This window comes from Bubalus bubalis, chromosome 5 (assembly GCF_019923935.1).
Source record: "Bubalus bubalis isolate 160015118507 breed Murrah chromosome 5, NDDB_SH_1, whole genome shotgun sequence".
Taxonomy (NCBI): Eukaryota; Metazoa; Chordata; class Mammalia; order Artiodactyla; family Bovidae; genus Bubalus; species Bubalus bubalis.
Genome location: NC_059161.1, coordinates 125,334,162 through 125,597,671, shown reverse-complemented (window position 1 = coordinate 125,597,671; position 263,510 = coordinate 125,334,162). Strand labels below are relative to the sequence as shown.

At 51.9% G+C, this 263,510-nt stretch overlaps 20 protein-coding genes and 3 long non-coding RNA genes across 40 annotated transcripts; 11 read left to right on the top strand and 12 right to left on the bottom strand.

Moving 5' to 3' along the window:
• Nucleotides 1-1,403: 1,403 nt before the first annotated feature.
• CATSPER1 (cation channel sperm associated 1) lies at nt 1,404-9,849 on the top strand. The gene is made up of 12 exons (XM_025286693.3): nt 1,404-2,501; nt 3,376-3,588; nt 4,341-4,454; nt 4,612-4,768; nt 5,019-5,110; nt 5,254-5,397; nt 5,567-5,630; nt 5,784-5,856; nt 5,992-6,052; nt 7,726-7,801; nt 9,410-9,524; nt 9,683-9,849. Exons 1-12 carry the CDS (start codon nt 1,463-1,465, stop codon nt 9,707-9,709), a joined length of 2,175 nt encoding a protein of 724 aa, XP_025142478.3. The 5' UTR covers nt 1,404-1,462; the 3' UTR covers nt 9,710-9,849.
• A 2,341-nt stretch (nt 9,850-12,190) lies between these two features.
• CST6 (cystatin E/M) lies at nt 12,191-13,680 on the bottom strand. The gene is made up of 3 exons (XM_006056430.4): nt 13,400-13,680; nt 12,729-12,854; nt 12,191-12,401 (listed from the first exon to the last, which is right to left on the bottom strand). Exons 1-3 carry the CDS (start codon nt 13,637-13,639, stop codon nt 12,318-12,320), a joined length of 450 nt encoding a protein of 149 aa, XP_006056492.2. The 5' UTR covers nt 13,640-13,680; the 3' UTR covers nt 12,191-12,317.
• Nucleotides 13,681-19,270: 5,590 nt separating this feature from the next.
• BANF1 (BAF nuclear assembly factor 1) lies at nt 19,271-20,263 on the bottom strand. Its single transcript, XM_006056432.4, has 2 exons — nt 20,125-20,263; nt 19,271-19,673 (listed from the first exon to the last, which is right to left on the bottom strand). The coding sequence occupies exons 1-2, from the start codon at nt 20,245-20,247 to the stop codon at nt 19,527-19,529; spliced, it is 270 nt and encodes an 89-aa protein (XP_006056494.1). The 5' UTR covers nt 20,248-20,263; the 3' UTR covers nt 19,271-19,526.
• A 742-nt stretch (nt 20,264-21,005) lies between these two features.
• Nucleotides 21,006-21,414, bottom strand: LOC123465819. The gene is made up of 2 exons (XR_006641131.1): nt 21,176-21,414; nt 21,006-21,086 (listed from the first exon to the last, which is right to left on the bottom strand). It is a non-coding gene; the product is annotated as an uncharacterized LOC123465819 (long non-coding RNA).
• EIF1AD (eukaryotic translation initiation factor 1A domain containing) lies at nt 21,408-24,508 on the top strand. The gene is made up of 6 exons (XM_006056431.4): nt 21,408-21,675; nt 22,750-22,973; nt 23,121-23,229; nt 23,331-23,439; nt 23,602-23,652; nt 24,191-24,508. Exons 2-6 carry the CDS (start codon nt 22,887-22,889, stop codon nt 24,333-24,335), a joined length of 501 nt encoding a protein of 166 aa, XP_006056493.1. The 5' UTR covers nt 21,408-21,675; nt 22,750-22,886; the 3' UTR covers nt 24,336-24,508.
• A 15,391-nt stretch (nt 24,509-39,899) lies between these two features.
• Nucleotides 39,900-53,804, bottom strand: SART1 (spliceosome associated factor 1, recruiter of U4/U6.U5 tri-snRNP). Its single transcript, XM_006056433.4, has 20 exons — nt 53,365-53,804; nt 51,278-51,335; nt 50,843-50,898; nt 50,166-50,292; nt 49,942-50,047; nt 49,615-49,692; nt 49,409-49,508; nt 49,175-49,317; nt 48,842-49,048; nt 48,046-48,170; nt 47,836-47,969; nt 47,612-47,745; nt 42,176-42,346; nt 41,906-42,016; nt 41,513-41,600; nt 40,973-41,063; nt 40,753-40,888; nt 40,292-40,381; nt 40,067-40,188; nt 39,900-39,982 (listed from the first exon to the last, which is right to left on the bottom strand). The coding sequence occupies exons 1-20, from the start codon at nt 53,678-53,680 to the stop codon at nt 39,964-39,966; spliced, it is 2,412 nt and encodes an 803-aa protein (XP_006056495.3). The 5' UTR covers nt 53,681-53,804; the 3' UTR covers nt 39,900-39,963.
• A 262-nt stretch (nt 53,805-54,066) lies between these two features.
• Nucleotides 54,067-64,271, bottom strand: LOC102390641 (testis specific 10 interacting protein). 3 transcript variants are annotated; one of them, XM_006056434.4, is made up of 8 exons: nt 63,545-64,271; nt 62,092-62,225; nt 61,269-61,990; nt 60,943-61,090; nt 58,787-58,957; nt 55,750-55,849; nt 55,425-55,549; nt 54,067-54,972 (listed from the first exon to the last, which is right to left on the bottom strand). In XM_006056434.4, exons 1-8 carry the CDS (start codon nt 63,689-63,691, stop codon nt 54,849-54,851), a joined length of 1,671 nt encoding a protein of 556 aa, XP_006056496.2. In that variant the 5' UTR covers nt 63,692-64,271; the 3' UTR covers nt 54,067-54,848. The 3 variants fall into 3 exon arrangements, with proteins under 3 accessions (XP_006056496.2, XP_025142474.1, XP_044799645.1); XM_025286689.3 differs by lacking the exon at nt 58,787-58,957; XM_044943710.2 differs by lacking the exons at nt 61,269-61,990; nt 63,545-64,271 and having other exon boundaries at nt 62,092-62,855.
• An 11,599-nt stretch (nt 64,272-75,870) lies between these two features.
• Nucleotides 75,871-86,591, bottom strand: DRAP1 (DR1 associated protein 1). Of its 3 annotated transcripts, none has more exons than XM_045165850.1 (8): nt 86,317-86,591; nt 86,001-86,073; nt 85,799-85,892; nt 85,405-85,524; nt 85,191-85,284; nt 84,894-84,982; nt 82,844-82,945; nt 75,871-76,024 (listed from the first exon to the last, which is right to left on the bottom strand). In XM_045165850.1, exons 1-8 carry the CDS (start codon nt 86,356-86,358, stop codon nt 75,886-75,888), a joined length of 753 nt encoding a protein of 250 aa, XP_045021785.1. In that variant the 5' UTR covers nt 86,359-86,591; the 3' UTR covers nt 75,871-75,885. The 3 variants fall into 3 exon arrangements, with proteins under 3 accessions (XP_045021785.1, XP_045021786.1, XP_006056499.1); XM_045165851.1 differs by lacking the exon at nt 75,871-76,024 and adding an exon at nt 81,920-81,962 and having other exon boundaries at nt 86,317-86,586; XM_006056437.3 differs by lacking the exons at nt 75,871-76,024; nt 82,844-82,945 and adding an exon at nt 84,337-84,554 and having other exon boundaries at nt 86,317-86,581.
• A 136-nt stretch (nt 86,592-86,727) lies between these two features.
• C5H11orf68 (chromosome 5 C11orf68 homolog) lies at nt 86,728-88,928 on the top strand. 2 transcript variants are annotated; one of them, XM_006056438.4, is made up of 2 exons: nt 86,728-86,887; nt 87,539-88,928. In XM_006056438.4, the coding sequence occupies exons 1-2, from the start codon at nt 86,763-86,765 to the stop codon at nt 88,293-88,295; spliced, it is 882 nt and encodes a 293-aa protein (XP_006056500.1). In that variant the 5' UTR covers nt 86,728-86,762; the 3' UTR covers nt 88,296-88,928. The 2 variants fall into 2 exon arrangements, with proteins under 2 accessions (XP_006056500.1, XP_025142475.1); XM_025286690.3 differs by lacking the exon at nt 86,728-86,887 and adding an exon at nt 87,252-87,276.
• A 12,249-nt stretch (nt 88,929-101,177) lies between these two features.
• On the top strand, nt 101,178-109,567 carry FOSL1 (FOS like 1, AP-1 transcription factor subunit). Its single transcript, XM_006056439.4, has 4 exons — nt 101,178-101,390; nt 103,623-103,820; nt 105,837-105,944; nt 106,364-109,567. The coding sequence occupies exons 1-4, from the start codon at nt 101,301-101,303 to the stop codon at nt 106,781-106,783; spliced, it is 816 nt and encodes a 271-aa protein (XP_006056501.1). The 5' UTR covers nt 101,178-101,300; the 3' UTR covers nt 106,784-109,567.
• On the bottom strand, nt 108,009-108,855 carry CCDC85B (coiled-coil domain containing 85B). Its single transcript, XM_006056440.4, has one exon. It carries the CDS (start codon nt 108,853-108,855, stop codon nt 108,247-108,249), a length of 609 nt encoding a protein of 202 aa, XP_006056502.1. The 3' UTR covers nt 108,009-108,246.
• A 1,745-nt stretch (nt 109,568-111,312) lies between the features above and the next one.
• LOC102392729 (FGF1 intracellular binding protein) lies at nt 111,313-115,394 on the top strand. The gene is made up of 10 exons (XM_006056442.3): nt 111,313-111,507; nt 111,709-111,907; nt 112,111-112,237; nt 113,158-113,258; nt 113,770-113,903; nt 114,189-114,297; nt 114,374-114,437; nt 114,675-114,761; nt 114,848-114,945; nt 115,275-115,394. The coding sequence occupies exons 1-10, from the start codon at nt 111,423-111,425 to the stop codon at nt 115,342-115,344; spliced, it is 1,074 nt and encodes a 357-aa protein (XP_006056504.1). The 5' UTR covers nt 111,313-111,422; the 3' UTR covers nt 115,345-115,394.
• Nucleotides 115,395-115,590: 196 nt separating this feature from the next.
• CTSW (cathepsin W) lies at nt 115,591-119,052 on the bottom strand. 2 transcript variants are annotated; one of them, XM_025286683.3, is made up of 10 exons: nt 118,926-119,052; nt 118,569-118,653; nt 117,663-117,797; nt 117,152-117,300; nt 116,904-117,000; nt 116,734-116,814; nt 116,506-116,631; nt 116,231-116,295; nt 115,939-116,148; nt 115,591-115,857 (listed from the first exon to the last, which is right to left on the bottom strand). In XM_025286683.3, the coding sequence occupies exons 1-10, from the start codon at nt 119,010-119,012 to the stop codon at nt 115,747-115,749; spliced, it is 1,146 nt and encodes a 381-aa protein (XP_025142468.2). In that variant the 5' UTR covers nt 119,013-119,052; the 3' UTR covers nt 115,591-115,746. The 2 variants fall into 2 exon arrangements, with proteins under 2 accessions (XP_025142468.2, XP_025142469.2); XM_025286684.3 differs by having other exon boundaries at nt 117,663-117,776.
• A 3,743-nt stretch (nt 119,053-122,795) lies between these two features.
• Nucleotides 122,796-130,091, top strand: EFEMP2 (EGF containing fibulin extracellular matrix protein 2). 2 transcript variants are annotated; one of them, XM_025286681.2, is made up of 12 exons: nt 122,796-122,955; nt 123,245-123,362; nt 123,592-123,640; nt 124,283-124,489; nt 125,069-125,191; nt 125,460-125,576; nt 125,721-125,840; nt 127,711-127,830; nt 127,918-128,044; nt 128,280-128,475; nt 129,336-129,500; nt 129,778-130,091. In XM_025286681.2, exons 2-11 carry the CDS (start codon nt 123,252-123,254, stop codon nt 129,495-129,497), a joined length of 1,332 nt encoding a protein of 443 aa, XP_025142466.1. In that variant the 5' UTR covers nt 122,796-122,955; nt 123,245-123,251; the 3' UTR covers nt 129,498-129,500; nt 129,778-130,091. The 2 variants fall into 2 exon arrangements, with proteins under 2 accessions (XP_025142466.1, XP_025142465.1); XM_025286680.2 differs by having other exon boundaries at nt 129,757-130,091.
• A 1-nt stretch (nt 130,092) lies between these two features.
• Nucleotides 130,093-135,858, bottom strand: MUS81 (MUS81 structure-specific endonuclease subunit). Of its 2 annotated transcripts, none has more exons than XM_006056443.3 (16): nt 135,418-135,856; nt 135,193-135,322; nt 134,882-134,967; nt 134,020-134,118; nt 133,860-133,928; nt 133,620-133,705; nt 133,184-133,324; nt 132,909-133,004; nt 132,706-132,827; nt 132,515-132,612; nt 131,843-131,959; nt 131,656-131,751; nt 131,337-131,465; nt 131,154-131,257; nt 130,570-130,653; nt 130,093-130,477 (listed from the first exon to the last, which is right to left on the bottom strand). In XM_006056443.3, exons 1-16 carry the CDS (start codon nt 135,550-135,552, stop codon nt 130,411-130,413), a joined length of 1,659 nt encoding a protein of 552 aa, XP_006056505.2. In that variant the 5' UTR covers nt 135,553-135,856; the 3' UTR covers nt 130,093-130,410. The 2 variants fall into 2 exon arrangements, 1 of the variants encoding a protein (XP_006056505.2); XR_003109670.2 differs by having other exon boundaries at nt 131,337-131,367; nt 135,418-135,858.
• A 2,487-nt stretch (nt 135,859-138,345) lies between these two features.
• On the top strand, nt 138,346-141,855 carry CFL1 (cofilin 1). The gene is made up of 4 exons (XM_006056452.3): nt 138,346-138,503; nt 140,346-140,653; nt 140,916-140,992; nt 141,195-141,855. The coding sequence occupies exons 1-4, from the start codon at nt 138,501-138,503 to the stop codon at nt 141,305-141,307; spliced, it is 501 nt and encodes a 166-aa protein (XP_006056514.1). The 5' UTR covers nt 138,346-138,500; the 3' UTR covers nt 141,308-141,855.
• A 903-nt stretch (nt 141,856-142,758) lies between these two features.
• On the bottom strand, nt 142,759-148,054 carry SNX32 (sorting nexin 32). The gene is given in 10 exon segments (XM_044943978.1): nt 142,759-143,323; nt 143,611-143,850; nt 143,852-143,908; nt 144,034-144,126; nt 144,895-144,934; nt 145,143-145,233; nt 145,397-145,496; nt 145,824-145,953; nt 146,325-146,368; nt 146,371-148,054. Coding segments are annotated over 10 exon segments (1,071 nt in total). The 5' UTR covers nt 146,431-148,054; the 3' UTR covers nt 142,759-143,107.
• Nucleotides 148,055-155,895: 7,841 nt separating this feature from the next.
• LOC102395836 lies at nt 155,896-198,062 on the top strand. Of its 3 annotated transcripts, none has more exons than XR_006551416.2 (8): nt 155,896-157,929; nt 164,715-164,999; nt 186,603-186,730; nt 187,457-187,540; nt 188,268-188,416; nt 189,613-189,773; nt 194,866-194,952; nt 197,724-198,062. It is a non-coding gene; the product is annotated as an uncharacterized LOC102395836 (long non-coding RNA). The 3 variants fall into 2 exon arrangements; XR_006551418.2 differs by lacking the exons at nt 155,896-157,929; nt 164,715-164,999 and adding an exon at nt 185,251-185,742.
• OVOL1 (ovo like transcriptional repressor 1) lies at nt 188,920-200,338 on the bottom strand. The gene is made up of 5 exons (XM_025286678.3): nt 200,214-200,338; nt 199,647-200,121; nt 193,037-193,254; nt 191,187-191,376; nt 188,920-191,030 (listed from the first exon to the last, which is right to left on the bottom strand). Exons 2-5 carry the CDS (start codon nt 199,744-199,746, stop codon nt 190,735-190,737), a joined length of 804 nt encoding a protein of 267 aa, XP_025142463.1. The 5' UTR covers nt 199,747-200,121; nt 200,214-200,338; the 3' UTR covers nt 188,920-190,734.
• Nucleotides 200,339-208,076: 7,738 nt separating this feature from the next.
• AP5B1 (adaptor related protein complex 5 subunit beta 1) lies at nt 208,077-211,343 on the top strand. Its single transcript, XM_006056454.4, has 2 exons — nt 208,077-208,616; nt 208,721-211,343. Exons 1-2 carry the CDS (start codon nt 208,467-208,469, stop codon nt 211,202-211,204), a joined length of 2,634 nt encoding a protein of 877 aa, XP_006056516.3. The 5' UTR covers nt 208,077-208,466; the 3' UTR covers nt 211,205-211,343.
• Nucleotides 211,344-220,759: 9,416 nt separating this feature from the next.
• Nucleotides 220,760-226,997, top strand: RNASEH2C (ribonuclease H2 subunit C). Of its 5 annotated transcripts, XM_045165848.1 has the most exons (5): nt 220,767-221,044; nt 221,238-221,413; nt 221,499-221,618; nt 226,405-226,501; nt 226,733-226,997. In XM_045165848.1, the coding sequence occupies exons 1-5, from the start codon at nt 220,873-220,875 to the stop codon at nt 226,771-226,773; spliced, it is 606 nt and encodes a 201-aa protein (XP_045021783.1). In that variant the 5' UTR covers nt 220,767-220,872; the 3' UTR covers nt 226,774-226,997. The 5 variants fall into 5 exon arrangements, with proteins under 5 accessions (XP_044799643.2, XP_044799642.1, XP_045021783.1 ...); XM_044943708.2 differs by lacking the exon at nt 226,733-226,997 and having other exon boundaries at nt 220,760-221,044; nt 226,405-226,671; XM_044943707.2 differs by lacking the exons at nt 226,405-226,501; nt 226,733-226,997 and adding an exon at nt 221,801-222,012 and having other exon boundaries at nt 220,763-221,044.
• KAT5 (lysine acetyltransferase 5) lies at nt 222,065-229,957 on the bottom strand. 4 transcript variants are annotated; one of them, XM_006056457.4, is made up of 14 exons: nt 229,808-229,957; nt 229,642-229,708; nt 229,246-229,314; nt 229,023-229,159; nt 228,581-228,736; nt 228,417-228,491; nt 228,241-228,315; nt 227,648-227,896; nt 227,474-227,563; nt 225,117-225,257; nt 224,940-225,033; nt 222,912-223,071; nt 222,706-222,787; nt 222,065-222,613 (listed from the first exon to the last, which is right to left on the bottom strand). In XM_006056457.4, exons 1-14 carry the CDS (start codon nt 229,817-229,819, stop codon nt 222,479-222,481), a joined length of 1,542 nt encoding a protein of 513 aa, XP_006056519.1. In that variant the 5' UTR covers nt 229,820-229,957; the 3' UTR covers nt 222,065-222,478. The 4 variants fall into 4 exon arrangements, with proteins under 4 accessions (XP_006056519.1, XP_006056521.1, XP_006056518.1 ...); XM_006056459.4 differs by lacking the exon at nt 228,581-228,736 and having other exon boundaries at nt 229,808-229,955; XM_006056456.4 differs by having other exon boundaries at nt 229,642-229,834.
• A 39-nt stretch (nt 229,958-229,996) lies between these two features.
• On the top strand, nt 229,997-236,678 carry LOC112585219. The gene is made up of 4 exons (XR_006551415.2): nt 229,997-230,288; nt 232,524-232,606; nt 232,966-233,300; nt 236,103-236,678. It is a non-coding gene; the product is annotated as an uncharacterized LOC112585219 (long non-coding RNA).
• Nucleotides 236,679-263,510: the final 26,832 nt, after the last annotated feature.

Here is a 263,510-nt window from a genome sequence, read left to right as displayed (position 1 = left end):
AAATTGAAGACCCGGAAGTTGTTGCACTGCTTCCGCTCTCACTCCTTGGCCATGCCTGGATGCAAGGCACACCGGGAAATGGCGTGTCTATTTGGGAGAACGTACCGGGAGGAAGAGGAGAACGGAACTGTGAAATAACTGTCCTATTAAACACTCTTTCCTTGTGTGCTGCTGGCAGCACACTGAGCCCCGTGAGGGCCATAATCTCATCACTGGGCACCTGGTACCCAATGGCAATATGAACTTAGCTATGACCAAGCACTGAGGAAACAGCTATAGTCAAAGTGGGAACCTGAAAGTTCCAGGAGAGCTGCGCTGGTCATGAATGAATTCTGGTGGATTTCAGTAGGAAGACAGGACAGCATGGTGTAAAGTTTGAAATGAGTGCTGACTTTATAAGTTCTTATTTATTGAGCAGTTTGTTTATACTCTTTGAGCCGCATTTCCAAATTGGGATAAAACAAAATGGGCATAATATTATCCATCCTGTGGAGTTACTGTGAGGATTATATTTAAAGTGCATAAAGCTGGCCTTCAATAAATATTGGCTGTTAGTTTAATTTTAGTAATAACCCAAGAGGGAGGCTTCCATTACTGTCAACATTTGAGACAAGGATGACGGTGCTAATTACCATTCATTGTGCTATTAGTCTAAGCTTTACATATCTTAACTTTTTTGACCCTATGCTGCTACTGCTGCTAAGTCGCTTCAGTCATGTCCGACTCTGTGTGACCCCACAGACGGCAACCCACCAGGCTCCCCTGTCCCTGGGATTCTCCAGGCAAGAATACTGGAGTGGGTTGCCATTTCTTTCTCCAATGCAGGAATGTGAAAAGTGAAAGTGAAGTCGCTCAGTCGTGTCCAACTCTTAGGGACCCCATGGACTGCAGCCTACCAGGCTCCTCCGTCCATGGGATTTTCCAGGCAAGAGTGCTGGAGTGGGTAGGTGTTATTATCCCCATTTTATAGAAGAACAAACTGAGGAAGAACAAAGGAAGATTAAGCAACTAGACCAAGGTCACATACCTGTTTACAGTGGAAGTGGGCAGTTTGAACCTCAGAGCCAGTGGGTATCTAGGTACAACTGGGAACTGGACCATCTGGTTTTTTTAAGATTTTTTTTTCCAGTAACAGATTTAAAGCAACTGCTGGGCCTCTGATGTCACCCTGAAATTCTTTGTCCAGCTTTGCCATTGACCTACTGGGTCACTTTGGGCCAGTCCCTTCCCCTTATTGACCTCAGTTTCCTCCTTTTACAGTGAAGAGTTGGACACAATGATCTTTGATCCTGAACTGTAGCTCAGGAGGAGGCATTTGGGAATTAGGCCTGAGTAGAGGTCTGCCTGTGACATCATAGAGGGGAGAATTCCATAAGAAGTCAGGCTTTCCTAGAAGCCCCGTGTTGACAGCTTAGGTGATTAGACGAAACAGGTTATCCAGGAAGGGCTCTTTTGGGCCCACATGTTAAGCTTTCCTCATTCCAGGGTTCCCAGCATAGTCTCAGATCAATCTTCCATGTCTGCAAAGGCTCAAAATGAAGCAGACACTGATGAGTCAGATGTGTTGTCTCACCCTAGCTCATCAACCCCATACCATAGGCCGAGCCACGGTGGAGTTCACCACCATCACCAAGGTGCATCCCGTCACCATGGTGAGTCCCACCATCATGGCTTATCCCATCATCGTGGTGGACCTCACCACCCTGATGAATTCCAAGACTTCCATGGCAATGTCTTCTCCCGCCATGCCCACCGCTCCTATCACTCCCCCAATCATGGTGAGTCCCACCATCATGGTGTAGACCACGGCTCCACATCCCTTTCCCAGGATCCTTCCCGTGACACTCTCATCTCCCACCAATCCTATGGTGAGGACCACTTTGACAATGAGCATCACCATGGTAGCAGGAAACACCATGGGAGGTCCCGCCAACACAGGGAGCCCAGCCACCATGGTGGGTTTCATCACCACGCTGAGGTTCCCGACTATAATGGGCTCCATCGCCAAAGTGAGGCTTACCACCATAAGGACTCCACCCAATCTAGTAGCCGCTCCCACCTCAGTGAGGCCTATCATCATGGTGGGCACCACCACAGAAGGCCTACCTCCATGATGTCCTACCACCATGGCCCACCTCACCACGGTGAACACCACCACAGGGAGCACCAGCTCAGGGAGCACCAGCACGGTGCACATCCTCATGATTACCCCCACCGAGATCAGCACCATGGGGAGTACCGTCATGGAAGCTCCCAACTCTTTGGCTCATACACACCCCACACCGTGACCTTAGGCTCCCTCAGCTCTGCCTATTCTCGTCCAGCGGTCTTCCAGCCCAGCAAGCCAGACCGAAAGAGCTCAGCCTTCAGCTTGGCTCGTTCCCTTAGTACAGTGAACTCACACCCCTCCGAGACCTCCAACAAAGTCTATCCTCAGGACTCCTCCTCCAAAACCTCGGAAAGCTGCCCTGAAGAAGACGAGCACGTTCAGAAGCGCAAAGGTGCATCTTGAGCTCACCCCTCACCCCCAACTCCAGCTGCCTGGCCCAGGTTCCAGACCCGAGTCAGGCCTGGCATGTCTTTCACAAGGCTCGTCTGCCCTGCAGGTGTAGTCCACTGGCTCTTCACGCGCCTGACCGTTCATCCTCCGATTTTTTATTCCCGGAATTAGGCACCTCTTCAGACATCAGTTGTTGGTTCATTCAGTCACTGTCTTCTTCATTCTCCTGTTCACTTCTCAAATGTCTCCTATTATTGAATGTGAAAGCTGGTGTAGGTCACTTATACAACCAAACCCAGACTGCCCAGTGAAGGGGTCCATCATCTGTATCAGAACAGCATTCTGGATGCTGTTTGTCCACATTTTCCCCACTAAACTGTGACCTTCTTGAAGACAGAGGGAAGAACCAGTGCCTGAACGAGGGCCTGGTTGGAGGGCAGGGAGAACCTTGCCTGTTAATATATAATCCTCCCCAAATTGTTCCCTAGTAGACATGGCATTAGCTTCTTGAACAAGAAGCAAGGGATTTGTGTCTGTGGAAGAGAAGGCAGTTAAGAGGGGGAAGATATGTCAGAAGCATCTTGTAGAGAGAGGCCGAGGTTACCAAGAGGATGGGGTGGCGAGGAAGACTGGGTCTTCCATGTGTAAGCTGCCATGTGAGTAAAAAGCATGAAGTGTAAGAGCCTTAGCCCCTGAAATATGCTCAAATCCCAAGCAGACTGGCACCTTCAAGGCAGGGTCAAGCCTTGGCTTCTATACCAGTGCAGGACAAGCATGCCCGCCCCTGAGTGAGCTGACAGCAGGCAGGCCTGGGAGGGTGCCCAGATCCCTGGGTCCCTTGCCCCCAAGAACTTGCCTTTCTGGCCCCCTTACAGTTGGCCGAGCCCCACGGACCCACAAGAAGGTGCACTCTTCGGACTTCTTGTATTGGTTGTGGGAAAAATTAAGCCAGCTCATTTGGGGTCTTCGGAGAATGCTCAGGAAACTGGTTGACTCCCTGGCCTTTGAAACCTTCATCATCTTCATCGTCTGCCTCAACACCATCTTGCTTGTGGCTCAGACCTTCGCTGAAGTCGAGGTCCGGGGCGGTAAGAGCCAGGGAGCCCTGTTCACGTACAGAAGGCCGTTGATGTTGGTCTGGGCCTCCTGTGAGCCTGACCAAGTTCCGGGTGATTTAAACAACTTAGCCCATTTGATCCTCACCCTGGGAGGTGGGCGACATTGTGCAGCAGTTAGAGTGAGGCTCAGAGAGTTTTGCTGAAGTCAACCAGACCACTAGAGACAGGAGGGTCTTCTAAGCTTGAGTGTGTGCTGTTTGTGACTACAGCCACCAGGTGGCGCATCAGCTCTAAGTACGTTGATTTGCGCAGGAAGGATGCCCAGAACCCATGTCCACTGGACGGGTCAGGAGGCCCTGGAGGCCCGAGACCCTGGAGGGAGGAGGCTGGGAAAGCTGGGAAGACCGTCCTTAAAACTCCAGGGAGCAGAGTGAAGGAGAGGACCTGCCACAGGACCCATAAACTAAGGAGAGAAGAAGAGTGGGCTGATGTTTCTTGCAAGCAGTTTAGGGCTCCCTTGGAAGCCCTTTACTATGTGAAATGCATTTAATTCTCATGAAAATTCTATCAGGCAGACTGTTGTTATCACCATTTCATAGATGAGGAAAGTGAGGCACAGAGCAGTTGAGACACACAGCCATTGGACAGAGCCAGCTTCTCCCTAAATGGCTGCTTGCAAGTGAGGTTCCAGCAAGGAGGAGGAGGCAAGGGCTGGGCTGCTGGGGGCAGGGGTGGGCCTAAGCCAGGGCTCCCTCCTTCCTCCCCACCCCATGTCGTCACAGAGTGGTACTTCACGGCCTTGGACTACATCTTCCTCTCCATCTACATGGTGGAAGCTGTGCTCAAAATCATTGCTCTGGGCCTCGCGTATTTTTTGGACCCCTGGAACAACCTGGGTGGGTAGAGATGGGGCCTGGATGTGTGTGTGTAGCGGGAGCCCCTGAACTGCCCAGAGGTGACAAAAGCAGGGGGTGTTGGTGCTGGAAGGGTTGTGGGCCTGGGCACGGGGCCTGGGCAGCAGTCTGTGACACCCAGGCACCCCTGTGTCTGCAGATTTCTTAATCATGGTCATGGGTATGCTGGACTTCGTGCTCATACAGGTCAACTCGTCCTCCACACGCGCAATCCACAACCAAAGCGTCTTCCGCATCTTCAGGGTCTTTAAGACCCTGCGAGCCTTGCGGGCGATCCGAGTCCTTCGGAGGCTCAGGTTAGCAGGACCACAGCTGCCCGTGACAAGGCTGTAGATTCCCAGAATGCTTTTCTGATGAGTCTCCTGCCTTTCACGAGACTCAATCTCTTATTTTCCAGAGAGGGGCTGGGACCCTCTGCAAAGTAACTAGCAAACCAGGGACCTACCGCCTCAGTCATCAGCAGTCTGAAATCTGTCGTCACCATCGGTTTCTGGGCACAGACCCCCACCCCACTGACACAGCCTCTGTCTCTAACTCTGCCCACAGATTCCTGACCAACCTCCAGGAAGTGACCGGGACCCTGGCCCGGTCCTTGCCGTCCATCACCGCCATCCTCATCCTCATGTTTACCTGCCTCTGTATCCATGTCGCGGGGCTGGGTGGGAGCGTGAGGCACTGTCATGGACAGAGTGGTGAGGCAGAATCAGAAGTTGGGGATGGTGAAGGGAGAGGAAGAGTGGGGAGAGGACCCCGTGAGCCAGGTTTGGTCCTCAACAGCCAGTCCTGTTCTCTGTGGTGCTCCGGGCACTGTTCCGCTACTCTGACCCCAAACGCTTCCAGAACATCTTCACCACCATCTTCACGCTCTTCACCATGCTCACCCTGGACGACTGGTCCCTCATCTACCTGGACAGCCGGGCCCAGGGTAGGGCAGGCCTCAGGCTGGGTGGAGGGCAGGGGCTGTCTGGATAGGCAGACCCTGAGAGTTCAGTTATCCCATCTGCCGAGTGGGGCTTGTGAGCTGTGCTGACTGGGGTGTGGTGAGGATCGGCAAGGGACTCAAAGCTCAAAGGAGCCCACCCCGTCTCTTCCAGGCGCCTGGTACATCATCCCCATTCTCATGATCTATATCATCATCCAGTACTTCATCTTCCTCAAGTGAGGACCCGCCCTCCTGCATGCCCCAGCTTTACTCCCCCCAACCTCACCCCAGGGGCACCCCCTCTGCTCCCCTTTCACTATGGTTTTGCCACCATGAACCCAGAGGAGGGTGCAGTCTCCCCTCCAGCCCCCTCCTGTCTCTTGCCCCAGCCTGGTGATTGCTGTCCTGGTGGATAACTTCCAGATGGCACTGCTCAAAGGCCTGGAGAAAGAGAAGCAGGAGGTAGTGAGGGGATGGAGCAGGTGGACCCATTGGGAAGACACGGGGAGGGGGCACAGAAGCCACAGGGAAGGGTGGAGAGTGCTCTGGGACAGGCAGACATGGGGCTCTGGCAGAATGGAAGCCTCTTCTTTGCAGAAGGCAGCTGAGCTCCATGAAAAGCTGCTGGATGACTCAGTGACGAAGCTCATGGAAGCAGGTACCAGCACCCCACTTCTTCCCTGACAGACAGAGAGTGTCAGGACCAACTTTACTTATTTATTTATTTTTAGCCACACTGGGTGGTTTGCAAGATCTCAGTTTCCTGACCAGGTATCAAACCCAGGTCCCAGGAGTGAAAGCGCCAAGTCCTATCCAATCAGGAGAATTTTCAGAGCTTAGAACTTTGGTCCAAAGAACTCCATGACTATCCGCCACACTGATAGTCAATTCTTGAAAGACCCATTTGCAAAACAACTAACTAGCCACATTCAGTTCGGTTCAGTTGCTTAGTCGTGTTCAACTCCTTGCAGCCCCACGGACTGCAGAATGCCAGGCCTCCCTGTCCATCACCAACTCCCAGAGTTTACTCAAACTCATGTCCATCGAGTCAGTGATGCCATCAGACCATCTCATCCATCCTCTGTCGTCCCCTTCTCCTCCTGCCCTCAATCTTCCCCAGCTTCAGGGTCTTTTCCAAAGAGTCAGTTTTTCGCATCAGGTGGCCAAAGTATTGGAGTTTCAGCTTCAGCATCAGTCTTTCCAGTGAATATTCAGGACTGATTTCCTTTAGGATGGACTGGTGGGATCTCCTTGCAGTTCAAGGAACTCTCCAGAGTCTTCTCCAACACCACAGTTCAAAAGCATCAATTCTTCAGGGCTAGGCTTTCTTTACAGTCCAGCTCTTACATCCATACATGATTACTGGAAAAACCGTAGCTTTGACTAGACGGACTTTTGTTGGCAAAGTAATGTCTCTGCTTTTTAATATGCTGTCTAGGTTGGTCATAACTTTTCTTACAAGGAGTAAGCGTCTTTTAATTTCATGGCTGTGGTCACCACCTGCAGTGATTTTGGAGCCCCCCCAAATAAAGACTGTCACTGCTTCCATTGTTTCCCCATCTATTTGCCATGAGGTGATAGGTCCAGATGCCATGACCTTAGTTTTTTGAATGTTGAGTTTTAAGCCAACTTTTCCACTCTCCTCTTTCACTTTCATCAAGAGGCTCTTTAGTTCTTTGCTTTCTGCCATAAGGGTGGTGTTATCTGCATATCTGAGGTTATTGATATTTCTCCTGGAAATCTCTGAGATCTAGCCACATTACAATTCACCGAACATTCCTTTCTGTTAATAATGTACAAAGTTTATAGCAGTTGGTCTTATATGAGATTATTTCAACTGTCCTTGAGGCTTTTGTCCAGGTGTTATATACGCTTGTCCAGAGTCACTCAAAGTGGATTGAGAGTCTATAAAAATGAAGTTTCCTGTACGTGTTCATTTTTACACATCTGACTTTCTGGGTGAACAGATTTTGAGCCAATGGCTTTGCCTCCTGCTGAAAGATGTTCAGAACTTTAGAATCTGAACTCCGGAATCCCACTCTTAGGATCAACACCAAAGGATTAAAGGCCCTCAAGTGTCACCTGGCCCCTCACCTGCCCTCTCCATCTTGGGCACTCAATGCAAAAAAAGCTTAAAACAAAAAGAGGAATTAATTGTCTTAGATTACTTATCAACTTGTCTTCAGCTGAAGGCAGGAGGAGAAGGGGACAATTCCCCGACCAGGGATCAAACCCGTGTCCCCTGCTTTGGAAGGTGGATTCTTAACTGCTGGACCACCAGGGAAGTCGCCAGGCAGCAGCTTGACATTCCCCTTCTTTCTCTACATCCAGAGCCTAAAGAGGTGCTAAGTGAACACACTATACAGAAGCAGCTCATTGAGAAAAAGTTTGGAGCCATGACTGAGAAGTAAGGAGATGCAAAGGGAGGGCAGGTGTTGGGTCTGAGGGGAGAGGCCTGGGGGCCGACTGGGCCCAGACAGCCGGGGACTCGTGGCTATGCTCAGGGCGGGGGTCCTTGGCACAGACTCCTGGCTCTCAGGCCTGGCTCTCAGGAGAGCCTTCTCCCGGAAAGCCAGGCCTGCCCCACCTCATCCAGACTGGCTCTGAACCAGCCTTCCAGGCTCTTCTCTGCTGTCGGCAGAGCTCGAGCCCCAAGCTCTCTGTGATCACAGCACCCCCTCATCGCCCTGGCCCATCCTGGCTTTATGCACAGCACAGCACACATGTGTCCACCTTCAGGCCTTTGCCCGCCCTGTTCTCTCTGCTGGGTTGTTCTCTGGCTGCCGACAGCAGGCATGGGTGATCAAGAGCTGGAAGAACTGAGATCCAGTCCTGCTCATTTCACCTCCTGGCTGCTCTCCCAGCTGCCCTCCGCCCTCCACATCCCAGCTCCTCAGCCCCTAGTGTGGGCTGGGACTTGATTGCTCTGTGATATTTTCTTTGGGGGTTTCTCAGCCTCCAAACTCTTCCCCACTGGCCCACCTTCACCTCCACTGAGAGTGGTCTTTGTTTTTGTTGCTGTTTTGCCTGTTGGTTTTAATCTTTCTTCCTTCTACATTTTATTTACTTAGCGATCTTTGTTTAAAAAAAAAAAAAAAGAGTTTTGGCTTTTCCTGCCTTCTCTGAGTTTGCAGCCTTATAAGGGCTCCTGCCTCCCTTTGCTTAAGGTCGGGGCACCTCACTTTGACCTTCCCTGAGTGTCTTCATCTTGAATTCATCCATCCTCTAAAAACTTCCTTGAAGCCCGCCTGGTCCTCAGGACACTCCCCACTGTTCACAGATCTGGGCGCGCTGGGAACCCTGTCTATGCTTAGCAAACCCTCAAAGTGTCTTTCAAGCTCAGCCCAGTGATGCTTCCTCCAGAAATCTTTCCTGATACCCTAGTACCGGATCAGGTTTTCCTCCTCTGGGTCCCTCAGTGCCCTGTGTTTACACTTGTCACCAGTGTAAACACCCTTGGTTTGCCTTCTTGACTCTGTCACAGACTGAGCTGCTTGTGGCAGGAGCTGTTTCTTTTTTGTTTCTGTGTCCTCCAAGCACCACTCGATGTTCAACGATTTCAGTGTTGTTTGATGGCTGGATTGATAAGGCAGGCTGGCAGTGAAGGAGTTAATGAATGGGTAGTGGGTGGGGGTGGGGCCAGGGAAGAGCAGGTGGATGGAGAGATAGATGAGAGAGGGAAAGGGTGGGATTGTCCCATGGGTGAGTCAATGGATAGATAGCCCGGCGAGTGTACCAGTAGGTGGCTGAGTGGGTGCATGAGTCAGGGTGGGGTAGGTTGGACAGATGCAGGGGCAGGTGGTTGGGAGGTAAACAATCCTCAGAACTCTCCATGGCCCAGGCAGATGGTGGAGCTGCAGGGTATATGTGGAAAAGGAGATACACCATGGAGGGCCCACACAGAAAAGGGCTGGCCGTGGCTGAAAATGGAGGCATAGGGTGCTGTGAGTGCGGGGGTTGAGGGGTGCGGAGGCGCTCTGGGGGCTGAGATGGCCCAGCTTTGCCCCCTCTCCAGGCAGCTGGAGACCCTGTTCCACTTCCTGCAGCTGGTGGCTGGCGTGGAGCATTACCAGCTGAAGTTCCGCTCCCAGGCTGCTGTCATCGATGAGATTGTGGACACCACATTCGAGGTGAACCAGGCAGGACCTGGGAGGAGCCAGGTGGAGAGGGCGGGGCACTGGAAGGCTAGGCTTCGGGTGCTTGTGCCTGGAAGTGGCCCGAGTGAGAGCAGTGTGGGCCTCCCGGAAGCAGAGGCCAGCGCCATCACTTCCCACCCCCTCCCCTGCAGGCTGGAGAAGAGGACTTCAGGAAGTGACCCCCGGAGAGGCAGCCTGGGTCCAGACTTCAGCCTCTGGCTGGCTGTCCACCAATTCCAGCCAAGTCCCCATATCCGCTGGAAAGATCACTGGGCCTGCGGGGGTGGGGGGAGGTGGCCAACAGAGTTTTAAAACCCCAGGTGGCTCTGTGTCCTCACTGGCCCGACCAAAGCACAAGGGAACCTGTGAGCACGCACGCACGTGCAGCCTGGAGCATGTATACACGGGAGTGTTCTGGGTGACAGGCTTGTCCTTGGATCCCTTCCTGCCCCACTGGGGCCTGGCATCCTGGCTGGGCCTGGAAGGGCTTTAACAGCAGCCGGGGGCGGGTCGAGGGGGTGATGTGAAAAGTGGACCAGGCTCAGTGATGGACGGAGAGTGGGCAGTCACCCTGCTTCGGGGAGGGAGGCTGGTCAGGCCCAGGAGACGGGAGAACAGGTTAAAACAGCGCATGGCTGTCAAGAGCCCAAGGGACCAGGAGGCTCTGGGAATGAAGGCTCAGAGCCCAGGAACTTGGGCCTACCAGCACCCTCAGCATCCAGTATCGGGGTGCCAACTCACTGGGGACAGCCTGAGCCCAGAAGGCAGAGGTCATCACCATAACCTGCCCTGCCTGGGATGAGGCTAAAGAGCCTCGGGGAGGGGAGAGGAGGGAGGCTGTTCAAGTCCTCCCGGCCTTGGGTTGGGGATGGGGAGGGGTGTGTGTGGCGGGGACAAGCCTCTGGTAGAGGAAAGCGAGGGATGAGCACCCCTGTAGGATGCCCAGGATGGCAGTGGGCACCGAGCGCTAAGTCCCACTCACATCCAGCCAGAGGGAGGTCTCCCACCACCCACAGCACCCACCTTACCTCTAGCAGAGTGAAGCTGGAGGGAATTGGGGATAGAAGTCCAGAGCAGGGGCTGAGGGGTGGCCATTTCACTCGCCACCCCGTCTACATCCAGTCTGGACCAGACAGTGGCCACGTCTCCGGGCCCCAGAGAGAAGCAGCGCGTCTCGTTCCAGGTCCAGGCCCAGCCGAGAGAACGGACAGACTGTGGAGGAAATGCCCACCGGGGACTTGGGCAGTTTCCACAGGTGGAGAGACCACTGGCCTCACCTCACCACACGACCTCACACATTCATGCAGCATTTCCTGCCCCTGAGCCCATGCCAGCCACGCAGGAGGCTCCTGCTTGCTGGCACCTGGGAGCCAGCCAGCAGCAGACCGACCGCAGCTGCCGTATCTGACAGGCTTGAGTTTCCCCTACAACCCTCGGTCCTCCGACTCAGCTCATCAGGCCCACCGCCACCCCATACGGCCTCCGAGGGCTCTAGAGGAGCAGGACCCGGGAGCTGGGGCTGTTCCGTGTTAAGTCCCAGCATCGGGCAGGAAGCCGGCCGGGCAGGAGCAGGTGTGAGGCCTGGCCTGGCAGGGCCGCAGGCAGGGGCCACCAGGTGCTCCCCACACCCACCCCAGCCGCCCGCCTGGGGCCTGGTGGGGCCCACCCTCTGAGCTCCCGCAGGATCCGGTTCCCACCCATCCTGTCCCAGACACGCACGGGTGTGCCTCGGACATCTGAGAGCCAGCTCCAGCCGGGGCCTGTGGGTCTGTGTTTGGGGGGCTGTGTATACGTCTCCAGGTTGTCCTCAGTGTGGGGCTGTTGTTCCCGTGTGTTTGTGTCTGTGCTTCTGGGTTGCTAGGTCTTATGCGTGTGTGTGTGTGTCTGGATGTGTGTGTGGTGTCTGGGAGCAATCTGAGGCTTCATGGTGGGTGTGTGTGTGTGTGTGTCTGGAGTCTTGAGAAGTTCTGGATGCGTGTGTGCATCTTGTGTAGTGAGTGTTAATTCCAGCCACAGATTCAGGTGTGCAAAACCTGTTCCAACTCTATTTCTTTAAAGGACATTAAACTGCATCTGTCTCCTCACCCCTTCTATGGACAGCGGATTTGACCTCGCTCCCCTGGGCGCTCCCTGCCAGCCCCTTCCAGGGGTCTTGCTCAGGACAGAGGGTGGGGGAGTCCTCCTGGCATGGGGCCCACAGTGTGTGTGTCTTGGCCGGCAGGGGCTCTGCCATCTCTGGGCCACATGCTGGTCTAAGAATCTCACGGGATGAGGGCTCAGTGTTCTGGGGCGGGGCGGGCTAAACCCCCCACATGCCACTCTAAGCCATCCTGGCAGCTGAGAGGGAACAGGGCTCAGGAACCCCTCAGTCTCCCCTGGCTGCTATGTCCTTCTAGTCCTGGGGCATCATCTCTCTCCTGTGACTTTGTCTCCCCACCCATAACTTGGCAAACTCTGGGAGTCTCTGCAGGATCGTTCCTCTGTCTATGGTGCTGGGATATTTGGAGGACTCCAAATTTGGGAGCTGAACTTTGCACCCTTAGCATCTTCTCGGCTGAGATGGCAGAGGCCAAGCATGGGGTGGCGTGGGCACCCTGTTGGCTGGAGCGGGGTTGCTGGGAGTGAGAGTGAGGATAAGAGAGGGACTCAGAAGAGACCAATGCCAGAAGCAGTGCTAGCGATTTATTGCCGTAGATATGGTCCAAGGAACTGACATCCCCTCCACCCATGCGCCCAGTCCTGCCCAGCCTCATTGGCTCCCTCTCTCCCCCAAGCCCACAGGAGTCTCTAAAGGGACACACAGTCGTGCTTTAGAAGCTGGGAGGAGTTCTTCCAGGGAACCACAAGGATCTCAAAGTCACAGCGCAGCTTCTGCAGAGAGGATGAAAAAGGTGGGGTGAGCCCAGGCCCCACCCAGGCCACCGCCTCCCAACAGCCCTGTGCCTGTGGCACCCTGGGATGCAAGAAGGAACAGCGAATTAGATGGTCAGGACCACCAGACCCAGATCTTTCCAGGCAACCCCGGCCCCCCACCCTGCCAAGTCCAGGGGAAGCCCCAGTCTGCTCCTCTCTGCACCCTCACCCTAGTCTCGGGGCTGAGTCAGCCAGACATCAGCCCAGCCAGCCAGACCAGTCCAGGCTGGGCAACCTGAGGGCCCGGCTGCTGGGCTGATGCCTAACTGGGGACACAGCTGTTACCTCCTGCTGTGCTTCTGCGGCCAGGGGGCAGGTGGTGAGGTCTACGTGGTCTCCAGCCACGGCAGTCTTCCGGCAGGCCGTGCTCCCCATGTCCACGGTCAGGTAGTACTTGATGCCCGCCACCAGCTGGGGCAGAGGTGGGCACAGGTCAGAGGTGCCTGGAGACAACCCTTGACCTGGACCTCTCACCTCCCTCCGTGTCCTCCCATCACCCATCACCTTCCCCTGGGCATAGCCAGCACACCGCCTTTGGATTTAGACCTGAGATGGGGGGGACTGGAAAGGCGGGAAGAGCGCAGCAGGGAGTTCTGGTGGGGGTCCGTGGTGAGGCCGGCAGAGCCTGGGCCAGGCAGGAGCCTGAGACTCAAGTCCACACCGCTGCCCCTTCTCCCTCACCCCATCGCACCCCAATCCGCCTTTCAGGACAAGGCCGATTCAGGGTTGAACCTTATTTGAAATTCTGAGATTCTGCTCCGCATGGACTTTTGACATTAATTGGATTTTGAAAACTGTTGTATTAAGATGCCGCCCTGATTACTTTTAGTCGCCCCCTCCATCTGGGGCCCGGCTGGGGCCGCGCTCGCCTCCCCGCCCCATCTCCCCCGTCGGCTCCGCCCCCTCTCCCCCCGTCGGCACCGCCCCTTCCCCGGCCCCGCCCGCCCGCCCCGCACCTGGCTGTGCGCCCGGAGGATGGTGATGTCTCGGTAGTAGTAGTCGCTGTTGCTGCCCATGTTGTAGTTGGCCACGGCCACCTGCGCCGCCTTCTGCACCTGCGGGTCGTTGGGCGACAGTTCCTGCAGTTCTCCGACCTTGCGGTCCCCCGGCCGGGCCCGGGCATCGCGGGGCAGCGCCAGGAGGCAGAGTGCGAGCAAGGCCAGGGCCATCGGCAGCAGGAGGCTCGGACGCGCCATGGTCGTCGGTGTCGGTGTCGGTGTCGGTGTCCGACCGCGGCAGGCGCCGCTTTTATGGGCTCCGCGGCCCCGCCTGGCCCCGCCCGCCGCTCGCCGCGCCCCCGCAGGCGGGGAGGGATCTACCCAGCCTGGGCGGTCCACCCGCGAGGCCGCCTTCGGGGTGCGGAGGAGGACAGCGGACAGGCCCAAGCACACCTGGGCATCACCCCCACGCTGCTTGCCCTCCAGGCACACGTGGTTGGGGAGGGCAAGGGCTGCGACAGCTCCCAGCCGCAAGTGCCACCACAGGGACAGTTCACGGAGACCCAGCCCATATGAGAAACCCACAACAGCTACCAGCAAGCTCTTAACCATCTCCAATGCGTAGTCTTGGAGAAGTTACTTAACCCTCACTGCCTCAGTTTCCTCCTCTGTGAAATGGGTTGCTTCGAGGCTTCAATAAGTGCTTAGGGGAGGCCAGGTGCTATATAAACAGCAGGTAAGCAGGAGTCCCTACTGCACTGAGCCGGGCACTGTTTAACCCTCGTGACCAGCATGATGTAGGGATCAGTGAGCAAGGGTTCCATTTTACAGAGGAGTAAACAGGACCCAGAGTAAACAATTGATTTTGCCCAAGAACACAGGCTGGTAAATAGTAAATGGTGACACTGGATTTTGAGCCCAGGCAGGAGCTAGTGGTATAGGATCCGCCTGCCAATGCAGGAGACGTAAGAGATGAAAGTTCGATCCCTGGGTCGGGAAGATCCCCTGGAATATGAAATGGCAACCCACTCCAGTGTTCTTGCCAGGAAAATCCCATGGACAGAGGAGGCTAGCGGGCTACAGTCCGTGGGGTCACATAGAGTTGGACATGACTGAGCGCACCCCCACACAGGAGACACAGTCTAATTCAAATCTGTGTTCTCAGTCCAGAGGGAGCCCAAAGGACAAGAACTGGCCAGGAGTGTGGGTGGTCCCAGCTCTGCCATTTACTGCCTGGGGGACTTCCAGCAAGCCCCTTGACCTCTGGGAGCCTCAGTCCTCACCTGAAGAAAGGTGAAAAGTCTAGTCTTCTAAGGTCTCGCTGATTATAATGGCCTGAAGCTGGGTCACCCATAGGTAAACTGGGCATATGTTGGAGGTACCAGCAAAACAGGGCTATGATTTTTAACTTTTTGGCCACACTCTGCATGTGGGATCTTATTTCCCAGGCCAGGGATAGAATGCACTTCCCTTTTGTAAGGGCGTCTTAACCACTGGACCGAGATGGCGGAGGAATAGGACAGGGAGACCACTTTCTCCCCACAAATTCATTGAAAGAACATTTGAGCATCGAGCAAATTCCACAGAACAACTTCTGAATGCTGGCAGAGGACATTAGGCACCCAGAAAAACCACAGGACCAGTGGACAAGTCCCAGGGCTATGATTTCTGGGCGGAATAATCTGACACAATATAAAAAGCAGCACTGAAGTAGTCAACACAGGAAGTTTGACCTTTTTTAGAATTTTCTACAATTAATATTTTAAGAATTCAGGGTGTGTGCTTAGTGGCTTCAGACTTTTTTGAGATCCTATGGACTGTAGCCCGCCAGGCTCCTCTGTCCATGGGATTCTCCAGGCAAGAATCCTGGAATGGGTTGCTATGCCCCTCTCCAGAGGAGCTTTCCAAGCCAGGGATCAAACCAGCAGCTCCTCCGTCTCCTTTATTGCAGGCAGATTCTTTACCGCTGAGCTACCGGGGAAGCCAAGTGCAGGGCAGTTTGTACTTTTAATCACTTGTTGGGGGGTGGGGGGGGAGGTGGGTGTTTTTTGCTCTGGGGACACTAATCTTTAGTGTTTCAGGGCCTCTGAGGATCTTACCTGGGGCTTGGGAGAGGTTGTGGTTTTCAGTAAGCAACAAAGTGTTGGGGCTTAATAAGCGGTAGCTATTATTGTGATGAATATGAGTAAGCATGCAAGATTCCCTGACCCCAACCCCAATTCTCAGACCCTCAGAATCCCGCGGTCAGGAAAGGCAGGGATTTCTCCCAGGGAGACCAGGACCAGCATGTAGTCACTGCCCAGTCCAGATGCTGCCCCACCCCTCAGCACAGCTGTGAAAAACAATCTTGGGATGCCAAGGAATAGTCACAAGTTTGTTGTGGGCTCAGGTGTCTGCCTTAAAGGGACAGACCAGTTATGGAGCCCAAGCTCCCTCTGCTTGCCATATGACAGGCCAGTGAATCCCAGAGACAAGGTGCTGAGGCAAGGAATACAACTATATTTGGAAAGCTGGCTGACTGAGATGGCAGACTAATGTCTCAAAATGACCATGCTGTTGGGGTCTGGATGCCAGGCTCGTTTACAGAACCTGAGAGAGAAGCAATGAGGAACTGAGGTCAAAAGGCCCAGCAGAGAGAAGAGGCAGTGAGGAGGTAAAGTAAAAAGCGCCTTCAGTCTTGCAAAACATCTCCAGGAGGGCCAGCATTTGGAAGAAGCGTGTTAATCCCCTTTTTGTAGTCATTCACAGGGGGACAGAGTCGGATTCTCTATGAGCTGAACAAACGCACTTTAGTTTCACAGTCAGGCAGAGGGCCAGGGTCCTCTGAGACAGGCCATTATGTCCTGGCTTCCCAGGTGGCTCTGACAGCAAAGAATTCACCTACGATGCAGAAGACTGGGGTTCAATTCCTGGATCAGGAAGAGCCCCCGGAGAAGGGAATGGCTATCCACTCCAGTATTCTTGCCTGGAGAATTCCATGGGCAGAGGAGCCTGGTGGGCTAAAGTTCAGGGGGTCGCAAAGAGCCAGACATGACTCAGTGACTAACACAACACATAAAAACAGCAGGAAGAGAGTCAAAAAAACAGTTCCAATGTAGAGTGAGAACTGGTTCTTCTCTGCAACAGACCCATTTGTGCAAGAGCTGGGGAGAGCTTGGCTTGATGAGGAGGCCAAGGCCAGGCTGGAGCCCGACCAAGAGAGCCTGGCAGTGGCGGAGTAAGAGGCCCAGGCTGCAGCACATGCTGGGAGAGGTGGAGAGGCAGCCCCAGGCGGCCAGGAACCTCCTCAAGTTCTTCTAGGTCTGCTCTTCTGTCACTTGGAACTCAGCTGCAGCTGCACTTAATCTGCACCAGCTCCCTGGGAAACTAGCCAAGGGCCAGTGTCCCCAGCTCACTTGCCCCTACCCTGTCATTCCTTTGTGATGACACCAACAAATCTTTTGCACACCAACCTAACAATTTCCAAAGACTTTTCACCCACTGGTCTATTCTCAACAAACACCTGGAGTTAGTAAGCACCATCATTTTGCAGGTGAAGAAAGTTATTCAGAGGTCAGGACAGCTGGAAAACCCTGGACCCAACCAGAGTAACATTAGAAACATAGTATGGCCTGAAACTCCAGGGACAGTCCCCATGACTACCTTTCTGGGCTTCAGACTGGCACCCTCCAAGGAAGCAGCCTGTAACACGAGCTGGGCCCAGCTCTGGCCACCTGGTGACCTTCCAGGGGGCAACTCACACTTCCAAGACCCAGGCTTACACTGAACCTTCATCCCTAATAACCAGCATAATTTCTAATTACCTAATTGCTCTATCCTTGGGTCTTTATTTTTGTTCTCCCTTTTATCTTCTACTGTTCTGAGATGTAGCTAACATACAGAAAAGTACACAGAGTGTCTTGGATCACCACCATACAGGTCAAGAAGTGGAAACTGCTACTCTCACACCCCTATGCTCCCATGCATCACACCTGTCTCCTTCCCCCAAAGGCAATCACTCCCCACTTCTCTTTCTTTACCAATGACTTTTGCAATAAGCTTCCCTAGTGGCTCAGACAGTAAAGAGTCTGCCTGCAGTGCAGGAGCCAGGTTCGATCCCTGGGTCAGGAAGATCCCCTGGAAAATGAAATGGCAACCCACTCCAGTATCCTTGCCTGTAAAGTCCCATGGACGGAGCAGTCTGGCAGGCTGCAGTCCATTGGGGTCATAAAGAATCGGACACAACTCAGTGATTTCATTTTCTTTTGCAATAAGCAATTTTCCCCCTTCTAGTTCTACTGTCTCTGCAAAGATCCCCACACATGGATCCAGCTGGGAGCCCTTGTGAATGAACAAGGCTGCTGTGAACATCTGCTCAGGTGTGACGCAGGTGTGCCTTGCATCCTGTCCCATCCCTGGAGAGGAACTGCTGGCTCACAGGGTGGGTCTTCAGTTTTACTGGCAAACACCCAACTGTTTTTCCCAATTGTTCACACCAATTTACACTCCCACTAGTTGGATATCTGTTCCTGTTGCTCCATTTCCTCATCAGAACCTGGTATTGTCTGACTTAAAATTTTTTTCCAATCCTGTGAGTGTACAATGGCATCTTATTTGCGTTTCTGACAACTTAATGTGACCACACACCTTGTGACATGCTTATTCACCATTCAGGTATTCCTCTGTGGCTGCCCTCCAGGTCTTTCACCCACTTTTCTATTGTACTGTCTGCTTTCTCTTGACTGCAGCTCTGGAGTCCTGTGTCATCTACGTGGGTCGCAAATATCCTTTCTCACCCTGGATTAGGCTCCTCACTCACTCTGATTATCTTGAACAAAATTTCTATGATGGAGTTGAATTAATCAGCTTTTTAATCTTTCCCTATTCTGAAATCATGAAAATCTCCTCATGCTATCCCAGTGTTTCTATTTATTATGTCATTTTTCCCCTCACCAGACTTTAAGCCCCGAGGATGAGGAAAATTCTATAAACAAGTAGCTCCTGAACAACAGCAGGACTGCATCTGATCCTTACAACAATTTCATTTTCCAGGTGAGGAAACTGAGTCTCAGAGAGACCAAGTGCCATGAGCAAAGAACACCCATGGCTCTCAGGTCCATGGGTTTCCATGTGATGTTTTGAGGACCAGTCTCGCTACTTCCCAGTAGTAAGTCCATGGACATGTTAGTCAGCCTGAGCCTCTAGTTTCATCTGTGGAAAAGAAAACCACTACTTATTATGAAAGAAAAAAAAATGTTTGCACAGACCTTAGCTCTGAACCTGGTTCATATAGTAAGTCCAATAAACAGAAGATGAAAATTTACCAAATACAAGTGTAACTCACTCAAGCCTGCCCACCCAATTGCGTTGCCCACACACTTTCTGCCTCCCTGAGAGAACAGGGCGGACTGCATGAGCCCCACCCACTCATCCCAGAGGCCAGGAGAGCACATGACCAATGGCAGGTAGACCTCAGCCCACATCCCATCCACCCTTTTCCTGCTCTGACTCCCTCGGACTTTCCACCAGATGCTGACTAACCCAGCTGTTGACCACACGGACATCTGGATCCCAGGAAGGAACCAACCCACTCTCTCCCCCACGTTAGTGGGGGATTGAGACACTCCGAGGCACCCGCCCAAGGCCCGTATCGCCAGTATGGCCGCCCTCGGGAGTGTGAGAGAAGCTGCTAGTTTCGATTTGCACTGATAAGCAGTGTGGCAAACCTGGTCAGTCCCTGGGGAACAGGCAACTCCCAGCCCGCCTGCTTCCCACATACAAAGCCCAGTCATGAAGGCCACTGGCTTTATTGATTTAAAAAACTTTACAAGGACAGTGACTGTTCTGCCAAAAAGACTGCCAAATGGCATAAAAGAGACCACGGGTGGGGGTGAGGGACAGGGCCAGGAATCCACTCAGAAAAGCTGGTAATTATTGTCATGAAACTGGTAGGGAAAGGAGAAGGAAGATGCATGCAAGGGTGAGAATTCCAAAAAAGTTGAAATGGTGAGGGGAGAGAACTCCCCAAAGGCCCTGGAGTACATGGGAGGTGTGCACGACAACAGCAATCTCTTCCTTTGTAGAGGACGGAGAAGGAGTCCTCACTAGGCTGCAAACTCTGGAGACTCAATGCTAGGGCTTGGGATCGGGGGCTCCCCAGAGAGCATCACAAGAAGGCGTCACACCACTCTCGCAGGCAGCCAAAGCAGTCCCGGGACTGCTTGGCGTTGGCGCCACACGTGTCCTTCAGCCATTCCCGGAAGAGGTCTTCATCTTTCTTTAGGACCAGAAACTGGCCGAGGACCACATAGGCCTGCAAAACGGGCAAAGCAAAAGATGGGCTGCTGAGTGCTCTGTAGGATTAGGAACAAGACGACCACTTCCTGGGACTTCCCTGCTGGCCGAGTGGTGAAGAATCTGCCTTGCAATTCAGGGGACATGGGTTCAATCCCTGGCCTGGAATCTAACATCCTACTTGCTGTGGGGCAATTAATCCCGTGGGTTCTGGAGTCTGTGAGTCCCAGTGAAAGATCCTGAAAGCTGCAACTAAGACCCCATATCACGGGGTGGGGGTGGGGGGGCTTTCCTGTGGCTCCCCACACAGGAGCCCAAGAGGCAGGGTGGGTTCTGCCCGGCTGACTCTGCAGATCACACACGAGCGTCCACCCCCCAACAGATATACACACCCTCCTCACTCCCCAGCTGCCGGGAAATATTGTAGTCGCGCCCCGCCCCCCGCCCAACTACAGGTAGCCACTCCACACCTTATCAAAGCCCCTTTCCTCCAGTTTCTTGCCCAGGACTTCGCCAATCCCGGCCAGGCTTCCCACTGGCTTCTCCCCCATGGGCTCTGCCACGAAGTCTCGGTGCTTTTGGGAGGTTGTCATCTCGATCAAGCTTAATCTGGGAATCCCAAGAAGAAGGAAATTAGGGCTGAAAACCCGGGAACGCCCGAAAAATCACTGGCAATCTCACAGGAAGAAAATGCCAGAGCAGCTCTTATGGGGACTTTTTCGATTCCCCCCACTTCACAGATGAGAAAACTGAGGTCCAAACAGAGTCTTTTCCTCACTGTTTAAGAGCGAAGTCTCTCCCAGTCCCTGCGAGAGCTGGGTTTTGGTACCGCCCCGAGGAGAAATTATCTTGCCCTAACAGGCGGCGCATGCAGGACAAAGGTAAGATTTCCACAGTACCCAGGGCCCGCCCTCAAGCTGTCACTCCCTGTGACCTTGATTGGGCAGAAGCAGCACTGACTCGGGTCTGGAATGGCCACTTGGCCCGAAAAGCAAATGAAAGGTTTTCTGACCCGGCAGCCGCACAGGCTGCTCACAGAGCGGAGGCGCAGCCCGAGCGCGGACCCCGGCTCAGCCAGCCGCGTCAGCGCCACACCTGGACTCCCGCCGCGCCCTACGCCGTGGACCCCGCCCCCAACACGCCCCGCCCCGCCCCCCCCCACTCCCCACCCCCCCACCCCGCGAGCCTGGCCGAGCCCTCTCTGAGAGTGCATCGTCTGGCCCGTCTCAGCGCTCGCGGCCCCTCTCCTCCCTGCCTCCCCCTCCTCCCCGCGCCCGTTCTGGCCTCCACCCCGAGCCCTGTTCCGCGGCTCGCGCTCACCCACAGCTCCCGTTCCTGTAACGGCTTCTCCCGCCACCCGGCTGCTCCCGCGGCTACCTCAGCCCACTAGAACTTTCTTCCACTTCCGCTTCCGGGTCGCCTCAAGGGCCGCCTTTAAAAAAAAAAAAAAAAAACCAACAAAAAACCTATATTGGGCACTTCTAGCCGCTTAGAGTCATAGAGTTGCGACACCACCCAGACCTCGGGAGCACCCTTAGTAGGTGTTCATTTCCAGTTGCTTCGCAGGAAGCCGGAGTGCCTTTTGTAGTCTTGCTTCTTGGGAAGCATTTCCGGCCTCGGGGAACAGAAACCTGTGAGAAGAAAACTTTATTTAATCTGCTGCACGGCATGCGGAACTTAACCACTTAACCTTGGCCGACCCGGTGTTGGGAAGAATTAGAGAGACGGACAAGGAGAGAGGCGTGACCAGGAGACTTCCGGGAGAGCGCCGGAAGTACGGCGTCCGACTCAGGCCGTTACGCGTTGTCCTCCTCGCTGTCGGATTTGTTAGAGTCGGACGGGAACCGGATGCGCCCGAGGCCTGAGTCCAAGCCGACTCCACCGTCGTGACCACTGGCGAGTCCTTTTTCTCTGCTTTCATTGCCTCAGCTCTGAAGTGAGTCGTGGACGAGCCGATCTCGGCGTCCTGCTTGGAGAACCGGGTCGTTCTGGCAGCTTTCGTGGGATCCGAGGGCCAGAGAGTAAGTTTGGATCTTTCCCTCTGAGCATCTTTACATCGGGATAGGGAAGGAGGAGGGCAGGGGACGGCAACTAGAGATGACACTTCGGAGTTTCCTTTGGAAACCATCATGACTTTGAGCAAACTCGGGGAGATAGTTAAGGACAGGGAAGCCTGGCGTGCTGCAGTCCATGGGGTCGCAAGAGTTGGACACGACTTAGCGACTGAACATCTGTCTTCTGAGTACGCTTCAGTCGTTGTCTTGCAGTACCAGGGTCAGAAACAGCAGATGCCAAAGATCAAATCGGTCTCAATTAAGTTCAGTCGTTCAGTCATCTCTGACTCTTTGTGACCCCATGGACTGCAGAGCGCCAGGCTTCCCTGTCCATCGCCAACTTCCGGAGCTTGCTCAAACTCATGTCCATTGAGTCGGTGATGCCGTCCAACCATCTCATCCTCTGTCGTCCCCTTCTCCTGACTTCGGTCTTTCCTAGCATCAGGGTCTTGGAAAGTGAGTCATTTCTTCGCATCAGGGGCCCAAAGTATTGGAGTTTCAGCTTCAGCATCAGTCCTTCCAATGAATATTCAGAACTGATTTCCTTTAGGATGGACTGGTTGGATCTCCTTGCTGTCAAAGGACTCTCAAGAGTCTTCTCCAACACCACAGTTCAAAAGCATCAGTTTAGTCTACCTTGCCCTTAAATTAGCTCATTCCTGACCTGGCTTGCCGTAGCTGGTCTATGTCTGTAGGGCATTGAGAGATTGAACATCTGTGTGGTTGTGTCACACCTGAGATGTACAGATATGTTAAGGAAGAAGTAACTTACCTTGCTTCTTCCCCAAGTGGTTTCCAGAATGGCTTATTTTTCTAAAACATATATTTAGTTTTTATGGTTATGCCAGTACTTAAGGGATAAACACAAGTTACTTTTATGTGTCTTATGCTGTGTTTCCTGCTTTGCTTATGATTATTTTGTTCTACTGCTAATGCTCTGGGTTAGTTCTCTGAAGTCTAGAGAAATTGAACAGCCAGGAAATAACCAAGGTAGGATTTGAGTCCAGTCAATTGGATTTCAGAGCCCATATTCTTCACCAGGACATTGTATCACTCCTCAGTAAAAGGCCCGTCCTCATCTTCAAAAGAGTCCTGGGTTCTCAGCCTACCATCTAAAAAACTCAGGAGGAAGAGTTGAGAGTCTCCGCATCCCTCACCCCCCTGGGACAGGACCCACCATGTCTCAGGCCACCAAGAGGAAACATGTGGTGAAGGAGGTGCTGGGGGAGCACATGGTGCCCTCTGACCAGCAGCAGATCGTGAGGGTGAGTGGCATCAGGGACCAGTTGCTCTGCTTCCCCCGACTCCTCCATCCTCTTAGGCCCCTGGGGTTGGGGCAGGGTGCTGTACAGCTCGGCAGGTGTTGGAACTGGCTGATGAAGCTGATTGGTTCTTGGTCTCCCCTGGACCAGGTCCTCAGGACCCCAGGGAACAACCTACATGAGGTGGAGACAGCCCAGGGGCAGCGCTTCCTGGTGAGCATGCCCTCCAAGTACCGCAAGAACATCTGGATCAAGAGAGGTGAGAGAGGCAGCCTTTTGGGAGACCGAAGCGTTTCCTGTGGCCTCGGCTTCCCCCACTACAAGCAGGACCGACTGTGCTTTTCTCTCCTCCCCCTGCAGGGGACTTTCTCATCGTTGACCCTATTGAAGAAGGAGAGAAGGTGAAGGCTGAGATCTCCTTTGTGCTCTGCAAAGACCACGTGCGCTCTCTGCAGAAGGATGGGCACTGGTAGGGTGGTCTTCTTGGTCACTGGCTGCCTCACTTCCTTGGGGGTTTCGTTCGTACCTGTGGGCTTAGGGGAGGGAAGGTCAGGCATTTCAGGCAGGAACATCTGGCAGCAGCTGAGGGGTTTCTCTGTCCTTTCTGACCTTGGCTCTTCTCTTGGCGTAGGCCCGAGGCCTTCTCCCAAGTGGCTGAGAAAGACAACAACAATAGGAACAGGTGAGACGCAAGTCTTGGGATTGGGGAGACAGAAAATGGGGGTTCAGGCCTTGGCACCTTGAGGGAAAATATAGCTTTCCTTTCTTTGTATATCAGGTCCCTGGTGAGAGTGCCTGAATAAGTGGTGATGAGTATAGCTTGATGGTCAGATCTCCTGGGTTAAAGTCTGGGCTTTGCAAGTTACAACCAGGTGACTTTAAGCAGGTTAAGCTCTTAGACTCAGATTTCATCACCTATAAAATGGGAGCTCTGTAGGGATTAAAGAGACTGATGCTTGTAAAGTTGCTTAGTACCTGGTAAGCAGTGTGAGTTCATTGAGTGTTTGTTGGTCATAGTAGAATCCTATTAAAATCAGCAGTTCTAATGAATTTCTGAGATGGGTATAGGGAGGTAGTGTTTGGCCAGTTTTCCTGCAGTTCTCTCCTGTCTGGCTCACTGAGCCCTGACCATTTGGCCATATGGTCCTCTTTATGGGGCTCCTTGTTTGCAGGTCTTCTCAGAAGGCACTGGGCTAACTCTCTGCTTTTCCCCCATGCAGACAGACTCAGCCAGAACTCCCAGCTGAGCCACAGTCATCAGGAGAAGAGTCCAGCTCTGAAGACGATTCTGACCTTTTTGTTAACACCAACCGCAGACAGTATCATGAGAGCGAGGAGGAGAGTGAAGAGGAAGAGGCGGCCTGAGACCGTGGGACCCACTTCTCCTCTTGCTCAGAGACTGGTCCTGGCCTCCTTTGAGTGTGGACATTCCCAGGGGGCTCTGCGGATCTTTCCCCCTGGATGGGGACAAGGCAGGGCCCCTCTCTGAACTGACCTTCTGACATGGGAGAATTAAACCCCTGGTGGGTGCTGACTCATGCTGGTGTCGGAGTGGCTCTTTGGAGGAAGGAGGGGCGTGCGGATGACATGACACACGGCTCCTTGGCGGTGGCCTCATGGGCAGGTGGGCTGAATGGGCAGGAAGTGGGGAATGGCTGGACTCTTTCCTAGTTCCTCCCTCTCTCGTCCGGCACTTAAGTCAGTGCCAGGCTCTGTGTGCCTCCTTGCATGTAGGTAATACATGGGGGCATGCCCACTTCATTGCCTGCCTGCAGTTAATGCTCATTCAGGCGTTGAGGATCACAGTGGGACTTGGTCCCCACCAGCCTCTATGAGACACTCGGTGAACCTCACGGGGCTTCATGAGCCACTGGCCCTGTGTCTTGCATCTGTGGCCACAGGAGTACCCGCCGCGACGCTGCATGTGCGCCCCCAATTGATGTCCTCCTTGAGGACATCACTCAGACCGTCACTCCTCAGCCTTCGGCCACCCACACCATTTCACTTCTTTGAAGCTTTTCACCTCTGACTACATTCTCCCTCTTCGTTGCTGGCATTGACCTTGTAGTCAGGGCCCAGATGTGAAGCTGACCTCCTGGCTCGCATCTTCCTCCCCTGCTTCTGTCATTGTGCTCTGCATCTGTCATTGTCTGCATCCATGGATGGGTCCGTTCAATGCTGTGGCCCCTTCAGTCTTGCCCCCATCACTGAGGCCCTTGTCTTCTGTTCCAGGCCTGTTGCCTGTATGCCTAGTCACTCTCTGCACCTAACATCACTAGAAATTGCAGCACCATTTGAATTCAGATACCTGTACAATGACCACATCCAGGTTTATTCACTCAACTACCCCACTCCTCCCACAGAGATGCTTTTTTTTCCCCCCCCAGAGGAAATTCTTTATCTTCATCCTCCAGCCATGCCACGTTCTGACCATGATGCTCCGATCTTCATTTCCCTCTTCACGCAGCATCAGTTCCACAGTCTACACCCTGTCCTTCCTTTCTGCCTCCATCGTGTTCATCTAGTAAAATCTGACCATGGTCAACCCAGTCATGCACCTCTGTGCCTGTGCACAAGTAACTATTAGGGAAAACAGCCAACCTGGCTCACTAGTTTTACCTGAAATTTATAATTACAAACCTCAGATGGCCACTCAGCCCCACCTAGCAGATCTACCCTAGGATGCTGTATTTGAAAACTTTTTAACCAACTCCCCTTCTGCTAGTTACACACAGCAGCTCATTATTCGTAAAGAAATAGTAGCCATTGGAGGGAACTCTCACCTTTCTGTTACCTGCCCTGCACGGTGCTCACTGATACTCCTGTCGTCTTACTGCCCGTTAACCCAGTGGGATGTAAGCCTTTCCTCTTGCTCTTCGGAGCCTGTCTCTGCTTCAGGACTTTGTGTGAGTTTTGGTTTTATCATCCTCTTTACCAGATGTGTTAGCATCAAAAGCATGATAGACTCTCCCATCTGAAAAACAACCAGGAAAACCTGTCCGTGATCCCACAGCCTCTTCAGCTACCGTTTCATTTACTTGCTCCTCGTTCACTCTCTTGTATTTGCTTAGTATAGTCTTACATGTGTACACATACCTGTATGTATGTTTATGTGTATATACACATGTATAGAAATGTATGTACGTTTATATGCAAAAATTTGCCAGGTGAGTTAAAGATGTATATGTGTGGGTCTATTTTTAACTCGTCTGAAGTTTATTTTTTATGGGAGATGGCTAATTTTTATTCCCCAAAGGGATAGCCACTTGTCCCTGTACCATTGATCTAGTGGCTCATTCTTTCCTCGCTGGTTTAAAGTACCTTTTTAAAATAAATGAACTTTCCACGTTTTTATGAATCTCTCTGAAATCTGGCCTGTTGATCTTTGTGCACATGCCATATGTTATGGCATGGTTGTTATTTCATTCTTCTTCACTGTTGCCCCACTGTTGCTTGAAATTTTCATATTTTATTCTATGTAAGAATTTTAGAAGGAACTTGGTGATTTTCATTTCAAAGTTCTGTTAAGATTTCCATTGGCATGGGTTTTGTTTTTCTTGAAGTATAATTGATTTACAGTGTTGAGCCAATCTCTGCTGAACAGAGACTGTGAAGTGTAAAGTCACTGTAAAGTGACTCAGCTTTACATATATGTTCATTCTTTTAAAATATTCTTTTCCATTATGGTTTATCCCAGAATATCGGATATAGTTCCCTGGCTACCATTGGCATGGTTTTAAATCTCATAGTTTGATTTGGAGAGGAGTCATACTCCCCAGTTTTTGATCTTCCTATCCAGAAATGAATTATGTGTACTATTTTCTACGATGTAGTGCTCATGTGGGTCTTTGATGTTTCTAGTTCAATGTAGCCTTAAGAATTCTAATTTAGCTATTTGTTGTTATGAATGGGCTCTTTTGAAATTATATTTCTGACCATCAGTGGCATGTCGGAACGCTGTCCATTTCTGTGTGCCCGCCTATTTGATCTAATTGAATTCTCATTACTTCTAATAGTTCTTCTGTTGATTCTGTTGGCTTTGTGGGTAGAATGTCAAATCATATCCTTCTAGAGTCAGTTTTACCCTGTTCTTTACACTCATTTCTTTTCTTTATGAATTACAAAGGGCAGGACCTCCAGTATGTCAAATGACACCTTGTTCCTCTTAGTGAGACTGGTTCTCAGGTTTCACCATGAAATATGCTTGCTTTAGGGTTCTGGTAGGTAAACTTCATTAGGCTGAAAAGGATTCCTTCTGTACCCAACATAATGTTTTCTCCCTTTATTCCACATTGACAAATTTTTGGTATCCATTGAAATAGTCAAAAGACTTTGTTTTTAATGATTGCACTGACTTACACTGGTGTTGAACCAACCTTGAATCCTGATGTAACTCTGCTTAATTTGTGTTGGGTTTTGTTTGGCCCGTGCCTTACGGCTTGCGGGATCTTAATTCCTTAACCAGGAATCGAACTTGAGCCCTTGGCAGAAAAAGCACAGAGTCGTAACGGCTGAATCACCGGGAATTCCCTGCTTAGTGGTTTTTTTTTTTTTAATAGTCTTTATTGAATCTATTACAGCATTGTTTCGTTTTATGCTTTGGTGTTTGGGCCATGAGGCATGTGGAATCTTACCTCCCCAATCAGGGCTTGGTCCCACACACCCTGCATTGGAAGGCGAAGTCTTAACCGATGGACTTCCAGGGAAGTCTCCTGTGGAACTCAAGTATTCTATCCTTGAGACAACTTTGGTAATTTATGTATGTTTAGAATCATGTATTTTATGTATATTTCAGTTTTGGGGGGTCAAAAGGCCATACATGGTATTTGTATCATTTGGGACTATCTTACTTAAAAGTGACAAAGGCTAATTCAAACCAGAAGAAACAAACAAGAGCCCATTGATCTGTGGTCTCCAGAGCAGAGCTGACCTCGGCCAGCATGGTTTTGTCAGGGTTCTCATTCGTCTTCTGGGATTGTCTCTGCTTCTCTTGATTGCCGAACTCCTCTCTCTCTACAGGTGTATTTTTCACGAAGCTCCAGTTTGCGCTCAGTCCTGACAAAGCATTACTTCTTCAGGCTCCATGAATTTCAGGGAAGACTAACTGGCTTTCCTCAGGTCACTTACCTCTCTTGAGCAACCACTGTGGCCAAGGCTGAGCAAGGGGAATAAGAGGAGGCAAGATGAGCCACCCTGATCCATATAACGTGTCTCCCAGAGAGCAGAGAGGTTCTTTTACCCAGAAGGGGCTAGGGGTGAGAGCAGATAAAACAGCAAACGTTTGTTTTTTGTTTTGAGTTTTTGTTTTCTTTTTTTTTTTTTTTTTTGAGTTTTTGTTTTCTGCCACACCATGCAGCTTGTGTGACCTTACAGTTCCTAACCAGGAATTGTACGTGGGGGCTTGACAGAGCCCAGAGTCCTAACCAGTGAACCACCAGGGGATTCCCAGTTTCCCACTTTAACCAGTGTATTTGTGTGATTGAGGGAAGGAAGTGTTGTAACTATAATCTTGGCCTTGTATTCTTCTCCATCCCTCAGTGATTCTTTGACCTACTTCATAACCTCATTTTTTTCTTCCTGAAACCTTTTAACCTCCACTGCTTCCTCCCTTATTAGCCATTTAGCTCCTGTGGGTCATAGCTAGGAATTGTGATAGAGGCAGAGTCTGCATGCCATTCCCCTTTGTCATTCTCCACAGCTGAGTTCCACCTCTATTCTTTAGCTTTCTTGTGGAGTCCAACCACATAGGAATAGAGCTCCCAGAGTCAGCTGAGTGTTCCAGAGCCCTTCTTCCCCAGTGCCATGGCCAGTCCAAGTGATTGACTGCCAAACAGTCCTGACCCTGCTGCAGTTAGGTTTGAGACGTGGGGCCCGTCAGACTCCACATGTCATCACTTCAGGACCGACTGTTACAGCCAGGTCATTCCCACCGGAGCCTCCCCATGCAGCCCAGCTCACTTTCCTCCCTTGTCATCCAGCCACCAGTATATACGTGCTAAGGAGCACCCTTGGCACTCTGAACTGGCCACCTAGCTTTTCTCCTTTCATCTGTAAACATGAAATACTTTGATAGTTTCTCACATTAAGACATCCTTGCATTCCTAGAGTAAAATAGCCAGGATGCATTTTTCAGAATATTGCTGGATCTTGTCTTCTGATGTTTGGGAGGATTTTGGCATCCAGGTTCATAAGTGAGATGGTTTAAGCTTGGCCTTTCCTGTATCGCCCTTGTCTGGGTGGTTTTGTTTTTTTAAGGTTATGCCAACCTCATAAAATGAATTGGAGAATGTTCTCTATATATGTGTTCTCTCTCATTATATAAGTGTTTGTGTAAGGTTGGGATTTTACACTTGTAAAATTTTTGGTAAAACTTAACTCTAAAGCCAACTGTGGCTGGCATTTTTGCAGTGGGTAGATTTTTAACTTTAGATTTTTATTGAGAATAGGATTGGTCAGGTTTCTGTTCTTGAGTCGGTGATATTTATTTCTTATTTCATCTGTGGCACAAAGTTTAATTGACTTTTAGGCTTGTAATCTTAACTGTATCCAAAGTTGTATCCCCCTTTTTTATATCTAGTAGTATTTGTTTGTGCTTTTTTCTTTTTCAGTCTTGTCCATCTTAGCAGAAGTTCATTACTCTGCTGAGCACTGGCTTTTTGTTGTCACTTGTTGTTCTTAGTTTCTTTTCTATTTCATTAACTTCTGCTTTTATTGTATTTCTCCTTATACTGCCTTTGAGTTTATTCTGTGGTTCTTTTTTCTAACCCATTTGGTTTTGTCCTTGACGCATTAATTTTCAGCTTTACCTCCTCCCTTCCCGTAGACTAGTTAGGGAATTTTCACACCTGAAGAAAAAGTGAAAGGATTATGAAGTGGGTACCTTCAACAGGACCACTAGTCTACTGCCCCAGTCCACTCTGTACATAAAAAAAATAGGTTTTCATTTAGTTATTGTATCTCTTTAGCCTCTAATTTAGAATAGACTTCTTAACCACTTTTTGGTCTGTTTTTCATAAAATGGATGTTTTAACAGTCTGAGCCAGTTTTCTTATAAAAGTATCGTGGGCTTGGATTTGTGTGATTGTTTTTGTATGCTTAGATTTGGGTTAAACAGTTTTAGCAAAAATGACCTAGAGCTGACGTGCTCTGACCAGGTGCATCACCAGGTGCAGAACTAATGTTCATGCATCACAGATCACAGGGCAGGTGATACAGGATGCCCAACTGTTGGTGACGCTCATCTTGATCACCTGGTTAAAGGGATGGCTTCTAGGTCATTTCCCTATAAAGATTCTGTTTTCCTTTTGTAATTAGGTGATATGTGAAACAGTCTTACATTTTAGGGCTAAAGTTTCCCTTAATGCAGCTCTCTATTTGTATCTAGGTGTGTTTGAGTTGAATTCTTGAATTGAGATACACATAAAATTTACCATCTCAACCATTTTTAAGTGTGCGGTTCGGTAGTAAGTACAGTGACATTGTTGTGCAGCCAACTTCCAGAGTGTTTTCATGCCCATTATCAACTCCCCATTTGCCCTTCCTCCAGTCCCTGACAACTCCCCATTCTACTTTCTTTCTTTTTGAGGTAAGAGGCATCCACCACGCTTCATGGCTTGCACATCTTAGTTCCCTGAACATGGATTGTACCTGAGTCCTCGGCAGTGAGAGCACGGAGTCCTCACCACTGAACAGCCAGGGAATTCCCTACTTCCTGTTTTGATGAGTTTGACTAGCTATCTCAGACAAGTGGGCTCATACTATAGTTGTCTTTTTTGTAACGGATTATTTTTCTTACTTTGTATAACGTTCTCAAGGTTTATCCATGAGAAATTAGGGCATATGCCATAATTTCCTTCCTCTTTAGGAATGACTACTATTCCATTTTTGTTCCGCGTCACGTTTTTTTATATAAATTGATGAACTCTTGGGTTCTTTCCACCTTCTACTGGTTGTGACTAATGCTCCTGTGAATATGGGTGTACAGAGACCTCTGAAACCTTGCGTTCTTTTGAATATATATGGAGAAGTGGAATTGCTGGATCACATGGCTGTTTGTAAATTTTTAAAGAACCACCACTATACTTGTTTCTGTGGTGGCTGTACCAGCTTTCATTCCCCACCATCTGTGCACAGAGCATTCAAGTTTCACTTCCTTGTCAACACATTATTTTTCTTTGTTTTTTTGATAGTAGCCATCCTGATAGGTGTGAGGTATTCAGTGTTCAGTGTTCTTTGCTTTCCATCACGATACCTCTTTTTTGTCAGCTGTGCTGGCTCCTCATTGCAGCAGGAGGGCTTCTCCTGTTGCGGCTTGTGGGCTCCCAAGCACACGGGCTCTGTAGTTGTGATTCTCAGGCTTAGTTGCCCTGTGGCACGTGGGATCATCTTAGTTCCCTGACCAGGGATTGAACCCACGTCCCTTGCAGTGATTGGAAGGCGGATTCTTAACCCCTGGACCACCAGGAAAGTCCCATCATTGGTAATTTTTAACGACAGCACCTTCCAACTCACCACCACAAAACAAAAGCCAGGACTTGACAATAACCCAGTCTTCTTGCGTGGAGAATCCCAGGGACGGGGGAGCCTGGTGGGCTGCCGTCTATGGGGTCGCACAGAGTCGGACCGACTGAAGTGACTTAGCATAGACAATAACCCAAGCTACCATATGCCTCCACTCTCCCTTCCTACTCCCCACCCTCCCGTTTTCTGTTCTCCCCCGCCAGGTAACTGTCTTCTTGAGTTACCTGTGCTCTTGTTTTCCTTCTGTGTGATTTTCTTGTAAAGCTATTTTTAACTTTAAGAGAAGGATAATGCACTGAATATTATATTTTGGGGCTCTTTCATTTACCATTACATTACTTTGTTTCTCCTTATTGCTATATAATGCTGTAGTTCATTTGTTTTGACTGCTTATACTGTTTCCTGTGGGACTGTATCAAAGGTATCCATTCACTTTTTCTGATGGCTTTTGGGTTTTTTCCACATTTTCGCTGTTGTCAACATTCTTGTGCCTCTGTCTTTGTGCTTTGTGTATGTTTCTCCTGAGACAGTTTCCTGACCGTGAAATTTCTGTGTCCCAACTCTAGTCAGTGCCTCCAAATGCTTCCCAAAGTGCTCGCACCATTTGACATTCACCAACTGTGGATCCTTAAGGTGGATGTAATGGCCTCTTCCTATAGTCATCGGTTTTTCATAAGCTGTTTTTTAAGTTTACATTAAGTGCAACATGTTTAAAATTGCTATGTCTATGAACAGGACCCTTTTTTATGGAGTGACTCTTTCCATTCCTACAGTTCCCTTTTATCTTAGTTTATTTCATCTCATGTTAGTATAGTTATCTGAGATTTCTTCTGGTTAGTATTTTTGCCTGGTGAGTTGTCTTCCTTTTTTTTTTTTTTCCAGTTTTATTGAGAAATAATTGACATACATCACTCGGTTTAAGACATGCACCACAGTGGTTTGATTTACATATATTATGAAATGATTACCACAATGGGTTCTGCTAACATCTGTATTCCTATATAGATATGACAAAAAAAAGAAGGAAAAAACTTTCCTTCCTAGTGATGAGAACTCTCAGGATTTCCTCTGCCAACAGTTTTCCTGTGTGCCTGTCCCACAGCTGTTAACTCTAACTCGAAGTCTGTGCCTTTCCACTTTCTCCAGTTCCCCCTCTTCTCACCCTCTATCTTAATTCTTTTACTATTTTAAAATATGTATTTATTTACTGGGCTGCACTGGGTATTAGTTGCCGCATGTGGGATCTAGTCTTCTGACCAGGGACTGAACCTGGGCCTCTGGCATTGGGAGTACAGCATCTTAGCCACTGGACCGCCAGGGAGGTCCCCGACTTCCACTCTTTGCACGTCCTCATGTTTTAGATATCTCTAAGTGCATCTGGATTATTTTCTTGTTTCTTTTTTTTTTTCTCTTTTCTTTATTTTTGCTTTAAAAATTTTATTTAGTTTGTTTGCATCTGGGTTCTTAAAAATAGAGTCACTATTTTTCTTTTAACTGATAATGTTTATTAACTCTGACTTCCCTCGTGGCTCAGACAGTAAAGCGTCTGTCTACAACGTGGGAGACCGGGTTCAATCCCTGGGTTGGGAAGATCCCCTGGAGAAGGAAATGGCAATCCACTCCAGTACTATTGCCTGGAAAATCCCATGGACAGAGGAGCCTGGTAGGTTACAGTCCATGGGGTTGCAAAGAGTCGGACATGACTCTGTAATAATTGGTATATAGGGACCCATCTGTCTAATTTGAATGACAGTTTGTGTGGATATAAAATTCTAAATCCTTTTTCTTACACTTAAAAAACACTACTTCATTGTCTTTTGGCATCCAGTGTTGCTGTTGAAAAGACTGATGTCAGTCTGACTCTCGCCTTTGCATGTGATACACTGGCGCTCTCTGTAAGCTTTATTATCTCTGATGTTTGTAAAGTCCTATGTGACATATATGTGATATACATATATACAGGTGTGCGTTGCCTTTTTTCTCTTTCTGGCACTCAGCTCTTCTGGTCCAGTGTGCTTCATGTTTGTATTATTCCAGGAAATTTGTGTCCATTATTTCTTCAAATATTTCCTCCTGCCACGTTTATGTGTCTCTCTAGAATTGCTCTTATTCGGATGTTAGTCCCTTTACTGTCTCCCATTCTCTTAGGTTTTCTTTTACATTTTTTCAGTCTTTCTTCTTTGACGATTTTCTTAGTCTGGTCTTATAATTGACTGATTCCTAAGCTGTATCCCTTCCGTTGCGTATTCTGTCTGTTGTGTTCTTTATTTCAGCTCAGGTTGAGTTCTCTAGCAGGTTAAACCACAGTGGACGGTGCTGGAACTTTCCTTTATAGAGAACTCTGGATCCAGTGTCTAAGGCGCTTGAGCAATAGCTGCCTGGGAGCAAGGCAGCCTTTCCCACCAACCCCCGGGCTCTTGGCGCAGTGCTGCTCCTGGAGTGTTAGCTTCTGACCTACCCATGTGAGCAGACTGGGCTTCATGGCCACTGAGCTCTGGCCAGCACGCAGAGTCCTGTTCTGTGCTGAGGGGATATGTGTGGGATTTTACAGTGTGCTGAGCAGCAGGAGGAAATCTGTGAATGCAAAAGCCTGGGGCCACTGAGTGCTGGAGGAATCCAGTTTCCAAGGCTGAGACAATTCCTTGGGGTCTGAGGGAGATGGGATGAGTGTTAGGGCGCCCCCGCCCCCGCCCCACCCGGCACACTGGTCTCTTGTCCAATAACCCAGTACAAAGGCTCTCAACGTGGGAGAGCCTTCAGTGTGCAAAGAAGCCACATTGGTATAGGGCCTCTTTGTAGTTGGAAGAAAAGGCCAGCAATTTGTCCTTAGTAATTGCCCACATCTCCCCCTAGGAAATTCCTGGGGTTGAGGGACCCTGGATTTGGTCTTTAATCAAGGCCCAACCGTCTCTGCTTCCCGCGTCTGAGGAGCACGTGAGGCAGCTTCTCAGCAGGAACCACTAAGAGCGTCGACACGAGGGAGGGCGGGACGCCAGCAGTGGTTCGTGCTCACAGTGATTCATGGATGACGTACTCGGGGCTCCAGAATCCTTGTGCAATGTGTCAAGGCACACGGCGTACCTCGCCTGGTGACACAGGAGTAAACCGTTAGCAATGATCAAGGCTGTCTCCTGAGTGGTGGCAATTTCTTTAGTTATTGTTAGGACAGCATCTGATGATGCTAAAATATCCACTTCATTATGTAACCTTTGCTCGTTCACAGCGACGAGCACCAGAAACCCTCGTTACTAGCCAGTCCAGGTGGTTCAGCATGGAGAGAGTGCTACCACACCATTTTCATTAACTGTTGTAGGAGAAGAGTACTTTTCTTTTCCTTGGGATTCAAACTGCATGAGCTGGGCCACAGTGAGAGGTGTCATCAGCTCCTGGCCCCATATTCAGTCAACGTTCATGGAAGCTGCCAAAAAGGGGCACGATAAGCATGTCCAGCCAGCAGGTCAGCCCTGGTCCTGGGTGCAGCAGCCCGAAGGGTCACTCGGATGATGCGATCCAGTGACAGGAGCGTGGCCAACAGGGTGCAAAGGGTCCGAGAGCGGCTGTGACTGGCCGGCCGCTGGTAAGCTCCACCACCCAGAGGGGACTTCGCTTACAAGGCATTAGTCCATCAACCCTCCAGCACGCAGACTGGAGTGTATGCTCGAGAGCACTTGGAGAGTAGGGGGTGATCTGTCTGACCAGGCTGTTTACCGTCCATGGCCACAGAGCTTTGGGGAGGGGGCCTCTGTGGGGAGGCCCTCCCCTCCTTTGGTTTTCCTTTCTGTCCAAGCCTGACAGGTCAGACATGTTCTGTCTCCTCTTGTCTCCTCCCCCTCCTGGGGAGCACATAATGACACAGCAAGTTTGCTTCGCTTAGTGTCTCCCAAGCAGGTGTAGATGAGGGAAGGGGCGCGGGTCTGCAGAAAGGCAGGTATCATGTTGTGTCTGCACTAGACCGGATCGTGTTAGGTGTGGCAGGTACGGGGCCTGGAGCACCAGGCTAGGGGGCTTTGATGAGTCGCCTGAGTTGACAGGATCTGGTGGTCAGACAGGGGAAAACAGGTATTGAGGGAAACACTGGGATCATAGGAGTGGAAACCCCCAATGGAGCTGACTCCGACTCCGGAAATGGCCCTGGGGGAGCGACTTGGACTCTCACCACAGCCCTATGAGCGAGCACAGCCGTCTCCAGCCCATACCAAGATGAAGACATTCGGACCAGCAGAATATGGGAGCTCATCTAGACAGAACTTCTAGAAGATGAACTTCAGAAACAATGAAAATGACTCCAGAGGAGAGATCTGAGAGGCAAGAAGGAACAGAGAAGTTCATTCTTGACGAAGATGTCTGATTAGGGGGTGGTTCTTAAAAAAGTCAAGATAATGTCCTGGAGAATAAAAAACATATATGACCAGTGACTTCCCTGGCAGTCTAGTGGCTATGACTCCACACTTCCAATGCAGGGGACTCTGGTTCGATGGATCCCTGGTCAGGGGACTGAGATCCCACGTGCCACAGGGCACCTAAGTCTGCATGCCACAAGGACTCCCAAGGGCAGCCACAAAGACCCAGCGCTGCCAAAAATAAATTAAAAATTTAAAAAGGAAGTGTTACTTGTATAGAAGGGGAACTACACTGTTTAAGCTGAAGAGGAATTTTCTAGACCAATTTAGGTAATTCACTGTGATGGTTAATCTTGTGTGTCAACTGGGCTCAGGGGTTGCCAGATAGGTGGTAAAACGTTATTTCTGGTGTGTCTGGGAGGGTGTTTTTGAAAGTCAGCATTTGGAGCAGCAGATTGAATACAGAAGGTCCCCCTCACCAGTACAGGTGGGCTCACCCACTCCACCAAGAGCCCCAAGAGGAGAGAGGTGGGGGAGGGCAGGCTCCCTCAGCCTCAGATGGGACGCCCGCTGGGCCGTCAGGTGTCCACACTCCTCAGGCCTTCAAACTCAAACTGAACTCAAAGCCTTCCTGGGTGTCCAGCTCGCAGACGGCAAATATAGGAACATCTCATGGTCACGGGCGGAGAAGGCGATGGCACCCCACTCCAGTACTCTTGCCTGGAAAACCCCATGGATGGAGGAGCCTGGTAGGCTACAGTCCATGGGGTTGTGAAGAGTCTGACACGACTGAGCGACTTCACTTTCACTTTTCACTTTCATGCATTGGAGAAGGAAATGGCAACCCACTCCAGTGTTCTTGCCTGGAGAATCCCAGGGACGGGGGAGCCTGGTGGGCTGCCATCTATCGGGTCGCACAGAGTTGGACACGACTGAAGCGACTCAGCAGCATGGTCACAGGAGCCAATTCCTGCAATAAACCTCCTGATATATGTGTACACCCTGAAGGTTATTTCTCTTCAGGAACTCTGACAGACTGACTCTCAGAGGTCAAGGACACATTTCAGGAGGGGGCCTGGCCTGGGCCCCAGGATATGAGCTGGGGCAGCTTCTTCACCAGGCAGCCGGCGGTGGGCGGTGGGGGGAAGGCAGGGACCCTGAGGGGAGTGGGGGACAGCTTCCCCGTCCTGTGGGGAAACAGAACTGGATGAGCTGGCAGGAGCCACAGGGCAGGACGGGCCACCGCAGCTCAACGGGCTTCACTGGACCTGGGCGAGGGGTGGGCACAGCCCAGAGGGAGAAGGACACCTTGGGGTGGAGGGGCCGTCCTGCCCTGGCTTCACCTACAGGCCACAGCCGACCCTGGCTCTTGGGCTGAGGTTCCCATCACCAGGCCTAGAAGGGCGGGCTTCCTTGGGGGCTGCGAGGGAATGAAGCTGCAGCAAGTGAAAGGGTCCTGGGCAGGCCTTGGTGCCTTAGCAAGGATGGCACATGTGCTGGGGGTGGAGAGGCGGCAGTCCAGGCCTCTGGAAATTAAAGCTGGGCTCCCCAAGCCCTTTTGAAGGCACGTGTCACATTGAGAGTGTGGACTCCCTCCCGTCCCCTTCTCGCCCGCCAGTGTCCTTGCTCCATGGCTGCTCACCCATCAGACCCTCAGGGCCCAAGCAGCCGGTCTGGCCCTGCTCCTCCTCAGCCCCAGCACCTCTGACGCTCAGTAAATATTTGCTGGAGTAATGAGAGGGTGAACATTTTCAACTCTACACCAGCCCTGGAAGTCTGATATAAAACGCAGTGGTAATTTGCCAGAGGACAGACAGTGGCCCAGCTGGCTCTCCCCAGGCCTTGGCTAAGACCACACTGACCCCCACATCAACCTGAGTGGAGGCATCACTGCCCCCAATTCCCAAGGGGCTTAGTAGTACTGGTGGGTCCTGGCAACTTACGTAATAGTCACAATCTAAAAATTGAGGTGTTTTATTAAGTGAGAATTTTTAGGACTTCAAGCCTGGGAGACAGCATCTCAAGTAACCCTGAGAATTGCTCCAAGGAAGTGGGGTGGAGGAGTCAGGTTTTATAGAAGTTTGCAACAAGGGGCAGGCAGTCTGAACATCAAAAGAATTTTTGTGAATTAAAACTGTGTATCTCAAGGAATTTAGTGCTTTCTCTGTATGCATGAGAAGATGCAAGAGTCTGGGCTCACTGAAATCATTCCTTTTGTATGCACCTCAGCTCTCTGGGGCCAGCATCCTGCAGCTTTTCACATCCTGAGCGCTCCCGTGCTCACTGGAGGGAGCAGCTGCAGTCTGATGGTTGTTTGAGGGCATTTGTCAGTATCCTTCCTGGGTGCCCTGGAGGGCTGGGCTCACGCATGGCTGACATCACTTCTCAGTCCCCACCTTCTCCCCGGGCTCTGCCTGCCCTGGGAGCTCAGGCCTCACAAGATTCCGTGCTGCCCCCTCCAGCCCTGGAGTTAAACTGACTCCCTGCTGCCTCCCCGCCCCCATCAGGTTGGCAAGCACAGCCTAGGTAGGGGTAGCATGACTCAGGGCACAGAAGAGCGAGCACAGGGTGGACAGAGGCCTCAGGAGGGGAGACACAACAGAATGCTAGCCAGGCAGGTTTCCTGGAGGTGGCCCCTCGGAGCCCCTCCTAGGCCCTGGCTCGCCATTTACTGTCCCCTCAGTCACAGGTCAGAGTCAGGAGACACCCTGGGACACGGCTGGTCAGTTCGACCCGGGTCCACCACTGCTCTAGACACAACCTTGGATGTTTTTGGCTCTGATGATGGCAACAGTTTCCTAACAGGCTGCAGTGGGTGAGGTGTGAGCTTCGACAAAAGCTCAGCCAGAGCTGGTGCTCGGCCACCAGGGACAATGGACCATCGTCCGCAACACCAGACACGCTGCATAGGCTTCTGGGAGAAAAAGAAGATCCCCCAGATCCTAGACCCAGCCTAGGCATCCCACAGGGACCCTCCCTGAGGAACCTGAGGAAGAAGCCCAAGCGAAAACTGAATCAGAATCAGACCCCAAAATAAGGAGACAAGCTAAAGCAGGACACGACAGTGCTGGGCGGGGCTGCCACGAAGTAACTGTCATCAAAAGCAATGCGTTAAGGCAACTGTATTTCGTCCCTTGTTTACATTTTTCTGTTCTTTTCTTACATTTTCTAAGGTTATTTTAATCCACTTTTTCATTTAAAAAAAAAAAAAAAAAACCTGTGAACCATCTGCCACGCACGCGGGTGGAGGTGGGGGCAATGGGATGCTGGTTTTGTCTGACTCCCACCGGAGCCAGTCGTCACCTTTCCCTCAGTTCAGGCTCTTACTGTCCCTCACGGAGTTCACATCGAGGAACCTCACCTGCCCTGCTAAGGGGACAAGGCTCCCAGGAGGCGGGTGCTCTGAGAAACCGGGCCTCTCTCTCTCCACGTAGACAACAGGAGCCTGCGATGCCCCCAGACCCTGCCGTGCCCGTCCTGGCTGTGAGCAGAGCGATTCTTGTAGCACTGGGATTGGGAGAGGCCACGGTGACTGAGCCTCTAAAACACCTCCCAACTCTTACCCAGAAGCCAGCCTTGCAGAGGATAAGGTGTGACATTTAACAGCCACAGCCAGGACTGGTACGACCACGCCAGGAGCGGCTGGGGGAGGCGCGGGTGAGAAGGCGCAGCAGCCGGCCTCTCTGGCTGGCTGGGGCCCGGCGTGGGCGGGAGGTCTGCCTTAGAGGAGCCGCGCCAGCTCCCGCCTGCGTCTCTGTCACTTGTGTCACCTACGACCAGGTCTCACCCGGCAGAAGCCAGACCCCAGGCCACCTCTGAGGGGCCCTGCTCACCTCCACGTTCCAGGTGAGTGAATGAAATGAGTTCACTTAATCATCGCAAGACATCCTATGAAGCAAAGGTGTTTTGGTCAAACAAATGGCAGAACTAAAGCCCAGAGAGGTTCAGTGCCTGCCTGAGGTCACACAGATGACGACGGAGCCACAGGGCAGTGTCGCCAATGCTCCGTCTGGCACCACCTGTCCTCTTCCCAGGTCTGACCCTGGAACCTGCACCAGGACCAGGGGGAAAAAATAAGGAGGGAGCTTTATTTAATATTAAAGTCGGGGGAGGGATCAGAAGGGAGGCCGGCTTCACTTGGTGATGGTGTTCCTGCAGAGAGAAGAGGAGTGTGAGGCTGCAGAGCAGCTGTGACCCGCCCCCCACCGCACGCGGGCACCACGCCGCCCCACTCACGCGTTCATGCTCTTGCCGCTGCCGCTGAGCACGATGTACGGGGTCTTCTGGGCCTTCTGCTTCTCCTGGAGCAGAGCCACGGTGCCCAGGGGCGTGTCGCTAGAGCTCATCTTCTTCAGGAGCTGTGGGTCAGGGCCAGTCAGCACGGCAGGAACACCCCAGTGCCTCAGTACCCCCCAACCCCACACCCCCAGAGGCCACTGCCACCTCCCCGTGGGCACCCACCGCCTCCTCGTCCAGCTTCTTCATCCGCCGCTCTGTCTTCATTTTGCCAGAGCCCTTCCCATGGAAGCGGTGGGACAGCTGCCGGAAAGCCTGCGACCCGGGCAAAACACCGTTAGAGCCACCGGAGCCCTCGGGGCAGGGAAGGGCGGTGGCTCCCCTGTCCCGGCTGAGCCAAGGTAGGGGCAGTGCGGCTGGGAAGGGGCTGGGAGATGGCCCCGGGCCTGGCACCCTCTGGGCGTCCCCGAAGAGAGGGAAGGATGTGCAAGGGGGCAGCAAATCCCAAGAATGTGGGGAGAGAAAGGCAAACAGCTGCCCCCAGCTGAGAGCTCGGGGGGCTGCTGGGGAGGGGGCAGGCAAGCAAAGACGCCCTCCTGCCAGGCCTGCAAGGGGGGACCGCTGTGCCCTCAAGCAATGGACACCACAGTCCCCTGGCCCAGACTCCAGGGCGCGGCCCCACTCACCTCCTTGGGTGTGAGCTTCCGGCCCGTCTCGTCCACGTACTCGATCTTCACGTCGGGTTTGTAGCCGTCCTTCTCCTTGAAGTCCTGGGTGAAGCCGCGGTACTCCTCCCGCCGGCTGTACTTGTCATCGATGGCCCTGTGGGAAACACACGGGGCCTCAGCGCTGCCCCCTCCCCCGCCCAGGCTCCCGGCAGCGTGGCCCCGGTGGGCCCGCACTCACATCTTGTCCTCGATGCAGTACACAGCCGACGGCAGGGACTTGTTGGGCGCCTTCACCCGGGCCACCTTCTGCACCGTTGTCTCCAGCAGCCCTGGGGGGGTAGAATCTGTGAGAGCCCAGGCTGCCCAGCGCCCCTCCAAGCTGTGCTATGGGAAGGGAGAGACATCAGTCCCCTCGTGCAGACAAAGGAAACGGAGACCCAAGAGAAGTCAGGCGCCTGTCCAGGGCCACTGGCTCAGTACACAGCAGGGCTGCGATCCTAACGTCAAGGTCTCTGTGCCACCACCTGGACTACGGCCACTCCGCCCGCTCCCCGCAGAGGAGAGGCTGAGCCTCCGGGGCAGTGGTGCCTGGTGGGGCACATATGGGCGCAGGCACTAAGGATGGCGGAGGCGGCAAAGGCCAGCAGCCACCGCAACTGCTGGGCCCGGGGCCGGGGGGGGGGGGGGTGCAGGGGGCAGGGGGCCGGAGGGCGGCAGCTGCCCGGCCCGCCTTCCGCCACGGCTCCCAGGCCACTGCGGGGCAGCCCGAGCCCCTTACCTTTGTTCTGACACAGGAGCAGGGCGGCCGCCAGCCCTCTATTCACGATGGGCTCCTCGTCCAGGATGGTGGTGGAGGAGGCAGAGAACTGGGGGGCGGAGCACACAATGATGGGGGTGCTAAGTGGGTTACCCTCCTGCCCGACAGTCACCCCTCCCAGGACCGTGGTCCTTGCTGTGTACCAGGCCCTGCGCGACGAGACGCCTCATTTAATCCACAACATTCCGTGAGGTCCGTACACCCCATTTACACAGGAGGAGCCCAGGGCTCTGAGACTCGGCAGCCCCATGGCGGGGAGGGCAGAGCTGAGCCCCCAGCCCAGCGCCCACCCCTCAAGGCCCCTGCACCTGGCAGCGCCCCCCGGCCCCCACTCCGGCTCCTCGCCCTCCTCACGTCTTGCTGCTGCTTCTCCTCGTCCAGGTTGACGGTGCTCCAGCCCATGTTCTCCTCCCCGTCAGACTCGGAGCCGCCGTTGGCTGAGCGCTCCTCATCCCGTTCAAAGTCCTGAAGGAGGAATGACCAGGCTCAGTCCGGGCCCTGGCGAGCCTGTCCCCCTTGAGCACTGAGGCTTGTCCCTGAGGACTGGCAGGGCCGCCACGCCCGGTGCCCAAGAGCAGAGCAGGCCCAGGGAGTGTGTGGGGGGTGGGCTGCCCAAGGACCCACCATGAGCTCTTCCTGGTCCTCCCGGTTGCCGGCCAGCCCGTAGGTGGGGATCTCCCCCAGAGTGCGGCAGAACTCAGACGTGGCGTTGAACACGATGGCCCCCTTCCGCTCTGGGTCCTCCTCCTCCCAGCCCCGCTGCCGAGACTCCAGCCTCTTGACGATCTCCACCACCTGGGGGAGGGAGCAGCTGTGGGCAAACCCAGAAGTTTCTAGGGGGTTGCCATGGAGACCCAGGAACCACCCCCCTCCACCCTCCCTGGTGGCAGAACAGCATGCCATTCCCACTGCCCACAGCGGACCAGACTGCGCTTTCCTCTTCCCTGACCCCTGGTCTGCTCTGCAATGATCTCGCTCCATTGCTCCGAAGTCGGCAATGGCTCCCCACTGCCCTCTGAATTAATATCCAGAATCTGGCACGGCCCCTTGTGACCAAGCCTCTGTCGCTCCTCCTCGTCCACTCACTCTCGCACCCCGCGCCTTCCTTCTCCCACCCCTCCTCCACCCACTCCTCACCGAACAGACTTGGCTCAGGACTCAAGTAAACATCCCTCCCCCTGGAACCCCGGCCCTGCACAGGCTGGATGCTCCATGGATCTGCCCCCTGCTTCCAGAGCTGAACCCCAGCCACCCACCCTGCCGCCCCACTCCTCACGGCCGACGCCTGACCTTGCGCCCACCACAGGCCACCCCACCTGGCAGGGCTCCGAGGGCTGCCAGAACTCTGCTCCCGACAGCATGCCCGTCCTGTGTCACTCCCATCAGCACACAGGGACTGTCTAGGATCTTCCCCCCTTTTCCCTCTTTTATTTTTGGCTGCTGGGCATATGGGATCTTAGTTCTCAGACCAGGGATCGAACCAGCACCCCCTGAGGGAAAGCATGGAGTGTTAGCCACTGGACCATCAGGGAAGACCCTCTCTGCTCTTCGAAGAATCCTCTTTCAACACCACAGCCTTCCTGCTCTGCCCCTGACAGCAAACTCATCAGAGAAGTTTCCAGTCTCCGTGTCCACCTCTGCACTCCTTTCCTTACATGACATCACATTTTTAAATAAATGTCATCCTACACATAAAAAGGTTACTTGTAACACACGCATATGCCTTTAAAAATCACCACCACCAAACAAACAGCATGTCCCCATGACCTGGCTGAACAGCATCATGAACACCCTTTCAGGCCCCAAAGGCCTCCTCCCCACATAGCTGCGGTCACGATTCACGGCCTTTCCTTCACAGTTTAGCACGTGAAGACTCACCCATGAACACTCTGTTGTTCTGTTATGTGATTTTCAAACATTACGTAATCTGAAGCACACTGTCTAATCCTATGTTTTCAAGTATACGCATTTGTTTTAAGGTCAGTCTTGACGTAAGCGGCTCCAGTTGAACAGCTCTTCCCTACGGAATCCCGTCCCGTGCTGTGACCGTACCGCGGCGGCGTTCTCCAGTGCACCAAAGGCAGCCGCTCCCCGGACCAAGAACCCGACATGAGCATTTACACGGGGTGTGGTCCGCTGAGACACGCGACTTCACTCTGCAAGGCTCATTAGTGTCTCCCCACTGATGAGACTCCTTCACATGCCCCTGCCAAGTGTGGACAAGAACTCTGGCTGCCCCACGTCCTCATGGACACCTGACATTATCAAGCCTGACACTTTTGCCAAGCGAGGCAGGCGGGACCTGATCTATCATGTCAGCTCGCCCTTCCTCCACTCCTACCCAGGCTGGGCCTTGCCTTGTGGTTCAGGGGTCATGCACCCTTGCACCTCTGTGAACTGCCCTTCTGCACATGGACAAGTATCTTCTCCATTTGGCCTATCTTTTTACATTCTTCACGACATATTTTTCTTTTTTTTTGCTGTGCCACAAGGCAGGTGGGATCTTAGTTCCCTGGCCAGGGATCAAACCAGCACCCTGTGCAATGAAAGTGGGGTGTCCTAACCACTGGACCACCAGGAAAGTTCCCTTCATGGCGTCTTTAAAATAAAACTAACTTTTTAAATGAAAATCAAGTTTTTAATTTCTAAGTAGTTAAATGCTGCACACAAAGTGAATGTATCTGACACCACAGAACCATATACCTAAAAACGGCTAAGATGATAAATCCTATGGGTATTTTAACACAATTAAAAAGAACCTCTACCATAGTCATAAACAAAATTCTTCACGCTTTTCTCAAATATTAAGTTTTTAAGTTCTTAACCTTTTAAGTGAATTTCTGCACAAGGTGTGAGGTGCAAACCGCATTTCACATTTTTCCAAATAGATAACTGATTGTCCTGACACCGCTTATCGAGCTGAGCTCCTTTCACAGTGGGCCACGTCGTGTCTTATGGCAGGAGTCTGTTTCTGGGGTGTGGGGGCCACATTTAATGCCCCCAATATCACAGGGCCTCAATTACAACTGTCTAAAAAGACTTAAAAGTGGCTTCCCAGTGGCTCAGTGGTAAAAAATCTGCCTCTCAAGTAGGAAGTGCGGGTTCGATCTCTAGGTTGGGAAGAACCCCTGGAGAAGGAAATGGCACCCCACTTCCGTATCCTTCCCTGGGAAATTCCATGGGCAGAGGAGCCTGGTGGGCTATGGTCCACATGGTTGCCAAAGAATCGGACTTGACTTAGCGACTGAACAACCAAAAGACTAGGAATCTATTACAGCAAATCCCACCACCTGATTAGTCTGAGGGTCTTGGCTATTTGGGGCCCTTTGATCTTCTGTGTAAATTTTAGAAGCACTTTGCCAGGTTCTACAAAAACCTACTGGGATTTCTACTGGAACTGCGAGGATACAGACATCTTTACATTACTTTTATCCATTAATATGGTTGTTATGGACTGAACTGTGTCCCCCGCAAAACATCTGTACACTGAAGCCCTTGCCTCCAGTGTGGCTGTACCTGGAGACAGGGCCTTTTTTAAAGAGATAATAAAGGTCAAATGAGACCCTAAGAGTAGGCCTGAATCTAATAAGCTGGTGTCCTTGTAAGAAGGACAGACGCACCAGGAAATTACACCCAAGGGCCATGTGAGGACCGTGAAAAGACGGCTGCCTACAGGCCAAGGACAGAGGCCTCAAATGGCAGCAACCTGCCAACACCCTGACCTTGGGCTTGAGGCTTCCAGAAGTGCTGGAATACACTGCTGCTGTTTCAGCCACCCGGTCTGCAGTATTTTGTTATGGCAGCCCTGGGTAACTGAAACAACACGTCCTGTTTAATCCCTTTCAAAAACGGACTACAGTTTTCCTCGTAGAGATCTTGCATGTCTTCATTCCTTTTAACTTTGTTGCTAAGCTCATTATTCATTATCCATAATGCCTTCTATTGTTTATCCGTGTTACTTCATTATCTATACTGCTTTCGTGAATTGTGTCTTTTTAAAATTACATTCTCCATCTCTTGCTGGCGTACAGAACAGAGTCAACTCTCACCTACTAATCTCCTGTCCAGCAACCTTGCTAACACCTGCATGATCTAGCCCCCGTTTCCTACCACCCCACCGAGCCAACCTTGGACAGGAGCATCAGTGACCGTGCTGGCTGACCCCACGGTCAGTTCCCATCCTCCGGATATCAGAACTCTCCCGAGTCTGCGGCACCACTGCTCACACCTTCCCTCCAGACCGGTCTTCACGTGGTTTCCAGGACAGCAGCTCTCCTCTCCGTCCTCGCCTTACCTTCTCTTCCTTATCTACATTCACTCCCGGTGATCCCATCCAGTCCTCTGGTATAAACCCCATCTACACACTGACTTCCATGCTTCCATCTCAATCTCTCCCGAGTATACATATGAAGTTCAAGGTCATACATCCAACTGTCTATTCAATAACAATCACCTCCAATGAGGAGGCATCTCAAACCGAACTCAACCGAAAGCGAACACTCACTTTCTTGCCCACACTCATTCCTACCCTAGTCTACCCCATTTCAGAAAATGGCCCAGCCAGTAGAAAATCCAACCTTGATGAATCCCACTGGGTCACATAACTGGCATGATCCTTTCAGCCATAAACTCTTGACTCTGGAGCATAATTTTTAAATATAAACGCTATACCTCATTAACTACAAAAAAGGAAAAACTTCCCTCACCTCATGCCCTCTTCAGCTACTGACCCATTTCCTCATTCTCTTTAGAGCAGGGGTGGGCAAACTGTATCCCCCCACCCCACCCTTGTACAGCAAGTCGCACTGGCGCTCGGCTCCGCCCCCGGCTACCCCAGCTGGAGGCAGAGCCCTGAGCCTCAGATATTTTCTTCCTGGCCCGTGAACAAAGCGCGCCCACTCCTGGGCTAAGGAATAGTCCCAATGCCCCTCCTCCTCCAGTCCCAGCTCTTCTCAACCCTCTCGAAGCTACTGTCTCCACAGTGGCGTTGTCTCCACCAGGGCCAAATCTGATCTGCCCCTCAATACTGTTTGAAGATGCTCCCTCCCTCTCCTTGAAACCCTTCCCTGGCTTCAGGAAGGCCTCAGTCCGGTGGCTCCCTGCTGCTCGACCCGCACGGTGGGCGCTCTGGGTTTGCTGCTGCAGCCCGTCTCCGGCCTCACAGTCTCTCTTGCTGGGAGGTGCAGGGTTCAAGTGTGGGCTCTGGAGCCAGGCTGTGCTCGGCCACCTCCCCGTCACGTGATCTTAGGCAACCTGCCTACCACCTCTGTACCTCAGTTTTCTCATCTATAAAAAGGAGATAACAGAGCCTTCTTCCTAGTGCTGCTGCGAGGATTAAGTGAATCCACACACAAAGCACTTAAGCGGTGCATGGCACATATCAGTGCTCCGAGAGGGCCAGCAATGACCACGGTCTCAAGGCCCCACTCAACTCTCCACCTCAGCTCACACCATCATTCCCTTCCTCCGCTCCAGCCCACCTGGTCCTCACACATTCCAAGTCATGTCGCCAAAGGACATCTGCTGTCCCCATGGCCTGAGTGCCTGGCACTCTGAGTCTGGGCAAGGCAGACTCCACTATGTCATTTCAGTCTCAGCTCAAAAGGCACCCCCTGAAAGGCCTTCCCGAACACCGAACACCGGACCTAAGAGCCCAACCTCCGGTCGCTCCTGTGTTGTCTGCACAGCCGTCACCAGCAGAGACCACTCAGCTTGCTCGTGTTCACAGGTTCACTGCCACTTCTGCCCCATGAAAATCAGAGGAGCCCTTGGCTGTCCTTTCCCCCAGTGACCTCCCAGCCCTAGGATGACGCCTCACTCTCAGCGAGGCAACAACACACACCCCAGAAGGAAAGAAAATGGAAACAACAAACCGCTAAAGCACCCCATAGTGAAAACATGGCAGAAACCTAGAAACCCACCAGTAACACGACGTGGAACCAGAATACGGGGGCCGCCTATGACGGCGTGGGACTGTGTGCCCCTGAGGACAAGCGACCACAGGCGCACCTGTCACACGGGCCGCAGCGCCGCCCGCGCCCGACCCCCGGAGCCCCTCACCTTCTCGCCGCCGTCCCGGAGCTGCTGCAGCTGCCGAAGGCGGCGCCCCTTCTCCAGCTGCTTCTGCAGCTCCAGCTCCGCCTCGTCCTCCTCCAGCACCTCTGGGGACCCAGACTGCGGCGCAGCACCCTCCTCTGGGGGAGACACAAGAGACGCCCGCTCAGACCACCGCCGGCTCCTGCCTGGGCCCTTCAGGTCCCCCACCCCACAGGCCGGGCCCTTACCATCATCACTGATGTCCATGCTCTCCACACGGGTATCATCTGACGGTGGCGGCTGAGCCACGGGCTCCTTCTCCCCCTCCTCCTGGGGCTCCTCGTCCGCCTCAGGCACCCGGCGCCGCCCCCGGCCCCGCAGTCTGTGGGCAGAGGCTTCTCTGTGATGCTGGCCCCAGGGCCGGCCCAGCCCCCACACCCAGCCGTCTCCCAGCCCACCTGGAACCGAAGTCCCCATCCTGAGTCTGGTCCCCAAGTGGCAGCAGGTCATCGGCCCGCATGATCACCTCCTTCTCCTTCTTGCGGATCTTCTTCACTCTCCGCTTGGTCTTTTTAAAGGTCACCTGAAAGGAGAAGAAGATGGGAGAGACATGAGGGCGAAAGGAGGCAGCAGCACAAGCCCATGGGAGTTCATGCTGCTTGCTGCTACGCAGCAGTTCACACACGTGAGTGAGACGAGAGTAACCATCATCCCATCTGTGAGATGAGGACAGCTAAGGTAGCAAGAGATTAAGTACCTTGTGCAAAGTCACCAGCTCCTAAGCAGGAGAGCCAGGACAGTGAAATTCCGGAGTCTGGTTCCAGAGTCTTGCTCTCAACCACATAGGCAAGCAACCTACTGAGCCTGAGGTCTACCTGCATGTCCACACAGCACCCCAAAGGTGACACCCTACAGAACAACCACTTACCAGACCACCACCAACCCTTGGAACAGTCCCCGTGAGGTGGCTCCTGCCACCCTCATTTCAGAGGAGCCTCAGGCTCACAGCTAAATGACACCCCAGACACAGGCTGGCGATGTGGCAGAACCTGCACACCAGCTCAGGAGCACCTGGCTCACAGTCCTTGTTCTGTCTGCACCGACTGCCTCCCCGCAGCACCCCCACTGCGGTTACTGCTCATCCACAGGGACCACTACCACGCAATTACCCGATCCCCCTTCTAGTGCCTTCTGGCAGCCTGTGGCCCCTGAGGAGAGGGAGGGGCAGGTCTGGGCGGAGACCTCAGGACTCACCATCTCCTCTGGCGTGAGGTACTCAGAGGCAAGTCGTGGTCCGACCGTGCTCAGGGACTGGGCCTGCAGCCGCAGCTTGGCACGGATCTCCTCTAGCTCCCGCTCCCGGAGGCCGTCAGCCACGCCGCCCTGCTCCAGTCGGAAGGACTGCGGCCGCTCGCCTTCGAGTTCCTCGTCGTACTTGGACAGGATAGAGCGAGGTTTGTGCTGCAAGGCAAGAGGGACAGGTTGGAACGCAGTCTGGCTCCTGAAAAGCCACAGAGCCACCATCTCCTCCCAAACCAGCCGCCCGCCGCCAACACCCCCTGCCCAGTGCCCACGCTGCCGGCCTGCCTGGGCCAAGTCGTCCACGCTCTCGTCCTCCACGTACGGCAGGTAGTCGGGCTTCTTCTTGCGCAGCTCCACGTTCTTCTCCGCCCGCTCCTTGTCCAGCAGGTTCACATTCACCAGCACATCCTCCTCCTCCTGCAGCACTCCTGCAGGCAGAGCAGAGAAGGCAGGACCAGTCACGCGCCCTCCACCCGGCAGGGCCTGGGCCCCCAGCCAGAGTGCCCCAGTGCAACCCACCTTTGTCCTTGAGGGTGAGGATCACCGTCTCCCCCTCGCGGAAGGAGTCGATGGCATGCTCCACAGTGAGGCCCTGCAGGTCCCGGGCGCTGTACAGGTCCTAGAGGCGGGGCAGAAAGTGCAGGCCAGTCTGGACCCCGCCCGGGGATCCCAGCACCTGGGACAGCAGCCTCCCCAGCCCCTCCCTGTGGCTACCGCAGCCTCACCTGCCGTCTCTGCTCGAACTCCTCTTCCACCAGGGTGCTGACACCAAACTCCTGGTCCATCTCCTCCAGCAGCTTGGCCTATGGGATAGGGATGGGGCGGTGACCCATGACCTCAGGCTGTTCTGGATCGCCAGAAGACGTGGGGCCTTACTAAGTGGGGATGCAAAAAGCACAGACCTAAACAAGCAAGCCTCTGGGAACCCAATGCAGGCACCACTGAGCACAGGCCTCCCACTGCTCTGAGACCCCCGCCTCACGGCCCCACGGCCCATCTGCGGCCCCCCAGCCATCAGGCCACCAGAGGCAGAATGACCCCCAGCACCTCACCCTCTTCTCTGCCAAGTCCTTCTCCTTTTGAAGCTGCCGGCTCCTCTCGATCCAGGCCGCGGTGTCATCCAGCCAGGGGTCGTCCTCCCCCAGGGTCTTAATCTTCCTGAAGACAGAGAAGAAAGATGCTCTGGGGAACCAGCTCCTGCTCCCCCAACCCCGACTCCAGATCTCCTGGGTGCCTCCTCAGACCCTGCCAGAGCCCACCTGGCGGGGACCCTCACCCCAGTTTTTGGTTCAGGATGCGCTTTTCTTTGGCAGCCGCCAGCTTCTCTCGTAGCTCCTCTCGCTGTCGCAAAGCCATGGGGTTGATGACATCGGCGGTCACGGGCTCCTCCTTGGTGCCCGCCTCTGGAAGGGAGGCCCAGGCGTGAGGCTATGCCTGCCCAAGGCTGGTGGGGAAAGGAGGGAGCCACTCACGCTGCCCCGTCCCGCTCAGGGGGCCAAAGAAGCCAGAAGCAGGGGAAGAAAATCCTCTGCCTCCTAACTCCCAGGCAACCCCACACTCCCACATCACCCCCACAAGAAGATGGGACCCTCCATGCCTTCCAAAGCCCCTCTGGTCATACTTTTAAAAAACCAAACTAAAACAAAAAATAAAACCAACACGTGCACAGCGCAGATGAGTTTGCAGCGCTGTGTGCATCTCTTGGCCCCTTTAACGCTATCTCGCAGCCATACTGAGGCTGCCACGCCGACTGCTCAAGCTTAAAGAAGCAGCTGAGTCCCAGACCCCATCACAGTAGCAAGGAAGCCCCAGGCCCACAGCCAGCACCCATGCGGGACCACTGAGTGGTGCTGACCTGCACTCCAACCCCACTTTCTTCAAAAATCCCTCCAGACAGACTCGCTCCTTGACCCCAAATGCCCTCCCTCCCCCCACCCTCAGCCCCACACTCACCCTTCTTGACGGCATTGACCTCCAAGGGTTTCAGCCCCAACTTTGCCCGGAGTTTACTGAGGACAAGAGATACAAGTGTTATGAGCTGTCCAAGAAATGGGGGCACCAAATGCATTTCTGTACAAAGAGGGGGAGAAAACAGGAGGGGACTGAGTGGTCCGAAGGGTCTCAAACCTATGCCCTGACCCAGCAGTGGGAAGAGCACCGGCCTCCCAATCGGGCGGAAGGCCTGGCCTGCCCCCTAGCCGAGGCAAGGCCAGCCTCTCCTGGGCCTCAGAGTCCACTTCGGGAACTCAGATGGTTGGCTGGGATGATTTACATGACGCTTCCCACTTCAATCAGAACGTGTACTATGCGAAAGCCTCCCCAGACAGCTACCCCAGAAGCTGCTTGTCCCAGAAGAAAACACAGAAACGAAAAGGAGACAGGACTTACTTGGTCTCCTCGATGCTGAGTGACGAGGCATCGCCTGAGCTAGTTTTGGAGCTGGCAGCTGCAACAAGAAGCAGCAAGGCTCAGGAGCGGAGCACTGGGCCCAGGAGCCGCAGCCCTGCTCCAGGTGCAGGGCCAAGACGAGGTCAGCACCTGGGCCTGCTTCCTCCCCGCCAGGAGCTCCTTCCACCCGAGTCCCAGGCTCTGAGAACGCTGCTTCTCCCCACACCTTCCTTTCCTGATCCAAAGGGTCCAGCTTTCTACATCCTTCACTTTGCCACCTCTCCACTTTTGCGTATCCTGTGCTTTCAACCTACACTGCCCTCTCTGGCCTCAGGCTGTTAACAAAATCCTATCAGACCCCACTTCCTCCCTGGAGTCCTGCTCTGTTACTGATCAGCATGAACTGCTCTCCTCTGCACAACACGGCCACAGTCATTTCTGGACCTGCTTCTCCTCACAGGGTAGGGACCGTCTTGGCAGCATAACTACACCCTCTGTGTAATTCATGCAGTGAAGAAATATACTTTATTGGAGCCTCTTCTGCGATGCTGCTGAGATCACTGAGATAAAAGAGCATTTAGGACATCCTCTACTCACCTCACAAAGAGCAAGTGACTTCATTGAACACCACATGCAGAAGTCAGATTCTGACTCAGATGGAGCTGCCCCCACCAGGCGCCACCACAGCTCATCATTCCAGCATGTTCACCTCACAACCTACCTCTGTACCTCTTATCCCACTTGAACTCTGAACCCAAACCACTCCAGGCTCTCTCGAAGATCACCAGCCTCCTTATTTCAAAACCCCAAGGATTCTTTTCAGCTCTGGTTTTCATCTCGTCTCCAGTAGTGTGTGACACAGATGAGCACTCCCACAGATCCCCTGACATGAGATTCTATGGTTTTCCTGCTTTGGGGGATAGCCTACCTCCTTTTTTCGTGGCCTCCTGCTCAGCCTTCTACTAAAACACTGGCATTTATCAGGTTCTGCTACCACCCCTGGCTTCCTACTCCTAGTCTCTCCGTGGACTTCATATGCCACCTAAACACTCATGATTCCCAAACTGCTCTATCCAGCCCAAGCCCTGGGTTTCTCCATGCACATCAAATTCAACACTCTCCAAAACGGAATTCGGTTGTCTCCCTCCAAAAATCTGTTTCTCTTCCAAACTCCTGAAGTTCAGTCGACAGCACTGGGCATGCATGCTTCAGTCAATTCAGTTGTGTCCAAATCTTTGAGACCCTATGGACTGTAGCTCTCTAGGCTCCTCTGTCTATGGGATTCTCCAGGCAAGAATACTGGAGTGGGATGCCATGCCCTCCTCCAGGAGATCTTCCCCACCCAGGGATAGAACCCGTGTCTCTTTTGTCTTCTGCAGAGCAGGCAGATTCTTTACCACTGAACCACCAGGATAACATCAGTAGAGATCACTACCATTCAACTAACTGCTCAAGTCAAAATTCAAGGCGCATCCTCAATTCCTTCTTCTCTTTCCAGCTCTCATCCAAATGCTAAGCTCCATCACTTCCTCCTCCAAAACACCTCTCCAATCTGTCCACGTTTCTCCATCCCATGGCTAATGCCTCGGTGCAGGCCACCATCAGCCTTCACCTCACCTCCAGTCTCTACTGCCCTTCTCCCAGTTCTCAACACAGTGATCTTTGCAAAATATGAATGTGATCAACTCACTCGTCAGTTCAAATTCATGGCTTCGTCTCAAAACAAGAGCCCTTAGTGTTCGGAACCGGCTCTCTCTTACAGACTGCTGTCTCTGCTATGAACTCTACACAACTTTGACAACACGTTTGTTCTTGCCTCTGCCCATGCTGCCATCGCTTCATTCATTCAACACATTCAGGGAGGGCTCGTGATACGCTAATTGAGGAAAACAAAGAAAATCTCTACCCTCAAGACAGTTTAACAGAGAAAGACAACCTTCAGTCCCAAATAGCCACAGAAAGACCCTTTAAAGAGTGCTGACAAAAAAGCCAGGGGATGCCTCGGCCTGATGCGCTCGGCCTCCATACCCAGAGCCCACATACCCGGGGCACCTCCGGTCGCCCCGCCCCCTGCACAGGCCCCTCACCGGCCTCGTAGCCATCATCCCGCTTCTCTCGTTTCACGCGCCGCTCGGAGGGCTCTGTCTGGCTGCGCTCCCGCCCGTGCGTGCTGCTGCGGGCCTCATTTTCGGCCCCGCGCCGCCCGCTCCCGCGCTCGCTCCCCCGCTCTCGGCTTCGCTTCCGTCGTTCGCCGCCGCTGCTGCCGCCGCCGCCGCTGCTCCGATGCTTGTGTTTTTTGTGCTCCCGGTGCCTAGGCGGCTGTTCGGTAGCGCCCCCGGTGCTGGCCGCTGCTGTAGTTCCTGCCGCCTCCTTTTCCCCGCGGTGCTTCTTTGACGACCCCATGGTGATCTGTCCACCCTGAGCCCGGCCGCCGCCGAGCCCCGACGACGCAAAATGGGAACACTTCCGGGTCGCCCGACAGCCGGTGTCCTGTTGCCGGAAACCAAGAGCGGCTGCTTCCGTCGTTTGCCTCGGAGCCCGCGCCAAAGGCTCATGGGAAGGCCGGGATCTGAACCCGACTGCGCAGTCGCAGCCAGCAGAGCCGGGGTAGCGGTCTTTGAGCCTGCGGGTCGACTGCGCGTGCGCGCCTCAAGGTTCGCGATTGGGTCTGGGGAAGACTGTATCCCAGAATGGGACCTAGGGACCATCCAAGCGAGGATCGCCAGAGCTGGAAGCCCCTTCCCGGCTTCCCTCCGCTTTCACACCCTCAATTTCGGATATTCACTGGCTCACGGACTCTCCCTGGGCAGCGCCCACCTCTCCAGTAGGCGTCCTCCTAGTGTACTGCCTGGGGTCGTGGCTCCATCAGGTGTTAAACGACTTAGCATGTTCTCCTCCAGAGACCCCCAGCTCCACAGTCCAGCTTCCTTCCAACCCCTACATCTAGTATTGTCTGCCAACGCTGCCTTGCCACGCTCCTTGGATTGGGTTTTTAAACCTGAGCTCTGTGACTGCCCCGGAGGTCGAGTTGAGCTTCTGTGTATCTGTAAACCCCCTGAAATTGAATGCAAAATTTGGCACATCCGTGTGTGTGTGAGCTTTTCTTTTTCTTTTCCTTTGAGGTGACTGTAACTTGTAGTTACTTAAGTGTAAAAGCTCAGTTCACACAATTCCTCCTGACACCCCCACTTGCCAGTTGCTCGATCTGCCAGCCCATCTGTTTGCGTGTGATTATGCGCCCTCTTAAAGGCCCGCCCCCTCCCCCACAGGACTGGGCGTTCCCAAAGGCGGAAGGCATTCTGTCATGTTCACTCTTGAATTTCCAGGACCCAGCATTGGTAGGCGTTGCAGCTGTTGCTCTTGGGAGATGCCCCACTCACTCCTCTGGGCAGAGATAGAGCCCTTTGTACTGGGCGGGGGCCGTCGGAACAGCCAGAGTTCCTGGGGGATGTGAGCACAAGCCAAGCGTGCTGCATACCCACCTGCCACTGCTTGCTCCCAACCCACAGCCACTTCCCACCACCGCCAGAAATCCCACACTGTATTTTCCACAAAGCATTTAATTTTTCTCTCAGGGACTCAACTCTTGGTCTGGATTTGGGGCGAAGTGCTGGTCAGCCTGGCTGCCAGTGGGTTCCATCTTTGGAGGACTCCGAGAAGAGGGCTCCATTCTCGCCCCCACTGACCTGTGGCTCCTTAAAGATGAAGACACAGATAGAGACCACTGGGCTCTGCAACTCCCCACCCCCATAACCAAGGAGACCAGGCCTTCATCACCAATGTCGGTGGCTTCATATGTGGCTCTTATACTCTGAGACCCTGAGCGGGAGACCACCCCCGCCCCCCAAGCCTGATAACCTCTGCTCTGCACCAAGTTGTTCTGAAGTGTAAACGTTCTGTGGGGAAATAACCTTGGCCCTGCCTTCCTTAGGTGACATTGAGGACAGGGCCCGGGGACAGCCCTGCTGACTGCGAAAGCTAGACTGAGTCCTCCCAGCCAGGGAGTGGACAGGGCAGGACAGAAGTCTAAATTCAGGGTGGACCCATGCGGCTGCGGGGGAGGCCCCTGGGCAGGCGGCAGCTGAGCAAGACCCCATGGGGCAGGGTGCTGGTGGCCATGCCCTATCTCCCCACAGCTGGGCCTCACCTGTGCCTCCTGGGGGCGCCCTCCATGTCCCTCTTGCCCGCCTTGGCCAGCAGCTGCTCCTCATCCAGTCCCAGTGCCGACAGCACCCGGGAGAAGCGCCGGGTCACGTTGAGCCGGGCGTTGGCCTGAGGAGAAAGCAGAGGGGTCCCCTCTCTCACCTGGGCTGCCCTGAGGACACAGTGAGACTCTGATTACTGAGGGGGTCCCAGGGCTTTTCAAGGGTCCAAACTGAGGGGGCCCCTCCCGCCTCATCTCCCTACCCTCTCAGCTGGTGAGAAGCTCTGCTCTCAGGGAGCCCACACGCTTGCCTAGGTGCCAGCCTCACCTGCATGGCCTGCTGGAACAGGTAGGGCCGGGCCTGCACCCGATGCTGGATGCCTTGCAGCTCTGCCTGGTACTCAACAAAGCGCTGTCGCTCCTGGCGCCTGAGGGGAGACGGGCCTCTGGGCAGCTGACCGCGGACTCGCACCATCCCCACTCATGAGCCCTCACTAAGGACTTCCTGTTTGTCCTCCCGCCCTTAGCTTTACAAAGTCATTTCATTTCCATCTTCGGCTGGGATTCCCCCTGACGTGAATGGAGTGAGAATCATCTGCCGCCATTTTGTCCATGACACGCCTGAGGCTCAGGAGGGTCGAGGGACTTGAGGTTGCACGGTTGGGAAGTGAGGGGCTGAGCACGGAGCCTGGGTTGGCAGACCGTGCCAGGCTCGCCCATCCTCCCAGCCATCCCTGAGGAAGAGGGGCCAGCACTGGCTTCTGAGCAGCTGGACGTCTGCGTGCACAGCCCTGCCTTTCCCGCGTCCACCCCTGCACCCTCTCTGCCTTTGAGGAGAAGCTGTGACTGTTGGCTGTGGCTTTGGGCAAGATCACGCTCTGGACCCTGGGTTCAGTACAAGCTTGCCAGAATTCTCTGTGCTTCTTGTAAGCCAATAGTTTAGAAAATGGGACAGTGGAACTAAAGAAATGTATTGCAAATGAAGAATTGATGCTTTTGAACTGTGGTGCTGGGGAAGACTCTTGAGAGTCCCTTGAACAGCAAGGAGATCAAACCAGTCAATCCTAAAGGAAGTCAACCCTGAATATTCACTGGAAGGACTGATGCTGAAGCTGAAGCTCCAATACTTTGGCCACCCGATGTGAAGAGCCACCTCACTGGAAAAGACCCTGATGTTGGGGAAGATTGAGGGCAGAAGGAGGAGGGAACAACAGAGGATGAGATGGTTGGATGGCATCGCCCACCCAATGGATATGAGTTGAGCAGACTCCAGACGATAGTGAAGGACAAAGGAGCCTGGCGTGCTGCATGCAGTCCATGAGGTTGCAAAGAGTTGGACACAACTTAGCGAGTGAAAATCAACAACAAACTGCAAGAGAAAGAACACATCCCAGAAAGATCCAGATTCCACTGGAGAAGCACGATCCCATTTACAAAAATGCACTTGGTGCGCTTGTCAGAAATCTGTCGGCTCTACAAGCTGCGAGTCCTGGCCGTGAGTGAGAAGGCTCCTCTGACCGCGTCACACGTGGGACCAGGCATCCTTCTGCCGAGCACACGAGAGAGGCCGAGGTTTGTGGCAGCAGCACTCAGAGACAGGGCAGGAGGGGAGAGGCACACAAGACAGCCTCTGCTGGGAGCCTCTGGCAAATGTGCGGGGCCCCACGGGAAAGCACACTGGCTTGCTGAGCCAGGACCCTTGGCTGTGCGCCAGGTAAAGAAACTTCCTCCATTCAAGAAAAAGATGGACTTGAAAACCATGACTGGAAACAGAAGTCACTGCGAAGAAGATATTATTCAAGAAGAAAATATTCAAGGGGGGATTTTACAGCAGTTCCAAGGAGCAGGGGTGGGGGAAGCCTGAGCTATATCTCTGTCTTGCCCGTGATGTCGTGTACATTTTTCCTGTGTGGTTCTTGAGGCTATTTCTGTTAGAATTGAAAGGAAACCCATGTCTTGGAGCTCTAAGTGAGAAAGGAAGTCGTGTTAGTGGGCTTTCGCCCTATTATTTCAGAATAAAAGGAAGGTTCGGAGCCTCCCTGCCACAGGGCAATGCCTTTTGTGCCCTCCCTCCTAGGAAGAGCAGAATCTTGCATGCAGCACAGAGCTAAGGTCAAGGGCTGGAAGCACTGAGACACCCTCCATGGGAAATATCTGCTCCCAAGTAGAAAATGAAAGGATTGTGTTTGGAACACTCCCGCTTCCTGCCTTGTGAGAAAAAAAAAGGTGAACTTGAAGTCCAGCAGGGAGAAGGCATCTCCCGGTTCACTGATCAAGGATTCCTCATTGGCAAAGTTGGGGGTGATATGGCTGAGCCTCAAAGAGTAGGTGATCGGAGCCCCACTGGATCCTCAGTGGCCCCATCGCAGGGTAGGAACCCCCTGGTCTCTGAGCAGTACCCCACTCCCCTTGACCTAGTGCTTCTCCCCAGATGGAAGGGCTGCCTTGGTGCCAGCTGCACCCTAGAGGTGCTCAGTGTCAGTGGCATCAGTGATCATATTTCTTTGAGTTATCTGGTTCACCAGCTTGGGCTTTGCGGGGAAGATCCTGGTATACTATATCTGGAGACTGGGCATTTGGGCCCTTCATGGCGGCCAAATGGCTGCCTGGGTTGGAATCCCAGCACTGATGCTCACCTGTGACTTTTGACAAATTATTTAAGCTCTTGGAGCTTCCTTCATCTGTAAAATTATGGGAGTGGTGATAATACCTATTCTTATGAGTCTAAAAAAGATTTGCTTTTAAATCTTAATTTGCTTTTTTATGATCAAAATATAGGAAGAAAATGAAATGGATGACTCTGCCCCTGACCACCAACGACTGTCTCCAGGAATCAGACCATAGGCACTATTCACATTCTTCACCAACTATCTCTGTAATACATGAATTTTTATAGTATGCACACCTGGCATCTGAAAGCAGAAAACAAGATTTGAAAGTGTGATGATGCATGTAGAACAATTCAAACCTGAGCCTTTGACAGCTGTTGGGATGGTTATTATTAGCCAGGTGACCTTGAGAATTCCCTGGCTGTCCAGTTGTTACGCTGTCCAGCTGTCCACACTTCCACTGCAGGGACCTGAGTTCAATCCCTGCCCAGGGAACTAAGATCCCGCATACCACAAGGTGAAGCCAAAAAATAAATAAATAACAGGGTGACCTTGTCCCAGCCCCTTTTCCTCCTGGGCCTCAGTGTCTTCATCTGTAAAGTGGCCCGACCTGCCTACCTGGCAGGGAGGATGGTCCTGGGGGCTCAGCCCCGTGGGTGGGGTGAGGACAGGGTCTCCTTGGTCCTTCTGTCTGACACTTAGCATCACCTCCCTGCACTCTCCCCTCCAGGCCCCCCACAACCCTGGATTTCCTACCTCAGCTCCTCCAGCTTGCGCTGGGCAGCCCCTGGCCCCCGGCTCCCTCTGGGTGCGTAGGCTGCCAGGCAGCGAGCCACCTGATGCTGTACTCGCTGCTCCCGGGCCCGCCGCACCTCGGCCTGCTGCCGCTCCTCCCTCTGCTGCAGCTCCCAGGCCCGCAGCAGGTTTCTTGGGTGAGGGGGAGAGGAAAAGCAGAGGGGTAGGAGAAGTCTGCAGGGAACAGGAGCCTCATGGAGGCCCAGGGGTAGGTAGGGGCCTACGGGGACCTAGAAGGAGAGATTTCCACAGTCCAGAGAGCCAGGGGCCTAGGGAATGGGGTTTGTCATGGAAGTCGAATTGGATGGAGGCTGCCTCTGGGCGCTCAGCCCTCGGGCCCGGCTCAGGCCTTTCTCAGCTCTTCCTGGAAGCCTTCTGCCTATTCCAGCCAGTGGTGTGCCCCAACTCTGACCATCTTCAGCCTTGTGGAGCTTGGCACACACACCCGTGACCTCACCTTCCCCTTGCAAAGCAGCTTTCCTTGACAGAAGGGCCCAGATCTTTCTTTCTCTCACCCCATATCTAGTCGGAGCTAGAGTAACACCTGTTGGTTTGAGGGACAGACAGATGAATGAATGGGAAAGAGAAAGAAACGGTGAGAGGATCCGTATGTGTAATGGATGAATGGTGTGGATGGTTGAATAGACAGAACCTAGTCCACCTGAAACACCCTTCCCCCGGGTCTGATGATCAGTTCCTCTTGCCAATCAGGTCTTTGCTCAAAGGTCAGAGAAAGTGAGACCTTAGCACCCCATCTACCTCCCAGAGATTTTCCATCTCTAGCTCTATGTTTTGTTCATTTCTTTATTGATTATCCTTCTTTCCAAGTAGAATGTAAGCCTCATGAGAGCAGGATTCCTTGTCTGTCCTCTTCACCGCCAGTGTATCCCAAGCACATAGAACAGTGCCTAACATAGACGGAAACTCAATTTGGGTGAGTTCATGCATAATTGTTGTCATTCTCTTCCTGAGTTGTGTCTGACTGTTTGTGACCCCTTGGACTGCAGCACACCAGGCTCTTCTGTCCTTCACTATCTTCGGGTTTTTTGCAAATTCATGTCCATTGAGAAGTGACACCACCATCTAACCATCTCATCTTCTGCTGCCCACTTCTCCTTTTGCCTTCAATCTTTCCTAGCATCAGGGTCTTTTCCAATGAATTGGTTCTTTGCATCAAGTGGCCAGAATATTGGAGTTTCAGATTCAACATCAGTCCTTCCAGTAAAGACCATGAATCATAGTCAGATAGAAAGATGGAGAGGTAGACAAACAGAGGGGTAAATGCAAACATACACTCAGCACAGGTTTATTGAGCACCAACTCTGTGCAGACCCTTTTAGGGCACCAGATGGGGGCTGTTATCAAAAAGATCCGGCAACTTTCCTGGAGGAGCCTTCACATTGTGCAAAGGGATAGACAGATAGCCCAACACCTTCCCAAGGGATCTGGGCTTTGTCCTTGGGGTGCTGGGGAGCATGGGAAGATCTCGAGCAGGGATGACAGGGGGAGACTCATAGGGTGCTATCAGAATGCTGAATGGATCTCACCCCACACTTCTAACTGGTCACCAAGGCCCACTAAGCCAGCCTCCCAATATCCTTTCAGATAAAACATTCTCTCTTCACTCACATGACCACCTGGTTCAAGCCTTTGCCTAGATATTGCCAGCAGCTCTCACCCAATTCTTCCCTCCTGCTCCCACTGTTTTTGTTCAAGCCCCAAGGATAGTAACGATCTAACTCTTCTGCCATTGTCCCTTTTTCCCCCATCTGTCTCCTTTTCCAGCTGACTTGGAGCTTCTTAGGGATGAAACCAAGTCTTTTTACCTTTATATCCTGAGTACCCATGAGCAGATACCCGATGTATGTTGCATTAATCACTTAACTAATAGATTAATGAATGGGTAGAAGTGAGTGAGAAGTGTCTTATGTCAATAAACAGTTGGCCAAGGGGATGGATAGATGGATGGATGGATGGATGACTGGATGATCAGAAGGACTAGTGAATGGATAAATGAAGGGATGAATGAGAGGATGAATGGATGAGTGTCTCTTGGAGAACTAGCTCCTTCTCTAGCCCCTGTGCTTCGCTCCCACCCTCCTTCTTCTCCACCTCACCTGGTGGCCTCCTGTCGTTTGTGGAAGGTGCGGTTAGGGAAGTTTGCAAACAGAAAAGTCTCATCATCTCCCAAGGGGTGGGCCTTCCTGCTCCAGTTGGAGGCCTGAACAGCAGCCCGCAAAGACTTCCAGGGCTGTTTCTCGGGGCCTGTCCACAGAGGGACAAGTCAGGGACTATTGATCCTCCTGTCCCCTTGGGCAATCCCTCCCCGTACCTGAAGCCCAGCCCGGCTGTGTCTGAACACCTGGCCCAGGTCGCTGGCTCCAGCCCCTCTCCATGCTGTGTGACTTTGTGGGGAACCTGGGCTTTGAACCCCAGGACTCACCACAGTCCAACTCCTGCTGCAGCTTCCTCTGCAGCTTCTCCAGGTCCCAAGGCCCCTCCAGCTCCTTGGCCCTTGGCTTCCTCCTCTGTGGTCCTCGGAGGTTGGTGGAGCTGGAAACGCTCTCCAGGAGCCGCACTTCACTCTCCTCCCAGGCCTCTTCACCAGAATTCTGCCCCTTTCTTCGAGAACTGGTCCTCCTTCTCTGGTGGGCCTGGTGTTCCCTGTCCTCGGCCTCCTCTGTGGCCTCTGAAAACTGCTCCTCCTCCAAGATCAACCCCCTCCTGGGGAGCTGGGGCAGTTCCCCTGGAATCAGACCCCTCTCGGCCTCCTCGGCTCCCAGGCCTTCCGGCTCAGACTCCTCGGGCTCCGACCCGGACCCTGAGGACTTCCTGGGTGACTGCAAGCCTCCCTCCCCGGACGGCTCCAGATCCTGGCTCGTCCCCCTGCCCGGAGGGATGGAGGTGCAGCTGCAGGCCCTGAGCTGCTGTCTCCTCTCCAGGTTCGGCCCCTCTGTCTTCCAGCAGAAGCTGTGGGCCTCCAGGAGGGCGGGCGTGGACTTGCGCCGGGACTTGTGGTGATGGACCGCCAGGGGCAGGGGCAGGGCCTGGTGGCCAGGGGCCAAGACAGAGCTCCGCTGATGCAGGGCCCGGCCATCTGTGGTGAAGCTCTCCCAGGCCCACTGGAAGGGGAAGGAGGGTTTCCGAGGAGAAGAGGGGACAAGACTGAGGAGGGAGAGGGCAGGGGACAGGGGTCAGGGCCCGAACTCTGGCCCCTAGCGGGGCCTGGCCCCCTGCATCCCTCCCGGCCCTCCACAGCCACTTACTCCTCAGCTTCCGCAGAGCTTTGCCCTTTTTTGTTCCGGCCTCTGAGCCTCCGGTCCTTCTTTGGTGTCTGCCCCGCACTCCGAGACCTCTGCTTCTGGGCATGGATAACACCATCACAGCTCCCAAGACTCCTCTGGGCGAAGGTAGGAGAGGAGGCCTAGCTCTGAGCCACTCGCCCAGGGAACAGTCCTGTGCACCCCTGCTGGCCCCTCTGGGCCCTTGTTACCCCGGGAACCGACAGATCACGACCTGAATTATTAATATTAAAATAGCAACAGTGGGTTTCCCTGGCAGTCTAGTGGTTAAGAGTCCGCTTGCCAGTGCAGGGAACCCAGGTTTGAGCCCTGATCCAGGAACATCCCACGTGCTGCAGAGCCACTGTACCTGTGGACCACAACTAAGGAGCCTGCGCTCTAGAGCCCATGAACCGCAACTTCTGAGCCCGCACAGCGCAACTACTGGCGCTTGAACACCTGGAGCCTGTGCTGCGCAACCAGAGAAGCCTCTGCGATAAGAAGCCCGAGCTCCACAAGGAAGAGCAGCCCCTGCTCACTGTAACTAGAGAAAGTCCACCTGCAGCAACAAAGACCCAGAGCAGCCAAAAATAAGTAAATAAATCTTAAAAAGCAACAGTGCTATTCACTGAGCACCTGCTGCATGCCCAGGACTTTCTTGCATTAACTCACTTAACCTTCCTTCCCAAGGACCCTATGGGGCTTCCCAGGGGGCTCTAGTCATCAAGAATCTACCTGCCAATGCAGGAAACGCAAGAGGTGTGGGTTTGATCTCTGGGTCGGGAAGATGCCCTGGAGAAGGAAATGGCAACCCGCTGCAGTATGATTGCCTGGAAAATTCCACGGACAGAGGAGCCTGGCAGGCTACGGTCCATGGGGCCTCAGAGGGTCGGACTTGACTGAGCCATTGAAGTCACACGGGCCTGCGCACACACACACACGCACACACACACACAAGGATGCTATGAGGTCCCTGCTCACTCTCACCCACATAATGCAGATGAGAACACTGAGGCTCAGAGAGGTGAAGTCCCTTGACTAAAGTCACACAGCCGGGAAGCAGAGCCAGGAGCTAATGTGTGGACTGTCCTAGAGCCCAGATTTGCCGCCTTTGCCCTGGGCTGCCTCTGGACCCTGGACAGCTCTTCTCAGTGCCCCAGAGGGCTCTGGCCTTGCAAAGCCAAGGAGGGAAAAGCTCATCATTTTTTCTGAAACCCAAATCCTCCCAATTTGCCAAAACTGCCCCATCAGAAGCCTGGGAGTCATAACTGGGCATCATGCTCCCCTTCACCCCACATTCCTGCCTGTCTCAGACCTCCCTGACTCTCTCCTGGGCCTCGGCTCCAATCTTGTGGCCTCCCTCAACCTTGAACTCCCACCCCAGAGAGCCAGCCTGCCTCTGGGCGGTTGGCGGTCCCCCCGCGGGGCCCCCTCTCACCTGCTCAGCATGAGGGGTGCTTGAGAGAAGCTTGAGCAGACCTGTGGCGGTCCCCGGAGCCTGCTGCCGTGTGTCTTGCCCAGGTCTCCCGGAAGAAGTCCTGACCAACTGTTGGTGGGTGTTTAGCATATTGGTTTCTTGCCCCATCCCCCGCCCCCATCTGCCAACCTTGGAACTACCCAGCCCACCATCTCTATGGCAACCAGTCCTCAGCCTGTCTCAAGGGCTCTGGCAAAAGCAGACCAGGAAGGCTCTAGGTAAGGCCAGCTTCCTTCCAAAGGGGAGAGTTCGGCAGGACGCTGAGGAAGAGTCCAGGCCCGGGAGTCCAGAGATCAGGCCAAGTCCTGCCTCTGCAGGGCTCCCTATGGTCTCGGTATAATCCCCCTCCCCTTGCTCAGCCTGTGTTTCTCCATCTCTCAAAGGAATCTCTGGACTATCCATCCCAAAGGGTCTTCACACCCTGTGAAGAAGCAGATAGTACTTGCCGTGTCCCTCTCCCTCTATCTGCCTCCTGGTTTAAAAAAAAAAAAAGGTATCTATCTCATTATAATTAAAAATAAAAAATCTTTTGGCCATGCCACATGTGGGATCATAATTCCTCCACCAAGAATTGACTTCCCTGGTGGCTCAGATGGTAAAGAATCCGCTTGCAATGCAGGAGGCCTGTGTTCAATCCCTGAGTTGGAAAGATCCCCAGGAGAAGGGAATGGCTACTCACTCCAGTATTCTTGCCTGGGAAATCCCATGGACAGAGGAGCCTGGAGGGCTACAGTCCATGGGGCCGCAGAGTCAGACACGACCAAGTGACTAACATGCTCACTTTCTTCAAAGATCGAACCTGTCTGTACCCCCTGCATGGGAGCACAGAGCCTTAACCACTGGGCAGACAGGGAAGTCCCCTCATTGCAATTTTAACTGAGTTGTGCTGATTACTTCTTTGACCCGCTCTTCATTACTTTTTTGCCTCTGGGCTCATCCTGTGAGATGCTTGTTTCTGTTCATGGCCACGTATTATGCTTTTCTTTTTTAACTTGTGCAGGAGCTCTGTATTCACTAGATTGCAACCAGCTGTCTGTCAATATTATCTCTGAGGGCCTTTGTGGAACAGAAATCCTTAATTTTTTTCATTTTTTAAATTGAAAATTCAATTTAAAAGTTACATTGTAATTCAACTTAAATTTTACGTTGAATTACAGTGTGTCAATTACTGCTGTACAGCTAAGTGACTCAGTTATACATGTGTATATCTGTCCTCTTTCGTATTCTTTTCCATTATGGTTTACCCCAGGACATTGAATATAGTTCCCTGTGCTACATAGTAGGAGCTTGTTGTTTATCCATTCTATACATACCAGTTTGCATCCGCTAATCCTAAACTCCCAATCCAACCCTCTCCCACCCTCCTCCCCCTTGGCAACAAGCAGTCTATTCTCTGTGTCCCTGATTCGGAGAAATCCTGAATTTTGATGTAGTCAGATCCATAAAGGTTTTGCATGAGGGTTTGCCTTTTGAATGTCTTAAGTCTTTACCCTACTCCGAGGTGAGGCCTTCTCCTATATTTTATTCTGCTGCTGCTGCTAAGTTGCTTCAGTCGTGTCCGACTCTGTGCGACTCCATAGCCGGCAGCCCACCAGACTTCCCCGCCCCTGGGATTCTCCAGGCAAGAACACTGGAGTGGGTTGCCATTTCCTTCTCCAGTGCATGAAAGTGAAAAGTGAAAGTGAAGTCGTTTAGTCGTACCCAACTCTTAGCGACCCCATGGACTGCAGCCTACCAGGCTCCTCTGTTCATGGATTTTCCAGCCAAGAGTACTGGAGTGGGGTGCCATTGCCTTCTCTGATATTTTATTCTAGTAGATCATAATTTAGCTTCCAGGTTCAGATTGAAATGTTCTACACTTTTCCTTTTCTGATACTGTCCTTATCTGGTTTGGGAGTCATACAAGAAAGTGGGCAGTTTCTCATTCTCTGTTTTCTGGAACAACTAGGATAAGATAAGGACCATCTCTTCCCCTTCCACTGGGACTCTTTTGCACTGGAGTCTTAGATTATAATTTTCTTTACTGGTTACTGATCTATTTTTTCTTAAAAGGCCTTTACATTAAGTTTTAATTTTTACTGACATACAATCATTTGTAATATTCTTTGATATTTTGACATTTTAAATTTCTGTGGGGGCTCAGAGGTCGGATCATGTAGGGCCCAGTGGCTGTGGGAAGGTCTTGGGATTTGCCCTAAACATGATGGAAAGGGTGAAAGGATATTGTTATAGAAGAACCCATTTTGCCAACACAAAACTCCCAGTCTGCTTCAAGATTATTAAGCGTTGGAAGGTGGATTCTAAAAAGGGAATTCTGTGATGAGATTGGGGTTGGTGCTGGCGGCTGCTTTCAAGTCCTAAATCTGGGGAATTTGAGATGGGCTCCCTGAGATCCTGGCAAGCCTGTGGGTCAAGTGTACAGGAGACTTCCAGAAAGACTTCAGAGCCATGGTCAGAATGGCCAGCACTCTGAGGAAACACGGCACAGAAGTCAAGACTTCATCTGGGGGCAGAGACAGGTTTCCTTATGGATTTCACAGGGACATTGGGAGATAAAAATTATCTTTTATTATATCCCATGCATCTCATTTGGTCAGGGAGAAGAGGTGATGGGCTTCTCTGGTACCACTAGTGGTAAAGAATCCACCTCCCAATGCAGGAGATGCAAGAGACACAGGTTCGATCCCTGGGTCAGGAAGACCCCCTGGACTAGAAAAGAAATGGCAACCCTCTCCAGTATTCTTGCCTGGAATATTCCATGGACAGAGGAGCCTGGCGGGCTGCAGTTCATGGGGTCGCCAAGAGTCAGACATAACTGAGCACACAGGTGGCAGAGGAGGTGAGAGGAGCTGACTCAGGGTTTTGTTTTTTTTTAACATTTTTATTTATTTATTGCATTTAATTTATTTGGCTGTCCCAGGTCTTAGTCTCGGTACATGAGATCTTTGGCTTTGGCCGCGGCACGCGGGCTCTTTAGTTGAGGTATACAGACTTTTAGTTGCACGATCTAATTCCCTGGCCAGGGATTGAACCCAGGCCCCCTGTGTTGGACTACCAGGAAAGTCACCCTGATTGGGGTTTTTAAAATCCCCCTTTGGCTGCTGTGTAGAGACTAGCCTAGAGGCCCAGGGTGGAAAGAGGGACTGTTGTCCAGGAGAGGGACAGGAGGACTTGGGCCACAGAGGCAGAGAGAGGAAAGAAGAGGAGAGGTCTGGATATTGAGCCTGGGCCCGCCACCATTCAGAGATTAGGGGAAGACAGAGAAACACAGCCATGGACATTGGACAAGAGAAGCTGGTAGGGAGGAAGTCAGCCCAGAGAGGGAGGGCTCCCAGCCAAGTGAAGTAAGTGTTTCAAAAAGGAGTGGGTGATCAGCTCTGACAAGAGGCACTGAGAGGTCAAGGCAAGGCTGACTGAGTGAACTAAATTTGGCAACTTCACTTGTTCCCTAGGCCCAACTCCAAAAACCAGACATACAAGGTGCATTACAGACATTGGCTATTTAAATGTGGCTGAAATTGGCCTCAGAAAAATATTCTTTCCCCTGAGAAACTTGTACCCTGTGTTATCTCTGGAAGGGGGAAGCTGAGTTATTACATCTCTCTTTTTGCTTTGGCTCCCTGGAAGCTCAAAGCCAAATTTGATCTGCAGATAATAGAATGCTTTATACGTGCATGCTAAGTCACTTCAGTCGAGTCCAGCTCTTTGTGACCCTATGGACTGTAGCCCCCCAGGCTCCTCTGTCCATGGGGATTCTCCGGGCAAGAATTTTGCAGTGGGTGGTGATTCCCTCCTTCAGGGGATCTTCCCGACCCAGGGATCGGATTAGCATCTCTTTCATCTTCTGCACTGGCACGTGAGTTCTTTACCACTAGCACCACCTGGGAAGCCCAAAGTGTCCTATGGGCTTTACTTAATAATAGACCTGCATATTTATATCTTTATGTTCTTGCTCCAGATCTTCACATTTTCTTTTCAACTACCTTCTCACATTCCTGAGTCTCCATTTTTGTTTTGAGAGTTTATCTTCTTTGTTCTTACCAGAAGTTACCTCACTTATATTGGGAATGAGGCAGGTATGCAAATTAATTCTACCATTTAGCAAATATATGGAGATGCCTTATACTATTTAAGTTTTTTGGTTTGCAACTGACAGAGCTAAATTAAGCCAAAAGGATAAAATAAGTAATTGGCTTATTTTACTAATGAATAAAAAGGGCCTGACCTCATTTTTGCCTGGATTGAAAGATTTGAGCCCCTTTGCATGTGTGTGTGCATGCGTCTGTGCGTGCGTGTGTGGTGTGTCTGTGTGTGCGCGCATGCGTGTATGCGTGTGTCTTTCTCTTCCTCATTTCATCGTCATTTCTCTCTCTGTGTTGGCTTCATTTTCTCCAGTGGGAGTGTTGGCTGCAGGCAGCACCAGATTTCTGTCCTCGGCCCTTTGCCACCAGAGTAGCTAGAGGACTCTTCCCAAGTAGGATTCTGACATTTCCTGCCTTGAGTCTCATGGCCACCCCGGGACCAATCACAGGGACCTAGTGGGACAAGGACTGTGACCCGGTGTACTGTGGCACCTTCTGGGTGGAGTGGGAGGAGCAGTGTTCTAAGGATAGAAAACAGTATGGAGTTTCCTCCAAAAAATTAAAAATAGAACTACCATAAAATCCTGCAATTTCACTCTTGGACCAACGAAAACTAAAACACTAATTCTAAAAGATATATGCAGCCCAATGTTCAACACAGCACTATCTATAATTGCCAAGATATGGAAGCAACCTAAGTGCCCATTGATAGATGAATGGATAAAGCAGATGTGATACGTAAATAGATACTGATAGATATTAGAATATTTGCTAAGTCGCTTCAGTTGTGTCCAGCTCTTTGCGACCCTATAGACTGTAGCCCACCAGGCTCCTCTGTCCATGGGATTCTCCAGGCAAGAATACTGGAGTGGGTTGCCATTTCCTTAGCCAGATATTAGAATATTACTCATCCATAAAAAAAGAATGAAACCTTGCCATTTGTGACAAGATGGATGGAACAGAAAGGTATTATGCTAGTGAAATAAGTCAGACAAAGAAAGACAGATACTGTACGTTTTACTTCATGAAATCTACAAAACAAAACTAATACAACAAAACAGAAATAGACTCACAGATAAAGAGAGCAAACTAGTGGTTGCCAGAAGAGAGTGGGGTGCGGGGATAGGCAGATAGAAGGGGATTAAGAAGTGTCAACTGGGCTTCCCAGGCGGCGCAGTGGTAAAGAATCCCCCTGCCAATGCAGGATACTCAAGAGATGCAGGCTCAGTCCCTGGGTCGGGAAGACCCCCTGGAGGAGGGCACAGCAACCCACTCCAGTATTCTTCCTAGAGAATCCCATAGATAGAGGAGCCTGGCAGGCTACAGTCCATAGGGTCACAAAAAGTTGGACACAACTGAAGCGACTGAGCACACATGCTTGCAAGAGGTATAAACAACCAGTTATATATGTATATATATATATATATGTACACACACACACACATATATAAAGTTAATAAAAACCTTGGGACTTCCCTGGCTGTCCAGTGGTTAAGACTCCGCATTTCCAATGCAGGGGGCACAGATTTGATCCCTGGGTGAGGAACTAAGATCCCACATACTGAGGCATGGCCAGTTAAAAAAAAGAAAGAAAGAAAGTCAACAAAATAAATGTCACAAGGATGTAATCTATAGCACAGGAAATACAGTCAACAATATTAAAATAACTTAATATGGTAAGTATCTATAAAAATGCCAAACCACTATGTTGTACACTTGAAACTAGTATAATATTGTAAGTCAACTATACTTCAAATTTTAAAAAGGGAAAATTTTAATTGCATTAATTTTTTAAAGGTTGGGGATGCGATGTGAGGTGACTTGAAGGCAGAGGGTCAGGGCAGACCATAGTACAAAAACGTGCTTATCGTGTCTCTATAACAGACATCCTACAGATGCAGATATGAATAAGATGAGCCTCCCTGCCTTGAGATGGTCACAGAGCAGTGAGGGAGGTAAAACATCACACACAGTTGTAATCCACACCACTGCATGGGCAGAGCTTTGGAAGAGGGATGGGCAAAAGACGTGCAGAGTTCAAAGGAGAGAGGACTTCTGATTCTGGCCACAAACAAGTCAGGTGGATCCTTTGGCTGCAAACAACTAAGAAACTGGATTGTTGTTGTTCAATCGCTCAGTCATGTCCGACTCTTCATGACCCCGTGGACTATAGAATGCCAGGCTTCCCTGTCCTCACCATCTCCCAGAATTTGCTCAAATTCATGTCCATTGAGTCAGTGATACCATCCAACCATCTCATCCTCTGTCGCCCCCCTTCTCCTCTGCCCTCAGTCTTTCTCAGCATCAGGGTCTTTTCCAATGAGTATAAGAAACAACCCTGCTTTCAGATGTTAGAAAACTGGTAGCACAGGACTGTAATCCCTCAGAAAAGGGAATCAGGAATAATTCCCAGAGCTCACACAGGTCTAGAAATATTTATAAGATTCTCTCTAGTTAGAGAGATTTCACTGAATACACAGAAAATTCAGTAGAGAACCCAGAAGAGCCATGTCTTAGAAGTGAGCCTAAATCAGCCCCTAATGAAGGCTACTCACCATTCAGGAGCTTGTAACAAATCTCAAAATGATCAGGCTAACCCAGGAGTAACAACCAAATTGCCAGGAAGAGTCCAACACTCTTTAAAGAAATTCAGTGAACTCCAGATAAATAATGGAAAATTCGCAATACAATGTTTGGCATCCAATAAAAATTTAACAGATATACAAAGAAGAATACTCTGATCAATAACCAGGAGAAAATATCTGTCAATTAAAACAACCCAGAAGATGGCAATATTCTCCACACCAACTTAACTCAATCTCTACTGAAATCTCAGCTGCCTTTTACAGGAACTGACAAGCTGATCCTAAAATTTACATGCAAAGTCAAGGGGCCCAGAATAGCCAAACAATCTCGAAAAAGAACAAAGTTAGAAGACTTACATTTCCTGATTTGAAAACTTGGTGCAGGGACTTCCCTGGTGGTCCAGTGATTAAGATTCCACACTTCCATTTCACTAAGATCCCGCACGCTGCATGGCAAAGCCAAAAAAAAGAGAACTTAGTGCAAACCTATCTATATCCTGGCAATCTTGATTCCAGCTTGTGAGTCATCCAGCCTGACATTTTGCATGATGTACTCTGCATATAAGTTAAATAAACAGGGTGATAATATACAGCCTTAACATACTCTTTTCCCAATTTTGAACCAGTCCATTGTTCTATGTCTGGTTCTAACTGTTGCTTCTTGTCCTGCATACAGGTTTCTCAGGAAACAGGTAAGGTGATCTGGTATTCCCATCTCTTTAAGAATTTTCCACAGTTTGTTGTGATCCACAATGCCAAAGGCTTTAGCATTGTCAATGAAGCAGAAGTAGATGTTTTTAGGGAATTCCCTTGCTTTTTCTAGGATCCAACAGATGTTGGCAATTTGATCTCTGTTCTTTTGCTTTTTCTAAATCTAGCTGTACATCTGGAAGTTCTTGGTTCACATACTGCTGAAGCCTAGCTTGAAGAATTTTGAGCATATGAAATGAGTGCAATTATACAGTAGTTTGAACATTCCTTGGCATTGCCTTTCTTTGGGATTGGAGTGAAATTTAACTTTTTCCAGTCCTGTGGCCACTGCTAAGTTTTCCATATTTGCTGGCATATTGAGTTCAGCACTTTAACAGCATCATCTTTTAGGATTTGAAGTAGCTTACTTGGAATTCCATCACCTCTACTAGCTTTGCTCATAGTAATTATTTCTAAGACCCACTTGACTTCACACTCCAGGATGTCTGGTTCTAGGTGAGTGATCACACCATCGTGGTTACCCAAGCTATTAAGGCCTTTTTTGTACAGTTCTGTGTATCCTTGCCACCTATTCTTAATCTCTTCTGCTTCTGTTATGTCCTTACTATTTCTGTCCTTTATCATGCCCATCCTTCCAAGAAATATTCCCTTGATATTGATAACTGTTTTTTTACAAGATTTCTAGTCTTTCCCATTCTATTGGTTTATACTATAATGGAAAGAATATAAAAAAGAATATCTATCTATCTATATATATATATGCACAACCAAATCATTTTCCTATATAGCAGAAATTAGCACATTGTAAATCAACTATTCTTCAATGAAATAAAATTTTAAATAACTTGTGCTTCAAAGGACACCATCAAAAAAGTGAAAAGATAGTCCACAAAAATGGGAGAAAATATTTACAAATCATATATCTGATAAAAGAGTAGTATCTAACATACAATGGGCTTCCCAGGTGGCTCAGTGGTAGAGAATCTGCCACAGTACAGGAGACACGGGCTCGATCCTTGGGTCAGGAAGAGCCCTGGAAAAGGAAAAGGCAATCCAGGCCAGTATTCTTGCCTGGAAAATCCCATGGACCAAGGAGCCTTGGTGGGTTATAGTTGATGGGGTCGCAAAAGAGTTGGACATGACTGAACGACTAAACAACAACAACATGGGAGTCTTTAAGACATACCAGCCTTGGGCCCTCATCTAGTTAGATCAGAATCTCTGGAGATGGACCCTGGGCACCAGTCACCTTCCAAGATCCCCAGTGATTCCAATATGTGGTCAAAGGTGAGACCCCTGTACACGGGGGCCAGGAGCTGAGTTTGGTCACAGCCTAAGGCCAGAGCCTAGAACAGCCTGGCACAAAGTAGGTGGTTGGCAGATATCTGTAAATATCTCCGTGCATGCGTGTGTGCTCAGTGGCTTCAGTCGTGTCCAACTCTTGGCGACCCTATGGACCGTAGCCCGCCAAGCTCCTTCTTCCATGGGATTCTGGAGTGGGTTGCCTTGCTTTCCTCCCAACTCAGGAATGAAACCTACATTTCCTGCGTCTACTGCATTGCAGGTGGATTCTTTACCACTGAGCCACCGGGGAAGCCCAAATATCTCTGTAAACAACCCTAATACGATGCTCATTTAATAAGGAAACTGAGGCACAGAGAGGCTGGGTTATCCGCTCAAAGCCACAAGGCTGGTAAGCAGTGGTGCTATAACCAAAATATTTAATACATACAAGAGTATCAGCCCAGAGCCAAGACTCTTCCTGGGAGGACTCCAGTCCCTTGAGAATGATGGGTAGGTGGATCCCGAGTGGAGATGGGACGAGGTCAGGAATGAAATGGGGCCTTTAGAGGAGGAATGGAGCCCCCACCCCAAAACCGATCGGCTTCCCTGCTTGACTTCAGCTGTGGCTCCAGACAAAGGTGGTGGGTGGTGGTGGGGAACCCACAGGCAGAAACAAAACTCAGAGAATTTAGGGGAATAGGAAAGTGAAACCAACCCCAGCACAGGGCAGGGGGTGGGAGAGAATTGGTGGCTGGAAACAAGGGCGGCACTCGCCCCTCCCCACCCCCTGCCCCTCACTCAAAGGGTCAGGCTCCCCTCACCGCACCCCTGCTCGAAGCTGCTCCTACACCCCGGCCTCCTCCAAGTTCCCAGAATAGCCAGCACACTGCTGCCCCGTCCCTCTCCCCTCTCCATGCCTGCTTTTCCTTCACAACAAGCCCCACCCCACCCCACCCCATCCCCACCCCCACCCCTTGGGCACTGGTTCTCTGAGCATTTGTTCACCAGAGCAGTTTGTCCTTTTTCTTTTGTGCTCTTGTCCCCAGAGCCCAGAGCAATACCTGGCACAGAGTAGGTGCTCAGGAAATATTTGTTGAGTGAGTGAAGGAAGGAGACACCTATGAGCCCAAGAAAACCACAGGGGCACTGTTTGCCTGCCTTTATAGACACTGTCCAGGAGGATCAATTGCTTTGGCCCTTTCTGAAGATGACAATTGACAATACTTCTTGGTTTTGCTTTCAGCATGGGTTGCATGGACCTAGCAATCTAGCTCCTTGGTTTGGGCATTCCAGGTATCCCCATGGTCCTAAAAAGCCTCCCTTTAAAATGGATCTTTCAGGGGCTTTTCTGGTGGTCCAGTGGTTCAGACTCTGCTCCCAATGCTGAGGGCGCACCTTCGATCCCTGGTTGGGGAACTAAGATCCTGCATGCCACGCAGCATGGCCACAAAATAAATAATAAATAAGTAAAATAAAATAGACTTTCCCTTTCACCCATCCCCAGTCCCATTCCTGCTCCCCACAGCACCACACTCTGGTGTGTCTAGCTCCTGTCCTTCCAATCTGCTTTCCAGGCATTATTTCCATACGTGTCAGTTACAGGCACCATTTATTGAGTGCTTACTATTGAAACCTGAGAAGTGGAGCATTTCCTGCCATATCAATAAACAAGGATGTCACAGTCCTCAGGGATTCCAGCCCTCCAGGGCACTCAGGAAGAAGAACAATACTGGGATCCAGCAGCCACTAGCCGCTCCCTAAGGTGAGCACTGAGGAAAAACACAGGATGGTGGCCCCAGATAGCTGAGATGCGTATGAAAGGAATGCATCTTCCCATACATAGAAAAGCCCTAAATTCCTTAACTTGAGATATCTGGTTTTCTTTAATTCACAAAAATACTTTTGATGTTCAGACTACCTGCCCTTTGTTGGCTGCAAACGTCTATGTAACCTGACCTCACCCCACCCCCACTTCCTCTGAGCAGTTCTCTCGGGTCACTTGAGATGACGTCTACCCAGTTTGAAGTCCTAAAAATTCCCGCCAAGTAAAACATACCTCACAACTTTTAGGTTGTGACTGTTTTTTAAGTTGACAAACAGGTTGCTGTGATTTTAGGGCTCTGAAGAGCTCTGGTACCATAGTCTTCTATGTCTCGGTGCAGAGAAGAATTCGTTGAGAGCAAGTGATAGATAAAAAGTGATTTATTACTATATGTAAAATAGATAGCCAACAGGAATTTGCTGTATGGCTAAGGAAACTCAAATGGGGGCTCTGTATCAACCTAGAAGGGTGGGATGGGGTGGGAGAGGGGAGGGAAGTTCAAAAGAGAGGGGATATATGTATACCTACGGCTGATTCATGTTGAGGTTTGACAGAAAACAACAAAATTCTGTAAAGCAATTATCCTTCAATAAAAAATAAATAAATTTTTAAAAAGTGATTTATTAGAATAGGATGCTTGTGAAGCTTACAAGTGGACAGGCGAGGGGGTATCATGCCCTGAGAACTTACTGGGCTATGGTTTTATAACCAAAGGAAGAGTGGGGAGGAGGAGAAGAATTTCTTTGTCTTTCTTGAGTAGACATCATGCTTCCATTATCATTTCCTCCTCCAGGTTGAGCAGGGACGTTTTCCTGTCCCTACATGGTCAAGCTAAGTCCACAAAATTATTGTTTTTATATGTGCAGAGAGCATGCCCTAGGGATCATTAACTTACTGAGCTCACTGGGCAGGATGTGGGTCTCATGCTACCATTGTTTTATTGTTTGGGGGCACGTCTTGTGCTTCTAAGCCTGCTTGGTTTTGTGGTTAAATAAACCTGCTTTCTTGGGTAATCATTAACTTACAGGGGTCTCCCATAGTTTTTCTACTTACAATACCCTAGTGGGATTAACTATTTAAACACCTACTTTGTCCCTTGACTCTGTCCCTATCACTATGTGTTAGATACTGTGCTAAGCACTCTGTGTGTCATAGGAGGTGCTAGGATTGTCCCCACTTTAGAGATGAGGAAACTGAAGCACAGAGAGCTTAAGTCACTGGCTCAAGGTCACAGAGTAAGTGACAGAAATATATGGCATTGTTGCGCTGTCTGCGTTTTGACTTTCCATAAACACTGCTGTGTTATAGATCTGTTCTGCATTTTCCTGTTTTTCTGATGCAGTGAAGATTTGGTCACACTGCTACCAGCCATTGGAGAAGGCAATGGCACCCCACTCCGGTACTCTTGCCTGGAAAATCCCAGGGACGGAGGAGCCTGGTGGGCTGCCGTCTATGGGGTCGCACAGAGTCGGACACGACTGAAGCGACTTCGCAGCAGCAGCTACCAGCCATGCCGCGCCCCAGTGACAGATAACTTGGAGCCTCCAACTCTTTGCCACCTCTAACCATGCCTATGACATGTCTTTCTTCCTGTGAGAGGTTTTACCCAGAAGTGGAACAGCTGGAGGTCACTTAGCTGCCAAGCTGCCTTTTCAAACATGCCCCTAGTTTACACTCTCACCAGAAGCACCAGACTTCCACGTACCCACCTCCCACCAGCCATCTGTTTTACCTGGCTTGCCTTTTTGGAGGGGGTAGGGCTTGCAGTATCCTCATTCTCCGACCAGGGATTGGCCCCAGCGTTGGGAGTGTGCAGTCCTAACCACTGGACTGCCAGGGAATTTCCTTTTGACTTTCTGTTCTTGCCAATCTGATGGGTCTTGTGTGAGATCTTGTTTTCCCTTGTCGCTTTCCGATTACTGGAGTGGGCGCACAAGTGTTAGCCCTTGTTCCATTTCTAAAAATAGCATTTGAACACACAGGCACACACAAAATAGAAAGGACATGATTTCAGAACAAAGATAGCTCAACTATAATTATGGGAGTTGAGTGTCACCCATGTCCTGCCCCTCTCCCCAGCAACACGGAGCCCCCTGAGAGAGTCCAGAGCCATCTGCCACTCTCACCAAACATTCTGCCCAAGGAGAGGAGGGACCAGGCCCCTGGTGGAGCGCCTGGATCACAGCTGCCATGCCCCCGCCGCAGTGCCCATAGCTCAGAAGAGTGGGAACCTGGTCCCATCCATGTCCTGGAGACAAACTTAACCACACCAGAGAAAGAATCGGGGGGGAACCTCATGAACCCCACCTCCCCACACTCTGGACCCCTGCACAAGCCTGTGTACAATCTCTGTGCCAATGAACAAACTCAGGCCACTCAACTCATTTGCTGAGCCTCAATCTTCTCCTCTGTGAAATGGGTGGTGACGAGGACACCATTCTGAGAGAGTGGACTCAGATAAACAAAAGCAGGATGATGAGCTACTGCCTCGCATTTGGTCTCCTGGCAACCATGAGGGGCGGTATCAATAGCTCTGGGTGGGGACTTCCTGGTGGTCCAGTGGTTAAGAGTCGGCCTGCTGATGCAGGGGACAGGGGTTCAGTCCCTGGTCCAGGAAGATTCCACATGCTACTGGGCAGCGAAGCCCATGTGCCACAACTACTGAGCCTGTACTCTGGAGTCCGTGCTCCAACCAGAGAACCCACCACAAAGAGAAGCCCATACACCACAACTAGAGAGTAGCCCTCACTGCTCCAAGAGAAAGCCCGTGCAGCAACGAAGACCCAGGGCGGCCACGAAGAAAGAAAGCTGCTCAAGAAAGAAAGAGAAAAACGAAGAACTTTAAAAAATCGCCCCATATGATGGATGTGGAAGGCTGGAGAGGTGAAGTGGCAAAGTCACCCATGTCATGCAGCTCGGCAGGTCCTTCCTCCAGGCCGGGGGCAGAAGGTGAGTTCACTCCCACCCCAAATCTCTCCGGCCCCTCCCTTCCTCCTCAGCCCCTGGGCCTGCACGTCTGGAAGCGACCAGGGCAGGTGTCGGGGAGGAGCCCACACCGCTGCCTTCTCTCCCTCCATGAAGCTTCTGGGACTCTGAGGGGCAGCCAGCGCCCAGACACCCCCTCAGCTGAGGTGAGCCGAGTTTGGGGCTGGTGGCTCCTGAATTGGGTCCTTGGGTGGTGGAGGAGGAAATGAGAACCAGCAGTGGGGAGACCACAGGGAACCTGATAGAACCAAGTCTCAGTCCCTGCCTTTGCCCTCACGGTTCCCGCTGCCCTCTCCCCACAGGTAGCTTGTGGCCTGTGCACTCCTCGCTTAGTAGGGTTTTTTACTGAAATCTCACGTTATCAGTCTCCCCTGAGCACTGCATAGAATGACTGGGCCAGCATCCTGCCCGGGACTCCCCACTTCTTTATTACACTTTCCTTTCCCAGCACATGTCTCACCATTTGACATACTGTTTATCTTCTTTATTGTCTGTCTTCTCCCATCAGAAATAAACTCCAGGAAACACTTTGTTCATATAATCACCCCTACCTAGAATAGCAGCTGGCATGCAATATATTCTCGATAGACAGGTGCATGTGTGTTAGCCGCTCAGTCATGTCCGACTCTTTGCGATCCCGTGGACTGTGCCCACCGGGCTCCTCTGTCTGTGGGATTCTCCAGGCAAGAATACTAGAGTGGGTTGCCATTCCCTTCTCCAGGGGATCTTCCTGACCCAGGGATCTAACCCGGATCTCCCACATTGCAGGCAGATTCTTTACTGTCTGAGCCACCAGGGAAACCCCCAATAGATATGTACATAAAGTAAAATTTTTCAGCAGGTATCATAAAGGTGCATGTATTTTAAGTGGGCAGCTTGATCCATTGTTATAAATAACCACCACCAGTTCAAGCCATAGAAAATTTCCAGAAGGTTCCCGTGTGCCCCCCATCAGTCCCCACACCAAGGTACTAATACTGACTTCCATCACCATCAGTTAGTTTCACCTATCCCTGAACTTTATTTAAATGAACTGTTGTAATTTGTTTGTTTTTTGTTGGTTGGTTTCTTTTGCCAACATAACATCTACAAGATTGACTGTGATGTTGTTTGGCACGGTGGTTTGCTCTTTCGTGTTGCTGCTCTGTTATACAATATTCTATCATTTCTTCACTCGTGCTCTTGTTCAAGCTGTTTCCAGCTGGGGATACAGACATTCTTGTATGTGTCTGTTAGTGGACGTGAGCCCAGGGGTAGTGTTGCCGGGTCACGCAGAAGTGCATGTTCACGGACTCCATGAGGATCTGTTTTCTAAGGTGGTTTCACCAAGTGCCTTTCCCCTCTGGTGTCACCACTTCCAACCCTAGCATTGGTGATATCAGACTTTATTTATTTGATAAAGGAGCTATTCATTTACTATTATTATTTTTGGCCACGTGGCACAGCTTGTGGGATCTTAGTTCCTCAACCCAGGATTGAACCCGGGCCCTCAACAGTGAGGAAGCTTTACCAGCTTCCCAGGTAGCTCAATTCAATTCCTGGGTCAGGAAGATTCCCTGGAGAAGGGATTGGCTACCCACTCCCAGTATTCATTGGCTTCCCTGGTGGCTCAGATGGTAAAAGAATCTGCCTGCAAAGCAGGAGACCTGGGTTCAATCCCTGGGTTGGGAGGATCCCCTGGAGAAGGGCATAGCAACCCACTCCAGTATTCTTGCCTGGAGAATCCCCATGGACAGAGGAGCCTGGAGAACTACAGTCCATGGGATTGCAAAGAGTTGGACATGACTGAGCGACTAAGAAGGTGGCTCAGTGGTAAAGAATCCGCCTGCCAATGCAGGAGACATGGGTTTGATCCTTGGTTCAAGAAGATCCCCTGGAGTAGGAAATGGCAACCCAGTCCAGTATTCTTGCCTGGAAAATCCCATGGACAGAGGAGCCTGATGGCCTACAGTTCATGGGGCTGCAAAGAGTCAGACAGGACTGAGCACACACGTGCCTCGGCAGTGACTATGGATCCCTAACCACTGGACCACCAGGGAATTCCTGATATAAGCCTTTTTAATTTCAGGCTTCTGATGGATGACTGTGGAACCTCATTTCCCTGCTGAGTAATGATGCTGGGTGCTCAATAAATGTTTGCTGAATGGATCCCCAAATGGGCTGTGGAGTGGGGGAGTGGCAAGAAGAGGTGGACCCACACTCCTCATCTGAGGATCACAGTCCTGGCTGCCACGCTGGCCCCAGAAGCTGCTCCTCTGTTCACACTCTGGTCATGCTTATACCCGGGGCACAGTCAACACTGGGCTAAGGCATTCAGGCTCAAGGCTCTCCAGTGGATAAAGAATGAAAATCATCTGGATCCCAAAAAGAGTTCCGCAGATGGGGTGCTGACAGGTGCCCTCCCCATGCCCACTGATACACAGAGCAGGACAGAGCCATTTTTCCCCCACTCCCAGGAGATACCTAGAGGCCAGGCCCAGCCAGGAACACTGTCTCCCTGGGCCCCTGCCCTCTGACTGAGAAGGGTGCACTCCTAATACTTGTTGAAACCTGGGTCAGACCCTTTTCAAAGGTGTGTGAGGTCCTGTGGCTGAAACTGGCTCATCACCCAGGTTGGCTCAACCACCTTTCCCAGCATCCCTCGGGTGGGACCCTGTGACAGGTCCAGTGGAGAGACAAACGGAGGCAATGGGGCCACTGCCTGTCCTGGCCAAGGAAGACTTCCCTGGCCTCTGAGATTTCTCCTTCCACAGTGACCTTGTATTTTTGTTTACTTATTTATTCATTTGGTCACGCCATACAACACGCCAGACCTTAGTTCTCTGACCAGCAATCAAACCCACACCCCCTGCGATGGAAGTGCAGAGTCAACCACTGAACAGCTAGGGAAGTCCCTCTACAGTGATTTTGAAAGCCATGAACTGAGGATGGTGGGGCCACAATATGGAAGGAGTTTGAGCCCAGAATCCCCTCTTAAAGAAGCACAGCCCACTCACTGATCAGGTAGATCTCATTATGAACCTTATGTGCACAAGAAATAAACTTCCATTATATTTGAACCTATACATTTTGAGTTTCTTACATTAGTCCTTCACCCTGGGGCTTCCCTTGCAGCTCAATCAGTAAAGAGTCTGCTTGCAATGCAAGAGACTCAGGTTCAGTTCCTGGGTCAGGAAGATCCCCTGGAGAAGGAAATGACAACCTACTCCAGTATTCTTGCCTGGAGAATCCTTCACCCTAATTAACAGGTACAACTAGTACATATTTTTGTTGTTGTTGATTTGCCAAGTCGTGTCCGACTCTTCGTGACCCCGTGGACTGCAGCATGCCAGGCTTCCCTGTCCATCGCCATCTCCTAGAGTTTGCCCAAGTTCACATCCATTGACTCTGTGATGCCAATTCAACTATACCATCCTGTCGACCTCTTCTCCTTCTGCCTTCAATCTTTCCCTGCTTCAGGGTCTTTTCCAATGAGTTGACTTTTCCCATGAGGTGGCCAAAGCATTGGGAGCTTCAGCTTCAGCATCAGTCCTTCCAAAGACTATTCAGGGTTGATTTCCTTTAAGATTGACTGGTTTGATCTCCATGCTTTCCAATGGACTCTCAAAAATCTTCTACAGCACCACAGTTCAAAAGCATCAATTCTTTGGTGCTCTGCCATCTTTATTGTCCAGCTCTCACATTCATACATGACTACTAGAAAGATCATAGCCTTGACTATATGGACCTTTGTCAGTAAAGTGATGTCTCAGCTTTTTAACACATTATCTGGGTTTGTCATAGCTTTCCTGCCAAGAAGCAATCGTGTCCTAATTTCATGGCTACAATCACCATCCGCAGTGATTTTAGAGCCCAAGAAAGTGAAATCTGTCACAGTTTCCACCTTTTCTCCTATTTGCCATTCTTGCCTGGAGAATCCCAGGGATGGGGAAGCCTGGTGGGCTGCCATCTATGGGGTTGCACAGAGTCGGACACAACTGAAGCAACTTAGCAGCAGCAGATGGGACCGGATGCCATGATCTTAGTTTTTTAATGTTGAGTTTTAAGCTGGCTTTTCACTCTCTTCCTTCACCCTCATCAAGAGGCTCTTTAGTTCCTCTTCTAGAATATATAGTTCAGTATATATAACTAACATAGGTAATAACTAGGCCGTTATACAAATGAGAGAACTGAGACAGAGAAGCTGAGAACTTGTTCAAGGTTCATAAGGTAAGAAGCTAGGATCTGAATCTGGGACTTACAGCGTTCTGCCAAGTCTGAGCCTGAAAACATAGAAGCCCAGGTCAGCGGCTCCTGGGGGCCTCATTCCCACCTGCACCCCCCGGGTGAATAGAGGCTGCCTCCTGCACCCTGGCCTCCTTGCCGTCCCCCAGCCATCACCAATCCCCTCGGTACAGAATCTCATCTTGTGAACAGATCCCAGCAACGGGCTTGCAGGGTTTATTCCTCTCCTGCCTCCACTCCTCAAACAGCTTGGCAGGCCTTTCAACTCCATGGATCCCAGCTGCCCACCCTCTCTGGGACTGGGTCCAACCTGCTGCTGGAGAAAACCATTTGCTCCCTCTTTGAGGCTGATGGGAACCACCTCCCATTCAGGGTCCTTGCCAGCCAGAGCTCTCTGAGTTACAAGTGACAGAAACCTAACTGGCTTCAAGGGGGAAAATTATTTTTATTGGCTCACGTGACTAAGAAGTCCAGGGTGTACAGGCGTCAGGGACAAGGTGCTCAGAGGTCGTCTGGAGTCTCTACCTCTGAGCCTCCGGGTGCTGCCATGCTGGCTTTGTGCTCAGTCGGGATCACCCCTTGGTGTGGGAAGTAGCTTCCGGCCGCCACCAGCCTCCATTCCGTCAGCCCTGCTCCCTCAGTGTGGCTACTGCCATCCTCACCTTGACTCCTGAGAGGGCTTCCGGCTGCCACCCCAGCGCCGTGGGGAAGCCAGTGGTCTTTTCAAAACCCTTTCCCATGAGTCCCACCCGAAGTCCCAGGGCTCAGGTGTTTTGCCCACCTGAGTCTCGACCCTGCCTGCGGGCCTGTTTGGTTGACCAGGCTGGCAGTTCCCATGCCTCAATCCCACCCCCCAAAATGAGGTCAGCTGCACACACCACAGGCTGAGTAGAAATGCTTCCCCTAAAGAAAGTTAGAGTTGCTCAGTCGTGTCCAACTCTTTGTGACCCCATAGACTATACAGTTGGAGAAGGCAATGGCACCCCACTCCAGTACTCTTGCCTGGAGAATCCCATGGGCGGAGGAGCCTGGTGGGCTGCAATCTGTGGGGTTGCAAAGAGTCGGACACGACTGAGTGACTTCACTTTCACTTTTCACTTTCATGCATTGGAGAAGAAAATGGCAACCCACTCCAGCGTTCTTGCCTGGAGAATCCCAGGGACAGGGGAGCCTGGTGGGCTGCTGTCTATGGGGTCGCACAGAGTTGGACACAACTGAAGTGACTTAGCAGACTATACAGTCCATGGAATTCTCCAGGCCAGAATACTGGAGTGGATAGCCTTTCCCTTCTCCAGGGGATCTTCCCAACCCAGGGATCAAACCCAGGTCTCTTGCATTGCAGGCAGATTCTTTACCAGCTGAGCCACAAGGGAAGCTCCCCCTAAAGAAATCGGCTTTTTTTTCTTACACCTGGAGCGGGAACAGATGAGCAGCAGACAGGATGTGTCCCCAGGCTCCAGCTGCTCTGGGCCCATCCAAGCTGTCCCCCTGCCTCTGACTTCATAAAGAAGTCACATGCCGCCAGATAAAAATTGAATATCTCAACATCCCACCAAAACCTACTCACCTTTTCCCCTCTTGGACTGGGGCTGGCCTCAGGCAACCCCACCTCACTCCATTAGTTGTCTTCTCCCATCCCTTCAGCCACTTCAGCCTGCACTTCTGCCGTCTTAAAAAACAAAACAAAACAAAACAAAAACCAAGGCTTCCCTGGTGGCTCAGTGGTAAAGAATTCGCCTGCCAATCCAGGAGACATGGGTTCCATCCCTGGTCTGGGAAGATCCCACATGCCATGGCACAGCTAAGCCCACGTGCCACAACTACTGAGCCTGAGCTCGAGAGCCCGGGAGCAACAACTACTGACGCCCGCGTGTCCTAGAGCCCACGATCTGCAGCAATAGAAGTCACCGCAGTGAGAAGCCTGGGCGCTGCAACTAGAGAAAAGCCCAAGCAGCAGTGAAGACCCAACACAGCCCAAAATAAATTAAATTTTAAAAAACAAAACAAAAGCTGTTCCTCTGTCATTCTGAGCCTCTGTCCTCTCCCATCTCCACCACATGGTTCTGAGTGCTGCTTCCATTCACCTGAGTTTCTCACCTCCAGCTCTCCCTGTCTCGTCAACCACCACCAAGGCATTTGACAGCTGACCTCTCCTCCTCCCAGACGCCCCTGGGTGGGCACCACAGAAGCTCCCAGGGGCCCTCGGGCTGGCTGCTCTTCAGTCTCCTTTGGTGGGCCACCCCAGCCCTCCCCTCTCCCTGACTCTCAAGGTTCACACACCTGTCTTTAGCCCACTATGTCCAAGTGCCCACCCCATGCCTCTGCTCAGTGGCCTCACAGGCACCCCAAACTCATCACAGCCAAACTTGAGATCTTACTAAGATCCCTATTAATCGTGAGATCCCTCTTCTATGTCCCCATGTCCCCACCCAAAGAAACCCAAAAGTCCTTGAATATCCCCTCCCTCCTAGTCATCAGCGCTCGAGTCTGCTGCCAACCCAGGCCTCCAGGCTGCCTGCAGCACTCCATGCCTCCTGCCGGCCTCACCAAGCCGCTTCTCCCGGAAGACACGTCTGCTCGTGTGCGTAGCTCCGGGGGCTGCTCAGAGTCACTGCCTGCTCCCCAGCCAGCCTTCATGGCCCCCACCACCCCTCTTCATGTCCTTTAAGGCAAGTGGCCCAAGCTTTAGTTTTCCAGACTCATTTCTGTTACCTGCCCCTTTGTACCAACCCAGAGTGAACAGAATGGTCTACATCAGAGAGCCAAGAAGAAGCCATTCAGAGAAGAGGAACCTACCCAGGGACACAGAGCACCATGAGACAGGTTGTCCCCCAGCATGACCAGCAGCAGCTGGCTCAGACCCTCTGCCACTCTGACCGGCCTTCCTTCCATTGGCACCCCTGGCCCTGCGCTGGCAGAACTGTGGCCTCCAGCCCTCCCTCTTCAGTCAGCTGCTGCCCAGCCCCCCGGGGCTCTGGGTCCCAGCTCAACATCAGGAAGGAGGCAGAAGGAGAGAAGGAGGCCACAAACCCTGGACAAAAACCGGGACAGACGTGAGTGTTCCCTTTTATTATTATTTTATTAATAAATTTAAGAACAGCTCTATGGTCTCTCTTCCCCCCAGAGCAACTAAAACAAACTAAAGGGGGTGTGGCCTGGGGGGCAGAGGGCGCTAGGAGTCATAATCCTCTTCTTCCTCTGCGTCAGGTGCTGAGGGGCCCGGGGGTGCTGGGGGCAGAGGCAGGGTCGAGGTGAAGGGCATGAAGGGTGTCGGGGGGCTGCAGGGGAGAAAGCAGTAAAGAAAGATCAGGCCACTCTCTGATGCCCATCCCCGCCCACTCAACCCCACCTGGGCATCCCCAGAGCCCACTACCCTCTGTACCAACAGGGAGCAAGCCCAGAGAAGGGAAGGACCCAGGGCAGGTCACACAGCCCCACCTAGCAGAAGGGGACCTTCTGAGAGCACAGTCCCTAGCCTTGAAATCCTTCTTAGTTTCTCCTCTTCCATCCCCCAAACGTGCCAAGACCAACAGAGCAAAGTGGCCAGGGAGGCCAGGAGAGAGCCCAGGGTCAGTCTTGGGGTCAGTGGGCCCCCTTGGTGCCACTGAGCTGCTTACCTCTGAAAGTGGGCAGGGGGGTGGCTGGCCTGGGGTGGGACCTGTGGTGTCTCCTCTTCTCCGTCACTGTCTGTATCCTCAGATTCATCCTGAGAACAAGGCAGGAATTAGAGACTAGAAGGGCATGGCTCCATCACTGGAAAGCAGGGACAGGAGGCTGACCTCAGTAACCCCAATTTACAAAGAAACCAATACAAAGGTCACAGGTGAGGGACCAGGCCCCCAGCCAGCTCATCCTGGCCTGGTATAGGGCTGCCCTGTCCACCCTGTGGGGCAGAAGCCTAGGGCCTCACTCACCTCCTGCTCTGAGTCCGTCCCTGACAGCTTCTTGTCCTTGCCTTTGCTTCCCATCCCACCGTTCTTCCGGCCACTGCTGCCAGGCTTCCGGCCCCTTCGGGAAGGTACAGTACATCTGCCCACAGGTCTCCCCACTCCTTCACCACTCCCCAGCCATCCCCAAGCCCAGGGGCCTTGGCCTTCCCCACCTGGACACTGCACCCTGGCTCCCTACCTGCGGGGACCCTTGTCCCCATCCATGTGGTTGTCTTCTCCATCCCCCTGCATGTCAGGCACAGATGCCACCAGGTCCTTCAAGAAGTCAAACTGTTGCTCCAGCTCAATGCACTGCTTCCTGGAAGAAGTGGGAAGGGGATGGCACTCGGATGGGGCCCAGACATCTGGGCCCTCAGCAAGGGACAGTACGGACTCTGTGGATGTCAGGGGAATGGAACCTGGAAAATTTCCACCCCAACCCTCCCCTTGACCAGAACATCCTAACCCTCCTCCTCAAATCCACAGACCTCACAGCAGCCTACCACTTCCTTATCAGGGCACAGCCTCCCCCAGGCGTGTGAACTCCTGGAGGAAGACCCCAAACCGGGCCCTCTAGGATCGGAGCCACTCACAGGTGGGATGTAGTCATGGTCTTGGCGTTTCGGGACTGGGTCACTTGGCAGGCTTTCTTCAACAGTGACTCCAAGAAAAGCTCGAGCGCCCGAGCTGAGGAGGGTCAAGGAGAACGCGGGGTGGTGGCCCAATCCACAAAAAGCGACCCCGGGGCTTCCGGGCTCCCCCACTCCCCCATCCCGCCAGCTCCCGACAGGATACAGATGATGACAGGCACGGCCGCCGCCACCTTCCCAATCTCTTCATCCGTCTGCATGATCTTCTTGATTCGTGCCTGGGGAGGGGACAGACAGCTCGGACCCCTTCGCCTCCGTCCCAGAAAAGGTGCTTAAGCCGGGCAGAGAGAGGGAGCATCCCGAGAGAAAGGGGGCGGGGGGCACCCACGCTGGAAGGGCACGGAAGGGGGCGGGGCGTACGGGCCCCCGAACACGGCGATGCGCCCGCCTCCCTAGCCCGGCCTGGGCCGGAGCCTCCCGAGAGCCCGGCCCGTTCCTCCGGGGCCCGCTCACGTGCTCACCGGCGGGAACCGCGCGTTGTACTTCTTCTTCTTGCTCGGCATCTCGGGGCCTCTCCCGCCGCGCCGGGCCCAGCGCCGCCGCCCGCAGCCCCCCGGCACCCGGGCCTGCTCGTAGCCCGTCCGCCGCGGTTCCCCCGGGTCCTGGTGCCGCCGGCTCCGCCCCCTACGCTCCCTACAGGGTCCTAGCGCCGCCGGACAGGACGCCGCCGGCAGGGCCTGAGTGCCCTCCCACTTAGAGCCTCCCGGGCTTTGCGCGTCCGTCCGGGACGGAACCGCCACTCCCGCCCGCCCCTAAGACCTGAGGAGCGAACGTTAGCTCCGCCCCCCGAAGGCCCGCCCCTCCTCGCCTTCCCCGATGGCCCCGCCCCCGATGGCCCCGCCCCTCCCGGCCCCGCCCTATGCTGCGTTTGTCTATAAAGTTCTTGTTGAGGCGCCGGGGTACTAAGATGGCGGCGGCGGCGGCGGCAGCCGTGGCGGGGGCGGGGCGCGGCGGTGGCGGCGGCGCAGAGCCCCGGCAGGAACGGAGCCGGGCCCGGGGCTGGGCCGGCGCCGAGCGCAGCGAAGGCCGGAGGTGACGCTGGGGTTGGCGGGAGGGGGCAGGGCGGGGGCGCAGCTCGGGCCGTGGGCACTAATGGCGGCGGGCGCGGCGGGGCGGGAGGCAGGCTCTCCTGCAGCCTCTATCCAGCCTGGGTTCGACTCCAGGCACCGCCCCGTTGGTCTCGGATCGGACACTGCCCTTTCTCGCCTCAGTGCCCTTGTCTTTAAGTAGGCTGGATAACGCTCGCCCGGAGGCCTGGCCCCATGGGCCCTGCCTCGGTGCTGCGAGGACGTGTGCTTTGCCTTCCTCCATTAAATCCCAGCGCCCGGGAGAGCGGCCAGGCTCTGGCAGGACCAGGAGGCGTAGCTGGGCCGGCGGTTCCCACATTTGAATTCCCATTTCGGTCCTGTCGCTAACTGAAGGTGTGACCTGCAGTGAGCCCCTTCTCTCTGAGCTTCGGTTTTCTCGTTTGTAGGTCAGGGAGAGCAGTAATAATACTAACTGCATTTATATAGCTTTTGTTCCACCTCAGGCGGTTAATTCTGCACAACTGCTTGCATCTTGGGGATGTGGCAGCCGAGGCCCAGGCCCACACCGTTCAGTTCAGTTCAGTGCCTGGCACCCCCTAGGACTCAGCAAGTTGAGTCTGTCCCGGCCCTGCCCTGATTTGGTTCCCTCCCGCAGGATGGAACCAGGTGAGGAGCTGGAGGAAGAGGACTCTCCCGGTGGTCGTGAAGATGGCTTCACTGCTGAGCACCTGGCTGCAGAGGCCATGGCAGCTGACATGGACCCCTGGCTGGTGTTTGATGCCCGCATGACACCTGCCACAGAGCTGGATGCCTGGTTGGCCAAGTACCCGCCATCCCAAGTTACCCGCTATGGGGACCCTGGCTCGCCCAACTCTGAGCCCGTGGGCTGGATTGCAGCATATGGGCAGGGCTACATCCCCAACTCGGGTGATGTGCAGGGCCTGCAGGCCGCCTGGGAAGCTCTGCAGACCAGCGGGCGGCCCGTAACGCCTGGTACCCTGCGCCAGCTGGCCATCACCCACCAAGTGCTCTCTGGCAAATGGCTGATACACCTGGCACCTGGCTTCAAGCTGGACCATGCCTGGGCTGGCATTGCTCGGGCCGTGGTCGAGGGCCGGCTGCAGGTGGCCAAGGTGAGCCCACGGGCCAAGGAGGGGGGGAGGCAGGTCATCTGCGTTTATACAGACGACTTCACGGACCGCTTGGGTGTTCTGGAGGCAGATGCAGCCATCCGTGCGGCAGGCGTGAAGTGTCTGCTTACCTACAAGCCTGACGTCTACACCTACCTGGGCATCTACCGGGCCAACCGCTGGCACCTCTGCCCCACTCTCTATGAGAGCCGTTTCCAGCTGGGGGGCAGTGCCCGTGGCTCCCGTGTGCTGGACCGTGCCAACAATGTGGAACTGACCTAATAGTGCCACATGAGGCAGATGGCCATTGCCCCCACTGCTGGGGCTGGAGCCTCCGCCTGTCTTCCCCCTCCTTGTCCCATGGAGGCCGAGCCCCTCCAGCTCTGAGGACTGGGTCACTCGGAAACTGCCTGCATCTTCGATCCCTTTGAACTTCTGTCCTGTGTTCGGGCTGACTCCAGTCCCTGCTGGCTGGAGGCAATGGCTCCCTGAGGGCCGGACCCTCAGCCTCTCTTCGCTGCTGCCTCCCCTCGGTCATCCAGAACCACAGGCAGGGTGCAGACGCCAGCAGGAGAACCTTCCTTGGCCACCCTCATCCCTGGCTGCACCTCCCCCTCTTCCTGCATCCTCCTATTCTCTTCCTCTTTCACAAGAGAGAAAACGAGTGCTTCCAGTCCCTCTCCTCGGGGCCTTCACAGTGCAGGGGGCAGAGGTCCTGCAGGCCTGAGCATGCCGTTTTGTTGGGGGAGAGTGGGTGGTTGTTCCCACTCCGCCCCCAGCACAGAGAGGGGATGCCAGGGCCAAGGACATGGGACCTGTCCCTGCCACCTCATAGCCCGCACCACCTTCTTCCTTTCTTTGGCTCCCTTGTCACATGCGTACTCCTGGCATTTCAATAAACCCAGCTTGGGTCTGTGTCTTGAGTGTTTTTTACAATACTATGTTGGTGGTTACCTGCGTTGGTTGGTGGAGAGAGGCAGGGTCAGGAGAGACTGCCCCCCTCTGTCCTGATTGCCCTAGTGGCCAAGCTGGGAATGTCTCTGAGAGCCTCTTCAAAGTCAGTCCTGTCTCACCTCCATCCAAGAATCAGAATCAGTTGTTCAGTGATTTTCTGTAAATTCAAGGACTTGGCCCAGTAAAGTCTGAGGGACTACTGCTAGCCCACAGGGTGTGTTCGTGCCCATAGAGAAGGGTACCTCCTTGGTTCTGCCCTGCTTCTCCACCAGGGCACATGGTCCAGTGAGTAGAGGGTGGGTTGGGTTTCGACCCGCTTGGCTGAAATATCCTTGTGCAGTACTCAGCCTTAAAAAGCCTTCTAAGTCTTCCCATTTATACTCACCTCCTACCACCCAGACCATCAGAGGCCCCCAGTCTGTTTGCAAAGCACTTCCATATGGACTATTTAATTCTCACAACCTATCAGAAGATTTTGGGTCAATTTATGGTCAAGAAAACAGAGACCAAGAGGGGAAGAGAGTTACCTGAGTCATGGGCAGAGAGAGTTAAAAGACTTGTGCCCCAGGAACTTTCCTGGTGGTCCAGTGGTTAAGACTCCACCCTCCAATACAGGGGACATGGGTTCAATCCTTGGTTGGGAAACTTAAGATCCAGTGTGCCATGGTGCACCTCAACTAGAGAACCTGCGTGGCACATCTAAGATCCAGCCAACACAACTAAAAATAAGTAAATATTTTTTAGAAAGTCACCCTAGTCCTCGCCAGGCTGATGGGGGTCTCCAGCCTCACCTACAGTGAGCTCTTTACAATGCAGCTGGCACGTTCACTCACGTTGATCTTCCTGGGCCATGCCCTCTGCTGAGGCTGCAACAGCTTCTGGAAGCTTGGCTCCACACCCCTGGCCACAGCCCTGGCCCTGGCCTTGGCCTTGGTTGGAGGCCAGGGTGTCTGGCAGGGAGCCCCTAGGGATTCGGCTCTCGTGCTGGAACTGACTCAGCCTCCAGCAGCCTCATCGAATTGGAATTTGGAGCAGGGGAGCGGAGATGCCACCAGGCTGACTGAGTGGAAGTAGGTGAGTCATGCTGGCTCGGCCCCCTTTCCAGCTTCCTCCGTCCTGAGCTGAGTCCCCCTCCTGAGCTGAGTCCCCCTCGGCCCAACCCTGGGAAGTCCCCAGCTGAGTGGTCTCCATGTCGGAGCCCTGGGCCCTGCCTCCCTCAGACAATGAGTGTCTTGCACTTGCCCAAACTGAGCCAAGGGTTGGGTGGCTCCTGACCAGGCCTTCGTGGGTCCCACAAAGATGCCCAAGTGCTATCAACACCACCTGGTTCTTCCACAATTAAGTGTTTCACACACTTAGTCCCTTGTGCTCCCTCCTCATGGCCCCACATTAGCCCTTTCTTCACTCTCCCAAACCATTGCCACTTGCCCCATTCTCCCCCTCCGCCCCACTGCCAGCTGTCCTGCAGAGCAGCCTCTGTCCAATGTCTGTCTGCTCCCCAAAGCCTGTCTGTGACCCCCCACAGCCTGTGACTTGAGCCCACTCTTGTGCCCTTATGACCTAGCTGACCACCCCCAGCTTCCCTCAGGCTCCCCTTTCTGCCCATGCTCGCCATGCTGGAGCCAAGTGGCTCTCTCTTCACCCCCTGGCACACAGCGCTGGGCCTCAGGCTCTTCCTTCTGCTTGAACAACCTACTTTGCAGCAAGGATCGAGTGGTTCCTTATGTAATCACTGAATTAATGTCTGTCTCTCGCTAGGCCCCCAGACTCTGTGCTTCGTGAAGGCAGGAACAATGGCTAAATCTGAGCCCTGTCCCCAGAGAGCCTTGCACAGTGTGTGGCCAGAGCAACCTTTTCATACATTATTGAATGAATGAATGACTCAAATCCATCCCCTGCCAGTGCCTCTAGCCTCACCTCCTCCACTCTGTGCTTGACGACTCCTTGTTCCAGAATCGGGAGTTGCCGGCGCCTGTGGTTCTCTTGCTCACACCCTGGCCTTCCCCACTTTGGTGCCCTTTTCTCAGACCGTTGCCTCTGCCTGGTAGGCCTGACCCTCGCCTGCCTCCCTGGCTGACCCCAGATCTCAGGTGTCATCCTCTCAGAGGCTCCCCTCCCTCATCCACCTGCTCCCCAGTTTCCCATAATGCCCACCCACCTGTGGTGCTCGTCTGGGCATCTGAAGCCCCTCAAGGACAGTGGCTGCACTTTATCCCCAGGGTGTCCTCAGCGTAGGACCCAGCCTAGCTAAGTGCCCCAAAAAAACTGAATAAATGAGTGACTGATTGAAAGTCATCCTCTGTGTGTGGGCCTCAGTTTCCTCATTCTGTTCATAACAAGAGCCAGGCACTGTGCTAAGTATGTACCTGTGTTTCTCATCTAAGCCTTGCTCAGCTCTGTAAAACAGGTCCAGAGAGGTTCACTAATTGGTTCAAGGTTACAAAGTTCAGTATGTGAATCCAGGTCATCCAACTCCAGGCTTCCCAGGTGGCGCTAGTGGTAAAGAATCCACCTGCCAATGAAGGAGACCCAAGAGACACAGGTTCGATCCCTGGGTCAGGAAGATCCCCTGGAGTAGGAAATGGCACCCCACTCTATATTCTTGCCTGGGAAATTCCATGGGCAGAGGAGCCTGGTGGGCTACAATCCATGGGGCCACACAGAGTAGGACACGACTGAGCACACATCTAACACCAGAGTGCCCAATGCATTGCTGAGCCCCTACTATATGAAAGTGCTGTTGGGGAGAAGGGACGCGCTGCAAAGATAAACAAGACCCAGCAAGGACTTAGGATCTGATGTATAAAGCACATAGGTTCGGTCCTCTGAACCACCTGAGAGAGGCTGGGCCAAGACTAAGATTCCCATTTTACTGATGGAGAAACTGAGGCCCAGAGAGTATAGTGACCAAACCTACTGAGCAGGAAGGATCTACCTGCCTACAGTGGGGACTGCTCCTCTGCCAGGAGCAGTGGCAGCAGCTCCCCTGAATGGGACCCCCTGCTCAGGCTGGCAGGGGCTTCTGCCCTGTTTGGCCGGCCCCTTCCTGTACAGGACTCAGGAAGCAGCCCAGACCTGGGGCAGGTTAGGCTGGGTAAACTTGGACAGGCCCTGTGCTCTGCTCCCTTTTATGAAACCACAGGACGACTGAGCCAGGAAAAGGATGACATCCCCACTCCACCTACTCCCAGCCCCACCACAGCAAACCCCCAGCCCCTGGAGAGAGGGTTCCAGAGGGACTGGGCTGTGAGTGAGGGGACCCTGCCGACCCCTGATTCCAGCTGGGGCTAGGGGCTGAACCTGGGAGGACAGGAAACAGCTGAGTTGGGAGAAAGCTTCAGCCAGAGCTTTGGCGAGGCTTTGGGGATTTTCCCAGAAGGGCAACTATGCCCCACTCCCGCCCACTGGGAGGGGCCCTGGCAAGGACCCGGCTTGGGTCACACAGCTGATTCATCTGAGGAGGGAAACTCCCCATTTTCTCTGACTCGCCTCCCCCAGATGCTGAGGGGTAACCCAAGGGCACCTAGCCCAGAAACCCACCAAACCCATCTTTCTTTGATTATCGGCTTCCCAGCAGGGCTTGAAAACCACCCAGGGACAGAGTTGGGCAAGGCAGCAGGGCCCTGGGGCAGCTTCCTAGGAAATAATAATGGAGATTGCAACCAAAGCAAAAAGCAGACAAGAGACTCCTCAGGTCCCCCCTCACCCATTTTTCAGATGAGAACACTGAGGCTCCCAGAGCCAGAGCAAACACACACGCAGCTCTGCTCTGCTCTAGGCACTGCTCTAAGCAATGTGTACACATTCACTCGTTTCAGTTCTCACAACCCTCGTTTTCCTGACGCGTAAATTGAGCAGAAAGAGGTTAAGTCACTTGACCACAGTCAAGGCTGGAGACGCTCCGGAGGCTCTCCACAACTCCCAAGAGCCCTGCACACACCCCCACTGAGGCAGGGCGCTCTCCCCTGGTCCCTGAGCAGAGGCCTCCCTGGGGTGAAGTCTGGAGTGATTTCTGAGGACCTTCTACCCTCAGGTCCCAGCTCAGGCCCCTGGAAACCCTTGACGACAGGCAGGTCATGCACAGGGCCCTGGTTCCTCCCAGGCCAAAGGGAGAGAGAGCTGGCTCCTGCAGAGAAAACTCGGAACCCGCAGAGGTCAGGAGAGAGCAGTGAGGCATTCCCGCCAAAATCTGCTTCTGGAGGCTTTGACTCGATTCCAAACCCCAATCCTTTCCTCCGGAGTCAGAGCCTCCTTTCCTGTCTGCCTCCCCCTCCCTGACCCCACACACACACTCATGCACGTACACACAGGCACACTCGTACACACAGGCAGACTCTGTGCGCAGAGAGTCTGGCCTCCAGGCCCTGGTCCCAGTGGGCCCTGCTCCCTCTGCCCTGGGCCAGGGTCCCCCTGGGGGCTGGAGGGGAGCTGAGAACGTGGCTCTGGGAAGCGTGGCCCAGGGAGGGCTCCATGCAGACAGCCTCTGCCTCATCTGGACCCACTCACGGGCCGGATGACTCACCCCCTCGCCCCCCATGACTCAGTTTACACCGGTGCCCTGAGGTCCTCCCAGGGAGGGTTTAGCGTTTACTAGGCCCAGCCCAGGCCTGCCGGCCTTTCATCCCAGGATAAGAGTTTCATCCCTGGGCTGGCCCACAGCCGGTCCTGGCACCCAGAGCCCGGGGGTGGGGGGAAGCCTCAGCCTAGAAGGGTAGGAGAGTCCAGGAACTCCGTGACAGGCCCTAACCGCCCCAGGCCTGGGACTACAGGGGACAGGAGCTACTCTAAGAAACCTAAGGGGCCAAGCTGAGCAGGCAGAGCCTCATGGGCTCCAACAGCAGAGCCCCTGGTGTCCTGCATTCAGAGGAAATGGTCCACATGACACAAAATATAACAGCCAGGGGACTTCCCTGGTGGCCCAGCAGTTAAGGACTCCACGCTTCTGCTGCAGGGGGCTCGGGTTCTATCCCTGGTGGGGGAGCTAAGATCCCACGTTACTTGAGCCAAATAAACAAAACATAAAACAGCAACCAACAGGGTGTAGAGCAGTTTAACTTCTGGGTAAAAAAATACACAAGAGACCGCTTACAACACGGAGGGATGCTTTTCCCTGTAAACACTTGGGTGACTTCTGGATCTTTAAGCGTGTAAATGTATTTCCTAGTTGAAAAACAAACGCGATGAAACTTCAAAAACATAAGACAAAGTAAAAAATAAAAAATCAAGTTTTAAAATATTTTTCTCTTGCATACGCATGTACACACACACACACACACACAGAACAAGAGATAGGGAGACTCCCCCAAACATAAAATTCTTAAAAATTATTCTGAGATTAAAAACACATAATAGCCTGCATTACGGCGGTGGTATGGGAGAAGACTCTTGAGAGTCCCTTGGACAGCAAGGAGATCCAACCAGTCCATCCTAAAGGAAATCAGTCCTGAATATTCATTGGAAGGACTGATGCTGAAGGTGAAACTCCAATACTCTGGCCACCTGATGCAAAGAACTGACTCATTGGAAAAGACTCTGATGCTGGGAAAGATTGAAGGCAGGAGGAGAAGGGGACGACAGAGGGTGAGATGGTTGGATGGCCTCTCTGACTCTACGGACGGACATGAATTTGATTAAGTTCTGGGAGTTGGTGATGGACAGGGAAGCCTGGCGTGCTGCAGTCCATGGGGTCACAAAGAGTCAGACACAACTGAGCAACTGAACTGAACTGAATAGCCTGCATAGTGCTGTGGGGCTCTGTTGCATGAGGGATTAACCTGGGTGAAGGACTCGAGGAAGGCCTCCTGAGGAAGTGGAGGGGAAACTGACACCTGCAGGATGAGAACTGGCCAGGCAAGGAGGTGAGGGCGGGCATCCTGGGCAGAGGGAACAGCCTGGCGCCATGTTCAGGATTCTGGCTGCTTTCAAGGGACAGACTAACAGGGCAGTGAGGAGCTCAGGCTCTGAAGACTGACTGCTTACATTCACAGCCTGGCTCCACCATTTCCTTACTGTGCAGTTTTTAGCAATCTGCTTAATTTCTCTATGCCTCCATTCCCTAATCTATAAAATGAGTGTACATTATTATCTGTCTCTACAGGATGGTTGTGAGCATTAATGAATTACTTTGAATAGTGGCTGGTTCATAAGAGATACTGGGAGAAGTAAATGGCAACCCATTCCAGTGTTCTTGCCTGGAAAATCCCATGGACAGAGGAGCCTGGTGGGCTACAGTCCATGGGGTCGCAAAGAGTCGGATACAACTGACAGACTAAACAACGACAACAACATACATGGGTGTGAGACGCTAGTGTGTGACTCTTTTGACCCTTCTAGTCCCTCAATCAACACACAACCTAAAACAACACAGAATATGTCAAGCATCTGGACCCTACCTCTTTCCAGACCCCAGACCCTCCCAAGAAGCAATTTGAAAGGTTGGGTTGTAAAGGTCCAAGTCTGAGGGCAAAGTGGTCAGAACTATGAAAGATTCTTCTGTGAATATTGTCAGGGTTTTAAAAATTCCTCGGGGGACTTCCTCAGGGTGTTTAGGACTTGCCACTTTCACTGCCAGGGACCCAGGTTCGATCCCTGGTTGGGACACTAAGATCTCACAAGCCAGGAACCCAACAATAAGCAAATAAAAATAAAATAGAAAATCCCTTGGGCTGCTGGGTGTAAAGTGGAGGGATGGGAGCAAGCTGGAGGCTGTGGGTAGTGTCCAGGTTAGACAGGATGGGGCCAGGCCCAAGGGGAAGAAATCTTTGTGGATGTGAACTGAAATGTCACCTCTAGATGTAGGGAGACTGGAACCTATTGCTGGTGGGATGGGAACTGTTGGAGAGAATCAAGGCCAAACTAACGAGTACCCTGTGACCCGCAGTTCCACCCCTGGGCTCACAGCCAAGAGAAGTGAGTGCAATTGGCCATGGAAGGACATATCGAGAATGCACAGACTTCCTGGTGATCCAGTGGTTAGGACTCCACACTACCACTGCAGGGGATGTGGGTTCGATCCCTGATCAGGGAACTAAGATCTCGCATGAGTTTGGGCATGACTTCAAAATAAAAAAGAATGCTCACAGAAGTCTTATTCAAAAGAGCCCAAACTCAGAAAGCCCTCAATATCAGCAGAAGGAGAATGGAGAGAAGGATTATGGGATAGTTATGCAATAGAATACTACACAGTGATGGAAAAGACCAAGCTACTGCTTGACCCAACGATGTAAATGAATCCCTCAGATTCATAGATTAGACACTGGAAGCATGAGCAATGAAAGGAAAAACAGATAAATTGGACTTCAAAACAATTATAAAACCTTTTCTGCATCAAAGTACATCATGAGGAATGTGAAAAGACAACCTACAGAATGGGTGAAAATATTTGCAAATCATGTATCTGATAAGTGTCTGGTAGCCAGAATAAACAAAGGACTCATATAATTCAACAACAAAAAGAAAAAAGGAAATTAAAAATAGCAAAGGATCTAAGTAGACATTTGTCCAAAAAATATATACAAATGGCCAAGAAGCATATGAAAAGATGTTCACTGGTCATTAAGGAACACGAGTGGCTATTAAGGAAATGAAAATCAAGACACGATGAGATACCACCACTTCACACCCTCTAGGATGTATTTTAAATACAGAAAATAATATATTGACAAGAATGTAGAAAAATTAGAACCCTCAGGCACTGCTGGTAAGAATGTAAAACAGTACGAGCACTTTGTAAAACAGTGAGACAGTTCCTCACAAGATTACCCAGAAAATTACCATCATTGTTGTTTAGCTGCTAAGTTGTGTCTGACTCTTTGAAACCCTATGGACTGCAGCATGCCGGGTTTCCCTGTTCTTCACTATCTCCTGGAGTTTGCTCAAATTCATATCCATTGAGTTGGTGATGCTATCTAACCATCTCATCCTCTGTCGTCCCCTTCTCCTGCCTTCAATCTTTCCCAGCATCAGGGTCTTTTCCAATGAGTCAGCTCTTCGCATCAGGTGGCCAAAGTACTGGAGCTTCAGCTTCAGCATCAGTCCTTCCAATGAATATTCAGGGTTGATTTCTTTTAGGATTGACAGTTTTGATCCCCTTGCTTCCCAAGGGACTCTCAAGAGTCTTCTCCAACACCACAATTAGAAAGCACCAGTTCTTCAGTGCTCGGACTTCTTTATGTCCAACTCTCATATCCATAATGACTACTGGAAAAACCATAGCTTTGACCATATGCACCTTTTCAGCAAAGCGATGTCTGCTTTTTAATACATTGTCTAGGTTTGTCATAGCTTTCCTTCCAAGGAGCAAATATCTTTTAATTTCATGGCTATAGTCACCATCTGCAGCGATTTTGGAGCCCAAGAAAATAAAATCTGTCAAGCTTCTACTTTTTCCGCTTCTATTCGCCAGGAAGTAATGGACCCGGATGCCATGGTCTTAGCTTTTTGAATGTTGAGTTTTAAGCCAGCTTTTTCACTCTCCTCTTTCACCCTCATCAAGAGGCTCTTCAATTCCTCTTCACTTTCTGCTGTTAGAGTGGTATCATCTGCATATCTGAGTTTATTGATATTTCTCCTGGCAATCTAGATTCCAGCCTGTGCTTTATCCAGTCCGGCATTTTCCATGATGTATTCTGCATGTAAGTTAAATAAAAGGGTGACAATATGCAGCCTGGTCATACTCCTTTCCCAATTTTGAACCAGTCAGTTGTTCCATGTAAGGTTCTAACTGTAGCTTCTTGACCCACATACAGGTTTCTCAGGAGACAAGTAAGGTGGTCTGGTATTTCCATCCCTTTAAGAATTTTCCACAGTTTGTTGTGATCCATACAGTTACCATGTGACCCAGAAATTCCACTGTTAGGTATATTCCCAAGATAAATGGAAACATATCTCCTCACGAAAGTTTGTGCACAAATGTCCATAGAAGCATTATTCATAATAGCCAGAAAGTAGAAACAACCCAATTCCATCAACTGATGAATAAATAAATGGTGGTATAGCCATGCAATAGACTATTATTCAGCCATAAAAAGGAATGGCTGATATAGCCTATAATATTGACAAGCCTGGAAAACATTATGCTAGGTAAAAGAAACCAGACACAAAAGGTTACAAACTGTATAATTTCATTTATATGAAGTATCCAGATCAGGCAAATCTGTAGCGATAGACAGCAGATTAGTGGTTACCAGGGGATGAGAGCATGGTTACCAGGGAACTGGGAGCCATTACTCAATCAGCTTCCTAGGTGGTTTAGCAGGGAAGAATCCACCTCCCAACACAGGTAGACATGCAGGTAGGCGCAGGAGATGTGGGCTTGATCCCTGGGTCAGGAAGATCCCCTGGAGGAGGAAGTGGCAACCCACTCCAATATTCTTGCCTGGGAAATCCCATGGACAGAGGAGGCTGATGGACTACAGTTCATGGGGTCGCAAAGAGTCAGACACGACTGAGCACTAGCACTTAATGGATGTGGAGTGTTTTAAATCTGGAACGATTTAAAAAGTTTTGAAACTAGAGAGAAGTGGTGGTTGCACAATCTTGTGCAGGCACAAAATCCCACTCAAGTGTATGCTTTAAAATGGATAATTGTATGTTATGTGAATTTCACCTCAATTTAAAAAAGTAAACTTCAATGTAAGAAGTGAATGAAAACTGGAAAACATAAACATCACCTCAGTGCCCTGGAGACACTGACAGAACCTACTGGGTGTGGAACAGCCTCATCCACTACCTCCTTTTGCCTCACTGCAGCCCCAGGAGGTGGGGACTGTCTGGAGCTCAGAGAGGGACATTGATCGAGCCAGGCTCACACAGCTGCCAAAGGACAAGGCTCCGGTCTCTCAGACCTCCCAGCCCCCAGACTCTTGAAACCGCTGTGGCCCCATGGGATTCTCATCAGGCCTCACTGGGTGGGAGCTAGTGAGGTCAAGGGCCAGGAACGTTACTGCAGCCACGAGGCAGGAGTTAGTGACTGAGAAGCTTGGAATGTGCAGCCTCTGAAAAGAGCTCCTTGTGGCTCCACGGACGGTTAGAGCAGGAAGGGACTTTCAAAGCCATGTAATCATACACACACACACACACACACTTGAGACCTGAGCTCCTGCTCAGTTACGGTCCCAGGCTGTGTTTCTGGAGCCGGCAGACAAATGCAGTCAAGGCTGACCTGTGTTAGGCTTCCCATGTGCCACCATCTGTCTGCCTCTGTCACTCTGACCTGTCCTGCTTGGGCTCAGCCAAAGATTTCAGATATCAGTGTGTGTGCGTGCACACAAGTACATTAGCATGTGATCAGAACCCCCAAAGCTTCCACCCATGGGGCTTTTTCTTAACATGCATTTTTTGTTGCTATTTGTCAAATTCTTACTATATGCTGTACTCAGCATGGGACATTATTTGATATCTGTTCTCCAACAACCCTGAGATGTTTATCATTTTGTAATTATCAGATGTCCTCAGTTCACAGATGCTCTGAGAGATTGTGCACCTCACCAGGGTCATACAGCTGGCGAGCAGCCTAAGCAGAATTTGAACTCAGAACCCAGGCGTATGATTCCAGCACGTATGTTCTTTTCCATGAGTCATACTGCCTCTCCTCCTTATGTACACATGCGTGCACATATGCATGCATGCACACTCACACACACATACACATACACACCCATGTATTTCTCATTCTGGTAAACTGCTGGTGGTTTCTTTTTCATTTTAGACAATGAGAAGCACTGAGTAGAATAAGGAAAAGGGAGAGGCAGCAGACTGGTAACCACCTTCTGAGTGCGCCTCACTTTATAGCTTACAAAGCACTTTCACATTTGTGATCTCATTTAATCCCACAGCCACCCCATGAGGTCAGCAGGAGGCTCAATTATTCCCACTGGGAGCGGGACTCAGAAGGAAGGTGACTTGCCCAGGGTAACAGAGACAGAAAATGGTAGCTCTGGGACTGGAAGCCCAGGGCCAAGCTGGCCTCTTGGTTCTAAGTCCTGAATACGTCCACCAACCGCGGCCTCTGTCCCTGAGGAAGGCAGTCCAGGACCCCATCCTCCTGAAATCTCCCTTATGTGAGGACAAAATTGGAGCCAATCAAAAGGAGGTACCAGTGGAAAGCAGGACAGCCCAGCTCTCTCCCTCTCTGTAGTTATGTGACTCCAGCAGCTCCTTACTCTGTTCAGGCCTCAGTTTCCCCATCTGCAAAATGGGGCTGATAAAGGCACCTGCCTCCCAGAGTTGTTGGTTTTCAGTTGTTGACACTTGGTCCTGGCCTCACATTCACACAGACCAAACAAGGCTGATGACAACACAGTCCTGGAAGAGCAGTTACAGTATTTAAGGAAGATAGGGTTTATCAGAACACAGAACTGTATCCAATAGGCTCAGCTGACAGGCTCTCACTACTGGTAGGGGCTCTGAATTAAAACTTGCTACAGCTCCTGAAATTATCCTGCGAGTAAGGCAATTGTATTGCATTGTATTTGTGGGTAGTTCAAACTATTAATATATCCTTGTAATTATTTAAAATACACACCATTTTTGTAACTCTGGTTTGTCATTTGTTCACTTTTTCGTATACCTGAACCTTAAAACAGCGCCAGTGAAGGGGACTCATGTCACGACTTGGATGGCAGTAGCATGGTTCCGGGCATGAATAAGCAGCCAGATGATGATGGTAATACTAGGAACATCAATCACGTTGATAATCCGATGTACAGTTTCCAGACTTCTTTCATATTCTTCATTCTAACTTCCCACGCGTGGCAAGGTCGCTCTGTGAATATTTTGTCCCATTTTACGCATGCAAACACTAGGCTAGACCAAGCAGTGGGGCTGCGGGGGGACCGCGGTGGCGGGGGGGCGAAGGCTAAGTCGGCTCCTTGGGGCTGGGCGGGGCTAGGCGGACGGGGCGGGGCCGGGCGGAGCGGGGCGCCCGGCAGCTCGCAGGTGCGTAGGTCCGCGGGGGAATCCTTCGCTCCACCTGGGCGCGGCGAGGAAATCGCACCATGTTTGGGCAGCTACGTCAGAGGGGGCGGGCCCGCGGCTGTCCCTGGGAGCCGCCAGATCCGCCCCTTTTCCCCACCGAGAGTCAGTCGGCTACTGGACTGTGGGAGGCGACAGAAAAGTTCAGGGCGGATTGATAAAAGGCGGCGCGTCTGGAGAGGTGGAGCCTGGAGGTGACCAGAGCCGCGGAGAAACGCCCGCCCTCCCCCGCCCACCCCCCCAGTAGAAGTGGTTCAGCCCGAGGACTTTTCATTCATAAAAAGAAAAGACTCCGCGAGGAGCGAGTGAGTCAGAACCGAAGCCGCCGACGCGGACCCCACAGAGCCGCCAACCCAGGGCATGTTCCGAGACTACGGGGAACCCGGACCGAGCTCCGGCGCCGGCGGTGCGTACGGCGGCCCGACTCAGCCCCCGGCCACAGGCCAGCAGGTGAGAGGAACCCGACACCTGGAGTCCACAGGTGGACAGCGCCGAGGAGAGCGCGGGCCGCTCCGGCACACTCGGGGACTGGGACCGGGAACCGGGGGAGGGACCAGGTATCGGAGCGGTGGCAGCGGATCCTGCCTACTCTCCGCTGTCCAAAGGCACTTTCTGCCCCACAGCCTAGCAGAGCACGCGCGGCGGGAGGAACACATCTCTGCGAGCATCGGCCCAAGCGCGCGTCCCCCTTCCCCTCTGTCCGTTGTCTCTCTGTCCCTCCGTCTCTGTTACCTCCTCTCCTTCCTCCTGTTCACCGTTAATTTTTTTGTCCCATCTGCTTCGGAAGGGGACCCCCTTGGTCCGGGGTTAGTCCCAGCCCCGACCGGATCAGAGAGGGTCCCGATCCATCTCGGACGACATTTCCGAGGTCCGGAGTCTAAGCCGCGGCCGAGAGGTCCCCACGCACTGGCTCCCCCAGCCGGCTTGCCCGGACAGACTGGGAATCTTGGGCAGTCTGTCTGTGGTCGTCCGTGTGCCTGCCTGTTTGTTTGTCCCTCTCCACCCCATCGCCAAGTCCTCATCCCCGTCCAGCCGCAGTGGAGCTGGTGGGGTCCAGGAGACTGGCTCTTGACCCCTTTACGGGTTGGGGCGCGTGGAGACCGCGAGATGCCAGGACGTGCACGGGGTCTTGCAACCGGCAACTCCCGCGCCCCCGACTCTCGACACCGAACGGCGCCCGCTGCCGGCTGGGGGGACCTGGGAGGCTGCAGGTGCCCATTTCCTGTCGAGGGGCGATGAGCACGTGTCTCTAGGGGAGGGAAGGAGCGGCGTCCGTTCCGCCGAGTCACGGCGGCCGAGTCACGGTGGGTGACTCACCCCGGGCGCCCCTCCCTTCCTGGCCCGGAGCGGCCCGGGCCCTGACAACGTCGGGAGCGGGAGATGCCGCCGGCGGTACGTAGGCTGGGAACTAGGGTCATTGGGCCACTGGGCCCGCAGCGCTGAGCCGGGGACACTGCTGTCTAGACTTGCCTGGGCTTGAGGGAGCTTCCCGGACGGCTGGGGGCCCACACCCAGGGCCCAGCCCCAGGGCTTGAGCTCAGGTCTCCGGAACACTGAGTCCCTATCTCAACCCATTCCTCACATTTCTGGCTGAAAGAATCGAGGCAGCGCATATTGTGCAGTCTTGCATTGTGCTGGGCACTTTCCACCTCATTTTTTACCTTGTCTCACAGAATCTAAGACCCCATGGATTTTAAAACCTGTTATTTTGTGCCACTATTTTTTTTTTTAATTTTTTTTTAATTTGTCAATTAAACTGTGACCTCAGAGCTACTGAAGGGTACTTCTTGGCATCAGGGAAATGATCCTCACCTATGACAATATTAAAAACAAGGAAATTGAGGCATATTGAGGATAAATAATTTACCCTGACAGTCAGTAAATGGCTGAGCTAAGATCAGAACTGGGCTAGCTTGAACCCAGAGCAATGGCTCTTGCCTACCATGGCCCCTGTATGTTGGGTACCTGCCACTTGCCTGGCTCTGTCACACACACACTCTCTTACCTGATTCTCCTAGTCACCCTTGAAGTTGTGCTTAGTCGCTCAGTTGTGTCTGACTTTTTGTGACCCTATGGACTGTAGCCCGCCAGGCTGCTCTGTTCATGGGATTTCCCAGGCAAGAATGCTGGAGCAGGTTGCCATTTCCTTCCCCAGGGAATCTTCCTAGGGCTGTCATTATCTTCTTTGTGCAGATGGGACTCAGGCAGGGTGCAGGAGTTGGTAAGACTCTGATGACCTGGACCCAAACCTCACTTCCCACTTATTGACTGTCTGTCTAAGGACAACTGTTTTCCTGTCTGAAAATGAAGATTTGTTGTTGTTTAGTCACTAAGTCGTGTCCAACTCTTTGCAACCCCATGGACTGCAGCCCACCAGGCTCCCCTGTCCATGGGATTCTCCAGGCAAGAATACTGGAGTGGGTTGCCTTTTTCTCCACCAAGTGATATCTTCCCAACCCAGGGATCAAACCTGCATCTCCTGCATTGGCATCAGAAATGCAGGCAGATTCTTTATCGCTGGGCCACCAGGGAAGCCCTTAAAATGAAGATACTGTTGTGCAAATTATAAGGAATCAGTATTTTTAAAGTGGCTGGGATAGCACCTGGAATTCACACTTTATTACTGGAAGCCCCTCAGTCCACACAGACCTTATCCCTGGCCCTCCATGTCTTATCCCTCAGAAGTTCCACCTCGTGCCAAGCATCAACACTGTGAGTGGCAACCAGGAGCTTCAGTGGATGGTTCAGCCTCACTTCCTGGGACCCAGCAGCTACCCCAGGCCTCTGGCCTATCCCCCATACAGTCCCCCGCAGCCCCGGCCAGGAGTCATACGGGCCCTGGGCCCAACTCCAGGGGTGCGTCGCCGGCCCTGTGAACAGGTAAGAAGCAGAGGAGCTCACAAAGGTTCTTGAGTCCACAGGGGTGCTGAGGTGCAGAAAATAAACTCTTGTCCAGAAGCAGAACACAGGCTGAGAAGGGGCGTGGGGAGAGTAGGTCCACTGATTACTATTGGCCAAAACAGAAAGTGATGAGAGCCCCTGGGGAGACCCAGAGGGCAATGCTGTCACTTCTGGATCAGGGAAGGCTTCTTGGAGGTGGAGGCATATTAGCCTAGAAGGATGGGTAGGATTTGCATAGGGAGAAAGATGATGGAAAGGACATTCCAGGTAGAGGGGATGGCAGGAGCAGGAATGGAGGTAGAGGTGAGAACATGTAAGGTATATATGTGGAAAGCTGTGTGGGCAGGAGAGGGGCTCCACCTGATGACAGGTACGAGAGGGTGGGCTTATGCTGTCTGTGTTGCTGAGAAGAGAACAGAAAGGGTTTCCTTCAGCTACTCTGAGTCTCAATTTCTCTAACTCATTTAATCCTCACAAAAACCCTCTTGGGAATGAACTCTGGGTTTCCCCCATTTTACAGCTAAGGAGATGAAGGCACAGAGAGATAGTCACTTGCCCAAGGTCACACAAGGAGTGAGTAATGAGACAGGACTGTCCAATTCTAAAGTCAGATCATACCCACCAAGCCACAGTGTCTCACCAGGAGGTAAGAGAAGGCTTGACGTTGAAAGAGCTGGAAACATTTGCCTTCCAAACCAGGGTTTTTGGCTGCTCACTGCTAGTAATAAAGGTCTTGCCCAAATAAATGATTAAGAGGGTCTTTAAGGGACTGGTTCCTCTTTCCTCTCCCTGGGGCATTTCAGTATCTGAGACTGTAGTGGGTGAGGGCTGCCCCTTAATGAGTTTGCTCTGACAGCAAGGTAGAGGATGGAAAGGACAGTTAGAATCCTGAGAAAGATGTGCGATTAGTCAGGGCTGGCTTTTGCAGAAAAAGAATGGCTGGCTCTTGTGACCAGATGGAAGGAGACCATGGTGTAAGCCCCAGAGGCAAGCTCCTGGACTTCCTTCAGCCATGTCTCTTTGATCCTGCATACTCCTAGATGGGCTATGAATGGGCTCCTTTTCAGAAGAGGTGGTTTCCATCAGCTGGCCCCTTTCTTAGTGTTAAATAGAGTGCATCGATTCTTTAAAAAATTTATTTATTTTATTTTTTGGCTTTGGTGGGTCTTCGTTGCTGCCAAGCTTTCTCTAGCTGCAGCAAGCAGGGGCCACTCTTCCTTGTGGTGTACAGGTTTCTCATTGTGTTGGCTTCTCTTGTTGCAAAGCACGGGCTCTAGAGCGCTGGCTCAGTAGTTGTGGTACACAGGCTTAGTTGCTCTCCAGCATGTGGGATCTTCCTGGACCAGGGATCAAACCAGTGTCCCTGGCATTGCAAAGCAGATTCTTAACCACTGGACCACCAGGGAAGCCCCAGAGTGCATGGATTTTAATTTCTGCTCTGGAACCACAAACAAGTTATTCATCTTCCCTGGCCTTTGGCTCCTTACAAGAGAAGCTGGGTTAAGGATCCATGTAAAGCACTTAGCTGGCACACAGAGGGTTCCCAATAAATAACTACATAGACACTCTCATTAGCCCCTCTTAGTGCTTAGAGCCTCTGGGGAAGAGGAGGTTTGGTTATCAAGTGACTGAAAAGAATGAGGTTTCTTTGAAAAAGAGTGGCTGCAACGGCCACTTATAGCTGTGGAATGAAAGAAGACTTCCAGGAAGGGTCGTGGTGGCCTGAGGGATCTCAGTTGAGTCCTGGGAGAGGAGGCTTAGGATTTATAGTGGGACAGGGAGGACATTCCCAGAGGAATCATAGGAAGCAAAAGCTGGGAGTGAGGAGGAAATTTGACTAATCCAAGCTTACTAAATACGGAACCGGTCAGGTTGGGGAGGTCCCAAAGAGCAATCTGAGGGCGTCCCTGCGCTGCCATGCCCTCCGCCAGGGTCCTACCACTGGGCCGGCAGCACAGAGTCCACCTCACTGCTCTGTAACCCTCCTTCCCCCAGATCAGCCCCGAGGAGGAGGAACGCCGTCGAGTGAGGCGGGAGAGGAACAAGCTAGCCGCGGCCAAGTGCAGGAACCGGAGAAAAGAATTGACCGACTTCCTGCAGGCGGTGAGCACCAGCGAGTGCAGAGGGTACCCTGGTCCAGGCCCACCCAACCTCAGAGGGTCCCCAGTTCCCAAGGGCCGCAAGAGGCGCCGTTAGATACATCCCCTCCCCCCAGCTCCCTGTTGGAGCGGCACTGAGACGAGGAAAAAGTGGTTAAAAATTAGTTGCAGCTTGTCTCGCTCTGAACACAGCAGAGCTGAAGCAGGCCGGACAATATCCTTCGAAGGTGCCCCCGAGCCTGATGGGAATCGTGCCCATTTTCTCCCATGGGCTCATGGGAGTTGTAGTCCAGACTTGATGGAGACTCTCTACTCCCCCCAACCTCCCCTCCCCCGCGCCCCAACCTGCCAATCACTACCACCGCGGGAGGCTCTGCGACATTCAGCCCTCTTCTTCTTTACTCCTTTCCTTATCGTCCACAGGAGACCGACAAACTGGAAGATGAGAAATCTGGACTGCAGCGAGAGATTGAGGAGCTGCAGAAGCAGAAGGAGCGCCTGGAGCTGGTGCTCGAAGCCCACCGCCCCATCTGCAAAATCCCAGAAGGGGCCAAGGAGAGCGAAACCAGCGGCACAGGTGGTGCCAGCGGCACCAGCAGCCCGCCAGGCCCCTCCCGCCCTGTGCCATGTATCTCCCTTTCCCCAGGGCCTGTACTTGAACCCGAAGCATTGCACACTCCCACGCTCATGACCACACCCTCCCTGACTCCTTTCACCCCCAGTCTGGTCTTCACCTACCCCAGTACGCCAGAGCCCTGTGCCTCAGCCCATCGCAAGAGTAGCAGCAGCAGTGGGGACCCCTCTTCTGATCCCCTGGGCTCCCCAACACTCCTGGCCTTATGAGGCACTCCAGCTCCCGCTCCCTGTGGGTGCCACCCTAACCAGTATTTCCCTGCACATTGGTCCAGCTGGCCTGGATCATATCCCATGTCCAACCCCAGCAGATTCTTCTCCATCCCTCCAGACAAAACTGAGCGTATTTTGCTTCCTAGTAGAGCCAAAGCTGCCCATTGGTTCTCCAGAGCTGGCTTCTCTAGCACAATTTGCACTAAATCAGAGACAAAATAGTTCCCATTTGTTGGAGAAAATTCCAGGCAGCTCCCAAGGGACTTTGTAGATTCTCAGAGGTCCTCTGGAGCCCTAATCCCCTGCTGATCACCCCTATGGTCTTCATCACCTCTTCCTGTGATCCACCCAACCCTACCCCTGACAGAAGATGATACTCTACCAGCCTAGAACACTAACTCACCCAGCCCCACTGCCAGCAGCACCAGGTTATTGAACCAGGACACTCTGCCAGTGCCTCCTAAAAGGAACGGCTCAGGAGAGTGCCAGAGCTGACCTGCAGCCCCCAGCTCTGAGAAGACTTTAGCTCCAAGCCTCCACAGCGTGGGCAGCTGCTATTTATTTTCCTAAAGAGAGTATTTTTATACAAACCTGCCAAAATGGAATAAAAGGCTTGAAGCTCTAGCCTGCTCTCATTGGACCCAGAGGCTAAAGGGAGACCATTTGGAACCAGAAGCCTCAGGCTCCCATTTCAGCTCCACCAACTCACTACCTGACCTTGGACAAACTGATATTTCTGGACCTCGATTTTCTTATCTGACAAATGAGGCTACATCTGTTCTGCCTCATCTCCAGGACTGAGAAGAGGAAGAGAAGTGCTGTGAGGTGCCAAGCCAAGAGGATTATCCTCCTCCCGGTGGGGGACCCACAGTGCTCCGGCGTGTGCCACCGGAGGGCGCTGTTAGGCCCCTTCCAGCCTCTCGGGAGGCGGCTGAGTGGGTTTTAGGCCCCCCGCACCTGCTTCCTGCCCCATTGTCTTGGACAGGAAGGAGCCGGGAAGGGAGCTGGAGCCACTTCTGGGGCCGGATCACGGCCTATCCTGGGGCCTGATGGGGGAAGCCAATGGCTCACCACTGTCCCACATCCCGCCCCAGGACTGAGCTAACGGGGGAGTCAGCCACCTTAGTTCTACAGTCCCTCCAGATGGGAATGGTACCCCCAATGGTCCCCGCCCTCGTCCCAACGCCGGCGAGTTCCAAACAGACGCGCCCGGGCCATGGGCTCTGCTTCCGCCTCAGTTTATTAGCCTCCACCCAGCCCCCAGTAAGTCCCTCCACTCCAGCCTCCAGTCCCCCTACTGCCCCGCCAGCGAGAGTCAGGGGCCTTCCTCAGTGTTAGGGTTTCTAAGTCCATTCCATCGGCCCTTCGTGCGCAGCCGGGGCGGCGTCGGGTCCCCAGGTCCACCGCAGTCTCGCCGCTTGAGGAGCAATCCGGGTGGGCGTCGGCGGGAAGCTGTGCCCTCAGTCATCTGGGGAGCAGGCCAGGGGCAACTGATCGGGGCTGCCCACGCTGCCGGTACTGGAGCTTCCATCTCCCAGGTCACGAGGACCGCAGGGGGGCAAGGCCAGCTCGGGTGTCGGCCCAGCGCCAGAGCCCCCCGAGCCGCCGGAGCCGCCTCGGGGACCCCACTCTTCGCCCAGCGCCAGACAGAGCTCCTTGAGCGCCAGGTTCTCCCGCAGCAGCTCCTCCTGGCGGCCTTCCAGCTCGGCCAGCTTCTGCCAACAACCGCCTAGATCCTCGCGCACGGCTCGGGATGCTTGGGTCCCGAAGAGCTGCCACTGGCGCGCGGCGCGCCGGCCGCGCTGACGCTCCGAGTCCAGGAAGCAGCAGAGGTCGCGCAGCTCGCGGTTCTCGGCCTGTAGGCGCCGGTTGAGCTGCTTGAGCTCGCGGATCTCGCCCAGGTGACCCTGTAGCTGCCGGTTCACCTCCTGCATGAGGCGGCCGCGCTGCACCAGAGCCGCCAGGCGCGCCGCCTCCTCCCGCCGCAGGCGCCGCACCAGCTCCTCCTTGCCCAGAGCCGCCATCTCTTCATCCGTCAGCTCCTCCAGGCCGCCCGTCTCGGCCTCCATGGCTGCCTAAGCCTCTGGAGCATCGCCTGCCCGCCGCCGCGGCCCAGGAGCCCCACGACGAGCTCCTCGCCGCTGGGGCTCAGGCAACCGCTCAGTGGACAAGCTGTGGTGGAGCTAGCGTAGGATGCAGCAGCCGCGCGGGGGTGGGCACGCGGCGGGGCGCGCGCCGGGGCGGGGCCCCATGACGTCGAGGACGAAGAGCCAATCCAGGCTAGCGCCCTCGGAAGAGGGCGGGGTCCAGGCTCCCAGAATGAAGCCCTTCCCCGCCCACTTCGGACCGCGGTGTCCCTGATGCTCGCTGACTCTGAGTATCCGCGTCCCCGACCTCGGTGCCAGTCAGCCCCAAACTACGTGCTTTGTACCTTCCAATTCCAAACTGCCTCAAGCTCGAGCCCAGGCCTCTCGGCTCCCTCTGAGAACCAAGATTCCAGTGTCGACCCTCGACTCTTCCGCCCACCCTCTGACAAAATCCAGACAGATCGCCTTTCCATCCTTCCTAGCTTTGCTCGAACTGTAGAGTCTCGACTCACTGAGCATCGCTTTCAGTCCTTGGAAACTTAAGTCCAAACGTCCTGGCTCACATCATCAGCGTATTCTCCCTCTCACAGACCGTTTCCTGTCCGGTGGGAGGGGCATACAATGGATTTGTTTGTTCAGTAAACTTTTATTGTGTGTAAGGGCTATGCAGAAATAAACTTGAGTAATATCCTTATACTGTCCTTAAAGAGGTCTTGATCTGGAAGAGGCGACAAGCTGCGATGAAGAAGCAAATGGAGGAAGACCACATTTTGAGGGACTGACCCCACCCGCTAAGTCGCCTCAGACGTGTCCGATTCTTTGCGACTCTATGGACTGTAGCCTGGCAGGCTCTTCTGTCCATGGGGATTCACGAGGCAAGAATACTAGAGTGGGTTGCCATGCCCTCCTTCAGGGGAGCCTCCCAACCTAGGGATGGAACCCACATCTCATGTCTCCTGCATTGGCAGGCGGGTTCTACGGCCACCTGGGAAGCTTTCCCCAAAGAGGTGCTACCTGAGGGACCCTGAAAGATGTATAGGACTTTGGCGAGTCATGAGAGAGCTATTTGAGGAAGAGAGAATAGCACGATGAAAGTCTGGGGACTGAAAGAGCCTCCATGCTTTAGGAACAGCGGGAGTAAACTGGTTTTTCATGTCTGTTTTGGAAAGGCAGTTCTTAGAGAAAGTGGTAAGAGAGAAAGGCAGGCAACAAAGGTGGAGCCAAATTCTTAAGGGCTTTAAATATTAAGATGGAGCATTTACACAGACCAGTAAGGATTTCAGCAGGGGAGTAACATTTTTGAAAATACATTTTTTAAAAAGGTTGATTGGGCTGCTCTGTGTGGGATGGACCACAGGGAGGGGATGTAGGCAGAAAGATTACTGAGGACAATGTGTCAGTGGGCAAGGAGAGCTATGCAGAAGGACTAGGCTTGGACAGTGCAGTGGGGGTGGAGAGGACAAAACAGATACTAGAAATATTCAGGAGGCAAATCAGCAGACTTAAATGTGGAGAGAGAAGAGTCTGGGAGAAGCCCAGGTTTCTGGTATGAGAACAGGGTGGATGTAGGGGCTGTTCCTGAGATAGGAACACGGGGATAGGGGTGTGGGGGTGTGTCGGGGGGTGGGGTGTGTGTGTGGGAACAGATCAGGAAACCAACAGGTCTGGCTGTGGGGAACAGAGTGGAAAGAGTTACAGGTTGGTGGCCGACTGGATGTGGACTTCCAGACAGAGCTCTAAGCTGTATTAGGGAGGTCATTAGTTAGAGGGGTGGAGGCGGGCCGACTGGCTTAAAACCATGGGAGTAGGTACCCCATGTTCAGGAGAGGGGTTCATCTGCAGGATGGACTGAGGGGCCCTCAGCAAGGGCCCTTGAAGACGAGCCAGACAACTTTTTTTGCATAAAAAAGATTCAGGATAGAGCCCTGTTGTTTAGTCGCTCAGTCGTGTCCTACTCTTTCACGACCCCAGGGACTGCCCAGACAAGAATACTGGAGTGGGTAGCTATTTCCTTCTCCAGGGGATCTTCCCGATCCAGGGGTGGAACTCGCATCTCCTGTGTTGGCGGGTGGATTCTTTACCGCTGAGTCACCAGGGAACCCCATAGAGCCCTGTGGAGCTCCTACATTCAGGATACAGGTCAAAGTAGTGGGGCTCCCCGCAAAAGGGCACAGAACAACCAGGAGGATATGAGGGTGAAGGTTGCTGGGATAGGGACAACTAGCCAGAGGCCTTGGCTCTGGATGCCCTCCTGCAAACCCGGCCGGCGTGAGGGTGGGGTGGGCTGGGCTGGGCTGGGCTGGGCATCGAGGAACCCGAGATTCCCCCTCCCGCTGGGAGGAGGGGCTACCCAACCGTCTCCGCCTCAGCTTCTTTCCTCGCGGCTCCTGCCCAGACTAGCTCTGTCCCGGAAGTGGTCCTTCTCTGGCTCCGGGTGCCGGGAGACGAATGTCAGTGCTCCCGGAAGTGGCCCGGCGGCGGCGCGCCGGGCCCGGGCAGTGCTCGCTCCTGCTGGGGCGCTGCGGTAGCGCCCGGGTCCGGGCGTCGCCATGACCAGCGAACTGGACATCTTCGTGGGGAACACGACCCTCATCGACGAGGACGTGTATCGCCTTTGGCTGGACGGTTATTCGGGTCTGTGGGGGGCTGACTGGGGGAGCCGGTCTGGCGGAGCGGTTGTTTTGGATGGAAGAGGGGGCCAAGCCAGGACTAGGCTTCCTATAGGGCAGTGGGCAGAGGCCTGGGAGTATGAAATGCCTGGGGCTCGGGGCTGAAATCCCTGAAGAACTTATAGGGTCGGCGGGGCCGGGCCTGATGCCAGCCCTCGCTTCCCAGTGAGCGACGCGGTGGCCCTGAGGGTGCGCTCGGGAATTCTGGAGCAGACCGGCGCCACAGCAGCGGTGCTGCAGAGCGACACCATGGACCACTACCGGACTTTCCACATGCTCGAGCGCCTGCTCCACGCGCCTCCCAAGCTGCTTCACCAGCTCATTTTCCAGATCCCGCCCTCTCGACAGGCGCTGCTCATCGAGAGGTGCTCACCTGGCGGGTGGTGGGGACGCCAATCAGTCTGGCCATGTACCCATTTTGCAGGCTGACGATGAGGCCCGGGGACGGTCGGGACTTACCCAAGCCGGGAGAAAGTTGAGAGCAGAAGGGGCCAAACCCAGGTCCTGTCAGCTCTCCTCTCACCTCTTTTTATGCAAAGTCAGTAGTGTTGTCCCCAACTCCCCACAGGTATTATGCCTTTGACGAGGCCTTCGTGCGGGAGGTGCTGGGCAAAAAGCTGTCTAAGGGCACCAAGAAAGACCTGGATGATATCAGCACCAAAACAGGCATCACCCTCAAGAGCTGCCGGAGACAGGTGGGCGCTGCAGCCGTCTGCAGCCCACCCCTTTGCGCCATCCCTTTGGTTCCTGCCTCACCTCCAGCCCACTCCAACACCTCTGTGGCAGTGCCTTCATTTCCACTCTCCTCTCTTTTTGCCCCTTCCAAGCCGTCCCCTGCTCTTGAGCCAGAGTGACCTCTCAGAAGCTTACATTTTTACCTTAGCTTTCTTCTGCTCACGAACTTTGAATGGCTCCCATTCTTTCCTATAGCAGCCACATTCCTTGGCCTTGATCTTCAGACCCTCCTATCATCCTGTCCCTGCCCCCCTCTTTAGACTCCCCAGCCCTGGCTTGCTTTTGCTCATCTGCCCCTGCCTGTATTATTTTTACAGGGTATTATTTTAGGACATATCTACCCCTTGAAATCTAAGGCAGGGTCAGGGGTTGAGGGGGGTGGTCATATACCACCTTGTCCAAAAGCCTTGCCAGTGGTGCCAGGAAGAAGTAACCCTTCTAACTGGGCCTTTAGGGTTTTCCTGTGTGATTCCTGTGAGCTCCCCAAGATGGCTTAGTATTTGCTCTTTTTTGAGTTCCTGGGGCTTAGCCAGGAAGGTCAGTTTCAGCACAAACTAGTGAAGAACTAGAGAGCATGATGCTAAAATAGGGGTGAATTTGTTGATAAGAGTGAGTAAACATTTATCCAAGGCAAGAAGGCAGAAGCTGGTGAACATTTGGGGAATTGATAAGAGGTATTAATAATTAATGGGGCTTTCCAGGTGGCACATTGGTAAAGAATCCACCTGCCAATGCAGGGGATAATAGTTTGTTGAAGGAATAGCAAATACTCCATCCGTGTCTGGTGATTGGATAGGTGGGTCAGTGACAGAGGGATGCTCACGCAACAGTTTATTGAGTGAGCAACCTGACCAGTCCTTCTCCTCAAACTGCCCTGCAGTTCGACAACTTTAAGCGCGTCTTCAAGGTGGTGGAGGAAATGCGGGGCTCCCTGGTGGATAACATCCAGCAGCACTTCCTCCTGTCCGACCGGCTGGCCAGGTGAGGGGCCAGGAGAGGGGCCAGGTGAGGAGCCAACTGCCTCCCCCTCCTGCACACTCCTTCCTTATACCCTGAAGCTGACCCTTGTTTTCTGCCCCAAGCTGCATGACCTCCATGCTGTAGGAGGGCAATGGTTATCCCTCTCTTGGGTTGTACTTTGGTTCAGACTGGCCTGGGTTGGAATCCCAGCCTGGCCATTCACCAGCTGTACTGTTGTGAGGTGCCATGGGTAAAGCCCATGATGGCACAGCCCCTGGGGCTTAGTAAGTACTCAGTAAGTGGTCGCTGTTACCCTGTGGTCTCCCACCATGTCCCTTAGGAGACCCGGGCTGAAACCTTCTCTTTGCCCAGAGGAGGAGGCCCAGAGAGACGTGACTTGAAACCCATCACACAGTGAGTTAGGGTAGAGAGAGGCCAGAACACGGAGGTCCCGCCGATGTTGTAGCTGGGAACTGCTTGCTAAGAAGGAATTTCAAGCCCTGATGGACCCCCTCCTCTCCCTACCCCGCAGGGACTATGCAGCCATCGTCTTCTTTGCCAATAATCGCTTTGAGACGGGGAAGAAAAAACTGCAGTATCTGAGCTTTGGGGACTTTGCCTTCTGTGCTGAGCTCATGATCCAAAACTGGACCCTCGGAGCCGTCGGTGAGGCTCCCACTGACCCGGGTGCAGGCCCCGTTCCCAGCAGCCCTTCTTCTTCAGGGCCCCTGCCCAGCCGCTTCTGCTCACGGCCCAGTGCCCCCACACACAGCTTGTCTGCAGACAAGGGACCCACAGCGTCTCTCTGGCTTGGGGCCAGTCCCTCCAGCTCTGTCACACCCAGCGTGCTCTTTTGTGGGGTGCCATGAAGTGGTGGGGGGGGAAGCTCAGGCTATCACAGGAGGCATTTTTTAATCTCCCACGTCAATTCCCTTCATGGGCCTCACTTAGACTCCCAGGTGGATGACATGGACATGGACTTAGACAAGGAGTTTCTCCAGGACTTGAAGGAGCTCAAGGTGCTTGTGGCTGACAAGGACCTTCTAGACCTGCACAAGAGGTGACCCTGGGGTCTGTGGGGCGGGGCCTGAAGTGGGCGCCCAGGCAGCGCGGGCCTTGACCCTGTCTTCCTTCAGCTTGGTGTGCACTGCCCTCCGGGGGAAGCTTGGTGTCTTTTCGGAGATGGAAGCCAACTTCAAGGTCTGTGGCCCAGTCCAGCCTCTATCCTTGGGGCATCTTCAGCCTCCAGAGCCCTGTCCCCCCCAGCGGCTCTGCTGTTGGCTTCAGGCAGTGCTGCTGTTCCCTCTGCCTGCCCCTGGGGGGAGCCAGCTCTTAAACGCTGGGGAGTTACTTGATTGAGGGAGGTGGATAGATGTGGTTTCAGCCCCCAGCCTCTTTCGGACAGAAGGCAGAACTCCCAGGCTCCCTCCCCGACAGAACCTGTCCCGGGGGCTGGTGAACGTGGCCGCCAAGCTGACCCACAATAAGGATGTCAGAGACCTGTTTGTAGACCTCGTGGAGAAGGTGAGTTGTTCTGCTGGCTGCCCTCTGACCCCATCCTGGCCTGTCCCTGGGCTGTACCAGTGCTGGATGTTACCTTGGACCCACAGTTCGTGGAACCCTGCCGCTCCGACCACTGGCCGCTGAATGACGTGCGGTTTTTCCTGAATCAGTATTCGGCTTCGGTCCACTCCCTGGATGGCTTCCGGTGAGAGATCTCAGGCTTCCTTATCCTACTGGCCCCCTGCTGGGGCCCAGCTCTCTTGCAGACTCTGAGTTCCCTGTTCTTTGGCCCTGGGGTTGGAAGTCACTCTGTTGACCAGAGTCTCAGCTCCATCGCTGAGAAACTGACCTGATCTTGACAAGTTCCTTTCTCTCTGTGTGCCTCCGTTCCTTCAGACATAAGCTGGGGGTGACAGCATTAAGGCTTATAGGAATCCTGTGAGGATTAAACGAGGGAAGGTGTTGAGAGCACGTGGAGCAGGGTCATGGGGATCCAGTCGACATCAGCCAACACCATTACTGTTACCATTGCAGGCACCAGGCGCTCTGGGACCGCTACATGGGCACCCTCCGTGGCTGCCTCCTGCGCCTCTATCATGACTGAGGCCCCTCCCCCGCCCTGGCCACACTGACAATAAAGTTGCCATGACTTTGGAGGAGGCTGTGAGTGGGTACACACATGGGTCCGCGTATGGAAGTGTGTGCCCGTTGCACACGTACGTCTCTTTGGGTGTTATGGTGTATGAGGATGTATGTGTTCATTGACCGCACAGGGACAGGAACATGTCGGAGAACGGTATCTACTCGCTCCCCATCAATTTCCCCACCCCAGCCGTGACCACTCCAAAGACAGGGGTCTTGTCTGCTTTATTCAATCCCCAGCAAGAATACTGGGGAACTAGGCAAAAGCCTTGGGGCAGGTGGCAAGGGAAGGTAACCGGCACAGCAGGAGAGAGCCAAGGGGCAGCCAGGCAGCCTCAGGGAGGGCAAGAGACTTCAGGCAGCCTCAGGGAGGGCAAGAGACTTGCTGCCGCTTATTAGGTTTGTCCACTCTGGCGGTGACCGGGAACTTGGTGATGCCACAGGTGTTACTCCCTCGATGCAGCCGGAAATAGCCCTAAGAAGTTAGGGCCCATCAGCGCCAGACAGCAGGGAGAGGTCTGTCCTGCCCTGTCCGCCCCCAGTAGATTACACTCACCTCCTCACCCCACTGAGGCCCCCAGGAGTTCTTCAGGATCCAGTATGCCATGGAGTGGCGAGGGCGTGCGTAGGATCCGAATGAGGCCGCCTTCCCCTGCCTCCCCTCCACCGACTTGGTTTTACCAAAACCCACCAGCAGGACAGAATGATCCACTTGTGTGGGGTCACAGGTGGTAGGTGTGGCCTTGATCACACCCTTCTGGTATTGCTGCAGGGGCAGAGAGGCCGAGTCTGGGGCCACCTCCCCTATATGCACCCCCCGCCCCACCCCATTCCCTACCTTATCTCACCTGCAGTAGCGTCATATTGATGGTCACGGTGATGGGGCCTTCGGTGGCCAAGTGCCTGGCAATGCCTGGGGGTGGAAGGTGCCATCTAGCCCTGCCACTCCTTCATCCCCTGCTCCCGGCTCATGGGCATCTCTATCTATCTCTTCCTCTTTTCCACCCTCTAGCCCCCACCCCCAGAGATGCCTCTGTCTCTGTCTATAGCCCTGTCTGTCCTGGTCCGTCTGTCCCTGTCCGTCTCCCCCCTGTGCCCACCCGTGTCCCCATTGTGCCCGCACTCTGCTCGCAGGCCTGCAGTATTATGAAATCCTGGATCCAGGCCACCTTCTTGTACTTCTTAGCCAGGCACCTGTGGGTTTTGCCACTCCTATTGAATGGATAGTCCTTCTCAGTAGCCAGGCCACCTAGAGATAAGCAAGGCCCAGGAGGAGGCTCAGTTCAGCTCGGGAACAGTACCTGCCCCATCCTCCCCCCGCCATGACTGCCCGGAGCAGCCAGGCACTCACTGTTGTTGAGGACTGTGAGGAACGCATCCCAGACGAAGCCACCCCTGCAGCCGTTCCCACAGCGGTCACAGTCTAGCAGCTCTGGTGCCAGAAGGGACAATGTGTGTGCCCAGGCCTCAGGCACCCCCGCCTCCTTTGGCCCCCACCCCCGCCCCTGCCCCCAGCCATACGCTGCACGGAGACCTCCACGAAGTGTCTGAACTTGATGGCCCATAGGGCCTCGATGTTGCCCGCTGCCGCCATGGCCCAGCAACAGTTGCAGTTTCGCTAGTGCGGAAAGGATGGCGGCAGTGGAGGCGGGTAAAGACTGCAGGCCCTCTCCTCCCCGCCTCCCCACGCCCCCCACGCACCCCCCGACCCGCCCCCGCCCTGGGGCTGGACTGGGCCAGGCTGCTGGGCTTGGGGTGGAGGCAGATACCTGGTCCCTGATGGGTGAGATGGGGCCAACTTTTCGCCAGTCACAGGTCTGGGGCTGTGATTCCCCCCACTCTTCAGACCCCACCTTTCTGCTCACACCGAGGGCCTCTCCAGCCACCCGGTTTCCATAAAGCTGGACAAACTCCTCCTCTGGGGACACATGGGGCCATGAAGTTCACTGTTTTGACCCCTCCCCCCACATCCTGCCTCCCACCCCAGCCATCCACATCCTGAGCCATTTGAGTCCCTGTAATGCCCCTGGAGGCAGAAAGATGAGGACCCTGAGGCCTAGAGGGAGGCCAGGTTCCTTGCTGGGGTGCACAGCCCTGCACCTGGTGTCTCTGTGAGCTGGGCTACCGCCCAGGCCTCCACAGAGTTCCTGCCCTGATCTTGAATTCAGGGCAAACCCCCAGCTCGGGAGTCCCTCTGGGGAACAGAAGTCAAGTCAGCCTGGTATCTGCTGGGGAAGATCCTGCTTCCCCGCCTACCACTCATTGCCAGGAGTCCAGTACCTTTGAGGTCACTGAATTGAGTCACCCCAAACTCAGCCGTGCCCAGGTCCTCCTCCTGCAGCCGCTGAGCCTTGGCCAGGTTTTGGGCAAAGATGTCCAGGCGGCGGGCGTACTCTAGACCAAAAGGAGGTTGTCCTAGGCTGGCTCGCAAGCCCCCAGAGACAGGAAGCGGCCACCAGTTTGGCTTTCCACCCACACTCTCCCAGGTAAGCACTGGCTCCTTTCCTATGGTCCTTGCAGACCCCGCTACAGACACCTGGACCAAGGAAGTGGCTCCCCAGGGCCCCTACGGTTGGGGTTTCATTGAAGGCAGGTAGAGAGTATCTGCCCACCTGGAGAAGAAGCCAAGTGAAAGGTTGGAAGGCTAGTGACAAGGGAAAGGTGGGTGGTCAGAGACCGACTTCCTGCCAGGTCATCTCTGTCTCTACTTCACACCTCTGGCCGCAAGTCTGTGGCTGGAACATGGCAGGGGAGGGTTGGGGTACAAGTCCCTGGCACAGGAAGTCAGGCTGAAAGGTGCCCACGGACCTCCCCCATGGGAGATGAGATTCAGAGGGCAGGAACAGGGCTGGCAACGCATGGGAGAGGGAATCCACAAAATGGGTAACCCTGGCTGCTTGCTGGATGACTAGCAGTCTTCTGCTGCAGTCACAGGAAAGTGGCTCTGGACGTGACGATCCTCTCGGACCAGTCAAACCCCCAACAGCTACCACCTCCCTCCAGGTTCGTAGCCAAGGAGGATCCCGTCCCCGCTTGTTTGGGAAACCAGGGAGTACACTCTCAGCCCCACGTCACTGTCCTTCTGAGTGGCTTTGGCCAAATGCATTCCCCACCCTGAGCCTGAATGTACTTGTCTGTTAGATGAGAGCAGGGGTTTGGACTGGGGACACATGTGCCCCGGCATACCTGCTGGATTTGGATAACTCCGGTTGTACTGCATCTGAAACAATCTGAAGACCTCTTTCAGCTCCAGCGGCTGGGGACCTGGGTCCTGGGTGGCGGTGCAGGGTGGGGGGCGGGGGGTGTAAAAAGAGCAGTGGGGAGGGGGTGAGGTGAGGAGTCATGGCGGGGACCACACCTCAGCTCCCACCCGAGCTGGGACTGGACTAGGGGAGCAACCGGTTCACCCGCTTTTCTCCCTGTGTGGGCCTGAGCACATGGATCATCCCTTCAGTCTCAGTTACTCCCTCTGAGAAATAGGAACAAACCCCTGTTTCTGCCGGGGTGAGCCCCAGACATGGGGAGAAAGTTGGGGACACTTACCTGGCCCCTGAGGGAATCCTTGATGCCTTGAGCCAGGCCTGCCACCAGCAGGGCCAGGAGGCAGGAGAGATGGACAGTTGGTGCCATGATGCGGCAGACTAGAGTGTCTGGGGCAGGAAACTGCAGACCAAGGTAGAGGGGCTTAGAGGGTGGAGCTGGAGAAACCACAAAAGGGAAACCAGGTCAGGAAGGGGAGGAGGACCCCACACACACACACATACATAAGAGGGCTTCAGGCTTCTGTCTCAGCACGGCCCCTGCCTGCCAGTACCCCACTCTACCTATTGTCTTTATTCAGCAGAGGCTCTCTGCCAACCCTGTCCTGGGCAGTCCTAAGGATGTGGAGATGGATCTGGCCTTAAGGGGACAGGAGGAGACAGATGCTAAGTGGGCAGTGACAATATAGGGCCATTGGTGCCTGGAAGGGGAAACAGGGCTATGGGAGCCACAGGCCCTAATGATGGGGGGGTGTAAATGGTGGTCAGTACCCCCCAGGAAGCATTCTTGCTCATCCTACTACAAAGCTCAGTCAGCTCAGGAGTCACCTCCAAGAAGCTCACCTATCCTGTGGTATAACCTGCAGTCCCTTGAGTCCCCGCTGTGCGCACACCGGATGTGTCTGCCTTGCTTGTATCCTCAGCACCCAGGAAGGGGCTGCATGCAGAGCTGGCTCAGGGGGGATTTGCTGGCTTAGTGATTAGTCATTTTTGTTAACGAGAAAAGTTCAGGGTCCAGGAGACAGCAAGTGGCAGCTACGACCTCCTCTGTTCTTCATTCTTGTCACAGTCTGGGGACGGGAAGAGGTATGTGAATGGGCTTCAGGGAGCAGGAAGATAGCAGGATTGGCACCTCAGACAGAGCCAGGCCGGAGGCTGAGGCCTGGGCAGGGGTGTTAGCACCTGTCACTTGTGCCTTGAAGTGGGTTCTTGGGTTCGGGGGCTTTCACATGGACCTTCAGTCTGAGAACCAGCATCCAAGACCAGAGACAGGCGAGAAAAAGAACTGGTTTTCTGGGGTTTCCATGGGGTTGGGAGCCAGGGGAAGGGATCCATTCATTCATGTGCTGATTACCTCATTTCTTCGTTCATTGGGAATCTTCCCAAAGCCATGAGGTCCCTTTTTGCTGCACAAAAGGGACCCTTTTGTGATCCCTTTTTTGATCCCCAACACACGCGAACCATGTAGTAAGCCAAGGGTCTCCCCTGGGGAAAAAAAAGAAGAGAATGATGCTGACTTTATTAAAACGCAGTAGAGGACTTCCCTGGTGGTTCAGTGGATAAGAATCTGCCTGCCCATGCAGGGAACATGGGTTCAATCCCTGGAATCCAGGAAGATGCCACATGCAGAGGAACAGCTAACTTTGTGAACCTCATCTACCGAGCCTGTGCTCTAGAGCCTGGGAGCCAAAACTACTGAGCCCATGTACTGCGACTACTGAAGCCTGTGCACGTGAATCCTGTGCTTTGCAACAAGAGAAGCCACTTCAATGAAAAGCCCGTACACCACAAAGAAGAGAAGCCCAGCTTACTGCAACTAGAGAGAAAGCCTGCACGCAGCACCAAAGACCCAGCCCAGCCATAAGTAAATAAATTGAAAAAATGCAGTAGGCAGATTATCTGCAGGAGGGTACCTGGCTCCATGATTCTAGTTCCCAGTCATGTGTCCCACGCTGGTTTTAGCCATGTGTGACCTATGACTAAGGGCCCCCCGTCACCCCCAGAGCTGGAGGTTTAAAATAACAGCTTTAGGTTCCTGCTTGACCAGTAGTTGAGAATCTGCCTGCCAATGCAGGAGATGCAGGTTCAATTCCTGGTCTGGGAAGATCCCACAAGCTGCAGGGCAACTGAGCCCATTAGCCACAGCTATTGAGCCTATGCTGTAGAGCCTGGGAGTTGTAACTACTGAAGCCTGTGTACAGAGCCTGTGCTCTGCAACAAGAGAAGCCACCGCAGTGGGAAGCCCATTCACTGCAACTAGAGAAAGCCCTCCAGCAGCAGTGAAGACCCAGCACAGTCTAAATAAATAAATAAAATAGTTTTATGGAGGTATAATTCACATACCATAAAATTTACCATTTTAAAGTGTTTAGATAATTCAGTGATTTTTCATGTATTTGCATAACTGTGCAACCATCACCACTCTAATTTCAGAGCATTCTCATCATCCCAAAAGAAATCCCATACCCATCAGAAATCGTTCTCACATTCTCCTCTTCCCTGGCAATCACTAGTTTGTTTTTCAGATTTGCCTATTCTGGTTGTGTCATAAAAATGGAATATGTGGCCTTTTGTGTCTGGCTTCTTTCAACTGATGTCATGTTCAAGATTCATCCATGTTGTGGCACATATCAGTACTTCATTCCTTTTTATGGCAGAATAATGTTCTATCGTCATTTTTTGTTTCTCCTTTCATCAATAGATGAACATTCCTTTGGTTCTATATTTTCAACAATTACGAATAGTGTTACTATGAACACTGTGTACAGATTTGTGTGTGTGTGTGTGGACATATGTTTTCAATCCCCCTGTGTATATACACCTAGGAGTGAAATTGCTGGGTCATGTACTAACATTTTTGAGGACTTGCCAGACTGTTTTCCACAGCAGCCACCCCATCTTACATTCCCACTCATAGTGTGAGGGTTCCAATTTCTCCATACCCTCTCCAGCACTTGTTACTGTCTTTTGGGTTTTAAAGACTTATTATTTTTAGCCTCCTCTCCCCCACCCCTGGCGGGTGGTGGTGGCTGGGAAGAATTTGGAGGTGGGAGGGTGCTCTGCAGTTCATACTGAATCCTGAAGGCTCATCCTAGGACCCACCGGCACGTCCTCTCCTACTCAACGGACAGGGCTGCTAATGGGGGTGACTGTGAGGATAAACAGGGGTGGGAAAGGTAACCGAGGACTCGGCATTTCCCGCACGCCGCCTGCCTCCAGGAGGGAAATCCCTGGACACGCAGCCCTTTCCCGTCTGGCCCCGCCCTGAGACGTGGGCAGGGCAAGACCCCGCCCCTTCCTGGGAGCCAGCTCCGCCCAAACCCCGCCCCTTAGGGCTCTCCAGCTGCTTCGGGAGTAGGCAGAAACCCGGGGACTCGAGGCGGGATGTGTGGGTAGGGGGGACGCTGGCGGGAGGATGGCCAGGAAGGCGAGGGCACCGGACCCGGACCCTGGCGTCCAGCACGCCCAAGTTCAGCCCTGCCCGCCTTCTTAGGGGCTTCCATTCATTCTGGGCCAAATGTGAACTGCCGCCCCCGCCCCAAACTGATGTAGTCTCGCGGACTGAGGACTCGGAGGAGGCCGTTCTGGAGTGAAGGGACCGCCTGGCTGACGACAGCCCTGGGGATGGAGGGGAGAAGGGACCAAGATGGACAGTTCTGGACCCGGGAGCATCTGTTCTTAGGGCTAGGGTCTGGGAACCCTGGACGAAGTTTTGGTATTTCCAGATTGACTGTCCAGGTGTCCAGAATCACATTCCGGAGGGTGCAGAGTGAGAATCCGGAAGTCCCAGGATTATTTGGTGGCCAGGGTGACATTCTGGGAGGCGCAGAGTCTGGGGCCCCCGGCACTGAGGTGTGGGTCCCCAAGAATTCCTGGGGCACAGATTAGGTAGGGTCTAGGTGCGCAGGATGACATTTTGGGGGTGCGCACAGTGAAAGCCTGCAGACTCCTAAGTGAGCCGGGGCCCTGGCATCAGGACCAATGCCCCCAGGATCGAGCGCTGGGGGACCCTGGCCAGGCGCCGGGAGGAGGCTCCGGGCGGCGCTGCGGGGGACCGGGTGGGGGCCTGCGGCCGGCCGGGGGCGGAGAAGCGGGGGGTCGGGGTCCCTCCCCCTGGCGCGGGCTCAGGAATCCGCTGAGGGGCGGGCGGAGGCGCCGGGGTGGGCCGCGCCGCGGCGGGCGGGCGGGCGGGGGGCGCTTCCTGGGGCCGCGCGTCCAGGGAGCTGCGCCGTCCGCCTGTCCGTCTGCCGCAGGCACTGCCGAAGCCAGCCGAGCCGCCGGAGCCGTGGGCCGCGGGGCCGTCGCGGGCCCAAGTGAGTGGCCGTCCATGGGGGGAGGGCGCAAGCCAGCAGTCTAGGCCGAGTCGGCGTCAGCAAGGAGCCGAGAGGCCCGCGCTCCCCGGCTGGAGCCACAGGGGGACCGGGCGGGGGCGGGGCGGCCCCAAGCGAGTGGGCCCTGAACCCCGGCCCGCGCGAGGAGTGGGTCCTCGGTCCAGGGAGGCTCCGGGGCCCTAAGCGGGGTCCCGGGCGGGAGGCGGCAGGGGCACAGGGTTTGGGAGTTGCTGTGGCAGAGGCGCCCTGACCCCTGCCCACCACCTCCCAGCCCCAGGATGCTCCCGTTCGCCTCCTGCCTCCCCGGGTCTCTACTGCTCTGGGCGCTGCTGCTGTTGGTCTTGGGGGCAGCGTCTCCCCAGGATTCCGAGGAGCCCGACAGCTACACGGTGGGGACAGTGGGGCCGCTGGCCTGGGCTGGGCTGGGCAGGGACACCGAGGCCAGGATCCTGGGGTGGCTGCTGCTGGGGAAGATTGTGCCCTCCCTTGGTTGGTGGAGCAGCTGGGGCTATTGTCTGGAGCAGGCCGGGAGGGTGGCCCGCCTTGGGCCTTGGTCTCGGCCTGGTCAGTTAGAGGGGACCAGGGGTGACTACTGGCCACCTCTGGTTCACCTTGTAGGAATGCACAGATGGCTATGAGTGGGACCCTGACAGCCAGCACTGCAGGGGTGAGTATGCTTGGGGGCCAACCTGCCCCAGAGAACCGGAAAGGGGATCACAAAGCCCAGCTCCTAGAGCGGCTGCAGGAGCCCTGTGGCTGTCCCCTGCCCAGCTCTGCCTGGCCGTACGTCACCTGCTGTGGTTCTCAGGGGGCCAACTTGGCTCGGGGTGGAGAAGCCATCCAGGCCCCTCCCCCTTAGAAAAACCCGGGGCACCCTCCCCCCCCCACCCTCTAGAGTCCAGAGACCAACAGGGCGCTGACCACAGGACTGGTTCTTGGACACCTCATCTGATCACTCTGCTATCTCACTCTGCACCATCACGGCCCTGGGCGAGCAGTGCGGGGCGGGGGCGCCGTCAGGAGGCCTGCACATTACTCTTAGGCTGAGTCGGGGCTGAGGCTTCGGGGAGGGATAGAGACCCTCTTGTGGGCAAGAGAATGGGGGTGACCAGGGGAACAGCTGCCCCATCATCAGCCCTGGCAGGCCCCAAGAAGGGGTCCGGGGCAGGCAGCCTTAGCTTGTGGAGTAGAAAGGGAAGGCCCTGCCGGATCACACAGCTTAGAGCAGGCTGAGCTGGGCTCCTGCCTCCCCTGCCCTCCACGGTCCACCCTTGGAGACTGGCTGTGCCCAGCAGGCCCCTCTCTGCAGATGTAAATGAGTGCCTGACCATTCCTGAGGCCTGCAAGGGGGAAATGAAATGTATCAACCATTACGGGGGCTACCTGTGCCTGCCCCGCTCGGCTGCTGTCATCAATGACCTGCATGGAGAGGGACCCCCACCGCCTGTGCCCCCTGCTGAACACCCCCACCCCTGCCTCCCGGGCTATGAGCCTGATGAGCAAGAGCACTGCGTGGGTGAGTAGGCTGCCAATCTTTCTAACAGGTGTCTAGAATTTCCTTTTAAAAACTCATACCTCATGTTCCTCCCTTGCTCAAAAGCCTCCTCAGGGCACTGGGATAACATCCAGACCCTTGCCCAGGTCCTTACCTGCCACAGGTGGTCCCAGTTCCTGTGCCTGTCCTTCCCAGCCCCTCCTGTGGGACCCCCACCTCGACTGCTGCAGATGCTGTGTGAGAGCTCTGCCCCTTGGCCTCTGCTCTGGCCTTTCTGGGTCTGGACCCCACCCCTGGGAGGCACGGACCTTGGAGAAAGGCCCTGGAATCAGTGCCCCTGGGAGTATGGGCAGGGCTTTGTCCTATGTATCCCTGACTTGGGGTCTCCCAGCTTAGGGGTGCCTTTCTCTTTAGCTCAAGGCTAGTAAACTCTTATTTGTGCTGTTGGGTGATGGGTCCACATGTTCCTGTTTTGGGGGTGTCAGTCACCCACACACTCATGTGAGTGGTACCCGACCTGTGTCCTCCCACGTGGAGGAGTCTTGTCATGTTGGGTGGTGCATGGGCTCCCAGGCGGGGGCTGAGTGGTGTGTCTTGCAGATGTGGACGAGTGTGCCCAGGCCCTGCACGACTGCCGCCCCAGCCAGGACTGCCATAACCTGCCTGGGTCCTACCAGTGTACCTGTCCCGACGGCTATCGCAAGATTGGGCCCGAGTGTGTGGGTGAGTCTGGGCCTGTGGCCTGGCTCTCACCCCAACACCTGACCCCCATTCCAACCCACCCCCAGGTTTCACCCCCGCCCCCTGCCACCTCTGCCTGAGCCACCAGACACAGAGAGCTGTATGCGTGTAGTGTGTGAGTCCTGCCTGATCTGGCCCGGCCCAGCCCCCCAGACTCAGGCAAGACGGTGGGTGATGAGGCAGGGTCCCAGCTGGCTTGGGTGGCACCTGACTTCTGCCCTCCACTGTCCTTCCCCTGCCTGCATCCCAGATATAGACGAGTGTCGGTACCGCTACTGCCAACACCGCTGCGTGAACCTGCCTGGCTCCTTTCGCTGCCAGTGTGAGCCGGGCTTCCAGCTGGGGCCCAACAACCGCTCCTGTGTGGGTGAGGCTGGGCTGGGCCAGGCTCAGGGTCCTGGGCAGAGGGGTGTGAGGTGGGGGAACTCCCTTCCTGATCAGCCCAGGTGCAGTGGGAGCTCTGGGCTGCTCCTTGGTTTTCACCTCTCCCCTATTTTCCTGGCACCCCCAGATGTGAACGAATGTGACATGGGGGCTCCGTGTGAGCAGCGCTGCTTCAACTCCTATGGGACCTTCCTATGTCGCTGCCACCAGGGCTATGAGCTGCACCGGGATGGCTTCTCCTGCAGTGGTGAGCGCTCCACCCCTGACACTGGTTCCCTACTGGTCTCCACTGGTCTCTGCTGGTTCCCCAGGCCCTGTGTCATGCCAGCCTCTTGCCACACAGCCCTCCATTTCATGCCTCTAATGTCCCATCCACCCAGCACCCATGTGCCTCCTGGGTACTCTACCCCAGCAGGTGGCAAGGCAACTGCAGAGCTGCCCACCAGAACTTGGGGAAGGCATGGAGGGGAGCAGTTAGGTCCCCACTGAAGCTCGGTAGAGAGATTGAGCAAAGATGGAGGTGCACCCCCTCCCTGGGAGTCAGGCTGATATGTGTGCAAATCCTGGACCAGGGCAAGTCACTCTTCTCTCTGAGTCCATTTCTTCTTCTGTAGAATGGGTTGTCTTGAGAATTAAGTGAGAAAACGACAACAGTCAAGACCTTATACTGTCCTAAGCAGCGACAAAGTTTTACAAAGTGAATTAGCATTTATTGAGAACCTGCCCTGTGCAGTCTGCCAACAATCCTGTGAGATTGTTCTTCTTCTTGTTCAGTCATTAAGTTGTGTCTGACTTTTTGCAATCCCATGCCAGGCTTCCCTACCCTTCACTGTCTCCTGGAGCTTGCTCAAACTCATGTCCGTTGAGCCGGTGATGTCATCCAACCATCTCATCCTCTGTCACCCCCTTCTCTCCTGCCTTCAATCTTTCCCAGCATCAGGGCCTTTTCCAATGAGTCGGTTCTTCACATCAGGTGGCCAAAGTATTTATATCACATCCTATGAAATAAATATGAGTTTTTCCTTCTCTGCAAATTGACATTAATACTTCCCTCAAGTTTTTTGGGGGGATAATTACAAAGAATAAGATAAAATATTTCAACGAAGAGAGGTTGAGTGACTTGCCCAGGGTCACATAGCTGGGCTGAGGTGCGGCCAGGGCTCTCTCTCCATCAACTAGCCATGTACCCTGTTTCTGTTAAGCTTTGTGCTTTGCTGCCAAGTTAAAGCCCCACTGGTGCCTGGCTCAGTGCCGGGCAGCATAAAGGGCACAGAGGAGAAAACCTGGCTCCTGCCTGCGCTGCTCACATTTGGCAGGAGGTGATTGTCGCTTGGGTGGATCGTAGGTTTGCAGGAATTGGGCAAAGTGTTGAAACCCAGAGCAGTCTGGGGTGCGTCAAGGGCTCATCCGGCCTGATCCACTTACTTACTGAAAGGAAACCGAGGTTCCTCAATCAGTAGGATTTAAAGCCAAACCTCTAGATTCCCAGTTCTCTCATTTAGTATCATTTTAGTCTTGGGGCAGAGACAGGTCTGTGAGTGGGGCAGTCTTTTTTTTTTACTTTTGGCAGCACTGGGGTCTGTGGTGCATGGGCTCAGTAGTTGAGCCCCGCTGGCTTACTTGCTCCGTGGTTCTTAGTTCCCTAATCAGGAATCGAACCCACGTCCCCTGCACTGAAAAACGCGTTTTTAAAAATAAATTATTTTTGGTTGCGCTGGGTCTTTGTTGCTGTGCCAGGGCTTTCTCTAGTTCTGGTGCATGGGCTTCTTGTTGTGTGATGGCTTCTCCTGTTGCAGAGCACAGGTTCTAGGGTGCAAGGGCACACGTTGTGGCACATGGGCTCAGTTGCCCCAGGGCATGTGGGGTCTTAGTTCCTGGACCAGGGATCGAACTTGTGTCCCCTGCATTGGCAGGCTGATTCTTAACGACCAGACCACCAGGGAAGTCCCCTGGGCACTCCTTTCTTGAACCCTCTGTCCCCTGCTGAGCTGCAGAGTTGATCTCTTCTGCCTCTTCTTGTCCTGAGCCTAATGTGGGGCCAGGCTCTCTGGATGAGCCCAGGTGGGGCGGAGCTAGGAGGCCGCCCCGGCCCTGTCCTCAGCCCCACCCTCCCTCAGATATCGATGAGTGCAGCTACTCCAGTTACCTCTGCCAGTACCGCTGTGTCAACGAGCCGGGCCGCTTCTCCTGCCACTGTCCACAGGGCTATCAGCTGCTGGCCACGCGCCTGTGCCAAGGTACAGGTTGCCCGGGTAGAGTGGGCAGGGGGGTGTGAGGAGCTGGTGGCCCGGTATCTGGGTTCCAGCCCCTGTCCCCCGGCACAGACATTGACGAGTGTGAGTCGGGTGCACACCAGTGCTCTGAGGCCCAGACTTGTGTCAACTTCCACGGGGGCTACCGCTGTGTGGACACCAACCGCTGTGTGGAGCCTTACGTCCAGGTGTCCGACAAGTGAGTCAATGCCACGCCAGGCCACGGGAGAAACTACAACTCCCAGAGAGCTCTGCGGCTGCCTGGCACCTATTTGGACTGGCAAGTCCTGAAAGCTGATGGGAGTTGTAGTCCTTCGTGACTAAACCACACATGCTGTTCTAGCAGGAGTGGGAAGATCCTTGATTTTGGGGGGTGGGCCAAATTTGAGGGATGGGCTAGAACCTCATTCGTGTCCCCATCTTGGGGTCTCCAGTCGCTGTCTCTGTCCGGCCTCCAACCCCCTGTGCCGGGAGCAGCCCTCATCCATCGTGCACCGCTATATGAGCATCACCTCAGAGCGGAGCGTACCAGCGGACGTGTTCCAAATCCAAGCAACCTCCGTCTACCCTGGTGCCTACAATGCCTTTCAGATCCGTGCTGGAAACTCGCAGGGAGACTTCTACATTAGGGTAAGGCTCTCCCTAACCCCACCCCTCAAGTGGGGTGGGACTTGTATAATCTCCAACTTGAGTTCCAGGAAACTTTAAGTGGAAGATTCAACTATGCCACCATACCCTGCCTCTCCTCTGAAAGTCCCCCCTAACCCCAGGGGTCAGTTTCTGTAGAAAGGTAGGAGTGTTATAAATTGGTACAAACTACAGATAGTTAAATGCAACCCTAGCAAGGCACTTGGACGCTGGGGTTTAAGTCCCTGCACTGGTCTGTGTATCCAGCTTGGATTGCTTCACCCTTAGGATAAGGGACTGGCTTGAGAGGCTGGAGGTAACAGATGCAGCAGAGTGTGGGAAGGCAGGCAAGTGGAGCTGGGTCTTGGAGGGAGAGAGGCAGCAGGGGCTAGTACAGGGCCTGGGGCCTAAGACTCCAGCTCTGGGCTGGTGGAGCTGAGGAGGGAGAGGTTCAGATGTGACTCACAGTGAGGGCCATAGGCTTTGTCTGGTACCAGTGCTGGCTTTCAAGTTTTGGAATTGAGTGTTTTGAAGGTGAGTCTACCTGCCCCAGATTACCAAAGACCCCACTGTTCCCAAGAATCTCATCCTGGGCCTTGAATCATCAGCTGACCATGGTTGACAAAAGAACTAGCTGCAAAGGGCGGGCAGAGCACCAGGAGGGTATTTCTTGGGGGCAGGGTGCAGAGATGTCAAGGGGGTCAGAGAGCTGGATGAGGGCCTGGGATTGCAGGCAGCCGGGGCACTGTGCAGCCAACTGGTTGTGGGTGCCAGATGCGGGGCAGCGAGGTGATGCAGGGGTAGGATTCTGGTGTGTACGTTGATGCAATCCACGTGTCCCCCCCACCCACTGTACCCTGCAGCAAATCAACAATGTCAGCGCCATGCTGGTCCTCGCGCGGCCTGTGACAGGTCCCCGGGAGTACGTGCTGGACCTGGAGATGGTCACCATGAACTCCCTCATGAGCTACCGGGCCAGCTCTGTACTGAGACTCACCGTCTTCGTGGGGGCCTACACCTTCTGAGGGGTGGGTGGGGGGCCCTCAGGGAAGGGGAGGTTCTCTGTAGCTGAGGAGCCTGGGGCTCAGGGATGACTGTGTTCTGCTATAAGGGAAGATGCTCTTGTGAAGGGTAGTAGAGAGAGAAAGGCAATAAAGGGAGAAAGAAGGAGTTCTGGTGGCTGAGGTGGGGGGGCCACGCTGCAGTGAACCCCAGAGTGGGGAAAGGCCAGACTCATGGGAGGCGGGCCACGTCCACCTAAAGGCGGGGCGTGTTTCTGCCCAGGCTGAAGGGCCCCATTGACAGGAGCTGGGAGCTGCAACCCCAAGGCTGGGACTGGCCTACATACCATGGGCACCAGAATCACCCAAGAAGCAAGGAGGTAACGAGGCTGCAGACTCCAGGCCCCAGCCCAGAAACTTGGACTTGGCTGGTCTGCAGCGGGCCTGAAGAATCCTGCTCTAGACAGTGCCAGGAGGCCCTGGGTTTCAATCCCAGCTTGGCCTCAAACTATCAGTTGGGAGAAATCCTAGCAGCTCTGAGTCTCAGTGTTCCAATCCATAAAATGAGGCCACTGGATTGTTAGCGCTTTATAAACTTTTCTTTTCCAAGCTACAGAACTTCTCATCAAAGGAAATTTTATTTGATCAGAGAACTCTGATGACATGAACTAGATTCAACATTGCAACACCTCACTGACTCCCATCTCCCTAGCCGTGCTCTGGAAGGGAACCCCAAGGGTCCCAAGGAGCTCAGTTTTAAAAACCGGACATGACAGTCTCCCCAGTTCCTGGACATCTTTCAAGACCCCTGGGGCTTGGTATCTCCTTCTAACACATAAAAATGCAAACACTTAAGATTTTTACTGTAGCCCGAAGATTCTGGTTAAAAGACCGGGTAGTCTGGGAAGATGGGGGTCTGTCTTGTGGCATACATAGCTCAGGTCAGGGGGCCATAGCTGCAGTACAGCTGTGACAAGGTCCTGCTCAGAACGGGCCCCAGATTCCTGTGCAAAGAGAGAGGCAGGTAAGAGTCAGGCCCTGGGCGAGGGTGCCCGCAGCCCACCTACCCCCTGCAGGCTCTGCCTCCTGCCCTCACCTCTGCAGCGGCCCACACTTAATGGTGCTCAGCAGCATTTCCTGTTCCTTCGGGGTGGCACAGGCATCATAGGCAGCCAGTAAGCTGAGGGCGGGATGGGGAGTTTGATTTTCTAAGTGTTGACAACGGCTGACTGCTGGCCCACCCTGAGTGGCTCAGGCCAGAATCACGGGAGACAGGCTAGAAGGGGTCAGCCTGGGTGGGAGGAGTCAGGACCACCGCCGCCCTTCTGAACCCGGCATTCAAGGCCCTGCTCCATCTTGCTCACCCTCCTTTCATGCTCCTGCAAATGTTTCCCCAGAATGGCTGTTATTGGCCCAGTCTTCATGGTCCACCCACTCCTCCAGGAAGCCTTCTCTGCTACATGGCCAGGTCTGCCCCCCACCCCAATGCCCAAGATTCTGTCTGGTCTTGGGTGGCTCTGTCTTCCTCACCACCTGACCTCCATGAACTCTTCAGGTGTCAGCGGGTCAGTCCAGCCCTCATAGCACCCAACCACCCACAAGGCACCGGTTGAACTGATGCCCATGCTGAGAGGCGGGATGCGGGGGACAGCAGAGGACAGGGGTTCTGTGAGCACCTACCTGGCAGGGCTGCTGTACCGAGCCACCAGGGCTGCCGCCTTCTCCCCGCTCACCCCGCGCACCTGCATGAGCTGCCTGGCAAACACGTCCCGCACAGACTGGGCCTGCAGTGGGGGCAGTGCTGCGTCAGGAGTGGCAGAGGGCTGGAGCCTGGGAGGAGGAGGGGCTGGGCAGAGGCAGCACCTTGTTCTTCATGGCTCCCGCGTTGAAGTCGCTGAAGGTGAGGAGTGAGCAGAGAGGGTTTGGGGAGGGCCCGGCCTTTGATTCAGGGTCCCCAGAGGTGCCCCAGGGGCGGCTGCGGAGGGTGTGGCCCTGAGGGAAGAGGGGACTGAGGCCAGGCCAGAGCTCTAGGGGACACCAGCAGCCAGGCCTTGCCCCACCCCAGGCCTCAGGGAGCCAGCCTGAGACCAGGGAGCTCAGTCTGCTCGCCTTCCTCGCGGGAGCACAGCACCCAGGTGAGGGGCCGGTGGCGAGCAGACAGTGCCTGGTGGAGTCTGCTCACCTGGTAGAGCCTCTGCAGGCCCCGTGTTAGCAGGGCCAGGTAGGCAGCTGACTCCTTAATGTCCGCTGTGCGCTTCACAAAGAAGCCGTCGATGACCTGGGGAAGGGGAGCCAAGGGAGGAGGCAGCTCCTGAGCAGAGCTACAGACCGCAGGCTCCCTACTGGCCCAGCCCGCCCTCCCGGCTCACCTGGGTGTTGGTGACAGCCTGCAGCAGTGTGCTCTCGGGGAGGCTGAGGCTGCGTGCAGAACCGTGCTCCTCCACCAGGTACACTCGGCGCCCCAGGCCACAGCGCTTCAGCCGGAACTGGGCAGGCAGACGGGGGTCGGGCAGGTCAGGCCTGGATGCTCATACGCTAGGTGTCCATCACGTCACCCTCAAAAGCATCACGAGACCCTGGTCCCACCATTTCACCCACCACGTCATCCTCCCAAGCTTCTCCACCTGCCTCACAGGGGCCTCCACACCCTGGCTCACGCTGCTGCTCTCCCGTGGAAAGCCCCACCACCATCTGAGTGATGCCCATCCCCCTCAAGCCTCCCTTGGCCTACGTGTGGCCTCACTGTGGGGTCAGCCCAGCAGCCAGCACGGAGACACAGCCCCTGCAGCCCCGTCCTGGAGAGGAGAGCCTTGTCAACTCTGGGCTGCAGGAGCTGGACCCCCTGGGGTTCTTAACGTGCTCCTCAGCTCCACCCAGGGACCCTGCACACCTACTGTGTGCCCAGAGGGGCCCAAGGGAGTTTGAGTTCAGGCCACCCTGGACCAGCTCGAGAGGGATGTGGCTGGAGTGGCAGGAGCTCTGCCTGGAGACCACCCGGAAGTGCCCCCAAGCGGGCGGGGGCAGTGAGCCCCGTGACAGACCTTCTGCTCCCGGAAGCGGCCGTCGATGATGCTGCTGCACAGGTCGTCCAGCCGCTTTCGCTCCACGATGTGGTCCAGGACTAGCTCTGCAGGTTGTGCTGCCCAGAGGCCAAGAAGGGTCCTGTTAGCTCATAGCCCGTCACCCACCACGCCCTGCCTCTGGCCTCCACCTGCCTGTCCACACCCCTTACCTGGGTCTCTGGGACTGGTCTCTTGGGCCACCCACACGAAGTCCCCGACGTGCAGCTTGCGCACCGTGTGTGTCACGTGCAGCCGCTGCAGCTCTCGGAGCAGCTCTGGCCTGTGGCCCGCCCTGGAGTTGCACGTGGGAGGCCCAAGTCAGCGTCGGCCATCACCCCCCGACCTTCTCCCTCACCAGGCCTACCTCGCTCACCCCTTGGTCTCGCCGACGTCCACACACAACAACACCCTGTACTCTCCGGGCCCCAGCTCCAGCGGGGGCTGTTGGACGCTCCCTTCGCTGGCACCACTACCAGGGAGAAGAGGTGGGCATTGGCCTGAGCCAGGCCAGGGCTGCTGTTCCCCTAACCCGTGGAAGGCGGGGCAACCACAGCTCAGATGGAGCCGCTGGAGGGAGGGTGGGGTCTCAGCCTCATTTCAGGGACCCCTCCTACTCCCCTCTCCTCCCCCTCATTCCCTCCTCCTCACAGCTCAGCGGAAGCCGCTTCTGGCACTTCAGGCTCCTCCCCAGGGGGCTCCTCCGGCCCGCTGCCCACATTCAGCAAGCCCAGGCCCTCTGAGTCAGCCAGCTTCTGGGCCAGCTCCAGACCCTGCGGGGTCAGTGAATACCTGGCGGGTGGAGAAGAACACAGATCTCCCTTCTTCACTCATGCCTGGCAGGCTCTCCTGCTGGCCCCCCAGCTACGTTGGCCTCACCCACCTTGGCGACCTTTTACAAACAAGCCCTGGGGCTCCCCAACCTCCCTCCTTCTGGCCGAGTTCTCGCCCCCAGATCAGCTTCCCCTGGACCTGCCCAGGCCGTTCCTCAAGTTGACAACAAGCACATCTCTGACTGCACAGCCACCCTCAGCACGGCATGCCTGCTCCCCCGCCCTGCCTCCCGCACCCCGGGAGTTTGCCCCACCTAGCTGGCTGGTGTGTTCTGAGGACCAGGTTCCTGTGGAGGAGGGAACGGAGGGCTGGCCAGGGGCGAGCACTTCCAGGGGCCACCTGTTCATAGGGGAGGAGACCCTTAGAGAGCTCCCAGGTCTACCATGTGCCCACTCCCCGTGCCCTATGCCGCTGCTTTCTCCAAAGGGCAGCTTCTGGAGTGCTCAGGGTCAGATCCAGAGCCACTTGGCTCCCTTCTCCCTGCTGTGCTTACCCTGGGAACCTTTGGGGCACACCTCTGCAACAGCTCCTCCTTGGTGAGGAAGCCCTGGCCGCTAGGATTCTGTAACCAAGACAGAAGCATAACCAACATACTGCCCGAGCAGCAGGCCCACCGCCTCAGTTCCCCGACTCCCAGCTTGGCAGGCACTCACCAGGTGCTCCCTGTACAGCTGCAGCAGGACTGCACGTGCTCCCGAGTGCCGGGCTGGCCAATAGCTGCCAGGGCCTCCTGCTTTGAGCTGGGTTGGGACCTGAAAGGTACAGGGTGGGGGTTGAACCCAAAACCAACCAGCTGTTGTAGACAGATTCACTGGCAGAGCTGAGGTTCAGGTCCTATCTCAGCAGGTTAAATAACCTTGGGCAAGTCACTCGGCGGGGCTTCCCTGGCAGCCCAGATGGTAAAGAATCCGCCCGCAATGTGGGAGACCTGGCTCCGATCCCTGGGTTGGGAAGATCCCCTGGAGGAGGGCACAGCAACCCACTCCAGTATTCTTGCCCAGAGAATCCCCACGGACAGAGAAGCCTGGCAGGCTGCAGTCCACGGGGTCACAGAGTTGGACATAACTGAAAGACTAAGCACAACACAAGTCACTCAGCTGTCTCTCTAGTTTTTGCAACTAGTTTGTAACTGTCTAATTTGTCACACAGGCCACATGACAGGATAATCTCTTGAAAACTTGCGATGATTCGGTGGACAGTCTCAGGGGATGGGGTTGGGGTGGGGGTGTAATCTACCTGGCCCAGCCTCAGTTCTAGCATAGGACAGAGAAGGTAAGGCAAGAAGACTCAACAGTAAATTCTACAACTTACTGGGCTTAGCACCCTGAATGGCTTGATCATGGAACTCTCTCAACTGACTGTATTATAAGTCACTATCCACATCTACAGATGAGAAAACTAAGTTGCCCAGAGCCAGGTGGGATTAGGACCCAGCACAGCTAAGTCCCCCAAGCCAGAAAAATCTTACTCCTGGTGTTCCTGCTTTCCCCTCTACTCCCCCTGCTCCTTCCTCACTGGCATGGAAGGGTCCTGGACTTCAGCAGGTGGCCTTTCCCGGGCTGGGCTCTTGGTTCCGGATGGTGAACAGGGGGCATGGTCACCTGTGGGAGGAAAAGAGCGTCAACCCCGGACCCGGAAATCCAGCAGGTAGGATGCTGCCAGCTCAAGTGGTTGGTGAGAGTGGTCGGGCTCTGAAAGAGCCACTAGCCCCAGGTCAAAGAGCAACTTGAACTGGAATAGACAGATGAAGCCAAGGTATCCTGGGTGGGTACAAAAGCTGCACCTGGGGGAGGCTCAGGGGATTACCGAATCCTCCCAGCACTCACCTACTGATGCTTTGTGCTGCTGCAATCGCTGGTCCAGCATACGGCAAAGCCCGTCTCCGAAGTGCTGGAGGATCTTAGCTTCCTTGCCGTTGCGCAGGGGCAGTGGATACCGCCGGAGGGAGCGCAGCGCCTGGCGGGGGTAGGGGGTACAGGATTGGGTCAGGATGGGCCTGGCTCTTCGTCCCGGCCTGCACCTGTTCCCCATCCGGCCCGGCCAGAACCCACCTTCTGAAACACAAATTGCGTGCGGCGCCCTCTGCTGGCTGCCTCGTCCCGCCACTCGGTTAGCCAGCGTACGAAGAGAGGGTTGGGGCAAACTGGCAGCGGGCGTTTCCGGCCCAGCCGGACGGGCGCAGCCATGAGCCGCAGGGCGGGTCCTTGGCGCCTCACGCCGGTAGGACTGAGATGCTGCTAGTTCTGGAGACGGGATTCAAACAGCTGGTTCCGGCGGAGGAGGGCAGGACCGCTCTAATCACGTGGTCCCACGCGGGGCATTAACCAGAGGACAGCCTTCTGCCGCCCTCCCCGCCCCTATACTACTCTTAAATGGTTGATACCGATCGCTGTATCTACCACCTTTCGCCCTCCTGCCGTTCCCGGACAGGACCAGCCTTTTGGACGCGCCCCTCCTCCTTTACCAGGCCTTGACCCGCCTCTTCCTCTCACCACAGATTTCAGAGCGAGGGGTTGTCCTCTTTGTGCAGGGAAGGAGGGGGGCAATGTGGACAGCGCCCCCTGTTGCTGGGAGGTCTGGCTGGGGCGGCGCGTACCGAGGTGATTTCAGTCTCGCTATAGCGGAGGACCGTGTAGACAACTTGGCTCGTTTTTTCTCCGCACTCGCCTTACAGGTTGGGGAAAAAATGCGTGCAGGTAGTTTTGTAGGAGGAACTTTAAGAATGGGTACAGGGAATGAGGACACAAAGGTAACTCAAGAGGAACTGAAGAACCCTTCGAGGAAACGGTTATCTATCTTGAGCTTAGGCTCCTCCACCCTGGGCTATGGGGGAGGGCTGTGAAGCCGGGGACACGCAGGGAAGGCCTTCAAAGCTTGGAGGACAGGGAATAGGGGACAGAGAACAAGTAAAAAGGGAACAAATAGGAGGGGCTAGATATCGGGGGCTCAGTCGGTAAAGAATCGGCCTGCAGTGCCGGAGACCTAGGTTCGATCCCTGGAGTCAGGAAGATCCCCTGGAGAAGGAAATGGCAATCCATTCCAGTATTCTTGCCTGGAGAATACTATGGACAGAGAAGCCTGGTGGGCTACAGTCCATAGGGTCTCAAGAGTCGGGACACGACTGAGCGACTAAACCACCACCAGCCATCGGGGGATGTGAGAGGGGCTGAAATGTGCACGTTGTTGGATTCGGGGTGGCAGCCTGGGAGTAAGAAGCTCGGACAAAGGAAAACACTTCATCGCTTTTGTGACTCGTTGGAGGTGGGGGACCCTCAGGGAGGTTAACATAGAAACCATCCACAGGGGTCCAGTTGAGCCCGAGTCTACTCAGTGAGTTAGAGCAGCCGTCAGGGGTTATTCCGGAAGTGGAGAGATGCAGATCGGGGGCCGAACCGGAGCGGAGAGGCGAGCGCCTGGGCTCCAGGCCCGCCCTTTCAAGCCCCGCCCAGCCCCGATCTCTCACCCGCTATCACGCTCCACACTCCCGCCTCCCGCCCGACACTGCCTTATAAGGAGCCTGCCGCCGGCCTTCAGATGGGCCCCGCCCCCTTTAGTCTCTTGTCCTAATAAGGACATCTAGGGCATCCCGCTGCTAGGGGCGGGCTGGAGCGCGTCTCCAGGGTAACTGCGAAGTCTCCCTCCCTCTCCTCGTTGCTCTAGGAAACTCCGAAACGGTGGACCCAGCCTTATCTCCGGCCGGGTCTCTAGCGGGAGGCGGCGGTGGAGCTGCAGCCCCCCATTGAGGCTCCTTGGGAGCTCGGTTGGTGGGCGATGCTACGGGAATGTCCCCGACTACAATCCCCAGCATGCTCTGCGACATACCCCACTCGGGTGTCGCTAGCCAGGTCCTGTAGAACAGGCTGCCAGCTGTTTATTGTTCCACCCTTTATTTTGTGTGTAGGATCAATGCCCCGGGCCTTTTATTTGGGACCTTGTCTTTTCTTCTTGCAGACTAAGAGGTCTTCGAGACCGACGAAATGTTCCTGGAGTCCCCCACCCCAGTTTGGTTTTTAAGGTTATGCTCTCACAGAACTTCTGCCTCAATTTCTAAGGGTATTAATTAACCATATGCCTGGTTACCAACTCAAGAGTGAGATTCAAGTCTGGTTTAATATCTATGTCCTCTTTTCACTGTCTAGTAGAAAAGCACATACTCTTTGAATCGAATACACAAAACCCCTTCTCCCTTTATTGCCTTATTAATTTGCCAAACACATTTTGGTACAAATCTCATTTCCAAACATTTCCTTGTAGCCTTTCCTTTGTGTTTTTCCCCTCATTTTATTGACGTTGCATATACCTTTTCTCAGCAGACAACATGAAGTAGATTTCATGAATACTTATTGTATTGGAGGGGCCTTATACTTGCGATTCTCCTTGTTCTAGGACTGGATCCCAGGAAAAAGCACCTATATATTATAGGTGCTTCAATTCAGAAAAGTTAAATACTAACTCGCTGAAAATTTTCATACCAAGGTATCCAGAATGTGCCAAGATGAAGCTTAGGAAAATCGTTTCGCTACTGGGTAAAGAGCCGCGAAAGAAAGTGAAAGTCAAGTTGCTCAGTCGTGTCCGACCCCGTGGACTGCAGCCCACCAGGCTCCTCTGTCCATGGGATTCTCCAGGCAAGAATACTGGAGTGGGTTGCCATTTCCTTCTCCAGAGGATCTTCCCGACCCAGAATCGAACCCAGGTCTACTCGCATTGCAGGAAGACGCAGGCAGAGTCGCGAAGCCAGGGTTTATTCTCAGGTCTTATTACCAAACGCTGAGGCCTTCACTGAGCTAGGAGTATTTCCTGGGAAACTCGACCAACGGCTGCGCTCTGCCCGCCACAGCCCCGCCTCTCTCTGCTGTTTCGGACTACTTTTCCCAGGATGCAACGTGGCGCTCGGATGCTGTCAGATGAGGAAGACTCTGTTACCCAGCGAGCCCGAAGACCGCGCAGGACCCTCGGACTTCATTTCCCGTCGGCCCGCAGGGGGAGCCCCGGAAGCCCGCCCCGCCCCTCATTGTGCGGCTCGTACTAAACGGAAGGGGCCGGGAGAGGCCGCGTTCAGTCGGATCCCGGCAGCAGCTGCAGCGGCTCTTGTCTTGTAGGCTCTCCTAGCTATCGCCTTTTCGCTTCCGGAAACATGGTGAGCGGCAGGCTACGGCGCCGCGGGGGAGGTGGCCGCGAGTCGATCATCTGGGCGCGCGAGAGGGAACGGGGGCGCAACGTCGGCACCCTCTTCCCCAGCTCCCGGGGCTGGACGAGGGTCTCGTGCTGAGGGGCGGGCGGCGCCGGGACGCGCGTGCGCGCCCGCGGGCGCCGGGGAGGATTGGCTTGGACGTCGCTCGCGCGCCCCCTGGGCTCCCTTCCCCTCCCCCACCCGGCTGCTGCGCCCGCGCGGCCCTGGGCCGTGGGGGAGGGGTCCAGGGCGCGCGCGCGCGCCCGTCCCCTCGCGGGGCCGCCGAGAGTCGCTTCTCGGGGACGCGCGTCTCAACTGGAACACGCGGCATCCAAACCCGGCCCGGGGGCGACGGAGGAAAAGCGCGCGAGCGGTCTTGGCGCGCGCGCCCCACCCAAGGGCTGTTCCTGTCTCCGCGTCACCCTCCCTCTCGAGCGGGGTCCGTCTCGAGAGCAGGTGGCAGGGATGCCCGCGAGGGGCGGGGGCGGCGCGGCTGGCGGGGGATGCGGGGGTGTCCTGGCGCAGGCGCCAGCGATTAGGGGCTTGCACCGCGCGTCACAGAGTGGACCGCGAAGGAGTCCTCGGCGGTACTCCCAGGCTAGCGAGCCCCTGAAGGCGAGCCGGGTTCGCGGAGTACACCCGGCGGAGACTGGGACAGCGCTCCCGGCCGACGCGTGCGCACACGGTCAGGCCTGGCCGCTGGGCCAGAAGCCGTGAACTAACGGGGCCTTCGGCTCTCCCGGATGGGGCCTGAGGGTGGAGTCTCGTTTAGGGAAGTGACCCAGGCGGGCACCGCCCGGAAACCACCCCATCCCCTGTGTTCGGCCCGAGGGCTGCGAGAGCCTAAGGTTGTGTAACTTGCCCAGGCCTGCAGCGCAGGGGGCCGATAAGCTCGTCGGCTCAGGCGATTCCACTGGGTTGAGGCCTTCCGAGATGCAGCTGCCGCTGGGTATGAGTTTTTTTTTTTTCGGGGAGGGGGCTGACTCTAGCCGATCTGCTTTCACCGCCTACTCCGGAAGCGGCTCAATCACGTGGCCGGCTTCCTCTGCAGTTCCGGGAGCGGGGGCAGATTTCACCGTGGACCGTCACTCCCTCTCTTGGCTAGGGTGTCCCCCAACACGACCTACAAGTTTAAAGAGCTCTCAGAGACTGTGGGCACTTGAATTTGACCGCTGACTCCTATCAGCGACTTGGGGGGGCCTGCATTTTTCCCGTGTAGGGCCTTAATTAGGGGTTTGTTGCTGCTTTGGTTTGGGGAGACCCCAGCAGAGAAGGAAATGTGTAATAACTGCTTTGAACCGTGCTGATGGGCTTGCTGGAACTGTTGAGCACCGTTGGTGGGTCCTGGTTCTATGGAGATGACTAGGATCTGGATCCCTTTCTGCTCTACGTGAAGTTCTGAGTCAGCACTTTATGCAAAAGCTGAGACTGCGTAGAAAACGGGGTCAGTAGTCTGTCGGTTCTTTTAATTCTGGACTCACATCTTGGCCGAGGCTCGGCTTCTCACAGGTCTTGGATCTCTAGCCTGCAGGATGTCGGGGTGGGGAGGAATGCTGTTGAATTACGCGATCAAAGGTCTCTTTTTCTTTGGCTGCTACTCTGGGATTGTGTCACATCTGATCCTTTGACGGTGACCTGGGTGGGAAAATAGTGCCACTAGTCCTAGGAAGGGGATGAGTAGTGACCTCTTGGGGCTGAGGACTATACTTTGTTGGCCTCTAGACGGATCTCCTAACAAAGCAAAAGAGGGACTTCAGGGCATGTCCCAGAAACTGTCTCCTCACGAGGTGCGTGTGGCTCATCCTCTAGGCCTCCGGTGTGGCTGTCTCTGATGGGGTCATCAAAGTGTTCAACGACATGAAAGTGCGTAAGTCCTCGACACCAGAGGAAGTGAAGAAGCGCAAGAAGGCGGTGCTCTTCTGCCTGAGTGAGGACAAGAAGAACATCATCCTGGAGGAGGGCAAGGAGATCCTGGTGGGTGACGTGGGCCAGACGGTAGACGACCCCTATGCCACCTTTGTCAAGATGCTGCCAGACAAGGACTGCCGCTACGCCCTCTACGATGCAACCTACGAGACCAAGGAGAGCAAGAAGGAGGACCTGGTGTTCATCTTCTGGTGAGCTCCTCCTGCAGGCACTTTCCCCTTTGACCTGCTCTAGCTCTGCCCCACCCCCCTTTCCCAGGACAGGAAGGTCTGTGGCTCCGGCTTAATCCAGACGCCTGCGTGTCAGAGGAGGGTGTTGTAATAAAACGCTTGTCAATGAGGAACTTGATGAAAGCGTGAATGCTCGGGCCCAGTTCAGGGGTTTCTGGAATTTATCGCTTGAGGGCACTTGCTGGGTTTGGAGGCAAGTCCTCTTGATTCTGTTCTCTTCCAGGGCCCCTGAGTGTGCACCCCTTAAGAGCAAAATGATCTATGCCAGCTCCAAGGACGCCATCAAGAAGAAGCTGACGGGTAAGGGCCAGCGCTGGTGGCGCCATATGCCCTTGTGCTCGGGCCTTGGCTGCCGGGTGGGGTGAATGGCATGGCCCAGGAGATCCTGCCTGCTGGAAGGCAGCCTCGTCCCCTCCATCTGTTCAGACTGGCTCCTTCCCAGCTGCAGCACCCCCCACCTCCACCCTTCCTGCTCACAGATGCTCCCCCTTCTTCCCTACAGGGATCAAGCATGAATTACAAGCAAACTGCTACGAGGAGGTCAAGGACCGCTGCACCCTTGCAGAGAAGCTGGGGGGCAGCGCTGTCATCTCCCTGGAGGGCAAGCCTTTGTGAGCCCCCTCCAGCCCCCTGCCTGGAGCATCTGGCAGCCCCAGACCTGCCCACGGGGGTTGCAGGCTGCCCCCTTCCTGCCAGACCGGAGGGGCTGGGGGGATCCCAGCAGGGGGAGGGCAGTCCCTTCACCCCAGTTGCCAAACAGCCCCCCCGACCCCCTGGACCTTCCTCCTCCCTCCACCCCTGACGGTTCTGGCCTTCCCAATCCGCTTTTGATCTTGATTCCTCTTGGGTTGAAACAGACCAAGCTCCCCCCCCAGGAACCCCTGTTTGGGGGGGGGGGGCTGTATTTTTTTTAACGACACCCCAGTCCCCCACCTGTTCCTCCCCTTTCCCATGCTGCCAACTTCTAACTGCAATAGTGACTCTGTGCTTGTCTGTTTAGTTCTGTGTATAAATGGAATGTTGTTGAGATGACCCTCCCTGCGCCGCCTGCTTCCCCTCCCCCCTTTCCGCTGGTCACAGCCACTCATGGAAGCAGGACCAGTAAGGGAATTTCAATTTAAAAAAAAACAAAAAAAAAACAATAAAAAGGCTCACTAATGGGATATTTGTTTCAAGGTTGGGGCCCTTGGGGACCTTGTGCGGGAGGCAGGGTGGGAGAACGAGCAGCATCTCCTTTGTACCCACCTCTCCAGCCCCTGCACACCTTCATTTGACCCCTGTGACTGGCTGAGCCTCCTTTTCTGACAGTTTCCATTCTTCACTTTATAGCTGGCACCAGGCTGGCTGGCTAGGAGGTAGCTCAGCTAGGGTGTGTCTGCTACTGCCTGCAGGGGTCCCTTGAACAGAGGGGCTTCATGCCTGAACTGGCTGCTTCTGTTGCCTTGATCCAGGTGGGCAACAGGACGGTGAGGCCCGTCCTCTTATTCCCCATGCAGCCTTCCCAGATGTGGGCCGTGAGGCTGCAAGTCACTGGTTGCCTCGAGCTTGTTCTCCACCTTCAGGAGTTGGTCTTTGCTCTGCTTCTCCCCTGGGTGGCTGACTCATTTATGAGGGCTGGGTCTGCTGGCTGCTGTGAGTCAGAAGCCAGGTTGAGCCTTTGGCCTTAAGCAGCTGTGTCTGGGGTCTAGGGTGAGGCCGGCCAGGTGGAGCCCAGGACTTCAGACCCAGGTGTCTTGGGTACCACCTTCCTGGTGTTTAACCAGGAGGGTGTTGGCTGGAGCCTCAAGCCTTTTGCCAACTTTGCTGTGGGCTCTTTCCAGACTGTACTTTGGGTTTTCACCTGCCCCACAGGTAAAGGTGGAAGTCTTGTCCTAGGGGTGGTGGTAATGGAGGATTTATACTTCTCCTCCCACCCAGCTTCCCCATCAGCTAAAAAGCTGCCTGGAATTAAAGATTGTTCTTTGGAACTTGCCAGTATTTCTGAGAGGGAGGCAGGAAGGCGTATTCCATTTTCTAATTGGGAAATGGGTGCAGGGGATTTATAATTAGTTTTATGTGTGGTCTGTGCCAGGGTTTATAAGGGGGTGGTGGCACGCCTTGACTGCTCCTGGGTTCCAAGTTCTGGATCTTGTCCCTTTATACAGAGTGCCTCCTAGCACTCTGCAGAGCAACCGAACACATTGCAGGGGTGTCCCCCAGGACCTGGCCTCTACCATGGTCCCCCTGGTAGAGGATGTACCTGGTGGGCCCTGCAACTGGAATGTCAGGACAAGCAAGCCTCCTTATAAAACCAGGTTTTTTATTTGTGAACAGGCTGGAGACAAACGAACCCAGACCAGCATGGGTGGAGGCTGTCCCTCAGCCTCTGCGGAGGGGAGGTCATGTTCCCCGGGCTTCCCCAGGTTGGGGCTCTGCTTACCTCTGGCCAAGTGTGGTATCCATGCTGCTCTCTCTCCCTCTGGCAGGGCCTGGCACCTTGGGGCAGGGGTGGGGGTTGCCCTGGGAAGGGGCATGGCAAGTGGCTCCTAGGGCTGGAAGGCGCCTGTCCAGTAGGAGATCTGGGGGCTTTTGGTAGCTCGAAGGCTCCCTCTTGAGGATAACTGGGGTGCTCTGGAGAAGCAGGGTGCTGGCCTGTGGAGGAGAGGGTCTTGAAGTCTCCTCCCTGCTGTTCTCACACCTTGAATGACTCCTCTGTCCCCAGCCCTGTCCTACCGTTCACTGAGGCCTTGCTACCAATGAGAAGGGAAGGGTGCTGGTCCAAATGGGGAGCCCTGGCCCTGCATAGCTGGGGTGTTCATGCCAGCCACTTCCCTCCACCCGACCAGGTCCACCCCTGCTCCCAAGCGCCGAGAAACTAGAGGCCCAGGGTGGGAGGCCAGGAAGGCAGCAAGAGGGCTCGGTGAGGCTGGAGGGCTCACCTTGGCGTGTTTGAGCTCCAGCTCGGCCAGCTCAGTGAGGTTCTCGCGGAAGGAAGATACATGGGATTTGAAGTCCATGAGCTCTGGAGAGGAGAGGAATGGGGACTCTGGCAGGGTGGCCAGTGCAGAGGCAGGGGCTCGTGGGCCACGGGGCTTACTCTGCCTGGCTGAGTCCGAGAGGCATTCGAAGCACTAGCAGCACAGCTCTTGGCTCTCTGTAGCCCACACCTCCTGGTGTGCTGGCGCGGGCCTCGTCCAGCACCTTGTTGGCGTTCTTGTAGTCTGCCAGTGCCAGCAGCTGCCAGGACAGTAGTCCTGGGGCCAGCAAGGGCACAGGATCCCTGGCCCACGGCCCTTGCCTGCCTGCTCTTCCTGGTGGCTCAGCCTCCTAGCCTCCAGCCCTGAGGTTTGCTCTGGGGCCACTCTCACCTTGGCTGCCTGGGAGTCTCACATGTAGTATCTCAGCATGTCTGACAGCTTCAGGTCCTCATTAGAGGCCACTTGGCCCTCCAGCTCCTGAAGCAAGAAGGTGGAGGCTAGGGACAGAGCTGGCAGAGGGGCTGCTAAGGAAAGGGGTGCTGCTCTCCCTCTAAATACCCAACAGAGTCACCTGATAACCACTCTATGTCAAGCACTCACATTCAGGGGAGCAGGCCAGTGAAGGCTTCACAAAGCAGGTGGCCTCGGATCTGCATCTTGGGGGTTTAGTAGGGGTTAGACAACAGGCAAAGGCTTTGCAGGTGTGCAAGCCAGGTATGATTTTAGGGAACTTTAAGTTCAGTAGGGCAGTTGGGTGGCAGTGGCCAGAGCATACCAGGCTTAAAATGCAAGCTAGAACTCTGGGCTTTGTGTCTTAGGCAGTTCCTGGAAGGGACAGGGTCACTGACGGGCCCTGAGCAGGGAAGAGATGAGGAGCAACAGACATTTTAGAAAGATTGGCACACTCCAGTGACTTTCTTGGCAAAGAGTTCAGGAAGTGTGTCTGGGGCAGAATGTTGGCAGCACAGCACAGTGCCAAAGGCACGTGGCACATCCTGGTAAGGGCCTTGCCAAACCCACTTCCCACCTCCTCCTCCATCACCACACGCACACACACTTGAGGCTGGATCCCTGACTTCACTCCACTCTTACTAAACTAGTGTGGAGAATGAGCCCAGGGCTTCATCAGGCCCACGTTATCACTGAAAGATTCCAAAACGATCCTGGAGCTTTCCCCCCTCCCAGGACATTTCTCTTCCCTGGAAAGGATCATGATCACCTTTCAACACAGAAGGCAGTACTCACCCTTAACTGTTCAAAGAGCTCTGCCAATTTGAAGAAGCTCCTAGGAGGCAGTGGGGAGGAGTTAGGGCAGGGGTCTTAGCAGGTGCTTAAAGTCTTCCTGCCCTTAGGTCCCCCTTGGGGAAATCGGCTCTTTCTCTACCAAAATCAAACAGAAGCTTCTGCACCTCCCCCTAGAGCTGGTAGTAGACTTCCACACAGTGACCCCTCATGGACAGACACAGTATTACAGGCTTAGAGGGGACAGGGACCAGAGGGAATCCTCACTCTTTAGCTCGTTGACTTCCTGTGATCCCAGACTGCTCAGTGCAGCTGAGATAGGCATGTAATCATCTGCCAGGCTTTCTGGGATAGAGCCCTCCATCAGAGCCCCTTGGTCCACCTGTCAAGCCCCATCCTGGTGTCTGTGGCCACAGGCAGACACAGGAAATTTCCTCTCCCCTGGGGAGTATGCCACTGGGGAGAAGGTAGGAGATCCAGGGCCCTTGGAGTTCTGCATACACTCATGAGTGCATGACTTGGTCTACCCACAGACAGGCGTCCCAGATGCAGGCGTGGTACTCCAGCAGGAAGGTCCTCTCATGCTTAAAGAAGTCATCTACCTCCTACGGGAGCCAGACAGGACCCACTTATACTGAGCCACCAGAAGCAGAGCAGCTAAGGGCTCCCAAGGGTGGCACGATCTCCCCCTAGGCCAGAACCCCCAGTGGCTTCCCTCCCACAGCCACCCAGAGCCTCAATCCACATGCAGCCTCAGAGTCTGGCCATGGAGGGGCTGAGGGGATCTGTTGAAAGGAGGACAGAGCTGGGAGACCTCTCATTATCAAGATGGCCATCACCCGCACCCCGAAGCCTGGCCCTGCCTCCCCGCCTCCCCCGAGGGCCCAGGCCGGCTCCCCCTCACAGTGAGACTGGCATACCCCCTGTTCTCAGGCCGGCTCCCCCTCACAGGAAGACTGGCGTACCCCTCCCTCATAGGTATTGTGCAGCCAGATGAACTCCTCACGCTGTTGCATGACGGAGAACTCGGTCTGGGAGAAGTGAGGCAGGCAGCTCCGAAAGCTGAGAAGCCTGTCTGAGGGGTCTCTCCTTCCCTGCCCCCCACAAGCCTGACACCCACCAAGCTTCCTGCGTGCCCACTTTTGGGCCAACCCCCTCCCACATGCCAAGTGAGGCCCAAGTTGGGGCTCTCATGTTCCTGATCACCCTCAGGAGGGTGGACACGGGATGGTAGCACTTGGGGCCTTAGGAAAAGGCAGGCAGAGACTAGATGAGACGCTCTCTTTCTCAGAGGGCCAGGGAGGCAAAAGCCAGGTTGAGGAGCGGGGCCCTAAGGCTCTGTTGGCATCTGCCCACCAGGTGAGCCAGGCTGCTCGGGCTCCTGAAGCCTCCTTTGGCAGCCACCGGAACCACACCCCTGTTCCCGGTGCAACGTCACCTTGGTCTGAACAGTGAACTTCACCTTGTCCCGCTCCACTCGCTGACGGCATCTGAGATCTCCACCTGCAAGGAGCTGTCTCCCTGCAGGCCCACTGACATGGAGGAGGCCTGTGGGGGAGGGGAGGGCCCTGATGTGACTGACCACCGCCACCCCCATCCTGGCCGCAGGCTTCCAGGCCTCCTGCAGAGCCACCTCAAAGTATTATTTCCACCATGCCCTGGGGCCACTGGCTGCACCCAGACACACACACCAAAGATCCTGGTAAGTCACTGCTCAGGGCTTCACAATGATACTTTCCCACAGGGCCATCCTCTGAAGTAGGCAGAATTTGCCCCATTTTATAGGCCCAGAGGCTGCGACCCCCAGAGAGCTGAAATAACGTGGCCTGAACCAAACAGCTGCCACATGGCAGGGCCAGACTGGAACAGTTTTTCAATTCCACATCCCATGTGCTTCCTCAGCTACCTGCCCACCCCGTCCCAGCTGGTTACCTCAGGCACCTCTCACCAGGTGTAAAGACGGTCCCACCCCTTTCTGAGGGGGTCCTGAGACCATTCCACTCACTACGTTTAGTGTCAAGAGGCACAGACTTATAGGTCAAGCACTTGGATCTCTCCAAGTGAAAAGACCCCTGAGGCACCAAGCTACTAGTTCATTCTTGCACTGAGCTATCTCAGTAAGCGTTTACTGCACACCTGCTCTGTCCACACCACTGGGCCAGGAGGCACTAGGGAGAAGGTCAGAAGTCACTCTCGCTCCAAGCACAGCTCACTTCTCACCCTCAGAGGCCTCCCTGTCTCCTCTCACGGGCTTTGGTATATGTTTAGGACACTAAGGGGCCACTCATAGATTAATTTTATCTGGCCCTGAGCCTCATATATCAATGTAGTTACATGGTCCACACTCTTTTGTGACCATGTTCTTTAACAATACCCACCTTTGTCGTTGAGCATGGTGGTTCTTTTTCATTGCTGTGTGGTGTCCCACTGTATGACCACATCACAGTTTATCTAGTCTACTACTGTTGGTGCTCATTTGGATTATTTCCAGTTTGGGGTTATTATAAATAAAGCTACCATGAACATTCTTGCATATATCTTTTGAGGGACCTAAGTACTCATTTCCGTTGGGTATGAGAACTGCTTGGTCAGAGGGTAGGCATGTGCTGAAAATGCTTTCATAGATATGGCCAGTTTCCCAAGCTGACTGTTCTAATTTACACTCCCCCCAGCACTGTACGGAAGTTCCAGGTGCCTTTGTCAGTTATATGTGTTGTCAATATCCACAGCTCTGTGGGATGTCTTTTCACTCTCTTAATGGCTTATAATTCTATAAGCTCAACATACCAATCTTTTCTTTTGTGGTTAAGGATGTTTTTGTACTCTTGAAGAAACACTCCCACCCCAAAGTCATGAAGATATTCTATTTTTTTTTCTTCCAGAAACAGTTTTAGGTCTATGATCCATTTTCATACATTTATATGTAGGTCTACGATCCATTTAATTCATTTTGTATATAGCGTAAAGTGTGGGTCGTGATTCATTTCTGCCATATAATAGCTAGTGGTTTTAGCACTATTTGTTTAAAAACATTGTATTTGCACTTATCCATCAGAAGGAAGACAGAATGAAAACCACAATCACAGAAAACTAACCAATCTGATCACATGGACCACAGCCTTGTCTAACTCAATGAAACTATGAACCATGCCGTGGGGGGCCACCCAAGACAGACGGATCATGGTGGAGAGTTCTGACAAAATGTGGTCCACTGGAGAAGGCAATGGCAAACCACTTCAGTATTCTTGCCTTGAGAACCCCATGAACAGTATGAAAAGGCAAAAAGATAGGACACTGAATGATGAATTCCCCAGGTCAGTAGGTGCCCAATATGCTACTGGAGATCAGTGGAGAAATACCTCCAGAAAGAATGAAGGGATGGAGCCAAAGCAAAAACAACACCCAGTTGTGGGTGTGACTGGTGATAGAAGCAAGGTCCGAAGCTGTAAAGAGAAATATTGCATAGGAACCTGGAATGTTAGGTCCATGAATCAAGGCAAATTGGAAGTGGTCAAACAGGAGATGGCAAGAGTGAACATCGATATTCTAGGAATCAGTGAACTAAAATGGACTGGAATGGGTGAATTTAACTCAGATGACCATTATCTACTACTGTGGGCAAGAATCCCTTAGAAGAAATGGAATAGCCATCATAGTCAACAAAAGAGTTCAAGATGCAGTACTTGGATACAATCTCAAAAACGACAGAATGATCTCTGTTCATTTCCAAGGCAAACCATTCAATATCACAGTAATCCAAGACTATGCCCCGACCAGTAATGCTGAAGAGGCTGAAGTTGAATGGTTTTATGAAGACCTACAAGACCTTCTAGAACTAACACCCAAAAAAGATGTCCTTTTCATTATAGGGGACTGGAATGCAAAAGTAGGAAGTCAAGAAATACCTGTAGTAACAGGCAAATTTGGCCTTAGAGTACAGAATGAAGCAGGGCAAAGGCTAATAGAGTTGTGCCAAGAGAATGCAATGGTCATAGCAAACACCCTCTTCCAACAACACAAGAGAAGACTCTACACATGGACATCACCAGATGGTCAATACCGAAATCAGATTGATTATATTTTTTGCAGCCAAAGATGGAGAAGCTCTATACTGTCATCAAAAACAAGACAAGGAGCTGACTGTGGCTCAGATCATGAACTCCTTATTGCCAAATTCAGACTTAAATTGAAGAAAGTAGGGAAAACCACTAGACCATTCAGGTATAACCTAAATCAAATCCCTTACAACTATACAGTGGAAGTGACAAATACAGTCAAGGGATTAGAACTGACAGACAGAGTGCCTGATGAACTATGAACGGAGGTTCGTGACATTGTACAGGAGGCAGTGATCAAGACCATCTCCAAGAAAAAGAAATGCAAAAAGGCAAAATGGTTGTCTGAGGAGGCCTTACAAATAGCTGTGAAAAGAAGAGACGCTAAAGGCAAAGGAGAAAAGGAAAGATATACCCATTTGAATGCAGAGTTCCAAAGAATAGTAAGGAGATATAAGAAAGCCTTCCTCAGTGATCAATGCAAAGAAATAGAGGAAACCAATAGAATGGGAAAGACTAGAGATCTCTTCAAGAAAATTAGAGATACCAAGGGAACATTTCATGCAAACATGGGCACAATAAAGGACAGAAACAATATGCACCTAACAGAAGCAGAAGATATTAAGAAGAGGTGGCAAGAATACACAGAAGAACTGTACAAAAAAGATCTTCACGACCCAGATTACCATGATGGTGTGATCACTCACCTAGAGCCAGACATCCTGGAATGCGAAGTCAAGTGGGCCATAGGAAGCATCACTATGAACAAAGCTAGTGGAGGTGATGGAATTCCAGGTGAGCTACTTCAAATCCTAAAAGATGATGCTATGAAGTGCTTCACTCAATATGCCAGCAAATTTGGAAAACTCAGCAGTAGCCACAGGACTGGAAAAGGTCAGTTTTCATTCCAATCCCTAAGAAAGGAAATGCCAAAGAATGCTCAAACTACCACACAATTGCACTTATCTCACATGCCAGCAAGTAATAATGTTCAACATTCTCCAAGCAAGGCTTCAACAGTACTTAAACTGAGAACTTCCAGATGTTCAAGCTGGATTTAGAAAAGCCAGAGGAACCAGAGATCAAATTGCCAACATCTGTTGGATCATCAAAAAAACAACAGAGTTCCAGAAAAACATCTATTTCTGCTTTATTGACTGCCAAAGCCTTTGTCTGTGTGGATCAAAACAAACTGTGGAAAATTCTCAAAGAGATGGGAATACCAGACCACCTGACCTGCCTCCTGAGAAATCTGTACGCAGGTCAAGAAGCAACAGTTAGAACTGGACATGGAACAACAGACTGGTTCCAAATCAGGAAAGGAGTATGTCAAGGCTGTATATTGTCCCCCTGCTTATTTAACTTATATGCAGAGTACATCATGAGAAACGCTGGACTGGATGAAGCACAAGCTGAAATCAAGACTGCCAGGAGAAATATCAATAACCTCAGATATGCAGATGACACCACACTTACAGCAGAAAGTGAAGAGGAACTAAAGAGCCTCTTGATGATAGTGAAAGAGGAGAGTGAAAAAGTTGGCTTAAAACTCAACATTCAGAAAACTAAGATCATGGTATCTTGTCCCATCATTTCATGACAAATAGATGGGGAAACAATGGAAGCAGTGACAGACTTTATTTTGGGGGGGCTCCAAAATCACTGAAGATGGTGACTTCAGCCATGAAATTAAAAGATGCTTGGTCCTTGGAAGAAAAGTTATGACCAACCTAGACAGCATATTAAAAAGCAGAGATATTACTTTGCCAACAAATGTCCATCTAGACAAAGCTATAGTTTTTCCAGGAGTCATGTATGGATGTGAGAGTTGGGCTATAAAGAAAGATAAGCGCTGAAGAATTGATGCTTTTGAACTGTGGTGTTGGAGAAGATTCTTGAGAGTCCCTTGGACTGCAAGGAGATCCAACCAGTCAATCCTAAAGGAAATCAGTCCTGAATGTTCATTGGAAGGACTGATATTGAAGCTGAAACTCCAATACTTTGGCCACCTGATGCAAAGAGCTGACTCATTTAAAAAGACCCTGATGCTGGGAATGATTGAAGGCTGGAGGAGAAGGTGATGACAGAGGATGAGATGGTTGGATGGCATCACCAACTCAATGGACATGAGTTTGAGTAGGCTCTGGGAGTTGGTGATGGACAGGGAAGCCTGGTGTGCTGCAGTCCGTGGGGTCGCAAAGAGTCCAACATGACTGAGCAACTGAACTGATCTGATTTGCATTATGATTTGTTTTGGTGTACACTCTGGCAGAAAATCAACTGACTTCAAAAGTGATCAGTTCTGTATTCCGTATTCTGTTCCACTGATACACATCTATATTTTTGATATCATACTCTCTTGATTACTATAATTGATAGGCAATATGGAAATAATGTAGAATTAACTTTGTTCTTTTTCAAAATCATTTTGGCTAGGTCCTTTGCGTTTCCACATAAATTTTAGAATCAGCTTGTTAATTTCTGCCCCAAAAAACTTTCTGAGATTTGACTGAAATTACATTGAATCTATAGGTCAATTTTGGAAGGATAGGCATTTTTACAATACTGAATCTTCTAATCCATGAACATGGCTATCTTTCCAATGATTCAGGTCTTCTTTAATTTTTCTCTGTAATGTTTTATAGTTTTTCCATAGAGGTTTTGCACACTGTGGCACAAGGGCTTAATAGCCCTGTGACATGTTGGATTTTCCCATGCCAGTGATTGAACTGGTGTCCTCTGCACTGGCAGGCAGATTCTTAACCACTAGACCACTAGATACATCCTCTCTAGCTTCTTGATATTGAAATTAGATCACTGACTTTCCAACCTTTCTTTTTTTCTAAAATATACATTTGGAGGTATAAATTGCTCTTTGGATACTGTTTTAGCTACATCTTATAAGTCAGCATTTTTTTTTTAATCTGCTCATACTTTCATTTCTTTGTCAAACTGTACTCACACTTGATGTGAAAGTCACTCAGTCGTGTTCGACTCTTTGCGACCCCATGGACTATACAGTCCATGGAATTCTCCAGGCCAGAGAATACTGGAGTGGGTAGCCTTTCCCTTCTCCAGGGGATCTTCCCAACCCAGGGATCGAACCCAGGTCTCCCACATTGCAGGTGGATTCTTTACCAGCTGAGCCACAATCACATTTTCAGGAAGTCTGTATGAAAAGAAATCTCTTTAACTTTGGATATTAAAAAGCATCTTAACATACAGAATTCTGTCACATTTTCTTCCTTTTTCTTATCATTTTCACCACAATTATTCATGAACAGACGTATTAGGGACAATCATTCTGCCACAAGTCATCATAAGACTCCATCTGTTATTTAGACGCTAAGTCGTGTCTAACTCTTTTGCAACCCCACAGACTGTAGCCCACCAGGCTCCTCTGTCCATGGGATTTCCCAGGCAAGAATACTGGAGTGGGTTGCCATTTCCTTCTCCAGTCTTATATGTTGTGATATGTCATATTTTCAAAATAATTTCTTAAAAAAGTTTCTAATTTCCATTATAATTTCTTCTTTGACTTATTATTTAGAAGTATGTTGTTTAATTTCCAAATATTTTGGAATGTAGTTATCTTTTTGTTTTGATTCCTTGATGAGTCTCCTAGATCAGAGATCACACTCTATATTATTTCAGGCTTTTAAAGTTTGTTGATACTTGTTTTCTGGGTAAACACATAATGGATTTTGGTAAACGCTTCATGTACATTTGAATAGAATGTGTTTTCTGCAGTTGTAGGTTATAGAGTGCTACATAGGTCAGCTGATTAATCACACTATTTAAATCTAAATGCTGGGGTTTTTTGGTCTGCTGACACTTATTGCTGTTCAGTTGCTCAGTCATGTCCAACTCTTTGCGACCCCACAGACTGCAGCACGCCAGGTTTCCCTGTCCTTCACTGTCTCCCAGAGCTTGCTCAAACTCATGTCCATTGAGTGGGTAATGCCATCCAACTATCTCATCCTCTGTTGTCCCCTTCTCCTCCTGCCTTCAGTCTCCCCCAGCACTGGGGTCTTTTCCAGTGAGTTGGCTCTTTGCATTAGGTGGCTAAAGTATTGGCGTTTCAGGTTCAGCATCAGTCCTTCCAATGAATATTCAGGACTGATTTCCTTTAGGATTGACTGGTTGGATCTCCTTGCAGTCCAAGGGATTCTCAAGAGTCTTGTCCAGCACCAGAGTTCAAAAGCATCAATTCTTCTGTGCTCAGCTTTCTTTATGATCCAACTCTCACATCCACACATGACTACTGGAAAAACCATAGCTTTGACTAGATGGACCTTTGTCGGCAAAGTAATGTCTCTGCTTTTTAATATGCTATCAGTTGTGCTAAAACTCTAATTGTAATCATGGGTTGATTTCTTCAATTCTGTAATTTTTTATTTTGCATATTTTGAAATTATGTTATGAAGTACATACAATTGAGGAGTGTTTTATCTTCCTGTTGAATTGACTCTTTAATATTTATAAAATATCCCTCCTTTTTTTCTAGAATACTTTTTCTTCCAGTCTACTTTGTTTGAAATTAACAAAGCCACGCCAGCTTTCTTTTGGTTAGTGTGCTCATAGTGTACATATTCCATTAGTTTCTCAATATTTCTGTGTTCTTAAAAGTATGTCTTTTTCAAAATAAAATTATTTACAGCTGTCCTGAGTCTTTGTTGCTATGTGTGAGTTTTCTCTAGTGTCGCAAGCAGGGGCTACTCCTCATTGCAGTGCACGGGCTTTTCATTGCTGTGGCTTCTCTAGTTGCAGAGCACAGACTCTAGGTGAGCAAGCTTCAGTGGGTGCAGTACTCGAGTAGTTGCAGTACTCGAGTAGTTGCAGTACTCGAGCTCAGCTGCTCCTCAACATGTGGGATCTTCCCAGACCAGGGATCAAACCCATGTCCTCTGCACTGGCAGATGGATTCTTAACCACTGGACCACCAGGGAAGTCCCCAAATAAGTCTCTTTTAAGAGAATTAAATTGTTTTTTAAAAATCCAATGTGAAAATGTTTTATTTTTAATTGTAGTGCTTCTTCCACTTCACTATTACTGTAATTACTGATACAGTAGGCTACAAGCCTGCCATCTTGCTGTTTGTCTCCTGTTTTTTGTTCTTTTATTCTTTCTTGAATTCTGTTAATCAAGTATTTTATATTATTTCATTTTTCTCTATTGTATTTTTACTTACCTACTCATTTATTATTCTTTTCATCTTTCTATATTTATAGGAGAATTTTGAAGAAGGTCATGCTTATCTAAAGGACAAGATCTAATAGTAGATTATCAGAGAGTCTGGCACCTACAAAGGTTAGGTGCCAGCGGGCTGTGACCACAAACCCATCAGTTTGACAACCCAGGACGTCCCCCCAACACGTAGCATTCACTATTCAATAATAGTAATACAATAGCTAACACTTAGATTTGCCCTTCCTATATGCCAGGCATTGCTCTAAACATTATATATATATATATATATACTAATTTAACTATGAATATGAACATAGATATACACTGAAACGATGCCTTCTGTTCCATACTTTGGTCTGTCAGTCCCTCTCACTTCATCAAATTTCACTTGAACCCCACTCCTCACTTGTTGGCTTCTCCAGCACCCCCAGGGCAAGCTCTTCCTCTGTCCATATGCCTGCACCGCCCACCCCCATCCCTACCCCGCCCCTGACAGTCTGGTTCATTGGTGCAACAGGCCCCCAAGTCTCCTGCCTCCTTCCTTGGTAACTGCTTGAGAGAGATGGGGCTTCAAAAATGGACCACGGCTGCTCCATCCTTATAGGATAAGTGGCCTTTTAGTCACAGCCCACTCTGCACGTATCTCCTACCCTTAAAAGTGTGCATCTCTGTATGCCCACCCCCAACCATCCTTAGCACAGGGATGCTCAGAAACTGTCTGTCAAATGAAGTCAAGAAGAAGGAATGAAGACTGAATGGTCTTCTAATTATATAACACAGATACACACGTGAACCATTAGTGGTGAACTGTATTCCCCCCACCTTGGGAAAGCAGTATTCCAGCCCCTTCTCAATCCATAACATCCTTCCATGAAACCTGCATGAGTCGGCCCTGGGGAGGGGAGGGAGGAGTAAGAGAGACGGGTCCGTTTCCATCTGTCGGGGTAAAGGTAAACCCTGCCTCCTCACCAGTCCCTTGCTCAGATCTCTCTCTTCTCTAACTCATGCGTGAGCGTAGACAGACAGACAGACTCTCTCTCTCTCTCTCTCTCCCGCCCCCCCCCCCTCTCCCTGATTGGGCATCAGCGGGTATTATGGAGGGAGCTGTAGGAATGGCAGGGGGTTTGCATCTTTTCTCTACCTTGCTGTCCTTCCCAGCTTCTAGACGCTCCTCCATCACTCTCCTCGACTACAGCACTAAAGGATTCCACAGCAGGTCACTGGCCGCACGCTGCGGCAGCTTGGTCCGCGAGACCTCGCCCCGAGGAACGGACCCAGTGGGGATACTATCTACTAACCGAGGCGCCCTTCCCTCCCTGCCAAGGAGTCACCTGGAGCCGGGCGTTGTTCCCACTCCGTTCCCTTGCAGCCGCGCCTTGTGATTGGGTAGCAGGTTTACCGTGCGGGACGCCATTGGCTGCAACGCCTGTCGTTCCTGTGCCCAGGCCCCACCTCGAAGGGGCAGCGCGGAACTGAGAGGGCCGGGAACAGGCCATTGCGTGGAGGCGGGAGGCGGGGGGATGGGGAGGAGGGGTGCCCTAAGATCGCAGAGGTCTCGAGTCCTGTCAGCCCCCGCCTCCGGGCTGGTTGACTCCCGCTCGCTGGCGCTCTGGGCCGCGCCTTCCAACGGCCTCGCGGTCTGCGCGTGCGCACTAGTCCCCTCTCGCGCCCTCTAGGCGGTGGGCGGGGCGGCGGGCCAGAGGGCTGGGTGGGAGGGTGGGGAGGGTCGGGGGAATGGGGAGCTGGGGTGGGGTGGGCGGACTAGGGACCGGGGAGAGGCGTAATGTCTTTGGAGAAAGGGGCTCCGTTTGGATATTCGCTCTGGGACAGGAGGGAGTGGCGGGGTAAGCCACAAAGGGCGGCAAGGGGGCGCGACAAGGCCCGCTGCCAAGGCGCCCGAGGCCAGGCCGGGACCTTCGGGCGGTCGCAGCTGGAACCGGGAAGCAGAGGGGCGCAGACGATGCGAGAAAAGTTATGGATGCCCTGGAACGGGCTCATCGTCATTGGGAGGAAAATGGAGCTCCTGGGTAGAAAGACGCAAAAACCTAAAACGTGGGACCTGAAGCTTGAGTCTGAGAACTGGAGACTGGAAGATGTGGAAAAGCCAGTCTTAAGAGGAAAGTCAGGCCGGAGTCCAGAAAGGATGGATGTGAAACGAGTGCGCAGTGTATCAAGTGCATTACAGGTTTCGGCCGGTTTGCGGAAAGACAGCTCAATAGAGGTGTGGGGAAAGCAAGAATTCAGACACAGAGTAGAGGCTGAATCTGAGAGTGCAGGGACTGCAGCGGGATCTCGGAAGGGGCCTGAGTTTAAAGAGAAGTTGAAGTTTACTGACGTGGAAACCAGTGGAGAGGACTTGAGATCCAGAGGATACGAAGTAAAGCAGAATGAGGAGGAGCTGAGGTCAAGTGGAGAGAAACTGAGGTCAAGTGGAGAGAAACTGAGTCCCAGTGGGGAGAAGTTGAGATCGAGTAGAGAGGAGCTGAGATCGAGTGGAGAGAAGCTGAGATCGAGTGGAGAGAAGCTGAGATCCAGTGGAGAGGAGCTGAGATCGAGTGGAGAGAAGCTGAGATCGAATGGAGAGAAGCTGAGATTGAGTGGAGAGAAGCTGAGATTGAGTGGAGAGAAGCTGAATTCGAGTGGAGAGAAGCTGGAGTCCAGGGAAGAGAGGCGGGGATCCAGGGGAGAGAGGCGAGGATCCAGGGGAGAGAGGCGGGGATCCAGGGGAGAGAGACGAGGATCCAGGGGAGAGAGGCGGGGATCCAGGGGAGAGAATCTGGGGACAAGTGGAGAGAAGCTAGTACCCAGGAGAGAGAGGCGGGGGTCCAGGGCAGAGAGGCGGGGATCCAGGGGAGAGAATCTGGGGACAAGTGGAGAGGAGTTAAGATCCACTGGAGATAAACAGCGGTCAAGTACAGAGAAGCAGCGATCCAGTAGGGAGAAGCTGGGGGCTAGTGGAGAAAAGTTGGCGCGTTCAAGAATGGGCAGCATAAATGAAGAGCAAATTGAGAAAGTGGTGGAAGTGATTGGGGATGAAAAATTGATAGAAATTACCAATGCTGAGATGGAAATTCCTTTTGAAAGTGTAGAGGCGAATGATGAAGAGAATGAGAAAGGGGTGGAGGAGGAGGAGGATATCTTGGAAGAAGAGAATGATAATAGTGATGGATCTGTTTCTATGGAAGAGAAACCAATTATAGAGGAGGAAGATGAAGTGAGTGAGGAGATGGAGAATGTAAGAAGGAAAGAGAAGCAAATAGGGGAAGTTTTGCAAGTCAAAGAGGAGAAATTAGAGTGAAGCAGAATGTTATTGACCCTGAAGAGGTAAATATGAGAGAGAAAGAGCATCTGAGCCTAAGAGAAGAAAGAGTGGGATTGAAGAGCTACTGGGAATGAAGGTGAACACCAGGACCAAAGGAAGTAGAGAAGTCTGATAAAGAGGGAAGTGGAACATTTTGGGAAGAAAGAGAAAATTTGTTAACGTGTCGATAGCTAGAGGAAAAGTGGATGGTGGTTTCTTGGAAAAGAGCTGTGACTAAGGAGCTTGTAGAGAGGTGCTTGAGAAATGGATTGAGGATGGGCTAGAAAGATTTAGTTTAACAGATGATTGAGTTTATGAGATGTAGGAGAATGCATAGTGAGAAAAATGGACAGTGGCAGCAGGATGTGGCTAGATCATGAAGGTGGTGGAAGGAGATGTGGGCTGGAGTGGTCAGTGTCTGATAGAGGATCCTAAAGCATGAGGATCGCGACAAAGGCGAGAGCAGAGATGAGAAAGAAGTGACGGAAAAAAGTAAGAAGCCACATCCCATAATAGTAATTATGTTTGTTGGATTTTAAAGTTATTTTCTTCCCTATTTCTCTACTCTCCTCTCCCATGTAGCTCATTTTACAATGCAGTGAGACAGGCCCCTCACTGAGCCCTGTGTATCTGGACCGAGCCCAGCCTCCCTGATCTTCCCTCTAGCCTGCAAATTGTATCCAGAATAACTTCTGGTTACCCTGTTTTGTTTTATTTCTTGGCTGTGCTGGGTCTTTATTGCAGCACATGGGCCCTTCGCTGTGGTGCACTGGGCTTAGTTGCCCCCTGCATGTGGGATCTTAGTTCCCTGACCATGGACTTAACACCCGACCCCTGCATTGGAAGGCAGATTCTTAACCACTGGGCCACCAGGGAAGTCCCATGGGTTCCCCTATTTTAAATTTAGTTACTTATTTTTAAATGAAACAAAATATTTTTAATCATAAAAGGTACAATTCACAGAGAAGATAGACATCGTAAACCATTAGCCACCTAACAACAAACAAAGATACCTAAAGCAAAAATCAGAAGAAATATAAGGGAAAAGAAAAAAAATATAATCATAGTAAGATATATTAACATTTCTCTGAGAATATGAAGTTCAGAAAAAATAAGGAGCGTCTTGAATGATGTCGTTAATAATTTTAATATAATAGATTTCTATTTATATTAATCTTATATCCTATACAAATAAATTTAAAATTTTGTATCTCATATGTTATTAAATGTCCATAGGACTTTTCGAAAAACTGGCAAAAAGATAAACATTACTAAATTTCAAAATATAGAATTATTTTTGTGATTTGTTATACATATATGCATATATTAGTTTTGAAATTATTTTCCATTATGGGTTATGACAAGATATTGACTATAGTTCCCTCTGCTATACAGCAAACCTTTGTTGCTTTTTTACATATGTATTTCTTTAAATTAGAAATCTAGCTTTCTATTTATGCTAAGTCAAACAAGTGGAATCAAAGTGTCATAAATATTTTAGGCAAAAATTCATAAGTTTTCTAATATATATATTATACATATTATTTATATATGTGTATACAAGAGCTTTTCTACTATGCTTGATAAAGGCTTGAGAAAGTTCATCCAAAAATAAAAGAGATGGAGACATTGGAAAGCATAAACTAAATGAAATGGGAGCACTGAGTATGAAGTAGAAGTGAAACAAGCTAGATAAAAGATCCTCATATAAACCAGTTCTTTGTAAACATGGCTGCTCATTAGAAACATATCTGGAGTTGTAGCAAAGAAAAAAAAACTTAGCATTTGTATTTTTCAAAAAATTCCAATATAATTCTGATATGCATCTGGATTTTAAAAAGTGATTACAGGTTTTTCTATTAAATGGTAGTTTTGGTGATATGGAATTCTATTATTTTCCTCTTGACCAATCATGATACAGTGGATTCCATGATTTTAATCACTTCACCATGATCACTATTTCCACAAGTTCCCCTTACCTCCGCATCAAATTTGAATTGCTCATACTTGATTTGAAATTGCCTCAATTATTTTGTATTATTTCCGTTTTGACTTTTAATTATTCATCTAATCAGATGGAGTTTCCCCCTGTGCCTGTCTCCTTTGGGGCTTTCTTTTGTGTCTTCCACTTGTCATCCAGCATCCACTGTCACCCCAGGGAAGAGAGGAGACTCCCTAAGTACCTAGTGTCAAAGCCTCAGTATCAAGACTTGGTCTCTCCAGTAGGGACCTAAGAGGTGGTGAAAAGCAGTCATGGATAGTTAGCATGAAAGGAATACTTCACCCTTTCTCCTCTATATACTTTTAAAAATCTATACAATTTCTAAGGGGTAGAAACTTCATCATTTCATAAGTAAGTCTGATAACAAGTTTATATTAATAATAGTCTTATTTTTTTTTAGCTGTTAAGTTTTCTGGGCTTCTCTGATGGCTCACTGGTAAAAAATTCACCTGCCAATTCAGGAGACATGGGTTCAATTCCTGGTCTGGGAAGATCCCACATGCCTCTGAACAACTAAGCCCATGTGTTACAACTATTGAGCCTGAGCTCCGGAGCTTGGGAACCTCAGTTACTGAGCCCACTCGCCCCATCTACTAAAGCCTGCACACCCTAGAGCCTGTGTTCTGCAGCAAGAGAAGCCATCACAATGAGAAGCCTGCACACCACAATTAGAGAAAAACCCATGCAGCAACGAAGACCCAGCACCGCCATAAATAAATAAATAAAATTATATACAAAACATGTTGATAAACCTTAAAAAAAGTTTTATACACATCCCTTTATAATTTTCCCCAGTCTCCAAAAGATCTGTAAACTCTATGCTATATTTTTTAAATTATTTATTTATTTACTTGGCTGCACCAGGTCTTAATTGAGTCATGTGGGATCTTCCATCTTTATTACAGCATGCCAGATCTAGTTCCCTGGCCAGGGATCAAACCCTGGCCCCCTGCATTGGGACCATGGAGTCTTAGTCAGTGGACCACCAGAGAAGTCCTGTAGGTATCTTTTTGCATTATAGTTTTCTCCAGATAGATGCCCAGGAGTGGAATTACAGAATCCTATGGTAACTCTATTTTTAGTTTTCTGAGCAACCTCTATAGTGGCTGTACCAATTTATACTCCCACTAGCACCATAGGAGAGTTCCTTTTTCTGCACACCCTCTCGAGCATTTATTATGTGTAGACTTTTTGATGATGGCCTTGCTGTTTTCTTTATGAATTTTCCGGTGTGTGAGTGACTAACACAATGAACAAATCAACTGTACTGGTGTACTGTTACTGCCGTGTACAGCAAAATGTCTCAAACCAGTTATTGTAAACATGCGATCTTTTCTCTCATCTTCAAAACAAAACCTTTCATGCCCCCACATTCCTCTCTAGATACTGTTGCATTTTCTTTCTTCCTACGCTAGGCACAAAAGTGGCCCTCCAAAGATACATTCCTTTCCTAATCCCAGGAACCTGTGATTATCGCCCATGTGGCAGAAGAACGTACGTTACTTTATATGGAGAAAGATGTGATTAAGTTAAAGATCTTGAGAGGAGGAACTTATTCTGGATAATCTGGGTGAGCCTGATAGGCCAGCACAAGTGATCAAACACAGGCAGAAATGGAGGAGGCAATGTGACTCCAGAGACTGGAGTGAGGCGGGGGTAAGCCCCCAGAGGTGGGGGGCACAGACTGGGTTCATCGCTACAACCTCTGCAGGGAGGTGGCCTCTGCCACTTCCTTAATTTTGGACTTCTGGCCCCTAGAACTGTGAGAGAGCATGTTTCTGTCCTTTCAAGCCACTCAGTTTTTTGTAATCTCTTACAGCAAGCTCTAGAAAACGAATACACTCCCTTCACAGCTAAATTCCTCCAAAAAGTTATCTACGTTACTTCTCCTCCATTCCTTATATATATATATTTTTTTTTTTTTTTCTTTAGTTTTTTTTGTTTTGTTTTGTGTGCGTGTGCTGGGTCTTCGCTGCTGCGTGCAGGCTTTCCCTAGTTGCGGCAGGCGTGGCCACGCTAGCTGCGGTGCACGGGCTTCTCGTTGCAGCGACTTCCCTTGTTGTGGAGCACAGGCTCCAGCTGTACACGCTCAGTAGTTGTGGTGCACAGGCTTAGTTGCCCCTCAGCCCATGGAATCGTCCCGAAACAGGGATTTAACCCAAATCCCCTGCATTGGCAAGTAGATTCTTCACCACTGGACTACCAGGGAAGTCCTTCTCCACTTCTTTTTATCCAGTTTTTCTACACTGAACATTTTAATACATACAGAAAAGTTAATGATTGGGCTTCCCTGATAGCTCAGTTGGTAAAGAATCCGCCTGCAATGCAGGAGACCCCAGTTCAATTCCTGGGTCAGGAAGATCTCCTGGAGAAGAGATAGTCTATCCTCTCCAGTGTTCTCAGGCTTCCCTTGTGGCTCAGCTGGTAAAGAATCCTGCATTGCTGGAGACCTGGGTTTGATCCCTGGGTTGGGAAGATCCCCTGGAGAAGGGATAAGGCTACCCACTCCAGTATTCTGACCTGGAGAATTCCATGGACTGTATGGTCCACGGGGTCACAAACAGTCAGACATGACTGAGTCCTTCTCCATTCCTTTTTATCCAGTTTTTCTATATTGGACATTTTAATATATACAGAAAAGTTAATGATTAGAGCAATAGGCAATAAAACATTCTAGATTCAGAAGTTACTGTTTGCCCTATTTGCCTTTTCTATATATATTTTGGGGCTTCCCAGATGGTGCAGTGGTAAAGAATTCACCTGCCAGTGAAGGAGATGCAAGGATCGATCCGTGGTTCAGGAAGATCCCCTGGAATAGGAAATAGCAACGTAATCCAGTATTCTTGACTGGAGAATTCCGTGGGCAGAGGGGCCTGGCAGGCTACAGTCCATGAGGTCACAGAGTTGAACATGACCGAGTGATTGCACACACACAGCACACCATATATTTCAGTGTTATCTCCTAAGAATAGAAACGTTCTCCTGCATATTCATAATACCGAAGTAAATTTAAAATTTTTAATTTCATAAATTAAAAATTGAGAATAATTCCCTAATATCATCTAACATTCAGTCTGTATTCCAAACTCCTTCCTTGTTCCCAAAATATACTTTATAATTTTTTTCCCTTGGCCTGGGATCCAAGCAAGTTTTATATGTTGAATGTGATTGTTAACTCTTTTAAATTTACATTAATCTCCCACTTCTTTTGGTTTTTAACAACTTTGATAACTTGGCCTATATTCTTTTTTTTCTTTAACATGTATTTATTTGTTTGGCTGCATCGGGTCTTTGTTGGGTCCTGCAGGATCTCTTCTTGCCACACTGACTCTCCAGTTGTGGTGTGTGAGCTCCAGCACACACAGGCTCCGTAGTTTCAGTGCGCTGGGCTTAGTCGCTCTGCAGCATGTGGGATCTTAGTTCCCTGACCAGGGATGGAACCCGCATGCCCCGCATTGCAAGGTGATTCTTTTTTTTTTAAACTTTTTTTTTCAGATCATTTATTTGGCTGTGCTGGGTTTTAATTGTGGCATATGTGATCTAGTTCCCCCACCAGGTATCGAACCCAGGCCCCCTGCACTGGGAGTGCAGACCCTTAGCCACTGGACCACAAGGGAAGTCTCTGGCCCATATTCTTATAGTTGGCCAACATTCTGGATTTATCTGATTGCGTCACTTACCCGGATCCTCTATCAGCTACAGTTCTTGTATACTCCGAACTGAGGCTTTCGGCCCTGATTTCTTTCTTTGGAACGAGTGATAGTCGCTCAGTTGTGTCCGACTCTTTGCAATCCCCATGGACTGTAGCCCACCAGGCCTCTCTGTCCATGAAATTCTCCAGGCATACTGAAGAACACTGGAATGGGTTGCCATATCCTTCTCCATCTTTCTCTGGAGCATTCATCTGAATCAGTTTCCTCTCTATGGTTGTTTACTATGGCTCTCCACTAGAATGTAAGCTCCAGAGGGTATCAACGTGTGTCTGTTGGGTACCTGTTCCAGTCCACTCTCTAATCAACGCATCACAGGTACTCAGCATGTAGGTGCTGTGTGAATCAGTCCTTCATATTCACTGACTTGACTTGTCTCAATACTATTTAACATCTATTGAGAAATTGCTGGAATAATTTACGCTGTTCCTTAGAATATCTCAGATTTTTTGAAGCCTTGAATTCCTGAAAATGTCATTCCACACTTGTCTAGGCTCGCAGAGTTGTGGAATTTCCCCTAGCAATGTGAAGGCATACCTCTTTGTTATTCATATCTCCCTGGCCACCAAGGGTCCAGATCTATTTTATGCTTGAATCACTGTACCCAACCAGGTGTTTGGTATATGTGGCCTCTTTTCTTCTCCTTGGATCCATTATTTCTATTTATTTATCAGTCAGAAGTTTGTTTTTTTGGCCACACCACACAAAATGTGAGATCTTAGTTCCCTGATCCCTTAGTTTAGGGATCAAGCCCTCGCCCCCTTGCAGTGAAAGCCCAGAGTCTTAATCACTGGACCACCAGAAAAGTCCCTGGTTGGAAGTTTATAGCTTGCTGTTTCTTGCATTCTCTAGGAACTCTGATCTCATAGTTAAGGCAATAAAATAGAGATATTGGGTGTGGACAGAGTTGTAGAGATAAACCACAGAAGGCTCAAACCTATTAGTAGGATCTTCTTAGCAAATGAGGATAGCTAACATTGACTGAATTCTTATAATAATCAAAATAATCTTGTAGGTACTGTACTGAGCATTTAATATATTCTCTATCATCTAATCTTTCCAACAACCCTCTGAGATAAGAACTGTCAATCTCTCAGCTCTACTTAACTAGAAACTGCCTGGGCCAGGCCCGGAGCCAAGGCAGCCTGAACCCAGACCCGCATGGGAAACCACTGTGCTGAATTGCTTCTGCTCTTGCTAGCTGAGCCTGACGACCTGTTCTCCTAGCCTTTCACAGCACAGTCTGCCATTCTGGCTGGACTCAGGGAGCAAGGTTGTGGAGCCACCTGTCCATTCATTCAATGAATGCTTGTTTTTTAAAAATTATTATTATTATTTTTTGGCCATGCCATGTGGCATGCGGGATCTTAGTTCCTGGACCAGGGATCAAACCTGTGCCCCCTGCAGTGGAAGAATGGAATCTTAACCACTGGACCACCAGGGAAGTCCCAGTGAATGCTTGTTGAATGAGCGCTTCAGAGGCAAGTTGCTTTTTTTTTTTTTTCAGAGGCAAGTTTTTAAGAACAGAAATGCCAAAAGACAATGATGTTTATTTTCTTTCTCAGACCACTGCCTCCCCAAGATCAACCACTCTGGGCCTCCTCTGGTGATATCTGAGTGTAGAGAAACTGTTGCCCCTCTTCTAAGAGGCCTGCACAGGCACCCAGTCAAGACAGATAGTTTACTGTTACGTGAATCTCTCAGATTGCGCTTCGCAGTATATAAATTGTGAACTAAATCATCAAACTTGTTCTTTGGCTGAATTACATTTTCTCCTGGAATATGAGATGCATTCCACTGAGACCACAGAAAGAAAAAGTGAAGATCAAGACACCATGACACCACCTTGTGTAAGTGCAGATATTTTCAATCATCTGAGTAGCTAGAACTGTATATAATATATATATATTTTTTAACTAAACTTAGCCAAAATGTGCACATTACAGGGAATTGTGGGCTCTTGGGTGATTTTATATGTTTTTATTATTCTTTCTTTGCGTTTTCCCAAAGATCCCTGTTTCTGTCTGTCTTTTTTTTTTTTCCTTTTTGGCCACAAATTGCAACAGTTGGAACTTCCCTGACAGGGGTTTGAACCCATGCCCCCTGTAGTGGCAGCTTGGAGTCTTAACCACCAGACTACCAGGGAAGTCCAAGATCCCTGTTTCTAACAAGTTGTATAAAAGTGGCATTATTGTATGGCTTTTGTTCAATGCCCTCTTGGTCCCATTAGTTCGTTCAGCCAACACTGAACACTCACCAATGTGCTAGTTGGAAATACAACAAATATAAGGGACCAGGTTCTTGCCCTCAGCTTCCTGTCCATCTCATGCTGAGAGAGATGCCTCAGTAAACCAGTTGCCACACACTGAGAGAGGACTTGAAGGGACCTATGTACTCTGTCTGGTGGGGAATGCAGAGGAGGCAGGCTGGCTGGTTAGAGAGGTGATCCCAGAAGGCTTCAAGGTGGAGATGACCACTTGGGGCTGGACTTAGCAGGGCGAGAAGGGGTTGACATTGGGTGAGAAGGGGACAACAAACACTCGAAGCAGGAAGAATAGTGTTGCCAGTGTGTGATGACCAGAGACCACGTGACTCACTTGGGAAAAGGTGAAAAAAGTAGTTTGGTGTAGCTGGAACAGAGAGAGGGTTACAGAGACTGGGAGGAGGAGAGCTGGGGCTGGGGGGAGCCTTGCATGCAAGAATAAGGAAACTGGCCTTTGTTCTGTAGGTGACAGGGAAAAAGACTCCAGCATGTCTTTGCTTTTCATCATTTGCTGAGCAGAGATATTGCGTCCGCTGGGAGCAGCATGGGAGTGGGTCACAGTGGGACACTACGTAGGTCCCTGGCACAGAGTCCCCTGCTCAGTAGTGCAGGAGGTCCGTTCATTGGATCACTGGAATGAACAGTTTAGGAGTGAGAGGACGGGATATAAACTAAGGCACAGAAAGTGGGGATGAAAACAAGAAGAATAGGTCCTATTTGACAGAATTTGCTGATTAATTATGAATGATGGTGATGAGGGAGACACCAGGCTTACAACTAATCATCGCTGACGTCTTTCACCAAATGCCTACTTTGCAGGTAGATTCTTTGCCTGCAGTATCTCCTTTTCTCCCATAATCGCCATATGAGAGGAGTTATGTTATTATCTGCGTTTTATAGATGAGGAAGTTGGGCCCTGGAGTGGTCAAAGTGACTAGGCAGGTATATCACTTTGAATCCAAGGATTTGAACCTAAGGGAAGGGAGGAATGCAACCACCAGGCATGGTTAATGAGTGGCAGATTCAGGCTCCCCAGATTCACAGCCAGGCTGCCCGAGGGCCATATTAGGCCACAGATGTGTACTGCTTGGCCCATAGAATATTTTTTTTCCAAACGATTTTTTAAAAGTTTTTTTTTTGATGTGACTAGTTTTAAAGTCTGTTGAATTGGTGGCAATATTGGTTCAGTTTTATGTTTCGATTTTTTGGGGAGGGGCCTTGTGACATGTGGGATCTGAGCTCCCTAACCAGGGATTGAACCCACATCCCCTGCATTGACAGGCAAGATCTTAACCACAGGACTGCAAGGAGAGTCACTTGGCCCATAGAATATTCTGAAAGCAGTTTTTAGAACTAATTGCTAATGTTTAAAAATAGAGTTCCTATTAAAACCTGGGTTTCTGGTTTTTCCTGAAAAGTAAGAAGCTCTGGCCGCCCGGGCCTATGGAGCAACTCTTGCTGCCCGTCTGCCTTCCCTTTGGCTGTGGCCGGCGCTCTGCTGCTGACCAGAGCCCTCCATCCTGCCTGGGTCCCTGCCCCCCTTTGCAGATGCTCAAGTTTGCTGGTTCAGTTTGACACCAGGCTGTGCCTGTTCATTTGATCTCATGTCAAGCCCAGGCCTCCAACTGATGGCCAAATACTCTTTCTGAATGTTAGGGAATATAAGATAAAAACAGTAATGCGTTTTGCTTTGTTTGTTTTTTCTTTCGTGCTGTGGGAATTGAGAAAAACTAAATACCCACCCATGCTTGAGTGCCCGCAAGGAGGAGGTTTACGTATAGGCCAAAGGTCAATGGTCCCAGTTCCTCGAAACAACACCCGCTAAGATGAAGTGTCAGTCACCCCTTGGAAAATGGCCAAAGTAATGGGAATTATACAAATCATGTTGTGATTTTTTTGTGTGTTTAATTTGTTTTGTAATTGATTAATTTACTTGAATTTTTTGTTTGTTTTTTTTTTTTTTTTTTTTGCTGTGGACCATTTTCAAAGTTTTTATTTGCTTCTATTTAATGTTTTGGTTTTTTGGCTGTGAGGCATGTGGGATCTCAGCTCCCAGATCAGGGATCGAACCCATTACCCACTGCTTAAGTCTTAACCACTGGACCACCATGGAAGTCCCTGCTGGAATTTTGAGCTGTGAACTTTGAACATATTATAAGGAAGTTTTTGGAGAAAATACGTGTGTGTGTGTCATAGCTTACATAGCTTGGAATTCTCTGTAGAAATTCAAGTTCAGAACATTTTTTAAAGGTTTTTTCAATTTACTAAAGGTTGAAACATGTTTCTGTTCCATTTAGTTAGAATGTGAGGCACAGGATGACAAACAGGTATCTGTCCACATTAACTATTTTGTTCCATCTAAGATGTATCAAGGGCCATGGCAGCCGCCAGTTTGGACAAATGATAGACTTTATGTTTGTGTGAGATTGTTTGCAATTTGTAAACTGCACTTGAGACACAGGTTCAAACAGGTGCAAGGAAGAGAGAAGACAGCAAAGCTTTAGGAGTTTGGCCCCTGATCTGTGTCCTGAATGCTACCCCAGAGGGTTTTCCCCCGTGCTTGGCTGCCTGACTCAGGGACTGAAGGAAGGTGGCGGCTGCTGCTCCTGGACACGGATTTCTCAGAGGCCACTGGGCACTTCTCTGGGATGGCCACTGGGTCTCAGAGGTTCATTGTCCATCTTGCAAGGGTTATCGTGTTGTCAGACCACCCTGACCCAACTCTTAAGAGGTCTGCCCTGGGATCTTTCCCCTAGTGGGCCCAAATTAATCTTACAAGGTTTGCACTGCAGATCAATTTGGTCTCAGGAGCTATTTCTATCCTGAGTAATTAAGGCTTGCGAGGTCACGCTCTGGTGCTCCTTGGACTCTGACCCCTGCCCAGCACATTCTCCTTCCTCTCCTCCTCAGAAATTCTCCACCCCTGGTACCCCAGTGTGCACGCCCAGGGTGGGACCTGGATGTGTGTTGTGGTCAGTTCTTCCATTCTTGGCAGTATCACCTGGAATCCACCATGTTTTGTTGATATTGTATAGACAAATGCCCGTATTAGGTGGTTGGCACCATGCTGAGCCAGGTACACAACAGACAGGTGCCCCGCCCTTGGGGACAAGAGGAATACACAGAGACTCATTCACGAACAACGTGGCATTTCATCACAGTGCTGAAACAACTGGCACTTTATCTCAGTCACATTATAATTGGCTCAGTGGTAAAGAATCCACTTGCCAACACAGGAGACGAAAGAGACCCAGGTTCAATTCCTGGGTCAGGAAGATCCCCTGGAGAAGGAAATGGCAACCCACTCCAGTTTTCTTGCCTGGAGATTCCCACAGAGGAGCCTGGAAGGCTACAGTCCATGGGGTCATAGAGAGTCGGACACGACTGAGCACACACACATTGTAGTTTCATTTCTGTAGTATCACCTATGAAGCCTAGACTCCCCCAAGGGTCCAGACAGGTTCTTGGTAAAATTCTACTACTTCTTCATTCTTTGACAAGTATTTCTTTCAGCACCTATCAGGCACTATTCCAGAAATCAGGATTGTAACTGAAAACAAAACTGACAAATATTCCTGTTCTGTTGCTTATGCTGTTGTGGAAGGAGACAGAAAACCTGTGTCCATATGTAATATGAGCTAAGAATTTTGAAGAAAAACCAAGAAGTGTAGCAGAGAGAGAATGACAGAGGGGAGTGGCTGGACTGTGTTTTTTAGAGGAAGTCGTTCAGGAAGGCCTTTCTGATGAGGTGACTCTCGAAGTCAGGCCCAGAAAGGGGTGAGAGAGAAGCAACTGATTGGAGGAAGTCCTTTTCAGGCAGGAGGCCGAGGGGACAGCGCCCCCCCAGTGGTGAGCGCTTCTAGCTCGTCTGAGGAATAGGAAGTCACTGTGGGAACATCCGGGCTCCTTGGTTTCCTCGGGGCAAGTCCATGGGCCAGTTGAGAGGCACAGATGAATCATTTACGCAGAGACATTTATGTAAACCATCAAGCACTGTATCAAAGTTATTCTCTTTATATTGACTTCATCAAATATTTGTAGAATGTCTAAATCATCATGGATCATAATTATTTACGATTCTGCCCTTTCATTTTTTTTATTATTGAGGTGAAATCCACATAACGTATAATTAACCATTTTAAAATGTATGATCCAGTGAAATTTAGTGTCTTCACGTGATTGTGTAACCATTACCTCTATTTAGTTCCGAATTTTTTTCATCACCCTGCCCTTTCATTTGTAAAAAAAAAAAAATTATTTATTTGGCTGCACAGGAGTCTTCGTTGCAGCATGCAGGATCTTCAGTTCCAGCATGTGGGACCTAGTTCCCTGACCAGGGATTGAACCGGGGGCTGCTGTGTTGGGAGCGCAGAGTTTTAGCCACTGGACCACCTGGGAAGTCTCTCATTTTTAATATTAGTTTGTCACCGCTCTTTTTTTGTAAATTTGTAATTAATTTATTTGACTGTGCTGGGTCTTAGCTGTGGCATGGGAGATCCTGAATTTTTGTTGCTGCATGTGGGATCTTTTTTTTCCTTTTCTTTTCTTTTTCAGCTGTGGCATGCAGGATCTTTAGCTGTCCTATGTGAGATATTGTTCCCCAACCAGGGCTCAAGCCTAGGTCCCCTGCGTTGGGAACATGAAGTCTTAGCCACTGAACTACCAGGGGAGTCCCTGTTAGCACTCTTGAAAAAGGATTTTTCCCCCCCATATCTGACTGTGCCCTTTCTGGCTGGCCTTCCCCAATTCTTATGAGTCATCTATGTGTTTATTCAACAGTATTTATCGCACATGTGTTGTGCTGGTAGGTACCGGTAATACGGAAGGCACACAGGTCCCCAAAGTTAGGGGACTCATCATCCAGTGGAGGATTTAGACACTAACCATAAAGAGAATCCCAGGGATGGGGGAGCCTGGTGGGCTGCCGTCTATGGGGTCGCACAGAGTCGGACACGACTGAAGCGACGCAGCAGCAGCAGCAGCAGCAGCATAAAGTATCAGAAAGTTGATTTAAATCATGATAAATGCTTTTTTTAAAAAAGTGCTTCCAGAATTACACTTAAAGCATTTGTGAAGTTATTAAAGCTACCAGAAGTGAGGTGCCACTAGCCACTAGAGCTTAGAATATGACTAAGTGGTTTTTATGATTGTGCCCTTGGTTCAATGACACTGGAGAGAAAGATCACCTCAGGAAAGTGACCTGGATCTTGTCAGAGCAGAGAGCAGAACGGCAGGCAGGGGTAGAACACAGTAGTACTTCATTTCCTCCTGATAACAGCCCTTTGCAAGGCCCGATATTGTTACCGACCACTCCCATTTTATAGATGTGGAAACTGAAACTTAGAAGGTCCTGCCTAAAGCCACCTGGCGGGCCGTATAGCCAATGTTTTCCTTTAGCCGGCTGTCCAGCAAAGCTGAAAAGCATTTTGTCCAATAGAGGGCAGTCGTGCATCTGGTTGGAAGAAGGCCTGCGCGCTCTCGCCGGGTTGGTCCGTATCCACCCGGCCCAGATGGCGTGCTCCCAGACTTCCAGGAGAGGGCGCTGCTGGGCTGGCCTCGGAGTCTCCTGGCCGTACCTCCCTGGGTCCCGCCCTCCTGCCCTCCTGCCCCCTCCCCGCCCACCCTCGCACCAAGACGTCTGACCCAGCAAGCCCTCAGCAGCCTTGGGCCTTTTCTTACACACTAATGTGTGCATCTGTGTTTTCCTAGATGGTTGTTTCCTAATCACGCTGTGGAATAACAAATCAGTAACCCAGTCACCTCAAGTGATGAGCTAGTGGTCACCAAAACATGGGGAATAGCCCCCTGGGCAGGAGCCACAGAAAATACTAGCGTGGTCCGCGTGGCCACGTGGTACAGCGGTGCCACCATGGTGCCACCGCCGCACGTCTGTCATGTAGGCACAATCGTGGGGTTTTTTTTTTTAGGCGGGATGACCTGGCAACATTTCCACCCCACCCACAGCTAGTTTCGCTTTCCTAATGTTGTTAAAAAGTACCTTCTAACTGAAGTAGGGTGGCTGAACAGGTTCCAACATTTTACTTAGCTTTTCTATGTGATCATTGAAGATTTCTTCCTTCTAGTGGGTCTTTTTCCTCCTGTCTCTGGAAGATGCCCGGGACTGTCACCTATGGCATTTGTCCAAAGTCCGGGTCCTAAAAGCTTTTGGACTGCGATTTTGGAAGAATTGCTTTTTAATCTGGAAAGTGCCAGCCTTATACAGAGCAGTAACAGGTCCTGCCAGGAATCATCAGTAGGCGGAGCTATGCTCATGTTCTGCTGACCTATCTCTTTTTTAAAGGGGAAGGGGGCTGATTTGGTGGGGGAAAAAATGAAAATTGTGGATAGGTCAGTTTGGAGGATTGTTTGAACCTTTGCTTTCTTCAACGTGATAAACTCTAGTTTACCAAAAAGAGCGGGCAGTGGGAGGAAATTGAGGGGTGAAACGACTGCGAGATCCCTGCGTTCACCTACTAAGCTGAGTGCAGCAAAGAAAGGCTTCTTTGAGCTGTGCTGGGGGAAGCCATGTGGCATCAGCTTTTGGGACAATCTCAATTTCTGAGACAGAAGACCCTGGCCTTTTGCTGGGCACATCAGACTGCCACCAATTCTCAGTTCTGAAAATGTGGCCATCAGGGAGGCCTGTGAGCAGCGCTGTGAAACAGTTGTTACCTGCTCAGGAATGACCTTACCCAGGCTGTAAGCTCCCTGCAGAATTCCTCCACTTCCCTTATAATGCAAGTCTTTTGGTAATAATCACCTGCATTTGTAGGACCTTAAAGAATTTTTGATACAACAAGACACAAATTGGTTATCAACTTGTTTTGTTTTTTTTCAGTTTAGGCAACAAACCTCTTCTTTGGTGATTAAAAAAAAATCAAAGATGAAAAGAAAATGGAAGATACAATGGAGATCAGTTCTAGAAAAAAAGAATTATTTGTGTCAGCAGTCCCAGCTGAGGCACACAAACCCAGGAAGACTTACCCTTTTTACAGGAATAGTCTTCTCTTTACCAGAGATTCATGCTTGGACTTATTTAAATATGAGACTCTTCTGGAGGATGTAAGTAGGTGGGAGGATAGAAAAACCAGAGGATAACTATCCAAAGCTGTTACCAGTGGAGGACGTCTTAAATGAAAACAAAGGGTCTGATTACCAGTGAGTCAGGAAGGGCTGAGATCTCCATTTAGAAAACCCTGACCTGTGCAGAAGTCAGGGCAGGTGCATAAAGCCAGGTGTAGCCAGGCTGGCATGATCAGTCCCACAGAAGCGCCTCAAAGCAGAGGCTGTGGCCTTTTAGAGCTCCTCACTGCTGTGGGTTCTTGTTTAAAACACTTAGTGAAAAAAAAAAAAAAAACACTTAGTGATTGTCAGACCCACGTGGTGATTGGTCAGATTTGATGCATTTATAAGGAGAACCATCCATCCACTCCTGACCCCATCTGGTGCCGAATCAGAACATGACGCTTCTCACCCCTCTTGCCTATGGAAGAGGACTGAACAGGAAGAGAGAAGGCAAAAGTTTCACATGCCCAGAGGCAAACAGATGCTACAGAGATGTATTTTTTTAAAAAGAAATAAAGCGGGTTTAATCTGGGAGTTTGATCACCACCAAGAATGTGTTTCTATTTCATCATTCAGTTTCTAGTTCCACCTTCCAGCTCAGACCTGTGTGTGCAGCAGCGTCTCTGGAAGCGCCTTCCTTCTCAGCCCGTCTCCTTGCCCCCCGGGCACAGTTCCTCACTCGCACCTGGGCTGCTACTTTCCAGGACACCCCCCTTTCCTGAGTCCTCCTGTGAATCTGCCAAAGACAGAGAGATTGGGGCAGCACTCTTGGGTGGTGCCAGGCTTCCCGAAGGTTGTGATCACCCCTCAAAAGGACTTCTGCTTGGTGATATTTCAGAAGAGTCCAGGGAGGCAGCGGCTTGAACACTGATTCAGTTGGGAGGGAGGTAGCACAGCTCTTTGATGCCTATCTAGTCTAGCTCAGTCAGCCTGGGGAAGGGCAAGTCTGTGTCTCCGGCTGCTGTGGGAGTGAGAGAGTGGCTTTGGTAACTTTTGCACCAAGAGTCCTTAGGATGTTATGAGGTTTCTCCTCAATTCCCTCATCTTAAAGTTTTTACTCACTCATGCAGCATCCACAGGATTGGGGCACCTCTTTTGTCTTGGTTATATGCGTCTTCTTTTTACAAATTATGTTTTTTAAAAACGAGTTTTATTTACTTGTTTGTTTACAATTTCTGGTTGTACCCTGCGGCATGTGGGATCTTCGTTTCTGGGCAAGTGATTGAAACCCCACCCTCTGCACTGGAAGGCAGAGTCTTAACCCCTGGAGCGCCAAGCGAGTCCAGTCTTAGTTATATTCTCAAAGGAAAACTCACGAGAACGACAGAATCTGAAAAACATCAATGCAAAGAGGAGGCTCAGGCTGTCGGGTCAGATCCCAGTGTCCAGCTTGGGGGCATAAGGAGAACAAATCTGCATTATCGGCCAGTAAAGCATTCCCTCTAAATAATCTTTTAAAATAAATAGCATTTCCTCCTTTCATTTACTTATTTATGGCTGTGCTGGGTCTTTGTTGCTGCACGTGCTTTCTCTGGTTGCAGTGACGTTTGGGTGCGTGGGCTTCTCATTGCAGTGGGCTCCGTCGTTGCAGCTCCCGGGCTCTAGACAACGGCTCAGTAGTTGTGGAGCCTGGGCTTAGTTGCTCTGCACTGGCAGGCGGATTCTTTACCACTGAGCCACCAGGGAAGCCCCCACCCAAATAATCTTCAAAAGGAGTGGAACCAAGGGCATGCTGCTGCTGCTGCTGCTAAGTCACTTCAATCGTGTCCGACTCTGTGCGACCCCATAGACAGCAGCCCACTAGGCTCCTCTGGCCCTGGGATTCTCCAGGCAAGAATACTGGAGTGGGTTGCCATTTCCTTCTCCAATGCATGAAAGTGAAAATTGAAAGTGAAGTCGCTCAGTCGTGCCCAACTCTTAGCCACCCCATGGACTGCAGCCTACCAGGCTTCTCCATCCATGGGATTTTCCACGCAAGAGTACTGGAGTGGGGTGCCATTGCCTTCTCCCAAGGGCATAAGTCAGAGTATATGTGGCGGCCCTGGTTAGGAGTCTGTCTGTCCATCTGTTAACAGATAGTTCCATGATGGGGACAGTACGCCCTGAATATTAGCAGTGCTCTGTAAAAAGAGCTGACAGGTATTCAGCTACAGACTTGCTCTGCCTTCTTGTCCAGGCTGGCATGTGCCAGAAAGAGAGTGAAATATTGAAGGGGCAGCCCAAGTGTGAGTTCTGCAGAACAAACTGCCTGGAAAGGGAGAGCACCTTTAGATCCAGCGGGGCAGCGAGGCCCCAGATGAGTGACGTTACCCGCCTGTGCCTCCCTCATGGGGAGCCCCGAGGCTGCGGCTGTTTGGGGCTCAGAGTCACGCGTGGGACAGTCCTGCTGACAGTGTGGTTTCCTGCTCTACACGTGCCCGTCAGCAGGATACCGTTGACAGGATCTGCTTGCCGAATTATGGCCCATTATGCACAGTATCTTTTAAGTTCAATTAAATTAATGTTTAGAAATACCGTAGGTAGAGGAGGCCAGAAAAGCACTATAGTAAACAGTGATTACTGAGATTAGAGTGCCTGGAACTTGAGCATCTTGCGGATTTGTCGGAGTTATCCAGGACAAGTCCCTGTCTCTTCTAGGAAGCATGTAAGTTCCTGAAGGAGATCAGCGCTGATTGAGCTATTTCAGGTAGCTCAGGGCAGACTAAGGAGGGAAGGAAAGAGATAGGACATCAGAAAAACATCTCTGAATACCAGGAGTTGTTACCTCCCTCTGCAAAAACACCAGGGGCTGAATTGTTTGGGTCAGTTACACAGGTAAAAAGATAGACTGAGGCAGAATCCCTGGGCGCAGACTTTGGAGGCCATGTTCAGGGAGGAGAAGCCCACAGCCGCCTCTGACGTCACAGGTGACGTAGTTGAACCCCAGACCTCACTGTAAGATGTGGAGTCATGTCAAGTTTATAAGCTTATTAAACTCGCACGTTTGACTGTCTACACAGTCCTCCTTTAGAGAAAACACACAGAATGCTTCCAGCCACACCTTCTTAAACCACTTGGCTGACAGTTTTTTACTTCTAATTACTCTAGTGAGCGTCTCTATTATTTACAAAGTTTGGGGAAGGCGGGCGTGGGAGCGTAGAGGGGTCATATTCAGCCCATCTTTTGGAGTCAGTCTGAACTGTCAGAGACCAGAGTAGAGGACCCCTGCCTCCTTCTCTCCATTTCTCTTTCTCTCTCTCTCAGACACATACACACACATGCACACCCTCAACTATCTGATTTGCTGTGGCCCTGGGGCCAGGGTCAGGATTTTTGAATTTGTTTACACTTTTTCATTGGCTTCCTGGTTCACCCCAAAGCTCCCCCTCCCCATTCACTTAATTTTTTTTTTTAATTTATTTGGCTGCACTGGGATCTAGTTCCCTGACCAGGGATTGAACCTGGGCCCCCTGCCTTGGGAGCACGGAGTCTTAGCTACTGGATCACCAGGGATGTCCCCCCATTCACTTTTGTTTCAATAAAATGAGAAGGCTTCTTCTTCCCTTTCCTTTTTTTCTTTCTTTCCTTGGTTGTTGGCCAGATCGATGAGACACTTGTCATAAAGTAGTTAGTTAGAAGTATTTCAGGAAGAGCACAGCCTGACTTGCTGTTGCACTTGGGTCAGTTCACGAATCTCCTCAGTCCAGGCTTCCTTCTGTGGCCTCGGGACTAGGCCGGGAGAGCAAGGAGCAGATGCTCTGGACACGGCCCCGGGTGGTACTGTTGGGTGGGTCGGCATTGCTCCTTCCTGACCTTGGCCTTGACACTCAGCCCCAGAAGTGGGATAAGTGGTGATTTGACCCCTCGTCAAGTGAGCCCTCTGCCACCCCTGCGTGACTTGCCAGGCTGCACAGTTCCCACCCGTGTTCCAGGAACGGAGGCAGAATGAGAAGATTGTTTCCTCCGATGCAGGTTGACAAGGTGTTTTTAAGGATGAGGCAGCTGGGAGCCGGTGAGCCCGGCTCCCTTGTGTGTAGAGGCCAGAGTTCTGGCGGGAGGGCACAGGGACACCCCTCCTTCCTGGGGGCTCTCGCTCAGCACAGCCAGTTAGGCAGCCAGGGGCCGGGGACCAGGGACCATCGAGGTAAACTGCAGGCCTCGTAAGCAAGATGCTGTTGTCCCTCCCGGGCTGGTGACAGCGTGGCCTGCTACGGCGGGAGGGCGACTGAAGGGCACCTGTGCTGGGCAGGCGGCCCTCCCCACACCAGCTCCCCCTGGGTCGTGTCTTCACTAAACCTGTAATGTCTGTGACTGTCAGGCCTCTCCCAGACTACCTTCCCTCATGGGTCATGAGGAGCTGGGTTTCTTTTTTTTTAATTAATTAATTTATTTATTTTGAATGGAGGCTAATTACTTTACAATATTGTGGTGGTTTTTTGCCATACATTTACATGAATCAGCCACGGGTGTACATGTGTCCCTGCCCCGGTCCCGAACCCCTCTCCCACCTCCCTCCCCATCCCATCCTTCTGGGGGTTGTCCCAGGGCACCAGCTTTGAGGGCCCTGTCTCATACATTGAACTTGGACTGGTCATCTGTTTCACATATGGTAATATACATGTTTCAAGCTATCCTCTCAAATCATTCCATACTCGCCTTCTCCCACAGAGTCCAAAAGTCTGTTCTTCATATCTATGTCTCTTTTGCTGTCTCACGTATAGGGTCATTGTTACCATCTTCCTAAATTCCATATATATGTGTTAATATACTGTATTGGTCCTTTTCTTTCTGGCTTACTTCACCCTGTATAATAGGCTCCAGTTTCATCCACCTCATTAGAACTGATTCAAATGTGTTCTTTTTTAATAGCTGAGTAATACTCCATTGTGTATATGTACCACAGCTTTCTTATCCATTCTTCTGCGGATGGACATCTAGGTTGCTTCCATGTCCTGGCTATTATAAACAGCGCTGCAAGGAACATTGGGGTACACGTGTCTCTTTCAATTCTGGTTTCCTCGGTGTGTATGCCAAGCAGTGGGATTGCTGGGTCGTATGGCAGTTATATTTCCTGTTTTTTAAGGAATCTTCACACTGTTCTCCACAGTGGATGTACTAATTTGCCTTCCCACCAACAGTGTAAGAGGGTTCCCTTATCTCCATACCCTCTCCAGCATTTATTGTTTGTAGACTTTTTGATAGCAGCCATTCTGACCAGCACGAGATGGTACCTCATTGTGGTTTTGATTTGCATTTCTCTGATAATGAGTGATGTTGAACATCTTTTCATGTGTTTGTTAGCCATCTCTATGTCTTCTTTGGAGAAATGTCTGTTTAGTTCTTTGGCCCATTTTTTGATTGGGTCATTTAAGGAGCTGGGTTTCTTATGAGGATTCGATCCACATCCCCAGAGGAGGAACCACTGAGCCCAGGACAGCCTCAGGAGCTGTCCTCAGGAGCCTCAGGAGAGCCCCAAGGACACAGGAATCTTATGGCGACAGTGGGGGTCAGGGGGTTTGTAGAAGTGAGCCCAGAGTCCAGTGGGAGCTCATTAAACCCTGTTGAAAGGAACCTGGCAGTTGTTTGAGGAAAGGGAGACAGAGCAGATGGTGGAGCTGGAGGGCCACAGAAGGAGAGGTTTAGTTATGTTAGTTAATTAGACTCACTAGAAGGGACTAGAACATTCACTGGGTGGCCAAAAGGAGTTCTTAGCACAAAAAAATGGCGAACTTCTGCCCTGGGGGTTGAGAAAGGTGTGATGGGCCAATGCCTTAGAAAGGAGGCAGACAAAGAATCTCCACCAAGTGGTTAGAAATAAGTGCTTTCACTGCTGAAGTGAAGTGAAAGTCGCTCAGTCATGTTGGACTCTTTGCAACCCCATGGCCTATATGGTCCATGGAATTCTCTAGGCCAGAATACTGGAGTGGGTAGCCTTTCCCTTCTCCAGGGGATCTTCCCAACCCAGGAAGTGAACCCAGGTCTCCCACATTGCAGGCACATTCTTTATCAGGTGAGCCACACAAGGGAAGCCCTTCACTCCTGAGCCAGGGTTCAGTCCCTGGTCTGAGAGCCGGTCATGAGTGGATGTCTCTTGTGTTTCTGCCAACAAAATGTGCCATTTTGATGTCAAGTAATACTTAAGTGTTTTTGTGTGCATGTGTGTGGTTGTCTGCTGAGCAGTTCTGAGTTTTAAGAAAATGCTGGTGAAGTCCGCAACCCACAGTTCCCATCGCCGAGGTTCCACCCAGGCCATGCTCAGGGAGAGGGGGCCCTTGCTCCCGGCCCCTCGCCGTGGAGCACATCCTTCTGTCAGGACCCTCCCTCCAGGAGAGCTGGGCTCCGGCCCTGGCGCGTGGGGCGGGGGGAGGCGCAGGAGAGTCCTCCCCTCTGTAGTGTCGTTGCCACCAGTCCTTGAAGGCTTTGCGCTGAACCAAGATGACATAGGGTTGACACCACGCGCCAAGAGCGGGAGCTTGCTTGCCTCGAGTTACAGGAGCAGAGAGAAAGGCTTAGTTCCGGTTGGCACCATCAGCCTCAGTCAGAGGGTGACGAGAGCCTCAGAGGCTGGCTGGAAGTCTGCATGTTGCTCTGCTCACTTGGACAAAGGGACTGGCTCTCTGGGAATTAGAGGCACAACTGGGGCTTTGACTATTAAAGATAAAATTGGCAAGGACACGATACGGAAACCCAGGTTGCCGTTTTAACCCCAAACTCCTTCCTCTGGAGAATAAGCACAGCCCGCGGCTGGGACCACAGGCTGAGCCACTTTGCTGGTGGCAGGGAGCGGTCAGGGCTCAGGTTACCAGCCAGGTGGTGGGTCACCTTTGTATGCAGAGAACAACCCGTTTTCACTTGTGCAAAACACTGACCCACTTCTCTGTGTTTGTTCTTGTGGCTGCTCCTGTCTCGGGATCTCTGTGGCCAGAAATCCACCCCTTCTCTCAGGGATGGGGAGCTAAGCTGGGAGGGACTGGACACTTCGGAGCAGTGTTCTGTGGGCTGCTTGGAGAGAATGGCCCAGACGCAGGCCAGACCCTTGGTTACAGCACCCCTCTGCATCCCCTGGGGGAGGGATATGGCCGAGTTGGCATCAGCCTTCCAGCCAGGCCTTGTTCGCAGCTTGGAGCCAACTTGGTTCCCTCTTTCATGGGAGATAAGGCGAGAATAGATTTGTTTGTCCAGGTGCAACCTGTCCAACAGCTGTCGTGGGCACAAGAGTGTCTTCAGGGTGTAGTGTCAGATCCAGGCCCCCTGACATCTCTATTTTCGATCTGGGTGTGCGCTAAACAGCGGGTTGATTCAAAACTGGGAGGTGTCGGGAAACCCCTTGGGCAGGAGATTTCGAAATGAGATTCGGATTAGAAAAAAACAGTAGGGTGAGGTTCTCAGGAATGAAGGAGACCAGGAGAAACTCCGTCCTGGCACTTGGCTGGATAGCGGGGACAAACAAAAGGCCTAGAAGAGCCTAGAACAGGAGGGAGGCCGCCGAGCTGAGCAGGAGTGCAGGACGGTCCTTGCAGGTCTCTCTCCACTGCTTCCGCCTCAGAGGCAAGAGGCTGTGACTGTTCACCAGGCGAAACCGCACAGCCCAGCGGAGCTTTCAGTCTAGGCATGTCGGCACCAGCAAGGCCTGGATACATCAAGGCTCCCGCAGATCAGATCGGGGAGGGGCCTGGGGGCCAGGAAGTAGGGCTGGCAAGAGTATCATGAGAAAAAGTCAGAGAAGGATTTTAAATGACTTGTTGGATAATTGAGGAAGGGACTAGTGAGGGGGTGAGGAGAAATGCACATGACCCCTCAGGCTTGGTGGCCCGGGGGAAAGGGGCACCCCACCCCCCACTGACCAGTGGCCGCCTGCACAGCCTCAGCACACAGTTGTCCTCTGTGCTGTGGCTCAGGCATCAGGTGACTCCAAGTATCTGTGACATGAAGAGCACAGGTGAAGGTGCTGGCTGAACCCAGAACCAGAGAGAGGTGGACAAGGGGAGAAGGGGGGATACTGAGCATCGAGGAGAGGAGGAGCAACCAAAATGGCCCCAAAGAAGAAAAGGGCGTGAACAGAAGGAAAGGCATCCTAATAGGAGCTGAAAAACAAGAAAAGAAGCGTGAAGGTGAAGCACCTCATTTGGAGGACTTGGGGAGGCACAGTCAAGAAGGAGTCTCCAGGGACCTCCCTGGTGGTCCCATGGCTAAGACTCCACGCTCCCAAGGCAGGAGGCCTGGGTTCGATCCCTGGTTGGGGAACTATGATTCCACACGCCGCAGCTAAGACTCCCCATAGCCAAATAAATAAAAATGAATACTGAAAACAAGACTAAGTCTCCAAACATGGTCAGTATCAGAAAGCTTGTCAGCAGTAAATCCCCTTCTTCTGGTGGGATGAAGAAAGTGGTGCTCTTTGGGGATGTTTGAGGCCACCCTGCATGAAAGCTGTGAGGCGTTGTAGGAGCCAGCTCCCTGGTTCTGAACAAGAGGGGCTTGTGATTCACGGGCGTGCCCGCCATCTCCACCCACAAGCCATGGCTTCCCCCATCTCATGCAGGGTGGGGACCCATCTAACCGGAACCACCACCCAGCCTCTCCCAGTCTCCTTAGATGATGAGTGTGGCATCCTTGGTCCACCCACCTCAGCCCCCAAGCATTTTGCCCAAACATCAGTAAACAACTCTAGGCGAAGGGGATCAAAGATCTTTTGCATTTTCATCCATCTCCTCCTTTCCACCACCAGCACCAGACTACCAGGGAGTTCTTATCACTTATTACATATTCTTTCCTCAAAGAGTAGCCAGTGAATGCCTGCACACTTTCCTTCAGGCTCATTTTATTTTTATTTTTACATGCTATGACTGGACCGGGAAATCCAAGAGTTCTCCTGAGCCACATATGGACACTTGCCCCTCAGTTCCCGCATATCCAGCGCAGCCCTGACGGCAGCAGCTGGCCAGCTTTCTTGCTCTGGCTCAACCGGAGGTGAAGGTTATAACTAGAACAGCTATCATTTGTTTAGGGCTTTTGTTGGGGTGGGGTGCTCATTGCAAGGCAGTTGGGTTCTTAGTTCCCCAACCAGAGATCCAATCCATGCTCTCTACAGTGGAAGTGCAGAGTCTTAACCACTGGACCACCAGGGAAGTCCAGTGGGGCTTTGTACCTTGAAAAGAAAATAATCATCTTATTTGGTCTTTAACAATATCCTACATTACTGTTACTTCCACTTTCTAGACATTGATTTTCAGAAAGATATAGTGGCTTCCTTTGTGTCAACTGGTGGACCTGGGATCCACTCACGTTCTTTACCTCCAAATCCTCTGTACCTTCCATCCAAGGTCGTGGGCCCCTGGGGGCTTCAGAGCAGCTTCAGAGTTGGGATTCCTGGATCCCTTTCCTGACCCCCAGCTGACCTTGGGCCTCAGCCTTCCTCCCCCTATTCCCACCCTACCCCAGCTCTGTGATCACCAAGCGGGAGAAGCTGTCCACTTCTTGGGGACGAGCGTATATAGAAAGCAACAATTCTTACATCTCCTCTGCCAAGGACCCTTTCAGAGTCACCAAGAAGGTTTCTTTTCAGTACAAAAGCGATATGGGATCATTGTAGCAAAGTACCAAATACAGACAGACAATCGGAAGAAAACAAAAATCCTAGTTCCACCACTGAGGAATAACTTAGTGTCGTGAAGGTCACGGTGTCTGGTCTTCCATAGCTTTGATGATGTGTACGTCAGCCTATCTGTGTTTACAAAAATGGAAGGTGCACCTACCTGTAACACTGATTTTTAAACGTAATATATTGTAAACATTTTCCCTTTAGTAAATACTTTCATAACATCGTATTTAATGGATACACAACATTTCATTATAATTTTTGATGGTAACCTAGGGGTAAACATTTGGATTTTTCCTACTTTTTCATTGAAATAATCAGTTTTATGATGGACTTCTATATCTGATTTTAATTTTAATTTTTCTTTACTTGATTATGAGTGAAGTTTATTTTTTACATGATTCTTATCACTTGAAGCTCTTTCATAAACAGCTCCTGAGTATTATTTCCCAGTTTTCAGTAGTCTGTATTTTCTTTTTCTTGTTGATATGCATGGATTCTTTATTTTAGGGCTAAAGTTTTATCTCTGAAACTCATTTTGACACCACATCTTTTTTCTTTTCTTATTTTTTTTTTAAATTATGTATTTATCTTTGGCTGCGCTGGGTCTTCGTTGCTTTGCTCAGGCTCTCTCTAATTGCCGTGAGTAGGGACGGAGGAGCCTGGTGGGCTGCAGTCCATGGGGTCTCGAAGAGTCGGACACGACTGAGCGACTTCCCTTTCACTTTTCACTTTCATGTATTGGAGAAGGAAATGGCAACCCACTCCAGTGTTCTTGCCTGGAGAATCCCAGGGATGGGAGAGCCTGGTGGGCTGCTGTCTATGGGGTCTCACAGAGTAGGACACAACTGAAGCGACTTAGCAGCAGCAGCAGCAGCAGGGGCTACTCTGCGTTGCTTCTCATTGCCGTGGCTTCTCTTGTTTCCAAGCACAGGCTCTAAGCACACAGGCTTCAGTACTTGTAGCATGAGGGCTCTGTAGTTATGGTGCACGGGCCTAGTTACTTTGTGGCTTGTGGAATCTTCCTGGGCCAGGGATCGAACCTGTCCCCTGCATTGGCAGGTGGATTCTTATACACTGTAGCACCAGGGAAATCCCTTTCTCTCTCTCTCTCTCTTTTTTTTTTTTTTTTTTTGCCACACTGTGCCTGCAGGATCTTAGTTCCCTGACCAGAGGTTTGAACCTGCACCCCCTGCAGTGGAAGGGCAGAGTCTTAACCATTGGACCACCAGGGAAGTCCTCTCGACACCACATCTTCATGCACCATTTTGAGTGTGGGAATGTATGGATATCCCCCACATCTCCCAACCAGGCCATAGATGCTCTTTCTCCTCTGCTGTCTCTTTAACAAATTCCCCAGCAACAGAGCAAACTTTATAGAGGGCTCCTCCTCCAGTGCCCACCCCCAGAAGCACCCTGGCCTCCTTAGGGAAGGCCATTCCTCTTTGCCTGGGCACCAAGCCCCCATCCCTCCGCCCCCAACTTCCAGGACATCATCACCTCCTCCTCTTTCACAGGCTGCTTCCTGTGGGTGATGGTGAGCCCCTCAGAGGTTCCATCAGAAAACCTGGCCGTGAACTTCTCAGAAGCCTGGAGGATGGCAGAGAAGAAGACTATGTCGGGGTATTAGCATCAGGGTCCGGCAGGGCAGGCTGTACTGATTGGGTCTGTCAGGGCAGGAACAGACAGCCTGACTCTCCGAGGGCCCCTCTTGCTTCTGAGCCAGCCTGGGGCCACCAGCCTGCCCTCCTCTTCCTGAGTCTCCGGCTGGCCCGCTCCTTTGCCCTGTGATTACCGCTGCAAGTTCTGCCTCTGGCAGAAGGGACGGGAGTCCTACCAGTTCTCCTGGCCAGCTTCACCAACTCACCTGCTCGTGAGGAGGGGGAAGCGCCCGGGCCTGTTGCCTGGAGTCCTGGGGGAGGCCTGGAGGAGCGGGCTGGACTGGACAGGCCAAGGGGGTGAGGAAAGGATGATCACTACCTGGTAATCTGGGTCTGCAGGGAGAAGGTCAGGGCAGGCGTGGGGGCAGGTGCTGGAGCTCCCTTCAGAGTTCCTGCCGGTTTGGAACATCCTGGCTCCCAAGCATCTCCCTGCCTGTCCTTTCTCCGGGTTTGGAATATCGAAGATGGCTGTGGCTGGAGCTAGACCCCGACACCCTTGGCCCCTTTGGTCTCTCACCGAGGACCTTTGGGCTTAGGAGTTTCTGGGACCCTCTTTTCTTATATTTTCATGCATTTCACGCATAGGAATACAGTGTGACACCCATCAGTGAGAGGCTGGGAGGCCCCAGCCAGGTGCCTGCACAGTGGTGGCTCCGCAGGGTAACCACTGTGAACTTGGCCTCCTGTTAATGCTTCTAGGCATCACTTTCCCAATGGCAACCCGCTCCAGTATTCTTGCCCAAAAAACCCCATGGACAGAAGAGCCTGGCAGGCTACAGTCCATGGGGTTGCAGAGAGTCAGACGTGACTGAGCACGCAGGTGCGGTTTCTCATCTGGAGAGTCCAGACCTTGGGGCTAGGGCACAAATCACCAGACAGGCAGTCGTGGGGGCTCATCCGTGTCAGGGTTTCTCCCACCTTTCTCTTTCCCCAGCTCTGCTGACATGGGGTCGCCCCTTCCTGCTCCCTGGCTCTTATGCTCTAGTGCGGCTCCCCCAGGGCAAGGTGAACCCCGGGGTGCAGGGACCGCATCCCCCTGCACCCCCAGGGCTTCAGCACAGGGCTCGGCACAGAGTAGGTGCTCATGGAGAGGAAAGGTTCTCCCACCGCCTGATCGTGAAGGGCTGGAGAGACAGGAGTCCCAGCCTGAGAGTCAGGCCTCAGACTGGAGCCCATGTGACCCTGAGCAAGGCATTTCATCTCCCCGAGCTTCCATTTCTTTGTCTAAAAATAGGAACAATAATAGCCACCTCCCAGAGTTGTTGTCGTGGTTAGCAATGATGTCAGAGGGGAAGCGCAGCGCGGTGTGTAGTAGGAGCTCAATAAATGCCAGTGGTGATTAGCTGCTATTAAAGGGCCGGTGACGTGGCCTCAGGAGTGCCAGGCTCAGCAGTGAGCAACACCGGCATCTTTCAGTGCCCAGAGCCTCTCCCGGTTTGGTCTCCCACCTTGAATGCCATGGTCCGTCTGTCCACCAACGGGCAGCGTGGACCCGCAGGCTGGACACAGAGCTCACTCACTTGTTCTCTGCCCTGGGCTGCCCTGCCCTGGCTTCCTCTGTGTGGAGGTGGGAGTGGGGGGTGGGGGGCAGGCGATCCGCCCTCAAAGGTTAAGTCACCAGAGAATTCTGTGGACAGTTGCATGCTCCTGCTTGAGGGTTCGGCAGGTTGCACCATGCAGCCGGCTCCCCGCCCTTCACATCTCTGAGCGTGTTTCTAGATGCCTGATGTGTGTCCTGCTGTGAAAGCTTGATAGGGTAGAAGTCGTCTCCCTCATTTTCTGTGCAGAGAACACGTGGGGAAGAGAGGACACGGATCGCTTGATACCCAGCTCTTACGTTTTCAGGAAATAGAAACTGGAAGACGTCATTGTCCATGTCCCACTTGGGCCAGGGCCAAAATCTTCACACCTGACTCACGTCCCTTCCAGTGCTGGTGTGGGACCTGAGCCCCAACGTGTCAGCGAGCCAGCCGCCTGGGGGCAAGGGGCTGCCAGACAAGGAGGGCCGTCCCTGAGGGAGATGACTGGTAGGTTGACAGATGGAGTATCAGACAGACTCTAGCGGACTTCCCTGGCGGTCCAGTGGTTAACACTCCGTGCTCCCAGTGCAGGGGGTCAGGGAACTAAGATCCTGCATGCCATGCAACACGGTCAAAAAAGAAAAAATTCAAAGCAGACTCTAGGAACTGGGGAAGCGGGCTGGGATGAGGAGTACAGAGGGCAGGCTGGTCTCGGACGTGAAGAAGGTGGGACATCCTGGGTCAGGTGACTGCCCCCGCCTGAGGGAGTGGGCTCCTCCTGGGTGGCCCCAAGGACCAGCCAGGGGAGCCCTTCTCTTGGCAAAACCACCCAAGCCCAGGCTCCCAGCTGGTCTTCCCCATCCAGGGTTTCCTTTTCCATTCCATTCTCTTCACTCTCATTTTTGGGGCTTGGAAGTCATGAATGTGAAAGTGAAGTCGCTCAGTCGTGTCCGACTCTTTGCGACCTCATGGGCAGTAGCCTGCACCAGGCTCCTCCGTCCATGGGATTTTCTAGGTAAGAGTACTGGAGTGGGTTGCCATTTCCTTCTCCAGGGAATCTTCCCGACCCAGGGATCGAACCCAGGTCTCCTGCATTGTAGACAGACGCTTTACCATCTGAACCGCAGGGGAAGTCCTGACCACTGCTCAACCTCTTAGAATTCCGTGGGTGGAAGTCTTGAAGATTATTCTGTCTAGCCTTCAGCCCCTCAACTTGAGTCCCTGCAGAAATTCCTGACAAATGGCTTCCCAGGAACAGTCAGCAGATCCCAGGCACCCTCCCTGGGGTTGCCTCCCTCCTGAGCTGCTGCCCCAGGGCTCCTCGCAGTGGGGGCCCGCGTCCCTCTGATGCTCCCCTCTCTGCCCAGGTTCTGCCCGTTGGATCCACCGGAATGAGCCTTTCCCCCTGCTTCAAGTCGGCAGCCGTGTGGTTGATCTCCCCCACTTGCAGGACAACCTTCTCGGCCTTCTGCACCTCCTCCACCGCAGTTTGTCAGTGAGTTTCTTCAAGGGTTTTATTGAGATGGGGGCCTCGAGACATGAAGTCGTTAGGACAGAACGGACCTTTCAACTTGGGGAGCCACCTCATTTTATAGATGAAAAACTGAGGGGTTCAGTCTCTTGCCCAAGGCCCCACAGGCAGTCAGAGACAGGGCTGGGCCTCAAGTCCCATGTGTTTAGTCGCTCAATCGTGTCAGACTCTCCAGGACCTCATGGACTGTAGCCCGCCAGGCTTCTCTGTCCATGGGGATTCTCCAGGCAAGAATACTGGAGTGGGTTGCCATGCCCTCCTCCAGGGATTGAACCCAGTTTTCCCCCATTGCAGGTGGATTCTTTACCATCTGAGCCATCAGGGAAGCCCTATCTCTGCTCTTTCCCCGCCCCCACTGACTCCAGGGTCACACTGGCACTCCTTTGGGCAGCTCCATCCCCAGTGACGTGTTGAACTTCAAGTTGACTAAAAGCCCCGAATTGTTTTATAACTTAATTTTTTCCTGATTATAAAAGATAATATATGTTCATTGTAAAAACATTAGAAAATGCATACAAATATACAGTCTAAATCTTCACCACACTTCCTGGTGTTATAAAGTTCCCTCTGCCCTGCACTTGGTTGCTTTGCTTTTAGCTGTATAAATCGGACTCTCCCTCCATCCTCCTTTAGACCAGACGTCTTGCTAGGTCCCAGCCAGCTCTTTTGTCTCTCCTGTTTTGTTACCAGTTCTTATTGGCACCTGCGCAGGGCTCAAAAAACACCCGTGGTGTGGCTGAATGAGTGACAGCGTCGGGACTGGCAATGGGACTGGTGAGGACCTCCGCCCAGCGCAGGCGCACACCTCCTCTCTTCTGGGTCTGATCCTACCCTCACCTGCCCAGAAACGCCTTCCCTCCTCTTTTGTTCTCTTCAGACCCTCCCATTTTTTCCGGCCCAGCTGAACCCCACCTCTTCCAAGAAATCTTTACTCTTTCAAACACAAAAGCCTCCTTTTTGGGTCCCACAGCATTGGTCATTGGTCGTCTGGCTGTAGTTATACATTGACTTGCGTTAATCTCTCCCCTCTGCCTGGCTGCGGCCTCTTTCCCCATCCGGGGAGGCTCACACGCGGCAGCCATCCTGCAGAAGCCAGAGATCATTACGGGCCCTCAAAATGTGACCGCCTGGCCTGACCTTGTCGGGTGGTGTCCCACCCCCGAGCCCTGCTGAGGAGGGGGAGACAGCAGAGCCTCAGAGGGAGCCCTCCCCCCACCCCCATCCCTGGCTTCCGGGAAATCTTGCTCCTGCTAAAGTTTACATAGCAGTTAATCATCTGGGCCTCGACAATGGGCTCTGCTCATCCTGGGACACGGAAAAATGGGATTTGGTTTGCCTTTCACATTGGGAGGCTTCTAGAGATAAAAAGAAATCCTCTGTGCTTGGCTATTTAAAGAGACCCAGGGAGGGCCAAGGGCCCTTCCAAGGGCCCACCCTCTGCCTTCACACAGAAGAGCCGTGGAGGTCAGATCAATGTTTTCCTTTTTCCTCACTGCACCAGGGCTACCAACCCTTCTCCCAGAACGTATGCCAAGGGCCCAGGCCTGGCAGCCGCCTCCTCCATCCCTGGCGAGGCTGTGATGGAAGAACACTGAACGGGCACTCAGGCACCCGGGTCCCCGAGCGATCAGGTTTCCGCAGTGATCCTAGGTAGGTGATGGGCACGGCCGGGTGATCTCTAAGTTTCCCTCTACTTTGAGTTGCCATGCCATCTGCCAACCTCCCCATCAGCAGTGTGCACCCATCCCAGAGTGTGGCTGGAAGGTCAAGGGTGCTAATACACAACGTGCCTGGCCTGGAACAAAGGCTGTGTGGGTGTGACCATCCCCACAGCTATGTGTCTGACCCAGAACTGACAAGAACTTCATGCCCTACTATTTAGGGAATGCGGTTCTTCCTCCTATGGTCCTGGCAGGGTATGGGGAAGAGACTGGACCCTGTGGCCACCACAGAGAACAGAACGGGGCCCTCGGGTCAGCAGGCACTGACCGCTTAGACCATGGGCAGGCCACTTAATCGAGCAGGTTCTTGTCTTGACTTGAGGGCCACTGCTACCTGTAAAAGGCTAAGACTTTGAATAGAATGTATCCACTGTTTTGATTAATTTCCTTGTAGGTAGGGAAAAAAAGGCCTATAAAACAAAAACACTGAAACACAGAAAATGACAGTTCTTTTATTTTGCTAGCTGAGGGGAAAGTTATAAAATAAAACAGACAACACAGAGCTTTGCAACTTCCTTGGAGAGGCAAGGAACACAGAGATGAACAATGACCAGGCAACAAACACAGGGATCCAGACATGTAAACAAGACAGAACTTCCAGAGAAAGTTATTTTATACATTACAACTTCCAGAATACAGCAGCTCTTGCAGGCTCTAGAGTAAAATGAAGCAAGACTCTTCCAAAACCATCCACACACATTCCGAGCTGTGTCAGAGAAGGTCCCCTCCCGCATCCCAGGCTGGGTGGATGCTGCAGGAGAGGCCAAGGCTGGGGCCACCTGGGCTTTGGCTTTGCAGGGCGGCTCCACCTGCTCTGTGTGCTCTTTCGAGTTTGCCTTCTCATTCTTTGGCAGACTAGCTCCAGCCCCTGCCTGTCTCTCCCTTTTGACCCACAGCCCTTTCCTGTTCTTAGTAGGAAACCTGGCTAAAGCCAGGGGAGCCTGGCCGAGTCCTTCTAATGCAGGGGTGGCTCCCTTCTCAGGGGCTCAAGGACCAACCCTGCCGTTAGAAAAACAGCAAAAAGGCTACAAAGATAACCAGTTAACCATCTCATACTGTCCTCCCTCCAGAAGCTTCTGATGTGTTTGGTTATTACTTTGTCCCATTTTTTTGCTCCTGTCCTAGGGTTTTTGACTCAGCCAGGAAAAAAGCAGACCTCGCAGCCTGGCCCTGCACTCTTCTTGTTACTGCCAGCGGTGGACCCCTGGGCGCATCACAGACTCATAACCCCACCACTGGTCTTAGCCCCACAGCCCCAGCCAGACAAACCCTCAGCCTCTGGAATGGTGAGTTGTTCCACCCATGGTCTGTCATCAGGAGGCCAGGGGGCTCTCGGTCACCCAGAGGCTGGCCTTGAAAGGATGTAGGAAGGAGGCAGAATTCTAAGGAGGGAAGAGCAGAAGCTGTGATGGGCTGTCCCATCAGGAGGAGAGAACGGGGCGCAGTGCACCCTCCCCCAGGGCTGGAGGGAAGTCTTCGATTAAATATCTTGGGAAAGATGAGGGTGGGTGAGGGTGGCCACCCCACAGCCGAGGCACAGGGGAGGTGTGAAATGTCCAGGATAAATAGAACTGCGTGGGGAGGAGAAAAGCCAGCTCCATCCTCTCTTAAAAGCAGTCGCCATCGGCACCAAAAATATATTAATATCTGTACACTTGTCATCTTTTTAAAAAAGAAATAAAACCTCCTTGGCACCAGTAGTTGATTTCCTAAAAATGAGGTGATACGTGGCAAGGCCTCCCGTGTACGCACGTCCACGGCTGTGCACACGCGTGTGCATCTCCCTGTCAACGAGCAGAGCCCTGCAGCCCTGAGCAAGAAGAACACAGCCGGGTGGGCCAAAGCCAGCTCCTCCACCACTGGCGTTTGCCAGGGTGTCCTTTGTCAGGGTACCCGACTGCCATCCACAGGGAAACAGCTGCCCCTGCCCCAGGGCTTCAGAGGCGAGGGACGAGAGAATCACCTTCCCATACCTCGTCTGGGAAGGAAGTCCTATCTCTGGACTCAGCTGCTCCACAGGGAAGGCAGTCCCGGCCTCACCCTGCCCCACACGTCTGCCCAGGCTCAGAGTGGCCTCTGCTCAAAGACACCAGTGCAAATACAAACAGAGGTCAGTAGTAGTGCCCGCCTGAGCAAGCACGCGTGGCCAGCTCCAGGCCTGTCCTTGGGTGCTCCGGCAGGAAGCCGCAGAGGGCGGGCTGGCGGGGCAGCAAGGAGGCGGCCCCCACCCTCTCGGGGCGCCGCCGCTCAGACGTGGTGGGCGCCCTGCAGCAGGGAGGTGACGGTGTTCTGCAGGGCCACGGCCACCTTCTTGGAGGTCTTGCGCAGCAGCGGGCTGTCGGGATGGTGCTCCTTGAGGTGGAGGACATGGCCCTCCTGGCTCTCGGACGTGCAGCCGCACTCCTCGCACACGTACAGCTTGGCCCTCCGCTCCTTGTACGCATACTTCTGCTGCACACCGTGGATCTTCTTGAGGTGGGACTCCAGAGAGCAGCGCTGCGTGAAGGCTTTGTCACACAGGCTGCACTTGTAGGGCCGCACGCCTGCGGGGAGGGCAGCGCGGGCGTCAGGGACCCAGCTCTGGGGCACAGGAGCCCCAGCGGCCCGACGGAGGGGACGAGGACGTCCGCCCCGAACGCCCCAGCCCCCCGCCATGGCCGCACAGCTGCTGGGCCTCGCGCGGGGCGGGCCCCTCTCACCTGTGTGGGTGCGCACATGCCTCTTGAGGTCGAAGGTGTCGTTGAAGCCCTTCCCACAGTAGGTGCAGAGGTGCCTCTTGACGTCATTGTGGCACTTCATGTGGCGGTTCAGCATGCGCTGGTAGGTGAAGGCCTTCTGGCAGATGTGGCAGGTGAAGAGGTCTCCACTGGGACCATCCCCCAGCGTCACCTGTGGGCGAGGGCGGTGTGTGTGACAGACACCCAGGAGCTGGGACTGCAGGTGGCAGATCGGGAAGATCCACTGCGCCAGCCCCCGGCCCCGAGGAGGGGCGCTGCCCACCCAGGGGCCACACCTCTGGGCCGCTGGCTCCCGGAGATGGGGTGGTGGGGCCGGAAGCCGCCTTGGGTCCTCGGTCAGTCTCCTGTCCGGCTCCTGAGTCCCTCTGCGAGGCCCTTCTTTGCCGTCTCTAAAGACAGCCGGCCAGCTCCCGACAGAAAGAGGGCAACTATCCCTGGCAGAAAGCCCCGCTTCGCTGAGCCTGGGCATCCTCTAGCTGCTGCTCAGTTCTCAGTCTGCGCCTCAGGACGGGGAAGGCTCCACAACGTGGTCGTGGTCTCCGCGCCGCCCTCCGAGGCTGAGGCCACTGCTGGGGGCCCAGAGCTGCCTCGCCTCACGGGCCAGCCCAGCCCCGGCCTTTCTTGAGCCTGACATGGTCTAGTCTGGGTCCCTTTGCCACCCTGATGACTCTCTTTATAAAGGTTTTTCATTTTCAGGGTAACCGTGGAACACCTCAGGCCTGTTCAGGAGTGGAGATGTGGGCTCCAGGCCCTAGCTCTGAACGCTCAGAGGCTGCTTGTGCTTCATGGTGGCCTCGTCGCTGGCCACGCTGCCTGAGCTCCCCGGGCCCGAGGTGCCCCCCCATCACCCATACCGCCTGGCCCTGCGCTGCCCCTGGCACCGGGTAAAGGCTGTGTTGCTCACTGAGCAAGCTGTTTGGGGTCAGGACTCACTTCTCTGGCTCATCTACAGTCCCGTGCCCTCTGCTTTCCCTCCACGTGCTCCCTAGCTGCTGGGACTCAAGGGCTGGGAGGAGAGGCCCTTGGGGATCGGGGCGCCGTGTTAGCTCCCCTGTCAGCCACCCAGCACATCTCCTGGTGATTCCCGGCGGGCTACAACACCCAGCCTCCACGGGTGAGAGAGGAGGAGCAGCCTTTCCCTGCCAGTTTTCTCCAGTCTCTTGGCTCACAGGAAGCTCCGTGAGAGCCCTTCCACTAGATCACCACTGGCAGGTGCTTCCAGGTTCCAGCACTTTCAGGAATGCAGGCCTCATGCTCCTGGAAAGCAGGGCCATTTCCGCCACCCTGTGCTTCTTCCTGCCTCGGCTGCTGAACCCGGGTTCACCAGGCCCCGCCCCAGATGCAAGGCCCTGGGTTGGAAGCGTACACTTGGGCGAGGTAGAGACTGCTGGGCACACGCCTCGGGGGACAGCTGACCACTGAGCAGACCCCAGACCTCACTCTTGAGGCAGCGGAGACGCGGGCCAGGCCAAGGTGCAGAGCCGGGCTCACACCTCCCCGCTTTTCCAAGGACTTCTGTATAAGGGCTGCCTCCCCTCAAGGCCAGAAACAAAACTAGACAACCCCACAAAGGACTCCAAAGGGCTGGACATCTCTTGCACCTTACTGCTTCTCCCCAACGCATGGCATTCTCACTTCAGACTCACTTTTCTTTCCCACCCTGTCTATGCCCCAGGGAGGTTCACATCTGTAGAAATATGGACCCAGATCCAAAGCCAGTCTGCCCAATCTCATTTGGGCCACATCTCGTGGGTGGGACCCATGTGGACCCACGTGCCCCTGGGCCTCAGGGACACTGTGAGGGTCAGTACCTTCATCTTGGTGCGCAGAAAGCCGTGGTCTCTGCTCTGCGGGCCTGTCAGACGGCTCATGTCTTCGGAGGGCAGCTGGGCCACCACGCAGGGCCCGGGGGTCACGCTATAGCTGGAGTTCCGAAGGCTCATGTCCAAAGCCAGGGGGCAAGAAGGGGGTTCGGCCACCGATGGCTCTGGTTCCTGGTAGGGCTGTGGCGGACAGAAGCCCAGGCTGACTGTGAAAAGAAGAGCAGCCAGGTGAAGGGCTTGGAAGAGAAAAGGGGACTCTGTGGGGTTTCAGGACGGCTCCCTGGCAGTGAGCTGGCTGGAACCGCGAGCCACCGTCCCGCCCCTCGCAGGCATGTGGCAGAGCAGGGCTGCCCCCAGCCCACTGCCCGCCGCACCGCCCTCCCACCCCATTAAGGTAATTACAGGTGACGCCAGCCAAGCGCCACGGCCCACAGGCCTGCCCGCTGAGTAATTTGTGTCTTAGCGGAACTGGGAGGACCAAACCTGCGCTACCAATTATTCCTCCTGAGTTGTCTGCTGGCCCCACCTGGGCCAGTCCCCCTGGATTCCAGGCCTCATCCACGCTCCCACAGGGACAAAGGGCACCATGGGAGGCCCGGGGTCCCGGGACTCATCGCGGCCCCAGAAGGGTCCCGGTGGTCAGGGCCACTCAGGGCCTCTCCTCCAGGCAGATTCAGCCGCTGGTTGTGGGGAACGGGGTGGTCCTAACCCCTCCCTCCTTCGGGCCGGTCTGTCCCCGACACTGCGGCTGTTTGGGGCTCCAGGCTCCCCACTCCTGTGGGCCGAGCCTGGCAGGCAGACAGGTGGGTGGGGCGGAGCAGGGAGGAGGTCAGGGAGCAGCAGGTGGATGCGGCCTAACAGTCTCCTGGGCAGCCTGCCTGCCTGTGACGCAAGCCTCCCCCGCAGCAGGGACCGCTCCTCACCGCTCCAAGCTCAGTTCACGGTGGCGCCTAGAGGGCTTGGGCTCCCCCTGGGCATTGACACCAGCGACAGCGAGCAGACACCTCACACATGGGGGCTTGGACCCCGTCCCGACTAGAGAGGCGGGGAGGTCTCCCGAGTGACAAAGAAGAGACGAGTCTCACACCCCCAGAGACGAGGCAAACAATCTAATGTGTCAACTTAGTGTTTTTCCCCCAGAGAGGCTAAGCCAGGAACATTCTCCAAGCCTCAGAAGGAAAACTCAAGAGGGGCACAGGGAGGAAAGGATGAGTGGGCTTCCGGGAGGGGACTCGGGAAGTGGACTTAGGGTTTCAGAACCATGAACAGACCCCTGCTCCGCTGCCCCCTGGCCGGTGAGACAGGACGCAGCGGGCGAGGCTGGAGGCGGAGGGCCGGGACCCGAGGGGGCGGAGGACACACTGATGGAGGAGAGGCAGCTGTGGAGGCACCCCAGTTTCGGGAGAGGCCCCAGCTCTCGCCCCCTCAAAGCACAACAAAGGTCTGACGGGGGAAGAATGGGCTTGCCTGACACCCAAACCCGTTCGGCTGGCACTGGCGCCGTCCGTCTGTCCATTCGGGGATTCTAATGAGCCACCTCATTCTGGGAGTTGATTCACCAGCGCCTGGCCCCGGCCTGGCCTCTCTCCAAGCCCTGGGCGGCTGGATGTCAGGCCGGAGCTCTTGGGGGTCCCTCCAGTCTTCCCACAGGGATGGGGGCTGCTGAGGGCGGGCGTGTCTGAGAGCTGGCAGCTTCAGCTGATGCCAGCTTACATGGCTATTGGAGATCCTGCCTGGGAATTCAAAGCTGGATGACAATTTCCATTTCTCAATCCAGGTAGAGATAAATAGGAACCTCTACTCTCTCTATCTTTCAGTATCGGGTAGCATGAGCGAGGCTCCCCAGTGCTGGAGCCGGGCCACACCGCCTGCACATGGAGCAGTAGACGGAGGCGTGACAGCAGGTAAGGGTTAACCGGTTTGCACCCCAGTGAGTTGTCACTCTTGGCTCCCTTGCTCCACCAGAGTTGGGGGGTGGTGTCCGAGGCCAGGGTTCTGAGATCTCAGCCCGTTTGGGGAGGGACCAGTGCATGCCTCTCTCATTCCACAGAAAACCCCGAAATGACAGTGCCGGGGAGCCAGGGCAGGGAGCGGGCCTGCCTGGCCTGCTTCCACGCCGCTTCTACCCCAAGCCAGGGGCAGGTGAGGCCATCAGGGTGGGGTGCTCACCTCCTCCCACCCGTCCCGCCAAACCTGTCTTCCCGCCACCCCCAGGAGCGTGTCCCCGCTGCCGCCGCACGCACAGGGAGTGCTCGCCCGCGTGCCGCTCCTATGGCTGGGTGTCACCGAGTCGCAGGAAGCAGAACTGGTTGGGTCCTGCCGGTGCTGCTCTCTGTCCCCTAATTAGACATTTCCGGCAAGGTGGCCTCCGCTGTGGCTACTCTTCGCCCACCCACAGCTGAGGAGCGTGGCCAGGCCGCGCCAGCCGGGTCCTCTCCCCGCAGCCTCAGGTGTTTGAGGGCTTTCCTTCTGTCTGCCCAGCTTGCCTCCACCTGGATGAGGGGTTCAGAGCAGCTCCCTCTACCCCCTCAAAAGGCCTTCTCCCTGCTCCTCGGCCTTCAGCAAGTACCTCAAGCTCCTGGCCCAAATACCAGACAGGGTACTGGGTCCTCCCCATCCAAGGCCTCAGGCCAGGGCCAGGCTCTCTGGGCAGAGCAGCCAAAGGAGGCGTGAGGACACCCAGCCTCTGCCTCCCAGAGGCTGGGGCTGCGCCGACCTGGGAGGGGGTCGGGGCTCAGCTCAGCCCTGAACCGGGGCGGAGGGAGCCCCGAGCGTCAGCACAGCCCCGGCTGTCAGGCGGCCTTGCACCCTCATCAGGAAGGGCAGGGTCCCCGCACCCGTCTCCTCCCGCCCCCAGGTCAGCTAGCAGGGCCTCAAAGGAAGCCAGTGAAGCCAACTGCCCGAAGTGGGCAGCCCTGCAAACACAACGGGCCTGTCTCTCAGCCTGTGGTTCCCATTCTGTGAACGCCAAGTGTTCCCCTCAGGCGGGACCTTCCCCCTCCGCCAACCGTTTTTCATACCGAGTCCACAGTGCAGGTCACCCGGCGCACCCCAGCCCTCACTCCCGGGCAGATACCGCGGGACTGGGCAGCATTTGCGTGCTGCCCACCCTCCCTCCCAGGGCAGCACGGGGAGCCCCCTGTGGGAGGCAGGCCACACAACCCCGGCTGAGAGTGAACAGAGTTAAAGAGGAAGCCTGACGTCAACAATGGCCACGCTCTGCTCCTGTCCTCCCTGTGCCCAGAGGACTCGTCCTCACCTGCTCTCTTTTTGGGACAAACAGTCTGGCAGGATTCTGCCTCAGGTCACCCAAGCGAGGGACAAAGAGCAAGGGCAGCTTGGGTGACGGCACCCCATGGGACAGCCAGGAAGCCCACCGAGCCCACCCTTCCCACCCGTGGGCTGGCTGCCTACCTTCCCAGCCTTGCTCCACGGAGACCTCACTGCCAACCCTTCCCAGGAACTAGAATAATTACCAGCAGAGGCATAATCGCACCCCAGCTCCACTCCGTCCCACCCCCACACGGGTACGCTGGGGCCCCAAGCTGACTTTCTCAGCCTTCCTATCTCCGCCGGGCCCGGAAAGAGAGCTGCCCAGCAACCCGCACGGCCTAATCAGAGCCAGGCTGGGGAAGCTCCAGGCGACCCCACCTCAGCCTGGCTGCCTCCCTGGGGAGGGCACATGCTGGGGAACTGGCAGAAGGGCCCACAGACGCTGTGTCCCAAGCTGGGGAGAGGGGAGAGGCCTTGGGACACTCATGGCTGGCGCGTGTGCTTCAGCTTCCAGACTCGGTCTGCCCCTCCAGGGCCTTCCCAGCCTTTGCCTATTCCTCTCAGCAGGGGCCAGGAGGACCCCCGCTTCATCCGCGTTCCTGTCTGTTCCCGGAGCTTCCTCTTTGGTCCAGGAGATGGAATTTAGCTCCTGGGTACAGGTGCCTGAGTTCATCCTCAAGAAACCAGCAGCCCTCCCACAGTCAGTACTGACACAATAGGAGAAATGCCAGGGAGATGGGGGCCAGGGGGGCCCAAAGAGGGGGCTTCTTAACCATGAGCCCTTTCAATGCTCCCAGCAGGAGTGGCACCGTCTCCCACCCCCACGGCCTTCCAGCCCCTGTGCCCACCTCTGGGCCTTTCCCTCAGCTTTCGGGAGAGATTGAGGCCAGGGGACTGAGGGTGGGAAACCTCTAGAACTGTACCTCAGAGAAGAGGCTGGGGGCCTGGAGTCAGACCTGCCAGGCCAGGGGCCAGACCCTTCAGGCAGTAAAGCCCTTCTTTCCAGGCATTCTTTGCTGCTCTGAGGGTCTCAGAGGTCTGGTGTGGGAAGGTTAGACCTCAAACGCTTCATTCCCCAGCCCTCCCAGTGCCTCTCCCGGGGGGACCGGACGGGGTCAATGCTTAGCTGGTCACAACGTGCTGAGTCTGTGGGGTGGGGTGAAGGAAACGTGCCCAGCCGGCTCCTGGGGTCACGGTCCGCTGGTGATGGAATGGCCCAGTCAGGGGACAGGCCACCACAAAACACACTCCCCACTCTCCAGCCATCTGAGGCGCCCGAGCGTAGCCCGAGAACATTCGCTTTCTCATTTCCAAAAACTGTGGGAAAACTTGCTAGTGGGCCACATGGCTTTGAGGGGCAAAAGTCAGTTCTTTGACTTCTACTCTTTGCTTGACCCCACAGGACTTTGCCTGGCAAATTCTCACCTGCATCTCCAGGTCAGACCCCACCCTACGTCCAGGGTGGTCCTGCAGGCTGAGCAGCTCCCCTCACCTGGACAGCAGCAGCAGGTGGCACAGACATCCAGATGCCCTCCTTCGCACCTGCTGGGCCTGCCCCTGGGTGTAGGTACCCCTGCCGCCGCCGCCACTCCCACCACAGCCGCCAGAACTGCGGTGGGGAAAACCACTAGGATACAAGGCGGCCAACAATTTGAACAAGCGGAATTTCTTTGTCCTTTGTAAAAGTCAACACATGACCTGTTACTGATTGGGATGTGAAATAAAACTAAAAATAACAGCACACTGAGTCTCCAGCAAGGCTCCGCTCACCTTTAACACAGTCCAAGTTCGGTTTATCAGATCCCAAGGAGCAGCTAAGCAGCAAGTCAAACACAGGTGAGGGAGGAGCAGGAGCAAGGAAGGGGGCCCGTGGCCCTCACCCTCACCCCTTCCGGACCTGAAACACCATCAACTCCCTGGGGAACTTGGAGAAGCAAGAAACCGCACAGAGAATCCTGGGCCTGCTCACTTCCCTTGATGTCTCAGTTTCCCCACTGGGATCATCAGGGCTTGGAACATGCCCTGGTCTTAAGGAGGCTGTAGACAGGGACCAAGGAGCTTGAGACAAGGCTAAGCTGTGAAACACCCTGCCAGCACCCTAGGCCATAGGATCCTGATATCCGTCAGGCCACCTATCCACTCACTGTCTCCAACCATGCATTCAGGAGAGAAACTGAGGCAAGAGCCCTCACAGGGCCCCTCACCGCCCTCATTTCGCCACTTGCCTACAAGGCCTGGGGCGGTGCCGAGGAGTCTGCAGATCAAGGGTCAAAGTCGGTTGGTTAATTACAACCTCTCCCCCCTTGGAGGCGCTGGGCAGGGTGTTCAGCGCATCCCTCGCCCCACCCCCCAGGCCTGGGGAGGGGGAGTTCCGAAGGAAACCGGCTCGCTCCCGACCTAAGATTCTGTTGGGGGTGGGGCGGACAGAAGGCTAACAAGGAAGATGTCGCCGGGGCAAGAAACAACTGGGGTTACTCATTCCAAGTTGACTCCGACGCTGTCAAGGCGTCTTCCGACAATAAACTGGCTGCCCCAGCTTCCCCCAAGCTGGTCCCTGGCTGTGGGATGGGTTCTTTAAACCCCCCTTCAGCTCACTGGTGTCCTCTTCGAGCCTGAAGGAGGCGCGTTTCTAACCGAGGTGAGACCCGATCTCACCTTTGTCTTAAGGGCTGGTCGGGTGCAGCCGGGCGACTTCCCGGCCGTCTGGCGTTCCCCACGGCTGGGGGCTCCCTGCCTGCCCGACCCCCACGGGGACCTTCTGGCCACCCGCGTTGTGGGGGTAACGGAGAGAGCAATAAAGGTGGCCTACGCTCTGGGTCTTCTCTTGCATTATTTTGCACAAACCTCAGCCCAAACTCCAGCTCGCTCCCGGCTCCCCCAAAGTGACACCGCTCCAGTGCCCTCCGCCCGCCTCATAAAAGCCCCGGCTTTCTGGATTTACGACGCGAGAGTGGAGGGTCGCCGGGGCGGTGACACACCCCGTTGCCTCCCCTGCGCCGCGGCTCGGGCCGGTGGAGGGGAGGGCGGCCCCACGCGGGCCCGCGCGCCCCCGCCAGAGCCTGGGAACCGCTGTCCCCCCGCGCCCACCCCCGCCCCCACATGGCTGCTCCTTCCGCCCGCCCTGCCCTCCCCTCCCTCCTGCGCCCGGGGTTGGCCGCGCCCGCGCGGGCTAACGGGGCCGCGGCCGCTTAAACATTAAATCGGGCGCCGCTGTTGCGCCGGCCGCCGGGCTCTGCGCCACGGCGCCCCGCACGCCGCCCGCTCGACGGGGCCCGGCGTCCTCTCAGCGGCGCTGGGCTCGGGGCGCGCTGGCCGGGCGCCTCACCTGGCACGTAGATTTCGCCGCGCTCCTCGTCGGGGAGCTCGCTCCAGTTCCTCTTGCACGTGGAGACGCACGGCTTCTTCACCAGAAACGCGCGGGGCATCTTCGAACCCTCCTCGCGCGGCACGGGCCGCTTCCGCAACTACAGCCGGAGTCGTCCCACCTTTCCCAGGCCGGGCTGGAGGCGGGCGGGGGGCGGCCGGGGTGGAGAGGCGAGTAGGTCGGAGAAGAAGTAGCCAAAGCGCCCCGCGTTCCGCCAGGAGGCCGTGCCCGGGACGGCGCGCGCCCGTTTCAGCTCGGAGGAGCTGTTGCGTCCTCCGGTCCCAATGAGGTCCCCTGCAGCCTCCAGGTGCAGCGGGCGGCGGGGAAGCGTCTCCCGGAGCGACTGGCGTCCCTCGCGGCCGCTCGCGGAGTCTTAAAGTGCTAGCCGGCCGGACGGGTTCACGCTTTATTGGCTCGCGGCTGTGTGTGTTGGTGGCTGGGGCGGGGAGGGGGTGATCGGAGCTAATTAGCTTGGAGTGGCCCGGGGAGCGACGGCGCATGCGTTGGGAAATAACGGTGACAACCCACCTATTTGTTACCTGTCGAACCGGTTTCCATTCCGCTGCCGGTGAGGTGGCCTCGCGGCCTGGGCGGGGTGGCCGGGCGGGGGCGGGAGCAGAGCACCCGGCTGCCGGGCCGGGCCGGCCTGGTTGCCGCCCAGCGGGAGGGCTAGCGTTCGCCAACCGGAGTTTCGGAGAGAGAGCAGACGAGCAGGGGAGGGAGGGGAAGGGGCAACGTTATCCGGCGCTCGCACGCTCCGCGGGTGATGAAGTGAAACTCGCCCGACGGGGCCCGGCGCGCCCCGGGCGCCTGGGGAGGCGCGAAGCCGTCGGGCGAGACTGGGCGGCCCGGCCCACACTTGTTGAACCGGGCCTGGGCCCAGGCGGCCCCGGGCCTCAAAGGCCTGGCTGAGCAATTCGTGGCTCAGCCCAGAGGTGTTGACTGGTCGCCGGCTCCGTGCGGAATGGCACGCGGGGCCGCAGGAACGCGCAGGCGGGTGGACCCGCAGGCCAGGACGCGCCGGCCGCAATACAAAGCGGAGAGCACCCGCCGGGCCCGGGGCCGCCGAGAGCCCGCCTTTCCGCCGGGCAGGCGTGGAAGGCTTCGTGGAGGAAGGGTCGTTTAAAGCGCTCTGAGTCCGCCGCCTTCCCGAAAGACCCCAGCGCCTTAGCCATTGGGGCTTACCCCGCGCCCCACCCCCAAAGCCCTCGACTTTGTCCCAGATGGCCCGATTTCGGGTGCAGCAAGACTGGAGGGGAGCGGATGGTGGAGGACCAGCTTCCTTCGCCTGGCTGCAGCCACGGCAGGCAAAGAGCTTGTGTCCTACCCAGGGCTCAGGTTCAGCCTGGGACCCTCACTCCAACCATTCACCATGCCCTGCCCAGTCCCCAGGCCCAGCCTCCTGGAGGGAGCCCCCCCGCCCTCCTCAGAAGCGCCTGGTGGCCTCTGTGAGGCACAGTAACTGTGACGCTTGGGCCACTGGGTTTCTCTTACCAGCTGACTAGTAAGGGCAGGGGATAGGACCCCTTCCTCTTTTAGCTCCCCTCGCTTCCACCATGTAAAATAAACTAATATTTCAGAGTCCCGGCCACACACACACCTTTCTCACATATTAAATGTTTGCTGAAACAGATTAGGAGGAAATGAATCTGATAAATGAATTCACACAGTTCAAAAGTCAGGAGTCAGAAAAGGAGCAGCCTGCCTATGGTGGACTTTCAGGCATGTAGTGAAAGAAGGTAGTTTTTTTAAGAGGGAGGTTCCAGAGGCCCTTAACATCCCCCCACAGAACTTCTGTGGAGCACACCCTGGGTTGGTGGGGAAAGGGTGGACTTAGGGGCCAGATGGGCCTCCTCCTCTACACCTTCCTGGAACCTGGGAGTCTGGCCTGCGGAGGAGCTTTCCTTTCCAGCCTGTATTGTCTGTGACCTGAGAATCCCTTGTCTAACTCCTGGGGCCGTGTTGAGGATGGTGTGAGATCTGGCAGGGGCATTAATGTTCGCCCCCTTCCTCTTCCTTTCCCAAGACTCTGCCTCCCACAGCCCACACTTACCTTGTCAACTCTTACCCTGAACTCTCAGACATCCGATAAATGTTTATTGAGCACCCTGGTTGTACCAGACCTTGACAGGAGCTGGGACACAGTAGGGACTTTGTGGAAACTCTGATGAAGTCTTCATGGATAATGCTGGACACGGGCAGTCCTTTTTATGGGGGAAGAACTCAGATGTCTTCACTTGGGGAAAGAAAGTTCTCCAGTGTACCCAGTGTATAGAATGAGGCCCTGGGAAGGAGAGAGATTTATCTGTGTTGTCCACGCTGTATCTACAGCATCTGTAACAGTGCCTGGCACATAGTGGGTGTCAATGAATGTTTATTGAATGGATGAATAGCGTATGTTTGTTTTTTTAAAAAAATTATTTATTTATTGGCTGTGCTGGGACTTTGTTGCTGCTTGGGCTTTTCGTTGTGGTGGCTTTTCTTGTTGTGGAGCACGGGCTCTAGGTGCTCGGGCTTCAGTAGCTGCTGCACATGGGCTTAGTAGCTGCGGGTCCCAGGCTCTAGAGCACAGGCTCAATAGTTGCGGCCCACGGGCTTTGTTGCTCCATGGCATATGGGATCTTCCCGGATCGTGGATCAGTGTTCCACTGGCAGGCAGATTCTTCACCACTGAACCACCAGGGAAGTCCCTAGCCTATGTTTCTTGACTCATGTGACACAGTCTTTCCTGTTCCAACTTTTGCTAGAGGCATAAATGCAGAGCTGACTTTTTTTTTTTTATTATTATTATAAGGAAAACTATAATGTCAGTTCAGTGACAAAAGGCAGCTCTCGGAAATTGAGGGTGGCGTGGAGAATGTGACTATCTACAGTGCCAGTGGCAAGCATGTCATTCAAGCACAGAAACCCAGTGGTGCCACTTTCATCCATTTAGGAACTGGAAATCGAAATTTGTGTGTGAAATCTACCAATTTTTATCATTTACTTATGGCTTCACTGTGTGGCTTGCAGGATCTTGGTTCCCCAATCAGGGATTGAACCCAGGCCCTCAATACCAAAAGCTTGGAGTCCCAACCACTGAACCGCCGGAGCATTCCTTGAAACCTACCAGTTTTTAAACATTGACTTCAGCTTAAAAAAAGAAAAAGAAATGAGTCAAATAAAATACATTTGTGGGGCAGATTTGACCTATGGGCTGTCAATGTGTGGCTTCTGGTTCATGGTCTCTGGTTCTAGTTCATCTAGAACTAGACAGTATATGTGAACTTTGGTAAACACTGAACTGTGAGCTCCATAAGGGCAAGCGCCTTCTGCTCTGTTCACACAGCGCCGGTTCAATATCATTCTCTCCTTCCTTAATTCAGTCAACAAATGTTCATTGAACACCTACTATATGTTAGCACTGGGTATCCTGTGATGCAAGGCAAACAAAGATGGAAACAATTAGTGTGGTGCAGGACATTCAGTTAGTGGTGGATGGTGACAGGCAGTTCAGTTCAGTCACTCAGTTGTGTCTGACTCTTTGCAACCCCACGGACCGCAGCACGCTAGGCTTCTCTGTCCATCACCAATTCCCAGAGCTTGCTCAAACTCATGTCCATCGAGTTGGTGATGCCATCCAACCATCTCATCCTCTGTCACCCCTTCTCCTGCCTTCAGTCTTTCCTGGCATCAGGGTCTTTTCCAGTCCTTTGAATCAGATGGCCAAAGTATTGGAGCTTCAGCTTCAGCCTCAGTCCTTCCAGTGACTATTCAGGACTGATTTCAGGTGACAGGCAAGGGGCACTGAGATCTGAATGCGAGGTAGGAGCCAGCTGTGCAGAGCAGGGAAGAGCATGAAGTGTAGATGGATCAGATGGCTCAATGGCCCCAGAACGGGAGGTATCTGTGTGTGATGAACTGAAGGGTGGCTGGATCGTGAGAGGGTGGGAGGGTGTAAGGTCTGAGCTTGGAGAGGCAGGTCTGCCATGTCATGTGAGGCTCAGGGCGATGGGCAGCCTTGGGGTCTGTGATGGGGAGAAGGGAGTGCATGGACAGGGGAGGGGAGCTGAGGGTGGCAGTGGGGAGATCAGCGAGGAAGCCACTGTCATGGTCCAAGCAGGAGGGGATGGTGGCCTGGGCTGGCTGCAAAACGAGCCACGAGTGCTGATTCCAAGTGTCCTCAGCAGACCTGTCTCTTTGGTACAGTGGACAGGGGTGTGAGGAGACAGAACCCCAACAGGCAAGTAAGGACCATGCTCCCCAAAGACCAGTGGCTGGCACCCATCTTCAGTGCTTGGTTCCCATCCTGAGCAGCTCTGGGGAGAGCCAGGGCAAGAGTCAGATGGAGAAGTTTTAACCCCTTCCTGTTCTCAGAGAAGGCTTCTGGGAGGAACTGGGAGGGGGTGAGGGTGGGGTTTAGGCTTAGAGGCATGGCGGCTGGAGATGGAAGAGCTTCCAGAAGCTGTGCTGAGAAAACAGGCAGAACACTGGTCCTGGAGTCGGGCTGCCCCAGCCAGGGACTTGGACTAAGCCACCTCTGTAAGGAGGGCTCCAAGTTCCAACCCTGCTGTCAAGAGATGCTTCTGATGCGCTTTGGCCGGGGGGACTAGCAGCTCTTGAGAATGGACTCAGCCTTAAAGCAGACTGCTGGTGCTCGGGCCGCTGAGGCCTCTGCCTGGCTCAAATAGTGGCCTTTCCAGCCCTGTTTGACAGGAGCCCTGAGGACGCTGCAAAGCCCCTGGCAAACTATGAAGTGCAGCCCTGACGCCGCCATCGCTTGCCGAGTTTTGTCCTGTCAGTTTCCAGGGCACCTGGAATCTGCCCACACCTCACTCTCCGTGTTTCCCACTCCGATCCTTGGGAACTAAATGGAGTCCTTGGGGCCCAGCGTGCTCTGGCCCCGCTGGCCTCCTGACCCCGTTAGTCTCCCTTCCCGCTGGTTATTTGTGTGCCCGCCACGCTGTTGGCTCTCTGGCCACTGAACTGGCCAAAGCTGGTTCCCAGCTGAGGCCTCTCCTCCGCTGCTCCTTCTGCCCCAAGGCATTTCCCCACTTGATGACTGGCTCTCTCTACTCACTCAGGTTTCAGCCAGACATGCCCTCTTCTAAGAGGCCTCTCTGAGCACCCCAGCTAAATCCTTGTCCCACCAGTCACTTCTGTCCCATTACCTTATTTTATTATTCTTTTTTGCAGCATCTCTTTCCATGAAATTTTGATTTGTCTTGTCTGTTCCATTCTCCCCCAGTGTAAGTTCTGTACATGAGGGACCTCTTTTAACATCATTTTTAGTAGCTTTATTTAGATATATTTCACATACCCATAAAATTCACCCTTTCAAAGTGTACAAGTCAGTGAGTGGGGTTTTGTTTTGTTTTTGGCCATGCTTGTAGGGCCTTAGTTCCCCCAGCAGGGATTAAACCTGCACCTTCAGCAGTGAGAGCACAGAGACCTACCACTGGACCAGCAGGGAATTCCCAGTTCAGTGGGTTTTAGTATCTGCACAGAGCTGGGCAGTCGTCACCACTGTCTTCAGAAACACTTTCATCACCCCCTAAAGAAACCCCCTACCTGTTAGCAGCCAGTGTCCGTTCCTCGCACACCCCAGCCCCTGGTACCCATGGCTCTGCTCTCTAGGGATTTGCAAATTGATGTGCTCTTTTTTTACATAAATAGTTTTTTAAATTTTTATTTATTTTTTAACTGAAGGATAATTGCTTTACAGAATTTTGTTGTTTTCTGTCAAACCTCAGCATGAATCAGCCATGCTGCTGCTGCTACTGCTGCTAAGTCACTTCAGTCGTGTCCGACTCTGTGCGACCCCATAGACGGCAGCCCAACAGGCTTCCCCATCCCTGGGATTCTCCAGGCAAGAACACTGGAGTGGGTTGCCATTTCCTTCTCCAATGCATGAAAGTGAAAAGTGAAAGTGAAGTCGCTCAGTCGTGTCCGACTCTTAGCGACCCCATGGACTGCAGCCTACCAAGCTCCTCCGTCCATGGGATTCTCCAGGCAAGAGTACTGGAGTGGGGTGCCATTGTCCTCTCCTGAATCAGCCATAGGTATACACATATCCCCTCCCTTTTGAAGCTCCCCGATGTGCTCTTTTTAAAGTGCTTCGGTATCGCTAGTGCCAGTGCTGTGAGGATGGATTATCTCCCATTTCACAGAGGAGAAAACCATGACTTGGGACCCCTCTGGAAACGGACTTTCCCTATTTTAAGCCTTGTGTCTCATGTCTCCCCAGAACTGGGCTGCCCTGAGGAGGATGGAAACAGTAGAAAGAGAAGAAATGAGTGGGGGGATGGAGTGGGGAGTTCCCTGCTGCAGCCCACACCCGGGGCCTCTGGGCTGGGAGGTCACTCTTAGGGGTGGGCTTGCTGACTGAAGATTCAGTGCTGGTGGACTGAGCTCAGTAATGCCTGGCCTGTGCCAGGGGCAGTACCAGCAGCCCCCTCCCACGGGAGCAGACACCTGGGCAGGCAGGTGAAGGCGGAGAGTAGCTGCCCTGAGTGGCGGGCCAAGTGGCTGTTGCCTGAAGGCTGGACGCCACCTTTTAGGAGCTCTGTGACTTTGAGCAAGTGACTACACCCGGCTGGGCCTCCCTTTCCTTCTCTGTGAATGGACCCCATCCTCAGGTCCCCACCAATGTGAATCCATGCGGGTGCTCCCACCACAGCACCCAGAAGCACAGCGCCAGGAGCTCCCTCCCTCCAGACCCTGGGCCCCAAGGAGCCAAGGCTTTGAAAGACTGGTGGCTGTCAGGCCGAGCGGGGGCCAGAGCCAGCATCCTATTTCCTGACCCTTTGAAGCCTGGCTCCTCCACTGTAAAAAGGGGCTTAATAATCATTCTTCCCTCCCTGTAAGTGGTGAGGGCTGGGCATGTGCAGTTATCAGCACCCTCTGGGCCTCAGACAGGGAAACCAGACAGGCTCCTTGTTACCCTCAAGCTGCCTTCCCTCCCAGGGCTGCTGTCATCCCGGCCTCTTTCATCTTAGACTTAATTAGCCGACAGCCCCACCCTGCAGCCTCCCCGGCAGGAGTCATCACTCCCATTTTATAGGTGGGGAAACTGAGGCACCTAGAGGGAAGTAGTGTGGGGCTGCCGCCTATGAGTCAACTGTGGAGCCGGGGCCTAGAGGAGCTGGGACTAGGTTTTCCAGCTGAACTTGTCCTTTGGGGTGGATCCACCTGGCACCCTGGACACCCAGAAAGCCTCTTCTCCAGCTCTCTCTACCCCACCACTCCCTACCACCTCTCCTCTGGAGGGCAGCGGGATGGGAATAGGGAGGGGCCTGCCAAGCCTGGGGCAAGGAGAGAAACCAGTTGGGGGCAGCTAGAATGGGGGCTCAGGCCTGTTTCATCTTCAAAGCAGGCTAATTAGAGCCTGGGGCGTTTCTCAGACCGGTGGGCTGTGGGTGTGGGGTCTGGACACCTGCGGTTCTGTGCCCTGGAAACCGGAGGTCAGTGGGGCCTCTGCAGCCTGGAGCCCGGACCCAGGAGAGGCTGCTAGGTGAGCCCCCGGCTCAGCCTCCTGAGTGCCCCCAAAGAGCCCTGGTCCAGCCCTCTGGAAGTCAAGGTACTGGGCTCCGGCACTGCTTGACCCCAGATCTGCGGCGTAAGGCCTCAGTCTCCCGGTCCGTGCTAAGCGTCCTAGGAGCCCCGAGACCCGCCGGGCCTTGCCACTCCGCACGTCTGCATCCCGTTGTCTTCCTGCTTCATTGCAGCTGGTGACTTGGCCCCGCCGGCTTTACCCTAGCCGACCGTCCGCACGGCCTCCGGCAAAGGTCAACAGCTTCCGCCTGCCTCGTTCCGGCGCCGGCTCCGCGCCCCCAAGCCGAGCGGGTGGGGGGCCCGGGGCTGGCGTCGGGGAAGCGAAGCCAAGTCCTGCGGTGCCTGCCTGACCGGTTCCGCCAGGCCCGCGGCCGCCCGGGACTGCACCTCGCACACCCCCCAGCGGCCACACCGAGAGCCCCAAGTACTCATGATCCACTTCACCCCGCGAGCCTGCGGGCGCTGGACTAGGGTGCGCTGCACCCAGGCGCCGGCGCGGGGCGCGCGGGTTGCCATTCTCGGCATCCCGGCAGGCGCGCGGGCCCCCGGCCGCTGGCCACCTGAGCTCCCCGAGACTGCAGTCGGCGCGCCCACGGGGACCCGGGCACCGGGAGCCCGGGCCCACCCAACTCCACCGCCTCTGCCTGGGCCTGCGGCGGTTTCGGGGAAGGGGGGCCTGCGCAGAGCGGGACAGTTACTCAGCTCCAGCGAAACCGGCGAGTCGGCACCTGCCGGCCGGGAGGGCGGGGGAGGTGTTGGCCCCGTTACGGCCCCGCCCCCGCGCGGGGCCCGCCCCGTCTCGGCCGCCCACGCGCCGCGCGCCCCGCCCCGCGCCGCCAGCCCGGAAGGAGCCGGTCGGCCCTAGCGCCAGCGTCAGCTGAGTCAGGCAGGGTGAAAGGGCTGGCCCGTTACCGCGGGCGCCGGGGGCCGGGGCGGTGCTGTGGTTTCGGTGCCGGTTGCGGGCAGGTGGCCTAATGAGCTCTCGGCACGCACCCCGCGCCAGCGGCCCGCCCGGCGCCCCCGCCCTTGCTCCCCGCGCTCTTACGCCGCGGGGACCCTAGCGACCCGCCCCAGCGTCACCCCCGAAGCCTCTGGGTTTCATCTCGGGACCCGGGTGCGGGGTTCCCGCTGGTGTCTGAGGGCGGCCCCTTCGGGGTCCGCGCAGCGGCTCGCCCGCCCTCTAGCGGCCCTGGGCCGCACGTCTGACCCTCCTCCCTCGCCTCTCTGCAGGGATCTGTGTGCCCGACCATGGGGCCCCTCGGCCGGGAAACCTGGGCCCAGCGCCTGGGCACCTTCCGGGCCAGCCCGTCCGCCTTCATGGCAGGTCCCGAGGGTGAGGATCTGGGTCGTGACCTGCTGAGCGACTTGAGGAGTGAGAAGCTGAGCGAGCCGATGAAGGTAGGCCCCCCTGCCCGAGCCCTGGTCCCAGGTGTTTATCCCAGCCCACCGTGTCCTGACCCTCAACTTCGTGATGCCCACCCCACGCCCTTCCCCATCTCCAGGTTGCCCTGCTGGCTCTGAGCTTGGAGTACCCAGCCCAGCTGTGGCCGGACGCCGCTGCAGCCGAAGCAGCCGCCACGTCTCTGTTGGACACTCTGGTCCTCCTACCCCCGCGGCCCTCAGCTCTGCGGCGGCCCCTGCTGCTGGCGGCCACCTCAGCCTTGGCGGCAGGAGGTGCGCTGAGCCCCGCCTCGGGAGCCTCCGGTCGGCTCTTGCCCCTCCTGCTGGGCTTGGCCTCGGGTCGCGATCTGGGGCGAAGCTTCGGCCCTGCCTCGGAACAGCGCCCCCTTCAGGCCACAGCGTGGGAGTGCCTGCGGGAACTGGAGAGCTGCCGGCCCGGGCTGCTGGGGGGCTGCCTGGGGCTGCTGCGGGCCCTGCTGGGACGCGAGGGCCCGGCCCAGCCCCTCAGCCTGCTGCTGGCACTTGCTCTGCGAAACGCCTTGGTGATACAAGCCAGGGCCGGGGCTGGCCTGCAGGGCCTACTCACGGCTGGGGAGTCTTCCATGGAGGGTGGTCCCTGGAACTGGACGCTAGCTGAGGAGGGTGAGGTCCACCTTCAGCCCCAGGCACCCAGTTGGCCGGCGGCTGAGGAGGACGAGTGTGGCCTTGCGGCGCTGGAGCTCAGTCCTGAGGAGGCCCGGGAGCTGCGGGCCACTGTGGCCCAGCTTCTGGACGCCTCCTACCTGCTCACTCCTGTGGCCCAGGCCCAGCTTCTGTGGCTCCTGGGCTGGGCCCTGCGGGGTCTTCGGGGACAGCCACCAGTGCTCTTCAAGCCACAGCTGGTACGGCTGCTGGGCACAGCCCAGCTGACACTGCTGCACGCCATGCTGTCTCTGAAGGCGGCCTTCGGCGAGGCCCTGTTCACAGCCCAGGACGAGGCCTTGCTGCTTCGCCGGCTCACCTTGGCTGCTCAGCACCCGGCCCTGCCGCTGCCCACCCATCTCTTCTACCTGCACTGTCTCTTGAACTTTCCTGAGAACTGGCCGCTAGGACCCACAGGTGAGGAGGCCGCCCCACTGTTGTTGGGGTCCCAGCTCTGCCGTGGCCTCCTGCCCAGCCTCCTGCATGAGCCGATGGCCCTCCTGGCCCGCCTGCACCTGCTGTGTCTGCTCTGTGTGGAAGACGAAGAAAAGGAGGGAAAGGGCCAGGATCGGAGTCCCCGGCACTATCTGGAGGAGCTCCTGGCTGGCCTGCGGCAGAGGGCGGCCCTGGATGGTGGCCCCCGGGCCTTGGCTACTCTCTGCTTCCAGGCCTCATACCTAGTTGCTCACTGCCTGGCTGGGCAACCTGTGGTACTGACACCTTTGACCCAGGGACTGGCCCAGTTGTACCGAACCCGGCCTGCACTGGCTCCCCATTTCGTAGATCTCTTGGATCACGTGGGCCCTGAGCTGCAGGAACCCTTGCGGGTGGCCTTGCGGCAGGAGGTGGTGTCCAGGCCAGGCAGAGAGGAGGCCCTCCGTTGGCACCTGCAGATGCTGGCCAGGGTGGCAGACGGGGATGCCCAGAGTGCCACCCTCAGCTTTCTGCGGGCTGCAGCCGCCCACTGCACGGACTGGGGCCTCCAGCAGGCCCTGCTGCGGGTCTGCCGGGCCCTGCTGCGGGCAGGTGTTGGGGGAGGCCTGGCGGATTTGCTGCAGGAGCTGGCCAGGCAACTGGAGGACCCTGATGGGCAGGACCATGCGCGCCTCTACTACATCCTCCTGGCCCACCTGGCGGGGCCCAAGCTGGGGGTGACCCTGGGCCCCTCCCTTGCTGCACCTGCACTAGCTTCCTCACTGGTGGCTGAGAACCAGGGCTTTGCTGCAGCGCTGATGGTGCAGGAGGCTCCGGCCCCGATTCGGCTAAGTGTGGGCCCTCGCAGAGCCGAGGGCGCGGTCCCAGTACTGCGGCTCCAGGTGGAGGTGCTGGAGCCAGTGTATTCTCTGGAGCTGCGCTTCCGTGTGGAAGGACAGCTCTACGCACCCTTGGGGGCTGTCCATGTGCCCTGCCTGTGCCCCGGCCGCCCCACCCGCCCTCTGCTCCTGCCTCTGCGGCCCCGACGCCCAGCTCCCGCGAGACTGGCTGTGCGTGCCCTGTATAGCACAGCCAGTGGCCTCACCTGCCACGCTCACCTGCCACCCCTGCTTGTGACCTTCGCTGACCTCTTCCTGCCTTTCCCCCAGCCCCCTGAGGGGGCCCAGCTGGACTTCTTTGAGGAGCTCTGGGACTCCTGCCTACCGAAGGGCGCCGAGAGTCGCTTGTGGTGCCCTCTCGGGCCAGAGGGGCTGGAGGCCTTGGTGTCCCGCCACCTGGAGCCCTTTGTGGTGGTGGCCCAACCCCCCGTCAGCTACCTTGTAGCCATCCGTCTGCCCCCGGACTCGAGGTTGCTGCTGCGGCTGGAGGCAGCCCAGGCGGACGGAGTGCCTGTGGCCCTGCGGACTGACGCCTGGGCCGCGCTGCCCCTGGCGGGGGACTACCTCCGTGGGCTGTCAGCGGCTGCCTGAGCCCCGGAGCCAGGCTGGGGTGCGGGTGCAGGACTGTGGCCTTTGCAGGCTTTTGCCCAGGAAGGGCTTCTGAGAACCAGGACACAGCGCTGTGGCTCCTTTCTTTAAAACACACAAAAAATTACATTTGCTAACAGCACTGACTGGTTTGTTTCCTTTGGGGACCTGATTGGGGGCAGGCATCTGGGATGGGGATCAGAGGCTCTAGGAGAGCTTCCAAGCTATGAAACCCCCAGACTGCAGGGCATCAAACTTCCTTCCTGCCCAGATATGCCTGGCATTGTCTAGAATCCCTGCCCAGGAGGTAGAAGAAAAAAAAAAGCCACATCTTTGCTTCCCAGAGAGGGAAAACCCTTGCCCCAACCACCCAGCAACTTAGGAATGGAAATGAAGCTGAGCTTGGACCTGACCTGTGAGCCAGTGCTTTTCAACTCCAGAGCTTTGCAAGGTCCCTACACCCCGAGCTTCGTTTAGCTAGGATGGTGGACCAATGGGAGAAGCAGTGAGAGGAAGCTGCAGCAGCCTGGTGGTCCCTGCTCTAGGGAAGGGGTTCCTAGGCTGTGTTAATTGGAGCCAACTCGGAAGGATCTGGTAGTAAGGTTTGGGGGCTGATGGAACGGACCTCCCATGATCTGGGCTGAAATGAGGATGACTGCCTCACTGCCGCCTTCCAGGCTCCTCAGTCCATGGGATTCTCCAGGCAAGAATACTGGAGTGGGTTGCCATGCCCTCCTCCAGGGGAAATTCCCGACCCAGGGATAAGCCCATTCTGTGGACCTAAGAATCTTGCCAGGTAAGGAGACAGTTCCCCTAGTCCTCTTTCCAAATATGCAAGATACTTAGAGTTCAGATGTATTGAGGCCAACTCTGCTACTAGTCACCAAGCTGTTTTCCGCACACATTGCCTCACTTCATCCTTGCAACAGCTCAGCAGGGCCCCACAGATGAGGAAATCTGTAGGCCAGAGGGGTTGAGTGATTTTCCTACAGTCACCCAGCTGGTTGGAAATCATGTTTTGTCATCGTGGAGCAGGTTTCCATTACCACAGGGCCGCGTCCCCACCCCTCCCTGCCCTGGATGTCCCCCAGAGGCTGCAGGAGCAGCAGTCGTGAGTGCTGGGTGGAGAATGGCCAGAGGCTTGGGCCCTACTGCTCTGGGGAAAGGGGCTCTTTGGCCCCTGCCTCTTGGGCACCCAATCTTCCCCTCCTGTTTGGGGTGGGCGAGGGAAGGAAAGAAGGGCTGTTGCAGAGCTGGTCAGGAGGAGGTCTGTCCCAAGCTGGAGCTGCTGCAGTAACTTGACATGTGATCTGGGCAAGCCGTTGCCAAACCAGTAAGTGTTCAGTTCCAGGAAACAGAAGCCAAGTCTGCCAGTGTTGAAGAGTGTCTGGAGTAGGTTAGAGCTTGGACTAGGGAAGAGACTGGAAGTTGTCTATAGGATTTTTGAAACACGACCTTTGAAACACGTCAATTCTGGGGACCAAAGAGGTGGAAGGGAAGGGATTATGCTTTGGCATTTGAGTATAAAAGGGGAAACAAATGGAGAAATTTCACGAGTTCTGCAAGACAAAAGAACAAGATCAGAGGACCCACGCTCCTCCCCCGCTCAAAACAAACAAATCCTTTGAAGTGTCTGGACTTTTCAGTGTTGACAGAAGAGGGCGCACTAAACTAGGGCTCTTAAAAAATACCCAGCCCCACAGGACAGAACAAGAAAAAGATTAACAAGTTCATACAGAGTTATTGCAAAATAAGAGAAAACGAATTTCGTGACATATCTATGAAGCCCAACTCACACACATTCCTGAACAAAAACATCCAGGAAGCAAAAGAAAGCTGTAATATAACACTCAGAACTAAAACAAGCATTTGAAAGCATGCAAAGCCACCTAAGAAATTTAAAAAGCCAAGACGAAATGAAGAGAGAGTTGATTGAACTGGAGGCAGGAGGTAAGCAGGTGGAGTTCATTCCGTGTGGGCAGAAACTCCAAAAGATCAATAGGACAGTTGAGAGAGGAGGCTGGATGGGCCCTGCCCAGATAAAATATAAAAGAGATCCCATATTTCTCATTCTTGAAGTCAAAGGGACCTTCCTGACTAGAAAGCTCCTTGGAGATCCAAAGGGGAGTGATGCTAAGGCTACCTTCCAGGCTACCCACTGGAATCCACTTTGGCTGAGATGTGAGTGGACACAAGAGAGGATCCTGAGATATACCACAAACGGACTCAGAACCACACAAATCGAAATGATGGATCAAAGGAAACCCAGAAGAAATGCCCCATAAAAGTGATTCAAACTCCCATCAGGTGCTACTGTCTTTCTGAGCCCACCTGAGTGTCTATGCACACGTACCATTCTCATTTCCTCCTAAAAAACACTTCACTTGTTTCACTACTTTCTGTTTTTGTGGGAATCCATTTCTGCAAAGCTAAAGGGCCAGGGCCTTGTCATTGACCACTGCTTGTGTGGCTAGGATTCAGCTCTTGCTGACATGGCCCGACCTCAATCTCTGACCGGGAACTGAAACCCTGCTTCAAGCCACTGAAAGTGGAGGCCACCCGAGATCAAACTCAGGAAAGAAATGGAAGAAACAGACAAAATTAACTAGAACTAAAGATTACATTATAAGATGCTTGCAGAACAGACTCAAATAAAAATATGATAAGTGGCATTGAAGAAAGAAAAACAAGAGAATGAAAATGAGATAAATACATAGAAGGGGTCAGAAGGAAGTAACGGAAACAGAAGATAGTCAAAAAGGAAACACATTTGTATTATTGGAGTCCCTGGAGAAAAACTAAACAATGAACCAGAAAGTGTAGTCGCTCAGTTGTGTCCGACTCTTTACCACCCTGTGGACTGTAGCCTGCCAGGCCCCTCTGTCTCTAGGTTTCTCCAGGCAAGAGCACTAGAATAGGTTGCCATTCCCTTCTTCAAGGGATCTTTCCAACTCAGAGATCAAACCTGGGTCTCCTGCACTGCAGGCAGATTCTTTACTGTCTGAGCCACCAGGGGAACCAGAACTGGTATTTAAGACTATAATCTAAGAAAACTTTCCAAGAAAAAAAAAATCTGCACATTCAAAGGGCCCACTGGGAACCTTGGGAAATTTAACCCAGAATGACCAACTTTAGGAGTACGTCAAGGCTGTATATTGTCACCCTGCTTATTTGACTTCTATGCAAGGTACATCATGAGAAACGCTGGACTGGAAGAAGCACAAGCTGGAATCAAGATTGCCGGGAGAAATATCAATAACCTCAGATATGCAGATGACAACACCCTAGTGGAGGAAAGCAAAGAAGAACTAATGATGCAGGGAGGGATTGGAGGCAGGAGGAGAAGGGGACAACAGAGGATGAGATGGCTGGATGGCATCACTGACTCAATGGACGTGAGTCTGAGTGAACTCCAGGAGTTGTTGATGGACAGGGAGGCCTGGCGTGCTGCGATTTATGGGGTCGCAAAGAGTCGGACACGACTGAGCGACTGAACTGAACTGACTGAACTATCAATTTTGAGACATATCCTCACAAAACAGATTTCAGAGTTTTTTTTTTTTTAAGTTTCCAAGATCTCTAGGCAGAAAGAATGAATAACTTACAAAGGCAAAAGAATTAGAAGGGCATTAGACTTTTCGGACAGGGAGGCCTGGCGTGCTGCAATTCATGGGGTCGAAAAGAGTCGGACACGACTGAGCGACTGAACTGAACTGAGACTTTTAAAAACTGATGTGGAAAGCAGCACAACAATGCAACAGTATTTTTAAACTGTGAAGAGAAATAAACAAATGCCCTGTTTGAGGAAGACTTTAACATCCTTTAATCAGTAACTTGACAGATCAAGCAGGCAGAAAATCAGTAAGGATGTAGTTGAACTGAGCAGCACCATCAATCAACTGGATTGAATTATAGAATGCTTCTATAGATGATGGAACATTTATAGATTACAGAATATTGTATCCAACAAGGGCAGAATACATGTTATCAAGGCACATGGAACATCCACTGTGACAGACCACATTTTGGGCCATAAAACAGACCTTAACAGATTTAAAAGAATACACATTTGCTCTTGAATCACAATGGAATTTCAACAGAGAAAAGCAATGAAACCAAAAGCTGGTTCTATGAAAAGATCAGTAAAATTGATAAGCATCTAGCCAGGCTAACTAAGAAAAAAAGAGAGAAGACACAAACTACTAATATCAGAAATAAAAGAAGGGTCACCACTATTGAGCCCATGGACAGTAAAAGGATAATAAATATTATGAACAATTGTATGCTCACAGTCTGATAACTTACATGAAATAGACCGATTCCTCAAGTGACACAAAGTAACAAAATTTACACAAAGGAAAAAAAATAACCCTTACACATGGGAAAATAAAAGATTTGCATAGAGCTATCTCTAGAGAAAGTGAATTAATAATGACAATAGTTAATATTATGTTCTTAATATATAATTAAACTATAATATGTGAGATGGGTTAAACTAGATAGGAGGAATCCTTTCACAATGTACATATATATCAATTCATCATGATGTACACTTCAAATATTTTCTAATTTTTTTGTCAATTATATCTCAGTAAAGTTGAAAAAAAATCTCTTGAAAGACAACAAAAAATAGTGAAAACCTCCTAAAAAAAAAAAGCAACAGGCGAGATAGTTCCCTGGTGAATTCTACTTGTGAAAAAAAAATTGAGAAAGAACAATAGCAATTCTTTACAATCTCTTTCAGAAAATATTAATAGAAGCAGAGGGAACAACACTTCCTAACTCATTCTCTGAGACCAGCATTATCCTAATACCAAAACCGGATAAAGACATCACAAGAAAGGAAAATTACAGAACAATATCACTCTGGCATAGGTACAAAAATCCTCCGCAAAATATTAGGAAATTGAATTCAGTATACTTACATGTATGCCAATACTTTAGAAGAGTAAACAACAGAAAAGTAAACTAAAATATTTAAAAAGTTATGTAGGGCAGGAGAGAACAGGTTAGAGAGAACAGGGATAGACACTGCTGCTGCTGCTGCTAAGTCGCTTCAGTCGTGTCCAACTCTGTGCAACCCCATAGACGGCAGCCCACCAGGCTCCCCCGTCCCTGGGATTCTCCAGGCAAGAACACTGGAGTGGATTACCATTTCCTTCTCCAGTGCATGAAAGTGAAAAATGAAAAGTAAAAGGGAAGTCGCTCAGTCGTGTCCGACTCTTAGCGACCCCATGGACTGCAGCCTACCAGACTCCTCCATCTATGGGATTCTCCAGGCAAGAACACTGAAGTGGGGTGCCATTGCCTTCTCCGGGGATAGACACTAGGTTTCTCTAAATATATCTTTGTAGTTTGACTTTGGAAATGAAAATAATCAACAAAGTAAAACTAAATCTTTTAAAATCTATCTCTAAAAGTCAAAAGTCATGAAACAAATGGGCCTAACTTTTTATCCAACTGGTAGCATAATCATAGAACTTAAAAGCAGTAAACTGATTGTACATCCTAGTGGGATATATCTTAAGGACAAAAAGAACTACAAAAAGAATTTTTTAACTGGTAATCACATTGTTAGTTGTAGTGTTGCTATTTTATTGAGACTATTGTGTATGTAATGTGAAACAAGGCTGCAGAGAACTGGGATGTTTCATGTGGGAGAAAAAGATACCAAGGTAAGAGCAATGAGGTTAGTAAAACCCCTCTGTTATTGTTCAGTCGCTAAGTTGCGTTCAATTCTTTGTGACCCCATAGACTCTAGCCCACCAGGCTCCTCTGTCCATGGGGATTTCCAGGCAGGAATACTGGAGTGGGTTGCCATTTTCTTCTCTAGGGGATCTTCCCAGATCAGAGATCAAACCTGTGTCTCCTGCGTTAGCGGGTAAATTCTTTACCACTGAGCTACCAGGGAAGCCCCCAAAACCCTGTAATCCTAGATATAATAGCATAAAATCATGATGTATTTTCTTTTTGAAAAAGACAAATACATATTTTCATGGAAACATTTAGAAATGTCCACTGAAAACATCCAGCAGTCATGAGCACATCTAGTGTCAAACTGAATTAGTAAATATCACTTCTTAGTAAAAGGAACCAAGGATCCTTGGATGAGTCCAAGTCTGGAGCAGGAACTGTTTTCAAGACAACCCAAGAATATCTTGTGGTTCTGTGAAACAAGGAAACCTATAAAAGTCTACTTTGTGTTGTTGCTTAGATGCTAAGTAGTGTCTGACTCTTTGCGACCCCATGGACTGTAGCCTGCCAGACTCCTTTGTCTTGCCTGGAATTTTCCAGGCAAGAATACTAGGGTCACATCAAAAGACTCAGAAGCTCACTTGAAGAGGTTCCCACTAGAAAAAGGTGGGACAATTTCAGGATCAATGAGAATAACAAACACAAGTAACTGGAGCATTCAAAATGTTAAAAATACATTATTTAATAATAATACTCACAAAAAAAAAAGTCACCATGGAAGCATGCCAGGGAAACAAGTCATTTCAAAAACTGAGAAACAGAAGGAAAGTATCGAGCAATACTAGTGCCTTGCTTATACTCACTGTACCAAGGGGGAACCAAATAGTTGATATGGGGAAGTTTTCCTTTTAGAAGTAAATGTCATCTGGTCCCATCACTTCATGGCAAATAGATGGGGAAAAAGTGAAAACAGTGACAGATTTTATTTTCTTGGGCTCCAAAATCACTGCAGACAGTGACTGCAGCCATGGCACTTGCTCCTTGGAAGAAAAGCTATGACCAACCTAGACAGCATATTAAAAAGCAGAGACATCACTTTGCTGACAAAAGTCTGTATAGTCAAAGCTATAGTTTTTCCAGTAGTCATGTATGGATGTGATAGTTGGACCATAATGAAGGCTGAGTACCGAAGAATTGATGCTTTCAAACTGTGGTGCTGGAGAAGACTCTTGAGAATTCCTTGGACAGCAAGGAGATCAAACCAGTCAATCCTAAAGGAAATTAACCCTGAATATTCATTGGAAGGACTGATGCTGAAGCTCCAATTCTTTGGCCACCTGATGTGAAGAGCTGACTCACTGGAAAAGACCCTGATGCTCAGAAAGATTGAGGGCAGAAGAAGAAGGGGACGATGGAGGATGAGATGGTTGGGCAGCAACACCGACTCAATGGACATGATGAGTTTGGGCAAACTCCGGGAGTTTGTTAAGGAGAGGGAAACCCGGTGTGCTGCAGTCCATGCAATCTCAAAGAGTTGGACACAACTTAGCCACTGAACAGCAAGAATAAAGTAAATGAAGAAGAGATGTGAACTTAGAATACCAGTTTTGCAACCGTAGTGAATTGAAACAGCTGGGCAATGATCGTCCAGGGCTGCTAGCTTCACAGAAAAAGGGAAACATGAGGTATTAGGTCCCTCCAGATGGAAAAGCACACTGCCTTCCTTGAAGCAGTCTTCCTCAGCCCCCCCCCAAATCTGATGAAGCTTCTATATCTAATTACTAATTTATAGGAAATAAGGGCAGATAAACATAACATTATGAGAAAGCAACCACTAAAATCCAGACTATGGGAAACTTAACAGAACCAAAAATGTAAAGATAAATCAAACATCTACTTCCAAATTAAAAAACCCTTATAGAGAAGGAAATGGCAACCCAGTATTCTTGCCTGGGAAATTCCATGGACAGAGGAGTCTGGTGGGCTACAGTCCATGGGGTCACAAAAGAGTCAAACACGACTTAGTGATGGAAACAACAACAAAAGCTAATACAACATTGTAAAGCCAGTCTACTGCAATAAAAAAAAAATTGATAAAAAAAACCCCTTAGTAGTACAGCTTTAACAAGATATATATAAACAAGTTGAAAAGCAACTTGAGTATTGGTGAAATTCCCATGAAAATGTCAGGAAAAAGGAAAAGATGTCTGTTGATGTGCTAGAAAAGAAAACATGTGATGTAATGAGGGAGTAAAATGATCATGATCATTATTTGAAAGTGAGATGATTAATTCTGGGAGACCCAGGAAAGAAAAGAAAACTATTAGGAAAAATTTTTAAATTCTAGATATATGTTTAAAAAATTAATATGTAAGAATCAGAGAAATGCAAATCAAAACCACAATGAGGTAACATTTCATGCCGGTCAGAATGGCTGCTATCAAAAAATCTACAAACAATAAATGCTGGAGAGGGTGCAGAGAAAAGGGAGCCCTCTTACACTGTTGGTGGGCATGCAAACTAGTATAGCCACTATGGAGATCCAATACTTTGGCCACCTGATGCGAAGAGCTGACTCATTGAAAAAGACCCTGATGCTGAGAAAGACTGAGGGCAGGAGGAGAAGTGGGCGACAGAGGATGAGATGGTTGGATGGCATCACCAACTCAAGGGACATGAGTTTGAGCAAACTCCAGGAGATACTGAAGAACAGGGAAGCCTGGTATGCTGCAGTCCATGCAGTTGCAAAGAGTGGGACACGACTTAGCAACTGAAAAACAACAGGAAGGATTTCTAGGATTTGGACTTGTGTTTTAGGGAATTTGAGGGAGCGTTTAAGGAAGTGGGACTTTTCTCTGGATTGGATGCCTTCAGAGAGTGGGAGTATTTCTACGATGGGATATGTTAACAAACATTATCTATATGGAGGCTAACTCTATAATTGGTAAAATAGCAACAGTCACTATATTATCCAAGATAGAAGAATTTTCATTATTTGTGTTTTGGACAATATTTGTGTTTTTGTCAGTGTTCAGGTGAGTACGGAATGATCTTGCTTTTGTTTTCATCACTCACATCAGAGTGACCTCGTCAGATATTCTATGAAATTGTTCCTGTTCAACAGACCACCAAAGCCAGATCTTGGAAGTCTAAGGATGTTTTTCTCTTTCTCAAATCTATAAATTAAATGCAATTTCAATCTTAATTACCAGTTTTGTATGAGTTCGTTTTATGAGAGTACTTGTCAAAATCTAAGTTGGGTATCCAGACATATTAACATTAGAGAAGAGTTAGTAGCTCAGTTGGTAAAGAATCTGCCTGCAATGCAGGAGACCCGGGTTAGATCCCTGGGGTGGGAAGATCCCCTGGAGAAGGAAATGGCAACCCACTCCAGTACTCTTGCCTGGAGAATTTCATGGACAGAGGAGCCTGGCGGGCCACAGTCCTTGGTATCGCCAAGAGTCGGACACGACCGTGCGACTAACTTTAAGAAATGAACAAGGAAAGAGTACTGTGAAAACTAGGCCTGAAAAGAAAAGGCAGATACATTGAATATGTGACTAAAAAATAAATAAATAAAACTCTTCTCTGTAATAAAAATGACCAATATACAGGTTTGGAAGACAAACTCGGATAAAATATCTTCACAGGTGAAGAAGGGTTGATATCCCTTCTTTGCACACACCACAAAGCACAACACTTTGTACTAATCAATGTAAAAAGTGTACTCTTAGAGATCGTTTTAATTTTTTACAGTAAGAATGTATTTCGGGAGGGGGGCGGGGCGGGGGCGGGGGCGGGGAATTCAAGAAAAAAAAAACCCTGGGACTGGAACGCCGGGAGGCAGGATTGCAGAGACGCCTCAGAGAAGAACTACGCTTCCCATGAGGCTCTGCGCTGACTGCCCCCGACAGGCTCCGCGCGCTTTACGCGCCAGCTTTGGCCTCAGCCTGCGAGCTGCAGAGTCGTGACGAACTATGGAGAATAGCTACGAGGAAACCATCGACAAACGCCGCGTCCACCTGCGCCCTGATACGCTGCGCGATCCCGCCCCCGCCTCGCTGCACCTTCTTCCCTGCGAGGTCCCGGTTAACCGGCCCACGCCGGTGGGGCGCTTCTTCACCCCAGCCATCCGTCTGGGTCCTGACGGTGAGCGCTCGCGGCCGGACTACGGCTCCCAGCAGCCCCCGCGCCGGCATCGCGCTCTCCTCTGCCAGGAACGGCGCCAGGCCTCCTGGGGATCGTGGTCCACCGGAGGCGGCGGGCGGCCCGCTACCGGGCTTGCTCCCTTAGGCCTGGATCAGACCCTCACTGAGGCCCTCCCTGCGCCTGCCTCCTCCAGGACTAGAAGCGTCGTTTCGGGGCCGTAGTCTACGTGGCGAGGAGGTGGTGGTGCCGCCCGGCTTCGTGGGATATGTGATGACAGAAGAGAAGGCAGAGGTGTTGGCGAAGCAGGATGACCACGAGCGACAGGAGCAGGAACTGGTGGAACCCCCAGAGGCGCTGGAGCGGGACTGCGTGAGCACTAGGGGATAGGGTTGTAAGGGAGCGCGGGTGGGAACCGCAGCCCGGATGCTGAGCCGGGGCTCCTTCCCGTCCCCAGGACCGCTTTATGGGAGCCACAGCCAGTTTCAGCAGCTTCACCGTGTGGGGCCTGGAATCTATCCCTGGTCCGGATGCCAAACTGCGTGGGGCCCTAAGCTGGCCCAGCCTCGCTGCAGCGGTGAGTAGGTGGATGGGCCTTCTTCCCAGGCTTTATCTAACACCGCCCCCGCCCCCCCCCCCCCCACCGCCGGAGTGAATTTGGGGCTGGGGCGAACCTTGGGGCAGATGGAGACCCAGTCTGACTGGAGGATTAGACTGGGTAGGGACAGGCTTCCTCAGCACACTTCTCTGGCCTTCTAGAAGGGCTATGATTCTGAATATCTGGGCCACCAAGTCACTACACTGCAGAAATCCAATAGTAGAGGTGATTCCTGTTGCAGATTCACGCACAGGTACCCGAAGACTGAGAACCAGAGCTTGACATTGAAAGCCACCGAACCCCAAACCCCAGGAAACCTCTTCTTCAGTGTGAAGCCAGAGTCCTTCACCCAATAAAGGAGCTTTTCACAGAACCTGTGAGTCTGCCAACACTGCCCCTTCTCCCACAAGAACCTTCCATAGCTCTGACCTCTAGAAACAATTTATTGCCAGGGGGCAATGGGGCAGAAGAGGCCAGAATTTTGCAACCAGTTCCCACCACACCCCAGCTCCTACTTTACAAAAGAAATTTGTACAGCCGCCAGTCCTCTGTACAAGGCACCCCCACCCCCATCTTACTATACACAGCTGCCTGGCTCCCTCTGGTCCCTGGTTCACAGCAGGCCTGGGCCTGCAGCCAGCTGACCGTGGAGCTGCCGTGAGCCCTGAGCTCGCCTTGGTGCTGGGCACCAGCCGGCCTTGACCAGGCCCGTCCTCTCCTTCTGGAGTGGTCCTCAGCCCTGTCTCCCTTGGTGTGCCTCTTGGAGACCCCGCTGGGGGCGGGATGGCTGCCAGCTTCAGCTCTGCTGCCTTTGCCAGCATTCCCAGGGCAGCATCCGGTCACCACTTTCCCCTCTTGCTCCAGTCCTTGGGAGTGAAGTGCAGACACTTGGAGTCGATCCGAAGAAGCCGTTTGAGCATAGCCCGTTCGTGCCCATCCACGATGTCTTCCGACAGGGTGAGGATATACTGGCCCTGGACAGGAGATGGGGCCAGGCAGGTCAGCCCACGCAGGCCTGCACTCGGCGTCCCTGCACACACCTGTCTCCCCCTGCCTGCCTCCCTACCTTGTAGTAGTTGATGAGGTTGAGGTATTGTAGAGTGGATATGACATCCTCCTTCTTGATGCTGGTAATTTCACTGATCTCACTGTGGGAGGGCAAAGATCAGATCCCCCGGGGGCCTCCATCTCTGCCCCAGGCCCCAAGGAGTGAGAAAACCCGAGAACAGAAGGTCATGCCATGCACCCCCGGGTAGGCAGGGCCAGGCTCACTTGATGGTGATCTGTGGCCTCTCCCCGCTCTCTGACTTCAGCCCCATCAAGATCTCCAGGATGGTCTGGGACCAGTAGCTTCGGTAGGACAGGAGGCCAAGGTCCGAGAGGGGCTTCTCAGGGGTCCCCGTTTTCCCTTCTACTTTGGAGAGTTCATAGCCTAAAGCAATGGAGCAGGAGGAAGTGGATAAACGATCACAGTATTATGTCACTAGTGTCTTAAGAACGCAGGCGACCGGGCAGACTGCATGGCCCCGTCTTGGGCCTGCCACGTGGTGGTTCTGTGGTCTGGGTATGTGGCTTGTCTGTTCGGTGCCTTAGTTTCATCGTAAAGGACTAGCACGCCTACTCTTCAGCTGTGCGCTGAAGCTACAGTCACCAGGAGCCAGCAAGGGCTTACAGGTGGGACAGGGAAGTGCAGAGAATGGCTTATGGAATGAAAGTGCCTCCAGTTTTCCTTGGTCCTACCAGACTCTCTGTCTGGGTATGTGAGGAGAAGAGTGGGCCAGGCCCCACCTCTAGTCCAGGCCTGAGGATGCTCAGATTCTCAGTCACAACAGTCCCCCAGCTGTGAGCAGAGAAGCATCAGCGGCTCTAAGACCAGGCTGGGTGGCTGGGAGGAAGTAAGCAGAGTGATGCCAAAGCACTTCCCAGTCAGAGGCCATTCCTCAGCTGTAACTGCCTTTGCCAGGGCTCTCGCCCTCCCAATTCTACTGCTCTGCCCTCCTCTACCCGGGTCACCACTGGGCACTGGCAGGCAGTTCCTGGTGAGACCCTCAGGCCCTGCAAAACCCTGAGTGGTTTCACATCTGTTGGACAGAGTCTTCATTTTTCCCATCAGGGCCCTGAGATGTCTCCACTATTTCTAGAAGCCGTTCACCCTCAGTCATCACAAGCCTTGTGTTGGAGCGTAGCCTTTCTGCTTTCCCCTTGATACGTCTTTATTAGCTAGTCTGACCCTCTTGCCCAGCCTCCTGTGACTTCTACCTAACAGCCTGGTGGGGAGGACAGAGAGGCCTCTGCTTTGGAGGCAGGAAGCAGGGAAGAGAGAAGGGGCACACTGGAGCTCTCACTCAGCTTTGCTGGGCCGGCGTGCAGAGTCCTGACCAATCAACTGGAGGCCATGCTTGCCTCCTTAGCAACAGGGACTCGTGGCCCCTCCCAGTGAACACCCCCGCCCTCAGAAGCTGCCTGGACTGGTGCTTCTGGTATCCTGTCTGCTCCTGCCAGGCACAACGAGCACGTCTCCTTGGTGGCCCCACACACATCCCGTCTCCACTGGGTGTGAGCTCCAAGGCTTAAGCTGAGTTTCCTAAGCATCCTCCTGCCCTGCCAGGCAGAGGGCTTCCTGAAGACATGATGCCATCTTGGCATCTTTCTACCAATAAAATTTCTCAAGGTGACCCGTGATCAAGTCAGGCCTCCACGTCTTCATCAGGGAGCCAAGGCTCCCTCCTCATCTCCCAGGTCAGAGCTTGGTTATCCCAAGGGTGCAGTGAACAGTGAGGTGAACAGAATGAGGGGAGGAGACTGGGCAGTGAAGGGGACCTTGGAGGTCAGTGTGGAGTTCACATGTGACAAGGGGCAGAGGCCAGATCCCCTGTGAATCATGTTGATGTGACATCCACTGTCCGCGAGGCTCAGGTGACAAGTGGGGAAATGAGCCACAGGTCCTTGCCCAGGAACGTGTACAACTGCACAGGACCAGACAGCTGAGCAAGAGTGGCTCACTCAGCTTCTGCCCATGGCCCTGGGCAGGGGCTGATGAGTCAGGCTGAGTGGTGCTCAGCACCATGGCCAAGGAACTATGAGGGACTGAGAGCCTAGTGCAGACAAGCAGGAGAGTCACCCCAGAATGGAGAGAACCTTGGGAGGGGCCCACCTTTATTTCTGGCCAGTTTCCCCAGTGACTGGACTGCAAAGGCCAGAGCTGGGAACATGGCAGCCCTGTGTGTCCGTATGTGCAGCCCCGGGCCCTGGGCCTGCCTGCTCCCGCCCCGGCCCCCAGCCAGCAGCGTGAGTACTCACTGAACTCGATCAGCAGCTTGCCATAGCCCCGGCGCTGGTAGGGGGGCAGGGTCAGGATGCAGGCCACGTTGTAGTCTTCCGTGGACTCCTTTTCCTGGAAAAGCCAGGCCGGAGTGAGCGTAAGGGGAGGGACCCAGCTCAGGGCGGGACTGAGGGACCGCCTGCAGGAGCACTCACCTTGGAGAAGTAGCCCACTATATGGAAGCCCTTGCAGTCGTACTCTGTCATGACGTAGAAGAGGAAAGGGTCTGTGTCATAGTACAACGTCTTGTGGTCGAGGAAACACTTAGCCAGAAGACACAGGTTTTGGGAATAACTCTGCAAAAGACAAGGTCTGTCACCACCCCGGGTGGCTCTCCTGGAGTGTGGCCGTCAGGCTGGTGTCAGCCTGGAGCCTCTTTGTCCCCCACGCTGAAAGGGGATAAGCCTTCCTCCCTAAGGCCTGAACCCATCCATGGGCCAGGCTGTCCCTAGGCACGAGCCCTTCTTAGCGCCCAGGAGTCCCTGTTCCAGCTGTAATGGTATTCAAGCACCGACCTCCGGGTGAGCTGGGCAGGTTTGCCCCTGCTCCCCACACCTCCACCTAGCTGGCCTGGGAGGCCTCTACTGCCCTCTGCCACAGTTACCAGTCAACAAACTGATGTGTGACCAGGAAGACTGACCAAGGCTTATGAGAAAAGCTCTGCCTGTGTGACAGTCTCAGGAGTCCGGCTGTCAAAAAGCCACAGTACTCTCTTCCCCAGTCACACGTCCTGAAAACACATCTGCTTGTCTACAACATGGGTGAAGAAGTCTGGGGTCTCTCAAGGGGCTGGCCCAGTAAAATTCATCTTGCTACTATACTCCATGCTCACAACTCTCCTGCATATCACCAGAGGCTTTTTAAGCAGCTGCTAGGCTCGGAGAAGGCAATGGCATCCCATTCCAGTACTCTTGCCTGGAAAATCCCACGGTCGGAGGAGCCTGGTGGGCTGCAGTCCATGGGGTTGCTATGAGTCGGACATGACTGAGTGACTTCACTTTCACTTTCATGCACTGGAGAAGGAAATGGCAACCCACTCCAGTGTTCTTGCCTGGAGAATCCCAGGGACAGGAGCCTGGTGGGCTGCCGTCTATGGGGTCGCACAGAGTCGGACACGACTGAAGTGACTTAGCAGCAGCAGGCATGGTCACTTGGATACCCAAGCGCGCACCTAACACAGTTAACGGTGGTTAAAACAGCATCTTTCTCTTAAGCTCCCCCAGCACTCAAGCCAGAGCTCTCTCCTGCCAGTCAGTGATTGTCCTTCCCTCCCCACCCTCCAGGACCCAGGGATGGAGGCCTTTCACTCTTGAAGGTCCTTGGAGGTTACTCCCTTCTTCCTCCCCACAGCCAGAATAAGGCAGATGTGAAGCCCCAGACCTGTAGCGTCCCCCCTTCCCAGCTGACCTCAGTCCCACCACCTGAACTCTGTCCTTGTAACAGAGCCTGCCTTCATCCTGTCTGCACTCCAGCTGGAAGGACAGCTCCTCGATGCTCGCCGTCTGCACAGGCACACCTCATTTTATTGGCTTTCACAGAGATTGCCTTTTTTTTTTTTTTTTAAAGTTATTTATTTATCTGGCTGCCTCAGGTCTTAGTTGCATCATGTGGTATCTTTCATTGGAAGGCACAGACTTCCTAGTTGTGGTGCATGAGCTTAGTTGCTCTGCAGCATGTGGGATCTTAGTTCCTTGATCAGGGATCGAACCCATGTCCCCTGCATTGCAAGGCAGATTTTTTTAACCACTGGACCACCAGTGAAGTCCCAGAGATTGCTTTTTTAACAAAGGTTTGTGGCAAACCCTGCCTTGAGTTATCAGTGCCATTTTCCCAACAGCATTTGCTCATGTTGCATCTCTGTCACCTTTTCATAATTCTTGCAATAATATTCCAAACCTTTTCATTATTATTTGTTACAGTAATCAGTGATTCTTGAGGTTACCACTGTAATTTTCTTTAGATACTGTTATTGCACCCTTAATAGACTATGGCACAACATAAATATAACTTTTATGTAGTCTGGGAAACCAGAAAAACTTGCGTGACTGCTTTATTTCAACGTTCACCTTATCACGGTGGTCTGGAACTGAACCTGCAGGGTCTCTGGGCTCTGCCAGGATGCCCACTCCTGCCCTTCAGAACCCACTGCTGGGGATTCCTGTGCCCACCCTACCCCTGTGTCAAGGTTCAGAGGTTACGTCCTCTCTGAAGCCTTGCTGATCACCCCGGGATCCTGACAGCCCACTTTTCTCATGAAACATATCACATTGGGATCCAAACTGCTACTGGCCTGTTTGTCTTCCCCTGTGAGCTCTCAGAAAACAGAGATTTTGTCAAATTCCTGGTCACTCTGTATCTACCAGCACCCGCCCTACGGCAGGAATGCAGTAAATACGGTGAAGAGATCTGTTAGCTGTAATGGTCAGTGTCTTCCTGAGCTGGAAGCAGCTACTCACTCAACTCCCTCAGACTCCCGGCACCAAAGCCTTCCCGCTGCCCCTCGGCCACTGACCTTGTTCTTACGTCCGTCGATCTCAAAGAAGGAGATGGTGCCCTTGCGGTAGATCTCGTTGCCGGGAGGATGTCGCAGGTCACACTTGGTCTGAGGAAGACAGGAGAATCAGGCACAGGGGCTGAGGTGGGGGGTGGGGGCTGCTAGGAGGATGACCCCTGGGACTCCCCATACCAAATGACGCTGCAGACACTTGAGGCTTCGGCCATACTTGAGGCAGAACTCGCAGAGGTAGAGAACAGGCAGTGCAGTGAGCTCCTGAGGGTACGGGGAGAAGTACCAGGGCTTGAGGCGGTGCCGGCCCAGCTCAATGCACTCGATGTTCTTCATCCGGGTGACGATGTCGTCGTGGCTCCGGTCAGATACCAGGCTCCCAGTCATGCGAGGAGCGGACGGGATTCCATCTGAGCTGTCCTGGGAGTCCTGCCCAGGGCCCGTGAAAGATACCAGGTTACAGAAGACAACTCAAGCAGCACACTGTACAGCTCACAGCCCTTCCACAGGTTTCCTTGTCCAAACCTAACAGTGACCCTCTTAGGAGAGGTATTGTAATCCCCATTTGCCAACTGAAGAAACCAAGACTTGGATGATTTTCACCTGGAAGGTGAAAAAGATCGCCTAGTGCGGGATCGGAATCAGTTCCGCCTCACTCCTAATTCCAACACCCTTTCTGCCCAGTACCCCTTGTTCATTTTTAAAGTAGTCACTAAACCCCGTGCCCTCATGTCCCCTTCATTTCACCCAGCTTCCCTCCTCCCCAGACCTACCTCATCAGTGCCCAAGCAATTCGATTTCCGCTTTCGACCGGGCTGAGCTGCCACTGCCCTCCGGGCTGATCCATTCTGCAAATGATAGGGGAGGGACAGAAGGGGTGGCTGTGAGGTGAGCCCAAAAGGGGCTACCAGAGGGTAGGAGGGCAGAAGAGATGGCTTGGGGGACTCACCTGGGGGAAAACTGAGGCCGGGGCAGTCTCGCTGGGCACTGGAGTCGCTGGTGAAACCACCTCCACCTTCCGTTTCTGCAGAGAGAAACCAGGACAGGTGGGTCAGAAGGTAGAGAAGGCGGGACCTGAGAGGAAAGCAAGGTCCCTGGAATTGCTGAGGGTACCGTTGAGCGGTGGTTGGGCTGCAGGCAGGAGCTGGAGGAGAGCGGCTGGTCAGGCTCGCCACCGGGAATGGCCTCCCGCTCCTTGGGCAGGTTGAAGCGGAGTGTGATCTGAACCGGGATTGGCAAGGTCTTCCCGCTGGCCTGGGCGGAGGCCGGCTGTAGAGATAGGTCCAGGGTCTTCCTCTGGGGCTGGGTTGGTGGTGGGATGGGGAAGGGGAGTAGGGCCCCCTCGGCATGGAGTCATCAAACCCCACCCTCTGCCCTCTCAAGGACACAGGTACAGTCACTGGACTCTGGAACTACATCTGCAGTTTGGCCCCCATCCTTTACAAGCTGAAGCCAGGGTGGGAGGGCACAGCCTCTCACCCATCTGGGAGCCACTGAGGCCAAGAGATTTTAAAAGTAGGCAGGAGAGAAGAGGTGAAGCAGGGGACCTACTCACCACCTCTCTCTCTGGAGAGCCGGGTCGGGACCCAGGAAGTCCGTTCTTGGTGGGGGTCTTGGCCTCTTTCTTGGGGAACTGGATCTTCTTCAGGTCCAGCCGCTCGTGGGTCACCCATTCATCCAGGCGTTTGTTGACTGCAGCAGTGGGTATGGCTCAGGAAGGAGTGCCAGAGGCTGCCCCCCAACCCTCCAGCCCCACCTCATCCCGGTCCAGAACTCACAATCAATGTAATGGACGTAGAAAAGCTTCCGGCCACTGATGTCCTTCACGCTCAGGATCTCAGCGAGTGCTGTGGGAACAGCAAAGGCAAGGGCCTTAGACAGGCCAGGCCATGAAGCTCCACCCTCCTACGACCCGCACTCCACCACCAGGCCCGAGCCCTAAAGCCCCAGCACTTGGAACCGCTCTCACAAGACCCGGTTAGTCACCAAGTGCCATCCCCTCTTCAAGCCCTGCCCTGTCCAGTTCTAAAGGCTAAAAGCCACGCCCCTCCTGAGTATCTGCGCCCCGCCCGCTCCAGAATTCTAGAGGCCCCACCCCCTCCCCGGGGTTCGGTTGACTCTCCCCCCGCCCCTCGCCCTCAGGTTCCTTAGCCCCGCCCCCCGACGTCACTCACGCCACTCATCTTCGTTGTCCTGGTTCCGCCGCAGCACGGGCAGGCGGCAGCCCTCGATTATCTCCCCCTGGGGAGACAGCGCGGCGCCAGGGTCGGCTACTGGGGGGCCTCGAGCTCTACCCACCTCCCCTGGCTCCCTCCGCCCCGCCCCGGGCACCGGACTCACCACCTCCGCCATCTTCCCTCCCTCCACTGCCACTTCCGGCCCCTCTGGGAGCCGTCACTTCCGGGACTGAGCACGTTGTGGGCCCGGTCTTCCCCGAAGCGGCTTTACGAGTAGGTTCTTAAGAGACACCGCTGCCCAGCTTGCTGACGGAGCCGGCCAGTTTGGCTGGCAGGGGCATAGGTTGTTTTAAGACTCAGGTCAGGTCCTGGGTGGAATCCCCATAACGTGTGCAACGATTGGAGGAAAACTGAGTCCGTCACGTGACGCTCACCGGGTGCGACACCGGTCACGTGGGACTGGTGTTTGTGCCTAGCGGGCGGCTGCTTGGGCGTCTCCTGGTGGCGTCAAGGCTGCGTCGCAGGGAGTGAACTGCGCGTGCTCGGCTGGGGGGTTTAGGGGCGGATTTCGAGAAGTGGGCGCCAGGATCCCCTCAAGTTGTGGACTTTCTTAGGGTTGGGGGCTCACGGAAGAAAGTTTATAGGTTTGTTGTTTTGTATATTAGGTTGCTAATTATACGAGTTGTTATTGTTCACACGTCTAAGTCGTGTCGACTCTGTGACCCCCGTGAACTGCCAGGCTTCTCTGTCTTTCCCTATCTCCCGGAGTTTGCGTATACTCATGTCCATTGAGTCAGTGATGCTATCCAACCTTTTCATCCTCTGCCCTCCCCTTTTCTTGCCCTCAGACTTTCCCAGCATCAGTGTCTTTTCTTCTCATCAGGTGGCCCAAGTATTGGAGTTTTCATCTTCAGCCTCAGTCCTTCCCATAAATAATCAGAGTTGATTTATTTTAGGATTGATTAATATATTATTCATTCATACATTCAGCAACTTTAATAATCTACTACCGTGTCCCATGCATTTATCTAGGAGCCTGGGATACATCAGTGAATAAAATAACTTGCAGCTTCTGGAGCTTGAATTCTTGGAGGCTGAGAGGGAAAAGAGGGGTGTGGATCACGAACAGTAAATGTATTTTTAAAATAAATTATCTAGTCTATTAAAGAGTGATAAGTGTTTTGGGAAACAAGCAACAACAAGGAAACATACAAGGTGCGGGGAATGAATAGCTAGGCAAACTATGGCCTGCAGATCAGATCCAATCCTATTCTAGTTTTCCTGCACTCAGTGGGCAAAGAATGGTCTTTATACTCTTTTTAAAGCTTGCTGCTAAGTCACTTCAGTCGTGTCCGACTCTGTGTGACCCCATAGACGGCAGCCCACCAGGCTCCCCCGTCCCTGGGATTCTCCAGGCAAGAACACTGGACTTTAAAGCTTGGGGAGACATAAATAGAATACTTCATGATACATGGAAATCATGAAATTCAAATTTCAGGGTCCATAAATAATGTTTTATTGAAACATAGCCACCATCTCATTCATTGACATTTTGTCTATGACACCTTCCACGTTAAAGCTGAATGCCCACAAAGCCTAAAACATTTACTGTCTGGCCATTTACAAAAAATGCCAACCCATGCTTTATCTTCTATTGTGCTATCAAACAGGGCGTCTCTGGTGGCTCAGTGGTAAAGAATCTGGCTGCAATGCAGAAGATCAGATCAGATCAGTCACTCAGTCGTGTCCGACTCTTTGCGACCCCATGAATCGCAGCATGCCAGGCCTCCCTGTCCATCACCAACTCCAATGCAGAAGACACAGGCTCAATCCCTGGGTGGGGAATATCCCTTGCAGGAGGAAATGGCAACCCACTCCAGCATTCTTGCCTGGAGAAATCCATGGACAGAGGAGCCTGGTAGGATCACAAAGAGTTCCCCATGGGATCTCTAAGAGTTCAGGCAGGACTGAGCAACTAACACATATCAAATACAAAAATAGGTTCTTAATGTGTATGTTGTTCTGTGACCAGCTTGTTCATTTAGTAGCATAAATTGAACACTTCTCACATTCTAGAGCACTATTTTAATGGCTACATAGTGTTTTGTTGCTTATACGCACCTTATCTGCCACAACTAATTTCTTCTTGTTGAATAATCAAGTTCCAGATTTCCCATCTTACAAACAGTGCCACAAAGAGCATCTTGATACATACAGCTTTTCACATATGCATCCCAACATGTTAGCAGTTTCATTCTCTGCCCCCTTATCAAAGTCACCAGTGACCCCCATATTCTTCATCCAATGGCCACTTCTCAGACCTTTTGTCCGTGGCATTTGGCATGGTTGGTTACTTCCTACCTTGAAACTCTCCTGTCTTGGTTTCTAGGATACCAGGCTTTCCTGATTTCTTTCCAGCTTTCCCATTGCTCCTTATCTCCTTTATGGGTTGCTCCTCTTGTCCATGACCTCTAAACCTTCCCAGGCCCCAGGTTCTGAATTCCACCTGTATATCCACAATTACTCCCTTCAAGATGCCCTAGAAGCTCATGGCTTTAAATACCATTCACATGCTGAGGTTTCTCAAATTTATACCTCAGTATTTAGTTACTTGGCTTACTCCCTTACCTCATTCAAGTCTTTGCTCAAATGTCACCTTCCCCTTTAAGTCACCCCTGACTTCCCCAGTTGTCTGCTCATCCCCCACCACCTCACCTCCCCTCCTCTGCTTCATAGTATTCAGCTGTCAGATCATGTCTTCTCCTTATTCGCTTGTTACTGTCTTTCCCTCACTAGAATGTAAGATCCATGAATTGCAGTATTTATGTGGTTTGCCCAGTGCTATATTCCCAGCCTCCATAGCGCCTGTCTCATAGTAGGTATTCAGCTAAACTGTCAAATGGATGAAGAATGGGGAGCCAGAGATGTGAACTGACATTTGCTGCCAAGAGCGATCAGTCTTGTAAGTTGGGCTCTCCCTGAGACTCGGGGAAGACAGCTTGAGGTGGGGGCCCAGGAAGGGGTCTCAGAGCATCTGATAAGTGACCTGCAGTTGAAAGTGGGGTAGCGTTGGCTGGAAAAAGGGGTTGGGACTGTTTCAGGCAGTGAGGACAGCAACAGCAGAGAGAAAAGAAACACTTGGTGATGGGACTTCCCTAGAGGTCCAGTGGTTAAGACTCTGTACTTCCACTGCAGGGGCCACTGGTCAGGGAACTAAGATCCCACGAGCCACGTGGCCTGGTCAAAATAAAAGAGTTGGTGAACAGGTCATCAGGCATTCACCAGTATTCACTGAGAACCCACTGTGTGCCTCCCCTGCAGGAGCAACTTGAACAAGTCAAGATGAGTCCCCTGCTCTAGTGGGTCAGACATGAGCAGCTGACAACCCAAAGCATAAAGAGCCCCTTCAGACAGCAGTAAGTACTGTGACAATGTGGAAATAGTGTGAGGAGCTGGTCAGCTGGGGCCTCTCTAGAAGCTGTCACGCAAGATTCCTGCCACAGAGAGTCATACAGTGTCCCTCGCCGGCTGCTTCCAGAGGGAATGTGTCCATCTGTGTGGATCAAACACATGTGGGCTTCAGGATGGTCTCATCTGGAGACTCGATGAAGTCACCAGCAATGTGGATTCTGTGTTCCCGGTCTGGCCTCCACAGGGTTAGTCTCCTCCTACATTCAAGGTGGCCCCTTCTTATAGTCACAGCACAGCTGCCCCGGTTCTAGAGCAAGGGTCCCCAATCTCTGAGCCAAGAACTGGTACCGGTTCATGGCCAGTTAGGAACTGGGCCGCACAGCAGAAGGTAAGCGGCAGGCAAGCCAGCAAAGCTCCTCTGCAGCTTCTCGTCCCTCACATTTCTGCCTGAACCATCCCCAACTCACCCACCCCACTCCCAGTCCATGGAAAAATTATCTTCCATGATACTAGTCCCTGGTGCCACGAAGGTTGGGGACCACTGCTCTAGAGCCTACATGTGTCCAGGGCCTTATCTGTGGAAGGAAAGCCCTAGGATTAACCATTTGGGGGCATGTGCCTCTGCCGCAGCCAATCTCTGTGACCAGGATAATTCTACTGGTGTACACAAACCACGGCCCACCAGCAGGGGTGGGGTGGGGTGCAGTTCAGTGTATCCCAGGAGAGAGAACCTGGGGTGGGGTTGGGGGATGGGGGGAGTGATGATCCAGGAATCAGAAAGCTGGCCAATCCTGGCCTTTTATGGCACTTTTGTAAGGAAGTCAGGTTTTGCTTTAAGAGGAGTGGGAGTCAATGGGGCATTTAGAGCAAGAAAATTAAGTATTGGATAGATAAAGAAGATGTGGTACATATGTACAATGGAATATTTATTTTAGTGAAGTTGCTCTTGAGAGTCCCTTGGACTGCAAGGAGATCCAACCAGTCCATTCTAAAGGAGATCAGCCCTGGGATTTCTTTGGAAGAAATGATGTAAAGCTGAAACTCCAGTACTTTGGCCACCTGATGCGAAGAGTTGACTCATTGGAAAAGACTCTGATGCTGGGAGGATTGGGGGCAGGAGGAGAAGGGGACGACAGAGGATGGAATCACTGACTTGATGGACATGAGTTTGAGTGAACTCCAGGAGATGGTGATGGACAGGGAGGCCTGGCGTGCTGCCATTCGTGGGGTCCCAAAGAGTCAGACACGACTGAGCGACTGAACTGAACTGAACTAGTGAAGTTGCTCAGTTGTGTCCAACTCCTTGCAACCCCACGGACTGTAGCCTGTTAGGCTCCTCCGTCCATGGGATTTTCCAGGCAAGAGTACTGGAGTGGGTTGTCATTTTCTTTTCCAGGGGATCTTCCCAACCCAGGGATTGAACCCAGGTCTCCTGCTTTGCAGGCAGACACTTTATTGTCTGAGCCACAGTACTCTAGAGGTTAGGACAATGGAATATTACTCAGCCATTAAAAACAATGAAATAATGCCATTTGCAGCAACATGGATGGGCCTAGAGATTATCATACTGATGAAGTCAGAGAAAGAGAATTATGGTATGATATCTCTTGTATGTGGGGCTTTCCAGGTGGTGCTAGTGGTAAAGAACCCACCTGCCACCTGCCAAACAATGCAAGAGATATAAGAGACATAGGTTCGATCTGTAGGTGGGGAGGATCCCCTGGAAGAGGGCATGGCAACCCACTCCAGTATTCTTGCCTGGAAAGTTTCATGGACAGAGGAGCCTGGCAGGCTGCAGTTCATAGGGTCACAAAGAGTCGGACACAACTGAAGCAACTTCGTACACAGCACACACACTTGTGTGCAGAATCTAAAAAGAAATTATACAGATGAACTTATTTACCAAACAGAAACAGACTCACAGACTTGGAGAACAGACTAATGGTTACCATGGGGAAAGAGTCAGGGGAGAGGATAGTTAGGGAGTTCAGGAGTGATACATACACATTTTTTAAGATGGCTAACCAACAAGGGGAGAAGGCGATGGCACCCCACTCCAGTACTCTTGCCTGGAAAATCCCATGGACGGAGGAGCCTGGTAGGCTGCAGTCCATGGGGTCACTAAGAGTCGGACACGACTGAGCACCTTCACTTTCACTTTTCACTTTCCTGCATTGGAGAAGGAAATGGCAGCCCACTCCAGTGTTCTTGCCTGGAGAATCCCAGGGACGGGGGAGCCTCGTGGGTTGTTGTCTATGGGGTTGCACAAAGTCGGACACGACTGAAGTGACTTAGCAGCTTAGCAGCAACCAACAAGGACCTATCATATAGCACAGGGAACTCTGCTTAATGTTATGTAACAACCCAAATGGGGAAAGAATTTGAGAAAGAGGAGATGCATGTATATGTGTAACTGAGTCACTTTGCTGTCCACCTGAAATTAACACAACATTGTTGGTCAACTGTACTCCAACATAAAAAGTTAAAAACAAAGAAAGAACATAATGTATCTGATTAAAGGTTCAAAAGATGGCTGAGGAAATGACACTTCTGGGAACAGGATATGTGTAGTGCCTGAATGTAGCTAGAAGGTTCTTGCTGCTACAGGGGCAAGGACTGACGGTGGCTGCAGACTAGGGTATGCCCAACAGTGTGGTGAGGAAGCAGGTCTGGCGGGTACAAGAAGGCAGGGGCTGGCAGCCCTCCTGGGCCCCAGGTCTCTGGGCGCCTTGGATCCTGAAGAATAAGAACCCTCATTCCATAGCCTCTTTGGAAGAGAGGAACACAGACATCTGTTTTCCAAATGCATGTGCTATGGTTGTGCTTATAAGATCCAGACCCATCGAAATGCTGGCTGAATTCAAAGTGGGAGTAAAGAAACACTTCCTCTAAACTGCACTAATGATGTGTGAGAGATTGTTTTTTAATTAATTTATTTATTTATTGAAGGAGAATTGCTTTACAGAATTTTGTTGTTTTCTGTCTTGTGATCTTGAGAGCTGAAGATGTTTCTTCTGGGTAAGCTCTCTGGCTCACGTGTTTTCCAGCACAGAATTGTCACAGGAGGTGGGCTGTGATCCGGCTCATGGCCTTTGTGGAACGTTCCCCATCAGTGTCATGGAAGCAATGACTGGTTCGCGGGAAAGAATCCAAGGCAGGAAGGGGCCGGGAAGCTGAGCCCCACCGAGCTCAGAGGCGCTCTCATTGAGGAAAATGGGCTTGAGCTCTCCTTGAGATCTCAGGAAATCTAAAGGAAAACAAGTACATGAGACAAAACTCAAGTGTTCAGAACGATACGTTTCTGACCCAGAGAAGGCTTAAAAAAAAAAAAATCCATGAACACAATTCATTTTCATTAGCTCTGGTTTTCAGAGAGGGCTTTTTTAAAAGTGCATTTGCTGGGACATCCATTAAAATAATTTTCTTTAAAAGGTTGCCATGAGCTGTACTTTTGGGAGTAGGAAAGGTGAATGCTGGTGGGGATGGGGCAAGGAACGAGGGCAGCAGGGGCCCGTCATGGAAGCTGGTTTGCGGCCATGGGAGAGGAGGTGCTATAGCATAAACCTTCTTCTACCAGCTAGGGGACTTACCGAAGTGCATGAGGAATGACTGCCAGTGTTGTTCTAGATTGACAAGGTGTTAATTTCTCAGTAGGTTGGAACTTTAAAAATAAGAAATTGGGACCTCCCCAGTGGTCCAGTAGTTAGGGCTCTGCGGGCCTGGATTCAGTCCTTGGTCAGGGAACTAAGACATCACAAGCTGTGCAGACAAAAAATAAATAAATGAAAAAAAAATTATTTAAGCGTTAAAGCAAACAAACATAAACAAAAATGTAGGGGTAAAGGCTGCTTGCCAGGGGTTCCTAGGCTGCCGGCTGGGCCTGGGACTCCTCAGCGTGGATGGCAGCAAGGGTAGGAAAATACCAGCTGGGCTGGGCAGTTGGCTGGTCATCCCAGACTTCGGGGGCACCTTCTGCAGAGGTTGGGGGGAGAAAGTCAGGCTGTGTAGGGGCCAAGGAAATGGAAGCAGCACATTTGAATTTGCATGAAAAGAAAACATTTGAAAGGAAAAAAAATTTTTAATGTGAGTTGTTGTTTTTTAAGGAGAGTGATTAGAGGGGAACCAGAGGGGGCTGCACGGATGAGAAAGGGCCTTTCTTTAAGACACGCATCAGGACTTCCCTGGTGGCACAGTGCATGGGAATCCACCTGCCAATGCGGAGTGATTTGACACAGGTTCAATCCCTGCTCTGGGAAGATCCCACTAAACCCTGTGTGTCACAACTACTGAGCCCGCGTGCTGCACTTACTGAAGCTTGTGCGCCTAAAGCCCGTGTTAAAGTCACTCAGTCACGTCCGACTCTTTGCGACCCATGGAATTCTCTATACAGTCCCTGGAATTCTCCAGGCCAGAATGCTGGAGTGGGTAGCTGTTCCCTTCTCCAGGGGATCTTCCCAACTCAGGAATCGAACCAGGGTCTCCTGCATTACAGGCAGATTCTTTACCAGCTTTACCAACTGAGCTACCAGGGAAGCCCACGCTCCCCAACAAAAGAAGCCACTGCAGTGAGAGACCCGCGCACGGCAATGAAAAGCAGTCGCACTCACCCCAGTGGAGAAAGTGGCACGCGCAGCAACAAAGACCCTGCACAACCCAAAATAAATAAATTATGTAAAAAAGAGACGAGATGTGCATGCATTATAAATCGGAGAAGGCGATGGCAACCCACTTCAGTACTCTTGCCTGGAAAATCCCATGGACGGAGAAGCCTGGTAGGCTGCAGTCCATGGGGTCGCTAAGAGTCAGACACGACTGAGCGACTTCACTTTCACTTTTCACTTTCATGCATTGGAGAAGGAAATGGCAACCATAACAGGAAACAAAAGAATAAGCTTCAAATAAACTGGAGTTCTTACCTCCCTGGAGGTGGAGCAGCTCCAAGACTGGTCAACTCTGTGACTCAAAGATGGCGCCTTCACACACCTGCTCAGTGTCTTGGCTTTGTTTCCAAGAGGATTCCCCTCAGGGCAGCCCTTGCTTGCTGCAGTCACTGGGCCACATGCTCTACTTTCACACCTCCTGTCTCCAGGGGGAATGCCTTCTTCACATTTCTCAGGAAATTTGTGTTTGCTAAATCCTGAGAAGGGCTGACATCATTGGTGTAAGACCAGTGCAACCAGGGCCCAGAGCTTAGAAGGGTCCTGCACTTAGTTTAATGCTCTGTCATTGACATCTTGAAAATTCTTAATAATTTTTGAACATGGGGCCCTGCATTTTCATTTTGTATCAGGCCCCACAAATTTCATGGCTGGACTTGATTCTGAAAAAAAAAAATCAGGAAAAAAAAGGTATTATAACTCTGCCTCAACAGTTAAGGCTTAACGATTCTGCTTCAGAAGAACTCACCAATGTCAGTTAAAAACAAAAAGCAGAAATAGGACTATGAAAGCGAGAAGTCATCATGATGAAGTCAGTCTTGCTTCTTGTATTAATGGCTGTTACCATATGTGAGTCATGGTTCATGGTCCTAGCTAATAACAGTGAGTCATTTTTTGTTAAGGTAAAATACACATCACATAAAATTTACCATTTTAACCATTTTTGAGTGTGCAGTAGTGACATTGTCATTCACTTAGTTGTGCAACTATCTCAACTTTCCATCTCCAAATCTCTTCACCATTCCCAACATAAACTCTGTACCCACTAAACACTAACTCCCCAGTGCCCCCTTCCCAGACCCTGATTGCCACTTTTTTGCTTTCTCTCTCTAAGAATCTCACTGCTCTATGTGCCTCATACAAGTCAGATCATAGAATATCTGTCCTTTTGCATATGGCTTGGGCTTCCCAGGTGGCGCTCAGTTCAGTTCAGTTCAGTCGCTCACTCATGTCCGACTCTTTGTGACCCCATGGACTGCAGCACGCCAGGCCTCCCTGTCCACCAACTCCCAAAGTTTACTCAAACTCATGTCCATTGAGTGGGTGATGCCATCCAACCATCTCATCCTCTGTCCTCCCCTTCTCCTCCCGCCTTCAATCTTTCCCAGCATCAGGGTCTTTTCAAATGAGTCAGTTCTTCACATCAGGTGGCCAAAGTGTTGGAGTTTCAGCTTCAGCATCAGTCCTTGCAATGAATATTCAGGACTGATTTCCTTTAGGATGGACTGGTTGGATCTCCTTGTAGTCGGACTGCTAGGAAGTGGCACCAGTGGTAAAGAATCCTCTTGCCAGTGCAGGGGACACAAGAGACATGGGTTAAATCCCTGGGTTGGGAAGATCCTCTGGAGGAGGAAATGGCAACCCACTCCAGTATTCTTGCCTGGAAAATTCCATGGATGGAGGAGCCTGGCTGGCCACAGTCCATGGAGTCGCAAAGAGTTGAAAACAACTGAGCGTGCGTGCACACACACACACACACACACAATTTCACTTAGAATAATGTTTTTAAAATTTGCCCATGTTGTAGCATGTATCAGAATTTCATTCCTTTTTAAGGTTGACCAGTTTTCCATATGAATGAGTCATTCTGGCAACTAAAATATAAATGAATAAATTTATAGGCTTGCATTCGTTATACAAATTTTGTGAATAGTGTTCAAGAAATAACACCTTTTGGAAGTAAAATAAGTTCTAATTTGGTCATTTCACCAAGGGATTTTGTGTAGTTCTGCTAATCTTGCTGGAAGACCCAAACGTTACATTATTCAAATGCGACCCAACAGTGTTCACAGTAGCCTAGTATTTTAAATATTCATGGTAGGCTACAGTTCTTTGTGACTACTTCAAGATGAGAGAGAGAGAGAGAAAAAAAAAAAAAAAGATGTGGATGTTATGTAATACTCCAACAGGAAACCAGAAACTGATCCGTATTAACAGTATTGATTTCAACAGCAAAACCAAAATCAGGACTAGTAGACAAAACATTTCCCTGATTAAGGAAGTGAGCTTTTACAAAGGAATGTGTACTCCCTAGCTGAAGACACTTGTGGACGCCCATTCAACAATTTGACCAAGATCGATGCAAAATGAAAGAAAAATTTTTCCATCTGGAATATTTGTTATGAAACAGTTATCAACTCTGTATGTTTTATCTTTTCATTTTAAGAATGGTAATTCTAAATGTTAAATGTATCCAGTATTTTTTCTCAATCATTGGCTTCTAACTTGCATTTAATGTGTTTATTTCCTTTTATTCTTTTCTTTTTTCTATCGTTGGAGGTCTGAATCGGGTAGAGATTATTTTTATTTGTCATTGACATAGTCTTATGATATATTAGTTCATAATAATAAATGTTTGAATTATTATTATATCTTTTTTTACAGAAACCTCAGAAACTTTTAGTACGTATGTTCAGTCATTTTTATTTTTTTCAGTCATTTTTATTTGAAATCGTATGAAGTATTGAGAAAAATGCTGTAAAGATTAACTTATGGTTTTAGCAGGATCATCCATGGGGAAGGGGAAGAAAGAGAGAGAGGATAACAGAGAAAGAATAAGAGAGAGAGAGGGAAGGAGGTAGAGAGACTCACTCTCTAGAGCTGGAGACACAGTAAGGACTGTTGGCTTTCAAACCATGTCCTGGACTCTATCCTTTCCCCCATCAAGCTCTCTCTTAGGCCGCTCCCTGCTCTTTCTGTCTCCCCCTCCATCATGCTTTCTCAGATCAGATGCCTCTTCCTTCAGGAAGACCTCCAGGCCTCATAGCCCCAGTTACTTGTCAACCAATGACATCTACTTCCCTCCTGGCTTCCTTAAACTCAGCCTTCATGGGGCCAGGGGCTGTTTCTGCATCATCCATCCCTATTTTCCCAGAGCCAGCAAGGTGACCGCACAAAAGAGACTGTCAGTGAACACTTCCTGGAGGAATGAATCTGATCCTGACATCCCCCTCAGGTTAGGTGCTGTACCCATTTAACAGGTGAACCATGAAGGCTCAGAAATCTGAGGACTCAACCAAGCCATGGAGCCAAGCATTAGCAGAGACATCATTCAAACACAGGCCCTTCATTCCAATCCAGTATCCAAACCCCTGGCAGCCTAGCTCCAGGAAATCCAGAGCCAGTGGGGCAGAGACCCTGGGACCCAGATCCCCCACCTCAGCAGAGAGACTGGGGGCATGGTCTAAGTTGCTGTAGCAGCACTGGCTGGCAATCAGGAGATCCTGAAGTGTGCCATCTAAAGTTTATCTGAAATTGTCTTATTCTACTTTGGCAGAGTGGACTTTCACTGTTGTCAGATAGCGTTAATTGGTGCTTACTCTATTTGTTCGAATAAACACACTTTGGCAGGTATTCCGAGCCGTAGGTTAACTTGAGCTCTGCCTAGAATACTCTCCTGAAGATGGAGGGCTTGTGAAGGCTTTTCAAAAACATTTTTTTTTTTTTACCATGTCCCATCACTTGCGGTATCTTAGTTCTCCAGCGGGGAATCGAACCTGTACCTCCCTACAATGGTAGCACGGAATCTTAACCACTGGATTGTCAGGGAAGCCACTCAAAATTTTTTTTCATGTGAAATTAACTTTTTTTTCTTAAAAAGATTTCTATTCTCTGATTAGACACAAACATTACAAAGTCCTGTTTATCTCCTGCGGTGTCACCATGCTTTATTGGCCACATACAAAGTAGCTAGCAGAGAGAAAGGCCCACACTTCCACATCAGCTTCAGGGATTTGGGCTTGAAGGGTATGAATAAAGTGCTAGGGGAAATGGGCCTCTGGTCAGGCTGAGCAGTCTTCTTCAAGATGGCGCCTGCCTTCCATTCTACATGTCACCAGCACAGGGGCCCCATCGACATTCCACCTCTTTAGAAGAGTTTCTGTGCGGAAGCACTGGAGAGATACTCCTTGCTCTGTCACAGGGGTAATGATGGTTACACCTACAGATGATACCCATGCAGGTCGGGTACCATATTCCGTACATGGTGAGCATCCAAAAATCAATAGGTCTTATCCACAAATAGCATGGTTCAGTGTTCTCAATATCCCACTTTTGTCTGCCGTTGCAAAACTGCAACATATGTGGAAGAGACGCTGCTCTGCCCCTCTCCCTCCGCCCCATGTTCTCTGTGCACAGGGAAGGCCTCTCACTGCATATGCCTGCAGCTCCGACAGAGACCTCCTGGGACCACCGGAGGGTATCCAGCCCGTGCATAGGGAATGCCGGAAATGAACACCTCCAGAAGCTACTTCTCAGCCAGTAACTGATGGGAGAAGGAGGATAAACACCCAGCTCCTTGCCCCTAGGGTGCGATCACCCCAGTGGAGGGCAGATTTTTTAGTTTCCAAATTTTTTCAGATGTGTCACTTATCTAAAATTTTACATAAATGCCTATATGATCTTTGATGGTTAATTTTATGTGTCATCTTGACTGAATCACAGGGCACCTAGATATTTGAGGAAACCTTATTTCTGGGTGTGTCTATGAAGGTGTTTCTGGATGAGATTAGCATTTGAATCAACAGAGCTAGTAAAGAAGAGGGCTCGCCTCACTGTGGGGGGGGGGGTCTCCCTCAATCCATTGGGCCAGAATAGAACAAAATAGCAGAGGAGGAGAACTGGCTCTGTCTGACTGTGTGAGCTGGAACATCAGTCTTCAACCTCAGACGAGAACTTTCACCATTGGTTCTCAGACCTTCAGATTTGGACTAGAACTAGACCACTGGCTTTCCTGGGCCTCCAGCTTGCAGACAGCAGATGGTGGGATGTCCTAGCCCCCCTTATCATGTGAACCAATTCCTAATCAGAGAGATAGAGGAAGAGAAATATATATAATAAAATATGAAGTGAAAAAATGTGCAAATGTTAGTTGCTCAGTCGTGTCCAACTCTCCGTGACCCCATGGACTATAGCCTGCCAGACTTCTCTGTCCATAGAATTTTCCAGGCAAGAATACTGGAGTGGGTAGCCATTCCCTTCTCCAGGGTATCTTCCTGACCCAGGGCCTGAACCTAGGTCTCCTGCATTGCAGGCAGATTCTTTACCATCTGAGCCACCAGGGAAGCCCATGCAAATATAAAAATATGAATATATATCTATATCTACTATTGGTTCTGGAGATCCCAATGAACACATGGTCATAATCCATGTTTTTTATATGGTCTAAATTTTCCTTTGTCCTTTTGCCTTGACTTCTCCCTCACTTCACCCGTATTTCCCACCAACACCCCCCATAACCCAGATTAACACTCCGCTATGTATCCTCTCATATTTTATCAATACTCATAATCAAGAATAAATCTATATATAATTGTAAGTATGTGCAAATTTATATTACAGGATGTGGGTTTTGTTTTGTTTTCTCATTTCTAGAAGTGTTTGTACCAAATGCACCTTTGCACTTTTCTCACTCAGCAATACTTCGTGGAACTCTCTTGAAGTCAACTGATATTGCTGTAATTCACTCTTTTTTAATGGATATAATATCCTACAAGTGGAACTCAGCTACCTGTAGGTTATTGCTTTGGTCTTGGTTGTATGCCAATATGAATATTGCTGCAATAAATCTTTCATAGTGTCTAAGGGTTGGAATTGCTGGGTTGAAAGATATAAGAATTTTGTGTTTTGCTAAATATTAGCTGAGTGCTTTTTTTTAAGTAACATATCTCATTTCCACAAAAAATGCATGGAAATTTCTGTTTCCCTGTATCATCTTCAGCCAACAGATGCTAAAGTTCTTCTAAATTTTTGCCAGACTAGTTAGCAAAGCAGCAGAACTGTATCATTTTAATTTGCATTTCCCAACCTTTCAGTTTAATCATCTTTTCCTTTGCCATTTGGAATTTTCCTTCTGTGAATGCCTCTTTATATGCTCGGTTCATTTTTCCATCGAGTTCTTTGTCCTTGATTTGTAGAGCAATAGTAAGCTGCTGGGCCCCTAGTGGCTCAGAGGGTAACAAATCCTCCTCAATTCAGGAGACCAGGGTTTGATCCTGGGTCAGGAAGATCCCCTGGAGAAGGGAATGACTACCCACTCCAGTATTCTTGCCTGGAAAATTCCATGGACAGAGGAGCCTGGCGGGCTACCATCCATGGGTTTGCAAAGAGCCAGACACAATTGAGCAACTAACATATACACATATACTGTAAGCTGCTCTTGCCTTCTGCTTTGTAAATATTTTTCTTCCTTTTTAAAAAAAATATTTTATTGACCACACTGCACTGCAGGTGGAATCTTTGTTCCCTGACCGGGGACTGAAAGCACGCCCCTTTGCATCGGAAGCTTAACCACTGGACTTAACCACTCCACTTAACCAGTGGAGTCTTAACCGCTGGACTGCCAGGGATGTAACTGTAAATACTTTTTTCTAAATCTGTTCTCTGTTTCTTTGCTTTGTCTCCAGCATCTTTTGGCATTCATATATTTACATTTTTAATTGAGTCAAATATGCCTGTTATTCCTGTCATAAGTTCTAGGTTTCCAGTCTTGGTTAAGAGAGTCTTCTCATTTTTTAAATTTTCTTCCAATATTTTTATTATGTTAACAAAAAACATAATAAAAATCTTGTAAGAAAAGGAGAAGAGGGGGTAGAGGATGAGATGGTTAGATAGCATCACTGACTCAATGGACATGAATCTGAGCAAACTTGGGGAGATTGTGAAGGACAGGGAAGCCTGGTGTGCTGCAGTCCAGGGGGTCCCAAAGAGTTGGACACGACTTAGTGACTGAACACAACCACAACAACAACAAATCTATTACATTTAAGAGTTAGATCCTTCTGGAATTTACATTTTTGAGACTAGCATAGGAGATAGGGCCAACTGTATTTTCTTCTGGGTGGGTAGTGAACCTTGTGCTGGCGCCTGCCATCACTGAGTACAGCCCCTTTCTGCTAAATCGACACTCTGCATGTGTCATGTATTAAATCCTAAAATAGATAGGAACCCAACTTGATACTCTTAACTGGGCTGCATAAATCTGCTGGTCTAATTCTTTCCCAATGCCAAATTGCTGTGATTACAGCGTTCTTATAGTGGCTCCTTCTTGAAAATTGAGGCCCCTTCACGATTCTTTTTTGTATATTTTCACTAATCCCAGACTTGTATTATTTGAGATAAGCATTAGAATCATTTAAAGCTATTAAAAGAGGAAACTTAGGGACTTCCCTGGCTGTCCAGTGGTTAAGACTCCGAGCTTCCACTGCAGGGGGTCTGGGTTCAATCCCTGCTCAGGGACAGAGATCCCACATGCCACGTAGCCAAAAAAATGTAGAACACTAATTTAAATTGCATTAAATGTATATACTAATTTTGGGGACAAGCGATCATTTTATGCTATTATGTCTAACCATCCAAAAATCTAGGATAGCTTTCTATTTGTTCCATTTTAAAACATGTCTTTCAATATAACATTGAAAAACGTGATTGTTCATATTGATCTCTGCTTTTCTTGCTAAATTTAGATTTATCTTTGATTCATTTTGAGTTAATTTTTGCATATAGTATAAGGTAAAAGGTCCAACTTCATTCTTTTGCATGTGAATATCCTGTTTTCCAATACTATTTGTTGAAAGACTGTCCTTTCCCCTTTGAATAGTCCTGGCACTCCTGTCTAAAATTGAGTGAGTGAGTGATAGTCACTCAATTGTGTCCAATTCTATTGCTCAGTCATGTCCCATGGACTATAGCCAGCCAGCTCCTCTGTCCCTGAAATTTTCCAGGCAAGAATACTGGAGTGGGCTGCCATTTCCTTCTCCAGGGAATCTTTCTGGCCTGGAGATCCAACGCAGGTCTCCTACATTGCAGGCAGATTCTTTACCACTGAGCCACCAGGGAAGCCTACTATTAAGAGACATTTCTAAGTATAAAGACAGGTCAACAAAAACTATCAGCTGATATATGCTTGACTTTATCTTATAATCTATAGACAATACATAAGAATATGTAATGAATCCATACATCTTTTTCAAAGAAATACCCGAGACAGAAGTAGCAATAAAGTTATAAATGACAGTCATCAATCAGATAAAATAATTTAGATGAAGCTTGTCTCTCTCGATGAGATGGGGACTGGGCAAGTGGTCAGGAAGGAAATACAACGTGCTTTTAACTTTGTATAAAAAAAATTTATTGACCATAAATGTGAGGGTTTATTTCTGGGGTCTTGACTCTATTCCATTAGTCCCTGTATCTGTTAATATGCCAATATCACAGTGCTTTTGGCAGGTCTGTCTTTTTTTTTTTTTTAATTGAAATATATTTACTTGAAACTAACACAACATTTAGGTCATACCTGAATGGTCTAGTGGTTTTCCCTACTTTCTTCAATTTAAGTCTGAATTTGGTAATAAGGAGTTCATGATCTGAGCCACAGTCAGCTCCCGTATAGAGCTTCTCCATCTTTGGCTGCAAAGAATATAATCAATCTGATTTCGGTATTGATCATCTGGTGATGTCCATGTGTAGAGTCTTCTCTTGTGTTGTTGGAAGAGGGTGTTTGCTATGACCAGTGCGTTCTCTTGGCAAAACTCTATTAGCCTTTGCCCTGCTTCATTCCGTATTCCAAGGCCAAATTTGCCTGTTACTCCAGGTGTTTCTTGACTTCCTACTTTTGCATTCCAGTCCCCTATAATGAAAAGGACATCTTTTTTGAGTGAATTTTAGTTCTAAAAGTGTCTTGTAGGTCTTCATAGAACTGTTCAACTTCAGCTTCTTCAGCCTTACTGGTTGGGGCATAGACTCGGATTACTGTGATATTGAATGGTTTGCTTTGGAAACAAACAGAGATCATTCTGTCGTTTTTGAGATTGCATCCAAATACTGCATTTCGGACTCTTTTGTTGACCATAATGGGTACTCCATTTCTTCTAAGGGATTCCTGCACACAGTAGTATATATAATGGTCATCTGAGTTAAATTCACCCATTCCAGTCCATTTTAGTTTGCTGATTCCTAGAATGCCGATGTTCACTCTTGTCATCTCCTGTTTGACCACTTCCAATTTGCCTTGATTCATGGACCTAAAATTCCAGGTTCCTATGCAATATTGCTCTTTACAGGATCGGACCTTGCTTCTATCACCAGTCACATCCACAAGTGGGTATTGTTTTTGCTTTAGCTCCATCTCTTCATTCTTTCTGGAGGTATTTCTCCAATGATCTCCAGTAGCATATTGGGCACCTACCAACCTGGGGAGTTCCTCTTTCAGTATCCTATCATTTTGCCTTTTCATACTGTTCATGGGGTTCTCAAGGCAAGAATACTGAAGTGGTTTGCCATTTCCTTCTCCAGTGGTTTATTGACTATGCCAAAGCCTTTGACTGTGTGGATCACAATAAACTGTGGAAAATTCTGAAAGAGATGGGAATACCAGACCACCTGACCTGCCTCTTGAGAAACCTGTATGCAGGTCAAGAAGCAACAGTTAGAACTGGACATGGAACAACAGACTGGTTCCAAATAGGAAAAGGAGTACGTCAAGGCTGTATATTGTCACCCTGCTTATTTAACTTGTATGCAAAATACATCATGAGAAACGCTGGACTGGAAGAAGCACAAGCTGGAATCAAGATTGCTGGGAGAAATATCAATAACCTCAGATATGCAGATGACACCGCTCTTGTGGCAGAAAGTGAAGAGGAACTAAAAAGCCTCTTAAAGAAAGTGAAAGAGGAGAGTGAAAAAGTTGGCTTAAAGCTCAACATTCAGAAAACTAAGATCATGGCATCTGGTCCCATCACTTCATCGCAAATAGATGGGGAAACAGTGGAAACAGTGTCAGACTTTATTTTTGGGGGGCTCCAAAATCACTGCAGATGGTGACTGCAGCCATGAAATTAAAAGACGCTTACTACTTGGAAGGAGGGTTATTGACCAACCTAGATAGCATATTGAAAAGCAGAGACATTACTTTGCCAATAAAGGTCTGTCTAGTCAAGGCTATGGTTTTTCCAGTAGCCATGTATGGATGTGCGAGTTGGACTGTGAATAAAGCTGAGTGCCGAAGAACTGATGCTTTTGAACTGTGGTGTTGGAAAAGACTCTTGAGAGTCCCTTGGACTGCAAGGAGATCCAACCAGTCCATTCTAAAGGAGATCAGTCCTGGGTGTTCTTTGGAAGGACTGATGCTAAAGCTGAAACTCCAGTACTTTGGCCACCTCATGGGGCAAAAGTTGACTCATTGGAAAAGACTCTGATGCTGGGAGGGATTGGGGGCAGGAGGAGAAGGGGACGACAGAGGATGAGATGGCTGGATGGCATCACCGACTTGATGGACGTGAGTTTGAGTGAACTCTGGGAGTTGGTGATGGACAGGGAGGCCTGGCGTGCTGCAGTTCATGGGGTCGCAAAGAGTCGGACACGACTGAGTGACTGAACTGAACTGAGTTGAACACAACATTGCAAATCAACTATACTTCAATAAAATTTTTTAGGTTCAGTGGCTAAGAAAGACTTCGCTCTCCCATTGCAGGGAACCAGGGTTCAATCCCTCATCAGGGAACTAGGTCGCAGATGCTGCAATTAAGTGTTCACCTACCACAACTAATGATCCTGCATGTGGCGACTAAGACCTGGCGCAGCCAAATAAATAAGTGTTAAAAAAAATAAAAATCTACCAAAGAAAGAGAAATACATTTGACAGATAACATTGTGGAAATGTAAGGTGCACAGCATGTTAATTTGGTATTTTATGTATCATATGATCATAATTTGGTATTTTATGTATCATATCATATTTTATGTATCATATATCATATCATAATTTGGTATTTTATGTATCATATGATCGCCATTGTAGCCACATTGCTAGGTTCCCATAAGGTTACATCATCATCCTTTCTTTTTAGTGGTTGGAATCATTAAGTTCTGGTCTCTTAGAAAGTCTGATGATTTTACTACTCTATTATTTGGCTGGTTTGTTTGTTTGTTTGTTTTAACCTGATCTGGCAGTTTGTCTTTTATTGCAAGTATCTGGTCTCTCACATTTAGTGTAATGAATAATACACTTTCAATATTACTTTCAAGTCTTTCAATATTACTTTATGAGTAGAATTTATTTTACATTGCTATTTCTTTATTTACGTTAAAGTTTAAAGAAATGAGGTCTGTCATAAAAGTGTTTTAACATACTATTGAATAAACCTAATGTTCCAGAAAGAATCCTTACTCTGCCACTTATTAGCTATATGATTACCGGGTGAGTAATTTAACTTCTCTGAACCTCAATTTCCTGATCTAAAAAATGTGAATAACAACACCTCTTTCAGTTGGTGTTTGTGAGAAATAAATCACTGTTGAACATAAAGGGCCAGCAGAGTAAGTATACAATAAATAGATGCTAAAATACACTTTATTGAATCAAAGACTGCAGATTTATCTTACGACATTGTGGGGCTTTGGCACTGCTGAGGTCTCCTGAGGTTTGAGAACCTCTTCCTTGGTCTCTATTTCTGGAGGGAGCAGGAAGCCAGCCAGGTCCAAATGGATGTAGAAGCTTTAAATTTTTCCCCTTTTTGGTCGTACCACACAGCATGTGGGATCTTCATTTCCTAACCAGGGATTGAACCCGTGCCCCCTGCAGTGGAAGCACAGAGTCTTAACCACTGGACTTCAGGGAAGTCCCTGGAGGCTTTAAAAAGGTGGTAAATGTTTGGAATAGCTGACAATGGGGACCGGAGAGGAGCTGCCCATGCAGAATTTCTTCCTTGTGACAACCATGAGACTTTCGAGGTCCTCAGAGACAGAGGGATCAAGGAGAGAGTAGGGACTTTCCTGGGCAGAGCATAAAGGATCTGGCTGGTAGAGGGTGTGCAAGAGAGTGGGAGGGCTCTGGAAAAAGTAATTTGGAAGTAGAGAAAGAAGATGCTGGGAATTCCCTGATGGTCCAGGGATTGGTACTCCGAAAGGGGTTGATCCCTCCTGCACATCCCCCGACCCCCACAAGAAGGAGATGCTATGGGGTTGGCTGCCTCATAGGAGGACTGGAGTGGGGTCCGTCTCTGACATTAAACAGTATCCTTCTGTGCAGCAGTCACATTGCTGCTGTCAAAGCAGAGAACCTTGACTTTCTCCACTATTCAGCTTTGTTTCTGTTTTGAGATCCACCATGCCTTGGGAGGGGGGTACTTAATCTCAGTAATTTTTGAGGTGTGGACTTACATCTAAGGTAGAGATGGAGGGGAAGGAAGGGCTCCCCTGGAGCCATGGTGTAGGTCATTTGACCTGGTGGCTGAGTGCCATAGCTTTGTTTGAAATAAGGAATATTACCAGATATAAAGAGAGATATTGCATAATTATAAAGGGGTTATTTCAAGAAAACATAAAAATCCTAACTGTAGGTACTCAGTAAGAGCTCCTGGATGCGTGAAGCCAAAACCAACAGAACTGAAAGGAGAAGCTGAGAAAACCACAGTTCGGCATTTCTCCGTGGGTAATTGATAGAAGAAGTTCAGAGAACGCCAGTGAATGTGGAGAAGATCTGAACACACTCTCGACCAACTTGACCTAACTGACGTGAGTGTGTACCCAGTCGATCAGTCGTGTCTGACTCTCTGTGACCCTGTGACTATAGCCCACCAGGCTCCTCTGTCCTGGGATTTCCCAGGACAAGAATAAGAATAAGAATTTTTCCCAGGTAAGAATACTGGAGAGGACCCAGGGATGGAACCCACGTCTCCTGAGTCTCTGGCATTGGCAGGTGGGGTCTTTATCATTGCGCCTCCTGGGAACCCCAATCTAATTGACATTCACGGTCAAAGACAGTGCCTGTTCCCACCAGTCAGAAAGGAAGACTTTGTAATGTTACAGGGAGCATTGACTCCTAGAAGGGTCATGCCTCAATAGTCAGGAATAATTAGCTCTTGGCTAAAGGCTGTTCTGTTTCCACCTAACAGATCCCTGGTACAAAATATATAAAGTATTAAATATTTATTATATATAAATATATATTTATATAAATTTATTTATATGTATTTATATATATGTACTCTTGCCTGGAAAATCCCATGGATGGAGGAGCCTGGAAGGCTGCAGTCCATGGGATCGCTAAGAGTCAGACACGACTGAGCGACTTCACTTTCACTTTTCACTTTCATGCATTGGAGAAGGAAATGGCAACCCACTCCAGTGTTCTTGCCTGGAGAATCCCAGGGTTGGGGAAGCCTGGTGGGCTGCCGTCTGTGGGGTCGCACAGAGTCGGACACAACTGAAGGAACTTAGCAGCAACAACAGCAGCAAAGCATTACATATATATTTAGGCTTTGTCCTAGTTCCTGGCACAGAGTTCCTAAAACCCTTGGAATGTCCTGAGTAATACGGATGTCTTTTGTTATTCATAAGTCCTTTTCAACCATAGCCAAATTTGTGCTGCTACTGCTGCTAAGTCACTTCAGTCGTGTCCGACTCTGTGCGACCCCATAGACGGCAGCCCACCAGGCTCCCCTGTCCCTGGGATTCTCCAAGCAAGAACACTGGAGTGGGTTGCCATTTCCTTCTCCAATGCATGAAAGTGAAAAGTGAAAGTGAAGTCGCTCAGTCGTGTCTGACTTTTAGCGACCCCATGGACTGCAGCCTTCCAGGCTCCTCCATCCATGGGATTTTCCATTCAAGAGTACTGGAGTGGGGTGCCATTGCCTTCTAATGAAGTTATTATCGGTGGGCTCCTAAATAACTTGAGAATAGAGCAGGTAGCCTGAGAAACCACCCTTGTGATTGGTGGATGGAACTTTTAGCCCCCTGCCCCAACCTTGAAGGCAAAGAGCGGGAATAGAGATTCAGTTCAATCACCAATGGCCAATGACTTAATCAATCACACTTACATGGTGAAACCTCCATAAAAACTCCTAAACAGGGTATGGAGTGCTTCTGGGGTGGTGAACACCCAGTGCTGGGAAAGTGGAATGCCCAGAAAGGGCATGGAAGTCTGTACTCACCCCTATACTTCACCTTCTCTTCCATTTGGTGGTTACTAAGGTATACCCTTTGGGCTTCCCTGGTGGCTCAGAGGTTAAAGTGTCTGCCTGCAATGTGGGAAACCTGGGTTCGATCCCTGGGTGGGGAAGATCCCCTGGAGAAGGAAATGGCAACCCACTCCAGTATTCTTGCCTGGAGAATCCCATGGATGGAGAAGGCAATGGCACCCCACTCCAGTACTCTTGAATGGAAAATCCCATGGATGGAGGAGCCTGGTAGGCTGCAGTCCATGGGATCACTAAAAGTTGGACACGACTGAGCGACTTCACTTTCACTTTTCACTTTCATGCATTGAAGAAAGAAATGGCAACCCACTCCAGTGTTCTTGCCTGGAGAATCCCAGGGACGGGGGAGCCTGATGGGCTGCTGACTATGGGGTCGCACAGAGTTGGACACGACTGACACGACTTAGCAGCAGCAAGGTATACCCTTTATAATACAACATTTCCCTGAGCTCTGTGAGTTGTTCTGCTGAATTATGGAAACTGAGGGAAGAGGGTCATCTATAGATAGGGTTAGAATTGAAATGAATAGTTGGACACCCAGTTGGTATCAGAGAATTGCTTAGTGTGACGGGGAAAAAAACGTTCAAAATCTCAAAGCAAGATCCAAAGTACCAAATCATTTCAAAGTAATTTAAATGTGTCCTAGAATACAACTCAAAACTATTTGTGGGAATACAAGGATATCCTAGCACACAAAAAACTGAAATTCATCAGGCCTGATACCAAGTGAAAGGTTACAAATATGCAAAAGTGTAGGAAAATATGACCCAATAATGAAAAGGAAAATTAATTAATTAAAACTGCCCCAAAGGGATTTCCCTAGTGGTCCACTGGTAAGAAATCTGCCTGCCAATGCACGGAATACGTTCCATCCATGGTCCGAGAAGATCCCACATGCTGAGAGGCGACTGAGCCCACAAGTCACAGCTGCTGAAGCCCGCACAGCTAGAGTCTGTGCTGCACAACAAGAGAAGTCACCACAATGAGGAGCCCGCACACTGCAACTGGAGAGTAGCCCCTGCTGGCTGCGATTAGCGAAAGCCTGAGCGCAGCAGCAAGACCCAGGGCAGCCAAAAATAAATCAGTACAAGAAAATCCATTTAAAAATAAAACACACACACAGAAAAAAAACAAGTGAAAAGTCCTGCCCTGCCACTTCTGCACGGCGTCTTCCCTTCTCTGGACTTCAATCCACTCATTTGTAAAATGAGAATCAGTATCATACGGGTTGTTTTGAGAGATTTAAATGAGATTCATTCACATGAAGGGTCATGTTCTAAGCCGTCCACAGAGGCAAGATAGTATTCCTAGGGGAGAGGCATCCAGCCCCTGCTGCGCCTATGGAAGCCCACCTGGTCCCTCCGGGTGCATCTTGGGCCTCCCCACACTGAGAGCAGGACCGCTCCAGGTCTACCAGCTCCTGGTGGCTGGGGGAAGCCTTCTCCGGTGCCCTGATCCCTGCTGATGCCTGGGTACTCTGTGAAACCTCTCACATCGACTCTTGGGCTCCCATCGGCCATTATCCTTGCAGACACACTTGACCCGGCTCCAGCCAGCCCAGAAGCATAGTGCAGGCACCCGGGCTGTGAGCAACCCAGGCTCTCCGGGTTCTCTTTTCATTTCCACACCTCAGCCAGGGTGTGGCCCAGTGGGAACTGGGACATAGGTTCTTCCTGGGTACACCCCAACTTCTCTGCTCCTTTCCGAAGCCTCTGCTGTGCCTCCCTTGTCCCCCGCTTTCATTTTCCCCCTTGGGGAGGGTGGGACGTTGATGGGCTCAGTAGCTGAGCAGTCGTTCTTCCAAATCTATTGTTCATGACTCGGAAACCAGCATCGTGGCTCCTTTTGTTCCACTGTGTCCTGAGTCAGTGACTAGACAGGGAGTGTCTCCGGATGAAAGGAAGTGTGTGTGTTTGTGTGTGTGTGTGTTTGACCTGTGACCCTCTTCCAGATGCCTCTGAGGAGGAGCAGTGGAATGGCGCTGATGCTTGCTCCTGGGCCTTGGCTGGACTGGAGAGAGACTGGGAGGGTAGAGAGGCCAGAATGCGGGGAGGAACTGAGAAGCTGGGCCGGGGGCAGTGCGCTGAGTACAGGCAAGCAAACTGAGCCGGAGAGAGCGGAATGAATTTAGTCCCGAGTGCCCATGGGCTCTGCTCTGGAAGGAGGGGTGGATGCAGGAGATAGCTGGGGCTGGTGGAGGGGGACTCTGAGTTTGGGGGTTGGGAGGCTGGTGGATGGGCTTGTCTTGCTGCTGCTTGTGAATGCCAGCGAAGGAGCAGGTTTTTCATTCCTTCTTTGCCAAGATCTGAACAGCGTGAAGCTCTAGGATTGCCCTGGACCTACGGCCGCTCCCAGCCCCAAGTCAGGGCATCTCGCGTCGCACCACCCGAGCCAGCCCCATAGCCCTGGCTTTTATGTGGCTACCTTCTCTGGGACCACCTTTCCAAGGGTCTCGAACCTGGAAATCCGCAGTGATCCAGAAAGGCCAGAAGGGCTGGGTGGGTGGATGTATCACTGTCAAAATGGAACTTTTTAATTTCTCCCTTTAAAATGTCAATTCCACCAGAGCTAGAGCTTGTCTTGCTCACTGCTCTGTCCCACGTGCATTGTGGGTACATAGTAAATACCTTGCTTGGGTCAAGATCTGAGGGGATTCCCCAGGGTGGGGAGCCTAGTGCCTTCTTTGAGGCTCCTTAAGCAGAAGGCTGACAATCTTACGGAGGACAGAGGGAGACAGATTTTGACCCTAGTCACAAAGGACCTTGAGAACCCAGAGCTGCTGTGAGCTTGCTATCACCTGAGCTGACCACATGGAAGCTAGAGTTAGGCGGGACAGGAAGGTGACTTGCTTCAAGGCAGACCCGAAGGGCCCCGTGGGTCTTTCCAGCCACTGCATCTGGGACTGGGCTCCGGAGCCATAGGTTCCTGCAACAAGATGTCAGCTCCTGAGTCAGACAGAACTGGGTTTAAATCCTGGCTCCTCTATTGAGCTGTGTGACCTTGGGCAGGTTACCCAGTGTCTCTGAGCCTATTACTAAATCTGTAATACAGCCATCCTAGTGATAAAACGTTTGCCTCAAAGGCTGGCTGTAAGCACCAGATTCAAAGCTTCAGCCTCCTACAGCATTTCGCTCAACAACTGGCTCACCGCCAAAGCTCAGCAAACATTAGCTATTGTTACTGTGCCGGGGAAGGGAGGGGCGGTGGCTGAGGGGGGAGCTGGTGCTCCCAGCCCAGTAAACTAGGAGAGATCACACAAGAAGCAAATTAATGGGTGGGTGGCCAGAAAGGGACACAACAGTGCCCTCATTAAACACTCGAGTGCACTCTTCTAGTTTGATTGAATTTTTAAAAAGTTGTTATCATGTATGTATGTATGTACAGCTGCGCTGGGTCTCTGCTGCTCTTGGCAGGCTTTCTCTAGCTGCGGTGATCAGGGGCTGCTCTTCGTGGCGGTGCGCAGGCTTCTCATTGTGGTGGCTTCTCTTGTTGGGGAGCCCGGCTTCAGTGTCTCGGCTTCAGTGGCTGCAGCATAAGGGCTGGGTAGTTACAGCTCCCAGGCTCTAGAGCACAGGCTCAGCGGTTGTAGTGCAAGGGCTTAGTTGCCCACGGAATGTGGAATCTTCCTGGACCAGAGATTGAACCCGTGCCCGCTTCGGGCAGATTCCCATCCCCTAAACCACCAGGGAAGTCCAAGTTTGATGGAATTTTGATTCATACTCTTCCAAGTCATCACTGGCAGGACAATATTCAGATATAGGGAAGGTGCCATTTTTAGGAGATTTATAGAGACAGATGTGCTTCCCAGTTGGTAAAGAATCTGCCTGCCAGTGCAGGAGATGCAAGAGACGTGGGTTCCATCCCTGGGTCAGGAAGATCCTCTGGAGGAGGAAATGGCAACCCACTCCAGTATTCTTGTCTGGGAAATTCCATGGACAGAGGAGCCTGGAGGGCTATAGTCCATGGGGTTGCAGAGTCTGAGCACAAACACATCGAGACAGATACTAAATCCATAACTGGTGCAGAGATTTCTCATACATGTCAGAGAACCAACAGATAACTTAGTTCTAAGTCCTTTGCTAAGCAGGGAGGTCCAAGGATTAATTTTACTCTTACTCTTCTCTGTTAGAACAATCAGCTCCAACAAAAGAACTATTTAGATTGTTTTATAGCCAATTTTACATTGTTTTTTTAATTAAATTCTGTGTTAATACAAAGTGCATCATTTGTAGAAACAGAACTTTTATCAACAATGACAATAAAGTTGTAATTCTTATTCAGCAAATGTAATTAACATTAGGCCAACATTTAAAAATTCTCAGACCCCTAACTCAACACTGTAAAGCAATTATACTCCGATTAAACATTTTTTTCAGAAGAAGTTTAAAACACTGATTTTGAGACTCCCATTTGGAACTAAACCCACAAGAGAGGCTGAATTAGTCCTAAAATGAACTCAGTACTCCTATGGCTCCCACTTCTGTTGGAACTAACAGCAGAAGCAGAAGCAAACCCTTGTACCTTAGCCTGCATATACCTAGAGCTCTCTCTTGCTCTGGGCCCTGCCAAACCTGGCAGCCTTCCAGGTACTCAGTGAATGGAACCGAGGAGAATTCCTGAGTGTAGCATATGCTCAGGTCTAAATGCGAACAATAGCTACCAGGTACGGCATGGTAGGAGGTACAGGGTGCGATAACTGTAGTCCACTGTGTGACTATACCACAATTTCTTTATCCATTCACTTGTTGATAAATATTTAGGTAGTTTACAGCTTTTCATACTAGAAAAAAGCTATAAATATCCTTGCACTTTGGGAGAATGTATTTTAAATTTTTTATTTGGGGAAAGCACATAGGAGAGAAAGAGCCAGTCAGGGGCAAACGCAGACTCAACTTTATAGACGCCAGTTTCCCAAAGTGGTTCTGCCGTTTTCCCTTCCCACCAGCAAGAGTCCCAGTTGCTCCACATGAGCTCATTTGATATTTTAGCTTGTTTTGATTCTAGTACATGTGAAGTGGTACCTTACTGTAGTTTTAATTTACGCATATTTGATGACTTTTTTTTTTGGCTTTGCTGGATCTTAGCTCCCCTACCAGGAATGGATCCTGGGCCCTTGGCAGCAAAAACACAGAGTCCTAACCACTGGGATGCCAGGAAATTCTCTTTGATGACTATGATAAACATCTTTTTATGTGTTTATTGCTTATCTATTTGTGCGTCTTTAACTTTTTTTTATTTTATATTGGAGTATAGTTGATCAACAATGTTGTGTTAGTTTCAGGTGTGGAGCAAAGTGACTCCCTTATACATATACATGTATCTATTCTTTTTCAAATTCTTTTCCCATTTAGGTTATTATGAAGTATTGAGCAGGGTTCCCTGTGCTGTACAGTTTAAGTACTTGTTGGTTATCTATTTTAAATACAGCAGCGTGTACACGTCGATCGCAAACTCCCAATCTATCCTGCGTATATCTCTCTTTTGTGTGAAGTTTCTTTTCAAATCTTTTGCTTGTTTTTTTAATCAATTCAGTTGCTCAGTCGTGTCCAACTCTTTGTGACCCCATGAATCGCAGCACGCCAGGCCTCCCTGTCCATCACCAACTCCCAGTGTCCACCCAAACCCACGTCCATCAAGTCGATGATGCCATCCAACCATCTCATCATTCTCTATTGTTCCCTTCTCCTCCTGCCCTCAATCTTTCTCAGCATCGGGGTCTTTAGCAATGAGTCAACTCTTCTCATCAGGTGGCCAAAGTACTGGAGTTTCAGCTTCAACATCAGTCCTTCCAATGAACACCCAGGGCTGATCTCCCTTAGGATGGACTGGTTCGATCTCCTTGCAGTCCAAGGGACTCTCAAGAGTCTTCTCCAACACCACAGTTCAAAAGCACCAATTCTTCAGCGCTCAGCTTTCTTCACAGTCCAACTCTCATATCCATACATGACCACTGGAAAAACCATAGCCTTGACTAGACGGACCTTTGTTGGCAAAGTAATGTCTCTGCTTTTGAATATGCTATCTAGGTTGGTCATAACTTTCCTTCCAAGGAGTAAGTGTCTTTTAATTTCATGGCTGCAATTACCATCTGCAGTGATTTTGGAGCCCAGAAAAATAAAGTCAGCCACTGTTTCCACTGTTTCCCCATCTATTTCCCATGAAGTGATGGGACCGGATGCCATGATCTTCGTTTTCTGAATGTTGAGCTTTAAGCCAACTTTTTCACCCTCCACTTTCACTTTCATCAAGAGGCTCTTTAGTTCTTCTTCACTTTCTGCCATAAGGGTGGTGTCATCTGCATGTCTGAGGTTATTGAGATTTCTCCGGGCAATCTTGATTCCAGCTTGTGTTTCTTCCTGCCCAGCGTTTCTCATGATGTACTCTGCATATAAGTTAAATAAACAGGGTGACAATATACAGCCTTGATGTACTCCTTTTCCTATTTGGAACCAGTCTGTTGTTCCATGTCCAGTTCTAACTGTTGCTTCCTGACCTGCATACAAATTTATCAAGAGGCAGGTCAGGTGGTCTGGTATTCCCATCTCTTTCAGAATTTTCCACAGTTTATTGTGATCCATGCAGTCAAAGGCTTTGGCATAGTCAACAAAGCAGAAGTAGATGTTTTTCTGGAACTCTCTTGCTTTTTCCATGATCCATCAGATGTTGCCAATTTGATCTCTGGTTCCTCTGCCTTTTTTAAAACCAGCTTGAACATCTGGAAGTTCATGGTTCACGTATGGCTGAAGCCTGGCTTGGAGAATTTTGAGCGTTACTTTACTAGCATGTGAGATGAGTGCAATTGTGCGGTAGCTTGAGCATTCTTTGGCATTGCCTTTCTTTGGGATTGGAATGAAAACTGACCTTTTCCAGTCCTGTGGCCACTGTTGAGTTTTCCATATTTGCTGGCATATTGAGTGCAGCACTTTCACAGCGTCATCTTCCAGGATTTGAAATAGCTCAACTGGAATTCCATCACCTCCACTAGCTTTGTTCATAGTGATGCTTCCTAAGGCCCACTTGACTTCATATTCCAGGATGTCTGGCTCTAGGTGAGTGATCACACCATCATGATTATCTGGGTTGTGAAGATATGTAGGGATTCTTTATATATTCTGGATACAAGTACTTTTTCAGGTATTCATGTTGCAAATATTTTCTAGTCATTTTATTAATAAGTCACAGAAAAAACATATGGAAAATGTAGACAAGAGGTAAGATATCAAAAGACAGTGCTGCTTCCTTGGTGGTCCAGTGGTTAAGAGTCCACCAGACAATGTGGGGGACACAGGTTCAATCCCTGGCCCGGGAAGATCCCACGTGCTGCTGGTCAATTAAGCGTGTGCTCCACAATGACTGAGCCCACGTTCCGCAACTCCTGAAGCCTGCATGCCCTAGGCCTCTGCTCTGCAACGAGAAGAGTCGCTGCAGTGAGGAGCCCTCGCAGTGATACAAGAGAGAGCCCACACAGCAATGACGACCCAGCGCAGCAAAATAAATAAATAAGCAAATAAATAAATCTTTTTTAAAAAAGACTGAAAGAGAGAGACGTAGTGGGGACATCTGTGGTGGTCCAGTGGGTGACTCCGAGCTCCCAATGTAGGGGGCTTGGGTTTGATCCCTGGTCAGGGAACCTAGATTCCACATGTCACAAGAAAGATCAAAGATCCTGTGTGTTCTAAGACCTGGCACAGCCAAATAAATACATGTTTTCAAAAAGGCTTTATTAAGTTAAATGTGTATGTTTAATATGATCATCTCAATAGATGCAGAAAAAGCATTCGGCAAAATTTCATTAGCATGATAAAAACTCTCAGAAAAGTAGTAATAGAAAGGAACTTCCTCAACCTAATTAAAAGCCTCTAGAGAAAAACCTGCAGCAAACGTGTTGCTTAATGGTGGAAGAGAATGCTTTCCTCCTAAGATCTGGAAAAAGACCGGGATGTTCATTTCTACTTTTATTCAGACTTGTACTGGAGGTTCCACCCAGTACAATAAAGTAAAAAAAAAAAAAAAAAAGGAAAAAAGAAAAGAGATTAAAAGGCATTCTGCTATATGAATTGGAAAGGAAAAAGCAAAGATGCTTTTATTATAAACAATATGATTATCTATGTAGAAAATCCTAAGAAATTTACCCTCTACTCACACACACACAAAAAAATGTTACAAGAACTAAAATGGGAGTTCAGCACGGTTTCAGGATGCAATTTCCAACAATATATTTCTATATACTAGCAATAAGCAATCATAAATTTAAAATTTAAAAACAATTAAAATATCATAAAATATTGAAAACTTAGGGATAAATTTGACAAAATATGTGTAAGACCTATACACTGAAAACTAGAAAACAATGCGTGAAGAAATTAAAGAAAACTAAGTAAGGCTAGATATATACCTGAGATCATGGCTGAGAAAGCTGATATTAAGATGTCAATGCTCTCCGAAGTGTAGAAATTAACAAGCTGTATCCTAACACTTATAAGAAAATGGAAGGAATTTTAAAGAAAAGAAGGGGAAAGTTGAAGGATTATAGTATCTAATTTCCAGATATAATGCAAAAGAAAAAAAAAGAACAAAAATAAAATCAAGGACCTTCCTTCTCAGTCCAGTGGTTAAGACTCCATGCTTTCACCGCAGGTGGCACAGGTTCAATCCCTGGTCAGGGAACTAACGTCCCACAGGCCGAGTCTCCCGGCCAAAAGGAAACAAAAAAGATGTATTATAATGCTACAGTAATTGCGACTTTGTGGTATCAGCATAAAATAAACATATATCGATACAAACAACAGAACAGAGAGTCCAAAAGTACACCCATACATATATGGTCAGTTGGTGCCAAAGTAATTCAATGGAGAAAGAATAATTTTTTTCAAGAAGTGGTGTTGAAACAATTCAATAATTGTGTGGAAAACAGGAAAAGAAAAGAAAGAAGCAAGCTCTTACTCAATACCATGTGCAAAAGTTAACTCGAAATGGATTATAGACCCAAATGTAAGAGCTCAAGCTATAAGGCTTCTAGAAAAAAATGGAAGAAAATCACAGTGGCCTTGAGTTTGGGAAAGATTTCTTTTTTTAAAAAAAATTATCGAAGGGCTTCCCTGGTAGCTCAGTGGTAAAGAATCACCTGCCAGTGAAGGAGACGTAGGTTTGACCCCTGATAGGGGAGGATCCCATGTGCTGTGAAGCAACTGCACGTTTGGGCCACAACCACTAAGGCTCTGCCTAGAGCCCGGGACCCGCAGCTACTGAGCCCACGCGCCGCAGCAACCGCTGAAGCCCTGGAGTCCCAGAGCCCGCGCCCCACAACGACGAAAACCACCACAGCGAGAAGCTGGCGCAGCACAACTAGAGACAAGCCCCCACTTGCCGCAATGAGAGAAAAGCCTGCGGAGCAATGAAGACCCAGGACGGTCAAAGAAAATAAATAAAAAATTTAAAACTCTTTAAAATTATTGAAGTGTAACAACATAACATTAGTCTCAGGCGTACAGCATATTTGATATTTTTAGAGATTTTACACTATACAGAGTCATTATAAAATGCTAACTATAGTCTGTGCTATGTGTTACATCCTTGTGCCTTATTTATAAGTAGCAGTTTGTATTTCTTAATCCCCTTCACCTATTTTGCCCCTCCTCTCACCCCCTCCCCTCTAGTAACCACTAGTTTGTTCTCTGTATCTAATTGCCAACATCTGCTGGATCATGGAAAAAGCAAGAGAGTTCCAGAAAAACATCTATTTCTGCTTTGTTGACTATGCCAAAGCCTTTGACTGTGTGGATCACAATAAACTGTGGAAAATTCTGAGGCAGATGGGAATACCAGACCACCTGACCTGCCTCTTGATAAATTTGTATGCAGGTCAGGAAGCAACAGTTAGAACTGGACATGGGACAACAGACTGGTTCCAAATAGGAAAAGGAGTTTGTCAAGGCTGTATATTGTCACCCTGTTTATTTAACTTATAGGCAGAATACATCATGAGAAACGCTGGGCAGGAAGAAACACAAGCTGGAATCAAGATTGCCGGGAGAAATATCAATAAACTCAGATATGCAGATGACACCACCCTTATGGCAGAAAGTGAAGAGGAACTCAAAAGCCTCTTGATGAAAGTGAAAGTGGAGGGTGAAAAAGTTGGCTTAAAGCTCAACATTCAGAAAACGAAGATCATGGCATCCAGTCCCATCACTTCATGGGAAATAGATGGGGAAACAGTGGCTGACTATTTTTCTGGGCTCCAAAATCACTGCAGATGGTGACTGCAGCCATGAAATTAAAAGACACTGACTCCTTGGAAGGAAAGTTATGACCAACCTAGATAGCATATTCAAAAGCAGAGACATTACTTTGCCAACAAAGGTCTGTCTAGTTAAAACTATGGTTTTTCCACTGGTCATGTATGGATGTGAGAGTTGGACTGTGAAGAAAGCTGAGTGCTGAAGAATTGATGCTTTTGAACTGTGGTGTTGGAGAAGACTCTTGAGAGTCCCTTGGACTGCAAGGAGATCCAACCAGTCCATTCTGAAGGAGATCAGCCCTGGGTGTTCATTGGAAGGAATGATGCGAAAGCTGAAACTCTAGTACTTTGGCCACCGCATGCGAAGAGTTGACTCATTGGAAAAGACTCTGATGCTGGGAGGGATTGGGGGCAGGAGGAGAAGGGGATGACAGAGGATGAGATGGCTGGATGGCATCACTGACTCGATGGACGTGAGTCTGAGTGAACTCCGGGAGTTGGTGATGGACAGGGAGGCCTGGCGTGCTGCGATTCATGGGGTCTCAAAGAGTTGGACACGACTGAGTGACTGAACTGAACTGAACTGAATGAGTATGAAGTGGTATTTCATTGTAACTTTCAGTTGCATTTTCCTGATAGCTATTAGGTTGAGCATCTTTTCATGTGCTTATTAGTCACTTTTTATCTTCTTTGAAGAAATGTCTATTCAAGTTCATTGTCCATTTTTTAAATTGGGTTGTTTGGGGCTTTCCTGGTAGCTCAGTGGTAAAGGAATCTGCCTGCTACTGCAGGAGACACTGGTTCAATTCCTGATCCGGGAGGATCCCACACGCCTTGGAGCAACTAGGCCCATGTGCCACAATTCTTGAGCCTGTGCTCTACAAAAAGAGGAGCCGCCACAATGTGAATCCCGTGCACCACAACTGGAGAGGACCCCCGCTCTCTGAAACCGGAGAAAAGCCACTGTAGCAACGAAGACCCAGCACAGCCAAAAATAAATAAAATTATAAAAAAAAGAATAAATTGGGTTGTTTGCTTTTTTGGTTATTGAGTTTTAAGAGTTATTTATATATTGTGGCCAATGATGGAACAATTTCAACTTCAGTAATAATTGTAATGGAATAAAGCCCCTCACGTGTGCTCAGTTGTGTCTGACTCTTTGCCTGTCCCATGGACCATAACCTGCCAGGTTTCTCTGTCCGTGAAATTTTCCAGGCAAGAATACCAGAGTGGGCTGCCATTTCCTCCTCCAGGAGATCTTCCCGACCCAGGGATGGAACTTGCATTTTCTACATTGGCAGG

Bases quoted from the DNA above. Each gene is read 5' to 3' on its own strand.
- FOSL1 (XM_006056439.4), top strand. From the start codon at position 101,301: ATGTTCCGAGACTACGGGGAACCCGGACCGAGCTCCGGCGCCGGCGGT. The intron at 101,391-103,622 runs GTGAGAGGAACC...CTTATCCCTCAG, and splicing joins CCCCGGCCACAGGCCAGCAG to AAGTTCCACCTCGTGCCAAG. The intron at 105,945-106,363 runs GTGAGCACCAGC...TATCGTCCACAG, and splicing joins TGACCGACTTCCTGCAGGCG to GAGACCGACAAACTGGAAGA.
- LOC102390641 (XM_006056434.4), bottom strand. From the start codon at position 63,691: ATGGGGCAAGAAACCAATATGCTAAACACCCACCAACAGTTGGTCAGG. The intron at 55,550-55,749 runs GTGAGGCTGGCA...CTTTCTCCTCAG, and splicing joins TGTTCCAGCAGGCCATGCAG to GCCAACGCCCGGCTCAACGT. The intron at 54,973-55,424 runs GTGAGGCCCAGC...TTCATCTTTAAG, and splicing joins GGCGCCCCCAGGAGGCACAG to GAGCCACAGGTCAGTGGGGG.
- OVOL1 (XM_025286678.3), bottom strand. From the start codon at position 199,746: ATGCCCCGCGCGTTTCTGGTGAAGAAGCCGTGCGTCTCCACGTGCAAG. The intron at 193,255-199,646 runs GTGAGGCGCCCG...TTCTTTTCACAG, and splicing joins CGGCGAAATCTACGTGCCAG to TCAGCCTGGGCTTCTGTCCG. The intron at 191,377-193,036 runs GTACTGACCCTC...CCTCGCCCACAG, and splicing joins TTCTGCGCACCAAGATGAAG to GTGACGCTGGGGGATGGTCC.
- RNASEH2C (XM_044943708.2), top strand. From the start codon at position 220,873: ATGGAGAATAGCTACGAGGAAACCATCGACAAACGCCGCGTCCACCTG. The intron at 221,045-221,237 runs GTGAGCGCTCGC...TGCCTCCTCCAG, and splicing joins CATCCGTCTGGGTCCTGACG to GACTAGAAGCGTCGTTTCGG. The intron at 221,414-221,498 runs GTGAGCACTAGG...TCCCGTCCCCAG, and splicing joins AGGCGCTGGAGCGGGACTGC to GACCGCTTTATGGGAGCCAC.
- LOC102392729 (XM_006056442.3), top strand. From the start codon at position 111,423: ATGACCAGCGAACTGGACATCTTCGTGGGGAACACGACCCTCATCGAC. The intron at 113,259-113,769 runs GTGAGGGGCCAG...CCTACCCCGCAG, and splicing joins CTGTCCGACCGGCTGGCCAG to GGACTATGCAGCCATCGTCT. The intron at 114,762-114,847 runs GTGAGTTGTTCT...TTGGACCCACAG, and splicing joins TTGTAGACCTCGTGGAGAAG to TTCGTGGAACCCTGCCGCTC.
- CCDC85B (XM_006056440.4), bottom strand. From the start codon at position 108,855: ATGGAGGCCGAGACGGGCGGCCTGGAGGAGCTGACGGATGAAGAGATG.
- AP5B1 (XM_006056454.4), top strand. From the start codon at position 208,467: ATGGGGCCCCTCGGCCGGGAAACCTGGGCCCAGCGCCTGGGCACCTTC. The intron at 208,617-208,720 runs GTAGGCCCCCCT...CCCCATCTCCAG, and splicing joins AGCTGAGCGAGCCGATGAAG to GTTGCCCTGCTGGCTCTGAG.
- KAT5 (XM_006056456.4), bottom strand. From the start codon at position 229,819: ATGGCGGAGGTGGTGAGTCCGGTGCCCGGGGCGGGGCGGAGGGAGCCA. The intron at 229,315-229,641 runs GTGAGTGACGTC...CTGTTCCCACAG, and splicing joins GGACAACGAAGATGAGTGGC to CACTCGCTGAGATCCTGAGC. The intron at 228,316-228,416 runs GTGAGTCCCCCA...TATCATTTGCAG, and splicing joins CGGCCTCAGTTTTCCCCCAG to AATGGATCAGCCCGGAGGGC.
- EIF1AD (XM_006056431.4), top strand. From the start codon at position 22,887: ATGTCTCAGGCCACCAAGAGGAAACATGTGGTGAAGGAGGTGCTGGGG. The intron at 23,440-23,601 runs GTAGGGTGGTCT...CTCTTGGCGTAG, and splicing joins CTGCAGAAGGATGGGCACTG to GCCCGAGGCCTTCTCCCAAG. The intron at 23,653-24,190 runs GTGAGACGCAAG...TCCCCCATGCAG, and splicing joins GACAACAACAATAGGAACAG to ACAGACTCAGCCAGAACTCC.
- CFL1 (XM_006056452.3), top strand. The intron at 140,654-140,915 runs GTGAGCTCCTCC...GTTCTCTTCCAG, and splicing joins GACCTGGTGTTCATCTTCTG to GGCCCCTGAGTGTGCACCCC. The intron at 140,993-141,194 runs GTAAGGGCCAGC...TCTTCCCTACAG, and splicing joins CATCAAGAAGAAGCTGACGG to GGATCAAGCATGAATTACAA.
- C5H11orf68 (XM_006056438.4), top strand. From the start codon at position 86,763: ATGGCGGCGGCGGCGGCGGCAGCCGTGGCGGGGGCGGGGCGCGGCGGT. The intron at 86,888-87,538 runs GTGACGCTGGGG...TCCCTCCCGCAG, and splicing joins GAGCGCAGCGAAGGCCGGAG to GATGGAACCAGGTGAGGAGC.
- CATSPER1 (XM_025286693.3), top strand. From the start codon at position 1,463: ATGTTAAGCTTTCCTCATTCCAGGGTTCCCAGCATAGTCTCAGATCAA. The intron at 5,631-5,783 runs GTGAGGACCCGC...CTCTTGCCCCAG, and splicing joins CAGTACTTCATCTTCCTCAA to CCTGGTGATTGCTGTCCTGG. The intron at 6,053-7,725 runs GTACCAGCACCC...CTCTACATCCAG, and splicing joins GACGAAGCTCATGGAAGCAG to AGCCTAAAGAGGTGCTAAGT.
- CST6 (XM_006056430.4), bottom strand. From the start codon at position 13,639: ATGGCGCGTCCGAGCCTCCTGCTGCCGATGGCCCTGGCCTTGCTCGCA. The intron at 12,855-13,399 runs GTGCGGGGCGGG...CCTCTGCCCCAG, and splicing joins TCCTCCGGGCGCACAGCCAG to CTGGTGGCGGGCATCAAGTA. The intron at 12,402-12,728 runs GTAACAGCTGTG...TCCTCTCTGCAG, and splicing joins CCGCAGAAGCACAGCAGGAG to AAGCTGCGCTGTGACTTTGA.
- CTSW (XM_025286683.3), bottom strand. From the start codon at position 119,012: ATGGCACCAACTGTCCATCTCTCCTGCCTCCTGGCCCTGCTGGTGGCA. The intron at 117,301-117,662 runs GTACTGGACTCC...ATGTGTCCCCAG, and splicing joins TCAATTCAGTGACCTCAAAG to AGGAGGAGTTTGTCCAGCTT. The intron at 116,149-116,230 runs GTGAGATAAGGT...CTGCCCCTGCAG, and splicing joins TCAATATGACGCTACTGCAG to CAATACCAGAAGGGTGTGAT.
- MUS81 (XM_006056443.3), bottom strand. From the start codon at position 135,552: ATGGCTGCGCCCGTCCGGCTGGGCCGGAAACGCCCGCTGCCAGTTTGC. The intron at 133,706-133,859 runs GTAAGCACAGCA...CCCTATGAACAG, and splicing joins GTGCCCCAAAGGTTCCCAGG to GTGGCCCCTGGAAGTGCTCG. The intron at 131,258-131,336 runs GTGCTGCCTCTG...CCCCCACTGCAG, and splicing joins CGGGAGCCATGAAGAACAAG to GCCCAGTCTGTGCGGGACGT.
- EFEMP2 (XM_025286681.2), top strand. From the start codon at position 123,252: ATGCTCCCGTTCGCCTCCTGCCTCCCCGGGTCTCTACTGCTCTGGGCG. The intron at 123,641-124,282 runs GTGAGTATGCTT...CCCTCTCTGCAG, and splicing joins TGACAGCCAGCACTGCAGGG to ATGTAAATGAGTGCCTGACC. The intron at 125,192-125,459 runs GTGAGTCTGGGC...CCTGCATCCCAG, and splicing joins GATTGGGCCCGAGTGTGTGG to ATATAGACGAGTGTCGGTAC.
- BANF1 (XM_006056432.4), bottom strand. From the start codon at position 20,247: ATGACAACCTCCCAAAAGCACCGAGACTTCGTGGCAGAGCCCATGGGG. The intron at 19,674-20,124 runs GTGTGGAGTGGC...CCCGTTTTGCAG, and splicing joins AGGAAAGGGGCTTTGATAAG to GCCTATGTGGTCCTCGGCCA.
- DRAP1 (XM_045165850.1), bottom strand. From the start codon at position 86,358: ATGCCGAGCAAGAAGAAGAAGTACAACGCGCGGTTCCCGCCG. The intron at 86,074-86,316 runs GTGAGCACGTGA...TCCCCTCCCCAG, and splicing joins ACAACGCGCGGTTCCCGCCG to GCACGAATCAAGAAGATCAT. The intron at 85,285-85,404 runs GTAGGGAGCCAG...ACCTTCCCGAAG, and splicing joins GGGGACAAGGGTCCCCGCAG to GGGCCGGAAGCCTGGCAGCA.
- SART1 (XM_006056433.4), bottom strand. From the start codon at position 53,680: ATGGGGTCGTCAAAGAAGCACCGCGGGGAAAAGGAGGCGGCAGGAACT. The intron at 49,693-49,941 runs GTGAGGTGCTGG...CCTATCCCATAG, and splicing joins AGGACTTGGCAGAGAAGAGG to GCCAAGCTGCTGGAGGAGAT. The intron at 41,064-41,512 runs GTAAGGGGCTCG...CTACCCCCCCAG, and splicing joins GCTCCTGTGTCAGAACAAAG to GGCTGCTGGAGACAACGGTG.